The 217106-nt window shown below is 45.8% G+C and overlaps 3 protein-coding genes and 1 long non-coding RNA gene across 5 annotated transcripts; all 4 read left to right on the top strand.

Annotated features, from left to right (window-relative positions):
* The first annotated feature begins 43081 nt into the window (after window positions 1-43081).
* ERGIC1 (endoplasmic reticulum-golgi intermediate compartment 1) lies at window positions 43082-145526 on the top strand. Of its 2 annotated transcripts, XM_036884748.2 has the most exons (11): window positions 43111-43247; window positions 64003-64110; window positions 92623-92684; window positions 98923-98995; window positions 109010-109104; window positions 113188-113312; window positions 121146-121250; window positions 125738-125798; window positions 131588-131688; window positions 134310-134432; window positions 145224-145526. In XM_036884748.2, the coding sequence occupies exons 2-11, from the start codon at window positions 64061-64063 to the stop codon at window positions 145329-145331; spliced, it is 903 nt and encodes a 300-aa protein (XP_036740643.1). In that variant the 5' UTR covers window positions 43111-43247; window positions 64003-64060; the 3' UTR covers window positions 145332-145526. The 2 variants fall into 2 exon arrangements, with proteins under 2 accessions (XP_036740645.1, XP_036740643.1); XM_036884750.2 differs by lacking the exon at window positions 64003-64110 and having other exon boundaries at window positions 43082-43247.
* Window positions 145527-145993: 467 nt separating this feature from the next.
* LOC130680689 (uncharacterized) lies at window positions 145994-152717 on the top strand. Its single transcript, XR_008993742.1, has 3 exons — window positions 145994-147761; window positions 152146-152288; window positions 152406-152717. It is a non-coding gene; the product is annotated as an uncharacterized LOC130680689 (long non-coding RNA).
* A 55-nt stretch (window positions 152718-152772) lies between these two features.
* Window positions 152773-159494, top strand: RPL26L1 (ribosomal protein L26 like 1). Its single transcript, XM_036884751.2, has 4 exons — window positions 152773-152903; window positions 153292-153468; window positions 158323-158463; window positions 159196-159494. The coding sequence occupies exons 2-4, from the start codon at window positions 153301-153303 to the stop codon at window positions 159322-159324; spliced, it is 438 nt and encodes a 145-aa protein (XP_036740646.2). The 5' UTR covers window positions 152773-152903; window positions 153292-153300; the 3' UTR covers window positions 159325-159494.
* A 5717-nt stretch (window positions 159495-165211) lies between these two features.
* ATP6V0E1 (ATPase H+ transporting V0 subunit e1) lies at window positions 165212-205181 on the top strand. Its single transcript, XM_036884754.2, has 4 exons — window positions 165212-165404; window positions 169509-169556; window positions 193508-193637; window positions 204688-205181. Exons 1-3 carry the CDS (start codon window positions 165301-165303, stop codon window positions 193599-193601), a joined length of 246 nt encoding a protein of 81 aa, XP_036740649.1. The 5' UTR covers window positions 165212-165300; the 3' UTR covers window positions 193602-193637; window positions 204688-205181.
* Window positions 205182-217106: the final 11925 nt, after the last annotated feature.

Genomic DNA, 217106 nt, shown 5'->3' on the forward strand with positions numbered 1-217106 from the left:
CCTAAAGGATTATCTTTAATGTCCAGTGTATGTTGTTAAGAGAGAAAAACAAGTTCAGGGATCTGTATAGAGCCTGGTACACAATAGGTGCTCAGTACATGTTCGTTGAATGATTGCAGTGTATAGACTGGCTTCCATACTCATCTTTCAAAGACCATGTGTATGTGTGTGGGCCTGTAGTCAATCACACAGGACAGAGTGGGTGAGGCCCCCAGCCACACACACACACACACACACACACACACACACACACACACACACACACACACACACGTCCTTCTGGAGGGTGGATGCAGGGAAGGCATTTCCACTTTTCGATGTACAGTTCACCCTTGAACAATGTGAGGGTTAGGGGCACTGACACCCTGCACAGTAGAAAATCCTCATATAACTTTTGACCCCTCCAAAACTTAACTAACAGCCTGTGGTTGACAGGAAGCCTTACCAATACCATAAACAGTAGATTAACACACACTTTTGTATATGTATTATATACTGTATTCTTATAATAAAGTAAGCAAAAGAAAAGGATTTTTCAAATTGTCACAAATCTCCAAAAAATTTTCCAATATATTCATTGAAACAGATCCACATATAAGTGGACCTGTGCAGTTCTAAGGACCTGTGCATTGTTCAAGGGTCAAATGTCTATGCTTCTTTAGCATAGGCATTTTTCAATCCAAGCACATATCATTTTTATATTATTATAGAAATAAAGAAAGTGATCTGCCAGCTGTTAGAGAAGCCATGCTGAGCTTCTTTCACTTCCCTTTTCTTTACCTATTCAAGGGACAGGAAATGCCCAAAAAAAGCCAATGGGAAGGAAAGGTCAAGGTGGCGGCTGAGTCAGTGAGCGAAAGCTGACAGGCTGCCTGGCTCAGCTTTCTAAAATCCCTTCAAAAGTCCCTACGCCCCTTTCAGGCCTGCAGCTTGGACCCCACAGTGGGTTGGGGTAACTGAGAAGCAGAGAGCTACTGGACCAGTGACTGGAGCAGGCCCTGAGGGCAGGGCTGAGGGGCTAGTGTCCTGGGCACTCAAGCCAGCTGCCCCTCAGGAGCCCCGCCTGGGTGCTCCACTGGGTCGTGGTCCTGGGGCTGAGTCATCCTGAGGACCTTATTCTGACAGAGCCACCTGGCCTGCCTTTGGGTGTTTGAAAAAACCCCAGGCAGGGGGCTGAGGAGAGCCCACTACGGGCTGCACTGTCTAACATAGCCACCATACAGTGCTCCGAGCGCCGTATCAGGCTCCTCCTGCTGCTGCTGAGGACAGGGAGGCCAGCTCAGAGTGTCCAGGCCCTGGTCTTAAGCCACACAGGCCCTGTGGCCTGGGAAGCCAGGCTGTGGTCAGACCTCCACTCATTCTATCCCAGGGATTCTGCTGATGGTCTTCCTGCTAGACACAAAAGCAGGGACCCTGGTAATGTCTGTGACCTTAATGAGACCCCCAGGAACCCTAAAGCACAGGAAAGTACTGAGAAATCCCCACCCCAGCTGTAAGAATGCCAAGATCTCAGCACATTTCCCCACCTAGAAGAGCAGGAACTGGTGTTCCTGGGGAACCTGCTCCATGCCAGGTGCTCAGAGAGGTTAAGTTTTCACCTATGCCCAGGGTGGCAGTTCTATTATTTCCCCCATGTACAGACAAGAAAACGGGGGCTGAGAGCCACTTAGGCACATGATGATGAACCCCGCAAAAGGGGCAGAGCCCGGCCCGAACTCAAGACCGTGATCCCGAGGCCCAGGTCCTACAGTGCTCACAAAGGACCTGAATGGCGAAGGTGGCAGGAGCCTTTCTTCCCAGCCCGGACCACCTCACCCAGGCCTAGGCCTCAGGCATCTACCCAGGAGGGCCCAGAGAGGCAGGCCTGAAGAAGGTTCTGGATGGAGGCAGATCATAACTGGCCTCTAAGACTGCATGTGTGGGCTGAGCCAGGCTGGGCTGGAGGCTGGGCCCCCTTGAGAGCCAGCCTCTGGGCCAGGAGCCAGGCTGACCTCTGGCCCTCAGACCGGTATGAGTGTGTCCCTTCTTGCCTCCCTTTCTCTTAGAAGTCCTTTCAGCCTTGGACTTCCTGAAGTTCCTGCTGTAGTGCCAGCCACTTACCGACCCCTCACCCCAGGCCTCATTTCCCACCCTGACTGAGCACCTGAAGGGGAAGGCTCATGGCAGTGCAGGTGCCATGGGGCTCAGGGGAGAAGAGAACACGCATAGGAGACCCTCAAGGGCTCTATTTCAGCTTCCCTATCACCCTGTGGCCTTACAGACTTGGCCCCTCAGAGCTTCAGTTTCTTTGGCTGTCAGATGGGGTTGACAATGACAACACTTTGCAGATGGAATAATGTCTTCGACAGGATACCAAGCAACTTCTCTAGGCCAGGCACTGTCTTAACTGCTGGATGCCCATTTCCTAATTAATTCTTCACAACAATCCTATGAGGCAGAAATGAAGAACAGAGGCATAGAAAGTGAAAGTGGGTGCCCAAGGTCACACAGGTGGTAAGTAGTGGAGCTGGGGAGAGCTGAGCAGAGGCAGAGGGAGCTTTCCTTTTGCCTCTGATGAATAAGTAATATTACCTCACGGCTTCTTATGGACGTTGACCTATGCAGGGAGCCGTGCTGGCCTGTTCACTGTGCACCTGAGCACCTTGTGTGTGCCTGGCACAGAGTAGGCACTCTGGATGGAAGAAAATCCAATAGGGCAGATGCTGGAGAGGAAATAACCTGAGCTATGGAATGAGACATCCCATTTCTCAGCTCTGTGACCTCACCTGATTGCTGCTACCTCTCAGAAGCTGTCTCCTCATCGCAAAATGGAATCATAATGATAATAATACCATGAAAGGGTCACTGTGAGGTTTAGAGGCATATATGAAGAAACCCTTCACCTGCAACTTGGTAAGTGGTACTTTTATTATTGTTTTGGATTATTAATTCAAAATTTTGTATTAATTTGAAAGGAGAAAATGTCTGCAAAGGGACTTTGAAAAGTATCTTCAGATGAATTTTGATGCTTTGATCTGCCTGAGGACACAGACCTTTCCCAGGTCAGGATGGAGGTATAATGCTGTCAGCTCGAGGGAGGGACTCATGGGAACACTTGTGTCACTCTGTGATCCAGCAAGTGACGGGACTGACCAAAGATCTGAGACACAGCCTGAGGCTTGAGTGGGGTCAGACTGGGAACAGGCCACCCCAGGACCCTCGGACCAGAGCCCCACAGTTTCAGCCAGCTTTTCAGTCTCAGTAGGCTTTTCAAGACCACCCCACTCACCTTGGCCTCATCATTCCACTGGGGAAAATGGAGGCCCAGTGATGGACAGGGGCTACCAAGGTGACTGCAAGTCATCCAGAGCAGAGACCCGAATCCCTGACTCTTGACCCCAGCCACTTGTATCCGTCGCCTGGCTGAGCCTTCCTGCCAGAGCCACCCTGACCGTGCCCAGCTCCTGGAAGGGCACAGACTCCAAACAGGTTGATTTCTGCCCAGTCAAGGACACACGCCCTGTGGAGGGCAGCACCAAGCTTGATCTTACTCCCACGCTTGCCTGCCCCTGGCTCAGGCCTTAGCATGGGGTAGGGCTTGGAAATACCTGCTGAGTGAATGGGACCCTACTCAGTGCTGAGCCCAGGCTAGGACCCTTGGAGCCTCACAGGGAGGTGCACAAGTTGACCCTGAGATCACAGAGGTGAAACCTTATGAAGCAGTGAGAAAGGTGACACGGGGGTGAGGCATGGCCCGTTGGTTATGATGGTGGTGTGAGGGTCACAGGCTCTGGACCACATGGCCCACATTCAAGTCCCAGCTCCACCGTGGACTAGCTGAGGGGGACTTGAACCAGTTCTTTAGCCTCTCTGTGCATCATTTGTGGGGGAGATAGAGTACTCACCCCACAGCGTTGCCATGAAGATTCGTGAGATGCCCGCAGTCAGTGCTCACCAAACGGTGGGTGTTGTTATTATTATTTAGAAGACTCGCCTCAGAGCCACACATTTGCACATGCATGGACATGGCTTCCCCAACAGCTGGATTGCTTCCAACAGCAGGGCTGTCGCCCTGACTCACTGGGCAGAGCTCTTTGAAAGGTACCTGCATTTCCCTCCTGCTACCGTTAACTCCCTCCTGTTCCTTCTGGGTGACTGCTACCAGCCCGAAGCCCCTTCCTTCCTGTTCTGGGCGGTCACACAGAGATTCCAAGGAGAAACTGAAGCCTATGAGTGTCCTCGTTCTAAATTGCCCCAATCTGCTGGGGAAAGTAGGGGGTGGCCAAGAGCCTTGGATGGGCAAGAATGAGCTCACAGTGACCTCAGGCTGGGCCCTTCCCCCCCGTGGGCCTCTACATCTCCTAGGGTAAAATAAGGGTGATTTAAAATATGATCACGATTTCCTTCTGCTGTCTCTTTGGTGGCTGACCCTCAGCGATTCTATTTTCATGTTCTTTCTTAGTAGCATCATCACCCCCACAATAGTTAGCATTGATTGCACACATGCTATATGCCAGAAATAAAACCCAGTGATTGATCTAATAGTAACTATTTGTTATTGACGCTGTGATCCAGCAGCGAGGAACACTTCACCGATTATCTCGTGTAATCCTCACAGGAGCCCTCTGCACAGGTATCACAACCATCCTCAGGATGGGTGAGCGTGGTTCCATGTCATGCGGCAGCCTCATTCTGCTGGGACAGGAGCCCAGGAGCCAGGCCCACGGTCACTAGGTCATGCCCAAGTTCCTACAGCCCTGTGGAATAGGAATTACTATCTCCATTTTACTAACAAAAATGTTACCCTATAGCCCAGCAAAGGGAAGTGACTCAGCCTCTGTCACATTGTTTGAGGTGATGGCCTCTGAGGATATCCTGCCTCTACCTCCTTTCATCCCGACTGTCTCAGCCAACACGTCAAAGAAGTGTGCTTGGGTTTTGTGACTCTTAGTCCCACTCAGAATTCCTGTCCAGTCACTCTGAGCTTCACATAACTGAGGGTCCAGCCTTTGGCAGGAGGTCTGACTTCCAGATAAGTGGAGCCCAAATGTGGGACCGGCCACAGATCGTAGAAGCCCAACTCCATCCACTCCCAGGTCCTCATCGGAACCCAGGGAGGGGACTTATCCCACCAGGGTGCTCACTCATGCTTGTTTCTAATGAGCTTGTTTCCTTTGCAGCCCATGACAGGTTTGCCAGCTGGACATGATGATCTTCATTTTGTTAGAAACTGAGATCATATGGTTTATCTCAGCAGGGAATCAGTGACTAGTGCCCCAGGCAAGTTATATCACCAAGGATACTTATAAAAATTCCAGTAGATTGTGGAGGGAAGGTTGTTTTTCCACCTTCAGGGAGGGAATTGGGAGGTGCAGGCTGCAGGCCTTCCCTCCAGCCAGGCAGAGCGAGAGGTCATGATGAGGGGCACACAGCAGCTTCAAGGGCTACTTCCCCAAGGAGTCTGTCCCCATTCTGTGGCTGCCGTGGAGTGAATGGTGGCTTAGTTCCTCTCTTCAGTGCTCCCTTTATATACTTACCTTTCTCCCCCAGGAGCAAAGAAAAGAGGAAGCTGCTGTTTAATTTCTGAAGGCCAAGGCAAAGTGAGAATCGGAGCCCTCATATGGAGTGAGGTGATTCATTCCCCAACCTGCAGCAGAGGCCAGCCGGAGCAAGAGGGCCTCGGGGTGACCTGGCCTCTGTTCCCTTTAGGACCAAAATGAATCACCAGTCTCACCGAGTCACACTGGCTGGTCCCGAACTTTCCTGGGTAGAACCAGTACAGGCATTGCAATGAGTTGGGGGTGGGGTCTCCATCAATGGGCACAAACACAGGCAAAAAGGCTGAGCTTCTACTTCCTCTTCATCCTCCTCTTGGCACTTGGGAGAGGCCAAGGCAGGACTTCATTCTTGTTGGAACAAAGTGGAAACTGGGACCAGAAAAGGAAAGTCAGGTACAATGCCTCTAACCACACGGATCAGCAAGTTGTAACCTCCTACTACATGCGGGCGCCATGTGGAATCACCATACAAGTGCCCTCATTAGTTCACTGACTCAGGCAGGTGGTCAGTATTGACTGGACATCTGCCAGGTGCCCCTCATTCTGCATGCTGTCCCTTCTCCAGACCTTGCAAAGGAAGAGTATGATCCTCATGCACAGATGAAACTGAGGTGCTGGCCAGGACTGCCTAGCCAGGAATCCATCCCGGGGCCATCTGACTCTGAGGCCTTATTTCTTTCGACTCTGTGTCTACAGAGACCTGGTCTGCATCAGTGGGCAAAGAATGCCCATCTCACAAATCACCACCTGGCTTCGTCCAGGGAGCTGAGAAAGCCCAGGACTTTTCTCAATGAAGCTGCCAGTGTTATTTCAGAGGAGGAGCCTGCCACAAGGAGAAGCAGAAACTCGGACCTGTTATTTGGGGCCTCAGCATTCCAGAGGCCAGCTGTGTGAGCCTGACGTCACTTGCCAAGTTCCACGCTGTGCTCCACTGGCTTGTGACCCCTGTTCCTCCATGCTCATCTCCTCCCCTTGCTCAGCATGCAAGAGACTGAGTGGTGCTGGCAGCTGCTCCTCAGCATCTGGCAGAACATTCTGCCCCAAAGCTGAGCTCCTCTCACTCCACATCCATCCCTGGGGACAGCCAGTGACTCATTTCCATTTCTGATTCAGGGCCAGGCACTAGATCTTTCCATAACCACCAGAACTGGCCATATGGCATTGGAATTAAGGATATCAGTTGTGACATCAGACAGGTCTGAGTTCAAATCCCCCTTCTGCTGCTTGTTGGTTGTATGATTTCAGGCAACCAGCTTACCCTCTCTGAGCTTCTGTTCCCCATTTATAGATGGAGACCATGGCTATCAACTCTGATGTCTTCTTTACTGAAAGAGTCTTTTCTCTTTTGTCTGCAGCTCTGAAAAATGAACCATCCCATCCTACCAGTTTTCTTTGTTATATACTCATCATGCATAATCCAAGGAAAGAGGAAGTTGATACTAGATTTCTTAAAATGGAACAGTAATATTTAGATATTGTTTACTTCATGCTAGGCATCTATTATAAGGTGCTATCACCATCCCTATTTTACAGATGAGGAAACTGAGGCCCAGAGAGGTAAGGTAACTTGTCTAAGGTCACACAGCCAGTAAGTGGCAGAGCTGAGATTCACACCCAGGTTATCTGGCTACAGAGTTCATGCTCTTAATCATGCTGAGAAAAGCAAATAAGATGAAATACATAAAGCACATGGTGTGGTGCTGAGCTCACTGTGAATTCTGAATAAATATTTGCTGGTAGGAGTATTACTACTGTTATTGCTTTGCCGTCAATATGTCTGTCTCATCCTTGACCATGAGAAGTGGGTCAGGGCTTCCTGCCTTTCCAGCCATGTCTGATAGCCAAGAAGCTCTTGAATTAAAGACAGTCACTTGGTCCTACACAAATATGTGGGTCCCTTGGCATGCCAATTAAACATTCCATGTGGTCATGAGCAACTGACCTTACATCTCTGGGCCTCAGTTTCCCCATCTGTCAAATGAGGGTGCTCTGCTCTGCCTTACCTCTGGGCTGGGAACAGGAAAGGAAGTACTAGGTGTGCCTTGGGTGTGTTTTGGCAGGCTGTCAGTAGACCCTCCGGCCCAGGCAGCCTGGAACCAGAGGCCTGTTTTAACCACTGGACTCTACTGCTTCCAGGTGGAATGCTCCTGTTAAAAGAATAAGCTTGCAGTTTGGGCCCCAGGCCTCCAAATCAAAAGCCAATGAGATGCTGGTAAGACCTGAGACAAAGTGTCCCTGTCAGGTTATAGTGAAAGGCTAGGTACAGGATTATCAAGCAAAGACAAAAAGAAAGCAGGGCTCACAATATTGATAAAAAGACAATAAAATTTGAGGTAAAAAGCATTCAATTGAATGATAAGGGGACCTTTAACTCCCTTTGCCTCCATGTGCCACCCCCATTGGCTTCTTGGCCTTATTATCCTTCCCAGGCCTTTTCCACTCATCCAGTTCTCCACTGTTAACTCATGGTCACAGGCCTGTCTTCATATTCCTTGATGGACTAGCCACACGCCTCCAGGCCTCCCCTCCGCTGCTTGCATTCACTTCCTAGAGCCTGCTGGCTTGTTGAGATCTTTCCTGCCTGGTCATCTTTGGCAGAAAAGGATCATTGGCTCTCCCTCCCCTGTTCCCAAGGCCCCACCCGAGAGGGAGCTACTCTCCCAGGAAGAGTAGAAGGAGGATGGGCACCCAAAGGACCTCCATGTAGTGAGTTGCTCACACAGCCATCTCCAGTACTAGCTTATGAGTGCAGAGCCTGGCCCACAGTAGATACTCACAGTGGTGTGTTAGTGAACTTAAATAGAATGCTTAGACTGTAAAATGTTGTTAGTTCAACCAAAAAAAAATTGATAAGGAGGTCTCATCTGGCAGCACTAGTCCTGAGCTAAAGAGTAAAATTTTAAGATTTTACTACTGAAGATTTTCATCTAGAAAAGAGTGAATCAATCTTCCAAGACCATGCCCATCTCTTGCTTCCTTCATTCACTGTGTATTGACTATTTTTGCCACCAAACTCTTGATGTTGTAAGAATGCAAAATTGTGTAAAGCTTCAAGCAGCTAACACTAAAGTAGGGACAGGAAGTCTTCCAGCCATTGGTCAACATCTATGGAACATCAGCTATTTATTGCAGATATTTATTGCGCATAATGCAATGGGAAACGAACACTTCATGTCACTTATAGTCTTTGGTGGGGGGTGGAGGTAATGACATACATCAAAACCATCATCGCAGCAAGAGCCACCCCCCCCCCACATTTTGGCTACCTTTTAAGAAACTCTGGAGTCTGGCTCAGCTGGCTTAGCATTTCAGCCTCTTCACTTACTTCATGTGGCCTTGAGCAAGAGCCTTGAGCTCCTGAGGCTCAGTTTCACTATCTTTACAATGGAAATAATAATGACTTTCTTCCGAGGGTCATCATGAGAATTATAAGAAACAACTCAGGTGACTGATACATCATTTTTATCGTAATGATAGTGACGATGACAATATAATAAACACCGGATGATCATACGGAAAGTAGCGGGGAAAATACTTCCCAGAGTGGGGCATGGCATGGAAGAGGAAAATTTTCAGGAGAAGGTGGTTGTGAGTGCTGAGTTTTAAAGGAGGGGTTGGATTTCTATACAAGGAAGTGGCCAAGAGTGAATCAGTTCAAAAGTAGAAAAATGAATGATTCAGAAGGTCATTCAAATAAAGCAAATAAAGAATCTGAACCAAATGACTGGGCTCCTTAAAAATAAGGCATTGGACTGCCAAGCTAAGAAAGCATTAGTCAGGCAGAGGAGGTGGTTACTGGGAAATTTCACCCAGTTCAGCATTATTGAGAAGTTGTGGGTTCCTGGAGCCTTGAGTGGGTGTTGCACAAGCCTGTGGGGTCAAGGTTACCCACACCCTGGTCCAGGGTCTGAAAGGGAAGTTTTTAGAATAGGATCAATATTAGACAAAAGAAAGAAGCTACTTGAAAAGTGGAGCTGTCTCAAGAGAAAGTGGTTAAATGTGTTGGACGAGTCTGGGGTGGGTCCAGCAAACATCTGTCCTGGGGAAACATGACATGGGACATCTGGAAGGCAGGGACTCGCACTGAGGGGTCTGGGTCTGATCCATGGGGCAGACATACCCCATTGCTTCTCCCCCAGGGTCCTGCCACACTCCTCCTGACTCTTCCCCACACTTGCACTATGGGGACATTTTGGAGTTCTCCAGCTGGCTGATGGAACGAAACAGAGGGGCTCGGATCCCAGCTTTGCTATTTGCTTATGTGTGATTGCAAACAAGTCACTCCACCTCTCTGAGCCTTCATATTTTGTCTATATAAAGGGGATCGTAATATTTACTTCACTGGATTTTGGTGGGGAGTTAATGAAATACATGACTGGCACACATAGGTGCTCAGAAAATGTTAGTTCCAGCACCTTCTCCCATTCTTTTCCTTCAGACTTCAGGTTTCCTTACCTATTCTGGTGATTTCTTGCTTGAGGTAATCATGGATTCTATAGGCAGTAACTGAATGCCTCCTGTCTGATAGCCTGCAAGTAAGATCATTGATTCATTTGTCATAACTTAAATTTATTAGTATCTATAATGTGGTAAGTATTGTTCTTGGAATAAACATGAATATATATATAGATAGATAGATAAAGGGATGAGAGGCATGTAAGAGATGGAGATAAAGTGCCCAGGAATGGAGAAACCAACATTAATAGTGCCCCCAATATGTGCCAGGCATGGAGGTGGCCATGCAGGATAAAGAGGTAAAAGTGGCACAGCCTGGGGCTTTGGAGGGATCACATCTCAGGAGGAGACAGACACACAGACCCAAATGATGGCTGTGGGGCCCACAGGAGGCTGTGATTTTATCATCTTGGGCAAGATGAAAACGACTTCCAGAAAGAGGTGAAGGATAGCTGGGTGCTGACGAGTGGATAAAGCCAGGAAAAGCATTTTAAACTGAGGAACAGCCTGTGTGAGGGCTCAGCCATGACAAAGAACAGTGTGTTTGGGAAACAGCTGAGTGCCTCTTTAGAGGAAATGAAATAAAATCTCTTCCTATAGCATAGGATGAGGCATAGAGTAAGTGTTCAATAAAAGCTATTATTGTCAGTTGGTCCATGAACTTGACCCCTCTGTGGTTAGCCAATATTGCTAAGACTCACTAAGGAAGACTGATCACCTCCCAGGATGAAAGGCAGGCTCAGGGTCAGAGGAACAAAATTAATGAATTTCAAAGGGCGGCTGTACTGTGGGGCAGGCCAGGTCTCATTTCCTGTTTTAGGGGCCCTATGAAGGTCCATCCTCCCTGGGATTGCAGTTCTGTTCCCTTCCCCAAACAGAACCTCTAAGTCTGGCTGGCCTGTTGACCAGCCCTTGGCTTAACGGGAAGGTGGGCTGCCCTGGGCCCCAAGTCATCTGCTTATCCTGAAGAGCCAGGCCTTGGGGATTCCACTGACCTTGCGGAAGCATTTAGAGAAGTACCCTGCCAGTCATCTGCCCTGTGTTGTCACTGCCTGTCAGGGCTACGCGGGGCGCGTGGGGAAATGGACAGATTGCAGCACTGAGCAGTGGGAACCAAGCACCGAGGCCCTGGAGCTGTCTTCTTAGGTTTGTTACCAGAAGACAGTTACGTAATGAGTTTGCTCATGCTCTCAGCAATTGTGTATCGAATGCCAACTGGGTGCCAGGTGCTGTTTCAGGCTCTGGGGATGACTCAAGGACAGACACAGTGTCCCTGCTTCAGGGAGTTAACAGTATGGAGGAAAAATACACACTAACAGTGTCCTCCTGCATTTTTGTGGGTTTTCCTTATACCAAGTCCTGTACCACATGCTGTGCCAGCAGGAACTCATTTAATGTCTTCATTTGCTTCAAGAGGCAAATCTGAAGTCACATAATTGTTATCCCATTTTAAAGATCATGTTCTCCTGCTTTAAGAACCCACCAGCAGGGACCTCCTTCCCCACACCTGCCCAGTATTGCCTCTCAAAAGAGTGTGAGCTAAGGTAAGGGACAAAAAATGATACCTAGCCTTGCTCTAGGCTCAGGATGACCTAATGGGGCAGGAATGAGGGGCCTAGCATCTTCTGATAACAGTCAGGCCCCACCCACCCAAACCACTCTCCCAAACTCAGATAGCTTTCAGATGCTTTCAGAGCCTTATAATAATGACCTTTCCCAACATTCCTTAATCATCATTACTCTGGACTCAGGCATTTAATTGCTCATCTGTTTCTTTATCCTTTCATGAATGCAGAATTTCTTTCATGATTGGATCAGGGCAAGAGCAGCCTGTGCCCAAATGGTGCCGTGGTGAGTTCCCCCTCTCCCCCACCCCTGCTGATGCTGCTCTGCCATTCATTCTCTCTGTGCCCTCACGTGGGCCTTGCTGTGTGCCAGGTGCTTGGGTCAGGAGCCCCCAGAAAGGCAGAGGAAGAAGCTGGCCTTTGTGGTGAAGAGTGACAGATAGGCGCTGGAGAGACGGTAGCCCAGGAGGCTGGGGGTTTCCCAGAGGTCATGTCTCCCGGCAGGGGGCAGAGAACACCCCCTGGGTCGGGAAGGCCAGTAAGAATCATCCAGGGTCAGGGCTGTCTGGGCAGAGGTGCATGAAAAGGCATGTGGCATTTGGGTAAGCCTGTAAGTCACCTGGGGGGTCCCACAGGGCCAAGCAGCAGAAGGAAAAAGCAAAGACAAAAACACACCCACAGAACCACCTTCCATATTTGAGTCAATTCAACAAATATTTAGTGAGCATCCCTATCTGCCAGACATTATTCTGGGAATAATAGAGATTAAAAAGCAGCACACAGAAATCCCTGCCCTCATGGAGCTGACCTTCTAGTGGGAGGAAGACGGGGGAGACACTTAATGGTGTTAGGTGTGGTGGGAAAAATAAAGCAGGGGAAGAGCACAGAGGGTGCTTGGGGTGGACTGGGGTTACACCTCTAAATAAGACAGCCAGGGGGAACCCCAGTGGGAACTTGACATTGGGGTGAAGGCCCCAAGAAGATGGGGGACGCACTGCCGATGCTGGGGGAGGGTTCCTCCAAGCACAGTGAGTGCACAGGCCGTGAAGTGGGAGTGGGTCAGGCTCACCTGAAGAAAGGAAAGGGTCAGTGTGGCCGGAGAAGCGTGGGAGAGAGGGGAGGCTGACTACAGGGTCTTTGCCTGTCGCCCCAAGAGAGGCGGCAGCTGGAGGACTGGGAGCAAGGCAGAGAGAGAAACACGGGAGCCACTACACTGAGAATGGTTTCCCACGGGAGGCTTGGGACACCAGGTCGGAGACGACCCCAAGAACCCAATAAACATACTTAAAAAAATTGAATGATTGGATGGCAGGCCTTCCAGTAGCAGAAGCCACACATGAACGTGAGGTCAATTCAGCCTTACACCTCCTAACACCACAGCCTTTGGGGTGAAATGGGACGGATGACCAATGGCTGACACAGCTGTCCAAGAGGTAGTATTGGACTTAAAAATTAGGTTGCAGAAGAGTATAATTTATTTTGTGCAGGAAAAGTGAGTAGATTTAGATGATGATAAATTAGATAAATAGATAGAGATAAAAAGAAAGAAAAGAGAGAGAAAACTGTGCAGACATGTTACCCAATGGGAACTGCACCCCCGACCGCCCACCAGCTGCCCTGCTCCTGAACTGAGGCTACCCTCATAGGCTGACTGAAAGGAAGGAAGACACACAGCAGCAATTCACCGGAGAGTTCCACTTTATTGGGGAAAAGTACTAGGTTATATAGGGAGGGACATAAGCTGATTGAGGTGTCACTTCAACAGGACTGGTGGCTATTGGCCAGGTGCTGGGATTGGGGGGTGGGGCGAGAGGTGATTGGGCCTTGGGTGGCGCCGGCGGGAACCGAAGACCCGGAAGAGAAGCAGGAAGTTCACCATCTTACGGGTGGGGGCCCTTCATTCCCCCCTTTCTCCTCTATGGGGTTGTGGATGTTGCTTTCTCTCTGACTGCTTCCTGCTGAACGGGGGCGGAGAAGGGAGTGAGGGCTTGAGGACCAGGAGGAAAGGGTTGGTAGGACTCCCCACAGTAAGGACGAGTAGATGTGGACTTCTTCAGATTGGAAATTAATGAAGGTTCCCTGTAACCATAGGTCGAGGACCTGTTGATTCCAATGGTGCCAAGAGGATACGGGTGCCAGAAGCCAGGCGTCTGCGGCCATTGTTTCCAGGAACAGTTTCCAGTGGAGAGAGGGGTCCATCTCAGCTTGTGGTGAGGAGGTTACCTGAGGGTGAGGGATCTTCTTTGGCTAAAAGCTGGTAGTTCCTGAGTAAAAGCTGGTTGAAAGTTTAATTAGAGATTTTACCGACTTGGGATTTGATAAACTTTACTATACAAGGTAAGAAGAGACAGGCGAGAAGAATGATTATTATAGGGCCTGCAATGGGCCACAGCCAGGTGAGGAAGGGGTTTGTTAGTATTGAAGAGAATGGGTTGGAATTGGAAGCAGAGTGGAGGCTGGAGGCAAGGTCGGTGAGTTTGGTAATGTCAGTTTCTACAATGCCGGATTCGTTGATGTAATAGCAGCACTCTTCCCGAAGGAAGACGCAGGTGCAGCCCTTCTCGGCTGTAAGCAGATCTAAGGCCCGCTGGTTTTGAAGGGTGACTTTAGCTAGCGAAGTGACCTGTCTTTGGAGAGAGGCCAGGGAATCGGCAGTGGATGTCAGGGCTCTGTCAAGTTTGGCGTTGAGATCTTTAATTGCCCACAGAGAGTGACCCAAGGCCCCTCCCAAAACCCCTGCCCCAATGGCTGAGGTGGTCAAAGAGATACCAACCATGATGGGAAGGAAAGCAGCCCTTTTTGTGTGCGAGGGCAAGGGAGGTTGGAGCTCAAGAAATTCTGCCATGCTGTAAAGTGTAAGCTGTGGGATTAGGGTGACGAGAATGCAGGGTATATTGGAGTTGGGAGGCAGTGAGTTGAAAAGACTGCCATTACACCAAAAGAAGTGTCCTGGTTGTGTAAAAGTCTTAGAGCCGGAGGTAGGGGTGTAGATAGAGAGACAGTGAAGTGCGCTGGAGGGGGGAGGGGTTGGGCCTACACAGTGGTGGATGGTGAGATTATCTGCGTATTCTGGTTCCCAAAGGGGTATGTCTGTCAGGGGGTGGAGGGGTTGTCCTTCTGCATGGAAGGAGTAGTTGGAAATATTAAGGGGCACGGCGGCTAGCAGTGGGCGCTGTAGTGATGCGCACAAGAAACAATTGGCGGTGTGGTTGAGAAAGATGGTGGTGTCTTGAATGAGCTGTAACCAAGAGTAGCAGAAATTAGAAGAGGGGCAGGGATAGGAAGATAAAGAGGCGCCATCAAATGTTTGAATAATGACTTTTTTTCGGAATGTCCGATATCTGATGCAACTTGAGAGATCTGGGAATGAGAAGGAACATACTCTCGAGAGATATGAAGGGTACCATGGGGGGTCGAGGACTCCCCCTAGTAAACTGGGGCTGTGACTCTGGTGGCCCATCGAGGGTCCCAGGGATCAGGGATTGATAAGGAGAATGAGCTGTTGGGATATTTTATGAAACAGTTGGAGGAGTAATACTGTGGGTACCGGGAGTTACCCATGTAGTGAATGGCGCAAGACCAGTAGGAACATCCCCCGTAGGTGTCTGGCCACTGCCTGCATGAGGCTTGTTTTTGGTCATAGAGGAAGCAGAGGTAGGGAGTGAAAAGGGGACTGCTAGTGAACACTTCAGTGGAGGGAGGAAAGTGAAGGTACAAAGGCTCAGAGCAGCCTTTTAGAGGGCAGTCTGATGTGGTAATGAGGGCAGTGTTTTTTGTTTGATGTTGTGTGTAAGTCTGTCTGACCTTGAATCGCCATACAAAGGAGGCTGAGGTGACGGGGAAGACGATAGAAATGAGGAACGAGAGCGAGAGAGCAGTAAAGGAAGAAAAGGTCATGATTCGGGTATGGATGGCAAAGGGGGTGAACGGGAGATGCGGAGTTTCAAGGGAGCAGAGGGATGAGGCGTGGAAGAGTAGACAGCGTCTTGGGCTGTATCCAAAGGACTCTGGGTTGGGTCTTGGGTGTCCAGAGGAGGTGGGTCCTGGGTGTTTGGTTTCAACCTGGAGATATGAATCCAAGGGGTGACAGAGTTATCAGGCAGTGAGAGCTTGGCGGCCGAGGGGGTGCAGAGAATGACTGGGTGTGGACCTTCCCATTTTGGGGTGAGAGGGGGCTTATTTTCTGGAGGCTTATAAAACACTAGTTGACTGGGTCATAAGACAGGAGGGTTTTGGGAAGCGGATGGATCCAGGAGGAGCCAATCCTGATATTTCCATAATTCGGTGCGGAGGAGAAAGAGTAGCGGAAGGGCCATGTTGGGAGGAATTGGTCCTTTGTGGGGAGGGAGCCCCAGGGGTAGAATTGGGTGGCCGTACATGATCTCAAAGGGTGACAAGAAGGAAGGTTTTTTTGGGAGGGCCCGAATGCGGAGTAGAGCTAAGGGAAGTAAGCAAACCCAGTCAAGGTGTAGTTCTAGAGATAGTTTGGTCAGGATGTCTTTTAGTGTCCTATTGGCTCTTTCTACTTTTCCTGAAGCCTGTGGTCGATAAGGACAGTGTAGATGCCAGGGGAGTGAGAGCGACTTGGAGAGGTTCTGAATGATTTGGGCAGTGAACTCAGGGCCATTATCTGATTGGAGGGAAGTGGGCATCCCGAACCTAGGAAAGATCTGGGTGAGGAGGATAGAGGCAACCACGGAAGCTCGTTTGTTAGTGGTGGGGAAAGCTTCGACCCATCCTGAAAATATATCTACCAACACGAGTAGGTATCTGGTATGCCGTACGGGGGGCATGTTAGTGAAGTCTATTTGCCAATCTGCAGCGGGGACTTTACCCCTTGCTTGATGAGCCGGGAAGGGTCGGGCCTTGAGGGGGGTATTAGGGTTAGTGCACTGGCAGATGGTGCACCTGCGGGTGATTTGGTTAAGTAGGGTTTTGTCTGCAGGAGAGAGAGAAAAAGGATTGCAAAAAATGGATCAAGGATTGGGGGCTAGGATGGAACAGATCATGTAAGAAGCGGAAGAGGGACTCTTTGTCCTGGGAACAGAGGTTGTCTTGTGATAAGGCTAAAACCGCAAGGGCAGACAGATCGTTGTCTGCTGCGTCTTCTGATAGGGCAACTGACCGGGCTATTCTGTCAGCTTTGTTGTTACCCCTTGTAATGGGGGAGTCATCCTTTTGATGTGATTTGCAGTGGACTATGCCCAGTCGGTGTGGGAGTTGTGAAGCCTCTAGAAGTTTGGTAATTAAGGCTGAATTAGTGATGGAATTTCCTTTTGTGGTGAGGAGGCCTTGTTCTTTCCATACTGCCGCGTGAGACAATAGAATGTGGAATACATATTTGGAATCAGTGTACAGTGTGAGAGACATGTCCCGGGCCAGAGTGCAAGCTCTAGTGTCTGCAAAGAGTTCGGCCTGTTGATTGGTTATACCGGGGGGTAGGGCTCGTGCCTCGATGACATCTTCGAGGTAGACTACTGTGTATCCTGCGTAATGGGTGCCCTCATGTTTAAAGGAGGACCCATCAGTAAACCAGATGAGGTTGGAGTATGAGAGGGCTCCTTCAGAGATCGTGGAGTGGCACGGAAGGAAGCTGTGAAGGGCTTCCAGGCAATCATACGAGGGAGAATGAGGAGAGTAGGGTAGAGGAAGAACAGTGGCCGGATTCAGGGGCGGGCAGGGGAGGAAAGAAATGTCTGGATTTTGGAGGAAAGAGGACAGTAAGGTCAGGAGTCTGGAGGGAGGGAGAGTCTGTAAACTTTTGTAGGTTAAGAGATCCTTTAGGTGATGTGGGGACAGAATGGTAAGGGGCGCCCCGAATGTCAGTTTATGAGCTTCCTTCTGCAAGAGCTGTCCAGCAGCTAATGCCCGTAGGCAGGGGGCCCATCCCCGAACTGTGGGGTCTAATTGCTTGGAAAGATAAGCTACTGGGGCAAAGGATGGGCCATAATATTGGCCTAGGACTCCTAGAGCTTGACTGGACCTCTCATGAATGTATAATGAGAAGGGCTTCGACAAATCAGGAAGATGGAGAGCTGGGGCTTCCACAAGGGCTTAACGGAGCTTAATGAAGGAGTGTCGGGGTAAGGAGGATAATGGTTCTTCAGGGGGGCCCTTGCTGAGGTCGTATAGGGGTCTTGCTAACAGGGAGAAGTTAGGGATCCACACTCTAAAATACCCAGCCAGGCCTAGAAAGGAAAGGATTTCTGTCTTGGTTTTGGGAACGGGCAGGTCAGAGAGGAGTTGTTTTCTGTCCAAGATAATGGACTTTCTTTGTTGAGATAGAAGGAATCCGAGGTAAGTGACAGAAGGGGAAAAGATTTGAGCCTTGACGGGGGATACCCAGTAACCTCTGGAAGCTAGAAGGTTAAGTAGGGAGGCAGTGTCAAGTTGAGACTGTTCCCATGAGGGACTGCAGAGTAGAAGATCGTCCACGTATTATAATAAGGTGGACTTGGAGTGATCATGATGAAACTGTTTGAGGTCCAGGGCTAGGACCTGTCCAAAAATATGGGGACTATCTCGGAAACCTTGTGGCAAAACTGTCCAAGTGAGTTGTTCAGAACGTCTTGTGTATGGGTCCGTCCAGGTGAAGGTGAAAAAATCTTGGAAGGAGGGGTCCAGAGGAATAGAAAAAATGCATCCTTGAGATCTAGGACTGAGAAGTGGGAGGCCGAGGCAGGGATCCGCGATAAAAGGGTGTATGGATTTGGAACTAAGGGATGGATAGGGACGATGGCCATGTTAATGAGGTGGAGATCTTGGACTAGGTGGAAAGATCCATTGGTTTTTTTAACAGCTAATATGGGGGTATTAAACGGAGAGTGAGTGGGTCTGAGATAATTTTTGTTTAAAAGGTCCTGAATGATGGGTTGGAGGCCTATGAGGCCTGAAGTGGTTAGGGGGTATTGGGCCTGACAGATATACTGTGAGGGGTCCCATAATTTAATAGAGGCAGGAGGACATAGAGCCATGGAGGGACTTGTAATGTCCCAGACCTTGGGATCTACAGGGTGTATGAGGGCAAAACTGGAGCTTTCATCTGATAGAGGGGGGTCATCAGCTATGAGGGCCATCAGAAAGGGGGTACTGGGGGCTGTGGGAGTGGATATAGTTATGGGAACATGGAGGAGAGAAAGGATGTCCCATCCTAGTAAAGGGATGGGACACTGGGGCATAACCAGGAAGGAGTGGGAAAAAGGTATGGGATTGTCCTGGATTGTGCATAAAAGGGGAGGGGTTTTCAATGGGAAGATCTGTTTTCCTCCTACCCCAACTATAGGAGTAATGGCAGGCGTGGTAGGGCCCTGGTATTCTCGCAAGACCAAGAAGGTGGCTCCTGTATCTAGGAGGAAGGAGATGGGGCGACCGTCTACTATTAAAGTAACCCTGGGCTCCTGTTTGGTGATGGAAATGGTCTGGCGAGAAGACCCCGGGCCCCGTCAATCCTCCTCCGCCAGTCCAGGCAGGCTTAGGATGGGGGTTGTTCGTCCAGTCTCCCCTTCGGGTGGTTGGGCAATCAGACCCCCAGTGACCCTTTTTGTGGCATCTGGGGCATGGGGTGGTAGGAGGTCTGGGGGAGGGGCACGCCCTTGACCAATGTCCTTCTTTTCCGCACTTGAAACAAGCTCCTGGGGGGGGGCTTGTTTGTGGAGGGGCACCCAGGTTGTGGTTTTATCAGCTGGGCCAACATCTGAAAGTTGGCCTGATCAGCCTTTTGTTTACAGTGCTCTTTCTCCTCCTCGTGGTTATGGAAGACTTTAAAAGCCACTGTTAGGATCTCAGTCTGCGGGGTAGCGGGGCCCTGATCTAACTTTTTGAGTTTAGCTTTAATGTCGGGGTAGCTTTGAGCCAGGAAGTATGTCATAAGGACATGTCTTCCATCCGGCGTTTGTGGGTCTAGGCTGGTATACTGTAATAGGGCTTGGGTGAGTCTATCTAGGAATTTGGAGGAAGTTTCTTCCTTTTTTTGAATTATGTCCTAGAGCTTTTGAAAATTGACTATTTTATGAGCTGCCTTTTTCAGACCTGCTATTAAGCAGGAGGTGAAAATATCTCGAGAGTGGAGACCCACGGTGGTGTTATAATCCCAGTGTGGGTCTTGTTTGGGGACAGTGATGGGGCCAGGGGGATAGGTGGGGTCAGTCCTGTGGGTTTCAGTAGCGTGTGTTTGGGTGAAGTCCCAAACTCGTCTACGCTCTTCAGGAAGGAGGGTATTGGCCAGGAGCATGAAAATGTCATGATGTGTGAGGCTGTAAGACTGGAGGGTCCATTGAAACTCCCTGATATATGTCGTGGGATCAGTGGAAAAGGAACCAAGGCATTTTTCAAGTTGGGCTAAATCCCCTAAGGAGAAAGGTACGTGAACTCACACGATGTCTTCGGGTCCCGCCACCTCTCAGAGGGGGGCGATAACTTGGGGAGGCCCCCAGGATCGAGTCTGAGGGGGACTGAAGGGTTCCAGCTTAGTCTGTGGGGGAGAAACAGGTGATGAGGGCAAAGATTGAGGAGGCCCCCAGGGCCTAGTTAAAGGGGGGCTGAAAGTCTCAGGCTCAATCAGTGGGGGAGGGGCAGTGAGTGGGGCAAAGGCGGAGGAGGTGTGATGGGGGAGGAGATGGTGGGAGAGGAAGGGGGAAGGGCTGTTGTAGGAGAAGAAGGGGAAGGGAGTGGGCGGGAGTCCTTTGTGGGGGAGGAGGTGGAGGCGGCGGCGACGGTGGAAGAGGGCGGAGGGGTTGTAGGAGGGGGAGGGGCTGAAGGAGGAAGCCTGTATGGCAGAGGTTCGTCGGCCGGGTCAAAGGTAATCGAAGAGGGACTGGGAGTGTGTGGAGGGGAGGGAGGCGGCCTGCAGGCTAGGAGAACTTGGGGTGGGGAACAGGTGGTGTAGAGGCCAGGATTTTGGGCTAGGAGGCGAAAAGCTTCGATATAGGGAATCTCCTTCCATTTTTTCAGGCTCTGGCAGTAGTTAAAAAGATCGCGAGTGATGTTAGGATCAAGAGTTCCCCCTGCGGGCCATTGGTTGTGATTGTCTAGGGGGTATGTTGGCCAATCTTGGGAGCAGTATTTACGGAGAAGTTTTGGTTTTATATCAGGCATCAGGGAGAGGGTGGCTAGATGCTTGAGCAGGCATTCAAGAGGTGAACTTCCAGGGAGGGGTGAGGAGGCTCCCTTGGCTAAAGGACAGAGAAGGAGGCAAACAGGGGAAGACGAACGGAGACCCTCGGACTGGGAACAGACCGCAAGGAGACAAAGGGCGTCCCCGATGATCCTTGGTGGTCTGCGGGAACTCGTATACGAGTCGGAATTTCTTAGGAAGTGTGGGTCGTCACCCAGACTTCTCTAAGAAGGCAGAGTGCCGGAGTCACAAGGAACCTAGTACTAGGAGTTTTCGGCGGAAGGAACGGAAGGAGGGAGGGGGGGAGAAAAGGGAGCGTTCTCATCCGCAAAGGAGTCACCTCGTTTATGGCTGTTGGAGGAGGGGCCTGAGGGTCCGCCGCAGCCGTGAAGGCCTGAGGCGGGGAGAGTTCCCTCCTCGTCCCCGAGCATCAGGGCCTTGCCGGACGATCACGGTCAATGGTGCTGCGATAGCTCGGGGAAGAGTGGCCCACTCCGGGGGAAAACTTACCCAAAGACCAAAGAGGAGTGGTGAGTGTGAGGAGCCAGCGCTGGAAAAAGAGCACGAGGGCAAGCTGCTGCTGGTGTCGGGGGAAGACAGGGCCCAGTTGGGGTGTCCCGTCTCCCGGGTTTCGGCACCAAAATGAAAGGAAGGAGCGACACACAGCAGCAATTCACCGGAGAGTTCCACTTTATTGGGGAAAAGTACTAGGTCATATAGGGAGGGACATAAGCTGATTGAGGTGTCACTTCTACGGGGCTGGTGGCTATTGGCTAGGTGCTGGGATTAGGGGGGCGAGGGGTGATTGGGCCTCGGGTGGCACCGGCGGGAACCGAGGACCCGGAAGAGAAGCAGGAAGTTCACCATCTTACGGGTGGGGGCCCTTCACTGACCATCTCCCTCCAAAGCGTAAATACAATCCTGAAGTATTACCAAGTGTGTGGACTTTGCTTTTAATTTATTATGAAAAATACATTAAAGAGAATACATGATTTGGTTCACTGTCTTGCCAGAAATGGAAGTGTCCATAACAGATTTTACTGCTGGTTTCCTGTGGAGATGGAGAAAGGTGATATATTGTGCAGGGCTCCTGGAAATTCCATTTAAATACCCCTGCTTCTTTCCCAAAGCCTTTCTCTCTACCTCATCCCCGGCTCTCACTCCCAGCTCTACCTGTAAACTTTCCAACCTGTTCTCCAGGCACCCTTGCTTCCTTCCCTTTCTTTCTCCTTGCTCTCCCTTGCATTTCCCACCTGGCAAGACCAAAGCAAAGAGAACAGAGAATTTGGCAGCGCAGACAGCAGGCTGATAGTCAAGCTGGGCCGCTCCTGTCCTTCAGTGTCCCTGGGATCTTGCCTGTACTGCAAGAGGAACCCAGGGGCTGTGGCATGCCATTTTCCACTCTTTTGAACAAATAATTTCTTCTCTGCATGTATTTTAATTTTGTATTAAAAAAATAATTATATCCCCGTCCAGGCCTATCCCTAACATTGCAGAGAAAGAGAGCACAAGGAGACCCCCCAACCACTGCCTGCCCCCTTCCCTTCCTGCCCTGGATCCGGCTACTGGGCTGCTCGGCGGTGACAGCCCAACCTGTGCTTACCATGCCCATTCCCCTACATCCAAAAGCAGACCCTTAGTCATACTTTAGCACTAAGTCTATCCTTGTCAGGTAGGACACAAAAGGAGGTCTAGGGAGGCTCTGGAAGTGGACTTCGGAACATCTAGGCAGGGAATGCAGAGGTCCTGGCTGCCCAGAACTGGGAGGTGGTGTTAACACTGCATCCACACAATGGCACAATTACCAGTGTCTTTCCCTTCTTCTATATTGTTGGGACTTTGTACACATAGCAGAACATTTATGATCCTTATGTGGCCCCCAAATCACTTGGCCACATGTGGACAAGCCGAGATGACTGTAGAATGGCATGTGGGTGGGGGACACGGGGAGCGGGGAGGGCTGGGGCAACAGGCAGACTTGTAATGCATGTTGGACTGTGTCACTCCTTAGCTGAGGGTCCTTGAGCAAGTCCCCTTAGCTCTCTGAGCTTCAATTTCACTTTTTGTAAAATGGGAATAGTAATAACCATTTTCAGGGTTATTGGAATGATTGAGTGGCCAGGCAAATTTTTAAAAAGTAGTTGTTATTATTTTTTAAATGTCAATCGATGCCAGGAATATTTTGATGATCCTCCTGGGGTGGTTTCAGCACACTTATTTCCTGGTCATAATCACTTCCTCCATCACCTCTTGCATCATCCTCAGCCTGTACCTCACCCACCCTCCCTGCCCTGTCCCTCCCATTAGCCACACCACCACTCCCTGCCCTCAGGCTTAGCACCCCCCCACACTCCACCCCAGGGCTCAGCCTTAGATGAAAAGAGCCAGAGGGGCACCCTTTCTCTTCTACCTCACACTGCTATTTTGAGTTTTACCCTCTTGCTGACCCACTTCAGACCCTCTTATTCACCTCCGCAGGAGCAGTTGTGGATGAGCTCATATTAGTGTGTTACCCTTAGGGCCATTTGCATGTTATGCTGGATTAACCTGAGGCTTGATCTCTTGGTCAAAGAGCCAAGGTACAGGTAGAAATAAAATGGGATCCAGAGACTTGGATTTAAATCCTATGTCCATACTTCCTAATTGTAGGGTCTCTGAGGAGTCAGTTCACCTCTCTGAGCATCAGTGTCCTCATCTATAAAATGGAGAATATTCCTACCCAGCAGTTTTTTTCTTAGATCATTGACAACATGTGTAAAACACGGCATAAGAGTTTGGTCAGAGACAGCAATTAGGTGGAGGCCAGACAATACAGGGCCTTGAAAAGCAGACTAAAGAGCTTGGGCTTCATCCTGAGGGTAGTGGGGAGTCATAGAAGGCTCGAAGCAGCCCTCTGTTCAGCACTGACCACTTGGATTTAACCCAGAGGGTCAAGGGGAAGAATAGCAGAAGGAGGAATAGTTGAGAGGAAGAGAAGGTGAAATAGAAAACAAAAATCCTGATTTTTCTTGCCTAATTTTTCAAACACTGATTTCAGCTAGAACAACCAATACCTAGTAAAATAGAAAGAAAATTAGTTTTTGTTGAAAAGCAATAATAGTTAAATTGAACTCCTATTACATACCAAGCATCTTGCTAGACATTTTACTCTATTATCTCATTTAATTATCACAATTGACCCATGAAAGGGGTATCATCACCATCTCCCTGTTAGAGATGAGGAACACAGCTGCAGTGAGGTTAAGGATGTGGTCTAAGGTGAGGGAGAGCAAGAACTGTAATTCAAGGTTGCCAGATCTCAAACCCCAAGTTCTTAGAGGAAAATTAAACATCTAATCAGACTAGAGAAAAAAGACTGGCAGAAATCTGAGGTATCCGATAATATTGAGATAATTACTTCTCCCTACAAATATTCAGTAACTTTAAGTAAAGGATTATGTAAAATGGTATAAGTGGAAAAAGCACATTTTTATACAGTGTGACTATAGGCATATTTTAGAAGTGCATGGATACAAGGTAGATTTACAAAAACAATCACAAATATAAGGTGCCTAAGATAAGTTGTCAAGGCCTTTTTAAGAAAGCTATACAATTTTATTAAATGACATTAAAGAAAACCTAAACACATGGAGACATACCATGTTAATGGATAGGAGGGTACTTCTCAAAGTGTCCTGACAGTATTCTAATCAAAAGCCCAACTCAGTGTTTTGCATAACTTTGAGCTAAATCTTCAATTTATGTGGAAGAACAAAGGGCCAAGGTTAAGACTCCCAAAGCAGAATTCTGGGCAGAAAGTTAACCTGCCAACTATCAAAATTTATGGTAAAGCAACCATAATTTAAACAGTATGAAATTGGTACAGGGATTGACAAACAGATTTAGGGAAGAGAATAAAGGTCTTAACAAAGGGATCCACCACATATTAGAAAACCTGATTTCTGATGGAGGATGCCCTGAAGACCAAAGGGGAAAGAACCAATTATTCCATAAATAAAGGTGGAAAATCTGGCTACCCAAATGGGGAAAACAATACCCCTTAGCACAAAAAACTCAATTCCATGTTGATGAAGGCCTTAAACATAAAAGAAAAAACCTTAAAACTCTTACAAGAATTATTCAGCCATGAAAAAGAAAGAAATCCTGTTGCTTGTGAGAACATGGATGGGCCTTGAGGGCATCCTGCTAAGTGAAATCACTTACATGCGGAACCTAAAAAAAAAATTGAACTCATAGAAACAAAGAGTAGATTCAAGGTTACCAGAGGCTGAGAGTGGGGTGGGGGAAATGGGGAGATGTTGGTCAAAAGGTATAGACTTGCAGCTATAAGATAAATAAGTTCTGAATATCTAATAGTCAGCAATGACAATATTTACAATACTGTATTGTATACTTGAAATTTTCTGAGAGAAGATCTTAAATGTTCCCCCCACACGCACACACAAAAGGTAACTGTGAGGTGGTGGATGCATTGGCTGACCTTATTGTGGTAATCATTTCACAATATGTATGTACATCAAGTCACCATGTTGTATGCCATAAACTCACCCAATATTACTTATCAGTTATATCTCAATAAAGCTCAGGGTAGGGGGAAGCTCTCAGAATAAAAAAAAGAGTATCTTTATGATCTCAGGTAGAAACAGACTTCTTAAGCAAAATACAGAAAATTCAGTCACACAGAAAAAGACTGATACATTTCACTAGATTAAAATAATTTCTGTTCATCAAAAGATATCAAAAGAAGTGAAATGACAAATGATAAACTTGGAGAAGATATATTTAATGTATACTCAATAAATGATTAGTATCCAAAATAAAGTCCTACAAATTCATAAGACAAAGACAAACCATCTAATAAGAAAATGGGCAAAAGACTTAGATATTTTATGTAAGAGGAAACAAATATGACCAAGAAACTTATGACCAGATGCTTAATCTTGTTATTAATCATGAAAATGCAAAGTAAAAGCAAATTGAAATGTCATTTCGTACCCACTAAACTGGTGAAAATTTTAAGTCTGGGAATAGTAGGCATCAGGGTATAGAGCAACTAGATGATCAATATCTCTTGATGACAAACTACCCTGGGAGGGCCACACTGAAAAATATTGCACACATATCTTATAACCCAGCAATTCCATTCTTAATTATATAACTAGAAAAACTCTTGCACATGTATACCAGGGTATATGTTCTAGAAAGGTCATAATTGTTTTGTTTACTAAAAATCCTGAATCCACTTCACACACACGTTAGGATGGCTGTTACTTAAAAACAAAAAATAACAAGTGTTGACAAGCATGTGGAGAAATTGGACCACTGTGCACGGCTGGTGAGAATGTAAAATGGTGCAGCCACTAGAAAGCAATATGACAGTCCCTCAAAAATGAAAAATAGAACTACTACATGATCCAGCAATTCCACTTCTGGATATTTGCCCCCAAAAATTTAAAGCAGGGACTTAAACAGATAATTGTACACCCATGTTCATAGCATTCTTCACAAGAACCAAAATATCAAAACAACCCAGTGTCTATAAACAGATGAAGGGATAAACAAAATGTGGTGTATACACACAATAGCATATAATTCAGACTTAGAAAGGAAGGAAATTCCAACACATGCTACAGCATCGATGACCTTGAGAGCATTGTGCTAAGTGATATAAACTAGTTAAAAAAAGACAAAGACTTTATGATTCCATTTACATGAGGTACCTAGAGTGGTCAAATTCAGAGACAGAAATTAGAGTGGTGGTTGTCAGAGGCTGAGAGGAAGAAAGAATGGGGAGTTGCTGTTTAGTTGGTACAGAGTCATTTGGGGAAGATGAAACAAGCTCTGGGGCTGGATGGTGGTGATGATCACACAACAACGTGAATGTACTGAATGCCACTGACCTGTACACTTGAACATGGTTAAAATGGTAAATTTTTGTTTATACATATCAAAATATATTCATAAAAAATACATAACATTAGTTGTTTTGTTTAATAAAATATTGTGAAGATGAAAAAAATATCCTGGAAACCAGCACATGTTCATCTGCAGGAGAATGGATAAATAAATTGGAGTAAAGTATACACATACAGCATACCACTGTAGAGCAGTGAAGGTGAAATGATTTACACGTGCGTATATCAACATGGATGAACATCACAAGCATAATAAATGAAAGGGGCAAGTTGCAAAAGAATATACTCCGATTATATATCAGCCAAAAACTTAACATTATTTTGGGACACCCTACATACACACACACACAGTATATACATATATATATACAGCATACAGTATTTACTAAATATATAGTAGAATTATTTTAAAAAGCACAGGAATGACTCACTCAAAATTCAAGATTTTGGCTACCTCAGAGTGGGCTGGGAGGGAGGGGAGCATGGGGTATTGATGATGGTCTATTTCCTAGCTGGATGATAGATACATGAGTATTCACTCTATAATTCTTTAAATTATACATCTGTGCTATATACAGTTTTTGGTGTATATATATATATTACATAATTTTAAATATAGATTTTTAAAAATCTGTATGTGAAAAAAACACTGGAAGAACTCTAAATGTTATTGTGTCTCAGTGGTGGGGCTCTTTTACTTTCTATTTTCCTGTATTTTAAAAATACTCTCTCATACTTTCATAGTGAAAGCCTTAAATTATATTAAGAAGAAAAGAAATGAAGAGAGCTTTTCCCTCAAATTTGTTCAGATAAAAAGGAAGTGAGAGAAATGGGTGAAAGCTTTGGTCTTCCCCTATTCTAGTAGTAGCTGAAGATGACATTGGGATTTTGAGGCAAAATGCTAATTAAGAGATAATGAGTTTTAACTGTTACTGAAGGAAGAGAATATTTCCTTCAAAAGCTGAACTACCCAGTCCCTCTTCTCAGGAAGTCCCAGACAGTTTCAAGAGTGGGCAGTGAGTTTTGATGCCCTTTTAAAACAAGAGACACAACCAAGGAAATGAAGCTGCAGGAACTAGCTCGTGTTGGATTGATTTCACATGAAAACTTTGGCCTGTATCCCCTTCCAGCCTTAAAGACCAGATGGAAAGTAGAAAAAGAGAATCATCACAGAGCTAAGAGAAATAGTTGAGCTAGGAAATGGTTTGAAAAATACAATCCAACACAGTCGCCATACATCTGGATAGTATGGTTGCCATTTGGGCAAGTTTCATTCAAGAGATCTTAGGTTTCTCTTCGCAGCACTATCATCTTCTTGTACCTCCTCTCTCTCACATCAGCACTGAAATCCCAACACTGGATAGCAAACTCAATTGTTAAATCTCTGAAGGCATTCATGTATTCCACAAACATGTCCATGTGTGCAGCTTGTTTGGGCCTGGAGATACAGGGAAATGAGACAGAGACTGTTACTTCAAGGAGCTCACCCTCAAGAGTGGGAGACAGATAGAAGAGCAAGTAAAATGGGGTAGCAAATGCTTGATAACTGCAATGTGGGCCACAGAGGGAGGACATCTAACCCAGGCTGGGGGCAACAGGGAGGGCAACCAGGAGGAGGTAGCCCTCTATCAAGGTTCAAAGGATAAGTAAGGATGAATAAACTAGGCAAAGATGGTTAGGATGAGGAGCTGGTCCTCCAGGCAGGGAGGACTTCATGGGCAAGGACATGAAGGAGAAAAATTGGCATGGAACGAAGGGAACCCTAAGTACTTTTGAGACAGGACAGGGAAACAGGCCAAGGGCCATGCCATTTATAAAATCTACTTAGCCTGGGAAAAAGGCCCAGTTTATTGTTTAACTTAATCTCTATGCTGTTCTTCCTCTTCTTCTAGTCCCTTAATCAATTAAGTAACTTTGTGACGAGGATAGGAGATAGACCTCTGAACTGTAAACAAACCTATGTGGATAAAGAATGCCAAGATTTGGATCAACACAGTCACCTAAGTAACCCTAGTCTTAAGATAATACTTCAAAGGAATTATGAATCACCTGCATACATCATTTCTCACGCTGACCCCCTACCCAAAAGGCCCTATAAAAACCCCAAAACCTAAACTCTTAAGCACGCCTCCTCTCTGGGGTTGCCAGCATCCCATCTGATATGTACTGTCTTCTATCAAATAAACTTTGTTGCATAAGCCTATTGCATTTGTCTCTGACCTCATTTCCATGATGAAGACAAGAACTCACTGACATCCACGTCTGGTGATAAATGTCTTTGTCACTTTGCTATTTCATTCAGCTTTTTGGTCTTGACACAATCCTTTTCTTTCTTCCTGTTTTATTTCAGACCAGCAGGGTAGTGGAAGTTCTCAAAACATACTCACTCCATCCAGTGCTCCACAGCTCCCGCAAATCCTGGGGTGGTAGGGGCTTAGTTCCCATGCTGTGCAGATTCAAGCAGACACTGAACACCAGGTGACCCTGGCTTTATGAGCTGGCACAGGATTTGTCCTACGCCAAGCAGGAGTTCAATGAGCTTCCCTTTCCTCCTGTTCTTCCTTGCTCTCTACTGCCTGCATAGCGGCTGCCGTCCACTACTACTCTCACTTTAAGGAATTCCTTCCTTACCTATACTCATCTGATCATCTGATGTGATGAGAATTCTTTCATTATCAGAGTCAAGAATCCTCGCCTGTCCTGTTGAGACTTCACCTAGTGCGCGGAGAGAGACCTCCCCAGACCCAGCTGCCTGACAACAGTTTGTTTTTTCTGGAGTGTGATATTGTGATTTCTAGTAAGAAATATATATTTGCACTTCATCCTGTTTCTGGCACAGAGCTTCTGAAACCATCGGAATAAGTGATGAGTGATCAAGTTATCTTTTGTTATTCATAACAAGCTCCTTCCAAGCAAACCTGGATTTCTGTTAATGAGGTGACTTCTGGAAAGCCCTAATGTTGGGGGCTAGTTGCCAGCGGAACAAACCACAAGATTGGAGGATTGTAATTTAACCCCCTCCCCCACCTCCAGGAAACGGAAAGGGGCTGGAGATCAATCTCCAAATGATTAAATCAACTGTGCCTGTGAAAGGAGCTCCATGAAAGCCTGAAGGGACAGTTTGGAGAGCCTCCAGGTTGGGTGAACATGTGGAGGCACTGGGAGAGCACAGAAGCTCCTTGACCCTTCCCACATACCTCTGTGTACTTCACCTGGCTGTTCACCTGCATCCTTTATAATAAACTTGTAAATGTAAGTAAATGTCTCTGAGTTCTGTTAGCCACTCCAGCAAATTAATTGGACCCAAGGAGGGGGGTCTCAGGAACTCCTTTGTATAGCCAGTCACTCAGAGGCACAAACAACAACTTGGACTTGAAATGGCACCTGGAGTGGGGCGGTCTTGTAGGAAGGATGTAGCCCTTAGCCTGTGGGATCTGACACTATCTCCAGATAGATGGTATCAGAATTGAGCTAATTCCTTGGGGGTTTTGGAAAACACATACTGGGTGGAGCATTGACCACAGGAAGGGCCTGATCAGGGGAGGCTGGAGACGTTATGAGAAGCCCTGTTTAGAAGATCTTTTCTTTTCATGTAAAAGAACTTAGACCCAGTCTCTTGGGAATTGAGAAGCCATGGAGGGATTTTAACAAGGAAGAGAGGTGGCAAACTTGTCCTTGCATTACGATCAATCTGCCATTTAAATGGCCCTTGTGATGATATCATAAAGCAAAGGAAACGGGGTGCAAACCCCAAGCAAACTAGGTAAGGGGCAGATACAATCCAAATTTGGAGAGACGAATGTCTGAAACCTGCTCTACCACTCACCAGCTGTGGTGAGTCACATTCTCTGAGCCACTGTTAGCTCATCTGTAATGGGGCTGACGTGAGCAGCCGATGTAATCCTACATGGGGAAGCACCTGGTATATATCTATATTTGCCTGAAAAAATCCTCCCAGGTATATTACTAATCCAAAAATTAAGTGGCAGAATAATATGTATGATATTATTGATCTTAAAAGGCAAATTAAAACAAAACGTGTATGAAAAATACAGAGAAAAAAATTGGAAGGATTTGCTCCAAATGGAAAATAGAGGTTAATTCTGGAGAGGTAGAAGGAACCCAAGATTGGAGCTAGGAATCAAAGGGGTATTTAGCCCTACCTGTAACATTTTCAATTTGTACATGGAAAATGTATTCCTACACTACTGTGTATTTAAACATTAATTTTAAAATAACCTAACAAAAGCCCTTGACAGAGAGTAGATGTTCATTCGCACCCTTCTGCATGCTCACACAATGATTTGGGCTCTTTCCAGTTCCATTTCCTAATTCACCCTAATTCCAACCCCAGTTGAAGGCCAGAAGGTGTGTCATAGTCACTTAACAAATATTTGTAGAAGGCCTTCTCTGACAGGCTTAGTGGGTCTCTAGGAAGTAGGTTAAAGGTCTCTCTTGGCAGACCCTTGGTCCCAAGGTCTCCCGTGGAGGCCACCTGTGGGACTGAGCAGGGCCCCTGAGCTTGCTGCTGTCCCTCTGGCCTTTCCATAGGTCCTCAACTCCTTGGGAAGCTGCCACTCTTGCTCCTCCCTCCTGACCCCAGAGCTCCTGACTGGGAAAGTGGAGAGATGCCTGTCTCCACTGCCATCCCAGAGAAAGGCCAGAGAAAAGCCTAGTTTAGGGAAAGAAACCTTAATCAGTGGTTGCGTTTACTGGGGTGGTGGGGCCGGAGACTTCAATCCCCACTGTGGGTCCTTTTTCCTGGGCAAGTATCTGTTTTAATATATTACTTTTAAAATTAAACAATTACTATTCCTTTTATTAATTAGTTCATGAAAATAAAAACAATTTTCATAAAAGCTAATGCTCTATTCTTGAGGAATATATGGCTTGGAGGGGCAGGGCAGAAAGAGCAATGGATCTTTGATGAAGTGGCCTTTCTGGAGAGGAGGGTCTGCCTGGACACTTGCGGATCAGTGAGGATTTCTTGAATGTAACTCATGTAGGAAACCACGTGTAGGGTCTGCTATCTAAAATGAGTCAATTGAACTTGTTTTAGAAAGGAGGGAAAAAAATTAAAAGGAGAATGGACTGAACTCACAGAGTACAGTGAGGCCTTGGTTATCTTACAGATCTCACTTCTTGAGAAGGACCATGAGGCCAGAGAGGAAATGAGACTTGAGATCCAGCTAGAACCAGCTCCAAGTGTCGGGGGGCTCCGTTATGACCCCAGGATAAACGCTTGTGCCTCAGCCAACCCCTCAAGTGGGCACTGTGTCCACTTTGCAGAGGAGGCTGTGGCGATGGGGGGAAAGAGACATCCCCAAGGTGACTCAGAGAGGTTAGCCACTGACTGAGCTAGGCTTAGGATCCTGATCTCTGACCCCAAAGCTCTCTCCTCCACTTTTGACCTCACCTCTTGTCATGCAACTCTTGGGGTTACAATGAGCCAGGTTTTATTTGGCCTTTCTCCATTTGCAGTCACCTTGGAAAATGTGGATCTGGGATGAAGACACCTGGAACATATTATCTCTGTTTATTACTATTCATGGAGCGCTGAACATTTTTATGTGAAGGGAGCTTCTGTCCTGGTCTGTCATCAACTTGCCAGTGAATGGGGAATGGCCTTGAATCCTCAGAGGTCCCCAGTTTACAGACGAAGTGGCTGAGGCTCACAGAGCCGGAGGGACTTATTTCAGTTATACGGGAATCACACCCAAAGTCACCAGGGCTCCCTTTTCTGTTTCCTCCTCAGAGTCAAGGTAGGCTCGACACTCAGTCACTGGCCCACCCTGAGGAAGTACAGCACAGTCATCACCCAGAGAACAGACCCACTTGCCCCTGGACGTCAGCACTGCCAGCACACAACACCCACTCACGGTGACACATGTTCACACTTGGGTCACACAAGGGCCTCCCCAAGCTCCCCAGGTCCAGCTAAGGAGAGGGAATGGGGGGAGGAACCTGAGGGGATGGGGTGGCAGCAGAGCCTCCCGCGGTGGCCCCACCCAGCCCCAGGCCGCAACACAGACAATGGAGGAAAGGGTCCAGGTGAGCTCCAGGTCTGAAAGAGATGAAGGCGAGCAGGTGGCGCTGAGTCATGCAGCTGACTGAGCCGACTGCTGGAGGCAAAAGTTAGCACTGTCTGGGTGAGACCTCAAACTGGTGGGCTTCACAGTTCTTGGAAAGTGTGGATGAAATGCCACATCCTAGGCAGACCAGAGGTCCACTGTCTGAGACAAAGGATCCCCTCCCTGCATGGACTGAATGCTGCTACCTTTGTATGCACCCTCCTTAGAGTTCTCAGAGTAGGGGGGGCAAACTGCCATATGCCATGTGCCCGATTCTGTGCCAAGTGCTGGCCCTACTTCAAGGCATTGAATGTTATGGTATGAGCATTATTAACTCCGTTTACCGATGAACAAACCAAGGCACAGAGTAGTTCAGTAACTTGCCCAGGGTCACACAGCCAGGAGAATGGGGGAGCCAGGATTGAAACACAGGTAGCATAAGCAAACCCGTTAGGTCATGAGCCTCACAGCGCAGGAGCCCAGTGAGGGTTAGTGTGCCAAAGGAAGGTTGGGCGAATGGATCTTAAGAAAGAGGCAAGACTGAACCACACCTTGCAAGGGAAATCAGACACTCTTGGATTTGTCTGGATTCAGAGACAGAGTGGGGCTCATGAAAAGGGAGAAAGTGGGGCTCTGAAAAAGAGAATCCAAAGAATTGAAATTTTCTCACATGCACTGAAAATGCTGGTAAGTTACCTCCCAGGGGCTGATGACCAGGTTATTCCCTGCATAGCTGTGGGGACCTGGGCACTTAATATAAAACGGGGGCCCTATGCAGGCACACATGTATATCTTCCCACTAACTGTGCACCTGGGTGGGACATAGAGGTTGGTGCTGGGGCAAGAGAGGGACACATATCCCCCCTCTATATATAAGGTTCCTTGTTCAACTAACACAACCTGAGCAGCTATCGTGTGCCTGGCATAGGTGTTACATGGGGAGACAACGTGGATCCTGACTCCAAGGCAAACAAGATTTGCAGGCCTGAAAGCTAGCTATTTGGACTTCAAATTGCCCTTCAAAGGCTGTATATGGTCTCTCTCAGTGAGGAAGAGACCAGCATGGGTGAGTGTGGAAGAAAGTGTGACGGATGCTCTCAGCATCACCACCATTGATGATTCTTGCCTGAATCAGTTACTGTGATGGTTGCCAAATGGTGATTATCTAATTTCATCATTCCTTCTATGTTTATTAGTTGGCATCCTGCTGCAAGGAAGAGCTCTCCTTTCTCCCCCATTGATTTATCTATTTATTTATGTCAATAGAAACTCACAGACTCTTATTTTATTCCATATGTAACAGTCCATCATTATTATGATCAATTTTGATGTTAAATTGCTCCAGAGTTGGCCAGTGGAGCTCCTTCATACTGGGCTGTGTCCTTTTCACATGTCCCCATTATTCCTTGAGCAGGTCCTTTCTTTCTGACCTGAAAATATGCTCCAGACTCATCTTGTCCTTTGCCCTCTCCTAGCCTAAGAATCAGGAGCCCTGTATTTTTTCAGTAGAGAATGGCGTTTTTATTGACCAAGATCTTGGCAGTAGGTGTGTCATTGCTTCTAGGCCTTCCTGGATGACAAAGGTAGGAAGGAGATGTATATATATCCACACACACATGTGCACACATGCATGCACACATACATATGCTTCTTTACCTATCTACATATTAAAATCCATGAATTCATACCAACACCTAGAATTCCAGTTCAAAACCACATGGTTTATTCCAGTCTTCCCCCTCTCCATATTTGTACCTCCTTTCTCCAACAATGAGAATCTGACTTCCATTATCTGCAATATACATATACTGAATTGCTTAATCTACCTGCATGCAACAATCTCCCATTTATGCAGGACTTCCCTCTGGCCCTGGCCTTTGCAGACCAAAGGCCACACAGCCAAGTTCATGCTGGCCCTGGCATCACTTTACACTGATTTACATTCATTCCTTCAATAAAGATTTACTCATCATCTACTATGTATATATCAGTCATTATCCTAGGTTCTAGGACATAGCAGGGAACCAAGCAACCCCTGTTGTCATGGAGCTGATGTCTAGTGGGGGAGACAACACACAAAATAAGTATGTGATAAATAAATTAATATAATAGTATGGTAAAAGGTGATAAATGCTATGAAAAAAATGGAGTAGTGTAAAGGGGGGACCAGGGAGGCATGTAATTTTAAATAGGAGAGCCAGGGAGACCTTATTGAGAAGACATTTGAGTAAAGACTTGAAGATGGGTGAAGATATCCAGGGGAGGGTGATAGGGCAAAGACCCTCAGGCAGGAGCATTCCCTCTGTGTTTGAAAAAGCCACTGCTGCTGGAGCAGAGTGAGCAAGGAGGAGGGTATCAGGAAAGGATAACAGAAACCCAGCAGGGGCAGACCCTGGGGGCTGCTGGCCATTGTGAGGACTCTGCCTTTCATAATATCCTGAGAGACATGGGGTGAGTGGGTGACATGGGGTGCCTTGGAATGTTCTGGGCAGAGGAGGGACATAGTCTTACTTAGGATGTAAAAGGTCGGCTCCTGCTATTGTTTGGGGAATGGCTGTAGTCAATGAGACTGGAAGCAGGAAACCAGCTGAAGAGCAATGTTTAATCCAAGTAAGAGATGATGGTGCTATGTCAGGGGGTAGCCACGTGAGATACTTAAGAGGGCTTAGAAGCTGGGCTTATTTTTTCCTGATACCCTTCTTCTAGGTTTACTTTGAAGGCCAGGGACACTCACATCAGAGGACTGGGTCTGCACAGTTGGTGACCTTGGGAAACCCCCACCAGCTCAGGCTGTGCCCCTGAGAGTTTGCACTGCCAGAGTGGGGGTGAAATTAAAGTAGGCGAGCTCTGTAGCAGACTGAGCCCAGCTTGTGTCTTCTGGGTAACCTAGTAAATCTCACGCTCTGAACTTGAAATAAGGGGATCTCAGAATGCTGGTTTGTCCCAGGTGCTGGGTGAAAGCCATAAAAAAGCACCTCAGTCCTGCAACTATTTTAATTAACATACTATACTCTTGAACACCACTTTTCAGTGCATAATTAAAAATCACAAGATTAGTGATCACATACTCTAAGTTGTTAGAGAAGAGTTTAACAAAGGGATGCTTTTAGCAGTATGGGAAGAGTGTAGGGAAACTGTCAGAGATACCCAAGAGCTATAAACAGTGGAGCGCCATTACTATCCCTAAATCGGAAGGGCAAGGAGAGGAAATAGGACCGGAAGTCAGGAGAATGGAGCTAGGTGGACAGGACCATCTGACAGGAACTGTGACATTCATTGAGGGACACAGCCAACCTGGGTGACCCCTCAAGGTGGAAGCTGAGAGAAGAGAGAGGATGGAGCAGAGGTAATCTTTGAAAATATGGTAGTTGGTAATTTTCCAGAACACTGAGACATCAGTCCAAAGTCAGAATATTCAATGAACCTCAAATCTATACCCATGCTCATTATAGCACCCTGGACGGGCAGTGAGGAGTTAAGGATGATGGCAAGGATAATGGGCACCTGGAAGTTGGTGGGGCTGTCATCAGCAGAGAAGGGGGCACTGAGTGAGACAAATTCCAGACAGTTGAGGAATTGCCTGCCTGGCCCCTGGAAACACTTGTGTTTGAACCCCATGGCCCCTGCAGCTCTTCTGGGAAGCTGGACAGCAGGTCTCGTAACTGCCTCCGGACTCTCCCCTGGCTCCGGCAGACTCGCATAGGGGTGCAGCAGCCTTGCTTGGCCTTCCAGTCCAGCTCATCCTCCACAGTGGCCACCAGAGAGATGCTTCTAAAAACTGCGATGGGTGGTCACAGAAGTTGACTTTCCCCCCACCCCACCCCCACCCTTTCCACTCTGCACAAAGAAGATGATGACAATTACTTGAGGGACTTTTTCCTGGGCATCAAATGCGAGAGTTCGGAGACTGGCTTAGTGCAGTGCCTGGCCCTAGTAAGGGCTAAGTCTCCTGAAGCTATTGTGGTTGAGCCGGTAGCTGTCTGGGTTCCACACAGGGGGATTTCTCCTCATTACTTCAGGGTTCCCCTCACCCACCACGGAGGGAGCTGGGTGAATTCTGACTGGTGGGTTGGCATAGGGGTCCGAGACTACAGTGTCCAGGTCTTTTGGGAAGAGGAAGCCACATTCTGCTCTGCCCTCCCCTAACCCTCCCAGCGGTGGGGGGTGGGGGTGGGATGGGCACGGGGGTGCGGGTGGGGGGCCTGTGCTTTCTTGGCCTTTCCTGTACCTGCCCAGTTCTGAGAGTAGTCACATTTGCTCAGAGCATAGGCAGGAAAGAGTGCTATATACTGGGCTCTCTCAAGCTCTCAAATCAAAATATCACAGTGCATCTCAACATGCCTCAGGGGTCCTAAGTGCCTACCGAAGAAAGTTCACAGTTTTAATATGGCTCTCAAAGGCCCTCACAATCCGGCCCGCACCTACTTAACTCTCCAGCTTGATGTTACCACAAGCCACAGCCGTGCTTTCTGCTCTTCCACCTCCGTGTCCTTACCCAGTGTGTGGCCAGCTTCCAAGATGACCCCAGCAGTCCCTGCCTCCTTGTGTGATCCCTCCCTTTGAGAACAGGCTGGATGTGAAGCGAGGAGGGTGAAAGTGACCTTGTGCACCTTGGAGGCTACTTTGTGAAAGGCTGACTCTTGTCGCTCGTGCTGGGTGAAGCCAGGCCATGACTAGCATTATGAGGAGGTCCATGTGGAGAGGACTGAAGTCTCCTGCAACAGTCATGTGAGGGAGCTTGGACCCTCCAGTTCTAGCCATCTTCAAAGACTGCAGCCTTGACCAACAGATTGACGGTAACCTCATGAAAGACGCTGAGCCAGAACCAGCCACTTAGCAGGTCCTAGATTCCTGGCCCTCAGAAACTGCTAGGTAATGTATGTTTATTGTATTTGTTTTAAGTTTGGTAATTGTCATGCAGCGGTACATAACTTTTTCCCCTTAACTAATGCCTACTTGTTCTTAAGGTCTTAGCTCAGACTATTCCTCCTTCTGGAGGCACCCCCCTGACTCCCTATAGAAGCTGTCTGATGGTTTAGCCTCTCAACACCCACTCCATCTTTGCCAGTGCCGCCCTGACTTTTCTCTAGGAACCACCCTTCTTCATCTGAATCTGTGAGTGTAGGATGAGGCTGATTCCACTCCAGGTGCCAGGGGCTGGCATTTAGCCTAGGCCTGGCCAATCAGCATGCTCCATTCTCCTGGAGCCACTGGTTGGGCATGTGCCAGAGCCAGGCCTCTGTGGGTCCGCCCAGGAACCTTTGCAGGAGGTATCAGCAAACAGGTTCTCATTATCTGCTGGAGTTGCTGAGCAGGAAACTGTCAGCCTGGAGCTATGGGCATATACTTTGCCACCACAAAGGGAAAGACTGCCTTGAGATGAAGCCAGAAGTACAAGATGAGCCTAGGAATGGGGACAGAGATTCCTGATACAACTCAAGTACCTGAAACCTGTCTACCTCTGGAGGTCTTGTTGTCATCATTGCTGTTTGCCTGAGACCGTGTGCTCTGGTTTGAAATGATTTCTGTCACCTTCAGCTGAAGGGGTTCGGACCAACCCATCATCCATGTGGGTGGAATCAGGGACCCCCTCCTGGCCGCCCAGAACCTCTGCTGCCACCCTTACCACCTCCCTTACTACACAAACAGATCTGCATAAGGAATGGGTACCCCCTGTCACGACGTTTTTTACTGGCACCACACTTTTGCTCACCTCCTCTCTGCTTCTTGAAAACAGGATGCATCATGTTCATTTCTACATCCAGAAGGCCTGTCACACAGAGGTGTTCAGTGAATAACTTACAACGAATGAATGAATGAGAGTCTCCTTGTTGGTCAGGAGACTCTAGCAGAGCAAGAAAGGAGAGTTATGTTCTCAGAGGTCCAAATCACCCTCAAGACCTCTCTGAGCTGACAAAAGATTATTATTTCTTAATCTCACTGCAGCCAGACCACAGCTGAACCAGTCATACCTATGGGACACACACCAGTCTCTCATTACAGAAAAATAAATCTGAGCCTGCCATTCCCCTGAGTAAAACAACTTTCAGTGACATGTTTGGCAGGATGAGGTGGAGGTACATGAGCATAGGGTTCAGAGAACACTCTATATTCTAGAACATTCATTTGTTTATTCATTGATTCATTCAACAAGCATTCACTAGCACCTACTGTGTGCTAGGCACTGTACACGTTTCTTCACCTTCCCAGCAAGCTTTTAGGGCCGTGTATTTGTTACTCAAATTACCCCAAACTTAGTGGCTTCAAACAAAAAACATTTACCTCACAAGATTCAGGGGCAGCTCAGGTAGATGACTCTGGGTCACCGTCTCCCATGAGGTGGCAGTCAAGCTGTCCACTAGGGCTGCAGTCACCTCAAAGCTCAACTGAGGCTGAAGGATCCATTTCCATGTGAATGTGTGGCTGTTGTCAGGCCTCAGAAGAGTGACTTGCAAGCTCACTCCCATGGGCCTCTCCACAGGGATGCATCACAACACGGTAGCTGGCCTGCCCAGGACAATTGGTCTGAGAGATGGCAAGAGGGTTCAAGACAGAAGCCACAACCTTTTTATAACTTAGTCTTGGGAGCAAAGTGCCATCACTTCTGCCATATTCTGTTCATTAGAAGCAAGAGCCAGTTAAGTCCAGCCTACACTCTAAGGGTATGAATACCAGGAGGTGGATTAATTAGGGTGGTGATTTTAAAAACCTGCCCCAGGTAAGTTCTTGTTGTCCTTCATTTCATATTCAGACACCTAGTTAGTTAAGCAGCGTGTCCAGGTCACTAGAGTGTTGTCTAACTAAAGTGGTTTTCTGCTTCATTAGACTGGTGGGGGGTGAGGTAGGGGAAGGCTGGCAGAAGGTGTTAGAAGGGGATAGAGTCTATGTTAATTATTTGCTGCTGATTTTATTGGTAACTGATTACCCACAACTTAGTGGCTTAAAATAAGCGTTTATTGTCTCATATAGCTTCTAAGGATCAGGAATATCCTGTGTGGTATCATGATTGGTGCACATGGTTGTGTGGGGTCATGGGGGAGACAGTGTAGCTCAGAGAAGACAAATAGGGACTCTGTGGCATCTTACTAAGCTGATGGACAGTGACTGCAATGGGATATGGGGGTAGACTCAATAATAAAGGTGAATGTAATAACCACATTCTTCTTCTTGTGAAACCTTCATAAGAGTTATATCAATGATACCTTAATAAAAAAAATAATAAAAAGGAGCAGCTTGGCTGGGTGATTCTGGCTCAGGGACTCTCAGGAGGGTATTGTTAAGCGGCAGGCCAGAACTGCAGCTTAGAAGACTTTGCGGGGGCCAAGGACCCACTTCCAGGGTGGCACCTCACATGATGTTGGCGGGACGCCTCACTCCTCCCCACATGGACCCATCTATAAAGGTGCTTGAATATCTTTGACACTGAAACTGGCTTCCTCTAGAAAAAGTGATTCAAGAGAGCCTAAGCAGAAGACTCAATGTGCTTTATGATCTCTCCTCAGGAGTCATACACTGTCATTTCTGCAATGTCCTACTGGTTACCCAGGTCAGTCCTTTTCATTGTGGGAGGTGATTACACAAGTGCAAGAAATGAGGGTCACTGGACCCTGACACAAGATTAGTGATCCTAAAACTCAACTTGTATTAAGTCACTCCTCTGGTCAGAGACCCAGAGCTTCCCCTCATATTGTAGCACATTACCCTTAGCTCCAACTCCCACTGTCTTTTGGGTGGATGGCCATCTGGTACTGGCATCCTGGTCTGCTTACAGACCTCAACAGTCCCCACAGAGATCCTTGTTGATGTGCCCCCTCCCCATCCTCTCTGTTTTGTGGGAGGCCTGCCTCCCTGGGAAGCCTCCATCCAGCCTTCAGCACATAGTTACTACACTCCTATCACATGCAGGCTCTGGTGGACTGCTGGGATACAACAGTGAACAGACATCATCCTCCCTGGAGAGCTTCCAGTCAAGACAGGAAGCACACATTGGCCAGTTAATAATAATATAATCACAAATTATGACTTGTTCTCCTAAGGAAAACTACAGGGTGCCATGTGAGCATATAATGGGGGACCTGGCTTATTCTGCATATGGTATTTCAGCCAAGTCAAGTAATTAACTAGTCTGGGCAGGTCTATTAGCATTAGGCTTAAGTACAAGTGTCTGAAAACCCAAACTAACAGTAGCTTAAAAAGATAGATGTTTATTTCTGTCTTACTGAGAGGTCTGCATAGGTGTCTGAGGACAGGTACTGTGCCACTCAGTGACAGAGACCCAGTCTCCTTCTATCTTGTTGCTCTGCTCTGTGTAGTCCTCCCTATATGGTTCAGGATGCTGACATTCAAATTCTGGGCAGCCAGATGGAGTAAGGGACACAGAGGGTAATATACATCAACTGTCCCTGAAGCTGCCTCTTAACATCTCAATGGACAGAATTTAGTCACACGGCCACACCTAGCTACAAAGGAAGCTGGGAAATGTAGCTTTCATTCTGAACATCCATAGGCCCAGCGACAAATTGGGAGCTCCATCACCATACAAAAATAGCAACGATAGCCCACTCTATCTTATATTTACTGTGCTCATCACTGTCCTAAGTCCATGACATAGAGCAACACTTTTCATCCTCATAACAGATCTTTGAGAAAGGTACTCTTATTGCCCCTATTTTACAGCTGAGGAAACTGAGGTACAGAGGTGAAATAGGTTAGGAAGTGGATAAGTTGGAAGATGAACCCATATAGTTTGGCTCCAGAGTCTGGGCTCTTTTCACATAGTCCACAGTTATGGAGAAAGGGAGAATGGCTACTGGGAGACATGTGCATTCTCTACCACAGCAGGGCCAGAGATAGACGGAAGTGCTCCATACCAAAGGAAGAACAGATGCAAAATCTCCCTCCCCAACCTCCATTCCCCAGCACCCTCTCTCTGGGAGCAAGATCCTTTACAGCAGTGCCTCTCAAACTTAAATGTGCCAACAAATCTCTTAGGATGCTATGCTAAACACTCACTAGATTAGATAGGTCTGGAATGGAGCCCAGAATCTGCTCCATGATGGCCAAGCAGCTGGCCTGTGGACCACCATCACAGACTGTGGACCACATTTTGAGGAGGGAGAACATGTGGTCATGACTTCCAGTGCATGGCCCTCCCACACAGGGCCAGTAAAGAGTGGTTGGGCCCAGTGGCGGACCACTCAAGGCCCCTTCGCCTTCCCTGCTGCCCCTGGGTTCTAGTTCAAGCTCAGATTTCCTTCCCTAGCCTCAAAGGGCCAGGCCACTTGAATGAATGAATGAAAAGGGAATGCTGTTGGTCAGAGGGAGGGAGAGGTAGGTCAAGCCATGATGTATGCTTCGGGGGAAGCTTTTGGCTTGCCACCCCCACACCAGACCCAGTGCTATCACTGTGCGTTCTGAATCCTCCCAGAGGAACAGGTATGGTGATTTCCTTCTATTTATAGAAGAGGAAATTGCTCTCTGGATTTGCTTTCAGAACTTGAGCCCCCACTTTCCTCTCCTGGGGATGTTTCAAGCCCTGTGTCACCACAACTTTGGAGGTGGAGCCAGTGACAGATCCCTCAAGGGAAGTTCACAATGCGTTTCCTGTGTATGGGTCTGTGTTACCTCAACTACCATCTCTGTAATTCACCAATCCTGAGGGAAATTGCTTGTGAGTTTCACAGCAGGTAACTGAGGCTCCTAGAGGTCTGCCTTGGGCCAAGTCACAGAGCAGTCATCAGTCACCTCTGAGACAGCCAGCATGGCCTGGGTGGACCTGGCTTGGGACCAGCTCTCAATAACTATCACTGAAATGAACCACAGGTGAAACATGGAAACACAGACAGCTACCAGGCCAACCACAATAGCTTCAGGAGACAGCCATTACTAGGGCCAGGCACTGCACTAAGCCAGTCTGCGAACTCTCCCATTTGATGCTCAGGTAAAAGTCCCTCAAGTAATTGTCATAGTCTTCTTTGTGCAGAGTGGAAAGGGCGGGGGTGGGGGGTTGGGGAAAAGCCAACTGCCTTTCCCAGAGGCCCACAGGCAGGGATTGGTGGGTCTCCTTTACAAATCTAGGGCTGCCCGACCTCCTCCCTTCCCGCCCAGCGTCAGGCCGTTACTCAGAGCTACGTGCTGTGCACCGCCCAGCTCTGGGCCATTTCACCTCATCTTCACAACTCAAATAAACTGTTTTACAAATGAAAAAACGGAGGCTCTGAGATTTGCCCGAGGCCACACGGAGAGTACAGGAAAACACAGTGGGGGACTTGGAAGGAACGAATGCATAATGGGGGACTCGCTTCGCCTCCAAGGGCCTGAACCCCTAAAGGCCCTCCCCTCCCCCTCCTGGCCCGCGGGCCCCTTTAACCGGGCGGCGGAAGGGGCGGCCGGGGGCGGCGGCCGGCGCCCAATGGGCTGCGTGGAGCGTCACTTCCCGGCGGCGGGAGGCTAGCGGCGGGTGTCTGGGGACGGCCGGCGGGGGCTGTGGAGGCGTTGGCAGCGGGCTGGGACCCACGCGGCGCCGCGGCCCACCTGGCCTGCAGCGGTCCCACCCCCAGCGGCGGCGGCACGATGCCCTTTGACTTCAGGAGGTGAGTGTGGAGACCCAGGCCACGGGGAACTCCCTCTGTGGGCACAGGGAGTAAACGGACGCATCGCGGACCCCTCCAACCAGGCACGCAGAAGCGGTACCCCCCGCCCTGTGCATGCCTCGGCAGGTCCCTGGGGACCCCGGTCGGTCTCCTGCTGCACACACAGCTGGCCAGAGCAATGCAGGGCCCCTTCGTGCAGCTGGTGGCAAAGTCACCCACCTCCCGGGCCGTCCCACCCCTTCCCTCCAGCGAGCCCTCTCCCCAGCCTGCTCTTAACATCTTGCAAACCCTCATCCTACAGCCTCCATACTGGGAAGCATTAACTCCTTCTCCCAGATGGGAGCAAACAAGTCATCCTTCGGCCTTCCACAGAGCCTCCTTTTGTGGACCCCGTCCCTGCTGACAGGTGCGTCCAGGCACCTCCAGTGAGTCCCCAGGGACCCACAGGGGTCTGCAGCCCCATCCTGCCTCCTAGCAGCTGGATGGTTTTAGGTTTCCATAGGCTGAGGCTGCTCTAGCCCAGGAAGAACAGGAGGCCTGTTCGTTTGCCAGTCCAGGCCCTGTTCTTTGGGTTTGGGGGCACCATGGGTAGGGCAGGAGACCAGGAATTTGGGCAGGGCTCCACAGAGGGCTCATCCTCATCTGGCCTTGGCTTTCTGCAGTCACCACAATGGGTCCTTTGTGGGGTCCAGCTGCCTTGTAGTCAATGTTGTGCTCGAAGTCTGCCCAGAAAGGGGTCTTCACAAGAGTTTCCCTTGAGCCCCAGGGGATGCCCTGGCCTGAGGCAGCCACACTGTGGGTGCCTGGCCAGGAAAATAGTAGGGCTTTAGCATGGGACCAGCTGGTTTAGAATCCTGGTTCTGCCCCTTACTGAGCAGTATATGCTAGAAGTTAGGGGCAAAGGCTCAGTGTTCAGACCTCCCTTTAGGTGCTCAGCTGCATGACCTGAGCAAATGTCTGAGTCTTCTCCTCAGTGTCTCTGAGTTTCACCACCTGCAGATTGGGGCTAAAAATAAGGTCCTCACCCATGAGGCCTGAGTGCATGAGAAGTGATTAACCCAGAGCCTGGTAGGTTATAGAGCTCAGAAGTAGGATGTTAGTACTGAGGAGCTTCTCCATGAGGCCATTTCCTCATCCAAAAAATAGGGATTCTGGTGCCTACCTCACAGGAGCAAGCCCTCACTCCCTGCCTGCTTTCCTCCCTACAGGTGTGTATAAGTCAGGCTAAAGTGACAGCCTTCCCAGGAAGAAAGCCTGGCAGTGACCCCCACGTGGGCATGGTGAGGGGTAGGCCTGGAGAGGATATTGGCCCTGGTCCTCTTGCATGGCTGACGTGGTACTCCAGCCTGTCTTGGGTACCAATGCCATCTAGCAAACATCTGACACCCTGCCCCATCCATGCAGCCCTGAGGCTGACACCAGGGTCTCAGACAAATGGTTGCAGACCCAGGGCAGTTTTGAACAAGGAAAGTCTCTTTGATGGGATTCAGGAGCAGTTCTTGCCTTGAACTGACAGTTAACATCCAGGCCATGTGAGTTGTGGTTGGCACATTGATTCCTGTTTCCACAAAGTGTCCCCTCACTCAGGCTAATCATAAAGAAAGATTCCTGCGCCTCCCCTCTGTCCCCACGTGATTCAGTAGGTTCTGGTGATTTTGGCCTTGTTAGGGAAACCACGGCGTTTGGTCATTTAAACCCTTCACTGCACCTAAACCCCCATCTTAAGAAGAAGTTGAGGCTCCATGGCCGAAGGACATCCCTGGTTCTCATGGGAGCTATACTGAAGGGTGGGCTACGGTCTTGAGTCACACACAGCTCCTGACCTGGTGCCCTTTGAGTTGAAGGTTTAGAGTGTCCAGGTACTACGGGTTCCCAACATAAGGTGTTTTAATGAATTTCCCTAAGGGCTGGAGCTCACCACAGAATGGTGAGAATAGATTCACCACTTTGCATTTGCCCTTTGGAAAATGAGCTATTTGTGCCTAGTAACCTGCACAAGCCTAGTAACTTTTTAAGATCTGTTAACTCCAAGGCTCAGGGACTAAAGAAGGTTCCACTGCCCCCCACACCTTCCTCTTCGGGTGTTCATTCATTATTTGCTGTGCTGCCCTCTGCCACGTGCCCCATGGTGCAGAGCTGGGTGACGTGGGCCTGCCCTTGGCTCTGGAGAGAAGGAAGGAGGGCACTGTGGTGGAGTCCCAGGAGTTGGGGCATGCATGACCCAAATGCAGGGGGATCCACCATGGTACAGGTACTGTGGGGCACACACTTGACCTCTGCTCCCTTGTCACCTGTGAGAGGGAGTTACAATCATTTTAAATCAAAAGGAAGGGAGATTGCTGAGTGGAAACTGTTTGCCCAAGCTGTATATTGGTGAGCTGGTGGAGCTGGGATTTGAACTTGGGCTGTTAGCTCCAAAGCTTTAGCTCTGGGATAAAACTGGAGGGGCTCAGAGGGTCCCACACCCTTTCAGATCTCTTAGGAACCATGGGGCAGTGAAGAGGGTATACTGTGATTGGACCCCTCCTGCAGTCTGAGGCTTGGGAGAAAACCTCTCTTTAAACAAATCAAAATGCTCTCTTTAGAACAAAACAAAATCAGGAGTGGGGGGAAATCGCCATCTCTTGCCCTTTCTTAACAACATTTCTTGCTTTCTTATTGCTTGTGGGACCTTGTGTGGCTTACCTCCTGTGTGTTTTCCTCTCTGTGAAATGGGGATGGCAGTACCCATTGGTGAGAGGATTAAATGAGTCAGTGTGTGTAAAATATTTAGACAGAGTAAGCACCCCATAAATCTTGGCCACTATTTTCATTATTTGTGTTATTTCACTAAAGCACTTGTATTTCCTTACACTATGTAATTCACTTAATTATTATGTTTGCTCTCTTTCTCCCTCACACTAAAACTTGAGCTCCCTAGGGCAAAGGTTTTATCTGTTTTATTCAGTAGTGTAACTCCAGCGCCTAAAACTTCCCCCTTAAAAATGCCTCCCAGAGTCTGTTGAGGTAGCCGGAGTTCATGGTGTGATTTGGTATGCCAATTCTTCCTTCGCTGGGCAGATTTTTGACTCTTGATGGAGAATTCCCCCCCTTCCTTCTTTGAATTTGCTCTCTCTAAATTGTTGGGGGCGTGGAGGAGGCATCATGCAGAGAAGGGCCCCTGGGCCTTCAAAGAGCACTTATGTTTGCTTTGCTCCTGTTGAATTGTTTCATTAATCGCTGGTGTGCAGTTGGGGAACTGGCCTTGTGACCCAGATCCGTGGGCGTTGGCCCTAACCGTACCCGGTTCCGGTTGGCAGGGGTCAGTAGCACCTGCTCCCTCTCGCTCAGCTTGCAGTAGGTGAAGGGGGAGCAGTTCCTGCAGCCCAGGCCCATGGGAGCCCGAGCACTACTTTCAAGAAGGCAGAAGATGGCGGCCCCCAAGTTCAAACCCCAAGACCTGGGCTGAGCTGCTACCCTGCCATTGACCAGCTGCACCCTGGGACAGTTGACTTACCTTTGTGGAGTCTCTGTTTCTTCATTTTGAAGAGGGGTGGTAACCTTCACTGGCTCACGTGGTAGGGTGGATGGTAGGGTAAGTGAGATGGCTCTGCAAGGTAGGGCTGGCTACATAATTTTGTGGGGTTTAGTGCAACATGAAAATGCAGAACCCGTCATTGGAAAAGTATATGAATTTCAGGATGGTGGCAGCAGAGCGTTAAGCTAAGCACGGACCCCCCTGAGCATGCGGCCCTGTGTGACCCCACAAGTCACACGCCCGTGACGCTGGCTCTGCAGCTGTGCCTTGGTTTGGCTTCTGCCCCCCTCACTCTGGCCTTGCCACAGGGCTCTCGCCCTCCAGGAGACCCCAGGCCCCCTCAGGAGAACGGAGTGAGCTTCCCAAAGTTGACCTGATTTTTCCATGTCCTGGTTTCAGCCCACAAGCAGGGCCCTTGCTCTGAGGATCAAGTTGAATTCCTTAGCTTCCTGTGTGGCCTTCCCCAAGGGGACCCCTGCAGGCCCTGGTAGCTCCCTCTCTCCCTATACCAAGCTAAGCCCCAGCCACCCTGGGGGACTCTGAGCACAGAGTTAACATTCAGCAGATAGTAGCTAACATGAGTGCCTCTGCTTCGACCCTGCTTCATTCTACGAAGACCTTGGGGGAGTGACAAAAACACATACTTCGCAAGTTTTAAAAATTATAAAGACTTAAAAATCAGAGCAGAAGGGAAATAAAGATTAGACCAGAGGATATGATATGAAAATGAAGCCAGTGTTTTGCATTTATCCAGTACTTGTGCCTGATGCTATTGTAAGGATCTTACATATATCCATTCATTTAATCCCCCAATAACCGTACAAGGCAGACACTGTTAACCCCCTGCACAGATAAGCCGGCTGAGGTGCAGTGGAGTGAAGGAACATGTCAGGTCAGTGGAAAGCGCTGGGGTTGGAAATCTGCCAGCAGGCTCCAGAGCCGTGCTTGTATCCTGTAGGCTCCTTGCTGAAGCTTTCCCCCTTCCATTCAAGTTCAGGGAGAAGTGAAACCTCCCCTAATTGGATTAATTGACTTTCTCTAATCCTTTCCCAGCAGTGCTCATTAAGAAGCTTAAAGTCATCAACTTTTTAAAATTTTTTTTTTACTAGCCTCATGCAGTCTGACATCTGATTCTGAAATTGTCTTTAAAAGACAACCACTAGAGTCTCGCACCAACTGAGAGCACCTCACTCTGCACGGCCCAGGTTTTCCCACTTTGGCCACTGGGGCTTTAGCATGTAGGACATATGTTTACCTGCTCATCTGGACATGGAATGAGTTGGAAAATCTCTCCTCCTAAGGCAGTTTGGGTTCCTGACCGTGACATCATATCTTGAGACAGTGCTTCAGCCAGGTGCGGCCTCATTAAGTTCCATTTCCCATCTGGTAATCCTTTCATATTTCATTTTGGAGTTGCTGTTGGGTGGTTTTCATCAGGCATTGGAGAGGCAGGCAGGGTGTGAGGAGGGCATTTGGGGTGAGGCTTACTTGCTACCTCTACATCAGTGAACCTCAGCTCTGGCTGTCCATGAGAATCATTAGAGGAGTTTTAAAAATCCCCAGACTCAGGCTGCACCCTAGACCCAATAAATCGGGTCTGGGAGGGTGTGGGGGAGGCATCAGTATTTTTTAAAGGCCCTCGATGATTCCAGTGTACAACTAAAACTGAGAAGATTGCTCTAAATCCAGAGAACAAAGCAAGCAGGGCCAAGAGTTCCAGGGCGTCCAGATGGTGGAATAGGTACTTGGAGTGGAGGCTGAGGAGCGAAGTCTGGTCCCACATATCAGTCCTGCATAATCTTAGGCAACCGCATGCCCTGCCTGGGGCCTGCTCCTCACCAGTAAAGTAATTGATAAGGGTCAGGAGGGTGGTCTTACCTTTCCATTGATATCCTTGCTCTTTAAAGCTTGGTCCCCAGACCAGCAGCTTCAGCATTACCCAGAAGCCTGTTGGAAATGCAGAGTCTCAGTGCCCACCCTGTATCTAAATCTGTAAGGGCAACAAGACCCCCAGGTGATTTGGATGTACAGTAAGGTGACAAAGCCCTGCTGTGTGTGGTTGACTTGACTAGCATCTCTGTGCTCTTCCGTACTGTGTCCCCTGCTTTGAGATTAAAACATGTGGGTAACACGCTAAAGCCTCTGAGAAGTCCTGCACCAAGAGAACCTGAGTCACTTGGTTCAGCCCAGCTTTTGCTGAATGTATTGTCTAAGCCACGCTGTTGCTTATAGGGCGTCCAGTACCATTTCTCATAATACAGTTTGGGAAACACAGCCCTAATTGATCCTCTAAGGAAGTTGGTAATTAACCTAATTGCCTATTGTCAGCTTTAACATTTAGGTCTGTTAACTTAATTACATAGGTTATACATGCAGGAACAGTACAGACAGGAAAAAACCACCACTACTGTGTATTCTCTTTTAAAAGTCTTGACTATTGGGAGAGGCAGGAGGAACTTAAGATTCTCTGTACTGCCAAGAGCTAGGGGATATGTAGGGTGCTTTACAGACCTTGTCCCCCTCTGAGGGGATGTTAATATTCCCATTCTATGTCCAGGGAAATCGACCCTCAGAAATCCTGGGTCACACAGTTGGTGCATCAGGGGGCCCCTGGGGACTGGCACACACCTCTCAGCATAATCCTCCCCAGCAAATGCCTTCCTCCTAGAATCTGCCGGCAGTGCCGCTGGTCAGGGAGCAAGATGCGTTTGAAATGTTTTGTTTATCCAAAAGGTGGACACCCTATTTGAGATGAGAGGCCTGCTCAGTATAGTCACAGCCCCTGAAACCTTGGCTGCTGGTGTTGCAGCAGCCCCGCAAAGTCGTAGCTTCTGTCTCTCGCCTTCCGGTCTGGGGCTTGACTCTCTGGAGGAGGGAAGGAGGCACAGCTCATCGTGTTGGCAATGCCAGAGGGCTCCTCAGCTTGTGCTTTGTTGAATACTGTGCTAGGACTGTCATTGTACTTAAAAGTCACACTTGCCCCATGAGATAGATACAATTATTAATCATTTATTTTCTTTGTTTTCCAAATTAATATACAGTAACATTGACTTTTTTTGGTGCATTCTACTATGAAGTTCAAGACATTATATGTGACCACCCCCATAAGACACAGAACAGCTCCATCACCCCCAGAAATTCTCATGCTATCACTGTGTAGTCCCACTCATAATTCAGTTTTTAAAAACTGGGTAAGAACATTTCAGATGAGGTCTACTACCTTCTTCATAGATCATTAAGTGCGTCGTGATACAGTGTTGTTGACTATGGGCACAATGTGGCACAGCAGAACTTTAGCACTTACCTTGTGTAACTGAAACTTTGTACCCATTGATTAGTACGTCCCCACTTCCCCCCTGCTCCCCAGGGGCTCCCACAGTTCTTCTCTCTGCTTCTAGGAGTTTGACCATTTTAGGCACCTCGTGGAAGTGGATTTCATGTATATTTGTCCTTGACTGGTTTATTTCACTTAGCATAATGTCCTCCAGGTTTATCCATGTTGGTGCACACAGCAAGAATTCCCTTTTTAAGGCTGTATGCATACACCACATTTTCTTTATCCACTTCTCTGTCTGTGGACACTTAGGTGGTTTCTGTATCCTGGCTCTTGTGATATAATGCTGCCATAAACATAGGGGTGCAGATATCTCATCAAGATCCTGATTTCAATTTTTTGGATAAATACCCTTTCATGGGATTCCTGGATGATATATTTCTATTTTTAATTTCTTGAGGAACCTCTATACTGTTTCCATAGTGGCTGCACCATTTAACTCCCTACCAACAGTGCACAAGGGTTCCAATTTCACCACAGTCACCTTTTGTTTATTTTGATAATGGCCATGCTGACAGGCATGAGGTGACACCTCATTGAAGTTTTGACTTGCAGTTCCCTGATGGTTAGCGATGCTGAGCATCTCTTCACACATCTGTTGGCCATTTGTACATCTTCTTTGGAGAAATGTCTATTCAAGTCCTTTGCCCAGTTTTTTTTTTTAAATTTTTTATTAAGGTATTATTGATATACACTCTTATGAAGGTTTCACATGAAAAAACAATGTGGTTACTACATTGACCCATATTATCAAGTCCCCACACATACCCCAGTGCAGTCACTGTTCACCAGTGCTTTGCCCAGTTTTTAATTGGGTTATTTGTTTTTGGTTTGTGTTCTGCTATGGAGTTGAAGGAGTTTCATGTTTTAGATATGAATTCCTTTTCAGATGTATGTGTTTGCAATTATTCTCTCCTGGTGAAAAGGTTGCCATTTCACTCTTTGTCTTTTATTAATTCCGTTTTAAAACAGGAAACCAAGGTTCCGAGATGAAAATGACTGGCCCAAGGCAACACAGCTGAAGAAGTATAGGACTGCAACTTGAACTTGGGTCTGTGATTCCAGAGCCAGAGTACTTCACCCTGGTCTTGCCATTGTCAGTTTTTATGATTCGCTACTAGGTCTTCTCCACTCTTCTCTCTCACTTTCACACCAGGAGCCACTTACATATAGAATGTACCTTGAGAACTTTGGGGCCCCCTGGTGATATTTGGCCTGTCTTGACATTTTGCTGTGTCCAGGAGCACCTTCATAACAGGAGGAGGTCTCTCCACATCTTCAGGGAAAGTGCTATGTGGGGGTGCTGACCCTGGCCACCTTTCCAGAATGTTCTACCCTGTGCATCCCTCGGAGGGCAGCCTTCAGTGTTTTCCCCTGGAGACTCTCACATCGCACTCCTTTGGCAGATTATCTGGATTCAAATCCCTTCTCCACGTTTACTAGCTGTGGGACCCTGGCCAAGACACTTGGTTTTCCTCATTTGCAGATTGAGGTGCTCATACTTTCCTTGCAGGGACTGGCAAAGCTGAGATGAGCTCATGTGAAATGTGAGGCAATGTGCTTAAAGAGCAGGATACGTTTCCTTCCTCCTGGACTTACCTGGCAGCATCTCCTGTGCTCCTCGCCAAGCCCAGTAGACCTCAGCAGAGGGTCATTTGGTGAACATGGTAAAACCAGCACCCCTGGGGATGCAGGGCCAGTGACACACTCACATGAGACCACGTGGGGTAATTTGACCCAGAGCTGGACTCCCCTCTTTAAGCAGTACTACACAGTGACCCCAAGGCATTAATCTATGGTGCGAGAGAAGATGGTCAGTCAGTCAGTCACACACCCAGAAGCCCCCAGGGTCCAGGCAGGCACCTCGGTGGACCATTTGTTGCAGGCTTTGGCCCACCGGAGAGTGACTCCCCCTTGAGCTGGGGCAGCTTTGTGGCTTTTTGCCTCACAGATTCCCCGATATTTCAGGAAATGATGAAAATCTTGTAAACTGTGTGAAAATGGTTAGTAATCACTACCAGTTTTATGTTGAACGTCATGCTGGGACGAACAAAGCCTTCTGAGGGCTGACTGTGGCCTGTCCCTGGTGGCGTGTGGCCTGTGTGTCACACATATCCGTGTGACCAGCCCATGCTGGCTAGATGGGAAGGACGTGGGGCCGAGCTCCTGGGCTCTTGGGAGGCGGCCTGCTGGGCACAGTCTCAGAGCCGAGGCAGTGGGTTTGGGCAGAGGCAGCCTGGGGCATGATTGCTCCAGGCCTGACAGCCGGGGCTTCCCTCCTTGGGATGGTGCTGGGGTGCAGCCGGGAAGTCAGCTCTGTCACTGGACCAGACTTTCCTCTTCAGCAGTCCGAGAGCTGGCCAGGATCGATTTGAGTGACACTCCCTGGCTCCAGATCCTTTAATACCTTCAGTCTCCAGGTTGTCTCTTCCAAGTGACTCTCCATGGCACAGGGCTGTGCCACGACAAAACAGTGCCCACAGTAGTCCCCATTCATCGAGAGCCAGGCCAAAGGCCTTCCTTGGACTCTCCCCCAGTTCATCCTCATGTTGGGTGGGAACCAGTTATTATTCTCATTTGCCTAAGGAGGATGCTGGGCACAGAGAAGGGACAAGAGTTGGCCACGGTCACATGAACCACAGGTGACATGGCTGACCCAGGCACTCGTCTGTGATGCCAGAGCTGGCTTTCTTGACCTCACTGTGTGCTCCAGAGGCAAGTGTTATCTTGATTATCTTGGGGCCACTCCACAGACACCCTCAGTGTCAGCTGCTGTCTACTTAGTTGTGTTTATAGTTTGTTGCCATGGAAGCTGTGGGGGGCCTCCGGAGAGGAGGTGACCTGGGTGACCATTTCTGTCACCCTGGGCATTTGTGGGGAAGAGATTATCTCCTGTGAGCTCCTGCTGGGGATCCAGCAGAGGGGTGCAGCCCTTTCTGTGGGGAGCCAGTTGGGTTGGTCATCCTGCACTTTCTCTGGTTGGTTTCACAGGCCAGGAGTGGGCTGTGGTGGTGGAGGCATTTGTTGACTGAACATTTTCATTGAGGGCCTACTGTGTGCCAGCACTGTTCTAGAAGCTGGAGATAGAGCCCTGGGCCTAACAGACTACTCCTGTACCTCCAATCTCATGGACTTATGTTTGAGTTCTGGCACTTTGTTTCTCTCACTCTCTTTCTCTTTGAATTAAATACACATGTAATTTTGGAATAATTCAAATTTACAGAAAAGTGGTAAAGATAGTACAGATGTCCTCCCATTCAGTTTTCCTCATGGTTTGCACCATAACAGTACCACAAATGTCACAGCTAAGAAACTGACATTTGGCATATTATTGTTAATTAACTGAACTCCAGGCCTTACAGGGATTTCACCTGTTTTCCACTGATTTCCTTCTACTGCTGCAAAATCCAGTCGAGATCCCATGTTGCATTCAGTGGTCCTGTCACCCCAGTCTCATCTGGTTGGAGACAGTTCCTCAGTTTCTCTGCTCTTCATGACCATGGCATTCTGGAGGAGCACTGACCTGGTGTCCTGTAGACTGCCCCCCAGTCTGGGTTCTTCTGGTGTTTTCTCATGGTTATTCTGGGTTGTGAGGGGAGGACCCTTCTCAGTGCATTGTATCAGGGTGCTTGTTGTCACTGATGGCATTGACCTCCAGCAGCTGGTTCAGGCAGCATTTACCAGGCCACCCCCTGTATTGCTCACTGTCTTCATCCAACCCTCTTCGCTATAAATTGTCCTTCCTGTCGGGAGGTGGACCACCAGCTTCTAAAATCCCCTGCGCAGTTTCATGTGACTCAGCAGTGCCTCTTTATGCTCCATCCGTGCAGGATCTAGCACAGCGGGCCCCGAGTATCACTTCTGAGGGGATAGGAGGGGTCATTGCAGCTCCGAGTGGTCTGACTCCCCCTTCCGCAATCTTTCCATTACTCTCCCTGCCCTTTGAAAGAAGAGCCAATGGCTAAAACCTTGAATGGACTAGGAGTATTTAATCCAGTGCAGTCAAGTGTCTTAAAGACTTTCCCAACAATCTTTTGGGCCCTTACGGGAGGCAGGTTGGTGGGCCTGTCCCAAGCTAATTCCTGTGGATCCAGGAGGTGGCTGTTGGCTTGGTTGAGACGGCATCTCCCTGGCTGTCTCCATCAACTAAAATCTCACCCATTTTCTTGGCCAGCCTTAAGTACCACCTCCTCCATGAAGCCCTCCCTGTTCTTCCTGAGTGGTGATGCCCTTCCTGCTGCACTGTGCTTTCCTGCAGCCCTCCCTGACTACCTTGGCTCCTCCTGTCCCTATCTGGCTCTGTGCCACATGCCCCCCTTGCTCCCTTCCTGTGTGGCTCAAAGGGCTCCATGCTGTGGCAATGCCACTCTAGTATTGTCTCCTGCAGGACCCAGCCCAGGCACTGATATGCAGTCAGGGCATGGCAATCCCTGGATTTTATGCTTAGCAGAGGCTTTATGGCTTTGTAGAAAAATCTAAGGGCTTTGTGTATCTGACAGTCCTGGGTTCAAGTCTCAGCTTCATTAGTTCCTTAATGTGACTCTGGCAAGAAGCACCACCCGTTTGGGCCTTGGTGGCCTCATTGAAAGAGAGCCTAATTATCAATAGTGCCTGGCTCCCAGGACAGTCATGAGAATCAGTTGAGCTCATCCCTATAAAGCCCTTAGGGCTGTGCCTGGCATCTGTTAGGTGCTCAGTAATTATTCAGTACAGAAAAAAAGCACCAGGAAATCCAGACTGGCATTGACAGTTTCCTGGTGGCAGGAAATTGGACTAGAGATGCCTCCTTTATATTAGCCTAAGTCAGCTAATTCCCATAAACAACCTGATAAATGCAGCAGAAGTTCACTGTAAAGTCCCAAGGTGGGTGAGGATGATCTGCCCCTCATGGGCACCCAGCAATCCAAGTTCCTTCCATCTTGTGGCTCTGCCCTCAGAAAAGTGTTGGATCCCCTGAGGGCTGGTTGGAAGGTCTGGATGTGGTGCCATCACTTCTGCCTTGAACTGGGGACCTGGCTTCACCTGCCTGCAGGAGAGTCAGGAATCTCATCTGTGTGCCCAGGAGTAAGAAAAAGAATGGGCTTTGATTCACATATCGCTGGCAGAGGTGGTAACTCCAGTCAGTGTTTTTCAACCTTCTTCCATTTTTGGTACCATTGCCACAATTTTGGGGGCATATTCCTAAACAATATCTATTATTTACTTAATAGATTTCCTTTAAGTTACTGTTTTTTAACTTAACATGTTTATTTATAAAAGGTCACTTTAAAACATCTTTGAAAAATGGAAAAGCAGTGTCACCTGCCATAAACAGATAGAAATAATTGCATGGTGGTTTGGTTCTAGCGAGCTGATGTCTGCTGAAGTTGTGGGGTCTGTTAACAAGGGGATATTAGCAAGTGCTGGAGACGTGAGGGATTGAGGACTTGCTAACAGCACCCACCCCCTGGAGACTTTCTCTTTGAAGTTCTCAAAATACTCAGAACTAAATAGAGAAGAACTGTCTCACTGCGAAATCAAATGCCATTTAACTATAAGGTCCTGTGTTACCTGAAATCACTCCAGGTCACACTGGTGGCATGAGTGCCACACAAATGCTGGGGGGACAACCAGCACAAATTTGTGTACAGATAAATCCAAAACTTGATGCAGGGAAAGGTGAATAAGAATCACCCTATTACCTTGTAACATTCATCACTTTGTAGTTTGCACCTTCATTCATGAGGAAGGAATTAATGGTGTCCCTTAACAAGTGGGGAAACTGAGGCCGAAAGTAGGGCATGACCCCTCTTACACCCTCCCCAGGGCCATGCAGCCAACTCAAGCACTCCCTGCACAGATCCTGGCTGTTGTCTCTGGTTGGGGAAGGCTTCCTGCCATTGGTGCGACCACACTGGGCAGGGGTCATATGTATTCATGCTGTTCTCCCACCTCTCTGTCCCTGTCACCCATAGCTTTCTACATGTGGCTATGTTTGCACAGGATGCCAGCTTCCCAGGTCTGCTTTGAGCCAGGAAATCAGAAGGCGGCCCTGAGCATGTTTGCGAATTTGTCACCCATTCACTGGCCCAGTGAATGACACAGGATTTATCTAGTGACATTACCAGTTGATTAGGTGCATGCCGTTGAAGGGAGGGCCCCCCGTGTGTTCTGGCATGCCTTTCTGACATTGTCTTAACTCAGGCAAAGTTCACAGGTGATTTGTTCACAGAGGAGTCCAGCTTCCTCTCCTGCCCCTAATTCTCCCCCCTGTTGTCCCACTCACCCCAGGTTATAACAACACCAAGCCCTACCCACTGCAAACAGGCATTGTGTCCCGGATCTCCCAGCAAGATGGCCAAGATGTATTGTTATTCCCACTGTGGGGATGAGGAGATTGAAACCCAGAGAAACAGGGTTTATTCATTCATCCCTCCATTCATTCACTTACTCAAAGGTTTATTGGGAGGGACTCCAGGGAAAACAAGACTGACATTGTTCTTATCTTCATGGCATTTCCAGGCTAGTTGCGAAAATGGGCAAACAATAGTGAACAGATAATAGTACAGAGGGTTACTTTCTGCTGGGGTGAGTACTGAGAAAAAAAAATTAGATGGGGTAATAAACAGTTTTTAGAGGAGAAACTAAATGGATTAGCTTGGCCAACTAGTACTCTTCCTCAAAAAAGATCTTCCCAGATTGCCTCTTCTATCTAATTTGGGTTGCTTTCCCCCTTCCCTGACTGTACCTTTTTGTCACACTTGGACATGTCCCTCAGGTCACCTAGCACAATTGCAGTGATTTGTGTGTGCAGTCATTTAACATGTCTGTCTGTCTCCATAGAGTCTAAGCTCTTAAGAACAGGGACCAAATCTATTTACTCGTCTTTGGATCCTGGTGCTGAGCCCAGGGTTTGCCCGCAGCAGGTGCTCAGAAATTATTTATTGAAGGAAGGAGAGAAACAAGGAGGGAGGAACCCACTGAGCTGGAATCAGATCCCAGGTCCATGGATGTGGGGCCCATGCTCCCCCACCTCACACTTCCCATGAAGCAGCTTGGAACTGCACGTGAGATGAGACTCCCCTACCCCAAGACCTGGCAGAGGGTCCAGCACTGCTGGGTTTGGGGGCTTTGTTGCTGTATCTCTTTATGTTTGGAAGATGTTCCTAGTTTTCTCCTTATGTGGATCAGAAAGGATTTATTTCTCTACTAGGGAAAATGGAAAATGTTCCCTGTCGACCATGTACCAAGGCACTGGGAAATCAGACATTACGCAGGCCCTGCCTGAAGCGGGAGTGAGTGGCCATGCCAAAAACCCCCACCCCTGCTAGCTCCACCTGCTTGAAATGTCACATTAGCCCCCAGAATTTGGGGATGGGAAGTTGGGAGAGAAAGGACAGCTGACATTCCACACTCCCCTCAGCCTGGGGGTTAGTCCTAATCGTTCTCATTTTGAGGAAGCAGGCTCAGAGAGGTTGAGGGCAAAGTAACAGTCGGTCCCTAAGCTTAAAACTTTCTGACCTCCTGAAAGTGGAGCTTTCTGTTAGATCACCTGACCTGGAGCTCCAAGTTCCCCAGTTTTCAGTTTCCGTCAAGCAATTATGTTCTTTCCAGGACTGGCAGGTTTCCCTAACCACCTGGGCCCTGTGTTGTGCCCACCCTTCAGTCTGGTCCAGTTGGCCTGGGATGGGTCTGGGAATCTGCATTTTTCAAAGTGTCCTTAGTGATTCCTATGATCAAGTAAGTTGGGAAACTCTGAGGAAGGGTTCCCCATTATGCTTCAAGTGTCTTTCTGGAGCAGAGTACCATAAATCTTAATTTTAATAATGATTATCATGAAAGCAACATATGGGACTTTAGAGCTTAGAGAGCCCTTGGAAGATATGTGTGGTCTGGGGATGATTATTTTATCTGTACATGAGGAAACTGAGGTTCAGAGGGTCATGCAGTTGGAAAGGGGTCACAGCAACACAAGTTTTCTGAGCTTAAATCCCACACTTTTTCTAGTTTACTGTAGGGGGCATTTGCATCTTGGTGAATGTTAGGTCCTCGGATCCTTCCCAGTGAACATGGCCATGGGTTGTGACCCCTTTTGTCCCTAATACAGAGAACTAGACCGACCCATCAGAAGTTTTTGGAAGGAGGGAAGTGAGAAGTTAGATATTTCTGGAAGGAGAGAAGTGAGAAAGCCCCAGGTGCCAGACAGGTGGTGGTGGTGGTGGAAGTAAACATCTTCTGGGTATCAGGTGCAGTCCTATGCACTGTAGGTACATCATCTTCTTCAATTCCCACAACAAACCTGTGAAATGGAGGCTTTTCCTTCCTACATTTTACAGCTGAGAAAATGTAGGTGGAGTGATTTGCCCCAGTGTTGGTATGTGTTAAGGTTCTGGGCTAATTAGAATCCATACATATGGTAGCTGGGAGGGCCTTGAGGTGGGTAGAGCCAGCCCCTTCCTTTTGGAGTTGGGGACCCAAGGCTGCCCAGATTCACCCAGCAAGCCAGGTGGCAGGGGGCTGGTTCCATTCTCGAACCTGCCCAACTTTCCCCAGCTGGGCTTCAATTGGCTGAGCTGCGAAACTGGGTCATGCTCAAAGCCAAGTGGTTTGTCAGAGCTGAGTTAACCCTGAGTCAAAGGAGGTATGAGAAGGTTCATCCACCTGCCCCCTCCCTGCCCCGCCCTACCCCACCCTGGGTCAGGCCCCTCACAGTGGGGCTGCACAGGCACGTCACCCTGTGTGGACTCTGCCTGCCCCACACTCACTGGAGCATGACGAGTCATCCACCAGGGATTCAGTTTGTTCCGAGTTGCCATTACATGTGGCAACCTGGGGTAGCTGGGCTTTGGGGCCTACTGCACCTGGGTCCCAATCCTGGCACTTCTGTCTACTTGCTGTGTGCCCTGAGCAGCTCTCTTCACCTCTCTGAGCCTGCTTTCTAGTCTACAAATGGGGACATGAAGCCCTGACCCCATGGGGTTGCTACACGGAGTTAAGGGGAGACCTTCCCTCAGCTCCTGGTTCAGTAGATCCTGATTAGGTGTCACAGCCCCTCTGCTTCCCCCATTTATGAGACTTCCTGTCAGACTTGATCTTCTAAAGCAGAGGCTGTAGCTGGTAGCATTGGGGGTTGAATTCTACTTGATTATAGATGTGATTATTTGGTCCTCACAATTAAATATGTTTTTAATTAAATGACTGAATTTTCAAATTAGGAGATTTCACATGAAAATTTGGATTTCCAGTGCCTCTAGAAAAAGGCTCACTGGCTGTGTGCCAGCATACAGCTGTGCTGAGGAGGAGCCATGCCCTGTGACTGGGGCATACCACTCTCTCCAGCTCCCCCCAACTCCCTTTTGCCTCATACCTGGCCAGCAACCCAGTTCTTAATGAGCCACCTTATGGGGACAGGGCAGTCTGAGGGAAATGGGCCACAGACAGAAGTTGGTCTGGGTAGGTCCCTGGGACTCTACAATGGGTAAGGAGGTGTGTAGGCCGGGATCAGAAGCCCTGGTCCTAGAAAGGGAGATGAGTCAGTTTGGGGGCTTCAGGAACTCTGAGAACCTCTCTGAAACATGAAAACACTCTTGCAAAGAAACCGAATTGATTTGACCTAATATAGAGGAGCTATAGGTTAAGAGTCCAGATTTCCTGAGACAAGAGTCCCTGGGCTCAAGTACTCCACTACCAGCTGTGACTTTGGACAAGTTACTAGACCTCTCTGTGCCTCACTTTCCTCATTTGCAAAGTGAGACTACTGGGTTGTTCATATGTGTGTGCTGGCACACGGTAAGCACTCTGAATGTCAGTGGCTAATATGATTCCATCCCCAAATAGGAGATTTGCCTAGATCTTTAAGAAGTGGTCTGGGAAGGTCCCTGGAGAGATTGGCCTGTGTCTGGAAATCCCAGAGACTACTACTAGTGTAACTGAGTGTGCGCCTGCCAAAGGAAACCACTGAAGAGTCAGGTGTATTGTCATCATTTGCATTTCTCGTGCCTCCACTTGGAGCCCAGTGCTTAGAGATTCCATGAAGGTCATCCCATGGGGAAGGAGGAGAGATGAGGAGAGTGAGGTCTAGAGATGGCTTTTAATTTTCCAAAATCCTGGTGTGGCCTGGTGGATAAGCCTGCGGGATCTGGTTCCTTCTGGCCAGTGCCATCTAATCCAGACCGTCTCACGGGGTCCTCCTGTGGCAGGACCCTCATGGCAGTAGTGGGCACCCAGGGACCCAGGTAGGGAGGTCTCCCTTTGGAGACCAGTGGCCTTTGGGAGATAGCAGAGACCAAGGTTAAGAGCTTAGTCTCTGAGTCTCCCATTAGGCTGTCTGTGCCTTGCTCTGCTTTGGTCACTGCTGGGTCCCCAGGGCCTAGGACAGTGCCAGGCACACTAAAAAAATGTATCAAATAGTGAACGAGCCGAGTCTTTCTGGGTTTGAACTTGACTCTGCTACTTAGAGGCTTTCTGGCTCACTCATGCTGTACCAACATCATCAGTGGGGATGGTGATGGCACCTTCTCCCCGGGGGACAGGTGAGCTTCAGTGAAATATGCTGTAAATTGCTCAGCACAGCCCCCCACCATGGTAAGTGCCCAGGGTGTGTGGCTGTGATTATAACTGAGTTTGCACAGATATTTCTGAGTTCGAACCTTGATACAGATTACTACATGGGACTCTAGCCCTTTGAGTGACAGTGTTACAACTGTCATTTTGGAGTCTTTACCTGAGCATGCTGGTGGAAACAGCCCAGAGAGAGGACACGTGGGTTTGGCCGAGGGAGAGGAGCCCTGGGGGGAGCCACCTCTGTTGAAGAGGCGTGCATGTGTACTTATGTGTATATAGGTGTTCATGTGAATGTGTGTGAGCCTGTGTGTGTGTGTGTGTCTTCCCTGAAGGCCCCACGAGGTGGCCATGAGTAGCCCCGCCAGTGTCACGGTGTGAGGCTCCCTGGTGTGGGAACACAGGATGTGGACTGGGTTTCCACCCTCTCACCAGGCTTACCCAGTTTGCTATGTGCTGCTGTTGTCTGGAAAGATACTACACAGAAGCTACAATGTGTAGGACTGTCCTGGGTCCAGCAAGCCCAGTGATTTGTTAGTGGCTTCTGCGTCTGCTGCTTCCTCAGTGGAACCTCTTGGCTATTTTTAGGACACATACCCAGCATTTCCCTCACCCAACCCCATTTCACAAGGAAAGTTGGGGCCCAGGGAGCAGAGGGGAAAGTTGGGGCCCAGGGAGTCAAGACTCTTACCCAGCTGTGTGGGGCAGTTTGCTGGTTCACATGCGGATTCCCATGGCTCCACCTGGTGATTGTGATGCAGGGAATCGGGGCCTCAGCGTCTGTATAATAAGCAGGCTCTCCTGGGCATTGTAATGATCAGGACAGAGGGAAACCTGAGCAGGAACTCCGGGTTTGTATTCTGGCCCTGCTCTTTGCCCAGTCGGGCCATCATGTCACCTCCCTGGACTTCGTCAGTTTCCTCGGCTGTGAAATGGGGAGAGTAGTGAATGGCACCCACCTTAGGGGAGGGCAGTTGTGAAAATGTAGGCTGTCCTGTAGCAGTCTTAGGGCTCAGCACATATTGATTCGTGGCTCTTACTCCATGTGGGATTTATTAGGAAAGCAGCTGAGGAAACAAAAAAGATTTCTTTGGGTGTAATATCTGGGGTGTTACAGGCCACCCCCTGCCCTGCCACACACACCCCTCCACTGAGTGCCATTTCTTAGAACACCAGGAAACACCACTGGGCAGGGATGGTGACGCTGGTTCCAGGAAGGCAGTGGGGGCGGGGGAGGAAGCATGCCCCCTGCGTCCTCTACCTGCTCTGGATCCAGGGAGCGCAGCCCCTGTGGGTCCCCACACCTCTCTGTTGGTGGCGTGGCTGAGCCAGAAGTTCCACCCAAAGCACTTCTGCCAAGGTGGTCTCAGTCAGCAGCTCCTTTGCTCATTTGTTCATGTAGTGGTTCCTGTTGGGCACCTGCTCTGTGCCACACCCTGTGCTGGGGCTGAACACCATGGACATGGTACCCACTGTCATGGCGCTTCCCTTCCAGCAGGGAGGAAGGACAGTTAAGTGATCGAGCACTTTCTGAGCAAGAACCTCCAGGGGACTCGGGATTGTGATGGAACTTGGTGCAGTGTTTGAGAAGGGCCTCCCCACGATGCCTCCCTGAGACCTTAGTGGTGAGCAGAGCTGGTGAGAGATGCAGGCCCATCCAGCGGAAGAGGCAGGAGGGAACTGTCAGCACATGGTGAATCGTAGGATACATCTTGGGTGTCCTGAGTGTGTGCTTGACCCTCAGCATAGTGAGGATGGGCTTGAGCAGGGGAGCCAGGTTCGATCTGTGGTGTGGTCGCCTGCAAACCTGTGCTGCAGAGACGGCCTGGTGCAGCCTGGCAGGGGCCAGGCCAGCAGCTGCTGGCTTTTGTGGTAGCTAGTCTTTCTTCCAAAAGGCCTCTTTGATTCATATTTTTCACATGAACTTGATGTTTTGAAAATGTTGACCTTTAACTAATCAAATGTCACTTATTAAATTGTAAGTCACATCCTATTCAATTGAAAAAGGACAATGGACCAGTGACTTAGTTTGTGGCCTGTTGGCAAGAGGAAACTTGACAGCACTTGGGATCAGAGAAAAGATAGGTACTTCTTCAGTGACCCTACCCACACTCCTGTCAGGGTGAGAGTTGGGGTGGTGTGAAATGTGTCATTTCTGTGAGAAGGTGTACTGAGAATGAGACTGGGTTCACAGCTGAGCCAAAAGGGCTGTGACAAGGCTGGAATGCCAAGCCCAGGCAGATGGACTTCAGCCTTACATGCAAGAAGCAAGCAGCCCTATTGGAAAGGTGAGGTCTTTTCACACAGTCCAGAGAGGAGTCAAGGCCATGTAGGCAGTACTGCTTGAAGCAGAGGGCAGAGTGCATAAATAGGGAGTGAATTGAAGTGGTGGGGGGCTTCCTGGAGGAGGGATGCTTGAGAAATGAGTTGGGTGGGATCAGTGGAGGGGAAGGGTTGGCATTCTAGCTGAGAAGCTCTGCTGCCCCAATGAGAGATTGGGAGGCAGGGTTAGCAGGGTGGAAAAGAGTGGGGTAACAGGCAGGTGAGGTGGGCCTGGTTTTGGGACCTGGATTGGGTCTGCATATTTTGCATCAGGTGATGGGGAGCCATGGCAGGTTCTTCAGCAAAGGCGATGCTTAGGAAGAAGAATACAATCAGGTGAATGTAAAAACTCCCTAGGGCATGGAGGAAAGGGAGCTGAAAGCCCATTGGCATGGGTTAGTATGTTTTCCAGAGAAGGTGGGTGAGTGTGCTTTCTCGTGGGGTGACTGCTCCTTATTCAGACCCTGTGGAGACAGAAGACAGATCATGGAGGCCAACGTGACACTGAATTCAAGCATTAATATGCCTAAGGCACATTACAGACATGGTCAGCATTGGGGGAATGGGAATTACAGCCAAGGGTTGGAACCCCTGAAAATCCCACAGCAGGAAATTCATAGTTGGGGGATTTGAAAGCTTTTTGTAAAGTAGTGTTGGGGCCCCAAGGCTATTAGTAGTTGTTAGGAACATGTTGGTGTATGTTAAAGTTGATGAAGTTTATGTTTTAAAATAATACAGTAAAGAGAATACCCATGATGTTTCAGGCATTTTAAATCATAAGTAACAGGAACTTCTTTGAGCTTCAGTGTTCTCATCTGTGAAAGGGACCTGCTAATCATGGTGCTGCTTCACAGGGCTATTCTGAAGATTAAATAGGCTGGGGCAGGTGAGACAGTATTAGACTTGGCTGGGGTAGGTTCTCAGTTAGTACCTGAAACAATTCAATGCATTGCTATTTACTATGCTTACATGCTGAAAGCATAAGCATTTCTGCTCTAGCCATTTCAAGGAGATGCTTGTAAATGTGTTTTATTTTCTTGCAGGGGTGCCTAGCATGACACGCTCCTCTTGAATCTAGTGCTCACTGCTTTGTGTGTAGTAATGACTAGTCATAGCCCTGGCCCCACCCCTTCCCAGCTGTGGGACCTCAGGTGGGTCATTCATCCCCCTGGGACTCAGTTTCCACATCTGTAACAATGGGCTAAAAATATTGCCCCCCACCCTCCCAGTGTTGTGTGAGGCAGAATGAGAGTGTTCGTGAATTGTCAGCAAGTGCTCTGCCTTGGCCACCAGGCCACTGACCCCCCTCATCCCAGAGTCCTTTTATAGGACCCTGGGCAGCCCCTCTCCAGGGTCTTGTCTTCTACCTTCCCCTGTAGCTCCTAGAGCAGAAGTAGTCATATCGGGGTCTCCCCATCTGCTCTCTGCTCTACTTCCCTTTTCACTTCATGCCCCAGGCTGTTTGTTCGCCCCCTCCCTCCCTTACTCATGTACGTAGAAATAACTGCTGGCCACTACACTAGGCACTGGGACCAGTGGTGAACAGAGGGATATAGCCTCTGCATCAAGGAGTATTTGACTTAAGCAATTAAATCAAATATTCAGTTAAATTTGTAAATCTCAATTGATTTGAGAGCTGTGAAAGAAAACCATGGGGGGCTCTGGGACCTGCGGCTTCTGAGAGTCAAGGGAGATCGCACCGCAGCGATGGTTGAGTGGCTGCCTGACCAGGGTTCAGCGGGTCATGGAAAGAGAGGGAGGCCCAGGTGGAGGCGGGGAGGTAACGTGTCACAGGTGGAAGCAGCACAGGACGGTGAGCTGGGGAGTGCCTCGGCCTGAGGAGTCCTCTGGGCCAGGCCAGGAGGGCCTTGATTAGGGCACGATTAGGAATATGTCCTTTATCCTAAGAGGTGTCAGCCCTTGAAGGTCTTCCTGAGAGGCGCGCTCTGGACTGAAGGGGAAGAGCAGAGCACCAAGAGCCAACCGCAGTATCCGAGTGAGGGTGGTGGTGGCGGCCTGACTGCGCACACCAGGTCCTTTAAACACTAGAGGAACAACTCAGGACTTGCACTTAGCCAGACCAGAATCCTTGTGTTGATACAGAAGAAAGGCACAGACACCCGGAAGCTTGGAGGGGGAAGGAGGAGCCTTTGCTGGGTCACCAGCCATCATGTGGCCATGATCATAATAATCTAGACGCTTCTGAGGAACCCAGGGTAAGGCTGTTTATTTAGAGCCTACTGTGTGCCCAGCAGATCCAAGTTCTTAACCTTAGCTAACCTTCCCAGCCACCTGAAGTTGAGGGTCCTACTCTCCTGAAGGTCCTATTGTCCAAAGAAAGAAAACTGCATGGGTGCTTGTGGGGTGCTAGCCCAAGATCCTGGGGCTCCTGCCTGCCAGCTCCTTCGGGCCAAAGTCCACACTTCCCTGCCCTGTAGGGAACACCAGAGTGGGCACGTCTGTGTTTCTAAAGCACTTTGGACGGGTAACACCAGGTCAGAAAGTTTTGTGCGTAGCCATGAGGCCGTGGCTGGGGAAATTGACCTGAGGGTGTGGTTCTGAGGCTCATGTTGTCTTATTTTTCATGCACCACCTAGTCCAGGATTGCTTTCAACTTCCCGGGATCCCCCAGGCCTCAGTGGGCAGGGGGTGTGCTTACTGGGGAGAGCTCGGCCGCCCTGCATGACCCCCTGTGTCTCCACACCAATCTATCTTTTTAGGCCTTGGGTCCAGGCAGGGCCGTTCCTTGTAAATACCAGTCCCCTTACATGTGCATTTTTTCTCAATGATTTTTCCTGTTTTGATGAAACACTGCTCTTGGCTGTGCAGGTTCCCAAGAGGGGACTGAGGGCCGGGCCTGGCCAGCCGGTCATTCAGGAACTTTGCTCCCAGGCCCAGCCCTACACCCAGCCTGCATTCCGTTGGTGCCATAACCTTCATGCACCATGTGAATGGGGCCGTCCTTCCCCCACCCCCAATTCCCATGGTTCCCATGGTGACCCCCTTATCACCTTTCCCAGCTGACTAAAAAAGGTTGCACCATGGCCCCCAAATTAGCCACACACACCCTTTCTGTTTTCTTCTCGACTGATGGGTGTGAGAGTTTACTAGAGTTCATGGTCCCACCTGCGTCTGAGCCCACTGCACTGGGACCTGGCTTACAGGGCCACCTGCCAAGAAGGGACAAGGGTGGTGCCTGTTAAGTACATTAGCCTGTTCATTCTATGTGCCAGGCATTGTTCTAGGCACTGGGCGTAAAGAGTGGGAGCTGACTTATATTGTGGAGGTGTTCGTGCTGTCCGCTGGCCCTGTGAGGCATAGCTGCTCTCCTTGGCTCCACCTTGTGGGTTAGGATTGAGGCTCAGAGGACGCACATTGACCAGGGCTGCCAGTCGCCTCCCTCCTATAACTCTAAAGCCTTGTTAGGGGGTCCCCAGAGCCCTCTGCAGCCCTCACACCAGCTTGAACTGGGCTCGGGCTAGATTCCAGCCCTGGCTCTCCACCACAGTCAGGTGTCCTTGGTCAGGGGACAGCCTGCCCAGCTGTACACGGTGCCCTCACAGCGCAGCCAGTAGGTGGTAGCTCCAGGATGTGGAAGCCAGGTTCTCTAACTCCAAATTCCAAAGTCAGTTCTTTGGGCTTCTTGATTATCTGTTGGCCGATTTATCTTTTTGTCCACCAGTGTTTCTTGCCTTAAAGCTGTGCTGTGCCTACAGACCTTTTCTTAATCACCCAGCTCTGCCTGAGGCACTTTTGTTGAAAGTATTTGTCCTGAGTAATTACAAGCCTTAATCTTACCTTTGACGCACATTTATCCATCCCATACTCCTACCTGTTTTTTCATTACTTATTCATTCCTTCAACAAACCGCATTTATTCAGTGCCAGGCCCTGTGCCAGGGAAGAGAGGGACAGGTGCTCCAGATGTGTTCCTCTTATCAGGGGGCTCTCAGCTATATGAGGGGGTGGGCTTGGGGGCGCAGGGAAGGGCTGGGGGAGAGGCGTGGTGCCCTGACCTGGGCCCCGATGGTAATGGTAATAGCAGCAGTGAAGTAGCATTCTCAGGGCGCCTGCTCCACTCTGCCTTCTCATTTCTATTAACTCATTTAATCCTCACGGCACACACCCCCCACAAGTGGGTGGGATCTGTTATTCTGAACATAGCACATACCAGGAACTAACTTGCCCAGGGCCCCAAGCTAGTGGCAAAGCCGGGACTTGAGCACAGGCATCCTAGCTCTCGGGTCTGGGCCTTCGACCACCATGCCGTGCTGCATGACGCAAGCTTGCTCAATGAAGAAATGGGAACAGTGTGTACAGATCTCACGACTGCAGACGAAACGGACTGCTCCAAGCCTCATGTGGCAGAATGAAGGCCAGCGGGCGGCTGAGTGGGAGCCATCCTGGGCTTGTGCCCCACACAGGTCCCAGGTCAGGGGAGGCCCGGGCTCAGGTCTTCCAGAGCAGGAGGTCCAGAATGACCTTGTGTGAGGGAGAAGTGCAGGGCATTAGCCATGCCCGTGTTTCTTCATGAACAAAGAAACACATTCTAAAGCTAGCCCTGGGTTCTGCAGTGTTTGGAGCTCTTCCCAAGGGCTGATGCTGTGTGGAGGAGGAAGGGCCTGGCTAGGCAGATGTAGGCTAGGTCAGCCTGGGCTGAAGCCTGGCTCGGTTGCTGGCCACCAGGTCACTCTGGGTGAAACTTGGTACGCCCTTCTGGGCACTCGGTGTTCTCTTCTGGGTCTACCTCGGAGAACAGTCCTGAGTGCTTTCCCTGGTCTGCAGGGCCCTGTGTGACCCATCCTTTCCCCTCCTTGCTGACCTCATCCTGTGCCACTGCACCCTTCCTGGGCTTCAGCCACAGCTACTCCTTAACCATGTTGACTTCTCCCACCTCAGAGACTTTGCTGAGCGCTTGCCATTCCTCCTTCTTAGAACGCCCTTCCCAGGCTCTTGGCAAGGCTGGCTCCTTCTCTCCCTTCAGGTCTCTGCTCAGAGGGACCTGCCCTGACCACTCAGCTTGAAGTGTCCCCTATCATGCTCTATCAAGTCACCCTGTGTGCTCCTGTGTAGCTGTTAGCATACTTCAAAACAACCATATCTCTTTTTTGCTGGTCAAAAAAAAGTTTGTTATCTGTGCTGTCCGTGAGAACATAAATTCCTCAATTCATGGGTCTTTCCTCTCTTGTTCACTCCCATTTTCCTAAGACTGTCAATGGTGCCTCACACAGTGGACAACTAAATATCTATGGGCTAAATGAATAAGCCTCAGTTTCCTCATCTGTAAAATAGGAATCATCTTACTGATCTAGTAAGGTTGCTATAAATATTAGACTGTAGTTAGGTTAAAGTGCTCTGTACACTGCCTGGCACAGAGCAGGTACTTAGGATTGGTAAATAAAGCAAGGCCCAGGTGTGAATTACCAACCTAGTTTAAACTAGCATACACTGCATAGCCATGTTTTTGGACATTGCCAGGCCAGCCTGGTGCTCACCACCCCTAAAAACCAAGGTGATGGGCGAGGCAAGATGAGCTGAAGGCAGGAAAAAAGGACAAGGAAAAGTCCTAAGATGCAGTGGATTGTTTTTCAATAGAAACATAGGAAGAGATGGTTTATCTCAGGACCAGCTTTGCCCACTGGAAAGTTTGTAAATTCCTGCCAAGGACTTCTGCTTTTAAGATAAAAAAAGAAATGGCCAGGTATTCCAATTAATATATGGGAAAGAATGATGGAATTTGAAAACCCGCAGTAGACCCACACAGTATAAATTGCTTCAGTTAAAATCCACTGATGGGTGCCAAAGCTAGTGGGTGAAAGTTGAAGCAAAAACAAGATATCTGTACAGTCTCAGAGTATCTCCCCCCAAATATCTAGCACCTACAAAGGGGAAAAGAGTAACTACAGCAGAAAATCCTGGCAGATCCCACCTTAACCAAGTGATCAGGGCCAACACCACCAGTAATAGGACATACAGGCACCATGTGCCCTGATGTGGCCCACTGAGAAGGGCGAATCAGTGGGGTTCTTCCCAGAGCACAACCCGACATAAACCACCAGCAAACATGGGTCAGAGCCAGTTTGAGAGTCTATAAAATAAATGGCAGTCTTTGAAAGTGCCACAGTCATGACACACAAGGAGAGAGACTTGGAGCTGTCTGTCCCACCTGGAGGAGGTGGGGGACACTAGCGCTACATGTAGCGTGAGCCCCGGATTGGCTCCTAGGCCAGAAAAGGGATAATGGAAACCGGTTGAGTTGGTTTGCTTAACAGTGTAGTTCCAAGATTAATTTCTTAGTTTTGATAATTTTTCTGTGGTTTTCTAGGGTTCTGGTGGATATTCATATCAGGGGAAGCTGGGTGAAGGCTCTGTGGGAACTTGGTGTACTATTTGAGTGCAGCTCTTCTGTAAGACTCAAATGATCTTGAAATGAAAAGTTCAGAAGGCCGGCCTGAAATAAAGGGGAGAGATTCAGTGCAGTAGAGAAAGGTGTAAGGGGAGACTGCATCCTGGCATGGAGATTGTACAAATGAGTACGTGTTTGCAGAAAGACCCCGGGACTGTGAGGCAGTTCTAAAGCACCGAGCTAGACACCTTTTTATTGTAAAATCCTGTTTCCTTGAAGAATTCTCTATGGCTGGCTGGCTGGCTGGCCGGCCTTGACTTGCTCTTCCTAAAGGGGTCTGTTTTCCTGTCCTGTACTCTGCCACCCATTATTCAGCAGGGAGTGTGTTCTTTAGTGACACCTATTGATGGCAGACTGTGCAAAACTGTGCTTGGACACCCCTGACCTCAGATTTGGGAAGTCTTTAGCAGCATTTGCCACATTTCAACCACTCTTGGGCCACTTTCACGCTTTTTACTGTATCTACCCCTCTGCCCATACTATTATAAACTTTATATTTTATTTAAATGAAGTCACTTTAAGTAGTTGAGGTGAGTTTAGAAAAAAAAAGCGTGTTACCTCATCCCTATGAAGTGGAGAAACCAATGTTACCTGCCATGAATCCAAGGTATCCCACAATTCAAAGCAGTGTGAAGAAAGTTCTAGCTCAGGGCTGTTGCTGGTAAGGTTCTGAGCCTGAAGACCGTTCCTCTCTATTAGAAAGTGAGATTGTTAGGTGTTAAAAGACCTATTGGTGCTAAATTGGAGACTTGTAGGCTTTTTCAAGAAAATTCAGAGAGAAGTCGAATGGGCATAACTCTCACCCGGTGCTTTGTGCTGTTTGTAGCCCTGTCTGGGCTCCACCTAAAACCATCTCATGCAGGACCCACTACAAAGCTGCCCCAGCACCACTTGGCTCCTTCCTGAGGGACAGGAGTGATGCTGAAGGGTCCTAGGGCATGGCTGTTAAATCTGATTGTGCAGGTCCAGATCTGAAGCCACTTCCTCTACGCAGCTGTCCCTGATCTTCCCTCAACTTCAGGGCATTTGGATCTTTAAAAAAGTATGCTTTCGTGGAGGTATGAGATTCTTCTCATAGTGCAGTATGATTCCTAATTCCAAGAACCAGGCTTTGTTGTGTTCAACTGGTACCTGGTATGTCACAGAGCTGGGTAGGATTCAGCACATTTGACAAGTACCCTCTGTAAGAAATAAATTTTACATTATAACCCGGTGTACAACATATAAAACTCAATACAATGGTGCTTCTGTTATTATAGGCAATGCAAATAGATTCTCTATTCTGTTGTAGTGTAATTTTGTTTTTAATGCTGGTTGCAACCTACTACATTGATTTCTCAACCTACTCATCAGTCATAATCTGCAGTTGGTTGAAACTGCTCTAGAGGGTTAAAGCATGAATCATATTAACAGGTCCATTTGGGGGGGCACCTATTATGTGCCAGGCACAGAGGTGAGCACTGTCTTGTTTAATCCTCACCACATTTTACACATCAGGGCACCCGGTCTCAGTGAGGAGTGTCACATATCCCAGGTCACCCAGCAAGGAAGGGCAGAACCAGGATTCCCGCTGGGCCAGAGTGATTGTATATGCATGACCTTTGGGCCTTGAAACACTTCCCCTGAGTATCTTCTCTTGAGCCTTGCTCAAGATTGTTCCCAGAGGAGGCATTGGTAGATACATGAATGATGGAATAAACATCCTGTTGGTACAGAAAGAAATTCAGGAACAGTCTCAATGTGACCCTAAGCCAGTACAAAAGGATTCCCAAACCTGGCCAGTGATTTGATTTAAAAATTTTTTTTAATTAATTTTTAAATTGAGGTATAGCTCACTCTAAAATGCTGTCATTTAAGTGTATGGCTCAGTGGCTTTTTACATACATACACCAGGTGGCCGCTCCCAGATCATGACACAGAACACTTCCAGCACCCCAGAAGGCTCCCTCGCACCCCTTCCCCATGAGTGCACCTCCCAAGAGGGAATCTTCATCCTAACTTCCCTCACCACTGGTTGGTTTTGCCTGTCCTTCATTGTCATATAAATTACATATGATATGGGTGTGGGTCTTCTTTCATTTAACGTAACATCTGTGGGATTTGCCCATGAAGTTACGTGTGTCAGCAATTCTTCTTTTCTGTTTTGTAGCATCTGACTTCTTGTTGGTACTTCTAAGCTTTAAAAATTTTTTCAGAGTATTTCAGACATATCAGATAACACAGAGAATAATCTATGCCCACTTCCACCCCCCACCATTTAGGAAGCAATCCTTAAGCCCCCATATTCCTCTTCTGTTCTCATATTTCCACCTTTGATGCGCCCCTGCCTTCCAGTGTATCTACTCTCCTAAATGTGGTGTAGGTCATTCCCGAGCACAGTAGTAAATTTTTGCTACCTGTCAGTGAATTCTTAGTGGATCCTTAATTTGAGAGAGTGAGTGGGTGAGTGTGTGAGAGAGAGAATGTTCCTGCTTGTTTTTTCATTTCTAAGCCCAGACTTAAAAAAAAATTTTTTTTTTAATGTTCCAAGTCTTTCTGGAATTCAGGACCTCAGCTCTATGCTACTGAGGCCAAGAGAGTTGGAGCAGTCCAGAAGGGAGGTCCAGTCGGGAGAAGCAGGAAGAGAGCAGAGTGGGGACAGAGCCCGGGGTGGGGGTGGGGGTGCAGGGGCGATGGTGCAGGCCCATGTGCAGCAGCTGTAACCCAGGGGGGTCCCCGAGGCCCCTACCTTCTGTTTCATTTGGACCTGTGGAGAGCTCAATATGCCCTTCTTTCTGACCTGATTCCTGGGTACACTGGTGCCACCCCTAAAGCAGTCCTCAGAGGTACTTGTAGGGGCAACCGAGGTTCTCCCTTGGGAAGAAGAAAAATGCGTGTGGTCTCTGTACCTCATATCCTATAGTCTCATAATGGGTAAAGTGGTGAGCGCTAACTCCAGGGGCCAGGCACTGTGCTAAATAAGCAATTTCTATGGACTAACATGTGGACCCCCTCAGAGCAACCCAATGAGGTGGGCACTATTTGACAGACTAGGAAACTGAGGCACAGGGCAGTGCAGTAAATTCCCCAAGGCCGCAGCTGGCAAGTGGCAAAGCTAGAACCGATACCCAGGAAGGCCAGCTCCAGACCCATTGTGACTCCTACACTCTCCAGCTCCTGCCTCAAGTCTGATAAAGGGCAGAAGGCCCCTGAGCCATTCCTGGTGCTCACCTCCTAACTACATATTTATCACACTGGTTTTCTTCACTCTAGCTCTGGGCAGGCAGGGACTGCCTTTGTTTGGCTCACACTGTATCTGGAGGGCCTAGCCCAGCATTGAGGACAGAGTAGGGGCTAATGATACTTGTTAATCAATGCTGAATGAGTGAACAGGCAACAACGCAGGTGCAGAGTGGTGGGAAACCATCCAGAAAGAGGCCTCCGAGTGGCGTCTCTGAAAACTCTAGGCTTAACTCCAGGCTTTAGAAATCCAAAACCCGAGGGTTCAAGTCCCAGTCCCAGTGCTCCCTAGCAGTGTCACATTGGGAGGCCTTTATCTTCCTTATCTGGAAAGCAGGGATCACGACAGCCCCACTCTCTCCCTCCCAGAGGTCACTGTATGGTCAGGGTGTGACATATCACAAACCATCCTGGACATAGGTGGGGGTGATGGGCCTCAAAGGTGCACAGGTCGTATTTGGACTAAAGGCCAAGGTCATTTTGTAGGAGAGCACAGAGTCCTTGCTCAAGCCTAGGTGAGTTGTTTGATGCTGTCCCATAACTTTTCCCTGTGTCTCTAGTTCTGTCCCTTAGGGCCAGAGGAACAACTGCCGATTGGCTCTGTGTTTCAGCCCCCTGCTGTCATTTGACACCAAGAAGACAGCTAGCCAGGCCTTGACTGGCTGTGAAGGTGTTACCGCCCCCCGGCCTGGCTGACATCCACTGGGCCCTGGCTGGGCAGTGCTGCTCACCTCGCCCCACACTCACTCTGCTTTGAAGATACCCCCTGGCCCTGGTACTAACCAGCAGGCTTTCATCTCCATCCTCAAATACACCTACTGTTTACCTTGCCTGCATTGTGCACTCAGTCGGGCTATTCCCAGGAAATGCCAAGGACCTCTCCCTCGTGGCTGGAAATTAACCTTTTGTGAGTGCCTACTGAGTGCCAAGGGCTCTTTGTGCATTCCAATTAGTGATTTCATTTGTTCCTCAAAATTGCCCTAGAAGAGAGATGTAATCCCCTCCCATTTTACAGATGAGTAAAACTGAGGCTCAGTTTACTAGCCAGTTGTCCAAGCATAGTCAGAATGTGAACATCAGCCTGTGTGAGTGCAAAGCCAGGCTTATCTCCACTTCCTCCTGTACTGCTCTGCAGAGAAGGCAGGAGTAAGCCCAAGAATGGTAGCAACAGTCACAGCACTAGTGATGATAATTGCAGCTAATGTCTGTCATGAGCTTGTTCCATACTCTGAAGTGTAACCAGTGTCTAACCTGCACATCCAAATATAATCCTCACTCTTGAGGTACTATGTTTATCCCCATTTTACAAATGAAAACACTGGAGGTTCAGAGAAAAATTTGTCCAAAGGCATACAGCTAATGCATGAGGCAGTAGAGCCCCTGGCTCTGCAGGTCCACACCGTGGGGATTGGAAAACCAAGTACACTGTGATACATCCAGACACTGGGATATTATTATTCAGCACTAGAAAGAAATGAACTACCAAGCCATGAAACACATGGAGGAATCTTAAATGCATATTGCTAAGTGAAAGAGGCCAATCTGAAATATGTATAATGTGAAACTCCAATTATATAACATTCCAGAGAAGGTGAAACTATTGAGACAGGAAGAAGATCAGCGTGAGGTGTGAAAGAATGAATAGACAGAACACAAAGGCTTTTTAGGGCAATGAAACTACTCTGATACTGTATCCATAGATACATGTCATCCTACATTCATCCAAACCTATAGAATGTGCCACACCAAGAGTGACCCTAGTGTAAACTGTGGATTCTGGGTAATAATGATGTGTCAGTTCATCCATTGTAACACATGTCCCACTCTGGCGGGGATGTTGGAAATGGGGGAGGCTGTGCATCAGGTGAGAGCAGGGGATATGGGAAATCACTGTACTTTCTGCTCAACTTTGCTGCTGCATCTAAAACTGCTCTAAGCAATAGTCTATTTTTAAAAAAGCAAACAGGTGTGCAATATACCTGTTAGTGATTGAGCTGTCACCAGTCTTACCTTTTGGTGTGTGCTTTTCCTACAACCCCCAGCAATGATGTAAAGGGGTGGGGGCTTAGCTCTGCAGACTGTAAGGTTTCCCTGGCTGGATTATCTGTGGGCCAGTCTTCTTCAGGTGCTCTTCCAGGCCTGCTCTCAGGTGTGGCTTGAAATTCAAACCAGGAGTGTGTACTGTGTGTGGAGCCAGAGGGAGGTAATGTGTAGTTGGGTAAGGAGGACAGGCCCAGGGGCTGGCAGGCACACCAGGGGACTCTGCCAGGGCATGGACTGATCTGATCCTCCCACTTGGGAGGAGGAAGGAGGAGTTGAGAGGTGATAACCACATTCTTTGGTCTCTATTCCCCAGGACAGCATGTGCTCAGGGGAAGCTAGTCTCACCACTGCCAGGGCATTGCAAAATTCAGGCTCAGTTGAATCAGTGTTCTTTGGAAAAGTACATTTTGCTCAGGAGCCAAGTAAAACTGAATACTATGGCCAGCACCCTGAAGTCGAGAGCCATGACTCACACTGAGTGGGAGGAAGAAGGGCTGAGCTCAATGTAGGCTGCAGCTCTCGAGTGGGCCCAGGCTCCCTCTGGTGCCAGACTCCTTGGCCAGCTCCAGGCCTGCGACTGAGACAGTGTGTGTGCCCTGGGCAGCATTCTCAGATGGCTTTGTCAGGGCTTAGACCCCTTCACTGTTTAGAAAATGTGCTGTCCCTAAGAAGTTGTGGATAAAAGAATCATTGTAAAAATCAGATTTTCTTATTGACTTGCATTATTGCAAGTGATTACATAGAGATAACTTCTTTCTAAAATGAGTATTTGATAGATAACAGCTCCAAAAGCCTAAAGATTTCAGGGCATCTGGTTGTCGAAGGAAGATCTCCAGATGGGACTCACATAGTTCTCACTTGTGACATTAGGCAATTGGTATAGCTTCCTGGACCTCAATTTTTTGCCTTTAAAATGGTCTGGACTCAGTCAGCCTTGCTGAAAACTCAGGAAGCATGTCACTACTGTTCTCATCCCCATGTCCGTGACAGGCATTGTTAATCCATCCCAGCATTCACATGCTGAGTCCAATCTCAGCCTTAGCAACTGGGTAGCCACTAGAACTGGTTCCTGAGATGAAACTTTTGGCCACACAGGGACCCCATGGTCTCAAAATTTCCTTCTATCATTTCTACAACTTAGGTCTCTTTGCCCTGTCCTATCTTTAAAGCTCTACCATTTATTCTAACACAAAAATATTTCAAGATTTAAGGCCAAGTTCACAAATTGGTGGTCCTCAGGTCAAATCTGAGAGAGGTGTTTTCTTTGATTTGCATATTGTTTTATTTAAAAACAGAAAAAAAAAATAGCTGTCATTTTTAAGTTGGTAATTTCAGATAAGACCCCAGATTTCTGGTTTTCCCTGATCTGACCACTCTGGGGCTCCTTGTTCCAGACAAGGGCCAAGCTGGATGGCTTTCTACCTGTTATAGCTGGGCTGTGAACTCTCCAATTTGCCACAGGTCCCACCCAGCCCCCTTCCCTCATTTCCAGTCCAGCCTGGCCTCAGTAGGCATTGTTCTACTTGGGAGAGTGTGCTTCTTCAGACACTCAATGCCTGGCTATCTCTTATTTGGCGAAGTGAGGTGATCGATGCCCAGGCCCATTAATACATTTGGGATGCTTGATGTTTCCTGGAATCATTTTCAGATGGAAAGGTATTTTCTAGCTATGAATAATCATTCCCTAGTGAACTAGTTTTATATTTTTATTTTCCCTTGTGGGCTTTCCTTTAAGCACAGATAAACCATAATATTGTGGGAAGTACATGTTGGAAGTATGGGGTGGGGAGGTCCCCGTCCCCTCCCTCAATCACTCCCTGCCTCCCATAGGTCTTATCTATGAAGTTGCATTCCTGGTGGGTGGTTAGGAAGCCAAGTAGTCTCTAGGGGACTCACCTGCACATCTCAGGTGAACTCTTGGCCTGGGAAAGACCCAGTCTTCTCTGGCTCTGAGCCTCTTGTTGTTTCCTACTTAAGATTTCAGTGCCAGGCTCCAGGGACTCCAAAATACATAAGACCAGTTCCTGGCCTTGAAGAGTTCACAGCTTCCAGGGGAGAGACACCAGGAGTATTAATGAGACAGTAGGCTGTACTGTTCATTCACGATTGCATATCCCACTCATTCATGATCTACATATGTTTAATGACAATATACCATGTGCCAGATGATGACACACAGGGGCTCAGGGGCTGTGGCAGCCCAGAGGGGGTGCTTCAGCCAGCCTGGGGCTGATTAGAGATGGCTTATCAGAGAAAGGTTTTAAAGATTTACCTTGTACCTCTGACCTCACTTCCCACCCTAAGTATATTAGCCTCCTTGCTGTTCCAGGAACCTGCCAAATATGCTCCCTGCCTCAGAGCCTTTGCACTTGCTAAGCCGGAGTGCTGTTCCCTGGATATCCATGTGGCTCTCTCATTTAATTCAGGTGTCCACTTGTATGTTATCTTGTCACATGAACCTTCTCTGATACGCCTCACACCCCATCTAAAACAGCATCCACATTATACTGTATTTCCTTAGCTTGGTTTATATTTCTTCATAGCACTTACTAGCACAGGCATCTATTAGTTCATTTACTATTTGTCTCCCCCAACAGAATATAAGCTAGGTGAAGGCAGGGAGTTTTACATCTGACCACCATTGTATTTCCAGCACCTACAACAGGCCTTAGTCCACAGTCAGCACTCAGTAATGACAGAAAGAATGAATGAGCAGGTGGAGAAGAGAGAAGGGGTAATGGCACAGACAGACAGACATAGAGCACAGTGCATGCAGAGGCACAGAGCTGGGACAGAATGGGCCACTCCCAAACTTTTATTGGTGAGGGGCTGGCCAGCCTACGACTGGTCTCCTAAAGACCCTGTTTTTATTTTTTTATTTATAGCCTGCTTATTATAGAACAACTGAAAAGTACTGAGATGTAACCAAATGAAAATGGTCACCAAAGGAACAAAACAGCAGCGACTCACAGAACCCAAGAATGGACTAACAGTTACCAAAGGGAAAGGGACTGGGGAGGATGGGTGGGAAGGGAGGGATAAAGGGGGAAAAGGGGCATTACGATTAGCACACATAATGTAGGGGAGACGTGGGGAGGGCTCTACAACACAGAGAAGACAAGTAGTGATTCTATAGCACCTTACTACGGTGATGGACAGTGGCTGTAATGGGGTATGTGGTGGGGACTTGATGATGGGGGGAGTCTAGTAACCATAATGTTGCTCATATAATTATAGATTAATGATACCAAAAAAAAAAAGTGTTGGAGACAGAATGAATGAACTTTCCACAGTTAGCAGCACTGGTGAAAAAGGTATGATAGGAAGAAAGGCTGAAACAAATGGGTAAAATGAAGTTGAGATCCTCTATGCATTTTAAGCTCTCATTTCTTCTCTGCTCAAGAATTCCAATAATGGACAGCTATTTGTTTCATATTCTTGAGTTCATGTGTCTGACTGTCATTTGAGAGTTCAGAGCATTGAACAAATTCTAAATATCACTCCTACAAAAAATGAAAATTTCTACAAGAATTTCATATTTCTTGATGCAATTTTAAAATACAAAATACAAAAATTCAAATGAAATAAATATAGTCACTGTCTAATACACACACAAAAAAGAGAAAATGATCACCAACTAACCTCCCATCCAGGTCAGCAAGGAGAATACTGTGATCTCTTCTCTTATGCCTTTTCGCATGGGATTATCTGGTAAAAATCTCACCTTTAAATTTGTGAGCCAGACCTTGCTTTCTAAAGCACACAAGTACTCCCCAGCCCAGCACAGTATTTTGTGTTCAGACCAATGAAGGTGCAAATCCCAGCTCTTCCTCATGCTAACTGAGAGACTTGGGCTTCTGGAGCCATGAACTTTTAGCAGGTGCTCTTTCTCTGCCTGGAACACCCTTCTGCCCCTTTTTCCCAGCCTCATTTCTGCTTGTCTTTCTAGACTCAGGGTCTCTACAATCTTTTCTGAGCCTCAGTTTCTTTTTTCTTTTTTCTTTTTTCTTTTTTTATTGAAGGGTAGTTGACAACAGTATTACATTACATTAGTTTCAGGTGTACAACACAGTGATTCAACATTTATATACATGATAATTCTAGGTACCAGCTATCACCATACCAAGTTGTTACAATATTTTGACTATATTCCTTATGCTATACATTACATCCCAGTTACTTATTTATTTTACAATTGGAAGTGTGTTTATATATATATATATATATATATTTTTTTTTTTTTTGTGAGGGCATCTCTCATATTTATTGATCAAATAGTTGTTAACAACAATAAATTTCTGTATAGGGGGGTCAATACTCAATGCACAATCATTAATCCACCCCAAGCCTAATTTTCGTCAGTCTCCAATCTTCTGATGCATAACGAAGAAATTCTTACATGGAGAACAAATTCTTACATAGTGAATAAGTTACATGGTGAACAGTGCAAGGGCAGTCATCACAGAAGCTTTTGGTTTTGTTCATGCATTTTGAACTATACACAGTCAGTTCAAATATGAATATTCATTTGATTTTTAAACTTGATTTATATGTGGATACCACATTTCTCTATTATTATTATTTTTAATAAAATGCTGAAGTGGTAGGTAGATACGAGATAAAGGTAGAAAACAGTTTAGTGTTGTAAGAGAGCAAATGTAGATGATCAGGTGTGTGCCTGTAGACTATGTGTTAATCCGAGCTAGACGAGGGCAATAAACATCTATGTATGCAGAAGATTTCTCTCAGAACATGAGGGGGGAGGTTCTAAGCCTCACCTCTGCTGCTCCCCATTTTCTCACCAGATGGCCCCCTGCGACTGTGCCTGTCTTAGGTTGTTCCTCCCTTGAGGAATCTTACCCGTCTCTGGCTAACCAGTCATCTTCCGGGGCCATACAGGGAAATGTTAAGTTGGTAAGTGAGAGAGAAGCCTTATTGTTTGAAAAGGTTAGCTTTTTACTTCTTTGCATATTTATGCCCTGTGGCTTCTATGCCCAGCATTTGTCTTGAGGTGTCTTTACCACTTGGAAGAATTATGATACTCAGTAAATTCGACATGTGGCACGAGTTCTATTTAAAGGTTGTGATTAGGTAGGAAGAAGAAAAGCTATAGAAGTAGCAGGCAGAAGAAAACCTGGGAAGATTGATTATTTCTTTGACATATCTTCTTGTAGAGTAACTTCAGCATGGATAGGTTTTAAACTACTAATTAAATTGTGCACACACATTAACATAATAGGAATATAGTTACCTAACCAAAGCATACCTGTAATTACCAGCCATCTCCAGTGAAACCAAGAAAACCAGTTAGGCACCTTAGGCATTTGTGAAAACTTATCTATGATATGGTGGATATTGTCCGACTGAACTTAAACAGTCCGAGAGAATTCAGATAAACTAGAACAACCCATTCCTGGGGACTGTTCATATCCCATATGTTCTTTTAACGATAAATAGTCTGTGGTTGTAAGATTTTGGAGTGCTACAATTTGCACTTCTCCTAATTCTTGGTTGAGTTCCAACAGTATAGATCCAGTCCAATTTTTTGTTTTACTGTATGCACAGGCCAGCTTAGATATCTCCTTCCTCATTCCCATGGCAAGTCCAGGAACTGGTGGGATGAGTGCATCTACACCTGTGGCAGTGCGTGGATCTTTGTTGGAGTTTTTTTTTTTGCTGATCATCTTCTGTCATGAGTCTTCCCGAGAGTGCTGATGTTGGAAGTTCTTTTTCATATCGTATCTTAGTTCATTTTCGGGGTAGCCAAATTAGGCTTTGATCCTCTGTATAAACACAAACAGACCCTTTGCCTACACTTTTATATGCCCTTTATATCATTGTGTAGAACTCATTAGAGGTCACCACATAGGAACTGCTTTTTTTTTTTTTTAATCATTAATCTACACTTACATGACGAATACTTTGTTTACTAGGCTCTCCCCTATACCAGGTCCCCCCTATATACTCCTTTACAGTCACTGTCCATCAGCGTAGCAAACTGTTGTAGAATCACTACTTGTCTTCTCTGTATTGTACAGCCCTCCCCTTTCTCCCACCCCGCTATGGATGCTAATCTTAATACCCCTCTTTTTCTGCCCCTCCTTATCCCTCCCTACCCACCCATCCTCCCCAGTCCCTTTCCCTTTGGTACCTGTTAGTCCATTCTTGAGTTCTGTGATTCTGGTGCTGTTTTGTTCCTTCAGTTTTTCCTTTGTTCTTGTAGTCCACAGATGAGTGAAATCATTTGGTATTTCTCTTTCTCTGCTTGGCTTGTTTCACTGAGCATAATACCCTCCAGCTCCATCCATGTTCTCAGTTTCTTTTTCTGTAAAAATGGGATGAATCTAGTTTTGTATCTTGGACAGTTTTGAAGATTCAATGAGATGACATGAGTTAAGAGGCAAACCTTTTTATTATTTATTTATTTTAAAATTTTTTGTTGAGATATTATTGATAATACACTTTTATGAAGGTTTCACATGAAAAAACTATGTGGTTACTACATTTACCCATATTATCAAGTCCCCCCCCATACCCCAATGCAGTCACTGTCCATCAGTGTAGTAAGATGGCACAGATTCACTACTTGCCTTCTCTGTGCTACACTGTTCTCCCCGTGATCCCCCACACCATGTGTACTAAATCCCTCAATCCCCTTCTCCTTCCTTCCCCACCCGCCCTCCCACACCCCTCCCCTTTGGTAACCCACTAGTTCCTTCTTGGAGTCTCTGAGTCTGCTGCTATTTTGTTCCTTCAGTTTCCTGCAAACCTTTTTAAATCTTAATAACACAGCCTAGTTTTTTTCCCCCAGGCCTAATCAGAATTCAGCTTTGACTTCTCAAGGTAACTGAGAATGGTGTCCAAAAGGTGGTGTCAGCACACAGTGAAATTGAATCACATGGGTAAAATGCGGGAGGTCAGGGGACATTTAGGCTCCCCTGGAGGGGAACACTTCCACAGGTACTTTCTCCCAAATATGCTTCTAAACTTAAAAACACTAGCATGAATAGTTTCTTCCTTTTAAATGTCTGTCAAAGGCTGTGCTCTGGCCTGGAGCCATGGACATGAGACTCTAAACCCCGGAATAGCTCCTGCAGCTCAGCATTTAAATGTCTGTATTTTTATCCAATGATAGGTCACTTCTGAAAAACCCCCACTCATGTTCAGCCCCTCTAAGAATACATTTCCATTTATAGCATCTGCACTCGGGATGTTGTTATGTCCTGTCTCCAGTGACTTGGAAACACGTTGGGGGCCTTTGCTCTCCCCTGGCCTGTGCTCGCTGTGGCCTTGACAGCGGGAAGCCTGATTCCTGGCCAAGCCCAGCTGCCTGCCTTGGACCAGGCCTTTTCCTCTTTCTGTGAGAGCGTGAGCTCATCAGGCTATTACAGGGCTGGGGAGGCAAGTAGGGTGAGAGGACACCTGTCTGGCTGTGCTCCACTGGGGCCTCAGGATGGCGTCTCACTGCAGTTCTGTAGCTCCATTGGATCCTTCCTCCACTCGCTCACCAAGTACCCATGACCTGCTGTCAGCACCAGGCTCTGCACAGACACAGGAGGGTAGCAGTGAGCACAGGCAGCCCAGGCCTTCAGGGACCTTTGTGGAGCTTTTGGGAGGCTGTGTGAGGGTCAGCTTCCGCACGCTGCTAACCAGGGTTCTAATCCTGATTCTGCCTTTTGCTCGCTGTGTGAGCTTAGGCAAGCGACTCAGCCTCTGAGTCTCAGTTTCTGCATTTGTTGAAGGCACCTCATGGGTGGTGGGGAGAGTCTAGTGGGAAAGAGTATGACAAGTATCTTAAGTAGTGCTTAGCCCAAAGGGTTGAGTCCAGGAAGTGCCAGTCACTTTTCCTGTCCTTCTGTCCTATGGTAACTCAGGTGGGTACAAGGCAGAGGTCTTAGGAAATAAATTAGAAGCTGGAAGTAAACATGCAGCTTATACTTCAGCAGCTCTAGCATGCACTGGCATCTCCTAAAGGGCACTTTTTCACAGTGCAGATTCCTGCCCTCCCTGCTCCATCCTGGTTTAGTTCATTCTACAGTTGGGCCCTGGAATCTGCAAATTTAACCCACTTCCTGGCAGATTCTAAGGCAGTAGTCCAAGGACTACACTTTGAGACATGCTGCCTCCTTCATCCATTTCACGGGTATTTCTGTGGATCTACTATGTAACTGGTGCTTTTTCTAGGCTCTGGGGTTATAGTGAAATTCTAATGCAGGCTCTCCTGTGATTTATATTCTAATGGTGGAGTCAGGCAGTGAACAAATACACATAACAGAACATAAAGTTAACTATTCAGTTACCTAGAAGTATATTTTGTATACCAAAAAGAAAAAAAAGTCAAAATAAGTGCTTTCCCTTTATTTGCCAGTTTTCAGAATAATGAATTTGTGGCCTAACATCTCCAAAGGTGTCCAAAGAGGACTTTATGTTTTTTGAAATATTATGAATTCATAAGTTGCTCAAAGTATTTGATAAGTTTCAATTATGGCTATCATTAAAAACTTTTTTTCCAGCAGTGTTTTTGAGATACATTTGACATCCAATAAACTTCATATACAGTTTGAGAAATTTGCATACATATATATATACACCTGTGGAACCTTTGTCATAGCTGAGATAGTGAACATACCCACCACCTCCTAAAGTTTCCTTGTGGCCCTCACTTTCTCCTTTCCCAGGCAACTGATGATCTGCTGTTACACTCGATTAGTTTGTACTTGTCTAGAATTTATATAGATGAAATCATACTGTATGTACCCTAGTTTGTCTTTCACTCAGCATGATCATTTTGAGAATAATCCATGCTGTTGCTCATGTCAATACTTCACTGCTTTTTATGGCCAAGTAATATTCCATTATATGGCTATGCCTTAATTTGTCTATCCATATGCCTGTTGATGGACATTTGGATTGTTTCCAGTTTATGGCTATTACAAATTAAGCTTCCATGAATATTCGCATACATGTCTCTATATGGCAATATTCTTTCATTTCTCTTGGGTAAATACCTAGCAGTGGAATGGCTGGAACATACAGTAGGTGTATATTTAACTTTTTAAGAATCTACCAAACTCTTCTCCATAGTGGTTATACTACCTGCCCAGCAGCAATGTTTGAGAGTTCCAGCTGCTCCACGTCAACACTTGGTATAATCAGAATTCATAATTTTAGCCATTCTAATTGATATACAGTAGTATCTTATTGTGGTTTTATCTTGCATTTCCCAACTTCTTTCCCCAACGACTAGCTTCATTTTATGTTTTTATTTGCCATTAGTAAATCTTTGGTGAAATGTCTGTTCAAATTTTTTGCCCATTTTTTTAGTGGGTTGTCTTCTTATTGCTCAATTTTGAGAGTTCTCTATGTTGGATATAAATCCTTTATTAGATGTGTGACTCATATATTTTCCTCAGTCTGCAGCTTGTCTTTTCATTCATTTAACATTGCCTTTTGAAGAGCAAAATTTTTCACCTTGATGAAGCTTTATTTATCAGTTTTTTCTTTTATGAATTATGCTTTTGGTATCTTAACCTAAAAAGTCTTTGCCTAACCTAAGACGACAAAGATTTTCTCCTATGGTTTCTTCTAAAGGGTTTATAGAAAGTCTTGAAGTCAGAACCAATTTTCTTTTTCAAAGTTGTTTTGGCTATTCCAGCTCCTTTGCATTCCCATTTGAATCTTAGAATCAGCTTGTCAATTTCTACAAAAGTGCAGTCTGGGATTTTTTTTTATTGAAATTGAGTGGAAGCTTCCGATCAATTTGGGGAAAAATGCCATCTTAATGATACCGAGTTTTCTGACCCATTAATGTGGTATGTTTTTCCATTTATTTAGGTCTTTAGTCTCCTTCAGCAATGTTCTATACTTTTCTTTTGTCAAATTTATCCCTTAATATTTAACATTTTTTATTCATTGCCTAAAAATGACAGAAGTAACTATTTGTGTTTAGATTTTGGTTATCCCTCTATTTTCTCTTTTGGAAGATGTTACCAGGGTGTTGATTTATTTTTATCACACCCCCTCCACACATGTATAAACAGACACATACAACGTAACAGAATGTAACATTCCACAGTTTGCTTTGTTCTCTTACTCTATAGAGCACTTCCTGACTGTCCATTCCAGCTGTATTATCCTCCACTTTATAGTTGTTCAGTAGTTTATTAACTGGTCCCCTTGAATGGATATTTCGATGGTCTCTAGTTATTTGCTATTACAACTGGGGCTGCAGTAAATAGCTCTGTGCATAGGTCATTTTATATTTTCACCTGGAATTTACTGAATGCTTTTAATGGGCCAAGCCCTGCACAACCCACAGGAGAATCAGGAACAAATTTGACCCATCCCAGCCTAGCAGGAATGGAAGACCTTGCAGGCATCTCGGGGCCGTGCCAGGAATGTGTATGTACACAGAGCTTAGGGGAGGCTGCCTCAGAGGGGAGCCTTCTAGAAGCTCAGCAGTCAGATTTACTCTTCCTCTTTGGCAAGACTTGGTGGCTTCTGTGGGAAGGAGGGGACGGGAAAGGACAGGACTTTGTGGCCTGAAAGGGTATTCTGGGATGGGAGAGGTCACAGGTGGAAGCGACTGGAGCCGGAGGTCACCTTATAGTTAGAGATCTCCACATGAACACTGAGATTTGGGGAGAGGACCACAGGGAATGAGCTGGAGGCAAAAAACCCTGCGACTGTTAGTGCTCTGTGCACAGAGGGTCATCCCCTAGGTTTCCTGTAAATACAGGCCTCTGGTCTTCCAGCCCCCAGCCTATCTCCTGATCCAGGCACCATGGTTAGAGCAAATGCCCTGAAGCCAGATTTTGGGAGTTTGAGTCATGGTTCTCTGTCTTGGGCAAGTGAAATGGGAGGAATGATGGTATCTGCTGCACAGGGCTCTAAGAAGGATGTGAGCTAATAAAGTCCAAGTCCAAGGCCGGGTGCCCTGTGGCCCATCACAGTGGGGGCAGCAGCTTAGCTGTACTGCTATTGTTGTAATTATTCCTCCCTCTAAGCTCCTCCATCTGGGTTGAAGAGAGAGACAGACTTTTTTTCCTTCCTTTTGACAGGGAGGAGTGGTGTGCACTCGTATGAGCAGTTTGAATGTCAAGGACAGGATTCAGGGGGCGGTGAGAGTGATTCTAGGGCTCATTAGAACTGGTGCTGCAGGGTTCTCTCCCTGCCTGTGCTTGACTCCAGTACATTCACTTACCTCTGTGCCCTGCATTATGCTTGTGTGCACACACACACACACACACACAGCAGTTCTCAGTAATGTGGAGAAAACACGTAAGTGCACAAACAAGCATGTTTTCCTCTTAACTCTTTGGCACTAGGCACTGAGGGCTCTGACAGGCTGGTGGACAGAGATAACCAGGCCAAAATGCCAACTAGAAGCCTTGCTGGCTATTTTTGGGATGAATGACCCACCACTTCCAATGACTTGCTCCTAAATGGCGCCTAATTTCATTAAGCCTTGGAAACACTGACATCACAAGCGCCTGCCTGGTAGCCACCCACATATGGCGAACCGCAGAGTGATCTGAGATTTGTCTTCAAGAGCAGGGGAAAAGTGAGGTCCTAAGCAGCAAAAGTTAAAATAGCAAAGCTGAGGCATTCTGCTATGAAAAGAAATTACAGAAGAAATCCATTAGTCAGAGATTTCCAACAGCGCTTTCCTTGCTAGGGAGCAGAAGACTTATGGGTGTTTATTTTGGGTGCGGTTTGTTAGGCAGCCATTCCCTGCTCTGTAGGCTAGATGCGGCCTGTAAAGTGAATTTCTGTTAAGCACATCCTATATTGTCATTGACTTCTACTACTGATGTTGACATCTGTTTTATCCTAAGGTGTAATGAAGTCAGAGGCATGGATTCAGCACTTTTTAAATTAAAACAGTGACACTTGTGCTTACTGCACCATTCCAGTAAAGTCACAAATCCACATGGACTTGATTTTTTTCCCTGTGGGTTCCTTTGTCCAGTTCTCTCCAGTGAACTCTGCCTTCTCAAGCACAGAGCAAAAAGGGAGAGGGAAGGCCTGTTTCATCCAGATTCCTGGTTTCTGAGGGACAATCAAGGCCACAACTTCGCCCAGCGGGAGCACAGGCAGCTGAAGATGTGAGGAGAGAACAGGCTCACAGGGAAATGAGCTTTGTGTGGGTGAAGGTTTGCTCTGCTATCAGCAGGGTTTCTCAGCTTCGGCACTGTGGGCACTGGGGACAGTAATCCTTTGCTGTGGGGGCTGTCCTGTGCATTGTAGGATTGTACAGTCATTCGCATCCCCAGCCTCTACCTGCAAGGCCCCACTAGCACCCCAGCTCCCTAGAGTAACAACCCAAAAGGCCTTCAGACTTTTCCAGAAGTCCCCTGGGGAGCAAAAATACCCCCTAGTTGAGAACCACTAGCATATGACTTCAAGACTATGAGACATAATAAGATTTCACAAGCTTTTTATTGGCTTTTGTTTTAAATACTCTGAGTTTAATTATACCTTGGACTGAGCAAGTCATTCCTCTTTCTGGGGTTTCTGTTTCTCATCTTTAAAATGAATGGTTTGACACAGTGGTGTCAGAGTTCTAGACATGAGTTCAAGACAGTTGTAGAAGGTTCTAGACCTGACCATGCAGAGTATTGAAGGCAGAAGGCCCCCAGAGGGCCTCGGTGTTTGGATCATTCCCAGCAGGTGCTAAGCCTCTTGTCTCTCCAGTCACTGCTCCTATCCTCCTGGCATCCAGGTCAATCTCTCTTCAATCCAGTAGACTGTTCTCTTGCTTTAATTTAAACCCACTTTGCCTTTTTTTTTAAGTGAAAATTTCTAAATATCCGCAAAAGTAGAACAGTACAAGGAATTCCCCAAGGACCCATCCCCCAGCTTCCCCACCATCCATTTCATCTTAATCGTGTTTCTAAGGCCAGCTGGTGAGTATTATCTTGTGCAGATTCATTCATTGACTCATTTGTTAAAGTCAGTTCCCCAAAGGCCTGGACTGGACAGGGCTGGGCAGCAAGAGAAGCTCCCAGTCTAGTGGGAGGGCAGGGAAAGAGGTTTTTTCTTTTAATTGCCAACCATAAAGAATCCATCCTTTAGCTTTTCTCTGTTTGAGGCTAAGCAATTCTAGAAGTAGAGGTATTTTCTACCCAGATGGCCCTGGTTTGTCCCCACATTGTTGGCAAAAGCAGCAAGAGCATAAATTAGGCCTGGATTCAGATCTCTGCTGTGGTATTTCATAGGTGTATGAGCTTGGCCAAGTAACCAGCCTTTCTGGGTGTCATCTATAAAATGGGGTAACAAATTTTAACTCCCAGGTTGGCTGAGAGAATTGAGTGAGAACATGCCAGTCAAGAGCCTAGCACAAGCCCAGCACACACACTAGGTATACACCTAGCATATTCCCTCCTACCCAATTCTCCTTACCCTTTCTTCTATATTCTCTTGACAGGGGGTGGCCACAGCTAATCACATCGCCGCAATGAGGGACTGACTAATGTGAGCCAGAGAGGACAGCTCACTTCCTGGTCTATCACATGCCCAAGTTCTCACCAGCCTCCCTGTGCCCCATTTTCTTAGTGACATTCATTGCTGACTCACTTGGTCTGTGGTCAGCCCTGAACCCAGGGCCTTTTACAGCTCTCCCTTTACCCTACCACCAATCCCCAACTTGGATCTGTGACGTGGGAATGGGAACATTATTAAAGAACACTCTGTTTTGGTGGCCCTTTTCAAGGAGCTAAAAGCATTGCTAGACTGGCAGCTTAACGAGGGCAGGGGGCCATGTCTATGTTGACCACTTCCATTTTCCCACCGTTTAGAACGCTGCCAGTAGGTAATTAGTAAATATCTGTTGAATGAGTTAATGTATTTTGAACTGGTCCCAGTCTTCTGGGTGATTCCCACCTGCTCTGGGGCAGCATCCTTGCAAAAGCAAATAAGTAAAACCTTAAACTTTAACCAATAAATTGAGCTCTAAACCGATTCTCACAAGTACAGGGCAGTGGAAGGACCTGTAACTCAGGCTTGGGTTTGAATCCTAGCTTTGCTAATCATTAGCTTGGTAACTTGGAGTGAGTTGCTTATGACTGAGCCATAATCTTCTCCTTGGAAAAATGGGATATCAGCATCTGTCAGGGTTATTGCAAGAAATAAATGCAAATATATATGTGAAAGCACCCACTGTGAGCTGGCAGTGATCTTGGTTTCACATCCTTCACTCTTTCTGAAGTACCTGCCTCCTCTGACTGCCCTTGCCTCCTGCAGTTTGGTCCAAATCTACCCTCCTCTCTCAGATCTTTGTTTGCTCAGCCTTCCTCCCCGCTTCCACCTCCAACAAATACATGCTCTGCCTGACGCCAGCACCCTCAGCAAACATTTGTTAAGCCAACATCTCAAATTCAGATGCTTACAGGGACCAGGCATGTGTGAAGAGAGCAGGCTGGGTGGGATTTTTACATGAAATCTCCCCTTAAAATTTGTTTAAAACTTTCCTTTAAATTGAGTTCTTTTTACCTTTTCATTTTGAGATAAAGTTTGTGAAAATAATACCAAAACTCTTCATATGTTCTTTACCCAAACTTCTCCAAATGGTAGCATGTTACATAACTACACGCCATTGACAAAACCAGGAAAATAACTCTGTACAGTTTTGCCAGCTAACCTACACATCTTACTCAGATCTGCTTTTTTTGCTCCCAGACATCTCACATGGTTTAGGTGTCATGCCTTTTTGTCTCCTCCAACCTCTGACAGTTCCTTAGGCTTTCCTGGCCTTCATGACCTTGAACTTCCTGATAAATGCTGGCCATTTTATAGCATGGCCCTCAGTTTGGGTTTGTTTGATGTCTTACTATGATTCATTTGAGGTTTTGCATTTTGAGCAAGATTCCCACAGGAGGGACAGTTTGCCCTCTGCAGTTCGTCAGTTCGGGAGGCACATGACATGTCTCCTTACTGGTGACACTCACTTGGGTCGCTTGGTTAGGGTGATGTATGCCAAGTTTCTCCAGTGTAAAGTACCTTTTCCCTTTGTAATTAATGAAGATTCTGTGGGGAGGTACTTTGAAGGTATGTAAATATCCTGTTCATCAAACTTTTGATTTATTCATTTCTTCATTTATATATAGATTTGTGGCCTTTTTAAAAAATCCAGTGGATTATAGTCTGTTACTATGCTGATTGATTTAATGCTCACATGGTCCCTTTTTTGGCCAGTGGGAGCCCCTTTAAGTTGGCTTCTTGTCCTTTTGATATGTCCCCATCTTTCTTTGAACACTTACTTACTTTCTGACATAAGAAGATGCTGCATGCTCATCTTGTTTTTTACCCTGCCCAGCCCTGGAATCAGCCATTTCTCCAAGGAGCTGATTTTTTTGAGTAAAGAATGATATTTTAGAAGCCATGATTTGAGTTCCAGACACACTCATTGCTACTGAGCTGTCACTGTCCCTGAACCCTCACTATGGAATGAGCTAGGAAATATATGTATAGGTGATGTATCTACACACATGAATATTTCTGTATTTGTGTATGTTGGAAATCATGAATTCACAGTGATGCCTCCATTTCCACTCTTGACACCACTGGGTTTATTCTACTTTTCTATGTGTACCTCCCTTCCCCAACAGTGAGGCAACAGGCCCCCATTATCCTCACTATATTTACATATCTGACCAGTCCCCCTGTATGTCACGATCTCCCATCTCTCCCCTCCTCGCCCTTAATAAGGTTCTGACACTCGGTCCTGGGCTACCCCCTCCTCCTCACCCTGAGCTACCTCTGGCTTCCCATAAAACTCCCAGTTTTAAAATGATGGTTCACATATTTTTTAAACTGTGAGGTCTAGTTTCCACCTATGGGCCATGCCATGGGTGGTGACTGGACCAGTAAGGCCTGTCCCTCTCCAGCACCCACTCCTTCCATGCCCGTCCCAGCACCACGTGCAGGGAATCTTGGCTCTAGCACTCCAGGTTCAGGCCTCTTCTTGGCCTCTGCCTTTGCTGTCCTCCCTACCTGGACTCCTCTTGGTCTCTGCCTAGCCCTTCTCCTTTCCTCCTGCTCTATTCAGACATCACCCCCTCTAGGAAGCCTCATGGATTACCCCAGGTGCCCCTTCTGGGCTCCTAACCGCATGATGTAGCACCTCTGTGCTCCCCTTCTATTTCCTTCCTGGTCTCTGCTGCTAAAATACAGGCACACAGGGCCAAGGGCCAGTTTTTATCTCCAGGTCCCTAGTGCCTAAAAGAGGGCTCAGCCCACACTTCCTAGGTGCCAGACATGGTTCAAAGTGGTTCCTGTGCACTGAGTCTTGGTCCTAGCCCCTGTGCTGTGAGATAGTTACCACTGTTGCCCCCATCTTACCACCCAGGGAACTGAGGCTCAGATAGGTTAAGTAAGTCTCGGGCCTGAAGTCGCACAGTGGTGGAGTCCTGTTTGAGCTCAGGCAGGCTAACTGCAGTATGTTGTCTCACCTCCAACAGGCCTCTCGCAGCTGGAGCATTTGCAGAGTAAGGAAAGTGTGTAGCTATAGAGTGTTGATTTGTGTGCCACCTTCCCACCACACTCCCAGCCCCAGCTTCTAGTGCCCTTAGGGATCCAAGCACAGGTGATTGGTAGCTGAGCAGGTAGGAGAGAAAGTAATGCCTTTTAACTTGGCAGCCCACAGGAATTTTTTTCTCCCCTGAGGTCTTAGGAAACCGAGCATGTTTCATATGTAATTAGAGTGAGCTCACGGAGTCAGGTATCAGATATTACACAATATTTCCAAGGCATTGCATTGGGTTAGCAGGGCTAACCCATTATCCCCAAGAGCCAGAGCAGCTGGCCTCCTCACCAAGCCAAGTTCTACCAAGGAACCTGGGAACATTGTGTGGACTTAGAGCTCTAGCAGTAGATCTTGGCTGCGTGAGAACTGTCTGCTCGGGTTCAAGTGAGGTGCAGGAAGCCAAATGCGTGAGGAGCCTCCCTTGAGCATTCTGTGTTGAATCCTCCACAGACCTTAACTTCCTTGCTCCTCTCAATGGCCTGGCAGGGTCAAATAGTATTATCCCCATTTTTACAGAGAAGGAAACTGAGGCTCCAAGAGGTGAAGTCATTTGCCTAAAGTCACACCCTGAGGAAGAAGACCAGCGAGGATTTGAACCCAGGGTAGTCTCATTTCAGTGCCCTAAGTCTTATTAAACAGCTGGCCAGAATTACACCCATGTCTGTATGACCTCAAAACCCCCAATTCTTGTACCACACCCCATGAGCCCTGTCTGCTCAGGTGGGATCCATATGTAAGAAAGGTGTCTGCTCTGTGTCTGGGGCAGAGACCCGTGTTAGATAGGAGCCAGCACCATCACGAGCCGATGCTGAGACTGTGGACCCAGGTGGGACTTTACGTTACCCTCATGCCCTCCAAGGCAAGGAGTTAAGAAGAATCTCCAGGAAGCCAGCTGCAGGAGCTGGAAAGTGGGGAGTAGAAACAGGAAGAGGAGGCAGAGGGAGGAAAGGGAGGCAGGGGTGGAGAGGTGATGCTGGCCAAGAACGCGGTGCCATCACAGAATTCAGGAAAGACTGTTTGCCTGTTTGCTTCAGCATCAGAGAAACCCAAGGCTTGGGTTCCATTCATTCCACAAATGCTTACCAAGTGCCTATTGTGGACCAGGCCCATGCTAGGGCCTGGGGACATGGCAGGGGGCGAAACAGAACAAGGTCCCTGCCCTCGTGGAGGTTACATTCTGATGGCAGAACACCCAACAAGAAACCACCAAATGTGAGGGGTCACAGTTATCTGGGATGGGTGGTAATAAGTGTGAAGAAGTGTGACAAGGGCTCTGGGGTTGCAGGGTCCCATCAAAAGGGGGTGTCCTTCAGGCCTCATGGAGGCCGTGACCTGAAACAGTGGAAGAGCTGGTTCTGGGAAGAACCGTGGCTTGCTGACCCCTGTGGCATGCCAGCCAACACCATTTCCCCTGTGCCTGAGACCCACCCTTTGTGCCCACCTCACCCCTGTCCCCTTTTTCTCTCCTCAGGTTTGACATCTACAGGAAGGTGCCCAAGGACCTTACGCAGCCAACGTACACTGGGGCCATTAGTGAGTAGCCACACTTCTTGCCATAGCCCCTATCCCAACCTGTGCCCGCAGTCCCTGTGCAGCGCTGTGAAGCATGGAGGACAGGAGAGACAGGAGGAGGAATGATGGGCAGCTTGTCAGGCCCTTCACACAGTTCCTCATCTCATCTCTGTCCTCACTATAGCCCTGTAAGGTGTAGGTATCAGGTAGATACACCAAAATCATCATCAGTAGCTGCCCCTGGGAGAGGAAATGGGGGCTCAGGGATAGGGTTGGGGGGAATCTTACTTTTCTCTTCCTGCCTTTTAGACTATTTGAGTTTTTGGCATAAGCACATCTTTAACCATTAAAAAGATAGTAAGAATCTCACCCAGAGTTTCGTGTTCTAAATGCCGGTCTTCAATAAAAGGACGCAGGGATCCTTGGAGAAATGACTGATCCCATCGCTGGGCCAAGAAAGGTACAAAATAAGCCTGGAGTGCCTTGTACTGGAGAGCAGAGGGCTCAGAGGGAACAAAAAGGATGGGCACGCATCAGCAGGAGCCAACCTGAGGGAGACCCAAGACCGACATGGGGGCAGTTTGAGTAACACAATAAATAATGGCATGATTGGCTTATAACCCAAGAATTAAGAAAACGTATGAGTCCACATTGATACAAGTAAATGGGAGAGAGGGGATGTATCTTCCTTGCAGAATTCCAAATAGTATATATGAATATATTCCCCTCCAGGAGGTGGAGCTTAGTTTTCTCCTGAGCATAGGGTGGACTTAGTGACTTGCTCCCCAAGAGCAGAGAATGGAAAGGAAATGGTGACTTCACTGCGGGGACACCCAGGGACAGGACCTTAATGGTGGGATAAGGTCAGCACCAACCAGGGAGAAGTCATATAGATGCCACACACCCCAAGGGGCTATGATGGGACAGGCACCTCACCTCTGTGGGATGTTCCCCCAAATCACTGCCCAGGGTAGTTAGGAGAAAACATCGGGCAGCCCCAGATTGGGGGACATTCTATGGGACACCTGGCCAGTTCTCTTCAAAAGCGGCAAGGTCTTGACAACCACAGAAAACACTGAGGAACTGTCACAGATTTGAGACCAAGGACACGTGAGATACTCGATGCAGAGTGAGACCCTGGGTTTGGTCCGGGAACAGGAAAAGGGCATTAGTGGGGAAACTGGTAATATCTGAATAAAGTCTGTAGCTTAATTCAGAATATTGTACAATGTTAATTTCTTCATTTGGACAAATATACCAAGTGTGGTTATGGAAGATGTTAACATAAGGGGAAGCTGGGTGGGTAAAGGGTGCATGGGAGCTCTTTGTACTATCTTTGCATCTGTTATTACTCTACAATAAAATGTTTATTAAAAGCAAAACAAAGCAAAACAAAAGTGGCATGCAAGCAGGAATCCTTCAGCCTCATTTTCCAGAGGAGAAAATGGGCTCAGAGAGGTGAAGTGGTGTTTAAAGTTTCACAACTCACAAAAGGTGGGCCTCCCTCACCTCCCTGGCCTCTGCAGCGCTTGATATGGGGGAGGGACCTGAGGACTGTCTCCTGAGCAGAACCCTGGAGCGGAAAAGTCAGATTGGAATCCATTACCGCCTCCCAGGGTGGGGCGTGGTCAGGTAGAAGGATGACCTTGGGGACCCCTCCTCTCTTGCTGGCACTGCCCATCCAACCCTCATTAGTGTTGCACATGCCTTCTTTAGCCCTGGGTCTCCACATCCCTGGGGAAGGGAGCAGAGCAGTCAGGCAGCAGAACCAATGCCCTGCAGGCTTCGGGGCTGGCAGAGCTGGGTTCATTCTCCCATTTAGCAGCTGGGTGACCCTGAGCAAGCCACTTTGCCTCTCGGAGCCTCAGCTTCCTGATCTGGGAATTAAGTGAGACCACAGCTGCCAAGTGTAGGGTATGTGCTAAGTCCTCAGTGCTTGGACCAGGCTCCTCTTCTTATCACTATCCTGGAACCACAGCCTGTGAGGGTCCGTGACGGCAGAAGCTGTGACACTTTGTGCCATGATACCCATGGAAAGGATGTTCAAGGGACATGAGAGGAAAAGGGCGTGTTCATCTATCTGTTCAATTAGCTGATGAACCTGGTCAAAGAAATTCAAATGAGGCTTCGTGTCCCCTTCCTACTGCCAACTAACAGTTCAGACCTCTTCACAGTTTCTATAGTTTGACTCTTGTCAAATCTATCAGGTGTGTATCCTTCTAGAATTTTAAAAATATATATTCAGGCTTTGACATACCTCTGTCATTGTTTTGAGCATGGGTGAAGCTCACCACGCACACCATTCTTCCCCTCCCTTTTTCCGGCTGATGTGTCTTGGACACCTTTCATGCCCACACATAATGGCTGCCGCATTCCTCTTCCCAGCCATGTCATAGTCCATTATCTGGACAACTACCATTTATGTAACCAGTTCCTAGAGGCTGGCCATTCCCAATTCCAGTTTATGGTTATTACAGGCATCCTTGTCCATATATTTTTGTGTTATCCTTTTATGATTCTGTAAGGCAATTTTCCTAAAGAAGGAATTACTGGGTCAAAGGGCATGTGCGTTGTAAAATTTAAACAGTATGCCAAATGACCCTCCAGGGATGTTGTCTGATTTGTGGTCCCAGCCACAGTGTACGAGACAGTGAATTCCCTTACACAAGAGGAAAGGCGTGAGGCATGGGAAGCCAGCCCTAGCTACCATTTAGCGAACAAATATTTATTAACTAAGTCTCAGGGCCAGGCCCCATGCCAAGTACCAGGACCACAATGACGAATGGACTTCCGCCTTTGTCCTTGAGGAGTGTACAGCTGAGTGGAGAGACAGACACAGAACCACATCATTTCATTACATTGTGATATGTGCTATTAATAACTGGAGGAACTGGCCAGGGCCATGGAGACTCACAGGTAGTGGTTGGAATTTTGTTATCTCTAGTTAATCAGTCGTGTACAGATCTCTTGATTTCCCAGAGTCTTGGGTCTTGGGTCCAACACCCCGTGTGCTGGCTGTCCCAGGTTCCCCACACACAAGCATACACCCAGGATCACATTCCTACTGTCCAGTGCCTGAGTCAGTCTCAGAGATGTCTAGAGTCAGAGAGCATTAGCATCTTACCCAAACATGGCTTGAGAAATTCATCAAGCCTTCAGTATCAGAAGACCTTTCTGATTGAAACACGTCCTACCTGCCGTCATGTTTTTCATTCATTCATCCAAAAAATATTTATTTCACATCTTCTCTGAGCCAGGCACCATGACAGACCCTGGGGCCATAGTGGTGTGCTGAGGCATTGTCTCTGGCCAGTCTGGGGACAGGTTCTGGGGGAGCAGACAGCGTGTAGGATCAGGGCTGGTAGACACGGGTTTGAGCTGAGCAGACTTGGCACTTACGTCCACATGCTAGGTTAGCCAGGCTTCATCCAAGCTTTGAACAAAACACACAGGCTTCAGAAGAGGCCTTTTCATCCCTGTCTCCCCACCTCCGATCTGGATAAAGTTAGAATTTGGGGGCCCATTTGTAGACTTGGAGCAAAGAAGGCAGCTGAAAGACCTGGGTTGATCTGAGTCAGCACTGACCGTCAGAGACACTTCCCTGTTTTGTGCCTGTTATCATTTCAGCCTCCAGTGGGTTATGGGGCTTGAGGGTGGGTGGGAGGAGTGAAAATGATTCTGAAAATGTGGGTCCTATGTGATACTGTTTAGAAAAGGTGCAAGATGCCAGGGAAGGTGCCCACACGGTGGGATCCTTTATTGGTAGTCATCATAACTGCAGTTTGCAGGTGGGAAGGGGGAGGGCTTGAGCCAGGATATTTGGATTGATAGCTTATCTTCTGCAGTGGATTTGGTCAGCAGCTAGAGAAGACATTTGACATTAATTTCTATGCCACAAAAACAAACATGGCCATTTTGTATAACTGACATGGCACCTGTTCAGACATAGGTTGCAGAGTAAACAACCTGTGACTGAAAAGGATATGTACATTATGCTGCTGTTTGCTTAGAGGGAAAAAGGATTTATGCATCTATGTTTGTATGTCTGTGTATATATGTTCTCTATGTACATGACTGTAATAGCGGTACCTCTGGGTGGGGACTGTGTTCCAGAAGCAATAAAGAGACCCTCCTAGAATACCTTTTTATTCAACTGGCTATTTTCCTTATCATGTGTATGTATTACCTCTACTGAAAAAAAAAATGGAGAACTCTTTAACAATCCCCATACAGTTTTTTGAACATTTGGAAGACCCCAAGAGTAGTCTTAGCATCCCCTGTATCTTGGTGGTGACTCTGGGGATATCCTGTCTTGCCCTTCACTCAGAGTCTGAGATCGTGGGGCTCATTGGGGATGTTGACTCTGGAATGCACAGTTTCCAGTCCTGTCCCTCCACCTGCCATCCAGTGCTTCCCAGGGCCAGCCTCTTCCTCTCTCCAAGCCTCCATTTCCACACCCTTACCATGGGCTCACATGCTCCATCAGGCGGGAGTGTGAGGTGACAGGGTGACCGTGAATGCGCTGAGAGAGGGGCACTTGGTGGTGCCCAGCAAACACTCCATCTCCACTCAGAATGGGTTGTTGTTCACCTGAAGGCTGAGGCGACGTGATGGTAGTGATGATGGTGATCATGACGGTGATGATAAATAACCGGTTTTGGCGCCCATCACAATTGCTCAGTCAGTCCAGGTGCAGACTGTCGGGGAGGGAGCAGAACCAGCAAGTGGGATAGGGGACTTTTAAAATTTTTGCAGGAAACTAAGGGCTAAACCATTTGTCAAATCACCAAACCCTACAAGGTCTCCCTGATGAAAATCCGAATAATGAATTAATGTTCAAGCCGTTTTACCTGCCTGTGCTATTTCAAGCCCAGTCCCTGTGTTATGGAAAGTCTCAGAGCAGCCTTATAAGGCAAGCACTACTACTCTTGACATTTTACAGATGAGGAAACTGAGGCAGGAAAAGGTTAAGTAACTTTAACCAGGGACACACAGCAGGTGAGTAGTGGGGCCACAGTGTGCCAGCCCTTGCCCACTACCTGCCTCTGTGATAAGTCCAGATGAGGTGTGCTCAGCCCTCATTCAGTGCCCCAGGGGCCATTCCCTGCCTATTACTCCCTCCTGTGGAATTTTTACCTTCTGGGATATCAGTCTAGTGGAAGAAATAGCCACAGATAACCAATAAAATGTGCAAAGTGTTAAAATAGAGTCTGGGAACATAGAGGAAAGAATGATCAGCTCTACTTCTGGGAGCAGGGGGAGCTTCCCACCAGAAGGAACATGTGAGTTGGGCCTCTGCCTGGGAGGATGAGTAGGAGTTCACCACACAAAGAGAAGGAAGATGGGGAAGGACATCCCAGACAGAGGTACCACAGAAGCAAAGGACCCGAAAGGAGATCCATATTTACGGAACAGCACATAGCTCCATTTGGCTGGGTGGTTAGATGTTGGGGAGATGGGGCTAGAGATGAATCGAGGGCCAGAGCCTGGGGCCCCAAGGAGTGACTTCAGGGGCCACAAACTCCACCCCTGCTGGGGAGCAGGCAGCCGAGATAAGTATGAGTGAAGTGGGCCGAGTCTGGAGCTCTGTTCACTTTCTCTTCATTTCAGACTTGAAGGACCACTCTTAACTTCTGTAAAGAACTGTCCCTTCTCTTGAGGCACAGCACACAGTATTCTCATTTTCCAACTCTGATGGGGATACAGGCACAATGTTGATGGCACCACATCAGCTGGTGACAAATGGCAACAAGCATTCAACCTCAGCCTCGGAATCAAGGATGTAGGAGGGAGTGGTGGAGGGCCAGGTGAGCTCAGACCTTATGTGGGAATAAGGGCTTGAGTGTCCCGAGAGAGCCAGAAATCTGGAATTTTATGTGACATCTGTGGATTGTTCAATGTCAACTCCAAACCTTAAAATATATCTCACTTGAGCCAGACAGAACACATTTGTGGACCACCAATTGCAACCCCTATTTTTGACTGATCCCTGCATTACTGTGCTCTTGTGGAAGAAAGCTGGGCTGGCGCCTGGAAGATGTGCCTGTGTATGGGGGTCTGTGCAGGGGGACAGGTCTACCTTTCTAGGATCAAGCCTGCTTCCTATTGAAGCCAAGAGTAAGAAGGGGCTTTGGAGGTTGTGGGGGACCTCTTTCCCCTTCCCTCTAAGCAGCTTTTCTGAGGGCAGCAGGAGGGGTGGGGGTGGCCTCCCTCCGGAATCCCTCACACCCTTAACTGTCCTCTCTGTTGTCTCTTCCAGTCTCTGTCTGCTGCTGCCTCTTCATCCTCTTCCTCTTCCTTTCGGAGCTCACTGGATTCATAACGACAGAAGTGTAAGTTACATCCCCTGATGGGGTATTCCAGAGCTTTCTCAGACCCCAGATGAGAAGAGAAAAGGGTTTTAAAAAAGAGAGAAACCTCCGAACATTCCAGCTCCTGTGGCATCTCTCGCTGTTTCTTAAAAGGGTTTTCAAGTTAGACCGAAAGCAAATATGTTTTGTTAAAGCTGAAGAGAAAATTTGGATTTTGTCCTCCAGGGGGGCCTCCTGGAGCCACAGATGAGCAGAAATGATTTGCTAATTTTGCCATCCCTTTGTTTGGCCAGTGGGCTTTTTTTCCCCTCTGAATCATCACAGGGTCATTTAATATTAGGGCTGGAAGAGAAATGGGTGCAGCTTCCTACACGAGGGGGGCAAGGTTGCTGACATCAGAGCCCAGCCCCCTCAGCAAAGCCCCCTTCCCTGTTCTCAGGCCCACACTCGGTGAGGAATCAGTGTGGGTTTCCTGGCAGTAATTGACGCATTGTGAATCCATCCCCAATTCCTAGAATCATTTGTTGTCCGGATAACCTAGTAAATGCTCTGGGGTGTGTGTAACACAGAATACCATTGGAATTATTCAGTCACAGCCTCATCAAATGCCCCTCTGAGATGAAATTAGTCCCAGGAGCTTCCTGCCTTGGCCACTGGCTTGAGACTTCCAAGCCTCTTCATTTCTGTGTTTACAGCCCAGAAAGGCATCATAAGCTGCACCCTAGCCACCCACTCCCCTGTTAAAACACTGGAATTTTCTTTTTCACTCATGGAATTTCTTGGTTTCCTTTGCTTCCCTCTCAGCCACAAGACAATAGGAAACTAAAAACACAGCTACTTAGCTCAGGATGGTTCTTGCAGCTGTATAAACATTACCACCTGAACTGTCCAACAGCCCTGGGAGGTAGTTGTCTCCTCTTCACAGGTGAGGAAACTGAGGCTCAGAGAGGGGAGGGGATTTGCCCACAGTTATGCACATAGGAGGTGGCTCCAAGCCCACAGGAATGCCACTCTTGCCCTACCTTTACTCGTTTCTGGATGTAGCTTCCTACCCTCTGCTCGTTTGGGAGAGTTTGCTTTCCCTGTCCCTCTGATCCTGTTTTTAACCCTTATGGCACCAAAGCCCAGAGGGTCTTAGGGAATGGTGGGAAGAGCACTGGGCACAACACTGGGGGGCCCAGAGCCAGATCTGCCTGATCACCACTTTGCTCTCTGACCCTGGGAAGATTGCCAAACCTCTCTAGCCAAACAGGGAGGGTACACCAGAGTCGAAGCTCCCTTTCAGGTCGGGGGAGGCTTGTCTGCTTCCCAAAACATGAACCCCTGGGCATGAGCAAGTCAGAGAAGGGACTTTGTTATGCCCAGCCCCTAAGGGGGGACAACAGCTCAGTTAGTGTCTTCCTCTCTGTGCACATTTGGGCCACTGGATATCTCAGAGGTCACCTCATCGTGAGTCAGAGGTGGAAGTGGATAGCTTGATGAGTCCTGCCGGCTTGGTGAAGGACCTACTGTGTGCTGTGCACCTGCCAGTCTGTCCAGGCTACACCCCATTCGCTGGGAGAGGGGCTGTTATTGCAGGCCCCTCATGTTTGGAGCAAGGTGAGCAAGGTCCACATGTGACATTTTCAAGGAAGGAGTCCCAACCTTGTCCCTAGCACCAGGTGGGATGCTTTACAAATCCAGGCAGGGGCACTAGCAAGTACAAACGCCCTGAGGCAGGAATTACCTGGTGTAGGTGAAGAGCAGGCAGCATGCTGGTGTGGCTGGAAAAAAAGTGAGAAAACAGGGTGGGTGGAATATGGAGTCAGTGGAACCAAGTCAGGCCAGGCCCTGCATGCTGCTGTGTCTTAATGGGCATCATCCTTGGTCCTGAGCTCCCAGAAGTCAGAGGCCAGGTTTGCCTCATTCACTGCTGTGTGGCTCCACGTTCAGAGAAGCTGGAAGTGCCAGCAGTAGACACAGACAGTCAACAAGCAAACAAATCTAGATATATCAAGTAGTGATGAGGGTTCTGAAGAAAAAAACAGAACAGGGTAGGAGACAGAGAAGGTATGTGATATTTTGTGAGCCTTAAACATGATTATTTACCTGGAAGGTACTGAATGTAGTACATGATATACTTCAATTTCAGTAGACCCATATCTCTTCATACATTTATCATTTCATATGTATTCCCCATTTAACACTAAAGAACGTGTAAGGCTGTTCAGTGCCTGACTCTATAAATGTTTATTTCCTTATCCCCCACCTTGAGTTAAGAGTGGGCCTCCCTCACCCTCTGACACTGTGAGGGGTGGCTGCTGGTCAGCTCATTCCATAATGTGGTGCAGGGCTGAGGCAGTGGGCCCCAGGCAGGTAGGTTTTGATGTCAGAGCTTGTACCTGGAGCGGGTGGGGCCCTGCCTGCTGTGTGAAGGGCACGCAGGCAAGGCAGAGCAGCTGACTCCGTTTCCCAAGAGCACAGGGTGTTCTGGCTGCGCTGCTCTGCGCCCTCCCCTTTTCCAGGATTTCCTCTTCCTGGCCCGGGGCGGGGTCACGGGGACATCCTGGACAGTCTGGTACCACCACGTCCCTGGCGAGGGAGAAGGACAAGAGTGAGGGGAGGAATCAAAATGTGTAGCCGCTCAGTCAGTGTTTGCCTTGTGTCCGGCCCCATGCTGAGCTCTTCTCCTCCATTTGTGGTGTGAGCGGCTGGAGAGAGGATGGGAGGCGAGATCTGTCAGAGCCCTGGGGCCCGAGGCCGCAGCTATGGCAGTAGTGTTCAGTAGTGCCCCTAATGTTCCCTCCCTCTCTGTTGCCATGTGACCAAGGTGGCCCAGAGGGAGTCTGTGGGGGTGAGGACTGGGAACCCCAGAGAAAAAGCCAGGGGCAAAGGATTGCTTCTTTGGGGTCCTCCTATTATCAGATGCTTCTCTGATCCCAGGAAGCCTGCTGGTTTGGGAAGAACTCAAGGTCACAGTTCTTCTCCTTTTCTGAGTGGCTGGCCTTCCCTGGTGGTTCTGTGATCGCAGTGGGTCAGCCTGCCCCTGCCCACCCCCCACCATGAGATTGTAACCCGAGGAGCAGAGGTCACCACTAGCTGGATCACTGTCACTCCTGCCCCGACCTGGGGTTATCAGTGACATAAGATGCTATTCTGGCCTGGCCAGGGAGGGCAGGAGGCCTGTTTGCTTGAGGGGTTGGAGTCCAACCTGGGCTTTGTTCAGGTCATTAATTATCCTTGGGAAAGTGGCCCCACAGGATGCTCTGAGTTTCTAGGGGAGCAGCCCCCCTTTCCTTGGAGAGCATGGCTGCAGAACCTTCCAGCCTTTAACTGCCCAGGCTCTGGCAACTCTTAATTATTAACCTGATGAGAATTTACAATAGGAGAATGTTGTAAGTGAAACTCTCCATTGGTAATTTATAGCATATTACACTGTATTATACTTTCCAGTTATGATTTATAACAGGCAACCAGGTGCGACCCAGCCACCTAGGTTAACACTTTACAGTGATAATCTCACTTAATCATCACAAAACCCTTTGAGGTAGGTAGCCACAATAAGGTTAGGAAGTTGTAGAGCCAGGGTCAAACCCAGGTCTGTCTGCCTCCTGAGCCCAGACTCAGCATCCCCACCCTATCATACCACCCTTTTCTGCCCAGAGCATTTTAGAGCCCCAGGCACATGGAAGCTGCTACTTTTTGGTCAGAATATTTGACGGGAGGACTTGCATGCTCTCTTCTGGGTGAGGTGGCCAAATAGGCAGTAGGAACTCCAGGAAAGCATTCCCCACCTGGTAGGAACTTGGAAGTCACCTTTAACTGTGTTCTCACATGTTCCCAGTAGCAAGCCCAGAGGGGGAGATCAATAGCTTAACCAAGAGGAGGAGCTGGACGTCTCTCTTGGAGCCCAGGTCACCCACTCTGAGGGCTAGACTGTGAGCCAAGGCTGGGCAGAGAACCACAGTTGTCACCTGAAAGGGCAATGGGAGGCCTGAAGGCTTCTGAGCATGGAGACGGGGTTGCATTCATGCTCAGAGAGATCACCTCTTGTGAAGGTGGTTTGGGGCAGGGCAACCCCAGAGGTCAAGGCCCTGATTAGGAGGCTGAGCAATGGCTCAGCAGAGGGGCTGAGAGTCCGAGGGTGATGGCTGTGAAGGAGGTGGAGGCAGGACTGGGTGGCTGCAAAGGGTTGATTTTGGACACCTACTTGGTAGGTAAGAGATACATTTACTTATACCTGTAATAAGTCAGGTATAATACCTGGAACGGTCAGGATTTAAAGCCTTCTGGAGGCTTGCATAACCTATATCCCTCCCTCCCACTCCAAGCCCTTGCCATAGGCCTCACTGCTAAGTTTCCATTAAATCAAATTATTAAGCATGGAGGTCCGTAACTTTGGGCAGGAATCTGAACTATTCAAGTACTCTTCCAAAAGCAAATAAAATTGTTTTCTGTAGATGTCATCGGACTCACGCCTCAGCCTAGAATTTCAAGGCCCTCTGTTACATTCCACCTCCGCTTCCCCTGCCCACACCTCTCAGGGCCTTTATTCTCCTTCCCTACATGGCCACCACTTACCCACCCCCACGCAGTCCAGGCCCAGATCCCTGACGTCTGACATCCCCTCACCTGGAATGCACCCCCATTCCTCGACCAGCACACATGGGTACCTCTCCTGTTCATTCCGCAGAGGCTGTGAGCACACACTTTGTGCTGCCAGGCCGGGGACCCCTAACTCTGCTGGGGGAGCCAGACACTCCAGGGGGCTGCGGCAGGTGGAGCAACAGAGGGAGGCTTGTGGGGCACAAGGGGAGTGGACCCCTTTGCACCTTCCATACCCTACTGTAGGTACTTGGGCTGTGGGTGGGGTGTGGGAGTGCATCTGAAGATTATCAGAAAGACAGTGACACCAGCGCCACTGGGGGCCCCTTGCCCCTGAGTTTTTTATTGGTTCCTGCCCCATCCAGTGTAATGCAGTTGGAGGAGCATGGCTCTGGGCTTCAGTGGCTCTAAGTTCAGGTCCTGCCACTGCCTCTTTCTGGCTGTGTGATCTTGACCAGTCTTTTCTCTGTCTTCCTGTGAGGCCAGTTTCATCCATGTGAAAAGAGAACAGTTAACTCCTAGTAAACTGGCTGGCTGTGAGCATTAAATTAGATACTCACTGCATGAAAGCCCTCAGCATAGTGCCCAGTACCAGCTGGGTGCTCCCAACTGGAGCATCGCCTCTGATGAGTTAAAAGCAAGGCCACCTTTTATTCAGGCCTTAGAATGTACCAGAGACTGTGCTTAATACTGTACGCACATGAACATGATTAACCCTTGTGATGAGAAAAACAGCTTGTGTGAAAAACAATTTTTTTTTTCTGAGTCACTGCCTAGGCACTTTAGAGTATGATAATGCTACTCACACCCGAAGTCTGGTCAATTAGATAAGGACTTTAGTGTATGAGTTTCTGCTGTCAGTTTCTGCTTTTACTTTTCTTGGGGCAACTTTAAAAATAAACCCTTAGAGTTAAGCCAGTGAAAAGCCGTGACCTCTGGCTCCATCACCTTTGAAGGAGTAGGTGCTTGCTCTCTATCCCCTGCTGGCTCGTACACTGGGACAGAGGATTATCCTTCCCTGGCTCATTGTATTCCCTGACCACCATCTGTAAATATAAATCCTGCGACTCTTCTTCCTTTGTGTGGGTATATTGAAACCAGACCCTCAATCAAAAACAACCCTAACGTGGAAGCTCAGATGCTAAGGGAGTTACCTGCCAATTTGTGTGAGTGGCTGTGCCCCCTCATTCAGAAGGTCATAATCTGCATATTCTCAGTTCAGTGCACCAGTTATGTACACCAGTGAGGGCCCAACACAGTCCTCACCATAATGCTGTGAGCTGGATAGCTGTTATTATCAACTCAGAAAACTCTGGACATTTATTGAGCACTTACAATTTACTAAGATGGTGCCACGTCTTTTATTATCCCTCTCACATTGGGGGAAGCTGAGGCTGGTGGCGACAAGGTCCCTTGCACAAGATCAGCCAGTAGGTGGCAGAGCCAGGATTTGAACCCTGAGAGCCTAGACTTCCACCAGATGCCTTATTCTCTTTATCAAGAAGGGCCTGTACTATTTCCTCAGACATAAGTAACATACACACCTCTGCCCTGGGGCAGCCTGCAGCTTTCCCACCAGTCCTCACGCTGTCCTGTGAAGTAGCCAAAATCACCCTTTTTTTCTTCCTTCTCCTTGTCTCCTCTCTTTCTCCCTCCTCTCCTCTCTTCTTTTCTTTCCTTTTTTAGTGAAATATATGTAACTTACAAATAGCAAAGCGCACACATCTTCAAGGTGAGATTCGTGAATGTTTGCCTGCATTTACACCCATGTCACCATCACCCCATCAAGACAGTATATCTCCACCCCGTGAAAGGTTCCCGTGTGCCCTGTTCCATCAGTAACCCCACCACCACCACCACTATTCAAAATTCTATTTCCATAGATTAATTTTGCCTATCTTCAAACTTCAGAGAAAAGCTTTCCCAGTTTTACAGTTGAGGAGACCAAGTCTCAGAGAGGTGAAGCAGCTTGTGCCAGGTCCCCATGTTTCTCAGTGGCAGAACCAGCAGGTGAGCCTATATTTGTCTGCCTCGGCCCTACAGGTCTTCTCATTGCTCTTGCTAGTGACAGAAGGAATCAGGCCCATGAGAAATCCCAGACAGCAGTGAATCCACAAAAAGTATTTATTTTCCCCTCCAGGTGGTCTGATTTCTGGCATGCATTCACCTTTTAAAGTTGGTTCCTCCCCAGCCAATAACGTTAGCTAGCCTTGGCAGGCTGCTGTGAGTGGCAGCCATGGGCAGGCTTGCAGTGCTAGCTGAGGGGTCTGGAAGCCAGCAGCCCTGGGACGTTTGTCTTGGACACCAAAGGCTGCTGTCTTGACTTCATTGGGCGGGTGGCACAGGCGATCGAACCATGTTTATCCTGCAGCCCGGGGTTCTTCAGGAAGCCATCAGAGTAGCCAGTTCTGGCCTTACATAACCAGGCTGGTCCCAAGCTCTGCAGGCCAGTGCATTTTCCATCCCTCCCCAGCACTTCAGCTTCTTTGTTTTGGGTGGCACTGAGGAGCCTGGGCTCCGTGGGCTGGGAGAGGCCTCCTGGGGCCTCAAGGGTGAGCTCAGCCTGATGCCACACCTGGCATTCACCTCACTCTGCACTGAGGTCACCTCCAGAGGATTGCCAGGGGATGACATCATCCCACGTCTCCTCAGTGATGGGCACTCTCCCCACCTCCCAGGTAGGAAAGGTGAGTAGTTTCAAGGGAGAGTCTCGCTCTGCTGGGAAGGGAAGCTGGGGGCTCTCCCTAGGTGACCATTCTGTTAATCACCCCACAGTCTCATTACTCGACAACCTGCCAGAATTGCAAATCAAGGCTGGGGTAGAAATTGGGTGCTGAGGGCTGGGGAGAAGCCCTTGGCAGTGGAGAATCGGATCTTCCTGCAGCATAGCCTCTTGTGGTCCTGCTGCTGCTCTCCCACTGGCCCACTGGTTCTTCCTGTTCTCTGGCATGGGCCAGCGCTGACTGTGAGCCTGCCCAGCACGGGCCCTGCCTGTCCTCCCCGGGCCCCTCATTTCCTCCCTTATCCTCATGCTGAGGATGACAGGGAGGGGAAGGCAGTGTGAGCCCTGGAAAGCCTGGGGCTCAGGTGGAATGCAGACCTGGGTTGGGATTCTAGCTCTACCATTTCCTGCTATGTGTGACCTTGGGGGTGGGATTCGCCTTCTCAGAGCCTCCGTTTCCTGGTTCTAAAATGGGGATCAGGACATTTCACAGGAGCACATGGGATGATGTGAACTCACACAGGTCAGGTCTGATTGGGCTTTTCCTGACCTAATGGGCTGGAAGCCCAGCAATCTGAAGCCTAAGCCCAATCTGTTGCTCTCTTGTCCTCAGGAACATCTTTGTGACCCCCATAGGGAACAAGTCCCAAGTTACTTTTTGAGCCCACCGTTTCTTGTTAATTGAGCACCAGCTGCATCATATGACATGCCTGGGGCACAAAGACAGGGACTTAGTGAAAGCAAAATGCTTCTGTCCAACACATTCTTTCCCAAAGAAGTGCGCATTTACAAGACTCTCTTAAAGTCTAATTGTTAAAAGCTAGCAAACCTTCTTTAATTCAGCCTGTGAACAGGACCCAAGGGGCCTCATTAATGTTTAAAATAACCACAGCCTGGCCACATCACTGCCCGAGAGCTGCCCACTAGGGCGGGCCTTTAGCTTCAGTCCATCTCCCCATGGGGAGTTATCTGACAATCAGAAGTGGGCTTCCAACACAGCCATCTGATGTCCACTCAGTGGCTCCTCACAGATGCTTCCAAGACACTCAGAGCTCAGCATAGCTGCATGGAACTCAGTACCTTTCCCTCCCCAGCAGTTCCACTCTTCTTCCAGGGGCTCCCAGCCCAATGAATTCTACCAGAAAGAAACATGGCAGCCTGCCTGCATATCTTGCTCTATTTACCCCCACCTTGTCCATCAGCAAGACCTGCCTGCTGTAGCACACCTTAGCCCACATCCCTGCCTCTCTCCTTTCCCACCGTGCCAGCTGAGGCCGCCATCTCTCACCTGCAGCACTGCAGCAGACCCCACCCCGTGAGGTGACCTTCGTTCAGTTCCCCAAACCAGCTGTGCCCTTCCCCTTTCCCCCTCCAGGCCTTTGCACTTGCTGCCCGAGGATTCCCCCTCCCTCTTTGCCAGGACACCCTCCTCATCCTTCAGACCTGAACTCCCATCTCCTCAGAGAGCCTCCCCTGCACCCTCTCCGCAGGGGTCAGTCATCCTGTTAGTCCCTCTCATGACACTGCAGCTCCCTGTCCAGTGATCACAGTTGGTATAAGGAATCACTTAGGGGATGAGTGGGGTCTCTGTAAGCTCTATGAAGGCAGAGACCGTATCTGATTTCTCGCTGTCTTTAACGCCTTACAGGTAGTAGGGGTTCAAAAAATACTTGTTGAGTAAACACATGTTGCCAACAGATCCCAATGGGGTGTCGTTGTCCTTGAAAGCCAGGTATCATGGGAGCCGCCTGCCCCCAAACTATGCCTGCCTCAGCAAAGATGTCCATTTTCCTATCCTTGAAACCTGTGATACGTTACCTTGTTTGGCAGAAGGAACTTTACAAATACGATGATGTCAAGGGTCTTGATATGGGGAGGTGATCCTGGGTTATCCAGGTAGACAGGATGAAATAACTAGAGTTTTTATGAGAAGGAGTTAGGTGGTCAGAGAGAAGACAAGGTGCTCTGTTGCTGGCTTTGAAGATAGAGGAAGGGGCCGTGAGCTGGGGTGGCTTCTAGGAGCCAAAAAAAACAAAAAGGCAAGCAAGCAGATTCTCCTCTGCAGCCTCCAGGAGTACAGCCCCATTTAGACTAAATGCAGACCCATTTAGACTTCTGGACTCCAGAAATATAAGATAATGAATGTGTGTTGTTTTAAGCCATTAACTTTGTAATAGTTTGTTACAGCAGCTGCAGGAAACTAATAGTCTAGTCGCATCTCAGACCCAGTGCCTGCCCCAGGGCTGTGTGAGAGCTGGGACACTGTGAATGAGCCAGGGAATCCCTGACTTCCTAGCTGGATGGGAGGGGGCCTTCAGAGATGAGGGAGTAAGACACCATGTGCCCATCCCTAGGAGACTTCTCATTTTAGGTGTTCAGTCCACCCATTAACAGTGGGGGTGGTAGCCTTATTTAACAGATGAGTTCAGAGGTGAAGTTATCTGCCTAAGTTCACACAGGAAATGGCAGAGCCAGGATTGGAACTTGGATCTGTCTGACTCTGCACACTGTGTCCTTCCCCCATGTGCCATCCTGTCCCTAAGTGGTAAAGTCAGCATTGGAGAGCTCCAGGGAGCCTGCCTCCCTGTTCCTAAGCAGGCGCAGGCTTCTCCCAGATGGGGTCAGGGTTATCTGAGCAGTGGTCCCAAGTGAAGTGGCCCCTGCCTGTCCCCCACATCTGGGATGGGTACCGTCTTCCCAACAAAGGCTTCATTACTTGTCTCCCTCAGTGTGAACGAGCTCTACGTCGATGACCCGGACAAGGACAGCGGGGGAAAAATTGACGTCAGCCTAAACATCAGTTTACCTAATTTGCACTGTGAATGTGAGTATTCCCAACAGCCCTCTACTCCACTAAGACCCTTCCTTTAGGCAGAGCTGTGTGTGCAGAAATGGCGAGGTAACTGGGCAAGTGCACAGGGCAAGCAGCTACAAACAAGTAGCATAAGATTCTCCCCACTTTGTGGGGAGAATGTAATCAAATGTTCATGCATTTGGAGGTTATCTGGAATAAAAAACACAAGAAACTGCTAACAGGGGTTACCTCTGGAGAGTAGCCATGTTGACATGGGTGGTGACATTAGGCCAGGTTGCCAAGAAGCAGAGCCTGAGATTATCTGCAAGTGATTATTGAGAGAGGACTCTCAGAAGGAACTTGTAAGGGTGCGAAGGGGGTGAGAGGACAAGCAGAGACGTGTGTTAGATTGAAGTCTAATTACAGTCCATGGCGAGCTGTGGTATGGGAATAACACCACAGTTTGTACCAGCTGGTAGCAAGAAGGCCCATCTGTTACTATCTATATCCTTGGCTAATGGCTGCAGGATGGTGTTGCAGGGAGAAGTGAGGGTCACATAACCTCTAGTTCATCTCAAGGCAGAGAAACTTCCAGCCAGCCAAGAGCAGCCACCTGGAGAAAGGTGCAGCTCTGAGCTGATAGTAGCCTTCAGGAAAGTTCCTTTTTTAAAAATTTCACACTCTGTTTTTTTCATTTGTTTCAACCAAGAGAATGAATTACTTGTATAAAACAAAACTCACTGGAAGTTTGGTTTGGAGTTACATTCAGGCTTCTTTGCTCACTAAAACTATGTGATCCTGGCTAAGGTGACATCTCCAAGCCTGTTTCCTCACCTGTAAAATGCACCTAGTGCCATCTATTGCCTGAGGGTCTTAGGAGGATATGATGAGCTGGTTCCTAGACTGGTATTCACTCCCGGACTTGGTTCTAGCTGTCCCTCTCCCCCAACTGGCATGCAACCCGATGCAGGCCCATCTCCTCTTCCCACCCCCTCACTTCTTCCTGAAGGGCAGAACATTGGGTGGGCCTGAGGGCAAAGGTAGGGAGAGATTCAGCCCCGTTACTGCTTTGGTAAGAATTACGTCACAATTTTGAATACACAGTGGGCCCTGAGCCAGGAAACCTGTTGAAATAGGTCGGTTTTATTTTTATTTTTTCTCTTAGAAAAATAATTAATCTGGCAGCTTCTCATTCAAGAGTTGGCTATGTCTCTGGAACAAGGAAATTCTTAGTCAGGCCAGAGGACTGGGACCAGTGGGACAGGGGAGGAAAGGGATGTGGTTCCAGGCTCCATCCCAGCTCCAGGCAGCAGCCCAGGAGGGGCCGGGCAACCTCAAGCTGTGGGCTGTGCCAGCCCCCCAGACCCTGCTGCTCCACAGGCCCATAACCTGAGCCTGGGCAGCTCCTGCTGGAGACCCACATCCTGGCTTTTGTTCAAAAGAACTTCACATTTTTATTATAGAAAAAAAAGCATGCTCATCATTGTACCTTTGGAAAATCCAAAGCAGCAGAGATAAAAGAAATGGCCCATAATTCCACCCCTGACAACAGTGTCAGCTGACAGTTGACGCCATTCCATCCTGTTGGCCTTCCTTTCTGTGCACTTCTAAACATGACTGAGATCAGGCTGCATGTACAATCTCACATCCTGCTTTTAAAAATAATATTTTTTGTTATACAACTAATAAAGGAATACATTTCTTATTTTTTATTTTTTAAAAAGATATATGTTCAAAATACAGGAATATATAAAGAAAAAAGTAAAGTAAAGATGTATGCGTTCCACAGCTTGCCCCAGAGGAAGTCTCTGAGAGCAGTTGGGACCCCTTCCCTCATTCCTCTGTGTCTGTCTGTCTGTCTGTCTACAAATACATACCATGTTTGAGTTTTGGTTTTTGGTTTTTTACATAATTGGGGCCCAACTGCATGGGACCTTTCTGAGCTTACTTATTTTTTCCACTAATATCTTGGAGCTATTCTTATATTACTCATAATATTAGTAAAATAATAACCACAGCTGCCATTTATTCAGCTTCTACTCTGGGCCAGGCCCTGTCCTGAATCCTTTGGCTGTATTAGTGCATTAAGATGAGAGGTGTTCTAGCAGAGTGGCCAAAGGGTGTGGGCTCTGGATGGAGAGTCCATGAGTCCAATCCAAGCTCCATTGTTTCCTAGCTTTGAGACCTCAGGCATGTTACTTAACTGCTCTGTCCTTAGTGTCCCCCAGTACAGGACCAGTCTGATGGTATAATTCTCCCCCACCGGATGTTCCAATAGTGCATTCTCACATAAGGCACTTACAAGAGTGCCTAGATCATACTGAGGGGTATTATGTTTAGTACACATGGTGTGGGGGGTCATGGGGAAAACAGTGTAGCACAGAGAAAGCAAACAGCGAATCTGTGGCATCTTACTACACTGATGGACAGTGACTGCACTGGGGTATGGGTGGGAACTTAATAATATGGGTAAATGTAGTAACTACATTGTTTTTTCATGTGAAACCTTAGTAAGAGTATATATCAATAATACCTAAATAAAATTTAAAAAAAAAGAGTGCCTAGATCATAGTAAGAGCTGTTTTCATTTTTTTAATGAAATTATCCCTACAAGCCTAGAATAGAGGAGGAAACATAGGCACAGAAAGGTTAGGTAACTTGACTGATGTCCCACAGCTAGTAAGGGGCAGAGCCTGGAGCCGCAGAGAGTGGCAGCCTGGAGCCCAAGCTCTTAGCCACTGCCCTGCTCAGAGCTGCCTCTCCCCACTGTGGATTTAGCTCATCCCTTGTGTACCTGCTGCACAGGATTCCAGAGGGGGCTGTTCCACTGAGCAGCCCCCTGTTGGGAGGCAGGTGGGTTGCTTCCAGTTGTGATAATTTCTGGAAGATTGCTACGAGCAGCCTCTCACACTCGTCTGGACATGTGTGCTTCTGGACGACAGGCTCCTGGGGCAGAACTGCTGAGTCCAACAGGGATCTGCTTCCATTTCTTTTAAGCTGAGCATTACGGCGTCAGCATCTCCCACACACTGCAGACCTGGGAGCGTCATTTTTAATGGCTGCATCACATTCCCTTCTATGGATAGGCACTCACTCACTTCCCCATCCCTACTGGGGAATACAGGTTGTTCCCATTTCCCCCTTTTATGGTTGGCTCACTTAAAATTGCTTCCAGCTGCTCTTTCTCTGTATTGCAATCTTCTTTCTAGTGCTTCTTTCAGGGAAATTCCTGCATTTCCATAGTTTACAAGCCCCATGGACTGTGTTGGGGAGTGCAGTTGGCATGGGCCTGCCCATTTTATAGATTGGGAAGCTAAGTCACACAGTGAGGTGATGGAGAGTCACATTGGAACCAAGGACAAGGACTCCAGGCCCCAGGTTTCCCATTCAGGCCCTGAGGAACCCAGAGAAGTGCCCCAGTTCCTGGAGGGCAGGGCCTCGAGAAATAGACATTGGGTAGAGATAAGTGTGAATGAATGAATGATGAATGCCTATCCTGTTCACCCAATGAACCCAGAGACTACCTGAGACACATTACATGCTGACGTTTATTAAGCACTTACCACTTACTGTACATCAGGCCTGCTTCTAAACGTTTTCTACACATTTTAACTATTTGATCCTCATAATTCTCCAGGGAAGATTTAATTATCATCACCCCCATTTTCGAAAGAAAGAAACTAAGGCATTGAGAGGTTAAGTGCCTCAGTTGCACAGCTGGTAAAAGGCAGGCTTAGGATTCAGATGACCTTTTAACCCCAAGCCTGTGCTGCCTCCCTGCAGCCTTGCATTCAACGGGGTCATCACCCCTGCACCTCAAGGTCCTCCAACCCTGGCCCCCAGAACTGCTCTCTCCCTGGACTCTTTCCCCCTTCCTTTCCACCTGCAGGCAGTGGCAGGGGCCAGGAACGTTGTGGGCTTGCTCCCTCTTAGGCCAGTGATCACTTTCGCCCCCTTCACTGGCTGACTTCCTTTCTGTGGCTCTGGGCCCCAGACTAAGCTCCTGGAGGGCCTGGGCCCACCTGGCCATGGAGTGGATGCAAGAGGGGTCCTGAGAGGAGGGGGCTGTTGCTCTGCATGTCTGTGACTCTCTTCTCTCCTTGGCTCCCACAGTGGTTGGGCTCGACATACAGGATGAGATGGGCAGGCATGAAGTGGGGCACATCGACAACTCGATGAAGATTCCACTGAACAATGGGGCGGGCTGCCGCTTCGAGGGGCAGTTCAGCATCAACAAGGTATGGAGACGCTTCATGGGCCCCTGTTACCTGCTCCCGTTTACCTGCTCCCCATCCATTTGGCCCCTTTCCTACCCGGAAACCAGATGGCAAAACAGGAATGGCAGAGCAGTCGTCTACTGGCCCCTGCCTAGACAGAGCCCATGGCAGGCTGAGCATCCTGCTGAGAATCTGGGTGGAGATTCCAGGCCCCCGAGGTTTGGAGCCTCTGCTGAATGCTTCAGAAAGGGGCTACTCTTCTCCCCAGTGGGGAAGGCAGCGGCTGATGAGAAGGCTGTGAGGTCTGCGGCCCCGAGCGCCCCAGCTTTGCTTTTCCTTGGCCAGGCACTGCCCTCCAAGTCACTCGACCCTTCAGTTTTTACATCTTCTATTTGAAGATGTGATGATATAATGATAACCACCCCCTTCACAAAGTTTGAGGAGTAAATGAGCTATTACACATACATTTTAAAAAGTTCTGTGGAACGCCGTCTGCATTCCAGAGTGGGCTTTGGGCTCTGAGGCAATGCGTGGAATAGGTGGGCAGACTTCCTGCGCTGGTGGAGCTTCCTTTCCTAGTGGAGGCAGACAGACAATATGCAAACTGAAAAGCATTTCAGTGGGTGGTAATGGTGTGATAAGGAATAAAGAAGAGGAGGAGTGATTGTGGTATGGGTTCAAAAAGACCTGGTCTGTTTCAGAGGCCATTCGTTGTTTTGCTGCTAGAATCAGGAACTTCAAATCCTAATTCAAGGGGGCGAGTGCGGTGCCTTTGGGAGTGCCAAGGAACCCAGCAGGAGTCCGCAGAGGTTGCTCTGCACATGCCCCACTCTCCCAGCTCTTTTTATGTATACTACCACAGTGGAGCTTCTTGACAATGCAGTGAGGTGGCACCATTCTACCAATGAGGAAACTGAGACCCAGAGAGGTTTAGTATCTTGTCCACGGTCACATAGGTGTCCCCATATCCCACAATTTCCCTTTCCAGTCCCGGCCAGACTGAGCCACTGGCCAGTCCTGGCTTCTGCTTGCCCTATGGTAGCCTCTGCTCAGAACACCCTTTCTCTAATTCCTGACATGTGAATAAGCAGTTGTAAACTCACTGGCCACAACCAGCCCAAAGACAAGTTACATCTGTCCTGTATAGCATCCAAACATATCAGAGCCTATATCGAAAGATTGGGAATCCAGATTTCTGGCTTTTCAAGAGGCCTTTTTCAGAGGCTCTAGACGCAATTGGCAACAACGATCTAGAGCCAAGGGGCAGCTGCCCTTTAGACAGGGTGTGCGCCTTCCCTTCCCACAGGTACTGCTGGGTGGCTGCAAGGCTGCGGTGGGACACTGGGATGACAAGACCTGTCTCTCCATCTCTCTCTGCCTGGTAGCAGGGCCTCTCCTCTCCACGTGGCCTCTCCATATGGTCTTTCTAGTAGAGTGGACTTCTGCGACAGCTCAGGGCTCCCTTACGTGTTAAAGCAGAGAATGTCACTTCTGCCACATTTTATTGGTTAAAGTAAGTCATGTGCTAGCCCAAGTTCAGGGTGGGAGGGGCTACCCAAGGGCACGGGTGCTGGCAAGCATTGTTCATGGGGGCTCTTAAGCAGATTGGCTACCACACAGGGTCTTTGCTGTGCCCCATGATTTAGATTTTATGGTGATTGTGATGAGAATGCATTTGAGGATTTTAAGCAGGGAAGCAATGCCATTGGATTTGTGCTTAAGAACTATGCTATCTAATACGGTAGCCATTAGCCACATAAGGTTATTTAAATTTAAGTTCATTAAAATTAAATAAAATGAAAAATTCAGTTTCTCAGTCCCACTGACCACATTTCAAATGCGTAATAGCCACATGTGGCTGGTGGCTACCATACTAGACAGCATGGATAGAGAACATTTCCATCATTAGGGAAGGTTCTACTGGACAGCAGAACTTTAGAAAGATGACTGACAGCCGTGTGGGGGTATTCTGAAGGGGCCAAGAGCAGAGGTCATGGGCCGTGGCTGCGCAGTGGAGCTGGAGAGAAGTGGCCAGATAGGGAATGTGGAGTCAAGGTTGGATTAGATATGGGTGGTGAGGCAAGAGCAGAATCAAAGAAATCACTTAGGTTTTTGTCTTAACAACCAGGTGGTCCCATACTCTAGATAGGGAAGTTTGGGAAAGCGTGGCTTCTTGGGGAGTGGGGCTGGAAATCAGTAGTTCACTTCTGGACATGTTTCCTTTGGGATTCCCATTAGAGATGTTAAGTTGGGAACTGGAGGTGTGTTGTTGGCATTCAGGAGGGAGTTCTGGCTGGAGATGTAAATGTGGGGGTCATTGGTGAATAGGTGACGCTGGCAAGTTGTTCAGTCTAGGTCAATGCCACTCAAAGTGGGGCCCCCAGACCAGTAGCGTCAGCATCAGCTGGGAACTTACTAGGAATGCAGATTCTTAGGCCCCACCTCAGATCACCTGAATGTGTGATAACAAGCCCTCCAGGGGATTCTGCTGTCTGACATTAGAGGATCATTGGTTTAAGCAAGACCACCTCAGGAGAGGATGTAGAACGTTGTTCTAAACCGGAGTCTGCAGGCATCCCAAGGGGTGCAGACTGAATTCAAGGGGTCTGAGAACTTGGGTGGGGAAAAAATGACATGCTTATTTTCATTAAGCTCTAATTGAAATTCAGCATGTTCTTATATGATGAATGTGGGCAACAAGCCATAGTAGTGTTAGCAGCGCCCATGACTTTGTCACCAATAGAAACTGCTGGCATTTTTATCACATTAAAATTGTCGCAGATAATTTTGAGATGCTGTTTACATTCATCACTACTTTGAAATTATAGTAATTGGTTGACCCATAACCAGGTCTTGTTATTTGCTGCATTAATAAAGAAGCATATTCAAATATGTTTTTTATATTTTAATTCTTTAAATACCATTTATTTCCTAATAAAATAATCCTATGTATTTAATGCAGTGAAAGCATTTTAAGCATTTAAAATAGGGGTCATAGACTGCCAAAGGGTCCGTGGCTCCCAAAACGTAAGAACCTAAAATCTGGATGGAAATGCAGTTTGAGGACTGATGTCTGGGAGGCTCCAGTGCGTAGGAGCAGGGAGATGAGGTGGTGACAGAAGGAGGAGCAGCAGCCAGGCAGGAAGGAGGAAACCAGGGATGGGCGGGCCCTGGAGTCTAGAGGGAGGGGGCGGGTGCTGCTGTGAGGACAGGTGGACCACTGACCCGTGAGCTTCAGGGAAAGCCAGTGACATGGGAGAGAATGGGGCTGCTGTACTGCCTAGTCCTTGCAAAGCAAAGCAGGTGTGGGGCCCAGGCACAGTGGCAGGTTGTCCTTGGAGAGGAGGGAGAGCAGGGGTATGGGCTCCATGCAGGCGGGTGGGTGAATGGGTGGCAGCCCAGGCTCCGGCTCGGCCTCCAGTGCCTTCTCTTGGCTGTTCCCCAACAGGTCTCGTTGCTGTGGGCCCCTCCCCTTCCCATAACCCCGTCTTCTGTCACAACCCCTAGTTGCTCTTGTCTCTCCCACTTCTTGACTTCATTTGACCCTCACCCTGTCCCCCTGCTAATTCACTCATGCATGATGCTATTGAGTGCCTACTGTATGCCTGGATGCAGTGCTGAGAGAAGCAGCTGTGGATCCTGGCCTTGTGGTACTTACAGTCTATTATGGGGTGACAGCCATCCCACACGTAAACAAACAAGCAAATGTTTAAGTTTGATGAAGTGGTTATGAAGAGAATGAAGGGGGTGTTATGGTGGAGAATAAAGGAGGACACCCACTGAGACACGGTCCTAAGGGAAGACCTGTCTGAGGGATGGCAGTTGAAGAGGAGCAGACACACAGGCACAGCTCCAATAGTGGGGGCCTCCTCTAGGAGAGTATGATCCCTGGGTTAAAGAAACATGCACGCTCTGTGAATGAGGGGGACCACGTTTACTCAGCACCTAGCCTGGGCTGGGCACAGGAGAAAGAGGGTGACCACCCAGGAGACAGCCCAGTGCCACACCCTCCTGCCATTGTCCAACATGTCCACGGCTGCAGTCGGCTCCCCTTAGACAGGCTGTTGAGGGGCTCCCAGCTGGTTCTGGGGGAACTGGAACCTGCTCTTTGGAGTCAGACAGTCCTGGGTTGAGAATCCTTGCTACAACAGTCACTGGTTAAATGCCTCTGAGAATTCAGCCTCTCTGAGCCTCGGTTCCATCATCTGTAAAATGGAGATAATAATACTGCCCTCATAAGTTGTGAGACATGAACAAATTTAAATGTGGAAAGCACTTAGTGCAGTGCGATGGGGACAGAGCTTGGTGCCCCTTCCCTGGCCTGCCGCATCGCCCATCAGTGGCATTGTCCATGATCTCATCAGCTGGCACTCACCATCAGCTGGGAGCAAATGTGCTAGGAAATGGGCATAAATCGCCCAAGCAATGGGTCTTCCGTGGTTGCAGTGGGCCAGGGATTTGAGGAAAGGGTCATGCCAGCCTTCACCTCACGGCTGCCGCCTATTGGATTCTGCCCCAGGCCTTTACCCACAGTAACTCACTTAGTCTCTGCAACAGCCCTGAGGATATGGAGGCACACGAGATGAAGTAGCCTGCTCTAGGGGCTGCAGCCATGATTTGAACCCAAGCAGCCTGACCTCAGGGCCCCTGCTCCTTCTCTATGTCCTCCTGTTGCTTCTTTTGCCAGGATTGTGGTCATATGAACTGTGACCGGTTGAATCCATTCACTCCAGGTCATGGCTCAGGCCACCCTGTGCCCCCCAACTTTTCCTAATTAAGGGTTCATGCCTTCTAGGAACTCTGATTGAAGGGGTGCTCAGATAAGAAAGCCAGCAGCAACAGCATGGTGACAGATACAGTCTGCAGCTGGCCCTTGCCCCTTATAATCTCCCAGTGTCTGGGTCACCTGTGCCCCTTGGCCTTTGTCCGTCCATCAGGAAGTTGGCCTGCAGTCAGATGTCAGAGTTCCTGTGTTTTGAGCTGCACTGGCAGCCCCAGCAGCCCGACTCCTCGCTTAATCACCCAGCCCCCCAGAAGGAGGACAGAATGGGCTGGGGTTTGGAGCCTGGCTGCCTCTATATGTTTTTAAAATCCATCAGAGACACTGACGTAGGTTTCCAAGTCACAGGCTCTAAAAGTGTCGTCTTTTCTTTCTTCAGCCCCACGTGTGCTGGCATGAGTCAGCCACCTAGGATGGAGTCCTTGGGGAGAGGGAGTGGATCACAGCCTCTCAGGGTGGCAGCGGGTGGCAGCACGGGGGAACATGCCTTTTTAACTCTCTGTACTCTGGGAGCTTGAGGCCCAGGCGCCAAACCGGATTCTGAGCTCTGCCCGTGGCCTGGTCCACAGGAGGCCCTGTGTCACTGCATAGAAAAGATCTGAAGGACACATGCCAGACACTTGTGGTTTCTTCCTTTGGGGGTGGTAGGCAGTGGGGACTATAGTCCTGACTTTACCATGTGCATTTTTATAATACAAATGTATCCAGATATAATTTATATATAAGTAAAAAAATGTTTTTAAATACAGTGGGCTTTTCCCCATGCCTTGCCTGTGTACATGCTGTTCCTTCTCCCAGGAGAGCCCTTTTCTCTGAGCTCCCATGACAGACGTGTTCAGCCTATACACCAACCCAGTAACAGCTGCCCATCAGCTTCGCACTCATCACCTCATTTAATTCTCCCAATTGCCCTTTGTGGTTATCATCCCCATTTTGTTGATGGCGAAACTGAGGCACAGGGTGATAGCTGACCTTGCCCAAGGCCCCCCTCCTAGAAAATCGGGGCCAGACCGGCGTGTAAAACTCAGCTGCTACTCTACCACTGGGCCCCTGCAGCCCAGCTCCCAGATGCTCTTCCACACACGGTAGGCTCTGAGCTCGCTGAGGCTGGGCCATGCCCCATCAGCCGGGTACCTCCCACGTCATTCCAAAGCTCAGGCCCTGGAGAAGGCAGAATAGTCCTGCAGGAAACCCACACCTTATGTTAAAAACCGGCATGCTTACAAAATAAGCAGACTCTGATGGACTGCTGCTCGCCGTCAGCCATATTCCTTCCTCTAATGCAGTAAACTTTCATTGGACTGGAATACAATAAACTGTGAGTTTTTCAGAGTAACATCTGGGGCCTTTGCCAAACAGCCCCACCTCCCTCATACCTCTTTGTTTCCTGCCACGGCCACCCCCCAGGTCGCTCTTTAATTCAGGGTTCAATGATACCAAACTTCAAGTTCCTTATGCTGCCCACCAAGTGGGCAGTTTTGGACCGCCACCTTTGCTCATGCCCTTCCCTCTGCCCAGATGCCCTTCCCCCTATAGGGCGGCCTCATCTTCAGAGCCTTAGCACAAGGGGATCCTTTCTGCTAAGAAGCCCTGTCTGAACACCCCCAGCTGAGTTAGGGGTCCTCCTCATGACCCCCACAGTCTGTGCATCCTCTGGTCCAGTTTGGATCACACAGTCTCATTTTCTGTTCCAAGTCTATGTCAGGCAGGCCAGGGGCTCCTCCAGGGCCAGGCTCTTATCTGGGTCATCTTCCCAAACCTGGCACATCCTGAAGGACAGGCTTCCTGTGGCCATGACCAGCCCAGGGCTGTGGGGGTAAATGGGCCAGGCATCAAGGAAGGGGGCATCCTGTCCTGCTTCAGCATGCCGAGTCTGGAGTCCAACAGACATGAGTTTGAACTGCAGCTCTTGACATGTGACATTAGTAACTTTCTTTACTGCTCTGAGCTTCAGCCTCCTTTTCTGCAAAATGGGAATTGCCAGGTGTCAAAGTAAAAAATGCTGTTTTAAGGATTAATGCCATTCATTTGTTTGTTCATTCATCCAATACTTGTCTTTTGAGCACTTGTCATCTGGGGTATACTGCATCAATTAAGACAAAATCCCTACCATCGTGGAGCTGATGTTCTCATGGGAGGAGAAAGATGAGAACTAGATGAGGGTAGAGTGGCAGGTGATGCTGAGTGCTTCAGCAGGGGTGGGGGCAGGGTGGGGTTTGGGGCAGGGGGGCCAGGAGGGTCCCTGAGCAGAGGCCTGAGGGAGGCAAGTGAGGGCCATGTGGAAGAGGCTTCCAGGAAGGCGGCATGGGCACAAAGGCCTAAGGTGGGACCATGGTGGCACCGTTCCCAGGGCAGCAGGAAGGCCAGCACCGCCAGAGGGAGGGAGCAGAGGAGGACATGAGGATGTGGCTTCAACTCAAGAAAAGAGAAGCCTTGGAGGATTCCAAGCAGAGGAGTGACACAGTCAAATGTAGGGTTGGAAAGGACCCCTCTGGCTGTTGTTGGGGAAAGGCCTGGGGGTGCCAGTGGCCAGAGCCGGGAGCCCACTGGGGAAGCTGCCAACACTGTCCAGTCAGGGAAGCAGTGAAGTCTTGAGAAGGTCATCCTGGGCATCTTGAAGGTGGGGCTGACAGCATTTCCCAATGGGGAGGAGATAAGGTGTGAGAAAGACAGGAGGCCAGCAGGGCAAATTTGAGAGAGTGATGCTGTTGACTTGGAGGTCAAGGAAGTTCCGTTGGTCTGCAGGCCTCAAGGTCATCACTTGGCCCACCACGGGCCAGCAGCCAGGGAGCTGATGGTGGGCAGTTGCCATTTCGAGCCCTGGCCTTGTGCCACGTACCCAGCTGAGGGCTTCACTTGCATTCTCTTACCCCAAAGTTCCAGCAGCCCCCTCTGTAGCCCCATTCTACAGATGAGGAACCTGAGGCTCGAAGACAGGCGGTGGCTCCTCCAGAGTCCTACCACTTAATCAAGCTGGGATCTGAACCCAGATCTGTGTGACTCCAAGGCGAGGACCTGCACCCCACCCTCGGGGGCAGCCAGCCCGACTCCTGAGGCTTGCATCTCTCCCCCAGGTCCCAGGCAACTTCCACGTGTCCACACACAGTGCCACAGCCCAGCCACAGAACCCGGACATGACCCATGTCATCCACAAGCTCTCCTTTGGGGACACACTGCAGGTGAGTGGGGCACACTCAAAGTGGGGGGCCGGGGGGGGTGCTTACAGGGGTTGTGTCAACCCAGAGCCTCTGTCCTCCATGGACACAGAGAGATGTCCTTCAGAGGTGTCACTCGCTTTGACTCTCTGCTCCATCCACCAGCTTTTGTTTGTCATTCCTCCTGAGGGTGGGCCTGCAGTCTCATGGACAGTGCGCTGCACTTAGAACCTCAGTTGAGACCAGGGGGCTTGCTTGTCCTGAGCAAGGATTAAGTGCTAGTGCTTTCTCCGTGTTGGGGTAGCTGTGAAGTAGGAAGAGGCCAGGGAAGCCATTTGTCCAGGTCCCCCAGCAGACCTATCCAACTTGAGTCTATCTAGTCCATACCCCTCCACGGCCCTCCCCGCCTTATAGCTCAGGGCTGGTGCCCTGAGATAAACAGGGCTAACGTGGCAAGTGATGTGCTCTGGGAACCGTTGTTGTTAGATTGAGGGGCTGCCTCTAACAGGCCCAGCCCCACAGTTTTTCACCCTTTTCCGCCATGCAAAGGAACCCCACCCTGACCGACTGACCTCTGCTGGCCAAAGGCCAGGGAGCTGTGAGGCTTTCTTTCCTCCACCCACCATCAGAGGCCTGAAGGTAGAGTCCGTTACACCCTATTTGACAAAGAGAATTGGGGCTTAGAACAGGGAAGTGACTGCTCCAGCTGCAGTGCTGGGATTGGGAACCTGGGTCCTGACCCCAAGCCTTGCTTGAGAATCCTGTTTCCTGGTTGAGGGTGCTGGAGGGTGGGGGATCCTCCAGGCACGGTGACATACACGGGGCTCATACAGGCTCACAGCACACACACTTATATGTTACACCACTTATGTGCACACACACCTGCTCAGACTCAAACACACACTCATCAGACATGCACTCAAAGATGTGCGCTGACATATGTGTGCTCATACATATATCCTAAGAGCCATCCTTAAACACACCCCACAGGTGCATACAGACCCTTGCACAGACACTGCACACACACACACCTGGGTGTACTCACAAGCATTTCCCCACCACACACATATACACCCCACCCAGAGACACACACAGACTGTCCCAGGCTGGCACATCTTACATACAGACGTACCCACACACACCATTCCCTGTTCACACATACATGCTGCACACATCCATTTGCAACAAGCACACCTGATGTTGGTTGAATGCTTCCTTTGGGCCAAGCACTGTCTTTTACAAGCACAACCTTCTTTCACTCTCCCAGTGGCCTAAGAGGTGGGTATTTTATTGTATCCACTTTCCAAATGAGGAAACGGGCACAGAGAGGGTGCAGTCTGCTGCAGGGCTCAGTCATCACCTTTTCAGCCCCTTTGGAGGCCCCAGAGGTTTTCCTTAGGAGCAGAGAAGGCCCAGCCTCCCATGGGCCAGCCTCCCTGTCCACACGTGGGGAAGGCCCCACCCTGGGACTGTGGACTCCCTTTCTGCAGGCGAATTCACACAGGATTTGCCACCCACCCTCTCCCCTCTCTCCATCCAAGGGGCTGTTGTGTGGAGGATCCCCTGCCTGCCTTTCTGGGTTCAGATCCTGGCTCCACCACTGACTAGTTGTGTGACCTTGGACAAATTACTTTTTCTTGCCGACCCTCAGTTATCTTGTCTGTAACATGGGGACAGCAGTAGTAGCTGTCTCATAGGACTATGGTGAAGATAAATGGACTAAGGCACCTAAAGCTCCTAGATAAATGGCCGGCGTAGAGGAGGGTGGTCCAGGAGCTGGGCTGTCACCATCGTTACTACCTGTGCGCTCACTCTGTGCCAGGCCCTGGAGGATAGAGCATGCTGCCAGCCCTCAAGGGGCTCACACAGCCACAGAGGAGACAGACTGGAGGGGTGGTCACCTCCCCCAGTGGGACGGAGGCTGACAAACCCCAGGCAGGCAGTGGGCAGAGTACAGCCCACATGCTGAGCTTTGGACAGCGCCCTGGTGGCCAGTATACCCCCACCAGCTCAGCAAACCCTCACAGTAGCCCTGAAAGTGAGGCACTGTCAACCCCACATACACGTGGGGAGACTGATACCTGCAGTCACGAGTCCGGGATCACGCAGATCTGCAGAGCCAGAATTCCAACCCAGTCTTTGCAGCTCGCATACTCCTTCCTCATTGGAACCTTTGACCCCTTCTGTTTCTTCCCTAGAGGACAGCGATGTAGACAATGCCTTGCTTCCTCCTCACAGCTTGCTCAAGGATGCTGGATGGGGTTTCTTTTTCCTGATAAGGAAACTGGGTCAGAGAAATTCAGCCCCAGGTCTTCCTTTGCAATGGATCCATGAGACCCTTCCCAGATTTCTGCTCTGTGCCAGGCCCTGGGGTTAGAGTGATGGACAGACAACATAGTGTCCTCCCCCTCAAGTGAAGAAGAGATCAAATGTAAATAAGCATGATAACCTAGGGCAAGGGCTAAGAACAAGAGAAGCATAGGGTTCTGGGCAGTGATATGGGGGCAGGGACAGGCTGCCCCCCAGCCTGGGAGGTCAGGGAAGGTGACCTCTAAGGTGACATCTAAGCCAAGCCCTGAAGGGTGAGAAGGGTTTGGCCAAGCACAGGACAGAGAAGTCTCATGGGCAGGGGCATCTTACACATCTCCCATTCCATGACACCCCCAACCGGTCATTTTCATGTAAAAGACCCTCAAGTTTACTTATAGGAAAAATGGATCAGCAAGTGTTCACAACAGCAGAACACTGTTCTGTACGTGAGATGGCAGAGGCCGGGAGATGAGAGAGAGTTCATCAGAGTCAGCTGAGAGGGCTCAGAGTGTCCACCGGGAGGGGGAGCGCGGAGCTAGGTTTTATGTGTGGGGAGAGACCTGTGTTAGATTTGGGAAAGGGGGCTGACCAGGGCAGGCTGGTGGCTCAAAGCACCCATCTGCTGTGTGGGACATGGGCCCATGGGGCAAGACTGGGGAAACAGGTAAGAGAGGCTGTGGCCAGGCCCAGGGGAGACGAGGCAGGGGAGCTGGGGCAGGGAAGAGAGATGGGGGAGGGAGAGGGAGCAGTCCTGTGTTGCTCTGTGCCACTGGCAATACAGAAGGACAGTAGCAGCCTTCTGCTTAGTCATTGTTATGGTGGAAACTTCATTTTCCTTAAATGTAAAAAACTTAGCTGAGGGTCCATCTACCCATCTATTACCCACCAGTATTTATTGAGCACCTGCTGTGTGCTGGGCCTTATGCACATTGGTGAGGCTCCTGCCCATGTGGAGCTTATGGTCAAGAGGGGAAGACAAGGTAGTCAGATAATCACACAAATGAATGTGAGGGGACCATGATATGCAACAGTGGGAGGGAACATTCTAGCAATCTTGTCTCTGTAACCACCAGTCAGAGGTTAGAAACCAGACTTCAAACTGTCAATCCCAGGACAGCAGTGGACACATTTTCCTTTCCTTTGGGTTTGTTGAGAGCTGGCAGTTCTGTTAAGTACTCAGTGAACATCAGCCACCTGAAACTAGGAGTAGGAGTCAGGTCACCAGCTGCTGCCCACCTGTCCTGGAGTGGCCCTCTCTGCATAAGCCTGTCCCCACCTACCTTTCTAACCTCATTCTGTCCCACTCTTCCCCACTTCCTCTCTCGTCTCAGGGCCACATGGGCCCCTGCCTGTTCCTCAAGCTCCAGTCTCATGCCTTTGCATGTGCTCCTTGCCTGATTAACTTCCCACTTTCCTACAGATCTTGATGTTAATGTCACTTCCTCCAGGAAGCCCTCCAAGAGTGTCTATCTCAGCACCCCTCTTACACACGTCCATGGTGGCATGCCCCATGTACCATGTGGGCCTTGTCCTCTGTAGATTCTCTGTAAGGCTGACCTTCTTTCCCTTCTTCCTCAGAGAAGAGGCAGGCTGTTGCCTTCGGCCCCACTGTGCACCTGCCACGAGGAGACATCTCCTCAGCACTGTTGTATATTCTCCACAGCAGACATCGCAGGAGGCAAGCAGCCCTGGGTTCTTTACAGAGGGCTGTGGGGATCTCACAGGTTGCGTGCTGGGACCCAGAACCTTTCCTTGTGTTTTCTAAGTGGCTTAATGGAAAGAGCTCAGGATGGAGATCAGACAGACCTGAATTCAGAATTTGGCTCAGCCACTTATCAGCTGTGGGATGCTGGACAAGTTCAGGTGCTTCTCCAAGCCTTGCTCTGCTCTTCTGTAAAGTGGGCTCAATGGTACATTGTTAGGGGCATTAAATGAGATGACACAAAGTACCCAGGACAAAGTGGCACCGTAGGAGGTGCCCAAGATGGGAAGCAAGCTGGTACCTACCACATGCCAGACCTATGCCATGTCTGTATCTTGTTCCCCCACAACTTGTTTACAAGACTGACCATGCTGGGTCCCCATTTTATATATGGGTAAGGCCCCTAAACCAGGTTGTACCTGGCCAGCACTCACGGCCAGGGCCAGGCCTGGAGGTGGCAGCATCTTGGGGTCAGTCCCCTCACTGTGCTTCTCCACAGGTCCAGAACGTCCATGGGGCTTTCAACGCTCTTGGGGGAGCAGACAGACTCACCTCCAACCGTATGTATCCAGTGTCCCTATCCTGACCGGGAACAGCCTTCTGCCCTGGGATTCCCAGTGCAGTAGAGAGGGAAAGGGGGAGAGGAGAGGGAACCTTTACGAAGCACTCCATTAATGTATTAATGCTTCATTCCCACAGCTAGCCTGTAAGGAAGGTGGAATTATCCCTATTTTACAGAGAAGGGAAAAAAAGCGACTTACCCTCAGGAAAGTATACAGCAGCCCTGGGTCCCTCGTACGTGCTCAGTGGATACCAGCTATTAATCATCAGTGGTCATCATTAGTGCCCATAATTGTGCTTAGTTGAGCTAATTGCCTCAGATCCTGCAGGGAGTGATGGCCCAGCCAGAATCCATCGGCTCCAGTGGCAGCACTAGAACAGGGCTGTGGGTGGCTTGCTCAAGTCTGACCACTTGTGCCACATTTCCCACCCCACCCTGTCCTCCTCCCCGAGCTCTCTCCCCCTCAGCTGGCTGGCCCCCTGGCCCAGATTAAAGGGGGCTCCACATCTTTACACGCTGGCAGAAGAGCGTACACATCTACACACATGCATGCATGTATACCTGGGGCCTTGGGTGTGTGCACAGAATGGGCCAGGGAGGCCTGTCTGCTCAAGTGGATCCACCCACTAGATACTACAGGACAGGTTACCTTGGCTTTTCTTATTTCTTAAAATCTGCCCCCTAGTAGTCAGAAATTAAAGCAAAAGAAATCAAGTTTTTCATTTCTCTTTGCTCCTGTGAATCCTTGTCCATGAGTAGAAGTCAGTTTTTCAGAGCATAGCCAGCAGTTTACCTTCTGATAGTTGTACTTGGCATTATTATGTAACAACAGTCTACAGTTTTTCCAATACAGTAGTAGAGGCACAGCTGCCCACTAGCAGCTCTGCCATGCTTTATTAAGCCATTGTCTTTTCATGGGAAATATCTATTGCTTTGTTTATTGTGACAGTAATGGCTCTGATATTTATGGCGTTTGTTTTACATTAATTATGCCCCTGCCTTCCAGCTAGGTGCACGCCCATTCACGCCGCCTCCCGCAGTGTATGACTGTACAGCAGTACCTCCAGGTACTGTAAATTCGTTCAACCATTGTGGAAAGCAGTATGGAGGTTCCTCAAAAAACTAAAAATAGAAATACCATTTGACCCAGGAATTCCACTCCTAGGAATTTACCCTAAGAATGCAGGAGCCCAGATTCAAAAAGACATATGTACCCCTGTGTTTATCGCAGCACTATTTACAATAGCCAAGAAATGGAAGCAACCTAAGTGTCCATCAGTAGATGGATGGAGGAGAGGATTCTTCATATGATGGCGTAATCATCATAGTTCTGTGTAAGGGCACCAGGTTGTCCCTGGGTAGCCGTCCACTCGTGCTTGCAGTTAGCATGGACCCCTCAGCTCTGATACTGAAACAGGATCAAGCTAGGAAGGACCCAGTGTGTGCCAGCTGATGGAGGCTATGGCTAGAAAACCTTGCCTGCTCTGGGGCTAGAGATGAAAGCCATCTCAGGCTGACTTCAGTGGAAAGAAAAATGGGTTCAGTCAAGTAACAGACAGCCAGGGGCAGGGCTAGCTGTCTTCCTCATTTCCTCAGCTCTCAAGCCCAGCTTCCACATGCGGCCTGTGCCTTTGTGGGTCCCTCTGCTCCCAGATCTTCTCGTAAAGACTGCTTCTTGTCATTTAGATCTCAGCTCAAATGCCACCACCTCAGAGAGGCCCTTCCTGACCACCTTATCTAAAGTAACCCGACTTCTAATAACAAACCTGTTGTTCTTCCTCACACAGACCACTCTGTTTGAAGATCCTGAGGAGTGACTGTTGATGTGTTAGCTTTGATGATGGCATTGTGGTTACTGTGTGTTGTTTTGTTATTTTTTAAGTGTCTTTGTCTTTTATAGACCCATAACTAAAGCATTTGTGGATGAATTGATGTGAAGTTTGGAATGTGCTTCAAAAGAAAATGGGAGGAGAAGAATGGTGGGGTAGAGATGAGGCAAAGTTAGCTGTGTTTTGTTAATTGCTGAAGCTGGGGGATGGGTACATGGGGGTTCATTATACAATCCCCTACTTTTTATATGTTTGAGTTTTGCCATGCTAAGATGTTTGGAGAGGGGAACGAGCAGCGCCTAGGAGGGATCAGCTGACAAGGAATCTATGTAGGCATTTGGCAGATTACGTCAAAGGCCTTAAAAATGGTCATTGCTTTTGAGTCATCAATTATACTCAAAGGAGAGTAAGCTAGGGAAATAAGAGTGTGCAAAGATTTAGGAAAATAACATTCATTGGGTCATTGTTTATGAGTGAAAATGAGGAACAGCGTCAGTGTCTAGCCACAGAGACTTGACTGAATTTATTGTACGTGGCCATGCTGGGAGATGCATGCAGACACTGTCCGTGATGTGTCAGAACCTCGTTGGATTAAAGGGAGCAGCAACACATATTGAGCAATTACTATGTGGTAGGCACTGTGCTAGGGATATGGCAGTGAATAAAACAAACATTGTGGAGTTTACATTGTGTGTCTTGGACCTGAAATGGTATCTGTGATGCTCAATTCTTAGAAAAAGGTACGGTATGATCCAATTTTAGGAAAACATATATATAAATATAAGTCTGGCAATTTATACACAAGAATGTGAACCCATGGTTTTCTGTGATGGTGGATTTGTGTGCAATTTTATTTTTTCTTTATGATAATCTGTGTTTTATACAAATTTCTTTTTCTTTTTTTTTTTATTATGATATCATTAATATACAGTCACATGAGCAACATTGTGGTTACTAGATTCCCCCCATTATCAAATCCCCACCACATACCCCATTAGAGTCACTGTCCATCAGTGTAATAAGATTCTATAGAGTCACTACTTGTCTTCCCTGTGTTATACTGCCTTCCCTGTGCCTGTCCCCCCTACATTAAGTGTGCTAATCGTAATGCACCTTATTCCCCTTATCACTCCCTTGCCATCCCCCACCCCCAGTCCCTTTCCCTTTGATAACTGTTAGTCCATTCTTGGGTTCTGTGAGTCTGCTGCTGTTTTGTTCCTTCAGTTTTTGCTTTGTTTTTATACTCCACAGATGAGTGAAATCATTTGATACTTGTCTTTCTCCACCTGGCTTATTTCACTGAGCATAATACCCTCTAGCTCCATCCATGTTGTTGCAAATGGTAGGGTTTGTTTTCTTCTTATGGCTGAATAATATTCCATTGTGTATATGTACCACATCTTCTTTATCTATTCATTTACTGATGGACACTTAGGTTGCTTCCATTTCTTGGCTATAGTAAATAATACTGCAGTAAACATAGGGGTGCATATATCTTTTTGAATCTAGGATCCTGCATTCTTAGGGTAACCTAGGAGTGGAATTCCTGGGTATTTTTAGTTTTTTGAGGAACCTCCATACTGCTTTCCACAATGGTTGAACTAATTTACATTCCCACCAGCAGTGTAGGAGGGTTCCCTTTTCTCCACATCCTTGCCAGCCTTTGGCCATCCCAGCTGGTGTGAGGTGATATCTCTTTGTGGTTTTAATTTGCATTTCTCTGATGATTAGCAATGAGTAGCATCTTTTCATGTGCCTGTTGGCCATCTGAATTTCTTCTTTGGAGAAGTATCTGTTCAGATCCGCTGCCCATTTTTTAATAGGATTATTTGCTTTTTGTTTGTTGAGGCATGTGAACTTGTTATATATTTTGGATGTCAACCCCTTATCGGATATGTCATTTACAAATATATTCTCCCATACTGTAGGATGCCTTTTTGTTCTGTTGATGGTGTCTTTTACCGTACACAAGCTTTTTAGTTTGATGTAGTCCCACTTGTTCATTTTTGCTTCTGTTTCCCTTGCCCAGAGAGATATTCTCATGAAAAAGTTGCTGATGTTTATATTCAAGAGAGTTTTGCCTATGTTTTCTTTTAAGAGTTTAATGATGTCATGACTTACGTTCAGGTCTTTGATCCATTTTGAGTTTACTTTTGTGTATGGAATTAGACAGTAATCCAGTTTCATTCTCTTACATGTAGTTGTCCAGTTCCGCCAACACCAGCTGTTGAAGAGGCTGTTATTTCCCCATTGTATGTCCATGGCTCCTTTATCGTATATTAATTGACCATATATGCTTGGGTTAATATCTGGACTCTCTAGTCTATTCCATTGGTCTGTGGGTCTGTTGTTGTGCCAGTACCGAATTGTCTTGATTACTGTGGCTTTGTAGTAGAGCTTGAAGTTGGGAAGCTGTTTTATACAAATGTTAAGAGAACCATTACAGGTGTGATTTGCATAAGGCATTCACTTGGATTCCTTCAGGTTGTTACCCGGGCCAGTGGGCATTTGGAGCACTATATTTCAACTGTGGTCTTCGGCATCTGGTTTAAAATGCAGATTCTGGGCCCCACCCGAGACTCAAAGGAGCAGGAGTCTCCAGGGGTGAGGCCCAGCTGTTTGCCTGTTAAATCCTGGGGGACTCTAGTACTCCTGATGTAGAGGACCACTGTGGGGTTGGGCTGCTGGATGTTGGGGTCTCAGGGGCTTAGCACTGAGGCTACAGGATTTTTCTCAGGTTTTTGAGGGTTGGGGTTTCAAGGCAGGTCAGGAAGTACTGTCCTCTCCATACCAAGATGCTGTAGTGGCAGGAAGAAGCTGTGAACACCATCTACATCCCCTGCCTTCCTACCGAAGATGAGACCAAGGATTCAGGACTGACTCAGCCATGAGACCAGAAATAGAGCCTATAGACCTAAATTTCTATGTTGCTTTAGCTCCATGGTCCCTGGCTGAGATTCTAGAAAGTAAAAATAGAGGGGTCCTTGAACTTCTCTTAGCATCCCAGAAGGCCCAAAGGAATTCATACCTTTCCTGGATGATACTTGGCAGCTTTGACTAGAGCTGTATTAGCGTATTGTTTGATTCCAGTTACCTCATGCTTATCAGAAGCTGATTCATCTGTTCTTTCATTCATGCCTCTGACCAGCCATCCCTCCCTCCATTCATTCATTCATTAAGTAAGCATTTGACACTGTCCACTCCGTGCCAGGCCATGTGCAGGGTTCTGGAGAAGCAAAGATGAGTAAGACTGGGTCCCTGTTCTCCACAGCCTCCCCATGCAGTGGGGGTGGGGTAAGAGTTGCAGTGGTCTCATGATGGGGCCTGGTGAAGGAGAACTGATCTCCTATTAACTGAAAGTTAATGGATTCTTCATAGATGCAGTTTTTCTGGTTGGTAGGCTCTTTCCTTACAAAACAAATTCAGTTTGTTTCAAAGGTAACAATATTCAAACAGGGCCAGAGGATGCACAATAAAGTATGATCTTTATCAAATCCCACCTTTTTCCCCAGAGGCTAACACTGCTAATAGTTTCTTGGTAGCTTTCCAGAAAAATATTCTGTATGTTCATGCATAGAGAGAGAATGTCTTCCCTGCCCCCAGTACACAGAAACATTGTTATTAACCCTGTTCTGTAACTTAGTTCTTTTTAGTTAAACAATATGGTTTGAGGAGTGGCCTTTCCCAGTACCTACCCTTCAACAGTTGCCCTATTGGTGGACATTTGGGTTGTTCCCAGAATTTTAAAATTATATACAGTGCAGGAGTAAAGATCCTGACAGATAGAGTCTCTCAGTTCCTGGTGTCCAAAGGGAGAAAATGAAGAGGGGTTGTTTGGTGGTGAAAATGTGAAAACTGAGCCCCTCCCCCTTCAAGCTTTAGGGCTGAAATGATACAGAAAGAGCTGCCAGCCAGGAAGTGCTCATCCCTGCTCCATCCTTCTGTGTCCTTTCCATAGCTCTCGCCTCCCATGACTACATCTTGAAGATCGTGCCCACTGTTTACGAAGACAAGAGTGGCAAGCAGCGGTACTCTTACCAGTACACGGTGGCCAACAAGGTATGCGGGCGGCGGCTGCGTCCAGCTGCGTGCAATCGCGCCCCCTGCTGGCCAAGAGCGGGGACACAAGTGTCTGGGCATGAATTCTGCTTTCTCCCCTTCAAGGGCCCTTTCCTGGGAGCCTGCTCTGGCCAGGCTCTGTCCCTGGAAAATGATAGGAGGCTGAAAGGAATCTCCTGGGAAAACCAGAAGATAGGTTGTGATAGGTCATGATCTGTTTGACAAGGAGCAGGCAGGTGGCCTCGCTGAGAGGTCTCAGGGGTTGCAGGTGTCTCCACAGCCTGGCATCTGGCCCAGTCCGTTAGACACCAGGCACTGATATGTCAGCACACACAGATGCTCCGCCTCAGGCCAGTAGCACTTTATCCAATACCATGAGGCTCTTGAATCACACTGGGTGGCTGTTGGTTAGCAGGATTGTCCTAGGACTCGATACTCAGAGTCATGGAAATGCAGGCAGGTGTCGGTGAGAAGCAGAGCACGGTCAGAGTCAGCCATGGGCTTCAGGAGATGACCCTGCCAATGGGGTGTGAATGCTTGATGAGTATTGGTGGAGGCACCCCCTTTACCACCAGGATGCTCCTTTTTCTTCTGTTCCAGGGCTGCCCAAATCCCTTATAGGTGATATATTGTTTAGTTCAATTGGTAATAATAATAATAATAATAATAGTAAAGCTGTTATTTATTAAGCACTTACTATGGGCTGGACATTGTGCTAAGCTCTCTACCTCCATCATTTTTTTTTCAATCATCATGACAGCTCTGATACTGGGACTGTTTTTGTCCCCATTTGACAGATTTGGCCACCGAGGCACTGAGAGGTAGTCATAGAGCTACAAAGTGGCCAGGTGGGGATTGGAACTGGCTTCTCCTTGGGCTCCAGAGCCTGGCCTCTTCATCACATCACCTATTCAGTCTGAAAAAGGGGCTATTGAGTCTGCTGGGCTGGGTGTTACTCTTTCTTGGGTAACTTGAGATCTGTCTGCTTTGTCCCACCGCTGCTGATCTGGTGTAACCCTCCAAAGGGAGTCTGTTCTTTTATTCACTGTTTCTTGGAAGCTGTCTTATTGTAACTGTCAAGTGCTGACAGCATCTAATAGATGAGAGAGCATGGATGGAGTCTGAGCAGAAAAAGTGTGGGCTGTGGAGCACACTGCTGGTTCAAACGCAGCGTGGGCACTCGCTGTGTGACTGGGACAAGTCACATAACTGCTCTGTGCCTCAGTTTATTCATTTGTATAAAGGAATGGTGCCCACCTCATAAGATTGCTATCAACTAAGGCAAATGTTTTTAAAATCACGTAGGCTACAAGGAAGGCTTTGGGTAAATTGTCCCTACTGCTGCTATTTCTCATTATTTTCCTCGGTCCCTCAGTTCTGGGCTGTGAACCAGACAGTCACCCTGCCCTATCAGCTATCCCTGGAGAAAACTGATCGTGTTTTGCCCAAGGTTCCTTCCTCTGAGGCTTTGGCAAGGGTCCAGCAGCCAGAAGAGCTTGCTCAGCTCTCCCTGTGGCCTTGGCCCCAGCCTGCCCTGTGAGCAAGCAGAGCTGCGCCCCTCGGGGCTGGTGGCCATCCATCAAGGAGGGCGGGTCTTGGGGTTATCCCTGGAGAAGCCTCCGAGCTTAGGCCCCAGGATTTGGGCTTGGGGTGCCCCTGGGGTTCAGTTTGGTCTCCAGTTATTGTACGTGGATCAGAGTAGCCCAGAGGTTTTCAGCATCCTGAAGTGGCCAGACTGGAGAGGATACCCATTAATTCAGCCCCTTAGCATCCTTTTAGTTCCAGCCAATGCCTCCTCAGGAAGCCTTGTGGTAGGGCTGAGGCCTCTCACTTTCCAGTTCTGTGGGTGTGGGTATTCCTTTGAAGACACCCACTCCCACACGGCCTTTATACTTCTCTCTCTCTCTCTCTCTCTCTCTCTCTCTCTCTCTCACACACACACACACACACACAGACACACACACGCACACCCCACAGAATGTCATGGGTAGCATAGAATGTTCCTTCCTCATGAGGCCTTCAGATACCTCTGGGAGAACTGGTTGTCCATTCATGACCCTCTCAGTGCCCATGTCCCTCCGTCACGCACGTACATTGTTGCAGTATTGCAGATATTTTCCATCTGCCTCTTCCAGACTGTGGCCCCCTCGGGAAAGGGGTGGGGCTCACTCCCCTCAGGGTCCCCAGCAGCCAGCACAGGGCCAGCACACAGGGGAGTTGCTCAGTAAACTAACATTGAATAAATGAATGAATTTTCCATGGTCCAGAAGTTGAAAGAAAGGTTTTTAATTCAGACTGATCCCCAGTCACACTTGTCCTTTCATATCTCGTGCTCAGATTCATATTTTAGGCTGGGGTGCTTCCAGGTCATAGAGTCAACTTTCAAGTAGCCACAAGGGTCAGAAATGCCCCCAGTAATGTTGTCTAGACACATGCTGATGGCAGAGGCTCCAGGGGAAAGGGTGGGGCAGGAGGGACCCGTGGAGCCTGGCTCTGGCAGGGAGAGAGAGGGAGGAAAGCCCATTCTTGTGGTTTGTCAGGGACCCTCTGAAATGCACCCCCACCCACCATGAGACACAGTTTGTGTGTATGATTCTCACACGCCCCCCTCCTCTTCCCAGGAGTATGTTGCCTACAGCCACACGGGCCGCATCATCCCCGCCATCTGGTTCCGCTATGACCTTAGCCCCATCACGGTCAAGTACACAGAGAGACGGCAGCCTCTGTACAGGTTCATCACCACGGTGAGTGGGCGAGGCACCTGCTGTGGGCTCCTTCTCTTGGCACCCCTATGGGTTCTCAAAGAAATAGGATCCAGCCTGCAGGGCTAGGGGCTCAGGCTGTGCACAGAGGGCTTTGATCCCTAGGATTTTTAGAAATGTCATCAGAATCACATCGATATTGATGGTGTTTCATCAAGAAAATATTTTCCAGAGGGGGAATGCCACTGAATCACTTTAATTCCTTAAGCATATCTTTATATGACTCAATAGATGTTCATGATTTTCTACAATTTTTTTATGGAAATTATTCTTAGCAGGCTTTATCTTTTTCTGTGTAAATTTTACAGTGAAGAAATTTAACTCATTTTTTTTCCATGTCTCTTTTCCAATTATAGCTGTTGAGATTGTCAGGTTTTTTCTTTATTTTTGCCATTGTCTCCATCAAGTCCAGTTTTCTGTGGAGCAACTTCAAGATGATGTCAGTTTTCTTTGATGCTGATCATTTCTGTCATGTGTACTGTTTCCTGGCCTCTGATTCAAAATGTCCTTAGGATCAGAACAGCAGGGGCATAGTGTTCTGCTTCAGCCAAGAGGCCTGGAGATATTTGGTAAGCCAGAGTCGGCGGAGGTAGAAGAGATGGGGTAATTAGCCCTACCCCACAGATTTGGAAACTGAGGCCTAAATGCCCTTATGTTTCTATATTTCCTCATACTTCTTTCTTTTTTAACCTCTTCCTGCTTTTAATAATGATTCAAGATCAGAGGTATAGTTTTGGGGCTTTCATTTCCCGCTTTGACTAGATTTGTATTAGTCAGGACTCTACTGAGCAAGAGACAGACCTCACATCAAGTTGACTAGAGGGCTAGTAGGCCTCAGGCATGGCACAGACGTTGTCCAGAGTAGGTCTTTCTTCATCTTGCTTTCCCCTGTGATGGCTCATTTTTCTTTTTTTTAATTTTCTTTTTGGTATCATTAATATACACTTACATGAACAACACTGTGGTTACTAGATTCCCCCCATTATCAATTCCCCCCCACATACCCCATTACAGTCACTGTCCATCAGCATAGTAAGATGCTATAGAATCACTACTTGTCCTCTCTGTATATACTGCCTTCCCCGTGTCCCCTCCACTACATTATGTGTGCTAATCGTAATGCCCCTTTGTCCCCCTTATCCCTCCCTTCCCACCCATCCTCTCCAGTCCCTTTCCCTTTGGTAACTGTTAGTCCATTCTTGAGTTCTGTGAGTCTGCTGCTGTTTTGTTCCTTCAGTTTTGCTTTGTTCTTATACTCCACAGATGAGTGAAATAATTTGGTACTTGTCTTTCTGTGCTGGCTCATTTTCAAATAGAATTTACTAGTACAAAGTGCCTCTTTCTTCATAATTTTGTCCCAGTTCCTGCATAGAACACGCAGCACTGGCGTAGGCCTGACTCAGATTCCATGCCATGGTTGCGGCCTGGAGAACGAATGGAGTGGTCCAGTTGGCCAGCCCCACCCAGACCACAAGGACAAAGATTATGAGGGGGCAGTGTTCCCCAAGGGAAAAAACCCCCAGGGCCAGTTCCTAGAAGAGGGAGGAGGGGTGCTAGGAAGCAGAAAGGTCAGGTGTCTGCAAGGTCTCCCTCTTGTAATCTATGAAATAAGAATAATAATCCTTGCTTTTCCTCCCTCCCAGCACCTTGTGGGACTCAAAGCAGATCATGAAAGAGAAACTCTCTGTAGTTACAGAAAGCCAAGTAGATACAAAGGTATCAACAGTCCAGTGCTTATATGAACTTCAGAAGAGCCTTTTGCTGTTCCCTGACTCCATAAAAACTTGAGACTTCTGATCCACAAAGGACCCTTAACATAAAGCTAAGACACCCGACACAAACTAGGAAAAGCTGCTTGCCACACATATAAGAAAGGAGTAATCTTCAGAATTCATATCTAAAGAATTCGTGTGAGGCAGTAAGAAAAGCTAAGTGACCAAAAAGAAAAATAGGTAAGGACTTGACCATCCACAGAAGAGACCATGCTGGCAGTCCAAAGATGCCCGAATCCACTAGAAGTTGGAGGAGTAAGATTCAAAACAAGAGTCAGTTCAATCCTATTGGAGTGGCAGAAATTAAAGACCAGCCACCATTAAAACTGGGAGGATGTGAGGCAGGGGGGACCTGCATGTACTATCTGGTGCACAGGAAAATTGGGTCAGCCCCTTTGGAAAGAGATGTATAAACCCTTTGACCCAAAAGTCAGGGAATTTGTGAGCAAGTGATTTTCTCCAAGGCCTCACAGAGTAGCACCCCAAGTGGGTCTTGGTGCCAATTCTTATCCCAGTACTTCTGCAGCATACCTAGAATAAGACAAAAACTATGACACAAGTAGGTACCTCTGCAGGTAACGTCTTCTCCTCCAGAGGCCCTGGGGGCTGTAGCATTGACAGTGGCAGAGAAACCCCTATGCCCACACTTCCCTGTAGGGTTGAGAAGTTTCTTCATGTCCCCCTTCCTGTTTGCTCCCACTTGAAAAATAGTTGAGGCTCTCAGAGGTGAAGGCAAGTGGCTGAGAAATGAAGTGACGTGGCTTATTCACTAAACGTTTGCTAGAATGTCACATGCTGGGCCCTCTGATGGGCAGCTGGGATAGTCGAATTAGGTATGAGCCTTGTCTGCAAGCTGCTCCCAGCTGCTGGGGGAGATGGGTAAGTGTCCAGAGAACTGCAGCCCCCTCCGGTGGGTCCCCAGGGAGCAGCGGGCCAGGCACAGCAGCAATGGCAAAGTTTCCTTCTGCTTGGGGGAGGGAACCCTGAGATGTGTCTTGAAGGGTGCAGAGACGTTTTGCACATGGGTGCATGAAGGAGAGGTCTTAGCAAAGGGAGTAGTACATTGGTACTATTGTACAGATGGTACATGCAGAGCTGCCCCACATAGCATGTCTGATGAGGCCATGCAGCCTCTTTTGATGGGAATGGACTTCTGGGAGCTGGAGGTTCCAGGAAGTCACAGGGAAAGAGCCTGTCCTTCATCAGTCAGAAGCCAAACGTCTCCGTGACTCCATTTCCTTCTCCTCCTCCTTTTGCCACCAGCCTTTCCTCTATCTCTGCCCCATCCACCTCCACCCGAGCATGGGCCATGCTGCAGGGAATTCCCTGACATCAGTAGCTGGGTGGTTTTTCTGAAGGCCCCAGGCCACTGTCTTGGTTGCTATAGCAGCCATGGGATCAGCCCCAAGTGGGCCAGTGGCTGTCCCTGGCAGATGGCGTCATTGTGGAGCTTCAAAGGCCCTTGTCACAGGGTGGCAGATGTGGGGATGACGCTCGCACGCAGACACAGCACAAAGACCTCCGGGAGCCCTCGCAGGGGGGAGTGGGGCAAGGACGGAAGTAGTGACACCTGCTGTGACTACTCTTTTTCTCTTTTTAAAAAATCAAACACTTGTGTGCAAAGCCCCCAAACCCCAAATGGGAGCCTCTGCAAATAGCTCCTCAGAGTGGTTGCTGAAGAGGGGGCTTAGGGCAGATGTCGTCATGTGATTGCTGAGGGGCTGCAGAGGCAGCTGTGGGTAGGCTGGAAGGAGGAGGGTGCCACTGGCAGTGGGGTGGAGGGAGAGGCAGGTGGGACCTCTGTCATTCATTTTTAAGTACCAACTACCTGACTTATTCAGGGTTGCCCATCCATGGTCTCCCTGTGTGCAAGGGACCTGTTCGTCCTGAACCTGAACAGAGGAGGGTTCCTCCTCCCAAAATCACCAGCCTGCTTGGGGCTCCTCTCACTGGGCACCCAGGGCACCTAGCTCAGTCCTGTGCTTTATGCTATTCCAGAAAATTCCATCACTAAGGGAATAAACAGGTGGTCTTTAACAACAGGCAAGTGCTCCCCTTGAAAGTGTCCTCTCCCACACACACATTTGTCCCCTGCCACTTGCTGGAGCCCCTTTTTTGAGATTGCCTTCAAGTAGGCTGTTGTGACAGATTGAGTGGCTTCAGAGGTGTCACATCACTTTCCTTGTGTGTTTTATTCTATTTGAGGTAACAGCCAAAAGTCTCAAAGCACCAAACTGGGCCATGGCAGTTTTGGCCCACCACTAAGTACCCGTTGGTATTTACATGCCTCCCATTGCATGGGAAGAAGAAAGCTCAGCAGAGATGGCTGAATCAGACATAATCCCTGCCCTTGGGGTGCTCCTTGCTAGTGAAATAATTGCCCAGACTTCAGATCACACTTCATAGTTGCCAGGCATGATTATGATGAGCTTCAAGTCTAATTCACTTCTGTGTACCCAGCATCCTGCACTGGGCCTGGCCTGGACATAGGTGCTCAGAAATATACAAAGGTGGCTGCTTGAAGAAGTGATTGTTTAGCTGTGCTTATTAAGCATCTACTATGTACCAAGCAATTTTATACTTATCTCCTTTATCCCTTCTGGGAACCCTCCAAGGTAGAGATAACATCATTTCTGTTTTATGTATGGATTAACTGAGGCCCAGAAGGGTAAAGAAACCCACCCATGATTTCACACAGCCAGTAAATGGCAAGACTGGGACTTGACCCCATTGCCTGCCTCTGCCACATCCCCCCACCCCCCAGCTTAGAAGCCTCCATCTCCCAAAACAAAGGCTCTCAGCAGCAAAGCCCACAGAAGCCCTGGAACCAACCCTTGGGAGGACACTGAGATCTTTTGTTACAGTACTTTCCACCCTGGGAATCAGGAAGGAGTTTTTATACAGCATTAAACAAGGTGATCTGTGAGCATGTGTGATAGTCACAGTCACTCTGTACAAACCATTAAAAAAAAAGGAACCTATCCATCCAAGACTGCTGGCTGGTGAATTGCAAATTTTCCTTCCCATATCTGACTACTTTTCTTTTCTTTTTTTTTAATTAAAGTATCATTGATATACATTCTTATGAAAGTTTCACAAGACAATGTGGTTACTACATTCACCCATATTATCGAGTCCCCCCCATACTCCATTGCAGCCACTGTCCATCAGTGGAGTAAGATGCCACAGAGTCACTACTTGTCTTCTCTGTTACACTGTCTTCCTCGTGACCCCACTACATTATGTGTGCTAATCATAATGTCCCTCAGTCGCCTTTTCCCTCCCTCCCCCACCCCTCCCCCTTGGTAACCTCTAGGCCCTTCTTGGAGTCTGTGAGTCTGCTGCTGTTTTGTTCCTTCAGTTTTGCTTCAATCTGACTACTTTTCACTCGTGTTAGGGTACCTGCAAGGACATAGACAAAAGGCAGCAGGCGGGAATGGGAGAGGTGGTAAAAAGAACAGAGAAGACAGACTGAAAACTGGGGAAGGCTTTACCCGTTAAGGCTGTGTAGTTGGGAAGCGACTGTCTTTGTTGCTGGACCCAGTTCTTGCCTGCTCTGACTTGCCTGAATGTGTCCTCTTACCCAGATGCTGAGTTCTAGGAAAACAGGGCTAGGTCTTAGTCATTTCTGGTCTCCAGACTGGGACAGCACAGGTGGGTGATAAATAGTGTCAAATAATGAGCAAACAAATGGAGGGAGGTACACCTTGGTCCACCCTGACCCCCCACCAAGACAACTTCTATTATCTTAGGAGCAGGAAAAAACCCATATTAGAAACTCAATTATTCAGGTCTGCGAATGTGTAAAAAGCTTTTGTATGGATCCTTCCAAACACTTGAACAGAGCTAGATCTTCTAGAAGGTTGTGTACCAGGGACAGATTTCTCCACATGGATCTGAACACAAGATATCTCAGTTGGCATGGAAGCTCCTGCACTTATTTTTACAGCCACATAGCTTCTTATTTCATAAACTTTACTGATGGGGGCCCCTTCCTTCAGGACATTTGATATGTAAAAATTAACAGAATTGAAAAAACAAAATATAAAGAAGCTACCCTGCGTGAAGACAAAGATTGAGAGGAGCTCTCAGGTGGAGGTGAAGCAGGTTGGCCTAATAGAAAAAAGCAGATTCTTTGCAGCCTCCCATACCTGGATTCCCAGCACCTTTACCTGCTTGGTAGCTGTGTGACCTTGCACGAGTCAGTCCTTCTCTGAGCCTTTGTTTTCCCACCTGTGAAATGGTAGTCACCATATTTCCCCTAGTACTTGCAAGGATTGAATGAGAAGGCAGAAGAAAGTGCTATCTCAGGCTTGACACATAGTAGGTACTTAACCAAGGTGGATTTTTTTAAAGGGGAAAGTGGGTACTTTGTAGCTGCAGCCATTGTAAAAATGGTGGGAGAGGACTCTGCTTTCCCAATAGGCCCATGCACTAGAGTGTGTGAGTCGGGGTCTGGCAGGCAAGACCCCACTGGATGGGGACCACCACACCCTCTCCTCCCCACTGCCCCCCCCACTCTCTCCAGGGCTCAGTCATCAGCTTCCTTTCTATAACAGCCCCCACTCTGCCTAGCCACAGCATCGTTGTTCTCATCCATGGCTCCAGCCTGTCTGCCGCCTCCGAGACACCAATTCATTATTTATTTCCTCATACTGTGCCTTTTCCACAAGCTTTTCAAGCAGTGCTGACTACATGAGGAAAGTGAATGAACAGTTCCCAGGCACTTACTTACAAAGGGCACTTAGACAGAGGTCACGTTGCTCCTCCTAGTGGGCCCCATTTTACAGACAGGAGAAAGTGAGGCTCAGAGAGGTAAACTGGCTTTCCCAGCCAGGGTTGCAGAGCTGGGATCTGACCCTAGGAATTTTGTTTACTCCACAGCCCAGAGTCTGCCGCTGACTTCTGCTGCCTGCCCGGTAGTATGTGTGTGTCATGCATCTTCACTGCATGCTACAGAGAAGTAAATGGGGGTGCAGGGCAGGGGGTGGGGCAGTGGATTGGGGAGCATTAGTGCTGGTGAAACAACAAGAGAGATTCAGCCCTCTAGCCAGTGTGGTTGAAACACGTCTTTTCCATATTATAAGGAATTAAGACCGTAATTAAAATGTAAGGAAAACACATACACAGACCCCTTCCTTTCAGGGCACGAGCTGACTTCATTCTAGCCATAGTAGGAGGTGGGAAAGCTGGTAGAACCACAGGGAGGAAGTTTCTGCTAAAGAACAAAGGGGCATTATTGATGACTTCTGATGAAAGCAAAGTAATATGCTCCTCTCAGACTCACTGGGGCCTGGATATCGAATTGTCCTTGTTTTTGTTTCTGGAGCTGGGGCTGCTGGCTGGAGAAGGGTTGCATGTGCTGGCTGTGGTGGCCCTTCCTGGGTCAGTGGCTCTGCTTCTTTACCCATCCCACCCGCCCCACCGCAGGTTGTCCCCCACCTCAGGGCCTGGCCAAGGGGTACACGAGCATAGCAGCAGTGAGGGTCCAAGGGAAACTTCAAGGGCATATTGTGACATAGATACTCATTCATTCCCACAGCAGTCCTGAGGGGTGAGGATTAGCCTTCCAGTTTTTAAAAATTAGGAAACTGAGGCATAAGGAGCAAGAGTGATGCAAGGGAGTGGGGGGAGCAACCAGCCTGAGTCCCCACCTCTGCAGCTGACACCCCTGTGAGTGAGTCCCCTTTGCTCCTGCCCTGGGCATCCATCTGTCCACTCACTAATTCATTCATTCCTTTGTTTTCTCCTGTACTCAGGCTCCTTACCTACTCCTCATTCGATCTTTCTCTCTCGCACTCTCTCTCCCTTACTTAATAACATGTATCAGGTGCCTGCTGTGTAACCAGTACTTCTGTCTTCTCTCCTCGGGCATCCAGGAAATGAGAGTTTCCACAGTGGGGCTGAGGTCGAGCTCTGGGGAGGTGGGAGGAGCTTCCAGACTTGCAAACAATGAGCCAACCTCTGGCCTCAGTGCTTCGCCCTCAAGGAGTGTTTTTTGTCACAAACACTCTTGACACTTACCTGAGGAACACCCTGTTGGGGCCTTAGCTGCCACATCTGTACAATGGACTCTCGGAGTGCTTGGGACCTGGGTAATACAAACCTGTGTTGCCTGAGGCACCCTTGGTGTTCTGTCTTTCCATGAATTCACTTGTCCCCTGCTTTAAAAGCCAGGTGGAAAGTGGAAATTGAGACCCAAAGGCCTGCTCTGGGAAAGAAGTGGTATTTTACCCATTGTTCTTAGAGTGGGTCTCAAAGAGGTTTAGAAAATCTCAGATCTTAGTAACAAGGTTGGAGCCTTCCAGTCAATTGCAGGATGAGATTAGGTGTTCTTTACTGAGCACCTCCTCCGAGTTAGGTGCTCCAGACATTTCCCCACAACTGGCAAGGTAGGGGTGGTTTTCCCATTGTGTGGGTGAAGAAACCGAGGCCCAGAAAGGCCCTCCCATGGCTAGAATTAGTAAATGGCAGCCACAGTTCAGCTCCCAAAGGCCAAGTTCTTCCTGTGGCCACAGCAAGGAAGGCCCCAGTGGACTCCTGAGTCCTTACCTCAACCCCCACTCCACTCTAGGCCTCTTTGCCATGTACAGCAAGGACCTGCGCACCTCCTGGCCTCAGTACCCCACAGGGGCCCAGTTCTCCTGGCTCTTCTGTGTACAGAGCAACAACCTGTGGGAGCTAAGTGCCATGGGTATGATTTGCTTTATCTTTGTTTTTACTCATTTGTGCTCGCGTTGGCCCATCCCCACAGGTCAGGGAGATGCCAAGTCACTACCTCCCTTTCACCAGCCCTTCCTTTAGTCTGTTCCAGAGATACATTTCAGCCTTCTAACATCTGTAGTTGGTCATTTTTTCCCCCACATCAGCCAAGGAATCACAAACGTGGTGAAGTGCATTGTCTTGCCGCCTCCAATGTCAGGCCTGAGTTCAAAGACAGACAGACTGCCGCCTGCTGCAGCCCCATGCCTTCATTTACTTTCCTGTGTTTCAGACAGAGGAACCGTGGCCCCTTCAGGCCAAGGCACAGCCATGACTGTCCACATCCTTGGTGCCAGGGGTTTCTGTTTCTGTGGCTACCCACGTGTCAGAATCCAGGGGGCACCACAGCCCAAGGGCACAGCAGTACCTCCTCCTCATGACCCCCGCTTCTCTTCACCTATAGATACGAGTGTGTCAGGGAGGCCTGAGCAGGCTAAAAGCATAATAATGAGAGCAGGAGGCCATGGGAACATCAGGCGGTTGCTAGATTTCTCTGTTTTTGAGGAAGCCCCCCACAACCCAGAATGTGCCAGAATTCTCCGTCCTCTGTTAACTGGTGACCAGCACCTTCAACAGATAGGGGACAATAGTGACATGCTGCTGAGCTGCAGAACAGCAGTAGATATACCGGGGAGCTCCCTGCAGGGTCCTCTTGACAGTAAGTCTGCGATGAGGTTAGTTGCTTAGCAGCTTCCAGGCTCCCAGGGCCTCAGTTTCCCCACACTGTGTTTTTTCTTGTGTACCTCACTGCATGTGTTGTCTCCTGCTGCTCCAGGCCAGCCCAGTGAAAGGAGACTTCAGACTGGGTGCCAGGTGTATGTGAATCATAGGCACACTCAAGTCCAAAGTGTACATATGAATATAGATGTGTGTGTGTGTAGTTATTTTTTATTTTTTCATTATTTGCTCCATTGCACTTAGGTCATATTTTCCTATCCTCTGATCCAAGCTCTAAAAGCATTTTGCGGTGTAAAATCTCTCATCATCTGATCCACTCTACCGAAATAAACCAGCTCCCCTGCCGTCATCTTCCTTGAAAAGTGCCCCTGCGTCATTCTCTAAGGCTGGCAGGGAAAGGCCTTGCCCACTGAAAACACTTCATGATAATCCCCCAGCGCCCCCCATCCTCTTCCCTCCCTGGGGGGCTGCTCTAGTTTCTTGGGCTGTTATTACTGGAATGCCAGCTGCTCCACTTACAACCTATCCGTACAGACCTGCTCTGTCTGTCTTGGGCTTCACAGGCCTCTGCTTAGCTCATCTCGTGGAAATATCATTTTAAAAATAAGTGCCAGTTCGATTTCCATTTCCCTCACCTCTGGTGTGTCTCCTAGCCTCCTCCACATGGCACCAGAGGATGCATTAAGGCACTTCCATCTCAGAGTCTTGCAGTGGTCGAGTGTCATCGGCTGGCTGGCTGGCCACCCAGTGGTGCCTCTGGGACTTCCCTACTAAGCTTCTTGTGGACCCTGAGGTCACAAGACCAAGAATCATCTGGTCCCAAAAGTAAATAGTGCTATAAGAAGCTTTGCCCTAGTATAAGCTTTCTGGTAGCACCTCTCTCTAGCACTCACCTTGGTTGTAATTTTGCATTTATCAGGATGATTATTTGATGACTACCTATCCCATTGATACAGTACAAGCTTCTGAGAGTGAGACAAGATTTGTTTTTTGCTCTGGTCCATCCAGGACAGTACTAGTCAACCCACTCCATATCTCATTCTCAAGCAGCAACTGTACCTGGGCCTGTCAGACCTAGTTCTGGTCCCCGATTGCCACTTTCTGGCTGTGTGGCCTTGGGCCAGCGGCACTGCCTTTCTGAACCTCTATTCTTTCATCTGCAAAATTGGTTGTAAATATCTGATAAATTTAGAGTAGACATTAAGAGTGCAGGCTACAAGGTCAAGGTATACCTGAGTTCAAGTCATAGCTCTGCCACTTGCTGTGTGAACTAAGTATGCCTCGGTTTCCTCACTTGCCAAGTGGGTCTAATAATCCCCTTCCTCATTCAGAGGGTAAATATGGGACTTAACAGGAGCTGATGATTACTTTTATTATTATTAAACTTATCATCCAACAGGTAGGGTTTTTGGAACCCTGAGAACATCCCAGATCCGGTTGGTTACCATGTGGTGGGCATGATGGGGCACAGCTGTCTGCTGAGCCCCCTGGCATGTGATTTGGGAGGCCTCTGGCCTGGCACTCCCTCCAGCACTGACCTCTGCCCTCTGCCCTCTTTCAGATCTGTGCCATCATCGGTGGGACCTTCACTGTTGCTGGCATTCTGGACTCGTGTATCTTCACAGCCTCTGAGGCCTGGAAGAAGATCCAGCTGGGCAAGATGCATTGATGACCCACCCGGCCCAGTGGCCTAGGACCCAGGGAGACCGGCAGCCCTGCCTCCAGCACCCTGTCTCCTCCTGCCCTCTGTCTGGCCCAGGACCTGGCTGCTTCCCAACATGGGGGTGGGGGGAGGTAGGAGGCGGCTCACGGTTTCACAGCTACCTCTTCTCCCCATGGTTGATTATAGATGAATTACACTGCCGGAAGTTGTGGTGCCCCTTTCCCTGGGAAGTCCCAAGACCAGAGTCAGGCAAAGGGGGCTCAGGGATATTGGGGACACCTCCAGGGAGGGCTGCAGTCCCTTCCCTCTTAGGAAAGTAGCCCAGAATCCACACTGGCCAGCTCTCAGCCCGGCTTTGACAATCTTGCAGCCCCCACCACTTGGATGCACTAATCACTTGGTTTCTCCCCTGGGCAGTCAAATTGCAGACCTGGGCTCTCAGCTTTGGACCGTGATGCCTAAACGCATCTCCCACCTGGCACCTTCAACAGAGGATGGTGCTTCCCAGGCAAGCTCCTGAGACGTGGTACTGTAGATGGATCCCTTGATTCTGCTCCATCTCTGCCTGCCCAACCCAGGACCCAGGCCTCAAGTCCCTCACCACCCCACTTTCTTTTTCTCCCAAGCAGCCGATGCCCAGTTGTTGGGCAGCAGTGGTGGAGACTCAGGTCTGCCCACTGGTCCCTGGGCAGGTGGCAGGTCCCCCTTCCTCTCTTAACCTGTCCCTCTCAACCCCTGCCATTGTGCCTCAGCCCCCATGCTGTGTGGCAACAGCATCTCTTGTTGGAGGGGCTGGCTGTGACTGGGAGTCATCCTTTGAGAACCAGACATGGTTTGTGCACTTATGTCCAGACAGGAAGCATCCTTGTCTGCACCCCTAAAACTATCATGTCTCAGCCTCCCCTGGACAGTCCCAAGGCCTCAGGTGAGGCAAGCAAAGCAGACCAGCCCCTCTCCTGTCTTTGGATGTCCACCTTCCAGGCTGCAGAGGGTACACAGCCCCTGGACCTCTCTGCAGCCCAGTTGCAGCCCCTTACCCCTGAGCTTCCCCATCAGCTGGCCACATCAACATGTTCTTGGTCCCGGGAGCACTCCACTGTCTCCCCACTTGCTCCCGAGGTGGGTCCCTACTCTGCTGCTCCCCCTCACCCTTCCCCTTTAGCCGCGAAAGGGAGGGGCAGTGTTCCAGGCACAAATTCCACTCAGAGAATTTTAGGTATGCCCTTGTGTCCCAGTGAGAGAGCTGCCTGCCTGTTTTCCATTTATATCAAGATTGTTTGCATACTTTTGTAATTAAGGGGAGTGTCCAGTGGAAGGAGTGTTTAGATGATCTATATGGATAGCTCAAGTCTCTGTAAGTTTTGGCTCTGAATTCCAATTAGAAAAGCTTCTCCTTTTGCATATGAGTTGACTGATGTTGTGAGTGTAAACTGCATTTGGTTATTTCTGGTATCTATGGCCACTTGGATTGATTTTTGTTTGTTTGTTTTACATTCCATTCCCCAGTTACAGAAAGGAGTCCCTTGGTGTGTGAATATGTGTGCCTGTAGAAGGTAGGCCTGGTCGGGCCGGGGAAATGTGTGGCATGCACATAAGTTGAAATTCCACTTTTATGCATTTTTTTAAAAAAACCTCTTGAGGACATAGGGGATGTCAGTTTCCTATGGAAGAGACACCCTGACCCATTGTTCTTATAAATAATCTCAAGGGGAAAAAAAAGTTTTCGTTCTTTCCCCACTCATTGGGTTCAAATAAATTAAAAATCTGATTTTCAGAAATACTGCTTTGTGTTTGTTTCTACTTGATTGTGGCTGGGTAGCCTGGAGTCTCAGTCACAGAATGCAGAGACACTGGGAAATTTATAAAAGATCTTTGAGGGTGATCAGAAGAAAGTCAAGACCCCTTGGGTTCAGCCCTTCCTTTATTGAATTCCTACAGTGTGTTCCTGGATCTACCACTGTCTTGCTGTGTGGACTCAGGCCAGGTCCTTAATCTTTTAGTACTTCAGTTTCCTTCGGTGACGATGGGGATAGTAATAAAACAACCTCAGGCATGTTGCAGAAATTAAATCTGTAATATGTGCTAATAAAATATACTGGTTCAAAATAATGTCATGCATGCAGAAGGTGGCACACAGTAAATTTTCAAAAATGGTCATTGTTCCACAGGGGTATTCCCAGATGGAATATAATATCCACAAGAACAGCGCCAACAGGTTCCCAAGCTTTGAGCCAAGGACTGCATAAATGAAGGGTGTTTCATAAATTCTTAGTTTCCAAGGACCTGGCATTCCTTTTTTAACCTTCAGCTCAGCAAAGGGAGATCATCTGCTGTGAGAAAGGGACTTTACGTGGATGTTTGCCATCCTGCCATCCAGTCCTTCAAGGCCTTCATCAGAACATCACAGACATGGATCAGCAAATCAGGGATAAATGTGTGAGCGAACCAGTGTGCGAGAAACTCTTCGTTGACCCTCTCCCATTCTCTCTTTAACTTCCTGTCTGATACTTGAGCTGTGACACTCAAGCTAGTGGTCAATAGTATGCCTGCTGGTAGTCTAGTATATGTGTTCTCAAACCTGTTTACACCAGCTGTGCTGTATGCTATGATGATGTGACTTAGCTAACCAATGAAATGTGATTGAGAAATGAAAGAATCTAATCAAACTAAGTTGAATACTTCAGAGAGACCTGATAAAGGTGATTTGCCACCCCTTCCTCAAAATGCTGCCAAATTAGATGTACACAAGACTATTGAAAAGATTTGGGGGTGCAAGGGGAGTCTTTGAGGATTCTACATTCACATCAAAAGTGTCTAAGTTCTTCATGTTAAAGAAACCAAGACTGGGAACTTTTGGCTTGGTTCATATAAGGGCATGATTTATTGTAAGGAAAATGAAGAAGGGCTCCAATAGAGGTTTCTCAGTGAAAAAGCCTGCTTCGGGGTCAAAAGATTGGTGAATGTGGTCTAAGCTGATATAAAATTTAAGGTCTATAGCTGTCATGATTTCTCCCTCAAACCAATTCTTTGAACCATCCCACCAAGTGCAGAGGATGGTAATTGTGTGTAAGAGGGCTCCCTTGTTGGGGATGACCATGCAAACTCATGCAGTGGCAGGTGACACATTGGGGGCTGTGGTGGGTCAGGCAGAAACGGCTTCTGAAGAAGTGTTGCAGCTGCAGAAGAAGTGACATGATGGAGTTGCATCAGTGGAATGAGACTCGAGCGCTGCAGCCCACGCTGGCTGCCTGGGGTGGGCAGGTATCTCCGAGGGGTGAAGTTTGGGAAGAAGTGAGGTGTAGCAAGGAGCTCATAGGTAGCAGCTGTAGTTAGTTTTTATTACTGTATGTCACAAATTTGGTTTCGATTCTTGCCAGAAATGAAAATAGACATTTTTTTCAACGTGGCAGGCCATTGATAACCCTGATTTCTTCTTTAAAATCTGGTTCATTCAAGCTGTATGCTGAGATTGGCATATTTTATTGTATGTACCTCAATAGTAACATTGATATTAACATTCAATATTAAAAAACTTTTTAAAGGAAAAAACTGGTCCCTTGGCTGCTGTAGTAGATGGGTGCATCAGTCCAGGAATGTGAGAGCAGATGGTGTGAGGGGAGCATTCACCCTGGGCTGTTTCCCTCACCTGCAGTTGTTCTCTGTCAGTCATGCAGCGATGAGCTCATGTACTTTATTCTGACCAAGATAAGTGATTTTTATTTTAACTCTTGTAGTAATTTCTACCAGTGGTTGGGCATTCTCCATGTGCCAGGCAAGGCATGACTGTTCAGGCCATGCCTTTTTTAATCCTCACAGCAATCCTGTGAAGTGGGCGTTACCTCCGCCTTAGGAAGGAGTGAATGGGGACTCGGTGACTTGTCTCAGTCACACAGCTAGCAGGTGGGAAAAGTGAAATTCAAACCCACATTCCTCCTGGCTCCACAATTATGAAGAATTGCATAGTTTTGCCTTGGTCCCCAAGACCATCTTTGTGTCAAAAGGAAAAATTGACACACACACACACACACACACACACACACTCCAAAAAAAAAAGGGAAAATTGAAAGTAATGAAGGTACTTTTGTTTTTTGTTTTCTTCTTTTAAACAGCCTGCAGAGGAGAGCTAAACTGAACACATTGAGGGTCTTACAAATTTAAAACCCTTAGAACATGATTTTAATTACACAAATCAATACACGCTCATAGTCCCATTGGAAGAAAATAAGAAAAGAGCAAAAAGTAAAAAAGGGAAAACTAAAGTCACCCTTAATCCCATTAACCAGAGATAATCATTGTTAACATTTTAGTGATATCTTTCCATGAATAAAATGGGATCATGCTGGTAATATTTTGTTGTTTACACCTTTCTATGTTAATAATTATGGATCTCATCATCTTTATTGTCTGCAAGACAACATAACCATATTGAGTAAGGTGGATCATGTTCACCCTCTGCTCCCATCTCATTCAGATCCTGTTTCCTCATCTAACAAAGGGACAATTTAAGGGGTTGTTCACCAGGTTAAATAAGTAATGTTTGTAAAGCTGTTAACACAATGCCTGATTGTAAATTCTCAGCCTAATAAGACTAGCCATTACTATTCATTTAGTGAACAATTTCTACCATTTAATAAGTGCCATCTACCACTTGTTTGTGCCAGGCATTGTGTAAGGGTTCGTTTAATCCAGACACCAAACCAAGAGTGAAGTACTATCATTTTCCCCTTTTCTCAGTTGGGGAAAGTGAGTGATCAAGAGGCTAAATATCTTATCCAAAGCTAAGCAAGTGGTGGAGATCCAATCACAGGCAGTCAAAATCCAGGGCTCACATACTTGCCTACCATATCACCCTTTGCCTTAGAGACAAAAATATTCCCTGAGCATTTCCTCTGTGCCAGGCACTGTGCTAGACCCTGAGTTTTCTATACCAGTCTCAGTACATGTTTCCAAGGGTGGGCATGAGGCAAGATGGTAGCCAATCCCACTAATTCCTCATTAGAATGATAGCCTTAGGCTTTCATAATCTCATCTGGTGATGTCATTGCACCCGTCTTAATTGTACTGAGCCATGGGTATGGAGGAGGGGGCGTATAAAGAAATGCCTCCCCACCCTGGTTGCTCATGAATACACTTTGATTATTTTGGGTTGTAATGGCCTGTCCTCATATGGTCCCTTCACCAGTGCAGCTCTAAATTCTTTAGGAGCAGGACAAGACTCACTCCCCCCCAGATGTCTTTGATCTAGCCCTCTACCTGTGGCTCCATGTACATGCCAAATAAACGGCAAGCAAATGGGTGAATGTGTGAGTAAGATGAGTAGGTGAATGAGTTTAATGAATGAGTGTGATAGAGAAGTGATGAATGAACAGAGAAGAAGCCAGTAAGTAATGAATGCACTTATCAGGGGGGCTTGGGTCTGATGAACACTGTTAAAGGCTGCTCTGAGAAGAACTCTCTGGCCGTCTATGTACATTCAGCTATAACATCTGCTCCTGCCTTGCCTATGGGAAATGACTTGCTTTTTCTGTCCCAGCTTTATTGAGATATACTTGACCTATATAACATTATGTGAGCTTAAGGTGTACAAGAGTTGATATGCTTACATATTGTGAAATACCATAGTAGCATTAATTAACACCTCCATCGCCTCACATAATTACCATTTCTTTTTTATAGTGAGGGGATTTAAGATCTTCCTTTCTTATGACTCTACCTACTGCACCTCCTTAGTCTTGGAGCCTGGGGCACAGAGACAATGGGTGGCCTTTCATTTGCTTTGCCCCAACAAATTTCACTACTCTGCTGCCCTGGCTAGTGGGAATAGCCCAGATGTGGCCATCCTCCCTGAGTCTGAAGTCCAGAGGTCTCTAACCCTTATTGCAGGGGGTCTGGAATGAATGAAATAAGACCCAGCAGGTCCAGCAATCAGGCCAGATGCCTTGGCTGATCATGAGTATGAATAAGTACTGGTGTTTAGCAATTTCGTCACCATGCTAGGGAACACTAATAAACGGGAATGGAGCAGGGGACCTGCCCAAATCTGACAAGACATCCCCTTCTCTGAATTTCAGGGTGCCCATCTATTAACCCAGGACCACTAACTCTTGTCTGGCGTCTGGCACAAAGTAGGTGCCAATACATGAATGAATGAATCAATTCGTTCAATGAGTAAACAGTCAATCACTAGGAATCGCCAGCACAGCGGAGCCGGGATTAGAGACCCGGTCACGCAGGGTGTCTCAAGTTGACAAGCCGTCGGGTGGCGCCCGCGCCTCGGTCTCTCTTTATGGGTTAGAGGTGGATCTGGGGCGAGACCCGGCGCAGCAAGGCGGCTTGGGAGAGGCCGGGGTGGGGGTGGAGGGCGGGACTAGGAGGGCCCTATGTGGGCGGGACCTGGATGAGCGGGCGGGATAGAGGCCACAAACCTACCTGGGCGCTCGGACTGCAGAGTGCCAGCCGCGCTAGACGGATTTTTCCAAAGACTCTAGGAGTTAATAAAAAGGAGAAAGCACAGCTAGAGCTGCTATCGGCGTGGCATCTTGAGCGTGTTTACATCAAACAAAAAGCTTAGTTTCCTTCATCAGGAGTTAATGGAAAAAGTCAGAATGTGAGGACTCTGGTAAATGTTTGAGTCCCAGCTTTAGGCATGTCCTGGAACAGGCCTCACACATAGGCCTCTGCTTTCATTAGGAAAAGCAGTTGACTGTAATTGAGAACCATGCACCAGACACTATTCTTAACACTGTAAATGGATTTTAGTCCATTTTAGTCCTCATAACAGCTCTATGAGGTACCTACTAAGATCATCCCCATTTCACAGATGAGGAAACTGAGGCTCAGAAACACGGACACGTTTCCCCAATGTCCAGCAACATGCAGAAGCACTTGGGTTCAGGTCTGAGTCTACAACCTCAGCTCTGCCAAACAGGGATAAAAAGCTGAAAGGAAGGTTTGCAAAGTCAGGTAGGTGGTTGGTTTTCAAGAAGCCTCGAAATCTTTGGTGTGAGAGGCAGGAGGAGGGAGTGCTTGCTTTACATTCAGATTCTCTGACCCCAACCTACCCACTGTCTGGTTTCGTAGGACTGTGGTGGAGCACAAAAATCTGCATTTTGAACACGCTTCTCAGTGATTGAAGAAGCAAGTCAGCAGAATGCTTTTGGATCATCACGATGTTTAAAGCACCCCTGCAATTTGCCTAGATGACCGCTGAGGAGAGTAACAATGAGTTTGAGATGGGAAAGAGTCTATAGGTGTACTTATTTTAAAAACATCAATAAACCTCTACTGAAGGCTCTCCACAAGTATGTCCCTTTTCCCCAGGGGCACCAACACCTCGTGGTTTCCGGCGTGATCCCAGGAGCCGCCTCCCGCTCGACCCCGCTGCACCCTCCGCAGCGGAGCTGCTTAGCTCTCGGGTGGCTGCTGGCAACAAGGCTCTGCGATCCCACCCCAAGCCGCAAGGGGCGCCATTTAGTTTCGTTCTGAAGGGAATGCAGTATTCCTTCCTTTCTACGCTTACGCGGAAATGAAGCCTTACTTCCGGTTCTGCGCGCGCAGGACCTGACTGGCGCCAGGTTGGTGAGTGGATTTCTCAGATAGTGTAGTTCTTCGACCCCGTTAGACCCTAACTCCCACGTGCCTCGGGGCTACCCGCCTCATCAGAGAATTTAATGCATGGCCCGCAACCATGCATTCTTCCCCAGCCTTCCTCCTTCAGTCAGCCCCACGGCCCCAGTGCCGCCCTCTCCCCACGACCCTCTGGTCAGGCATGCGCCCCCTAAGCACGCCTTACTCTCTAACACCCAGATCCACTATGTCCCCGGTCTCCTCCCTCAAGTCTCCTTTTCCGAAGCCACCTCCTCCCGTAGAGCACTTGCGCAGGGATTGGTAGGAGTGTCCTAGATGGAGAACAGGCTCTGGTACCCCACTGAGCACCCCTTCGCTCCTTCCCTCGCTCTCATTGCAGACGGTCACCATGAAGTTAAACCCCTTCGTGACTTCGGACCGCAGCAAAAACCGCAAACGCTACTTTAATGCCCCCTCGCACGTGCGCAGGAAGATCATGTCGTCCCCGCTCTCCAAGGAGCTGAGGCAGAAGTATAACGTCCGCTCCATGCCCATCCGCAAGGATGATGAGGTCCAGGTACGTCTCCCTTGGGCCTAGTTAACCAGCTGTGAGGCGCTCCCGCGCTGCCTGTGCCTGAGAACGTGGTGTGTGCTTGGACTTGGGAAGTGATAGACTCACATGCCCGCGTAATGAGACATGGTAGACCAGAGATGGGACCCAGAGCCACCAGGGAGTGCCTGCATAGCTTAATTAAGAGCATTCAGATTCAATTCTTAAATACTATTTTAAAAAAAAACCAGTATGCCTACTAAGCAAAACTCTACTTTTTGATTGAGCACCGAGCTGCCAGTTTTTCAGACATTGCTCAGGGTGGCTCTTTGAGCCAGATTCCACAGGGAAAAGTGCAGCCTTAGAGTAGTGTTTAGGTATCATTGCTTTGCCGGAGGCTAGCCATTTGATGGTTCTGGATTTGTCAGAGAGAATGGAGAAGCAGCAGCAAGTCAAAAGGGTGAAACTATGAAAGAGCCCAGCCCAGGTGAGGTGGTGTAAGCCCTTTTCTCTTCATTACTAGAGTCTAGGGGGTTTGGCAGCAGGGAAGGGGGAATGAAATAGGCAGGGGCTAGATTCAGTCCTTAAAGGAATAGTTATTGAACACCTACCAGGCACAGTTCTAGACACTAGCAGTGAACAAGACTGAGAAGACCCCTCTTACCATGGAGTTCACATTTTAGAGCAGGCCCAACCTCAACACTGTTTGTAATTCTGGATACTTCTTGGTTGTGGGGAGTTCTCCTGTGCATCGTAAGGTGTTTAGCAGCATCCCTGGCCTCTCCTCACTGGATACCAGTAGTACACTCTCCTCTTTGTTGTGACAACCAAGATGTCTCTGAACATTGTCAGAATGTCCCCTAGAGGTCAAAATTCCCACCAACTAGGCACCGCTCTAATAGGGGATAATAATGTCACCTGTATGTCTGTACATCGTAATTTCCTGCCACATAATAATATAACCACAACAAAACAGATAGTGCTTATATACAGACCTTCTCCATGCTAGGCATGGCTTGAAGCACTTCATGCCTCCTATCTCAGTTTAATTCAGATTTCTCAGATTCCTTTGTTGGCTATTTCTCCCCTCTCTGATCCCTAAATGCTGAGTTTGTCTGGGCCTGCACCTAGTCTAACATCTCCTCTTGCCTTCATTGTGTACCTGGTTGCTGCTATCTATTCTGAGAGCTTTAAATGTCTGCTCTATGTTTATAACTCCCACTTTTATATCTCAGTCCAAACCACTTTTCTGGGCATAAACCTGAGGTCCAACTGTCTGCTGAACATTTTTATTTAGCTATCTCAAGCTTCTTACCCAAGAGCACTCTTGATCCCAACACTGCTACTGCCTCTGTAATCTGATTCTCCTTTCACACTTCCCTTAGCATATGCACTCCTCCACTTGCATATGCTCTAAACCTTTAAATTAGCCTTAACATCTCTCTCCCTAACCCACTTCTAATCTGTCTCTTTAAGTCTGAACTGATACTACCTCTACAATAAGTCTTAAATCTGACCACTTCTTCACATTTACTGTTTGGTTCAAGGCATCTCCAGCTTCCCCTCTTACCCTTGTCAGGCATTCACCCAAGAGGGCTGTTATTTGCTAATCAAGTACCCTACTTAAAACCTATCAGTGGTGCTTGATGTACTTAGTATAACTTCTAAGCTCATTGACAGCAAGGCCCTGTGTGATCCAGTCCTGGTCTTCTCCAGCCTCCTGTCATCCGTTATCCCCCATGTGCTCCATACTTGAAACAGTGGCCTTTTCAGGTTCTTAAATACACTTTCAGCTCTTCTGCCTCTGGGTCTTTGTCCAAAATGTTCCCTGTGCCTGGAGTGCTCTTCCTTCTCTCTTACATCTGACTAACTCCTTGTTTTTCAGGTCTTGTCTTAAAAGTCAGTTCCTCAGAAAAGCCTTCCTAGATACTTCAATAAATATTAAAGCATAGCATTCTTTATTTTTCCTTCATGTCAATGAGCACAATTTGAGCTCTTTAAGAAAAAACAAGCACAATTTATATACAGTAAAATGTGCAGATGAGTTTTGGCAGATATAAAACCATGTAGCCCTCACCCTAATTATGCCATAGCCCATTATTGTCATCCCAGTGAGTTCCTTTATGCTCTCTTCCAGTTAGTGTTCATGTATTTGCTTGGATTCTCATTAACTGCTTACTACCCATCAGACTAAGCTCCTGACACCATAGAACTTCTCTTTTTTGTTGCGGGAACTCAGTGCAGAGCCTGGCATACAACAGGGGCACAGTCAGTATTTGTTGGATGAGTGGAGAAATTGGATGGAATTGGAAGGTGAGATAAAGAAAAGGACAACGGGAGAAGGAGCTGTCATTTGTAAAATGCCTGTGCGGTATGAACTGTTTCCTGTTTAGATAGGAAGAAACTGAAACTCTGGTTAAATAATAAAGAAATAATACAGGAAATGAATGCCCAAGTCAGGAATTCAGGTCTGACTCTAAAGGGTGTACTGAATTCTGCTTCAGGAGAATAAAACAGTCCCCAAATTGGCAGGCAGGTCTGTTAAAATTGCCTTTTCTCTCTTGGGATCCTGTGAATCTCACTTACCTCTTTGAGTAGTTAACTATTTCTCCTAATTCATGGAGGAAATTAAAGCTGTCATCCAGGAACTTCAGAACTCTTGTCTCTACACTTTCTAACTTAGCTGCAGTTCCATCCTACTGTCTTCACTCTCTCCTGTTACAGTGAAAATGATAGCCTATTTCTGTCTAAAGCTAATCCATCTGCTGCTGTATACTGCAGTCCTCCATTCTCTTCTGTCTTTTGAGATCTTTCTATCCATTGTTTCCTTTACCTTTTCCCCATACTTGTTCTTTTTATCATAAGCATTTAAACACATTTTTCCCCTCTTTAAGGATAAAAAAAACTAGCCCTTAACTTCACATTTCCCTCGAGTATATATCATGTCCCTCATCCTCTTGAGAGCCAGGTCCCTTTGCGTACTGTCCTTTCTCACCTTCACCTTCTCATCCCTGGAGAACTCAGCCTCCTTACCGTGAACGGCTTCCATCCCAGTGCTCCCCTTGCTGTGATCACTATGACCAGCTGCTTGTTCACCCTTCCTGTAGTTGACCCTTCCATGGCATTTGACGTTCTTTGGCTACTGTAACACCGTATTTTCCTGATTTCCCATTCTGTCTGGACACTTCAGTCTCTCTTGCAAACTCCTCCAAAATGTCGGCTTTTCTCAGATTTCAACATTCTGCCTTCTTATACCACTACCTCCCTGAGCAGAATCAGGCTTCGGATTGCCATCTCTGTGGATGACTCCAGGTTTTTGTAACCAACCCATTTGGCCTTCCAGCTATGTATTAAATATCCACTAGAATCTCACCAGATGCCTCGAATTCAACATTTTTTAAACTGAACTATTATCTCCTAAAATCTGTTTCTTGCCCCAGGTTCCATGCCTTTGGGAAAGGTTCCATGCCTTCCTCCATTCATCTAGTTACCTGACCAAAATCTGGGGTCATCCTTGCCTCTTCTCCGTACCTGCTCAGTCCAGTCCATTGAGTCTTTTCCTCTCCCCCGCCTCAGTGGATCTAGCTTTTGTCCATTTCTTTTTAACCAGGCTGTTCCTTTGGTTTCATTTTATTAATATCTCTCTTCAGTCTTGATAGTTAATAGGGATTTTTTTCACAGAAGTTTCCACATGAGGGTCTCTCTTTTTTTTTTGTATTAAGGTATCATCGATATACAATCTTATGCTCAGGTTTCACATGAGCAGCATTGTGGTTACTACATTCCCCCCTATTATCAAGTCCCCACCACATACCCAATTACAGTCACTGTCCATCAGCATAGTAAGATGCTATAGAGTCACTACTTGTCTTCTCTATGCTATACTGCCTTCCCTGTGGGGTGTTCTTTTTTCAACCTGAAAATTTCTTTGGTAAATAAGCTAAAGATCTTGGTAGACATTTTAGGAGTATTGCGATTCTCCAATTCTTTATATGTGATATTTCCTCTGTGCTTATTAAATAACATCACCTATATTGTGGCTACTGTTTAATTGGCTCTTGTGTTCAGGGAAACTTTAATCCAGTTGGTTTTTTAATAGAGTTGGAGCATGGAAAGATTTTCGGTATGTGAAAGCAGCCCATGAGATCTAACATTTTTTTCTGACTGTAAAATATTTGTACTAATTTGTAGAAATCTTGAAATTTGGAATAATGTGCACTTAAAAAGCAGTCATCTGTAATCCTACTTCCTGTCTAATGGCAACCATTATCAACCTCTGGGTATATGTCTGTCCCATCTTATTATATGCCATATATATGAAACAAATACACAGTAGATTCAGTCCATATATATAGCTTTGTATTCTCCTTTTTTCTCTAATGGTCATATCTTGAACATTTTCCTAAGTCATAAATTATTTTTTGAAAACATGGATTTTAAATGGTTGCATGAGAGTCTCAGTATATCTTTAACTATTCTTCTCTGTTTAGATCTTGAGAGTGATTGTATCTTTTCTTTTTAAAATTTGATTTTTTTTTTAACAGATATAATTAACATATAACATTGTATTAGTTTTAGGTGTACAGTGATTGTATTTTTTACTCTCAGGTCTAATTCTGTAATGGCTACTATCCTAGTTGAAGGAGTTTTTTGTTTTTCAGAAAAGAGAAGAAAAAAATTCATGTGAGGAATCTTCACCTAACTTGGCATAATACAAAGCAGAGTTACATCAAAAAAAAAAACAGCTGACTTTTGACTTTCAGGATTAATTCTGCTTTTGTTTAAAAAGTTGTATGTTAATCTGTGTGTTCCTGATAGTTTCCCCAGTATTATGTTCGTGCATTAGAAGGGGAGAGAATTCTCCTTGGTGTTTTCTCTTAGGTGGTTCGAGGACACTACAAAGGTCAGCAAATTGGCAAGGTAGTCCAGGTGTACAGAAAGAAGTATGTCATCTACATCGAGCGGGTGCAGCGTGAAAAAGCTAACGGCACAACTGTCCACGTGGGCATTCACCCGAGCAAGGTATGGCCTGGGACTGAGCAGTGGTAGCAGCCGTGTAGTGTACTGCTGCCATTATTGACGTGTTGGTACTGTCTGCACAGATGGTCCAGCAAGGACTTCAGGGGGGAGGTCCAGCAGGCTTGATTGATCTCATTGGCTTAGTGATATAATGAAGGATCCAGGTTTTTTTCTTGTCTGTTTTCTCACCTTTGGTGAAGGCTCTGTCTTCAAGCAGGAGGGTTCCAGGCAGTCCAGGCTTCACTTCCCTACTACGTAGTATCCAGAGGGAGAAAGAACATCTCTTCCTGTGACCTTCACACTCACCTCATGGAATATGCTGTTCTTCCTTTGCACTCCAGTTTTATACCCTGTGTTGTAAGGTCTCTCTCCAGTTTCAGATCCTTTAGGGCAGAAGAGTTGAGATCTTAATTATCCATATGATCTCTGTATTACCCAATAGCAGGTGGGAATGCAGATGTTTTTTAAACAGTGCATTTTGCCAGCCAAGTGAATGATAGACAAACCAGAAACATGTTGGTAGTATCATTTTTCCCAGCCCAAATGACATTTCATATCACTATAAACCATCTAAATTGTCCTTGATCCTCAGGAGGTAAGGGGTAAGGAGTTGGGTACCAGAAGAAGTAATCCAAGCTCTGGTTGTCAGGGGAAGCTCTGCTGTACAAAATAATTGTGGTTGTAAATCCTTTCTACTTAAAAAAAATGAGGTGTTTGTTTTCTCACTCCTAACAGGTGGTTATCACCAGGCTAAAGCTGGATAAAGATCGGAAAAAAATTGTTGAACGCAAAGCCAAATCTCGACAAGTTGGTAAAGAGAAAGGCAAATATAAGGAAGAACTTATTGAGAAAATGCAGGAATGAATAAAAATTATTGTGCAACTGTGGTTTAACTGTAGATTTTTAGCATGGTGTGTATCTCTTTGAAACTTCGAAATGTGTCTGGAACATTCTGTTCTTGCTATGTGGTTCTGTTAATCTGCTTTTGCTGTTTTAGTAATTTTATGAATAAAAATTATAAATGTTTTCCTTACGCCAAATGCAATTTTCATTGTTTTATAGGTAAAATCTATTTTATTATCAGTTCCCCATGAACAGTTATTTATAACATTTAATTCTTTGGAGGAGCAAAATAGCAGTGGTGGAATAGCCCTGCTCCTGCCTGGATCTTCTTGCTGATGGGATGGACAGGACAGGGCTCTGGTCCCTGATTCTGAGATTTGTTCCACACACAGCAGGGATGTTACCATTAACATGCTGAGCTGTATGTCTAGTGAATCTATTATTTGAATCTTCTAACGAGTTTTATTTTTATTCTTGACCAACACATGTTTTAGGACCCCCAAATTTGCACTGAGGTCAGATTTCATACTGGATTAAATTTTTAGTTGGGATGACATAGTGTCATGCCTGATGTGGGCCCTGGGATCCAACCATTACTCTCATCAGTAAACTAAAATTTTGCTCTTCCTAGGAGCCCAAATTGGCTTCTTTTCAGCAACTTGTTCACTACAAATGATAGCTAAGAGCTTTGAGGGCTGTAATACACTCACCCGCCATCCTGGCATCCAAATCATCCCAAACCGCTTATCTTGAGCATGTGAGTAATAGTGTGATCAAGAGCAGGAACTCAGCATCAGATGTGAATTCTAATCCCAGTTCTGTTCCTAGTTGTGTGACCATGGGCAAATTGCTTAACCTTTCTGGGCCTCAGTTTTGTCATTTATAAGATGGAAATAAAGAGTATGTACTTCAAAGTTGTCAGATTTAACCACTTGAGATTCTGCAAGTAAAGCAGAGCTCAAGAAATTCTAACTGTTTTAGAGGGGATTGGCAATGAGTTTGTTCGCAGGAGCAGGAGGAAAAGTTTTTCTCAAGGGAGTTTAAACAAATGCTTGTTCTGGAACCAAGGAAAGGATTTAAGGGCAGCAGTATTGTGTTTTGGTCGCCTCAGGAAATGGGGACTGGAGAATGCCAGGTGGGTGGGCCTGCCTATCACAGTTCAGGGTTTTAGCACGTTTCTGGAGTGACTTTGAATTAAGCAGTTTCTAACTGACCTTTTCACCAAATTTGCATTTGTCCATTCACTTGAGTGAGTCCCTGTGCTATTTTGGGAAGACTCCAAACTTTCAAACTTCAGATAACTGCTTCTGAATATCTGCTTTCATATCACACTCAGGCATGAGCTGTTCAGCTACAGAGCTTTCAGTGTGAGTTGGGTAGGCAAGTATTTAAATCTTCCAGGAACTAGGCTGTACTCTACTAACCAAGAGTCCACTATACTCTACTGATGCTCCAGATGTTGAGTGAGCCTTTCCCATCTGGTGGCTTGGGTTCTTTTCAGTTCGTTTTTTTTTAAAGAAGTAATATTTTTATATGGTACAACATAAAAAGGCACAAAAGGTATACAGCGAAAAATCAGCTTCCTTGTCACCTTGATATTCAGTCACTCAGTTCTTTCCAGAAGCAGTCACTCTTTCCAGTTTCTTTTGTCTTCCAGAAATATTCTTTGCATACATGATTGGGTGCTTATTAAAAGTTTGATCTATGAAGAAATCTCTATGAGAAAAGCAGATCATCTAAATGTAAACAGCTATATAAAATTGATTTATGGCCTGAATACCATAATTACAATGTAAATATATACAAATAATAGAGAAGACATTCTTTGTGCATCAGAATTAAACTAAATCAGCCACATCCTAGCCTAGCCTCATAGAAGGGCAGCTAATTATAGAACAGTTTTTCAAAGGTCTCATGCATTAGGTGTGTTCAGTTGTGTGTAATTTAGGGTTTTTTTTTGTTGTTGTTGACTTATTATTTGAAATAGGAGAAGCAGCATGGCTTAGTGGGAAGAGCAGTAGCTATTGAAGGCTGACATTCAGATACCAGTTCTGCCACTTAAAACAGCTAGACATCAGGCAAGTTACAAATCTGAGCTGTTTTCTGATATATAAAATGGATTTAATAATATCTATATTATGTGTATGGGCATTGAATGAGATGGGTAATTCAAAGCACCTAGTTCAATGGCATGTGGCTCAAGAAATGGTAGCTGCTATAATCAGTGAGGGCTGCCCACAGTTGCATATCCATATATACATGCTGAGCAAATGAATTGGGAGCATGCTGGAGCTTTCAGCTTCTCCATGTAAGATAAATTCTAGCCGAAATAAGCAGGTGACAAGAGGCAACAAAGGGCCAGGCAGTTTATTTGAGCGCAATTCCCAGGTGATGTTGCCCGGTCTGGCTATCACAGGCTGGGGAAGTCACGCTCAGCAGGGGAGGCAGCAAGTTTTTAAAGAAGGCAGGGGGAGGGAGAGCAAAGGTATATAGTGGCGTGAGGATTGGCTCGGCTAGGGTACGTGGGGGTCTCTCATTGGTCTTTAGCCAGGTACTAGAAAGTTACCACTACTCTTCTAGCTTGGGGGAAGGGCTCTAGTTAGGAATGTTATCCGATCAGGCTCTGGAATATTGTCAGGCAGGAACCTGTTGGTCTCTTCACCTTGTTTGGTGAGGCCTGAGCTTGTCCAGCAGGCTTTCCCCTTCCCCTGGTGCCTCCAGCCTTACACTCCAGTAATTTCCAAGCTTCCAGATCAGCTTGGAGAGGAGCTGTATGATTCTATGGCTTTGTGATTTTGCATGCCTGTTTTTATTTAAAGGGTTAGGCTTAGGAAAGAAGGGCTCTGGGGGTTGCACTATGTTATTTCAATCAGCTCTTGTTGACTTTATCCTATTGGGATTGCCTCTGAGGCTTTTCCTCTAGGAGTGTTTCTCAAACTTTTTGGTCTCTGCACCTGTATACACATGTAAAGCTTTAGGACCCAAAAAGCTTACATTTATGTAGGTTATATCTATCATATAGTTTACCAAGTTACAAATTAAAACAAAATTTTAACATTTGAAATTCATTTTACGTCAACAATAATAAACTGGTAACACATTAACAGAAATAACATTTTCATGGATAATTATCTTTTTAAAACAAAATAAATGTAACGATGACATTGTGTTAAATTTTTGCAAAACCCCTTAATGGACTAGCTTAATACAAAAGTATTCTTAAAATGCTTCTGCATTCAATTTGTTGCAATAATTAGGGTAAAGCATAGGAAGAAACTTCAGCCTCACACAGATTGGTACTATAGTCAGAAAAGAGAAGCCCTTGCAGACCGGCTGATAGAGTCTCAGGGACTCCCCAGGTGTCCTCGGACCACATTGCCCAGAGTCCGAGTTGTTTCCTGAAGTAGGCTTGAAGTGCCTTAAAGGCAGAGGATATTTCTTCATTCAATGGATCACTGAATCCTAGTTCCTGACCTTTCCCAAAATTTTTATTTGGAACATAGAATAAAATGTTTTTGACAGGTTGACTGATAGAGGGAGCTATTGGCCAATACTAGCCCATAACTATAATACCAAGATTCAGAAATTTTCTCATCTCAGAAGATGAAACAGATTGAGACAGAACTGGTGTCTGAGAAGGCACATTGCTGTGCTCCCAAACACATGCTCTGCTTCTTAAAAAAGGTGAGGCAAAGGGTAGACTTAACAGAATAAACTTGAAATATTTGCCATTATTTCAGAAATGGGTAAAAATTCACAATAGCCAAAAAGTGGAAGCAACCCAACTGACAAATGAATGGAGAAACAAAATGTATATACATATAGTTTATTCAGGCTTAAAAAGGAAGGAAATTCTGACACATGTTATAATGTGGATGAAACTTGAGGACATATGCTAAGTAAACCAAGCCAGTCACAAAAAGAGAAATACCGTATGATTCCACTTATGTCAAGTATCTTGAGTAGTCAAATAGAAACAAAGTAGATTGTGGAAAGGAGAATGGGAAGTTGTTAAATGGGTATGAAAAATTTTCTGGAAACTGGGTGCACAACAATGGAATACATTTAATGCTACTGGACTCTTAATCATGGTTAAGGTGGTGAATTTTATGTTATGTTTATTTTACCACAAATTAAACTTGAATTAAGAAAAAAAGAAATGGGAAGAAATAGTAAACTTTTTTCTCTATTTAGTTCTGGCTAATCTCACCATTTCTTAATTATTTAATTCAGTTTTACTTGTGTTTATTGAGCACAGTCTATGTGCTCACACTCCTGAGGAGCAAAAATCAGTTAAAACAGTACTTGTCCTAAAGGAATTTGCCCTCCAGTAGAGTTGGTTAAGATACCCACATAAATAATTCAAATGCCTCAAAAGAAACCCAAACTGGATGAAACAGGTCTTGGAGAAGGTAATGCTTGGATTAGGATTTAAGAACAACAGAATTTCTGCTATGACTAAGTTCTGGGGGCAGCAGTATGAACACAAAGTGACCATCTAGTTTTCTATATTACCGGTCAGGTGATGGTTTTTTGAGTCGTTTGAAGTGTTAGTCTAAATGTTAAAGATTACTCGTCTAACTTTCCATTTAATCCAAGAATCCATTCTACTTAAGAAAGAAATCGGGGTGATTGCAGGTAAGGAAATGTGGCTATTAGCAGGGAAACTGGTCCATGGTAGAGCATACTGGTTTTAGTATGTAGATCTGCCTTCCATCTTGCTTCTGTCTATGAGATTTATCAAGTTTCTTAACCTCTCCGAAAGCTGGTTTCCTCCTCTGTTCCAAGGTTGTCGCACACTCTAAATAACATATGTAAAAATTCTTGGCAAGCATTGGAAACTCCAAGCATTGGAAAGAGTTCCTGCTCTTTCAAGGCTCAGCTCAGGACTGGCTGGTGTGAAAAGTACACTCTAGGTGCAGTATACCTGCACATCGCATTGAGCGGTTGGCTTGTGTCAGTCTGGGGAAAGGAAATCCCGGGGCAAAACACCTCCAAAACCCAAAATCAGTCAAAGAGAGAAATAAAGTTTAAAACCCGTTTATTTCTCACAAACTGCAGTCCCAGTCCATCTTTCTTCTTAGCTCCAGCAACAACCACAACGGCCCTCCCCCTCACCTCTCAGGTACAGATAAGCCCTCGGTTGCCCAGGTAATTACCCATTGATATGGAGATGAACTTCTCCACCCCTGAAGAAAGATGCAAGTGCACTAAAGCCATACTTCTTTCCACCTCTTAACGCCTATTGATATGCAGATATACTAAAGCCAGGCAAGATATTCTGGAAATGCTACAATTTTATCCACAGCTTGCAAGTCCATCTTCTCACCAGCCAGTGAATTGCCTGCAGGGGATCTGATTGATTTCTGCAACCCCAGAACCTGGCACTGTGCGCAAGTTATACAGCAGTGCAGTAGTTAAGAGCACTGGTTGAAACTCGCACCAACAGAGTTGAATCTTGGCTCTACCACTTGCTAGCTATGCAGGTCCTTAACCTCCTCCCTGGGCCTGTTTCTTCAACTGCAAAGCGGCGATAATAATTATAACTACCTCACAGACTGCAGTGAGGTGTTCAAAACGAGCTCAGGCACTTACAGCTCACAGCTCAGTGCCCGGCATACAGGAATTCAGAACAGTAACTTAACTATTGCCAAGTTCTCTGTAGGTTTGTTGCCAAAGAAGATAAAGCTGTAGATGACTACACTCATTTCCTAAAAGGGCTACATTCTAACCAGAAAATTCTGTTGAGCCCCTGGTGACTTGACCCTTAGCTCTGGGGTGAGTGACATCCCTCAAAGGAGCTGTAACCCCGAGACCGACCATGTGAGGGCAGGGCGCCGTCTCCCGGGCCGGGGAGGGACGTAGTCCGGAGCGCGAGTCACGTGGGGCGCGGGAGGCAGGTCTTCGTGCGCGCTGGTCACGCGGCCCAGTGTTGACACTTCCGGGTGGGACGAAAGTGCGGCGGCCAGGTCGGGGCTGGCAGCTCCAGCGGGAACCATGGCGTATAGCGGCCTCACGGTGCCCCTCATCGTGATGAGCGTGTTCTGGGGCTTCGTCGGGTTCTTGGTGCCCTGGTTTATCCCTAAGGGCCCCAATCGGGGGTAAGTGGGCCAGGCCCGCCTTGGGAGGGACGCGCGGTGAGGACCGGCCGGGCCGGGCCGGCCGGCGAAGGGGGAGGTCCCACGGCGCTCAAACACCCTGCTGGGTGGCCCCGGACCCCAGAGGCAGGCCTCGATCCCCGTGCAGACCCCAACTGCCTTACTGCAGCTGCTTCAGTGTCCCCCGGCTCGAGTGTGACCTCCGGTGGACCTTCCGTGACTTGTGGGGTATTCTTTCTTATCAGGCTCCTGTGTGGAGAGGGTGTAGCTGGAAATGGATTTATACCGGCTCAAGGAGAAGTTGGGGTTCGTCTCTAGAGGACTTTCGCCCCTTTTGCCTTGCCCTCCACGCAAATGAGGCCTCGTTTGCCTCAACTTTAGAGGAAAGAATCAAATTACCGTGTCTGCCTCACATGTCGCAGTTGCACAGGTGCAACAACGTTGAGCCTAGGCCCGGCATCTAGTGGGTGCCAGGAGGGAGTCGGGGACCGATCTAAAGCGAAATTGATTACCGAAGAGCAGGAAATATTGTTTAGAAACCCCTGCGTCATACCTTTTGGAGGGCGCTCCCGCCCTTGTGTGTGTGAGTGTAACTAGTTCTCACAGTGATGAAGAAACACTTTTCCCCCCAGACTTATTTGTTAAATAGAGCTTTAACAATTTTGTTGGTAAACTTTTATTGTACTATGATATAGTCTTTATCTTTAAAGGAACTTTGGAACAGCAAAGTTCCTCTTTTGCCTTTTAGTCATTTTTTCTCAGTGCAAGGTCATGTGGGGTGAAACTTAGACTGAAGTCATAGTTTGTCAAAAACACCATCTCTTGCTTTATTCTTTGAAACTGATTGGTGGCTTCACAGTGCTTTGCATGCATAGTAGCCATTCGGTAAATATCTGTTGAGTGGATAATTCTATTGCCTTTATTAAAGGAAAGAAAATGCCATTACTTCCCTACTATTTTGTGACCTGGACCCCTTTTGCATTCTTGAACAAACTTCTGTTAGACGTATTACTTCTGTCTAGCTTAAAAGTAAATCATATTTGTTTAAAAAGGGAAAATGGCAGATGAACATATATCATTTGGTAGCATTAGGTCCCTCCTTCCCCTCTTCCCTGCATAGCACCAATTATATAGGGTCATCTCTTCTACCTTTTGAGTAGTTCAAATTCTGGGGTTATTAAAACAGCTTGTATTAACTGAATTTATTAGACTTGTTTCTCCTACTGGAGTTAGAGAATGACAAAGCACTTCTTTGTTGTATTTCTATCTTCAACTAATTCATTACCCTATTGTCTTCTTTTCCAGCCTGCATATTCAGAAAAGCATTTATATATGTACTGGTAGCACTTATTTTTTACGTGCCCAGCCTTGGGACTTGATGCCACTGCTATTATCCAGGGTAATAAAATGCCTCCTGTAGTACAGTGGCTATTCAGTTTCTAGCCCTACTGTTATGATTCAGGTTTGACCTGCTAGTGATCTGTTATCCAAGTCTAATTTGCAGCCTCCACCCCAATCCTTGTATTTCCTGCTGTTGGCAGAATTGAACAGGTCTTAAAACACAAAGTGTCTCCCAGAAGTTTTACTGTGACACTTTGAGACACACTGTTCCTAGCTGAATGATCCCTGTGACCTTGGACAATTTAACTTTTCCATGTTCCCAGTTCCTCATTGTAAAATGGAAATACTAGTACTGAGTTAGTACGAGTTCCCCTTTACCTCCTGAAAAGACTTCAGTTCAATGTTTTTTTTGAAATACATGAAGGAGCTGAATTGCTTCAAGGTCTATGGTGAATTTTTAATACAGGAGAGCTTTTCTGATTTAAAATATTAAAAAATCTTCATTAGGCAAATAAAGTTCTTTGTGCAAAGGGAGGAATGAAGACTTTGATTTTAATTAATTCCTCTTGCCTGCAAGACCCTATACATCAGAATGCAAAAAATTGGTTCATTAGGAAGTTTTCAAGGACCTGGTGAGGCAGAAAGAAGAAAGGGCCAAAAAGCAAAAACTCTCTGACTCTTGTGTATAACCTGAAACAAGGCCCTTAGTCTCTCATTCTTTTCTACAACTGAAAAAGAGCTCCAGATAAAATAGGCTATGCCTGGAGTCAGCTTTCCGACTGTTCTCATTTTTCATGATTTCTCTCTTTTCTCTTTAGGAATCCACAGATATCTAAAAGCTTCAGATTTTGACATAGTGGATCCCAGAGCATAGATGTGGGGCAGAGGATAGGAGTAGAGGGCAGGAATTCATGTTCCAGGAGTTTAGTCATCTCCAGTGTTTTAAAATATACAGAACATTTTCAAACATACAGAAAAATAGGGAGTAGTAGGAGTGTTGTATACCACCACACAAATCCCTGTACATGTTCATTTATGTATTATAAGTGTAATGTACAAGTTACATATTTTGAAGAATGTATCTCAGAGTATATTCAGAGTCTGACCACTTCTCACTACCTGTGCTGCTACCAGCCTGATCCATGGGATTATTGCAATTCCCCCTAACTGGTTTCTCTGCTTGTCCTTTTGCTCCTCTTTCCCCATTCTACTCCCACCCTCTGGAGAGAATTTACTAGAATTTGAATCAGTTTGTCAGTTGTCTCCTCAAATCCCTCCAAAGAGCTTCCCTTTTCCTTTAAGAGGCTACAAGATACCTTTGACTTGACCTCCTGCTAGGTTCCCCTTGCTGTACTCAACCACACAGGCCTCCATCCTCCTCTGAACGCCTGGTACCCTCTTACCTCCAGCATTTGCATTTGCTGTTCCTCCTATCTGGAACCTTCCCTCACCTCCTCAGGTCTGCACACTACCTCTTCTGCAAATCCTTGCCCAACTACCCCCTTTAAAATTTCAACCCCAGCCTCCAGCCCCCTGTGTATCCTTATCCTTTTCTGTTTTATTTTCCCCCATCCACACTTACAATCTGATATACTAATGATAACTAGATAGATACTTACTGTTTGCTTACCATTCATCTTGTATCTTGTCTGTCTTCCCCCACTACTGTGTCACCTTCAAGGGGATGGGAATTTTCATCTATTTTGTTCCCTCTTCTTTTCCTAGAGCCTGGTACATACTGGACGCTGAGGGAAAACCTGTTGAATGAATGAATGGATGTGCCATTATATTAACCACAGAAAATATATACACACACAGGACTTCTAAAGGATAAGTTAAAATAAATACAAAAGGACTTCTGATATTTGCGTCCTGCATTCTAGGAGATAGTGTTGCTTACTCTGAAGGGTATGGAGACCCTCTCTTTGAAAATTACTCCTATGGATGAAGGAGGGCATTGAAAGGTGTTAAGCTGCAGAGTGATGTGATGAAAGGAATATTTAGAGAGATTAATCCAAGGTGATTTTGAATAAAATGAAAAAGAAGGAAGAAAGTTTTCAATCTGCTGGTGGTTGGTTAGCCAGGCAAACCTGACAAATTTTGGAGTTAATTGTGGAAATAGAAAGGAAGAAATCCACATAGGGAGAGATGATTTAAAGGACTGATCAACAGCATTTGGTGACCGAAAGTGCAGAAGAGGCATGAACATAAAGATGACAGATTTGAGGGGTGGGTCAGATGGGGGAATGGCGGTGCTGTTTCTGGAGAGTAGATTTAGAAAGGGAATCTTTGGAAGAGAAAATGGGAAGGGAATATCATGAACACAATTGTTATATGTTGAAATTTGGCAGGTCAGCGATCCTTAGCATTTTCAGACAGGAATGGAGATGGGGAGAGGTGAATGCTAGAAAGTCCTGTTTTTAGCAGTGTCATTTCATTGCAGAAATACTACCAAACAAGTGATTACTTGAATGTCAGAACTGTCGCTGTAGCCTTTTGAGTTTAGTTTTAGATGGGTTTGGATTAGACACCTAAGCTGTGGCATCAGTACATTTCCCTTTAAACATAGATGTTAATTACTTAGTTAAACTTCTCCTGCGTGCGCCTGGGTTCACTGCACTCTACTGGTGTTTGAACAGATTCAGACCCCATTTTCTTGGTGTGCAATCCTTGCCAGCTTGATAACTTGGAAAGGGGACTTAAACCACCCTGCACTGGCTGCGTAGTTTGCTAGTTATCTAATGATGTTTGCCTTTTTTTTTTTAGAGTTATCATCACTATGTTGGTGACCTGTTCAGTTTGCTGCTATCTCTTGTAAGTAGTTTTAATAAGAATTATTCTTGATGTTTATAATATGTGTGATTGAAAATTAAATTAGTGGAGCATGATTGTTGTGAAACGTCACACTTTGCTTCACCGGAGCTTGTCCCTCATGTAACACCTAGAAACAGTCTCCTGAGATTGAAAAGAGCACTCTTTTCCTATGTTCAGTATATTTACATAAGAACTCTACAGATACTCTCCAAATTATTTGGCACAATTTTAAATCTTATAATTAGCCAGAAATTGTCATGTGCTACTTTATGTTTTATTGGGGAGAATTTAATCTACTCATTTCATTTAAATATCTCACTATGGAAGTAATAAAGCCATTCTTTATTATGACTTCTGTTATCTGATGAACAGAAGTTGAGCTAGAATAGTAATCAGGTAACAGTTTTTTAAAACAATTCATTGTACATTATAATAAAATATTGTAGTAACTGGCACCTATTTGAATAGATTACAGAGTTTGTATAAACTGTTGAATGAAAAAACTGTTTTAGGTTATATAAGGCAATTCCTCAACATGTATTTTTGGAATACTGTTCTTTATTCCCATGAGTGTCAAAAATGGCAAAACTATTCAACTATTTTAAAGATATTTCCAACCCTGTCTACACTCTCCCCTTCCCTGAAGGATGGAATGAGTCAAGCCCCAGAAAGAAACTGAGTAATAGTCAGGTCATGGAGAGAATAAGCACTTCAAAGTATTCAAAGGTCTTATAGTTTCTTTCTTTTGTTTTAATTGAGATATATTTCACATACCACAAAATTCCTCCTTTTAGGGATTTCTTTTTAGAGTTTAGAACCAGTGATTCTCTTTTCTTCAAGAGGGCTTTGTAGCTTCCTGAGACTTCCTTATATGGAAAGTGTTGGTGTGGGCCAAACTGTTGTTTACTGCCCCCAAGAGGTAGGAAGCAGCAGTTCTAGTCCTCTGATGAAAGGCCATGGCCCTCTGTGACTCTTGAGTCTACGAATTTCTTATATTCTGGGGCCTTTGCACTAAGGATTTTCCGAGAGGTTCATGGGGACAAGGCAATTCTAGTTCTTGACATAGATCAAATTCTGGCCCTTGACAAAGCATGAGTACCATGAAATTTGGCTGTCTGGCCAATCACTCAGTCATTTGTTCAAGTGCAACTATTTAAAGCTGAATTATGATGCATTTTAGGAGTTTTGCAAAGTGAGGATGGCATTGTTTGCCTCAGCACTAGGGCTTAGATGATGAGACTTTCTACACCTGGCTTGTTTAGTTTCTTTTTTTCCTAGTTAGAAAGGTAAAAGCCTTTTTCAGGTGATAGCTTAGCTTCCAGAATAGAAGTCTGACAGGTAGCACACGGAGGGAATTCTTATACTAGGTGTGTTTAGCTCTAAAGAGTGAATGAGGAGAAATACATATGTCATCAAGAATTCCTCATTTTAGTAAATCCTGAGTCTCCTATGAAAATCCCAACAAAGGAGCTCTTTATCAATCTAGGAGCCAAGGAATGGTCCTATGATTGAAAAGGCCTTTATTTTTATTTCTTTGAAGAGCTCTGCTACATGAACAGTAAGGTTAGTGGTGGGGTTTTAAAAAAAAAAGAGAAAGTTACTTCCCAGAGGAATAACTTGAGATTGAGCCAAGATGGGGCAAAAATGTTTTGTGACTTCATGTTCTTCGGTTGTGTTTGGAATTTGGTTAATTTTTGTGCTGTTCTCTTTAAACAAACAGGAAACCTTGCCAATCAGTCTTATCAGTCTAATTTCCAAGGGTAAAATGAGTAACTGGACTTGGTTAGAAATTATATCACCTTGAGTCTTAGTGACTCAGTTGAGAGCCATCTGTGAGAACGACCTTACTTACCTCTTGCTGTCTAGATTTTTTCCTTTGTCCCGAATGTGCTAGTGACTGTTCTACTGACAGGGGATCAGTACTGTCATTGGTGTATTAATAAAGGGTAGTAAACAGTGTTCCAATATTAAATGCTTTGGAGGCCATTTTATGGGGAAAATAGTATAGGCTTTATGAAATTGTTTTTTTCTTTTGTTTGAAACCTTGTCATATATCCTATTTAACAAAATCTTGCCTGAAGCATATGGGTGGAATTCAAATCCCAAACATTTTGCATTCCTTATTCCACAAAATGGTGGAATTCTATAGTAAATTTTGAAATTCAAAGTTTGGTACTAGTAAGTATATTTTCCTGAAAATACCTCTTTAGAAGGCAGACACACCCAAAGAAACTGGATTTCTTCAACAAAGTCATGTTTTGAAATACATTCATGGCCTTCTGTTTGTGGCAGTTTTTTTGCTCTTTCTGTTTGTTGTAGTTTAGGTTCGATTCTGTGGGGCGTAACTTGCTTGAGCTCTGAGTAAATCAGGATCTCTGCCAGTTCAACTGGTTTGAATTAACAGTTCAGCCAAAAAAGTCTGAATGTTATACATCTAGTTCCCTCTTTGAGGCATGAGATGACGTTTGTTTCTTACGCATACAATCCTATTAGTTACTGTTCCATACCTTCTCTTGATCTTAGTTTAGTTGTTAATGTTGAAGTATGTTGTAGTTTACCCAGAGTCACAAAATTCACATCTTCCAGGTAAGTTAGAAAGTTAGTATTTTACTGTGAAGATACAATTGCTTTGTGGAAAACATGCTGTATTTTTTCTTACACTTGACTAATTTTAAGTCTTACCAGCAGAGTGATATAGAGAAAGAAATATTGACTAGGAAGCAGGAGACCTTGGTTCTTCTAGGCTGAAGGCTATTTGGCCTGATTATGTTATTGTATGATTTGAGGAGTTTTTAAACATAAGAATGTGTATGAGAAAAATACAAAGTTATATTACCAGTAATTTCTAAAAATGAATTATTTTAATTCAAAGTACTCTCTTGCTTATAAGAACAGTTTTATTACAGGGCTATTGTAGTGTGTATTTTATTGGGCCTTATTAGAGTTCATTCATTCAACCTATTTATTTAGAGCCTACTATGTACCAGGCACTGGATATGTAGCAGTGACAAATAAAACAGACATATCCCCCTGCCCTCTTTAGTGAGAGGAGACAGACAGTAACCAAAGAACTCAAGAAGCTCCAGTCACTTCCCAAAGAGGTTCCCTCATCTACTCACTCCCACAAACCCCTCTTCTAAGACCCCAAATGAGTCTACCTCACGCACCCCCTCCAGCCCCCTTATACTGCTCATCACACAAGGACCTTTGTGGAACAGCCTACAGGAACTATAGGAACTCACGCCGGTGGTCCAGGAATTTGAAGATCCAAAAATGCTGAGCCCAGCCTTGCTTGGTCCTGGGGTTAAAGCCAGTTTGGGCACAGGACATGATCACCTCCCAAGACCACCATGCTCCACTTTGGTTCCCAACCAAGTAGCCACAAGCTGGCCAGTTTCTGGGCTGCTCCTTATTATAACATATTTTGTTTTGACCTTTTGTTTTTGTGCTTCTAAAAGCTAGTCTATACTCTCTACAAAAGTATAAAGAATAACTAGCATAATGAACCTTCATTTGCCTGTGTCCACCTTCAAAAATTATTAGCTCATAGCCATTCTTGTTTCATCCACACCCTTTCTCTCTTTCTACCATAGATGATTTTGAAGCAAATCTCAGACAGCAGTTTATGGGTAAATGTTTTAATACATATCTCTGAAAGATAATCATTCTTTTTTTTCATGTATAACCACAGTACCGTTATCATATAGAAAAACGTTAATTCCTTTATATCATGAAATATCTTACGTTTAAATTTCCCGAGTTGTCTCATTACTTATTTTATAGTTTGTGTGAGTGAAGATGCACGTCAAGACTGTGCATTGTAGCTGATGGATGTGTCTCTGAAATCTCTAGGTTCTTCTCTCATTTCTCTTGTATATTTTAATAGGAGAAAACTGGATTGTTGGCCTCGCAGTTTTCCAGAGCCTGGTGCTTGTTAACTGCAAACCTATAGTGCTGTCTAACATATTCTTTCTTCTGTTTTTCATGCAAGTTGGTAGTCATACTTAGGGGCTAGATCATCTTCAGGTTCAATTTTTTGGTGAGTCTGTTTCATAAATGGCACTGATGTGTTCATATGTTGCTGGCATCATTGATGATACTCTGTTTCTATAATTTCTTGTTTGTTCATTAGCTAGAATATGGCCATAAGTAAAGATTTACTTCATCAACTATTTCATGATCCAAATAACTGAAGAACAGTTCATAAAGGAAAGTTACAATCTATGTGTGGCTTTTTCTTTACTTACTAGTTTTCAAAATAATGAATTGGCTGGCTCCTAGCATCTTCCGCTGGTGAGCAATGATTTTTGTTATCATTTTTATCATTTTATTAATGAGGTTATCATTTTACTTATTATGATCTGATACATTTAAATATATTTGATGTTTTTCAATCCAGTAAAATTAATATCCTTATTGATGTTCAGATTGTCCCATCTTTGGCCAATGGAAGCATGTTGTATTGGCTTTTTATTAGTAGGCTGTTAGTCTCTGTCTTCACCCCTAGCTCTGAAGCTCCTTCAGGACAGAAGTGTGTTTTGTATAGGTGGAATGTCTGTCTTTGGCTCTCCATAGGTTGTTAATTTTTTTGTGCATTTCCTATCTCATTTGGTGCTGTCTGCTAATAAAAAGATATAGAGGCATTGATAATGCACATCAGTGGGGAAGTCGAGTTTGCTCCTGAAATATGAGGCCCTCCCGCCCTTGATCCTTTTAGCTTGGAGCTCCCACATGGATAGCCAGAGGAAGCCATATGTTTTAGCTAATTTGCTTGTTCTCTTCTTTGGGTTTTTCTGTTTATATCTCTTATTTATGGTTCCACAGCTTGTTATCCATCTTTGTCTGGAATTCATCCAATAAGCCCTTCGCAGAGCACCTACTCTGTGACAGTCCTGGATATGCAGTAGTGAATGAGATTTCTGCCTTCCTAGAGCTGACAGTCTAGTGAGGGGAGGGAGTCCAACAAGTGGATTAACAACAGCAGCCACAGAGTTGTTGGTGGTTTATAAAAGACAAAGTGAGAAAGTGCTTTAAGGGGACAAACAGGGTACATGATAGGGAACAATGTGGGTGGTGAGAGAGAGAAAGATTTATTCAGAGTGGTCACTGAAAGCTTGTCTGAGGAAGAATCGGCTATGGGGAGAACTGTGGGCAAGGCCTTGCACAAATGCAAAGGCACTGAGGGATAAAAGGCTTAGAACATTCTGGGAGGGTAGTGTGACTGGGGTTTAATAGTGAGGTGGGGGAGAGAAGGGAGATTCAAGGTAGTGGCATGAGAGGTGAGACAGAAAACTCCCAAAACCACATATAGTATGAAAATATAGTTAATACAACTAACCCTAAAACATTAACAGGTAACAAGGCTGCACCAGACTGTATACAGACCTCATGAACAGAGCAGACCTCATGAGACAGGGCACCAGCGCCGCTCCCCTACAACCCCCAACCTCACTCTAGAGGCTGAGCAGCTCCAGAGACTGGAGCTTCTGGGCACTAGAGGGCACCACATAGAAATATGAAACGTCAAAAGAACCTAGACCAAAATCTCACAAACCCCAAAAAAAGGGTCAAATGCAACTGAACTCACCAATCTTCCTGAAAGAGAGTTCAAAATAAAAATAATAAACATGCTCATGGAGGTACAGAAAAATATTCAAGAACTCAGGAACGAATTTACACAGAGATTCAGTCATTAAAAAATTCCATATCTGAAATGAAACATATAATGGAGGTATTTAAAAGCAGATTAGATGTAGTATAAGAGATGGTAAATGGAATAGAAATTAGAGCAGAGGAATACAAAGAAGCTGAGGCACAGAGAGAAAAAAGGATCTCTAAGAATGAAAGAATATTGAGAGAACTGTGGACCAATTCAAATGGAATATTTGTATTATAGGGTACCAGAAGAAGAAGAGAGAGAAAAAGGGATAGGAAGTGTCATTGAGGAGGTAATTGCTGAAAAATTCCCCAGTCTGGGGAAGCAGATAGTCTTTGAAGCCATTGAGATGCACAGATCTCCCAATACAAGGGACCCAAGGAAGACAACATCAAGACATATAATAATTAAAATGGCAAAGATCAAGGATAAAGACAGATTTTTAAAAGCAGCTAGAGAGAGAAATAAGATCACATACAAAGGAAAACCCATCAGGCTATCATCAGATTTCTCAACAGAAACCTTACAGGCCAGAAGGGAGTGGCATGATATATTTAATGCAATGAGGCAGAAGGTCCTCGAACCAAGAATACCCAGCAAAGTTACATTTAAATTTGAAGGAGGGATTAAACATTTTTCACATAAGCAAAAGCTGAGAGAATTTTCTTCCCACAAACCACTTCTACAGTGCATTTTGGAGGAACTGCTATAGATGAAAGTGTTCCTAAGGTTAAATAGATGTCACCAGGGGAAATAAAACCACAGCAAAGTAGAACAACTAATTACTAAGCAGATGTAAAATCAAATCAGCTAACCCCAAAATCAATCAAGGGATAGACAAAGAGTATAGAATATGATACCTAACATGTAAAGAATGGAGGAGGAAGAAAAAGGAGGAAAAAAAAGAACCTTTAGATTGTGTTTGTAATAGCATATACGAAGTGAGTTAAATTAGACTGTTAGATAGTAAGGGAATTACCCTTGAACCTTTGGTAACCACAGATCTAAGCCTGCAATGCCAATTAGTACATACCTATCGATAATCACCCTAAATGTAAATGGTCTGAATGCACCAATCAAAAGACATAGAGTCACTGAATGAATAAAAAACAAGACCATCTATATGCTGCCTAAGAGACTCCTTCAAACCCAAAGACATACACAGACTGAAAGTAAAGGGATGGAAAAAGATATTTCATGTAACTATAGGGAGAAAAAACAGGAGATGCAGTACTTGTATCAGACAGACAAAATAGACTTCAAAATAAAGAAAATAACAAGAGACAAAGAAGGACATTACATAATGATAAAGGGGTCAGTTCAACCAGAGGATATAACTATTATAAATATATATGCACCCAACACAGGATCACCTACATATGTGAAACAAATACCAACAATTAAAGGGGGAAATAGAATGCAATGCATTCATTCTAGGAGACTTCAACACACCACTCACTCCAAAGGACAGATCAACCAGACAGAAAATAAGCAAAGAGACAGAGGCACTGAACAACTTATTAGAACAAATGGGCCTAATGGACATCTACAGAATACTCCATCCAAAAGCAACAGGATACACATTCTTCTCAAGTGCACATGGAACATTTTCAAGAATAAATCATATACTAGGCCACAAAAAGAGCCTCAGTAAATTAAAAAAGATTGAGATTGTACCAACCAGCTTCTCAGATCACAGAGGTATGAAACTAGAAATAAATTACACAAAGAAAATGAAAAAGCCCACAAACACATGGAGGCTTAATAACATGCTCCTAAATAATCAATGGATCAACGACCAAATAAAAACAGAGATCAAGCAATATATGGAGACAAATAACAACAATAATTCAACACCACAAAATCTGTGGGATGCAGCGAAGGCTGTGCTAAGAGGGAAGTATATTGCAATACAGGCCTACCTCGGGTAAGAAGAACAATCCCAAATGAACAGTCTAAACTCACAATTAATGAAACTAGAAAAGAAAGAACAAATGAGGCCCAAAATCAGTAGAAGGAGGGACATAATAAAGTTCAGAGAAGAAATAAATGAAATCGAGAAGAATAAAACAACAGAAAGAATCAGTGAAAGCAGGAACTGGTTCTTTGAGAAAATAAACAAAACAGATAAACCCTAGCCAGACTTATCAAGAAAAAAAGAGAGTCTACACACATAAACAGAATCAGAAATGAAAAAGGAAAAATCATTATGGACCCCACAGAAATACAAAGAGTTATGAGAGAATACTATGAAAAATTATATGGCAACAAACTGGATAACCTAGAAGAAATTGACAACTTTCTAGAAAAATACAACCTTCCAAGACTGACCCAGGAAGAAACAGAAAATCTGAATAGACCAATTACCAGCAAGGACATTGAATTGGTAATAAAAAAACTACCTAAGAACAAAAGTTCTGGACCAGATGGTTTCACTGCTCAATTTTATCAAACATTTAGTGAAGACCTAATACCCATCCTCCTTAAAGTTTTCCAAAAAGCAGAAGAGGAGGGAATATTCCCAAACTCATTCTACAAGGCCAGTATGACTCTAATACCAAAACCAGGCAAAGACACCACAAAAAAAGAAAATTACAGACCAGTATTCCTGATGAACGTAAATGCAAAAATACTCAACAAAATATTAGCAAACCAAATTCAAAAATACATCAAAAAGATAATCCATCATGATGAAGTGGGATTTATCCCAGGGATACAAGGATGGTACAACATTCGAAAGACCACCAACATCATCCATCACATCAGCAAAAAGGACAAAAACCACATGATCATCTCCATAGATGCTGAGAAAGCATTCGACAAAATTCAACATCCATTCATGATAAAAACTCAACAAAATGGGTATAAAGGGCAAGTACCTCAACATAATACAGGCCATATATTACAAACCCACAGCCAACATTATACATAGCAGTGAGAAGCTGAAAGCTTTTCCTTTAAGATAGGGAACAAGACAAGGATGCCCACTCTCCTCACTTTTATTCAACATAGTACTGGAGGTCCTAGCCATGGCAGTCAGACAACATAAAGAAATAAAAGACATCCAGATTGGCAAGGAAGAAGTTAGAACTGTCACTGTTTGCAGATGACATGATATTGTACATAAAACACCCTAAAGAATCCACTCCAAAACTACTAGATCTAATATCTGAATTCATCAAAGTTGCGGGATACAAAATTAATACACAGAAATCTGTTGCATTCCTATACACTAACGATGAACTAGCAGAAAGAGAAATCAGGAAAACAATTCCATTCACAATTGCATCAAAAAGAATAAAATACCTAGGAATAAACCTAACCAAGGAAGTGAAAAACCTATACTCTGAAAACTACAAAGACACTCATGAGAGAAATTGAAGAAAATACCAATAAGTGGGAACACATTCAGTGCTCATGGATAGGAAAAATTAATATTGTTAAAATGGCCATCCTGCCTAAAGCAATTTAGAGATTCAATGCAATCCCTATGAAAATACCAACAGCGTTCTTCAATGAACTAGAGCAAATCGTTCTAAAATTCATATGGAACCACAAAAGACTCCAAACAGCCAAAGCAATCCTGAGAAGGAAGAATAAAGTGGGGGGAATTATGCTCCCTGACTTCAAGCTCTACTACAAAGCTACAGTAATCAAGACAGTTTGGTACTGGCACAAGAACAGACCCATAGACCGGTGGAATAGAATAGAGAGCCCAGATATAAACCCAAGCATATATGGTCAATTAATATACGATAAAGGAGCCATGGACATACAATGGGGAAATGACAGCCTCTTCAACAGCTGGTGTTGGCAAAACTGGACAGCTACATGTAAGAAAATGAAACTGGATCATTGTCTAACTCCATATACAAAAGTAAAAAAACATAGGCAAAAATCTCTTGGACATAAACATTAGCAACTTCTTCATGAACATATCTCCCTGGGGAAGAGAAACAAAAGCAAAAATGAACAAGTGGAACTATATCAAACTAAAAAGCTTCTGTACAGCAAAGGATACCATCAGTAGAACAAAAAGATATCCTACAGAATGGGAGAACATTTTCATAAATGACATATCCGATAAGGGGTTGGCATCCAAATTATATAAAGAGCTCACGCACCTCAACAAACAAAAAGCAAATAATCCAATTAAAAAATGGGCAGAGAATCTGAACAGACACTTCTCCAAAGAAGAAATTCAGATGGCCAACAGGCACATGAAAAGATGCTCCACATCACTAATCATCAGAGAAATGCAAATTAAAACCACAATGAGATATCACCTCACACCAGTTAGGATGGCCAACATCCAAAAGACAAACAGCAGCAAATATTGGAGAGGATGTGGAGAAAGGGGAACCCTCCTACACTGCTGGTGGGAATGTAAATTAGTTCAACCATTGTGGAAAGCAGTATGGAGGTGCCTCAAAAAACTCAAAATAGAAATACCATTTGACCCAGGAATTCCACTCCTAGGAATTTACCCTAAGAATGCATCAGCCCAGTTTTTGAAAAAGACACATGCACCCCTATGTTTATTGCTGCACTATTCACTATAGCCAAGAAATGGAAGCAATCTAAGTGTCCATCGGTAGATGAATGGATAAAGAAGATGTGGTACGTATACACAATGGAATATTATTCCACCATAAGAAGAAAACAAATCCTGCCATTTGCAACAGCATGGATGGAGCTAGAGGGTATTATGGTCAGTGAAATAAGCCAGGTGGAGAAAGACAAGTACCAAATGATTTCACTCATATGTGGAGTATAAGAGCAAAGAAAAACTAAAGGAACAAAACAGCAGCAGAATCACAGAACCCATGAATGGACTAACAGTTACCAAAGGGAAAGGGACTGGGGAGGATGGGTGGGAAGGGAGGGATAAGGGTGGGAAGAAGAAAGGGGGCATTACAATTAGCATGTATAATGTGGAGGGGGTTCGGGGCGGGCTCTACAACACAGAGAAGACAAGTAGTGATTCTATAGCATCTTACTGTGCTGATGGACAGTGACTGTAATGGGGTACGTGGTGGTGACTTGATAATCGGGGGAGTCTATTAACCATAATGTTGCTCATGTAATTGTGCATTAATAATACCAAAATAAGAAATAAAAATTTTAAAAAAATAGTGAGGTGGGAAGTGGTAGGTTTGGGATTTAGGTCGTCATCAGGTCATGTAGGATTTCATAGGCTAGGGTAAGGAGTTTAGGTTTCCTGTTAAGTGAATAGGTAATCTTTTCCTATTTTTAATAAAGGAGTGATTTGTTGAGATGATCACTCTGGCTGCTCCCTGGAGAGTTGACTGTTTGAAGGCCAGCCTGGAAGCAGGGACACCAGTTAAAGGTTGTTGCATTCATTTGCTGAAAGTTCCTTGTGGTTTGCTCTGAGGTGGTGGTAAGTGAAGATGAAGAGCACTTCACAGATTCGAGAGCTAATTTGGGAGTAGACTTTATTGGTTCTACTGATGGATTAGATGTGGGAGGAATGTGTCCCAGTTTTCTGGGTTAGGCCATTTACTAAGATGGTGAAGACTTGGGACAGGATGAATTTCATAGCAGAAGTTCCATTGAGGACATGCTAAGATTGAGATGCCTGTGAAACTTGTAAGAGCTGTCTAACGGAAACTGAATGTAAGGAGAGACACTTGAGGCTATGGGGATGTATGTAATTACCTAGGGCAGTGGTTCTCTCCTGGAGCTACCACTACACATCCTGCATTGCACAGAGCAACCCTTCCCTGCAGTGAAGAGATGAACTGGCTCCAAAGGGCACTTGTGCTGAGGTTGAGAAACCCTGCCCCAAAGCAAGGGATAGAGAGAGCAGAGAAAAGAGGATAGGGCCAAGTGGAGGAACACCACCATTTAGATGTTGTGTAGAGAGAGGAAGGGCCAAAACGGGGCAGCCCTGGGCCTCCTTGTTGAATAAAGGGGTATGACTGGCACGTGCGATAAGAGGACAGTAAAATCAGCAAGCATGCACCCTAAGGGAGAAGTCAGTTTTTCACAAGAGTGGGAGAGAATTGTTTGGAGGTAGCCTAGGGAGAACAAAGAAGTTACTAACCCTGTTGCCAAAGCCTGAGTTATCTGGTGTAAGAGTAAGTCCTTTCTGCTTGAGAGAGCCTATGGGGGGGCCAGATTTCAGTGAAGCTAGAGGCAGTAGGAAGTGTGAGAACAGAAGGAGATGTGTGAGTGAGTGGCAGATCATTAAGCAAGTAAGTTACAGAGAACACAGTGGAAGGGTTTGGAAGAAAGGGAAAGGTGGGAAGTTGGGTCAAGCCACAAGATGTGTAGAGCAGACTCTTGGAATATGGGTCATAGTAGATAGTTCTGGGTATTTTAGAAAAAAATTTTCTGGCAAAAATTGAGGAAAACAAAGCTATGAGACCTGTTGAACATAGTTCTTAGAGTTCCTGTTATTAAGAGGAGCACTTGGACCTGAATGTCGTCCACGATAGCATGGCAGTGGAGAGGCTTTGGCAGCTGGGCACTACCGTTTCTGAAGGCCACAGGCACTACAGTGGTGGGTGGGATCAAGATTTGTTTTGTTGTTCTCATTTTCCCACTATAGCAATCCAATTGTTGCTGCACCATTGGCTGAGAAGATTTTCCTTTCTCCATTAAACTGCTTTTGGCATCTTTTTAGTAATTATTTGGCATTTTTGTCTGAATCTATATCCAGCCTATCTTTTCTATTCACTCATCTGTCTAGCCTTATAACAGTACCACACTCCCTTGAATATTGTAGCTTCATATTGCAATCAGGAAGTCTAAGTCCTCCATGTTTGCTCTTCAAGATTATTTGCCTATTCTAAAATAGCCATATAAATTTTAGAATCAGTTTATCAGTTTCTACAGAAAAGACTGTTGAGATTTTAATTGAAATTATGTTGACTCTCTAGGTCAGGTTGGAGAGAATTGACATTTTAATAATACCAAGTCTGTCCATGAACATGGCATCTTTCCACTTATTTGGATTTTCTTTTCTTATTTCATTCCTTCTTCTGACTTTGGATTGAATTTACTCTCTAGCCTCTTAAAGTGGAAATTTAGGTCATTGATTTTAAACCTTTGTTATTTTTAAATGTAAACAATGCAGAAATTCTCTCTAAGCATTGTGTTAGCTACAACCCACAAATTTTGATGATGCTGTGTTTTCATTTTTAGAAGAGTGGTGTTCAATTTCCAAATATTTGGTGCTTTTCTAAATGTGTTATCAGAAGACATACTCTGTTAGATTCCAGTCTTTTGAAATTGGGACTTATTTAGTGGTCCAGCATATGGTTTATCGTGATGGCCATTTCATATGCACTCAAAAAGAATGTATATTTTGCAATTGTTGATGTTGTGTTCTATAAATGTGAGGTCAAGATAGTTCAGATCTTCCATATCTTTATTGACTTTTTTGGTCTACTTTTATTAATTACTGAGAGAGGGTGTTAAAAGCATCAGCTCTTATTGTGGGTTTTTCTATTTGTCTTTTTAATCCTTTCCATTTTTGTTTATGTTTTTAAGCTATGTTACTAGGAATGTACACATTTATGATTGCTATGTCTTGATGAAATATTTTTATCATTGTAAAATATCCCTCTTTACCCTGGGTAAAACCCCTTGACTTGATTTTTACTTTGTCTGATATTAATAATCATGTTATCTTTCTTGTGCTCATTGTATCTGTGTCTTTATATTTCGAATGTGTCTTTTTGCAGGCAACGCATAGCTCAGTCTTACTTTTTATCCATTTGATTATCTCTGCCTTTTAATTGGCAAATGGATAGTCTATAACAACTGATGTAATTATCAACATAGCTATTTTGTTAATTACTTTGTCTCATCTTTTTTTTTTTTCTGTTCTTCCTTTTATGGCCCTACTTAGGTTAATTGAATATATTTAGTATTCTGTTTTAATTCCTCTAAGGGCTTTTTAGGTATACTTTTTAATATTTTTAGTGCTGCTCTAGAGGTTACAGTATGCATTTTTAACTTTTCAGTTAGTCTACTTAGAGTTAATACTGAACCAGTTCAGGTAAAATGTTAACAACACTGCAATAATGTAATTTCATTTATTCCCCATTCTTTGTGCTATTGTTATCATATATTTTGCATCTATATATATTGTAAAACCCTTACTACAGTGTTAATCACTGGTTTTACTTTAAAGAATCATGCCTTAGAAATCAAGAGAAAAAAAGCTTTCATATTTTTCCACATATTTATCCTTTCTAGAGTTCCTTATTTTTTTTATAGATTTGAGTTTCTATCTGATATCCCTAAGCTGAAGAACTTTTTCATTAGTATTTTTTGTAGGACAGGTCTGCTGATAAAAAATTCTCTCATCTTTCATTTATCTAAGTGTTTTTATTTCACTCTTGTATTTGAAGGATATTTTTTTTGGAAATAGAATTCTGAGTTAAACAGGATTTTTTTTTTTCCAGACAATTTTAAAGATGCTCTTCCATTGTCTTATTGCTTCCATTATTTCTGCTGAGAACTCAGCTGTAATTTGAATAATTGTTCCTTTTTATGCATTCTTTTTCCTCTGGATGTTATCAAGGTTTTCTCTGTATCTTTGGTTTTTAACAGTTTTGCTATGATATGGATAGGTGTGGTTTTCTTTGAATTCATTCTCATTGAAGTTCACTGAGCTATTTGAATCTGTAAGTTAATGTTTTCCATCAAATTTGAGAAAATTTCAGTCTATATTTCTTCAATTTTTTTCTGCTATATTTTCTTCCTGAGACTCTAGTTAAACCTTTATTAGACTGATTTTTTTTTCCAATACTTTTTTTAAATTTCTTCAGACTGGATAGTTCCTGTTGATTTAAGTTCACTATTTCTTCCATTATCACCAGTCTGCTGGTAAACCAATCCAAAGACTTTTCAGTTTTGTATATTATACTTTTTAGTTCTAGAATTTCTATCTGGTTCTATTTTATAGTTACAAATTTTTTTTGACATTGCCAGTCTTTTCATTCTTTTTAGCCAATTTTTCTTTCAAGTTTTGAACTATATTTAAAATGTTTTAAAGTCATTACCTTTTAACTAACATTTGTGTCATTTTGGAGTCAGCTTTTGTTGATTCCTTTGTTTTTGACTATTCATTAAATTTTTGTTTTTTCTGCATGTGAATTTTTTAACTGAATACAAGGTATTATAGATGATTATAGATATTATAGATGATTATGGGGATTCTGGATTCTATTTTTCTCTGGAAAAGGTAAAATTTTACCCTAACAAGAAGGCAGTATAGCCCAGAGAAGACAATTAATGACTCTATGACATCTTACTATGCTGATAGGCAGTGACCGCAATAGAAGGGGTTGAGGCCTTGATAATATGGGTGAATGTTGAAACCACCATGTTGTTTTTATATGAAACCATCATAAGATTGTATATTAATGACAATTAAAAATTTTTTTGCCCTAACAGTTAAATTATTAATTGAGCACCTTAAACTTGTAGGATTGGTTTTCTACTTTATTGGAGCAGATCTATTTCATTTTTGCCCTTGGGGTAGGGTGAGTTCTTCAGTAAGGTGTGGCCCTTCTGGGATTTAATTGGAAAATCTGAGGTGTTTATCAAGCCCCACTAACTTCAGATTCTGAATTCTCTTCCCTTTATGGTAGACAGCAGCTGAACTCTCTGCTTTGCCCTTTCAGCCTTCTGGGTGTTTTCCAGTCCTTGGCATTTCCATGGAGCATGCATGGCGCAGGGATCATCCAAGAGTTAAGGGGAAATTATACACAGACTTTGGAATTCCCCTTTGTGGCAGCCTTTTTGAGATTTTCCTTCTTAATTTCCAGCTGCTCTGGCCACTTTGAACTTTATCTTTTGATATCTCAAGCCAATAAGACTGCAGCTTTTTGCTTGAGTTTCAATTTTTCTCACCACATACATGAACTAGACAGTGTTCTCAAGGGAAATGCTGAAGAAAGGTACCAGTGTAACTTAGTTCTTTGAAGGACTGAATCCCCTTTTTTTTTTCATTTTTTTATTAAGGTATTATTGATATACACTCTTATGAAGGTTTCACATGAAAAAACAATGTGGTTACTACATTTACCCATATTATTAAGTCCCCACCCATACCCCAATGCAGTCACTGTCCATCAGTGTAGTAAGATGCCACAGTGAATCCCCTAATTTTTAACCTGCTTTTGATACTATCTAGTACCAACACATAGTTGTTTTTCATATTTTGTTCAGAGTTTATAATTACTGTCTATAGGATGAGGCTGTTTCAGGCTACTATGCTATTACCAGAACCAGAACCTCACCTATTGACTTTTTAATTTTCAGGTATTTTATTTTTCATTTCTATAGAACTTCTTTTTGCTGTTTTTGCAGTTTTGCTTTCCTTCCATCCCACTCTTGCTTCCTTCTTTCTCCCTTTACATATTCTAAGCTAATCTTATTTCCTAAACATAGTAGACAGTTTATCATCCATTTCTGATAATTCCAGTGTCTGAAGTCCTTACAGGTCTGTGTCTGTTCTTTGCTGTCGCTTTGCTTGCTGTCATTCATGGTGTCTTGTTTCCATATGTGTTTTGTTATATTTGACTGCCATCTATTCATTTTCCCTATAATTTCATATGTATGACTTTGAGGTATGGTATGATGGTGGCTCTTTCAGAAGGATTTACATTGCTTTTGCCAGGTGCCAAAGGCCATCACCAGTGTGGGGTTAAGTTAAGTATAATTCTTGTTACTTGTTTTTTTAAACCATGTAATATCAATTTCAGTTGCAAACTTTCATTAAGGGTAATTTTCAATGGGCGAGTTTTCCTCCTTCCTTCTTGGTACTTAGTGATTTCCCTAGCAGTCCTCTTGAGGGGGTTCTGTCTGGTTTATCCTTACTTTGAGATAGAACCTTTTGGGGTCTCAGCTTTTTATGGGGGAGGGGGATGGGAAACTTGTATTAGACTCTCTACCTTGAATGGTCTGCTGTTTCCCTTGCCCTGTGAGGTCTGTAAATAAAAACTCAAGTTCATCTGGGTTAGTCTGTGCTCTTAAGGTATGGAAAGCAACCTGTAGTCACTTCATTTTCCTCTCTGGGTACTAGCCTTCACTTAATTTCTGGGTCTGAGAATTTCCTACATTTCTGTCATCAATACATTTTAAGTATTTGGATATCTTGGGTGTCATAGTAGAAGGGAAATCTAGGCACCTGGCCCAGCATATTATTATCTGCTATATGAAAAAGCATATTTTTCTTACTCTGATTTTATAATCTTTTCCTTTATAGTTTGAGAGATCAGAGGATAGTTATAGACTTTGAACTGGAAGTCCTGGTATAGAAAGGATAGAGGAAAGAAAGGAAAGCTATTTCAAGTTTAGAGCTGGCAAAAAAAAGGGCATAATCCTGTGTTAGTGAAAGGGACGTAGCAGATACAGGGTCAATTTAAGGTTAATGGAAAGTAAGTTTGTGCCTTTTCATCTGGAGCTTCCATGCTCCCATGGCTGTAGCAGAATTGAGTTCCCTGTGGTTGTAGCACTGAGGTCCTGTTTCCCACTGGCCCTTAGTTGATGACCACTCTCAGCTTCCAGAGGCCACCCACATTCCTTGCCATTTGACCCCTCCATCTGCAAAGCCAGCAATAGAGAATCTCTTTATGTCAAATCCGCATCCTGTAGCAATCCAGGTCCAGTAAGGAGATGGAAACCTCCTAGTAGGTTAAACAGGGGTAGCTTAACATTGCTATTATTAACTGTATAAGAGAGTAACTGTAAGATATAAGTAAACTATATATGGCACCGTAGGGCTGAGGAAGAGTACCCAAGGACAGTCTTTGGAAGGGATTCGAACTTCACTGGAGAAGGTATGGTTCAACCCACTAGACAGCAGAGAAGTTCATTGGTTTGGCCAGGCTGGAGTTGGTTTGGGTATGCTGAGCAATATAATAGGCCACTCTTTGGAGTTACAAGTAGGGGAGCAGGCAATCAGTGGCATGAGTGCACAGTCAAAGTCCCTGTGCCAGTGTGGGCAGGAGGCCTTCAGAGCATTAGGTCATGCAGGGGGGCTGGTTTCCATGTCATCCGGAGGGCTGAAGAAAGGTTATTTCCAGGCCAAGGCTACAAAGTCAAAGAACGACCATGCTGTAGGCCTGAGCCTGTGCAGGCTTTACCAAATACTCTCACAAGCACTTCACCAGCATCCAGCCCACACCTGCAGTGGCCCTCCAGCTCCCTCTACTGAGAAAGCTTGACTGTGTTCACTTTAAAGGAAGAAAAGGAATTCAGTTGTATATTACAGAGCACCTATTAAAGAGTATGTTCCAAGCTGATTGGCAGTAAATTCAAAAGTGATACACACACTCCAACTGTCTTTCATCTGGGAGAATTCTGTCCCTTTTAATAGCTCATTTCGTTAGGTCAGGTCCACTCAGGATAACTTCCCTTTCTCAAAGCCACCGGTACCATATAACATAATCTAATCATGGGAGTAACTATACTGTCACATTTACCATCCTGGGTTTAGGCAGAGTGTGTTCACCAGGGGATGGGAATCTGGGGGAACATCTTAGAATTCTGCCTACCACAGAGGGAGTGAGGGCAGGAGAGGAGGTGGGGATGAGAATGACTCAGTGCTACATGAGAAACTCCTTGTAAAGTAAATAGGTTGTATTTCATTCCATGGCTTGAATACATATTCATCTGTCTCACAGAGAAAGAGAAGGGATAACTAGTATTAATTGAACATTGATTTGTCAGCTACTATAACAAAGCCCTTTCATATATTATCTTTAATTATTTCACTTGAGGCAGGAATTATTATCTTCATTTTGTAAAAGTGGAAACAGGCTTGGGGTTGTAAGGTCACTTTTCTGGAGTCACTCCACTATTATTTGGTGTAGCTGCAATTAAAATCCAGCCTTGCCTTATACTGAATCCCGTATTTTCTTTCTCTTTTTTCTGTCTATCTACAACGGTAACAAAAGATGCCATTTATTTTTTTAAATTCAATTTATTTAAAAACAGAAAAATTCACCCATCAATCCCACTTCCCACTCCACCACCTCTGACAACTATCAATCTGTTTCCTATATCTATAAGCTTGGTTTTTGTATTTATAGGTGTTTTTTTAGATTTAGATTTAGATATACGAATTTTTAGATTCCACATATAAGAGAGATCATACAGTATTTACCTTTCTTTGTCTGACTTATTTCACTTTCATAATGCCTCCAAAGCCCATCCATATTGTCACAAATGGATTTGTTGCAAGTGATTTTATTATTTTTTTATGGCTGAATAATATTCCATATGTATATATGCCAGTTTCTTTATCCATTCATCCATTCATTTATCCATTGATGAAAACCATATTTTCTAATAATGTCTAATAGCATTGCTGCCCTTGAAAGAATTTGTGTCATTGAATTGGGATGAGCGGGTATGACACATGTCATCTTGGTGGAGACAGGGCAAGTTGCTCTCCAGCATCTCTGTTATCTCTGAAGGAGCCCACTGATAGAGGTCACTGCTATCATGGCCCCCTCTGGAGGGACAGTGGATCAGAAGATAAGTCCTAGCCAGACTTCCACATTTACCAGGGAAGCCGAGCCGTTACTGGCTTGATCTGTGTGTCCATGTGAAGTAACCATGTCTTTCTTCCTTTTCCTCATATCTGAAGGGGTAACAAAAGAACAAAGCAAGATTTGAGAGAGCTGGTTATAGCCTTTTCTGTGGGGCAGGAGTTGTTTGTGCTTATAGAATTCTAATAACGAAGAACTGAGCTCATGACAAAGTGACCTAGGAGTATTTGTAGAATGAAAACTCCTGTGTGTATCTCTTCCAAAGCACACTTACTGCTCTCTCTGACAAGCTTGTGAGCTGCTCAGGAATTGGCCCCTAACAGATTCCTCTTTGCATACTCAGAGCCTGACATGGAGCAAGGCATTGACAGATGATGGGAATAAATGAGGAACTCCTAAGCTGCTTGATTTGTTTCATCCTAGAGTAGCAGCCTGGTGTAGTGGGACTGAGGACCTTCCAGTGCTATCACTGATTCACTGTGGGGTATTAAGTTCCCTAAGACTTAGTTTCTTCATCATTAAAGTGAGGAACATGAACTTGACCGTTGGTCTGCTCCAGCTCCACAGTTCTCTGAAAGATGTTACCTCACCATAGCTGCCTCAGTAGTTTGAATAATCTCACATGGTTAGATATTAGCCTGAACTGCAGGTCATGGAGACATGGGAGATAGGCTGGGCACATATGAAGGGTGCATTTCATTCTCTTTTCTTGGACACAGGAAGTAATAGATTCATTGGAATATGACCACCCACTTCCATCAGTTCAGAGTGGATTTTTTTTCTCCTTCCAGTTCTCCCCTGTGTTTATCAGCTTTAAAGGGAAATTTTAAGTCAGGTGGTAGTCAAGGCAGGCAGAGAGAGAGCGCAGCTGGCTAGAGGGGGAAAGTTCCTCCTTGAATTTTTTAATGAACGGGCCTGACTCTTTCTCAAGGAATTCCCTTGAACTTTGGTGTGTTCGGGGTTTAAGTGAGATGTTTTGCTTGATTTGAAACTTTTAAAATAGTCTGTAACATTTAATTCAAGTATCTGAACACTGACCTGAACAAGCAAAGTGGACTTTGTTCCTGCTTTGGAATATTTCTTCTATATCTCAGGTAACAAAGGCTTCTGATGGACTTAATAATCAGCAAATGGATTATTTGTTTCAGTAACTCCTAGACAGTTTGTTTTTAGCTAAATTAATGCCTTTTGCAATGTTGTCAGTTAAAATATTTCAGAAGGTAACTTTTATAGTGGGAACCTTAGTCTAACCTGATTTCTAGTTCAGAAATTACTACCACCCAATTAGTATTGTGGCTGGAGGCAAACCATTTAGCCTCTTTCTGCCTCAATTTCCTTAATTGTATCGTGTTAGAATTAAGAGAAAGGTTGTCTGCGAAGGATAGCATCAGTGTTCTTTAAAGCTGCCTGGGTGATTATAAATGTGCAGCCAGGATACAGAAGAGGCACTGCTATACAACATCATTCAAAGTGCTGGGAGGTGGTGCTGTTACTTGGTACTATACATTTTGGGGGAAGACAGGAGACAGACTAGGTTCTAACATACTTTTTTTTTGTTTGGTATCATTAATCTACAATTACATGAGGAACATTATGTTTACTAGACTCCCCCCATCACCAAGTTCCCCCCACATACCCACATACACATCACAGTCACTGTGCATCAGCATAGTAAGATGCTGTAGAATCACTACTTGTCTTCTCTGTGTTGCACAGCCCTCCCCGTGTCTCCCCCCACATTATACATGCTAATCGTAATGCCCCCTTTCTTCCCCCCACCCCGTTATCCCTTCCTTCCCACTCATCCTCCCCAGTCCCTTTCCCTTTGGTAACTGTTAGTCCATTCTTGGGTTCCGTGAGTCTGCTGCTGTTTTGTTCCTTCAGGGTTCTAACATACTTTCTACTTAGTACTTCTAAGCACTGGCCAGTTATTTCAGTCCCTTCCAAAAGGATGAATGACTGTTTTTTTTATTAAGGTATGATTAATATACACTCTTATGAAGGTTTCACATGAAAAAACATTGTGGTTACTACATTTATCTGTATTATCAAGTCCCCACCCATACCCTAATGCAGTCACTGTCCATCAGTGCAGCAAGATGTCACAGATTCACTATGTGCCTTTTCTGCTACACTGTTCTCCCCGTGATCCCCCACACCATGTGTACTAAACATAATACCCCTCAATCTCTTCTCCCTCCCTCCCCACCCACCCTCCCATACACCTCCCCTTTGGTAACCACTAGTTCATTCTTGGAGTCTCTGAGTCTGCTGCCATTTTATGAACGACTGTTTTTATAGGCAACTTCTATTGCCTGCTGGGACCAGGGAAGTCCTGGGTCTGTGGAATTTTCCGTGACTCTTAGCTCTCACCATTAGTGTTTACTACAGTCACAGAGCTTTTAAATGTGTCTGCCTGTGCTAGCCTATTCTTTCTTTTTTTACAGTGCCAGATAGATGTTAAACCTCAACTTACAGGGCTCCGGATTTGTTTGTGTTTAATACTCTAATTCTAAGTACAGATCAGAGAATCTCATCTGAACTAACTTTTTGTATATAAAGTGAGTCAGCTTGAGTTACCTATTTTGGCCCAGTTTCCTCAGGTGTCATGTTTCCTGTCACAAAACCAGCTTGTGAGGTGGGGTGGCAGGGCTGCGCATTGTTTCTGCTGGTGCAGGTCTCTCGTACTGTGCTGGCAGTCTCCAGCAGTCTGGTCAGTAGTGATCAGAATCAGTGTTTTGATCCTTTGATTGGAAGGGTGCTAAAAATGACAGCAAATGGAAGGAAAGAGATGCAACCAGGTAATGGCCTGGTTGGGTTTGGTTGTTCCCTCTCTTATAGGGAAATTTAAAGCCCTGTAATTTTAAAAGGAGAGGAATGGGGGCCATCAGGTGAGAAATTGGGGATCAACAGAGGTGAGGCTTAGAACCTCACCCCCCCTGTTTTGAGAGAAGTCTTCTGCATCCGTGATTGTTTTGTTGCCCTTGTCTAGCTTGGATTAATACTTAGTCTGTAGGCACAGACCTGATCATCTACATTTGCCCTGTTACAGCACTAAACTATGTTTTCTACCTTTATCTTGCATCTACCTACCACTTCAGCATTTTATTAAAAATAATAATAATAATAATAATAAGGGAGAAATGTGGGATTCACATATAAATCAAGTATAAAAGTCAAACAAATATTCATATTTGACCTGATTGTTTATAGTTCATAATGCGTGATCAAAACCGAAAGTTTCTGTGATGACTGCCCTTGCACTGTTCACCATGTAAGAACTTATTCACTATGTAAGAATTTGTTCACCATGTAAGAACTTGTTCGTTATGCTTCAGAAGATTGGAGACTGTTGAGAATTAGGCTTGGGGTTGATTAATGGTTGTGCATTGAGTCCCCTATACAGAATTTTATTGTTGTTAACAACCATTTGATCAATAAATATGAGAGATGCCCTCTCAAAAAAAAAAAAAAAGGAGAGGAATGTAGCAATATACTTTTCCTTGGAAAACAATTCCCTCTATCCCTTGCAGAGATAATAGTGAAAGCAGATTATGTTGTTAAAATCTACTCTCCCAGATCAGTATGGAGACTGGGCTTGTTTACCATATCTCCTCCCCACAAATGAGAGAGATTCTAATCAGCTCATGTATTTTGAGTAGGACTTAACAGCAGTGTGCATTCTGCTTTATTCTGGTATCTGCTCAGGGTTACCTTCTTGGAGAGGCCTTCCCTGCCACCCTATCAAGTGGTACCTCCACTACTTCCATCAGTCTCTATTTCTTCACGCCACTTTATTTCCTTCCTGACATTATATTATGCAAGCTTTGTGAGGGTGGCAACATTTTGTATCCTGGGGGCTGGAACCTAGTAGGTGCTCATTAAATATTTATTTAGTACGTAAACCACAAGATGGTCTGAATGGCCAGATATTTGCATATGCCTTTTTGTTTTTTGCTTTCATCTTAGCTCAGTGAATTGCAGACTTCACTGAGTATATGAATTTCTCTATTGGATATAAAACCACATATTAGGAACTTCATGAGCAGTAAGAAAGTCTTAAAGAATTTTGACTGTGTGCTGTTTTTCACTTCTAACCCTGAGGTAATACATAACATCATTGTATTTCCTCCATAATTAGTCCATAATACAAAGGAATACCTTGTTACTTGGATTCTGAAGAGGCGGGAGGTGTTAAGTGCCCATTTGGTACAGCTCCACTGGGTCCCATGAGATGGTTGCATGTTTGAATGGGGATGGTGATTGGAGAAGGGAGCTCAAGCATTACAGTCTCATTGAAGGTTGGTGGACTGAGGTTTAACCTCGGCAGTCCCAGGAAACATGGCTGTTATATCAGTGGTGGGTCTCAGCATCTGGGGAGTGGATAAAGTAACACCCATTTTTCCTGAGCCCGAAAGTTGTGATGAGAAATCGAGATTAGGTAAAAGCGCTCTGATATCAAGATAACATATGAATTCAGGAAATACTGGATTTCCTGTGCTGTGACCAAGTCTAGCTGCTTTGTCAGCAGGTATTGAAACGAAGGTGGGCTATGTTCTGTGAAGCATTTTGTTATAAGATGTGCTGCCATCAGCACAATGTGGTCCAACCAACTCTAAGTAGTAATGAAAGTTTGGTCTGAACAGAATAGATTTAAATTTATTACAACACTTTTTTTTCGTCCTAATTGAAAATGGTCATGTTCCAACATGAGTTCACCCCTTTCTGTTGTTGTGTCTCCCCCATCATCCATTCAGTTGGCTGATCGCAATTCTGGCCCAACTCAACCCTCTCTTTGGACCACAGTTGAAAAATGAAACCATCTGGTACCTCAAACATCATTGGCCTTAAGGAAGAAGACCTGCTCTCCAGTGCTCAGTCATGGAGGTGACTATGCCCTTGACCTTTCCCATTAGTACTGTCAATCAGTCAGCTAGATCTGCCTTGACTTTTCCTCAGAAAACTATGGCCATTTTAACACTCGGTGAGGGCAGGCTGCTAAACACAAATATGATCTGAAGTGCAAAAATAAATTTTGAACTTAAGCCATTCATTTTACCAAAGGATTTATCCGCAAGAACCTTTTAAAGTCTATTACCCAGTCATTTAAATAAATTAAGTTTATGTGCAGTCTTTCAAACACAGCTCAGGAACATGCCTATTCTTGATATTACAAGATTCAGCAACTTTAAGAAGTGAATGACAGACTTAAAATTAAGTGCATTTCTGAAAGCTCTAGATAGAGAGAGACAGGTGCTTTTTGAAAATTGGCCTTAAAATTGTAGGTTTTATTTAGTTCTAAGGATCAAAGAGGTAAGGAGAGGTAGAGTGGAAAGATTTATTCACTGAGAGTCAGAAAACTATCACTTAGTTTGTTTCCTCTCTCTCCATTATTTCAATAAATGGAAGTCAGCGCTAAATGCCTGAATAGGTTCTGGTTCAAGTACCCTTGGCTTTTTTGTCAAGACCGCTTCGCAGGTGGTACTGTGAACTTCATATCACCCTACAGGAGAGACGTGGGATCTGGCTCTCCTATCTTTAGTGATGCTTAGATGATTAGTGGTTCAAGTAACGACAACCTGGTCCCTCCACTTGTAAAGTTCTCTGTCAGCCTTTTATCCAGCGATTTTATCCATTGATGGTCTTAGCCTGATTTAAGCATTGCAGTAGAAATTGCAAAATGAAGATTTTCTAGTTCTATTATTACTTCTACATTTGATTGAATGAAGTTTTTCTGCGAAGAGGAGCTTTGCTTCATCAGCTAGGGTTATTTAGTGCCTTGAAATACAGATCATACAGGAAAAGCAGTATACATATTTAATTCTTTTCTTTTAATTTTCAGAGTAAGATTTGGTCCCTGAGTTACTTCAGGATAGCCAGTGAGGTTTTTTTTCTTTTGTTCATTCTTTTCAAATTTGAATCGATTACATCTTTTATCCTTTTCATGTTCAGTTGTTCTTTCTTTGGTCTATGGGAGCCTGTCTAGACTGGCTTCTGTGTCCTTTAGATATTAGTCTTTGGTAGTTCCCTTACTTTCTGGCAACATCAAGATGTCCAAGACCCCTTTGTGTGTTTCCTGTTCCAGACTTGGAATCAACTATTCCTCTAATTGCTTTCTAAATTTCCCACTGAAAGGATCTGGGTTCACTAGTCAGTCCTTAGGCCCAGTTGACTGTGGTCCCTTTCAGAGGCAATGGTATTTAAAAACCAAGATCCGATTGCAAGGTGCATCCATTTCTGCTGGAATGTTATTGCTTCTAAGTCTTTACAGTAGACAGAGCCAGGAAGTACGTACTTGTAAGAAGAAAAAAAAATCATGAGTTTGTATTAGTATATCTAATTCAAATTTAACATTATATGGTTTTTACTTATAAAAATACTTTTATACTTTATACAAGTATAAAACTTCTGTTTTACACTTGAATATCATTCACCTATGCTGAAAATGTTGTCTCCTAAAGACAGTAACTAAATTACTTTCATTATCTATATAATACATATAAAATAGTTTGGAAACAGCACCAGTAACTATAAGTTTATTGAATGCAGTTTAGGATTTCTTTGCTGCTTTATTTGCCCTTAGAACAAATAAAGAGCAAAATGCTGTTTTCTGAGGTTACTTGAAATAATTGTTTCCTCTGGTATTTATCAATTTGATACATAGTTAGATTGTTTTATTTTGTGTTCAATGCATGGTAATTTTTCAATTTGCTACTGTTTTTTGAATATGTAAAACATTTCCAAAACCAAAATGGTACACAATATATATTCAGAGAGGTCTATCCTTCTTTTTATTTTGCAAGGATAAGCAAATACATACATTCATGTATATATATGTATATGTTTGTGTGTGTGTGTGTGTGTATCTCTGTTTCCCCAACACAACTGTTACAGAAAAGATAAGTGTATTGTTCATACCTTGCTTTCTTCACTGAACAAAATATCCTACAAAATATCACTGTACAGAGATTAGAGATCTTCCTTATTTTTTTATACCCATTGATGTCCTTTCAGATTATTTCTAGTCTTTTCTTTTATTAATACAGCCACAGTATCATCCTGTGCATATGACATTTTGTGTTTTTTGCCAACGTTCTTTGGATTAGATTCCTTGAAAAGGAACCTCTGGGTGAAAGGTGTATATATATAGTTCTAGATATTACCACATTCCCTTCTACAGGGATTGTACCATTTTTGCATTTCCACCAATGATATATGAGAATGCCTGTTTCCTCACAGCCTGGATTTTTGCCAGGCTGGTAGGTAAATAGTTTGGCTATTTTTTTTTCCCTTAGAATTCTGTCTTTACCCAAAGGGGTTTGATTTCACCTGTACATAGATTTTTTTTTAATCTGATTCATGAGGTTTTTTTTTTTTTTTTTACCTGCCTTTTTTCATCAAGTTCTCCTGTTTTCTATTCTTTCTTTTAACTGTAGTGAATACTAAGGATGTTGGTTGGAATTTAAAGCTGAGAAATTCAGGCCTCAAAGTTGGATCTCCTTCTAGCATTGCCCTTCACTTAACTTCTTGGAGCCTCATTTCTTTCCTTTATAATAAGAGAATTGGGCTCGTTGGCCCTGAACACTGGCTGTGGGGCTCTGATGGTTCCATCTGCTCATGCTTTTCATTCTCATGTGTCTGTTAACTTGATTGACAAACTCCTAATCTTTGTGCTGTAGTCCACAAACCAGGGTTGCTTGAAACCCTTTTATTAAAGGTTGTTCCTTTAAAGGCCAAATGTGAGGAAGTAGGAGGACACAGCCAGATAAACCCTAATTGTGGAGATAATGTCACATTTATTATGTGTTTGAGGATGTGATTATTATAGTGCCTTAACTCTAGGCCTTTGGAGTTATCCCATCAAAAAACATCATCACTTCCTAGCATTGGAGCAAAAAGAACTCTTAAGACAGAACTTCACTTTTCTTGGTGGTAAAATCAAAAGATTCAGCTAAATTCCCTTTTGAACTTTGAACTTTTATACAACAGTGGGATGATAAAGGAAGGCAGAAACCAGATTTTGACCTGTCTTCACCTGGTAAGGAAAAGTGTTTGATTTTGTACATGATTTGTTTGAGAGGCCAGATTTGAAAATTAGGAGGTATAAGCCAGACACGGTATTCAGCAGAGAAAAGTGAGGAACAGTCATGAAAGCTTTAGAATAAACTTTATACAGATGAAATGACTTGATATGAACAGCCCAGTTAAATATATAGCTGATCTTTTGCTATTTTAATCACTTTATGGCCATGACACTTTCATGTATTGATGGTAGGCCAAGTTATAATGCATTACATTTATTGGCTAGAAATCTTTCCCTGTCCTTCTAAAACAGTGCTCAGTACATCTCTGACCCCTACTAGCCTTTATCTGCCTCTCCTAGATTCGTAAGATGCTTATGGAAGCTATCACATCAGAGTTGCTTTTTTTGTTGGTGGCCTATTTTCCTTCAGTCTTGGGGGTATGATGCTAGTACGGAATCTCCTTGGGTGGATTTGGCTTCAGATCCAGTGTCCTGTAACTTTTTTGTTGTTGTTATTGATCTTTTTTTTTTTTTTTTTGGTATTATTAATCTACAGTTACATGAGGAACATTATGTTTACTAGACTCCCCCCATCACAAAGTCCCCCTGACATACCCCATCACAGTCACTGTCCCCCCATCACAAAGTCCCCCCGACATACCCCATCACAGTCACTGTCCATCAGCGTAGTAAGATGCTGTAGAATAACTACTTGTCTTCTCTGTGTTGTACAGCCCTCCCCATGCCCCCCACACACATTATACATGCTAATCATAATGCACCCTTTCTTCCCCCGTCCCCCTTTTCCCTCTCTTCCCACCCATCCTCCTCAGTCCCTTTCCCTTTGGTAACTGTTAGTCCATTCTTGGGTTCTGTGAGTCTGCTGCTGTTTTGCTCCTTCAGTTTTTGCTTTGTTCTTATGCTTCACAGATGAGTGAAATCATTTGGTACTTGTCTTTCTCCAACTGGCTTATTTCACCGAGCATAATATCCTCTAGTACCATCCATGTTGTTGCAAATGGTAGGATTTGTTTTCTTCTTATGGCGGAATAATATCCCATTGTGTATATGTACCACATCTTCTTTATCCATTCATCTACTGATGGACACTTAGGTTGCTTCCATTTCTTGGCTATTGTAAATAGTGCTGTGATAAACACAGGGGTGCATATGTCTTTTTCAAAAACTGGGCTGATGCAGCAGAATCACAGAACCCAAGAATGGACTAATAGTTACCAAAGGGAAAGGGACTGGGGAGGATGGGTGGGAAGGGAGGGATGAGGGTGGGGAAAAAGAAAGGGGGTATTACGATTAGCATGTACAGTGTGGGGGGGCACAGGGAGGGCTGTGCAACACAGAGAAGACAAGTAGTGATTTTGCAGCATCTTACTACGCTGATGGACAGTGACTGTGAAGGGGTATGGTGGGAGGGGCTTGGTGAAGGGGGGAGCCTAGTAAACATAATGTTCTTCATGTAATTGTAGATTAATGATACCAAAATAAAATAATAAAAAAAAAAAACTGGGCTGATGCATTCTTAGGGCAAATTCCTAGGAGTGGAATTCCTGGGTCAAATGGTGTTTCTATTTTGAGTTTTTTGAGGCACCTCCATACTGCTTTCCACAATGGCTGAACTAATTTACATTCCTACCAACAGTGTAGGAGGGTTCCCCTTTCTCCACATCCTCACCAGTATTTGCTGCTGTTTGTCTTTTGAACGTTGGCCATCCTAACTGGTGTGAGGTGATATCTCATTGTGGTTTTAATTTGCATTTCTCTGATGACTAGCAATTTGGAGCATCTTTTCATGTGTCTGTTGGCTATCTGAATTTCTTCTCTGGAGAAGTGTCTGTTCAGCTCCTCTGCCCATTTTTTAATTGGATTATTTGCTTTTTGTTTGCTGAGGTGCATAAGCTCTTTATGTATTTTGGATGTCAAGCCTTTATGGGATCTGTCATTTATGAATATATTCTCCCATACTGTAGGATGCCTTTTTGTTCTAGTGGTGTCCTTTGCTGTACAGAAGCTCTTCAGCTTGATATAGTCTCACTTGTTCATTTTTGCTTTTGTTTCCCTTGCCCGTGGAAATATGTTCATGAATAAGTTGCTCATGTTTATGTCCAAGAGATTTTTGCCTATGTTTTTTGCGAAGAGTTTTTTGGTTTCATGACTTACATTCAGGTCTTTGATCCATTTTGAATTTACTTTTGTGTATGGGGTTAGACAATGATCCAGTTTCATTCTCTTTCATGTAGCTGTCCAGTTTTGCCAACACCAGCTGTTGAAGAGGCTGTCATTTCCCCATTGTATGTCCATGGCTCCTTTATCGTATATTAATTGACCATGTATATTTGGGTTAATATCTGGAGTCTCTATTCTGTTCCACTGGTCTGTGGCTCTGTTCTTGTGCCAGTACCAAATTGTCTTGATTACTGTGGCTTTGTAGTAGAGCTTGAAGTTGGGAAGTGACATCCCCCCTGCTTCATTCTTCCTTCTGAGGATTGCTTTGGCTATTTGGGGTCTTTGGTGGTTCCATATGAATTTTAAAACTATTTGTTCCAGTTCGTTGAAGAATGCTGTTGGTATTTTGGTAGGGATTGCATTGAATCTGTAGATTGTTTTAGGCAGGATGGCCATTTTGACAGTATTAATTCTTCCTAGCCAAGAGAATGGGATGAGTTTCCATTTGTTAGTGCCCTCTTTAATTTCTCTTAAGAGTGTCTTGTAGTTTTGAGGGTATAGGTCTTTCACTTCCTTGGTTAGGTTTATTCCTAGGTATTTTATTCTTTTTGATGCAGTTGTGGATGGAATTGTTTTCCTGATTTCTCTTTCTGCTAGTTCATCATTAGTGTGTAGGAATGCAATAGATTTCTGTGTATAATTTTGTATTCTGCGACTTTGCTGAATCAGATATTAGTTCTAGTAGTTTCGGAGTGGAGTCTTTAGGGTTTTTTATATACAATATCCTGTCATCTGCAAATAGTGACAGTTTGACTTCTTCTTTACCAATCTAGATGCCTTGTATTTCTTTGTTTTGCTTGATTGCCATGGCTAGGACCTCCAGTACTATGTTGAATAAAAGTGGGGAGAGTGGGCATCCCTGTCTTTTTCCCTATCTTAAAGGAAAAGCTTTCAGCTTCTCGCTGTTCAGTATGATGTTGGCTGTTGGTTTGTCCTATATGGCCTTTATTATGTTGCGGTACTTGCCCTCTATACCCATTTTGTTGAGAGTTTTTATCATGAATGGATGTTGAATTTTGTCGAATGCTTTTTCAGCATCTATGGAGATGATCATGTGGTTTTTGTCCTTCTTTTTGTTGATGTGGTGGATGATGTTGATGGATTTTCGGATGTTGTACCATCCTTACATCCCTGGGATGAATCCCACTTGGTCATGGTGTATGATCCTCTTGATATAGTTTTGAATTGAGTTTGCTAATATTTTGTTGAGTATTTTTGCATCTACGTTCATCAGTGATATTGTTCTGTAGTTTTCTTTTTTGGTGGGGTTTTTGCCTGGTTTTGGTATTAGAGTGATGCTGGCTTCATAGAATGAGTTTGGAAGTGTTCCCTCCTCTTCTATTTTTTGGAAAACTTTAAGGAGAATGGGTATTATGTCTTCTCTATGTGCCTGTTAAAATTCAGTGGTGAATCCATCTGGTATGGGGGTTTAGTTCTTGGGTAGATTTTTGATTACCAATTCAATTTTGTTGCTGGTAATTGGTCTGTTTAGATATTCTGTTTCTTTCTTGGTCAGTCTTGGAAGGTTGTATTTTTCTAGAAGTTGTCCATTTCTTCTAGGTTTTTCAGCTTGTTACCATATAGATTCTCATAGTATTCTCTAATAATTCTTTGTATTTCTGTGGGGTCCATTGTGTTTTTTCCTTTCCCATTTCTGATTCTGTTGATGTGTGTTGATTCTCTTTTTCTCTTAGTAAGTCTGGCTAGGTGCTTATCTATTTTGTTTATTTTCTCAAAGAACCAGCTCTTGGTTTTATTGATTTTTTCTATTGATTTATTCTTCTCAATTTTATTTTTTCTCTGATCTTCATTATGTCCCTCCTTCTGCTGACTTTGGGCCTCATTTGTTCTTCTCTTTCCAGTTTCTATAATTGTGACTTTAGATTATTCATTTGGGATTGTTCTTCCTTCTTTAAATAGGCCTTAATTACTTTATACTTTCCTCTTAGAACTGCCTTTGTTGCGTCCCACAGAAGTTGGGGCTTTGTGCTGTTGTTGTCATTTGTCTCCATATATTGCTTAATCTCTATTTTAATTTAGTCATTGATCCATTGATTATTTAGGAGCTTGTTGTTAAGTCTCCATGTGTTTGTGAGTCTTTTTGTTTTCTTTGTACAATTTATTTCTAGTGTTATACCTTTGTGGTCTGAGAAGTTGGTTGGTAGAATTTCAATCTTTTTGAATTTACTGAGGCTCTTTTTGTGGCCTAGTATGTGGTCTATTCTGGAGAATGTTCCATGTGTACTTGAGAAGAATGTGTATCCTGCTGCTTTTGGGTGTAGAGTTCTGTAGATGTCTGTTAGGTCCATCTGCTCTACTGTGTTGTTCAGTGCCTCTGTGTCCTTACTTATTTTCTGTCTGGTGGATCTGTCCTTTGGAGTGAGTGCTGTGTTGAAGTCTCCTAGAACGAATGCATTGCATTCTATTTCCTCCTTTAATTCTGTTAGTATTTGTTTCTCATATGTCGGTGCTCCTGTATTGGGTGCATAAATATTTATAACGGTTATAACCTCTTGTTGGACTGACCCAGTGTCCTGTAACTTTGCTGGTTTACCACATCATTGTAATAGGTTAGATGAGCTTATATTGTTTACCGCAGTCCTAAAAGGCAGAAATTCCATTTTATTACAAAGTCTGGACAGGAAAGGAATAGAAGGTATTAGTAATTAGGCCTTTGTCCTGGGGGAGCTGTTTTTCTTTGCATTCCAGAAATATTTGCGTGCTCATGAAGTACACAGTCCTGAGTGGGGATTTCAAGGAAAACTGTGTCTCTGAAGGGATTTGTGATCTGCTGAGAGGTTAAAATCAGCCATACCTATGAAAACTTAAATATGAGGTGTTCTATGGTTTAAAAGGGTATCTTTTACTCTGATCTCTGGTTAGATATTCTGCTGCCACTTCAAACTGTCACATCTCCATTTCAGTTCCTGATGTCATAGTTGTCCCTATCACTTAGGGCCAGAACTTATTCAGTCACTTCCTTTTCTTCCTCAAATCCAGTTGATCCTGTTAATGTCTCTTATCTGCCCTTCCTTTCCATTCCTCCTTCAGGCCCCCTAATTTCTGACCCAGATCACTGGAGCTCTGAGTTACTGCAGTGGATCCTCATCAGCTTTCCCTGTCTCTCCAGTCAGTATATCTGCAAAAAAAACTCCCTGTTTATCTTCCTGCTCTAGCTCTTCCTGAAACAGATCATCCCTTGCCCTGGAAACTTCAATTGCTCCACGTGGGTTACAGCAGGGTTTTTTTTAACCTGAGTCCCCTGAGTTTAGTGGGTACCTGCCCCTTGAAATGCTATGTAATAATGTAATATGTTGTAAGCACAGTTTTTGTCAGGATCAGCAAAGGTCCCATGAGCCACAAAAGGTAAGAATGGTTAGTCTGCAGGTTGTGTTCAGCTTTCGAACTTGGTGAGCAAGCTCTTTGCAGACCTCAGACCACCTTTGCAGCCTTTCTTTTCACTACTTTACTCTGTGACCTATTGGTTCCAACCATACTGATTTCATTGTCTTGACCTAATTTGCTTTACTTACCTTTCCTCACCTCACTTCCCTGACACTCATCAGTTTAGAAGGCAGATGAGGCAACACTATGCTGCAAACATTGCGTCTGCTTTGTTGCCTCTGCTCACCCCATTCTCCCTTAATTCTTACTGATGGTTTTTCTGAGTGTCTAGCTTGCAAATCTCTGTATTTCCTTTCCTGGACACTTGGTTTCAAAGCAATTTCTTCTTTCCCTAAGTGTATTTAGCTCTCTACTTTTTGCCATTCATTTGGTACCTGTCTTGACTTGTTAAATATACATATCATTAGTTTGCTTAAATACTTCTTGTGTTAATCTGCAGTAAGTATATACCTTACACTTAATAAAGAAGGAATTATTTTGTAAATGTATCTAAAATGAAAAAGTTAAGATAAAAAAGAAACCTATCCTTTGATTAAAAGAATATATTCACTCATCCTTTCCTGAACACATTTCCTTGTTCTGGCCTTAGTATTTTTGTGTTATTTTCACTCTCAGTTTTATCTGTAGGTGGCTTTAGTGATTCCTTTTGTTGCAAAATGAGACCATGAACCCTTGGGTTAATAAATTCCCACTCACTTGCCCCGAACAGCTGTTTCATATCAGACATGATTAGAATATGTGCTTTAGTTCACTCCAAAATCAAACCATAAGTCTATGCCATTTAACATGAGGATCACTCACATTTATCTTAAACTGGTATCATTGAACTTGAGTGAAAATGGTCCCCTGCTTCTACGTGGTTTTTCAAAAGTAAAGACCTATTTTTCCCTTCTGTGATTGTTTATTTGTCCAGAAAGGCCTAAACAGTGAGGAAGCCTAATCAATATGTTCTTCATAGAAAATTAACATATAAAACATCTGTATTCACTACTTTGGTATTCTTAAGGAAAATTGATAATCTGCTTGGAACTCATGTCTGTGCAGAGGGCCTGTTCTGCTGGCCTACAGAGGAGAACAGAAAGTGATCATTAGATTAAAGATTTATGAAGCTGTGAGGCCATGAAAAACCAGTCGCTCTGGTAATTGCCCCTCCCTGGCCCAATGTGGTATTTTCCTAGTACACTGTTAAAATGGTCCTTCGATTACATCTTGAGTTTATTGTATTTTGTTTATAGTGTCATGCCTTAGTGGGGCCTCATCAGACTGGCGGCTTTCCACCATCGAAGGCTGTCAGACTGCCCCATCTTGTACCAGTAAGACTTAGTAGTAGTCTTGTGTCCACTTCTGGGCACGTGGACCCCAGGCCTTGGGAAACCTGTCATTTTATCACACTGTGCTGCAAGTTCTCCTGATTGTACCCTCTGAGTTGGAAAACCTCAAGGGCACACCAGATCTCCCCACACGCTCTTGACCTTCTGCCTGTTTGTCAGACCTGCCTGCCACAAACCATGTCTCACCCCACCAGCACTTAACCCTCAACATTCTGGGAAATTGTGTTGTAACCAGATTGTTTTCTTATCTACCAACTCAAGCCTTGTGTGGAAATTGACTTAGAAAGACTCTACTAATTTAATTTTTATTTTGTCTTCATTCTTTTTTTAATTTCAGAAGTAGCATTTGTGGCTTTATATAGATGTTATAAAATAAGCTTTATATTAAAGGAGTTTATGCGACCACTGTTAGCAGTTTGATCTGTGAAGATACCTATTTTAAATATGCTAGCTCTGCAAAGGTTAAGCTGCTAGAATAAACTCTCTGTCACCTACACTTGTGATGGCAAGAATGGGGAGCAAACTAGGAGCAAGCTTGAGTACCAAGGAGCCACAGGAGTCTGGCAGAGAAAAAGCTTGCTGCACCCGTGGGAACCTAGCTTCTTTGCTGTAAGGGAGGAGGGGCAAATACAGATTCTTGAGACCAAAGTGAACTCATTAGATTCCAGTACAATCAGTTTTAGTCAGCTTTACTCTTCCTTCTTTCTGTGGCACAAACCTTTCTTGTGATCCTCAGTTTAGCAGTGTCCTTGGTAATTGGACCTCTTGTCATGGTCCTGCAAAAGCTCCCTATACTTGCATGATAAGTGAACCCCCTTTTATTGAGCAGCTATATATTTTAAATAATTGGCCCTGATTGACTTTCTTGACATTATTATTCTTTGGCCCTCCTGAGGATGGTGTAAAGATCAGTTATTGGAACGGCTTTGTTTTGCAGGTCATGAAGAGAATTCCTCTAGATGCAAACTCACCTCCCAACCCAGCCCACCTTCCTTGACTCACCTCTGTTGGTCGTCAGCTGCCTTAAACATTCACAACACTTTTAAATATCTTATTCTACCGTACAGTATTTTTTCCTGTCAACTTTTTTACACTTTGATGAATTATGTGCCTACTTAACCTAAACTGTGCTGACTTCATAAAATGTTTTGCACTCTTCTGAGATAGAAGATGGTATTCTTTTGAGAAATACATCACTCTCTCCCTGGAACCTGTGGATTTGAAGATGGTACCTGCCTGCTCATGACATGGGAATCAGTGAAATGTTTAAAAACTGTTACAAGACAATAGGACTCCAGTGGGGCAGTCAGTAGGAAAGCATGTTCGGAGGAAAGATCTGTCCCAACAGAATTACACCCAAGTGTATTTCCAGGATGCCTTTCTTTTTCTGCCATCTTTTGGAATAAATTATTTTTCTGCCTTCTGTGGAAATCTGGTTTCAGTGTTGGTGAAGCTCATTTTTGTAAGCTTTTCTAGCTCTAGGTAATGCCTCTAAAAAATGATTTTGTAATTCAAACTTACATTGGATATATAAATCTGGCCATGTAGTTTGGGATACCTAAAGAAACCAGTAAGTTTCTAACCATTCAGTAAACATCTGAGTGCTTGCTGTAGCCAAAGCACTGGAGGAATCACAGGTGTGGAAATTGGGTCCCTGCAAGGTCATATCTGCTATTTGGAGAGGTAAGGTCACCATACTGTGATACAAGGCTGTATTTGACCATTGTCCATAAAAAAATGGCTATGATGGTGACAGCTGGAGCATCAGTACCGCCACAGGGACGAGGTCCTTGTATCTTTACGTCCACAGAAATAGGACTGAAAAACTAAGAATAATTAAAAAGCATGGGATGGGGTCAGTAACTTTGTGTTTTGGGTAACAGGCATCTGAATAATTCACTAATATGGGAACCTTATTAATTTTAAGAAATTAAAAATTAAGATGAATCTAAACTTTTAGCAGCTCATGGCTTTTTGACCATGAGCCAGGCCAAGAATGGATTTCCTGTTTTGCAGTTTGTACTTTTCTGTTCCTCCCAAACTATCTGAACTCATTGCTTTGCTATTCTTATGACCAAAGAGAGTTTCAAGTTAAAGTGACTCTTCTGCTTTCATTTCTTTCTTTCCATTTTTTACTTTCATTTTGAACTTGAAGTTTTCCTGAGAGTTACACAACTCCCTCCTTCACATTTCCAGCAAAGGGGCCTCTTCAACTAATTTCATGGAATCCATAAAGTCTTAAGGTCTTACTTTGAGGGGACTATAGTGATATATTGCTAACTGCATCATTTTATAGCTAAAGAATCTGAGCCCAGACAGTAAGAATTACTTGCCCAGTTTAGTGTAGCTGTTCAGAGGCAGACAAAGAAATAGGGTCCATGTTTTCTAATTTCCACTCTAGAGCCCTTCTCACTTGCCACCCTGCCTCTCAGAGCTACATTGGCCAGGAGCCAATGCTGGGTCTCAGGTGGGAAGAAAGCATTTTGCCCTTGTGGATGACCAAGCTGTCTCCTGTCAAAGCAACTTATTTGGTCCCTAATCAGGGTTTGTCATCTGAGAAAGCAGTGCTGGTGGTTACTGTGGGTACCTAAAAGGATGCCACAGTTTTTGAGCCTTGAAAGTGGGGGGAAGTGTGCTCTGGTGCAGCTGTGTACCCAGATTCTTCAAGTCAGGCCCTGCAGCAATTATCACTGGGAGTCATACAAACACCCTGGGAGATGACCATAGCAGACCACCATGGTTTTGAAGATGAGCCTCATGATGTCTCCAGGATGGTGGGACTCCCCTTTTGCCTGTGTCAAGCGCATGGCACACACTGATAGGGAGCACATTGGCACAGCACATGCTTGCGGCGGTGACAGAGGGCACCTTTGGGGGTTCTCATTCATGATTGTGGTTTGGCACATTTCCAGTTTGATGGCATAGTTGAAGGCGGAGGACATGATCCTGACTAATCAAGTATCAGAGCTCTGACTTATTCTGTCACTTTGTACTTACCCACTTCTCAGTTGCTCAAAGTTAGACATTGAGAAGTAAGCTGGATTACACTGCTTTTTGCACTCCAGCTTGCGTACCATTTGGTGGGATCTGATTCCTGCAGACACAAGATTCGTGTGTTGACTGCACTGATAACAGTGGGAAAGAAGGGACATGAGCACTGAAGGGCTGTGATACAAGGCAGATCTGCTCCCTTTGCCAGGGAGGTCTTCATCCCCCAGAAAGGCACATGCTACTCAGTAAGCCCCAGTGCAGCAGCTCAGGCCTGAACTTAAGAGGTTCTCTTCAAACGCTACTAGGACTTACCCCTGATGAGGCCCTAATGGTCTCAGCATAAAGCCTGTGAAGAAGAAAGGAGCTCATTTCCTTTCTGGGAGACAAAGACCTCCCAGAAAGATTGATTGCAAGCTCCTAAAGGCCAGGTACTGTGACTGGTACCACCAGCTGTATTATTGTTGGAAATGAGAGAATGATGAAATCAACGCAGGTTTTCTGAGGATAATTTGGTAAGTTCCCTTTGCCCAGGAAGCCACTTAACCCTTGAGGCTGTTTCCTCATTTATGAAATTCTTAAAAATATTAGATGCAATTAATATGTAAACTCAGATATGTGTTTTCTCTTGTCCTCATCCCTAATAACTGAACTGTTCTGTTGCCACCTGATCCAGCGGCAGAGGTGGATGCTTGTGAATCCTATTTTCCTTCGACAGTTCCCTTGCTCTGGTGCTTGCCTGGGCCCAGATAGGAAGGAGATCGGTCCAGCCCTTTAAAAGGATATTTGAAATGTCCCTGTTCTTCAAAGCCTTTCCAGGTAAACATGGTTTGGCCTTCTGGGATGATCATTAGATTAGGAGGAGCCCTAGGTTTACAGTCTTATTTCATCACTGGCTAGCTGTGTAACTTTGGGCAAGTCATTTAGTTCCTGAGCCTCAAGTTTTTTCATCTAAAATGGAGACAATACCTGCCCTTTCTACTCTATGAGGTTGTTATCAAATGACATGGTGGTGATGAGGTTGATTTGTAAATTATACTATGACACAGGCTATTTTCCAAAGAAATGACAACATCCCTAGGACTGACAGTACTTTTCCATAAAGATAGGCCCTAGAGGAGCAGTCACCTAATTTCTTTTTTCTTATGTGGTTTCCCTTTTGATAATCGTTTGTACTTGAGTTACAGAAACATAAAAGGCCCGTGCCAGGCTCCAGGCCTAATCTCTGAGCAGGGGATGGACCTCTTAGAAACAATCATAGACTAAGTGTCTGGACCACATCCTTGCTGTCCATCCAGGTTCTCCCAGCTCTTATAGCAGAACCAGGAGTACTTCTGGCATTCTTTTGAAGATGTAGTCTGAGGGCCATTGGTTTCTTTTAACATTGTTTTTGTTATTTTCTTTAAACGCGTAATGATGTTTGTACCCCTATCATTGACCTAACAGTATTTTACCACATCTTTTGATGTTGCTTCATCTTTTTGTTATTTCTTCTAGCCAGTTTTTAAGTGTTTTACCATAGTGAGGAAAATTTAGAATTATTTTAAGTTGTTGCTCAGACTCATAGATGGTTTGGCCCTGGATTTCATCCAGATTTGAAGAGTCAGTTGCTCCTTTATTAACTATAGTTAAATTATATTTTTAAATACATAGCTATGCATTTTAGAATGGCTCCATCACCCTATCCTTCTCTGCAAGAACTCTATTCCATTTGGAGAACAAATGTTTAAAATGGAGAAGAACTCTTAAGCAGAAATTGCTTATTTTTTCCCTACTCCTTTATTTCAACTTTCAAGAGTTGAGTGGATGAAATTAATTGTAGAAAATCCATAATTTTAGAGGAAAAAAACAATGTAAAATGCCATTGTTAAAGATACTTAATAATAGCACCCTAATGCCCAACATAAGATGTTTCAGTAAGTCATGCTACGTCCAAATGAAGGTGTATTGTGATACATTTTATAAATTTTTTCTCCTGGAATATATGCCTATAAAAGAGATTGAAAAGACAACAAAATTATTAACATTGCCTCCGGATGTTAATTGTGAATGGCTTTTATTTTCTTATTTTTAGCATTTTCTTCAATGGAAATGTAGTAGTTCAGTCAAAAGAAGAAACAATAAAAGTTACTTTACTAACAAAATAGAATAGTATGTTAAGAGGGAAAAAAAACAGGATTTTAAACTTAATGTACATAGAAAAAAGCTTGGTAAGAAGTGGATCAAAATGTTGATAATGATTGTTTCTTTTACAACTTTGTGTATTTTCCAACTTTTCCACAAAGAGTATGTATTACTTTTATAACTAGGAAAAAAGAATGGTGTTTTTGGGAGGGACCATTGTCGGAATAGTGTTCGTACTTCCTTCAAACATTATGTAACACAGACACAAACACACACAGTCTTAAAAGAATTTTTTTAGAGTAATTCAGGGTCAGGGGAAATGAAGTCAGATAGATTTATTAAAACACTGAAGCTATTCTGAATCAGTGAAAATCAGCGAGTTCACACAGCAATTCTGATTAACTGTTTCCATTGTGCAGGACAGAGCGCAGAACATTCAGCTTTTAAAACTGGCCTCCTTTTGTATAGGTGCTCACAGTGATGGCATTGCGAAATGAAAAGGGCGCATTGATTCTGATTCTGCCTGCATAGAAAAGTGGAAGCCTGGGGTATTAATGTTCTGGGGTCCCACATGGCTTAGAAAAAGCCCCACTGTTCTTCCACTCCCAACTGCTAGCAAGTCTTTCATTCAGGCTGCACCACCATTTCAGTTAAAATGTGAAGTGTGTTGGCCCTTTTTTCTCCAACTCCCACGGCTCCCAGGCACAGGCCAACTGCAAAACAGGAGTATTCTAGAGGCTGAGGGACGCTCAGTGACTAATACTGCTACCCACATGAATCCAGTCAGGATTCTATTCAGATTGCTGTCAGGATTTTGACATAGTTCCCATAGTTTCTTAACACTGTCCAAAGCATGGTACTACTATGGGTTGTCACCCCAAAGTGGAACAAGCAGAGCAGATGGTTTTGTAAAAGTAAGTGCTGTATTTGAGGAAGCGTGAATTAAGAAGTGTGACTTTGCAAGCCACATAAACTTTCCAACAACATTCAACAGGTATTTTCACCTCCTATTCTTTGTCCTGATGTTAGCTGCTCAAGACAGTGGTAAGCAGAAGAGACCCAACTCTGACTTCCTGGAGCTTTGAGTTCAGCAGGGAGAATTAAACAGCTTCCAGGTGCTAGGCAAAGAGGAGTGGTTGAGGTATTGTAGGCTGACCAGTGATGAAGTTGTTGCAGGAGTCCAGGAGAGTGAAGTGTCCTAATTGTGATAACAGGAACAAAATGAAGTCAGAGAAGTAGCTGCATTGGGGCAGCACATATAGATGATTGATTGGATGCTTTGGGTCGGTGAGGGCAGGGGGCAAGGAGTCGAGGATTATACCTAGGTTCCCTGCAGGGTGGGCAGTGGAGCCATTCACTGAGATGGGGCCAGTGGTTTCAGTTATGGACAGTGAGTGAGTGTAGGGCACCTGAGGTCTCCCTCCACATGGAGATACCCAACGGGCAATTGTTATATGGACCTGGAAGGTGAGGAGGAGGAACAGGTTGGAGGTGTGGATGGGGGCCAGGAAGAGAGTGTGTGGAGTGAGAAAAGACCTGAAAAGCACCCACTCTTAAGGGGTGGGCAGAGAAGAGGAATCTGAGATGGTTGCTGCAGTGGCTTGGACAGCACCACCCTCACCCTCAGCTTTCTAAGTATTTGTACATACATTGTCCTATGAAATAAGTGAGACAAGTATTCCTGATTTATAGCTGGAGAACTGCAGTCAACAAAGTCTGTGACTTCACCAACTTCTTACAGGGGTCTGTCCTTCCAGCACACTAAACTCGTCATTCCAGAGATTTGGCTGCCCCTTCTGTGGGTATCGTTACAGGGCCTTCAACCCTCTCTCCCTCACCCACCCACACCCAAGCCTTTCCCATTTCTGAGACGCCAGGGACCTTTCACAGCCTGCTCATTATTGCTGTTGCTGTTTTTTTCTTTATATGTTATCAGTTCTATTGCTACTAATAATAGCTAACACTTAAAGTAGCAGTTGCATAGGCAAGACTTTGTTCTAAATGCTTCACACATGTTTACTCATTCATTCTTACTACATCCCTATTAGGTAAATACTGTTATCCACATTTTACAGATGAAAAAATTGAGGCACAAGCCCACAAGCTGCTAAGTAGAGGAAATGGGATTTTATTAAACCCAGAAGAGTCTAATCTCAGGGTGCAGGCATTTTTCCAGGTTAAGTTTCATCACATTACCCTCTTGGGGTCTCAAAGCCTTTGCTGCTTCGCCTGTGATTCGCTCCTGCCGCTGCGGTATCTGCAGTAAAAGAGCAGCCCACACAGCAGCTGCATGTCCACGTGATGGTGCAGCACTTCCTGCTCTGTGAAGTGGGGTCAGAATGGAATTTTCAAGTATTACTTTGCATGTGCACAGAGAGTACAGGTCCGGGAAAAAAAGTCATCCTCCCTTTTACCTCCCTTTGCCTGGAACAGCTTCTCAACTCAGCCTTTCTGACCCCATCAGGCCCTGGAGGCAATCTGCCACCGGCTCCCTTCCCAAGTTGTCACTTTTTTGGGTTTCCACAGCAACCTTCACTTAATTTCTGTCATCACAACTGAATCATTTACAGGTCTTTTCTCTGAGGGTGAAAAGCTTTGATGGGCAGGAACTCTCGCTTGTTCAAGCATTTGATCCCTGCAACCTTGCTCAAAGTAGGTGCTCAGTAAGTGTTAATTCGTTGAGAGTCCTGTTAGAGGCCAACTTCCAAATGCACATTTTATAAATTCCATTCTCTAGATACTGAGTTTGCTTAAAGCAAAGGCAGAGCTGTCTGACCGAGAGCTTTAATGTTTTGGTGAGCCAGCTTCATGGCCATGAGACGTGTGTAGTCCCACAGGCCCAGGTCCCATGCTCAGAAGGGCTCTGTGCTCACAAGGACCTTGCAGTTGGTTTAATCCTTTGATCTCATTTAAATTATTAACTTTTTAATACTTTTTCAACAATAGTCTCTAATATTTCCATTTTGCACTTGGACTTGCAAATGATGCAGCTGTCCTTGGATATGCAGGAGTGTGTCCCTCTGACCTTAGTGGTCCTAATTGGGATATTACACAAATATCTGAAATTACCAGCAAAATTAGGTGAGTGTATACTTGGGTGCGTTTTTTTGAGGAGCAAGTCTATGGCTTTCATCAGACTCCCAGGAAAGTTCAGAACCATTGTTATTAACAATAACAATAGCTGATCTGCACCTAGTGCTTGTGTGCCGGGCCCTAAGGACTTTTCCTGCGCTGCCTGAGGCTTCACCAGATTGCCACTGGGTTGGGGCAGTGCGAAGAGCAGTAGTGCCATTTCCCTCCTTTCTAATACCCCAACTCCTCTCTGTTCCCCACCCAGAGAGGAGAGAGTTGGTCCTCCCTTCTTCCACTATGTTTATAGGATCCTAGACTTGTTACTAGTTCCTTTATTAGAAGGAGAGGATAATGGCCCCCTACATTTTCCTAATCCACTTCAGTTCCCACTGGTACTGCCAGTTTTACCAAGGTGACTTCCTGTTTTGTGAACCTGGGAAGACGTAATTGGCTAAGTGGGCAAGAATCGCCCTCCTGTCAAGCTGTCTGGTTGTAGGAGCACCAGGAAAGAGTTGGAGCCAGACCATCTGCACTCCGCAGCTAGAACCCTGCTGGGGTTATCCTGAGTGATCGGTGTGGTGATCGGTGTGCTGCCCGGGCTAGCAGGGAGCAGGTGCCCTGGGCTGTGCGGAGGGCACGCAGCCCCGCGGGAGCCTAAGTGGGCACTGAGTTATGGGGGCTGAGTACCAAGGCTTCCTCTGGGTTCTGCCCCTCCTAACACAAAATAGACTCTATAGTTGGCATTCAGGTTTGTTTAAGTGCTTTATGGCTCTCTGTGACTGCATGTGAATGCAGGCACAGAATATTGCACCCGTTTATTTTACACATTTCACTCTGGTGCTGGGACTTGGGAAAATTTAAAACTGGTGGCCACCGTCCCTGGTTTGCGGTAGCACAAAGGAAATTTATGACCTTGTGAATTTGTGGGGATAAAGAAAACTTAGATACATAGGACTCCCTCACTTCACCCTCAATTCTCCGAACTTTTTATTATTACTATACTTATTATTTTAGCAACCTCTATGGACTGTTTACTTCCTGCATTTAGAAATGCAACTTCATGGCTTTACACCGGGTTGGGGATTTGGGAGTGTTACTTGTAGTTCAACAAACTGTTATCATGGCCACAGGTTTTGGTTCCTGCTTCTTATCAATCTGTTCCTCCACTTTCTGTTTTTATCATCCCACTTCTGACCTCACCAACAAAAATGTCTTATTGTACCTGTCTTTTGGGACTCTTTGCTACAACAAATGCTAGATTGTTCACACTCCCAGGTTTCCTGGTTTGCTATCAGTTAAGAGTTGCTGATACTAACAGTGTATGTTCGGCTCAGCACTGATACAAAACAAAACAAAACAAAAACAAAAAACAAAAACCCACAGGAACTATTAGTTGTCCTGAAAGTTTTCAGTCTTAATGAAAACCGTTTTGACAGGAATGCTGCCTTGTAAGATAACAGAATCATAAAACTGAGTCACTTGCTGTCTTCTCTTGCTATGCCACTTTCCCTTTCCTGCTGCTCCTTTGCTAAGAAGCTTCCAGTTACATTCCTCCCTGGAAGGGCTGGGGGTAGGGGGAACCAACACTGTTGAACACTGATTATGCATCAGGTTCTGCATTTTATCCTCAAAAGCTACCTGTGAGGCCAGTTATGACACAAATCAAGGAACAGACAGGTTAGTAACTTGCCCAAATATGTTAGCAAAAGAAAGTGGCCCCAAAACCCATATGTATCATATTCTTAACAACATCAGGGTCTCCCCTCATATGAACTCTATTGTTGTATTGTCAGCTTTCCATGTCAGTCTCCTTCACCAGGTTCTGAGTCCCTTCAGGGCAAAGGATAGTGTCTTCATGGACACATTATGTCAGTTTCTTTATTTTTCTCCCTTCCCTTTCCTTATCCATCACTTTGTAAACACAGGCTTGACTATGCTGTCTAATGACATGCCCTGTATTCTCCATAATTCAAGGCTACATTAACATTTATGCCACTTGGTTTAATTGAGGAAATAATGTCAACACACATGATATGAATAATACAAAGCAGAAAGTGCTGTAGTGCTCAGTTGGGTAGTAGAGGAAAGGAGATTAATGAAGACAGAAATAAGGTAGAAATAAACTTCATAAAAGATGTGGGGTCTTGAGCCAGGGAGAGTGAATAGGATTTGGATATTAATCTGCATTTAGACCACCGTGGTTATTAAGTAAATATCAGGGTAAATAAGTAAGTGACAGAGTAGGGAAGGGCATTTGGGACTGAAGTCAGTGCTTTCTGGGAGAAGTAAGAAACTGAAGCTCAGAGGTGTCTCATCAGAACACTGCATCTTACTGAGAGGTTAAAGCAATGGGAAGAACTGATCTTCTCCACAGAATGTTTTTTAGGAGAGATGAGGGGTGGGTGCCATTGCCAACCACCAGTTAGTATCTCTCCCTCAGCAGTGCTCCAGGCTTCTCAGGAAGAAAATTGATTTTTAAAAGTGTCAGAAAGACACGTCTTTTCCTGGAGACTGTGCAGCTTTAGGTTAATCTCACTTCTAAAGCTGTGAAATCTTAACATATCACACAGGTCCAGAGGGGTCTGGAAAGAAAACGCTTAGACACAAAAGGATAAGGCGCATTTGGAAGGTGTGTAGGGCTCAGTCAGCAGGGAGGGCTCAGTCTGTACTGTAATGAAGAATTACAGTGCAAACTGGGTTGCAAGGAAAGTTAGGGCCTTGGCAACTTTCGATTTCATTCAGAAAAATTCAATGTTAAAGTTAGAAGTTTCATAGAGAACATCCACGTCTTGTCCAGATTCCTCATGGTGAAGAAATTGGAACCCAGAGAGGTCCAGCCCCTCACCCTGGATCTCATAGTTGCTAGAGCTCGAATTGGGGTCTTAGGTCCAAGCACAGTGTTCCAAATCCGTTGAGGTTTAAAGTGGATGAAATGTCTGCATATTCAAAGAATATTTCTGGGAGGATATACAGAGTTTGGGTAAACTGGTTGCTTCTGAGAAGGGGAAATGAGTAGTCATGGAACGGGTGGAAGGGAGATTCAATATTCACTGAGTATCTTCTTGTACCTTTTGAATTTTGTACTATGTATATGTTACCTTTACCTAATCAAAAATAAATAATTTATTTTTAAGAATTCAATGGAGTCCTGAGTACTGCTTTGTTTCTCCCATTGTCTCATGTTTGTGTAAACATGTTTTTCTGACTCAGGTTATCCCAGTATGTAAATCATTCTGCAGGAGCAAGTTAAGCACTTTGGAGCTGGCAATGTCAGTTGGTTACTACTTTGTGGCCACAACAAGAAGAGCCTCCTGAACCTCAAGCCAATGCTATTCCAGAATCCCAGCTTCCTGCCAACTTTGTGGCACAGTTTGGCAGGATAAAACCTAGAGAAACACAAATCAATTAGCAGTTAGTAATTTCATTCACTTCAGGGAAGGATATAGTCATTGAGAAACTTTGATGGGAAGGTTTCTGTTAGCCAAAACTCTGTCCTGTCCAAGACAGTGGATGATGCAAAGGCAGGAATCCAATGTAACTCACTACGCTCCTTCAGCGGGTAAAGACTTCTGCTCAGAGAAGAATCAGGCTGCTTCTTGACCCCCAAAGAACTGTTGTCTAGTAGAGGTGGTGAAAATGCCTATATCCACAGGGAGGTGTAATGGGTAGAAGAGCTAAACATCTTCTGGAGTTTTTCCAAATGTAGTATAGTATTATGAGTGAGAATACTCTGTGATGTATTCCTTGGAAACAATGCATGAATCTCATATGAATGAGAAAAAACTGGCTCAAACTTCCCAAGCTAGTTTTTCTACTGGGCTTTCCATTTCAAACTCAGTTGATGTGGAAAATTAGAATATAGTATGTGAGACTTAAAAAGTAATTATAATCCTGCTATTTCTTATCTAGTAGGGGACAATATTTACTCCTTCATTGGGTACAGAGACCCTAAGGCATTTTGAAGGATACAGAAGTGAGAATTACTTTCCTCTTAGGTATTTAAACATACCTACCTATTAATATTGTGTACAAAAGTATTATTTTAGTGGCTTTTAAACTTCTTAGGTCTACAGTTATCATTACTTGGTGTATAGTCTATAGTAGATCTTCTAAATGATGTCCTTCAAACAATCTAACACTACCATTCAATAAGTGCTCACTATGGTAAGTGATTTATATGAATTTTTTCAATTCAGTTTGCACACCAGCCCCATGAGGTACTTTCAGAGGACCCTGTTAAATTATTTAAAATAGGTTAAATAATTTGTGCTGGTCCACATATGGTACTGCAAGGATTCAAAACCAGGTTGTTATTCATCCAGTGTCTAACAATTGTGGCCCAGGAGTGAAATGTTAAGAAGAAACAACATGGCTAGTCCCTGCCGTCTTGAAGTTCTTGATCTATAAAGGTCTTTTCTGATTCCAAAGTCCATGGTGTTGACATTGACTTTATACTACTTCCCTAATCTGTGCAAAGAGAAGCCAGTTTTTCAAAGGCAATTACTCCTAACAGAAAACCGGCATTCTGAAAGAATCTGGCCAAGCATTTCTGTTCCCCTATCCTCCTTTCCTTATAGTTACTAAAGTCAGTTTTCTGTTCTGTGCTCAGAAGATGAATTCTAAGCAGTCTGGAAGCTCAGGTTGTGATAACAGACTTGGGGACCAGCCCCCATCTGGGTCATTTACTAGCTGCCTGTTGATTAGGTAATTTATCCCTCTGAGATTAATTCCCCCTTTCTGAAAAAGTGGTATATTACTATTGCGTATGTCTGTAGGGATAACTAAATGAGATAAGCCCACCAAACAGTACACGTTCAATAATAAAGGGTAGTGTTATTTGAGGAATTTCTAGTAGTATTCTGTTTGCACAGTTGTGTACAGCTCTCAAAGGTGCACGCAATCTGATCCTAGTGTCTAGGGCATACGAGCGCAATAAATACTAGTTGGATGAATTAAGGAACGAACAACTAAAGGCAAGGTCAGTCAATGAATTAAGAGGTTCAAAGAGGTTCAGGGAGAGTTAATTCCCTCTGTCCCCGTAAGCCTCTTTGAGTTTAACTTAAACTGTGAAATGGACATACGGACATTTCAGGCCTCACCGCGTAGTTGTGAAATCAGATAAAACAATGTATGTAAAAACTTGTAAACGAACACTATAACTTTAGCGTGGCT

The sequence above is a fragment of the Manis pentadactyla genome, chromosome 2 (assembly GCF_030020395.1).
Source record: "Manis pentadactyla isolate mManPen7 chromosome 2, mManPen7.hap1, whole genome shotgun sequence".
Taxonomy (NCBI): Eukaryota; Metazoa; Chordata; class Mammalia; order Pholidota; family Manidae; genus Manis; species Manis pentadactyla.

Coding starts and splice junctions, on each gene's coding strand:
- ERGIC1 (XM_036884748.2), top strand. CDS start 64,061: ATGACTAGTCATAGCCCTGGCCCCACCCCTTCCCAGCTGTGGGACCTC. Junction 92,685..98,922: donor AACGTACACTGGGGCCATTA/GTGAGTAGCCAC, acceptor TGTCTCTTCCAG/TCTCTGTCTGCTGCTGCCTC. Junction 121,251..125,737: donor CCTTTGGGGACACACTGCAG/GTGAGTGGGGCA, acceptor GCTTCTCCACAG/GTCCAGAACGTCCATGGGGC.
- RPL26L1 (XM_036884751.2), top strand. CDS start 153,301: ATGAAGTTAAACCCCTTCGTGACTTCGGACCGCAGCAAAAACCGCAAA. Junction 153,469..158,322: donor GCAAGGATGATGAGGTCCAG/GTACGTCTCCCT, acceptor GTTTTCTCTTAG/GTGGTTCGAGGACACTACAA. Junction 158,464..159,195: donor TGGGCATTCACCCGAGCAAG/GTATGGCCTGGG, acceptor CACTCCTAACAG/GTGGTTATCACCAGGCTAAA.
- ATP6V0E1 (XM_036884754.2), top strand. CDS start 165,301: ATGGCGTATAGCGGCCTCACGGTGCCCCTCATCGTGATGAGCGTGTTC. Junction 165,405..169,508: donor CCTAAGGGCCCCAATCGGGG/GTAAGTGGGCCA, acceptor TTTTTTTTTTAG/AGTTATCATCACTATGTTGG. Junction 169,557..193,507: donor TCAGTTTGCTGCTATCTCTT/GTAAGTAGTTTT, acceptor TCATCCATTCAG/TTGGCTGATCGCAATTCTGG.